Consider the following 236,881-nt stretch of genomic DNA (forward strand, 5'->3'; position numbering starts at 1 on the left):
GAGTTCTGTGTGCTCAGGGTGGGCGCTCCATATCTTGCCTTCCGTAAGGACAAGGTGGTACTAAGGCCAGACTTGACTTTCTTGCCTGAAGTGGTGACGGAGTATCATATGGGACAGGATATAATCTTACCCACTTTCTTTCCATCTCCGTCGACTCCGTTAGAGACTACCCTCCATGCACTAGATGTTAGGAGAGCATTGGTGTTTTACAAAACAAGAACTGAGCCTTTCCGTAAACCACCAGGACTGTTTATTTGTTATGGGGGATGATACAAAGGAATGCCAGTCTCTTCCCAGCGTTTCTCTTCATGGGTAGTAAAAGCTATTCAACGGGCATACCAGCTAACAGGCTTGCAGCTTTCTGAGCCAGTGAGAGGACTCCGCCAGAGCTTAAGTGGCCTCTGTTGCATTTGAAGATGCAGAGCTGCAACTTGGTCCAATCCATCTACTTTCATTCATCATTACCGCCTGGATGTAAGGGCCAGGGGGGATGCAGCGTTTGGGCGATCCGTGCTGCCATCAGTCTTCACCTAGACACCAGTCCACCTCCGGTAAGTGAGCTTGCTAATCGCCCATGTGTGTGAAGCACAGAGACCACGAAGAAGAAAGTCAGGTTGCTTACCTGTAACTGTAGTTCTTCGAGTGGTCATCTGTGCATTCACACAACCCCCCTCCCCCACCATCCCCTCTCTGGTGTCAAAGAACATGCTTCTGTGATTCTAGAGATGGATCCCTGAAGTACGGAGATTGCTATGAGGGGAAGGTGGAAACCGTTGGAACGTACCCGGATGATGGTAGGGGAGGGGCTCCCGTCTGAAACGCCTCTAGCTATAGAAATTTCCCGAAGATGCTCCGCATAGGCACAGAGCCCATGTGTGTGAATGCACAGACGACCACTCGAAGAACTATGGTTACAGGTAAGCGATCTGTCTTTTCTGGGCTGATTTCAAGGTGCTGGTTTTGACCTCGTGAGCCCTACATGAGCTGGAATCAAGATAATTGGGAGGCAGCTTTCTCCAAATGTACTTCCTTGTACAAGACAAGACCTTCCTGCAGCTGTCACCACCTGCTTGGTAACAGAGCCTTTTGAGCGCTGGCTCCCCCTTCTGCGGAACTGTCTCCCGACCGAAATACGCCCTGTCCACCTACTTGGTCCTCTCAGGAGGACTGTGAAGACCTTACTTTAAAAAGAAGCCTTTTAAAAACAAATTGATGAGGAGAGTTTGCCAGTTGCATTTGTTGTAGGTTTTTCTTTCCTCTTTTATGAATTGGGCAGTTATCCTTTAACTGTTAACTTTTTATTGTTCTGTTATTTGTATGCATGGTTTTGTTTTATTTTGCTGTTATCTGCTTTGGGGATCGAAGCCTCGGAAACCGGACGATAAATTCTTAAATAATAAATCTGATGGGAATAAATGTGATGGGTGCTCACAGTCCCCATGGCCCAGGTGGGGGTGGGGTTGAAAGCAACCACTTGCGTCACCTGCAACGTCGCTGTTCCTCTCTGCCGCGGGCGTGATGGAGGAATCGGGGCCAGCGGCCAGGACTAGTGGCTAAAACCAGCTCCGTCATGAGGCGGGCTGAAGCTGACACTTCAGGCGGGAACCGACTCCTAGGCATTTAATGATCCATGATGAGGCATCCATTAGGAAAAACATGGTTGGTTGGTTTTTAGCTGTTTACGTTGTTTAAATTTGTCTATGTTAACATCTTTTAGACTATTTTTATTATGTTGTATTATTATTAATGTAAACTGCCCAAAGAGCTTTGGTTATGGGGTGGTTTAGAAATGATGACGACGACGACGACAACAGCATCTAATTCACAGGGTGGTCCTCTGTGCAGCTTCTGCTTATTTCAGAGGTCCCAGTGAATTGTGCAGCTCTGTGCTCTTGAGTGTTTAAATGCTATTTGCGTTTTCATCAAAACGTCTGCAGCCTGTCCAGCTTGCAGGCCACAAATTCCAGTTCTGATGTCCTGAGGCGTGACGTAGCAGCAGAGGATGCTGCCTTACACTGAGTCAGACCCTTGGGCCATTGAGCCCAATATTGTCGACACTGGTTGGCAGCAGCTCTCCAAGGTTTCATGCAGGAGTCTCCCCCCCCCCCACACACGCTCTACCTGGAGATGCTGGGATTGAACCTGGGACCTTCTGCATGCGAAGCAGGTGCTCTGCCCCATAGCTACGGCCCCTCTGGTTTGAGCAGTGTGATAGCAATCTCTATGTAGAATCATAGAATAGTAGAGTTGGAAGGGGCCTTTAAGGCCATCGAGTCCAACCCCCCGCTCAATGCAGGAATCCACCCTAAAGCATCCCCGACAGATGGCTGTCCAGCTGCCTCTTGAAGGTCTCTAGTGTGAGAGTGCTTAAAAGGTTGTCACACAGAGGAGGGCCAGGATCTCTTCTCCATCTTCCCAGAGTGCAGGGCACAGAATAACGGGCTCAAGTTACAGGAAGCCAGATTCCGGCTGGACATCAGGAAAAACTTCCTCACTGTTAGAGCGGTACGACAATTGAACCAATGACCTAGGGAGGTCATGTGTTCTCCCACACTAGAGCCCACTAAAGCAAGTCCTGGCATTGCTGGGGGTGGGTGAGTGAGGCAGCGGAGAGGGGGAAGGGAGGGGGAATGGCCTGCACAGTCTCATCCGGAGACCGCTCTAAATGCAAAATCAAGACTTTGGCGGAGGGCCATCTTTAGAGCCACTTTTCAATGCAAATTTCGTTTTGTCCCTCTCTCCTTCATTCCTGCAGATTCCCCAGTGAGCAAACCAAGGAGAGCACTCTGGAGGATCTGGCAAAACTTGAGGGATGAGCCAAGATTTCATTTTAATAAATAAAACTGCACACTTGTGGCTGTTCGCTGGGCTTTCGCAGCCCCGCCCTGATCTCTCCCGTTGACCAGGAAGCACTGGATTTGTATCCGAGGAGATCTTGGTCTCCTCTTCTTATTAACCGCAGACCGTTTACACTTCTCCCCAAACCCCTCCGACCCACTGATTTTTCTTTTATTTATTTTGTTAGCTGGTTAGTTTTTACTTTTTAATCTTTTGGGGTGGGGTGGGGTGGGGAGGGGAGGGGAGGGGTGGGCGTGGGGCGAGACCAGCCCTCTTGTTTTCATTGTCGTTCTTTTGCTCTTTTTCAGAGCTTTTAGATGAATTGGATTTTTTGTGATTGTGCGTAGGTAGCTTTTATTGAGGAATATTTTTATTTGGCTTTGAATATTTTTTTTAGATATATATAAATATATATATATTGGGGGAGGTGGGGTACGGAATGGACTCGGTCATGAGAAAACGCAGTCTTTTGAAAGGACCAGGTTGATGTAAACTGAAAGTAATTCCGAAGGGAAGAGAGGAAGCTGAGAGAGATGGATGCGTTCCGTAGTCTCTCTCTCTCTCTCTTTTTTTAAAGACATGTTTTTCCCCCCCTGTCAGTGTGAGGCTTTTCAAATGTGCGGAATTAGCAGGATGTGCACACTCAAGGGCATTGCTGTGGAACAAATACAAACTGTATATTTTGCTAAGTGAAAAAAAAAATTCCTTATGGCTGATTTCCCCCTCCTGTTTTCTAGATTTTAGGTTACTGGGGGTTTAATTTTGTTGTTATGGTTCCCCTCCCCCGCTGCCCTTGATCTTCCTGTATCATATGTAAATACCGCAAGGTGTTCTTTCGCCTTGTGTCTACAGCAGAGCAATTTTGGGTTTGTTAAACTTTCTCTCTCTCTCTCTCTCTCTCTCTCTCTCTCTCTCCTTCTCTCCTTCCTTCTTTCCTTCCTTCCTTCTGGGCTTTGATGCCATAAATGTGAGCAATACTCTCTGGTTGGACCACGATGAACCTCCTTTCTTTTTTATACCTTTTACTGTAAGATTTTAAGACCTCTGACGAGATGGACGTGTGATGTGGAGGGGCGGGGAGGAGGGTGTTGCGGGGAGGGGAGGGGAGGGGAGGGGAGGGCTGGGGGAGGGCACCGGGTCAAGGCTACGCAGCCAGCTGGGGCTGTTTTGCCAAGCAGCTTCCAGCAGGCACAGTGGGCAGCCGTGGCCTCGTCGGGGGCCAGCGCAAAGGGCTTTTGTCCACCACTGCTTGTCTCTGTGGATGCTTGGAATGGGTGTGAACTCTCCTAATATTTATCGCTTCCTGCCAAGGGGTTCCTGACCTGCTGGAGGTCTTGGGGGTGTCCCCCACTTTCTCATAAAAGTGAGGTGACAATTCAGGCACTGGGCAAAGGAGGCATCGCTAGCAAGGGGGACTTGGAGCTTCTCAGGGATCCCGTGAGTGAGGGATGAGCTGCAACTGCCCACTTCCCACGGCCGGCCCATGAATGAATTTGTACAAACAGCACGAGTTGTTTGCCTTCGTTCCCCCCCCTGCCCCCATCAGAATTTGCTCCTCCTAGGGAGAGGAGGCGGCTTGACATGGTGCCTGCCCCTACGGCGCTTGACCTTGCTCTCCGGCACGCGTCCTTTGGAGGCAGCCTCTCCGTGGGGCACCTTCCGCTCTGTGGGGCATGCTGGGCTGGGCATTGCATCGCGTGCCCTGTGGGGCGGCTGGTGAGGGAGGGGGCCCTAGAGAGGCTGTGGGGTTGCTCCCAACTTCCACGATTTGATTTCTACCTGGACGTCTGTTTTTGCAAGTGGCCGTTGCCTCCCCATAGAGGCCGAGAAGGCCTTTCCTTGAAGTCCTGGGCTCCATTAACGGGGGGCAGCAGGGGGGGAATAGACGACCTTTTCCTGCACAAGCCTTATTGGGCTGAGTGAGAATGTAGGAGGGAAATAAAAAGGGTTCAGACACGCTGCTGTCACGGCTCCCAGACTCCATTGAGCACAGGGCTGTTGAACTTCTTCCCTGCTGGCCCGACCCAGGCCACCTGTCCTCTGGGGTTTGCAGGTGCCTCCCCCCCCCCCCCCCCCCAGTCCTGGCTCCACTCCCTTTCCTGCGTCTACCAATAGTGTCATGGTTTCCCACTTTTTGGCATGATTTTTCTCCAGGCCTAAAAGGCTGAAATGCCTCCCCTAAGGCTTCATTACTGGCAGGTGGAGCTTGTAAGATTTCAAGAGGCAGCTGGACAGCCATCTGTCAGGGATGCTTTCGGGTGGATTCCTGCATTGAGCAGGGGGTTGGACAGGATGGTCCTATAGGCCCCTTCCAACTCTACTATTCTATGATTCTAGGCTGGTATGTTTGGCCCTGCGGCCTTTGGCCCTGCCCCCCCTTTGCCTTCCAATCCCTCCACTGCTGGAATGTGGCCCCCGAGAGCACCTCCGAAATGAGGTTCAACACTCCTGATATCCCCTATTCAACTGGGCACATTTTGGTGCTTGAGTTGGGCACTCAACATGGCCCCCTGCCTCCCTCCCTCCTCCAACCAAGGTGGGGCTCCATAAGTCCAGTGGGAAGGCCTCGGGCGCAAGCCCCCCCCCCGTGAACCGACCAGGAGCCACCCGAGAGAACGGCCGTGGGCGGTGTGGCCCCAGGCGCCAGCCCTCCGCAGCCTGCTGGGCCCTCTGTGGTTGTGTTCTTTTGCACTTCCCAGTCATGTCGATCAGGCTTGTGCAGGAGACCTTCCCATTGAACCATGCTGCGCCATGATTAGCGTGCAGGGAGAGGGTGCCGTTTCCTATTTTCTTGAAAACCAAAATGTCTCGGTCTGATCTTGTGAAGTAATTTGGGCCCAGGAAACTGGGAGCACGTAATGCTGAAACTGGGCACCAGTTCAGTCCCTTGGCGAAGGGAGAGCTGAGTCAAAACTTGAGAGACGGGCATCGTAAGTAAGTGTACGCCAGCCTTCCCCAACCTGCCATGCCGGCAGGAGTATGATGGGAGTTGTAGTCCAACACAACTGGAGGGTACCCGGTTGGGGAACGCTGGTATACGTTTTTGTCAATGTCCCCTTTTGGTGAGGTTCCTTGGTCCCAATCCAAATGCGATGGCATTTCTTCCACATAGGCAGCCAGGTAGATGGCTTCATTCGCTGCATTCGGCAGATGCTATGTTAGGCTCACCAGGAGAAGCGCAAAGGGCGACCGTAGCAGCCCCCCTCACCTCACAGGTCTGCTCTTCAGGGAGTCCCCAAGGGCTGCACCGTCTCGCTGAGGGAAGCCTTGGTGGCGGAGCCAAGTTTGCCCCTGCGTAGTGCAAGAGTTTGCATTATGCGAGCGTTCCCCATTGCAGCAAATAACCTTGTGGAGCCGTTGACCTTCCAGGGCAGGTTTGAGTCTTTAAACTTGGACCAAAGACCTCGGGTAAGGGGGGCATGACTGGCCTTTGATTAAGATGCAGCGTAGCATCTCTTCCCAGGGAAAACTGCAGCTTCATCTTACTTTTTTAAATAGTTTTTAAAAACCACGTCCTCTTTTCTCAAACGTAGCTCCTGCTAGCAAGATTCAAAGGGGGGGGGGGCAGCTGCATCCCAGACAGAGACAATTTCAAACAGAGCTGTTTTAAAGAGGGCCGGAAGTGAGGTGTGATTGAACTGCAATTTCTTTGTCCCGCTGTTCTCCCTGGACAAGCGGGACAAAAACCTGCTGAAACGTTATGACCAGACATTATAGAGGGACAGAAAAGAAAAATGAGAGTTGGTGTATACAGTCAGCTTAATCAAGTGGTGCAGCTTTTCCTAGACAACACAGGCGAGAGAGGGCTTGAATGTCTAATGGCTGCCATTTGCTCTCCCAGCAAATAGAAAATGAATACATCAGGGGTCATCTTTCTCACATTCTAGTCTTCTGTGCATAAAGCTTTTTTAAAAAAATAAATAAATCAAGCTTTCAGACTTGCAGATGTCCCCTGCTGCATTCTAAAGTGGTACAATCCAGGTAAAGCTTCGTTACCTGATTCTGCTAATTGCATAACCTGCATATTCAGAGTCATGAGCCAGGATGGCTCCATCAGGCCACCTTCCACGCACCTTCCTTCCGCTTTCCTCCTCCCCCTGCGGTGCAGCTGTCTTGTCCTCACATCCCTAGTAGCAGAAGTCTCCCTCCCACCCACCCACACACCTTAAGCAGCGCAAAAATATTGGGAGAGTTCTCTAGCTGATGAAAGAAATGGGAAAAGGACATTTCGCGAATTAGTACTGGAAACACAAAGCAATAATTTTTTGTTACTGAGACGAGTCTGTATGTCTGTTTATTTTATTTTTAAAGGAATAAAAGAGCCGCCGCCACTTAATTGGGTTTATTTTTATTCTCTAGTCTTCAGCCTGGAGGACTGGGGGTGGGCACTGTGATGCCTCCTCCTTGGTACATGTGCTGAGCTGCTTCTGTGCTCTCCTCCAAGTTTTGGAGTTTGCATTCTGGCTCTCTTGGCTGCAGCTGAGATGTTGGAGCCAAAGTTTGGGAGCGGCTGTCGTGTGTGTGTGCTACTTCTTTTTTTAAAAAAACAAACAAAATAAAGCTGCGGATTTTATTAAGCCAGTTTTATTACACGTCGGTGTTTGTTCTCTCCATACCTGTAACCCCTTTTTCCAGATTTTCAGTTTTAAATTCCTAATAAATTATTTGAAAACGGCTTTTGCTTTGTGGTGGTCTGCAGTGGACGTTCAAAGATGTGTTTTGAGTTTGCATGTTGAAGGCGCTCCAAAGGAGTAGATCCATAGCCAAGAGAGCCTTGTACAACTTCATGCCCTCCAGATGTTTTGGACTTCAACTCCCATCAGCCCCAGCTAAGGGGCAGGAATTCTGGGAGCTGTAGGGTACCAGGTTGTAGAAGCCTGAGCTACAAACACACACCAAGACAGAGATAAAGAGATGCCTTTGATTTGGGGTATATTTTGAAGGTACATTCAAACATAGGAATTCCTGTGTGGGTTAAGAAACCTATCACAGGCACCTTCTGCTGTCCGAACCAGCTCAGAGAATATGCCAGAAATCAGGAGTGGGCAATGTCTGGAGGGCCAGGAGTTGTCCACCTCTGCTACAAATGCAGTAGTAGCTTGGGTCTAAGTCACAAGCTGGATGATTTTGGGTGCCACAAAGGGCCCCCAAGTGGGGCACAGGGCAGATCTATGTGTGTCAGCCTTCTGCCAACCTAGAGGGCTCTAGGTTGGGCAGGGCTGAGCTATAGGGATCCAGTGGTAAGTTCTCCAGCACAAGTGAAATGGCTAGGAGAGGCAAATCCCATTCTTTTTAGTGGGGCTTGCGCAGATCGTGGCCATGGGAATTGGAGTACCATAGAATGTCCTGATCTGGCTGTTGCCCTTTGTGAGGTCAGCAGGGTCTCTGGCAAGTTGATGGACATGACTAGCACCTGCTTGGATTGTGGCCAGAGTCACGCTCGCCCTTCTATTCAACATCTTTGAACCCTGGGTGGCAGCCAATGTCCTCAGAGCCGGCCCTCCTGACCACTCCAAAGGAAGCATGCGTCACTTGGTTCAGGGGAACAAGAGCATTCCTGGAACTTGAGCCGTGCCCATGTGGGGGGTGGCGTCTGTCACGTGCAGCCCACAGCAGTCCCGTCCTGGGAGAAAGGAGATGGAGCGGAGGTGGTTTTTTTTTTTAACCTGGGCATAAACAGTGCTCTTTTCTCACCTGGCCCAGGGAGACTGTGGGTGCTGGGCCACCTGTTCCTTGACAGCACTGATGTATGGATGGCTTTCTCTTGGAAAAGCTGCCATGCTGCCAGCAGAATTCAGCACCGCAAGGTCTGCTGTTGATGCCACGGAGCTGTCTTTGGGTCACTGCCAGGAGTCAGCCGAGAGATTCAGCTGAGGCCAGTTGATGCAGGCCTCGTTCATAGAGCCACCGAGACCTGGCGGATTGGCTGGAACGGTTTCGCCAAGTGGGCAGCTATGACTTCCAAGACCACGTTCACCAGTGGTGGGAGCACGAAAGGCCAACTCCCCCCATAGCTCAGTGAAAGAGCACATACTCCGCACATGTAAAAGAGGATCTCCGGATAGCTCTTCTATCCCTGGCATCTCCAGTTGGGAGCGATCTCTCTGTGCCGGCTATCAGCCTTCCCAAACCTGGTGCCCTCTGGATGTTTGGACTTCAAATCCCAGCTCCAGCCAGCATGATGGGAGCCGTGCTCTCAAATATTTGGAGGGCACCAGGTTGAGGAAGCCTGCTGTAGATCATACTGCCCCAATGAACTGCAGTGGCCTTGCTGCGTCGGCGACCCACACAAAGGCCCAGGCGCTTGGAGGTCGGCTTTGTGAGCCAAGATTTAGAACGGGTTCATCACGGGATGGATGACGTATGTGTCAGGAGAGGGTCCTGCCCCGAGGGGCCTGCAGTTTAGAAAACAACACAGGGGAGACAACACAGGAAGGAGAGAGGAGGAGGGGCCAGGGATGGATGCAATTTTCGCAGAAGTGGACTTCGGTTTAGGGTGGCCTTTCCCCACCTGCCCTCCTCCAGGTGTATTGGCCTGCAAGCCCCATCATTCCCAGCCAGCAGTGATGGGAGTTGCAGCCCAACACACCTGGAGAGGGACAGGTTGGGAAAGGCTGCAGAAAGGCATTTGGACGGGTGTGGAAAAAAGTGGGGTTTGAAGAGGACTTTGAAGCAGAAAAGGGAGATGGCAGTATGGGTGTTTTCTGGGAGGGCTCCAGGCACTGGGGCAGCAAAGGACAAAGAATGCTCGTATCATTTGAAATGGTATCGCCCTCTGTCCCCACCTTTCCCAACCTGATGTCCACCAGGTAGGTTGTACTACACCTCCCATTAGCCCCTAGTAGCTGTGTTGGCTGTGAATGATTGGAGATAGAGACCTTGTTCAGATGACAAGCCACGGGGGTTCAGCATTTTGAGCCAAACATTATGGGTTAGCATGTCAAGTGAACCATGACTTAGCGTGTTGTGTGAACCACTGCTAGCCATGGTGGCTACATAATCATGGTTTAAACACCCTCACTAAGCATTTGCTGCAGAAGGGTTAGTGGCCTAACCATGGCTTAGTGTGTTGTCTGAAAAGGCCCATTGTCTGACACACCTAGAATGAACCAGATCCTACCTTTCTAAAGCAAGACACCTGGGCCCTTAATTGCCCTCTGGCCCGGCATCCTCATTCAAGCTGCGTAGCAAGGCTCCCGCTTCCTCCCCCGCCATCATCCTTTCCAGGCTAACAACGTCAACAGCAGCAGCAGCAGCAACAGGTCCTGGGGGCTACGACCTGATGAGCCTTGACTCAAATGAAAACCCTCCCAGGGGGTGGGGAGAGAGGAGGAAGGCATTCTGCTAAATGTCTTGTACCATGAGATCGAAGTGAAAAATAGACCCCCTCTGCCTGGAAAGTCCTCGGAAAAGAAGCGGCTGGTTTTCAGATGGCCTTGTGAGATGTGCAGCCCCCCTTTTGACCTCCGACAAGAGAGGGATGCTTATAGAAAGGTAAACATGGCTCTCTTATCTCGGCTGTTGGTGCCAAGAAAAGGCTGGGCTATAAAGAGGCTGAAAAAGTGTACAGCAGACAACGGCCTCGAGGACTCGATTTGCTGACGGAATGAACCTTCTCTTCTTCCTCTTGCTGGCCTCTGGTGAGTTGCGGTTATCCAGGCCTGACCGACTTTGGGGTGGATGGAATGAGTGGGGTGCTGGTGGTGGCAAACACAGCAGAGCTGACTTGTAACATACACATGACCATCTGAAGCAGCAGTCCCCAACCTTCTGGGTCCCGTGGGCATATTTGGGAACTTGAGACCATGCAGTGGGCACACCCCCCCCCAATGCCTAAGCAGTGGGTTGCCACTTTGGCCTCTTTACCTGTTGCATCTATGGATCTTAGGATGGGTCTCATTCAGCAAAAACGTGTATATCATGTCTGCTGGATACTGCAACTACTCTTTTAGGAGGGGTTGTCTAATTTTGCAAATTGCTGGTAGTGCAATACAGCCAATGCTTCTCTTAAACATATGTTTTGGCAATGTCCAGTAGTTGCTTCTTTTTAGGAGAAGGTTATTCCACAGATATTTTTTTTTGTTCTGGAACAGTCTTTAATATTCACTGATGCACATGCTCTTTTAAATGATTTACCTGCTTCATGGAAATTAACAAATGGTCAGTGTAAATGGATTCTCTGCACCCTTTTAGGAGCTAAAAGACTGATATTACAACCCTGGAAGGACAAACACTCACCTCCTCTAATGAAAGGGGTTGAGGACCTTACAACGTTTTCAGTATTTGAACAGGTGGCATATAGACGCCGCCTTCACATGGATACTAATTTGGATATTTGTTCCACTTTTGTTAAGCTAATGTATAATTGCTAGAATGTTGTAGGCATTTCATACAAATCCATGAATGTATATTTTTTTAAATGGTGGTTTTTTCCTTTAAAAAAAATGGTGATCCATTCGTGGGTGCCATTGGAATTATCTGCAGGTGCCGCTTTGGGAACCCTGATCTAAATAGCCCACACATGTACACCTCATAAGACCATTAAAGGTGCAGTCCTATGCATGGCCATAAGACCATTAAAGGTGCAGTCCTATGCCTTTTTTCTGTCTAAACATGCCTAGGATTGTGTCTGAAGTCTAGTGCCTAAAACCACCTAACTGGACCAGTGAGGCTGCTGCTTTAGTCTGGCATTTCAAACAATGGGAAAACCTTGGAAGTACAATCAACCCGTGAATGAAGAGGGAGCCCTTAGGATACCACCTGTGTGTCTGGTCAAGCAATGGGTGGGTGTGGGTGGTGAAGTGAGGCGCTTTTGGTGGCTCCCCCACCCCCCGCTGTGGAGCTCTCGCTGATGATTTGTCAAAATCCCAGTCTGGGCATGTTTTGGAAGGTGGTTGAAAGCCCGTCCTGGATAGGCTGGCCACTGGAGTTGGGGTTTGAGCCACCGGAAGTTCCGGCTGCCTTTGTGGCACAGAGGGCCATGTTGCTAGCTTGGCCTGGTGCCCCAGCAGCAGCCATGCCCAGAAAGAGAGCGCTAGCCTCAGTTACCCATGAAGAGAGCGCTAGCCTCAGTTACCCATGCTCTGGAAACCTCCAGATTAGACTCCTGCAGCCTTCCCCAACATGATGCCCTCCAGTTGTTTGGGACTGCAGCTCCCATCATTCCCAGTCAACATGGGCCAGTGGGCCCATGGGCAAGTAATGCATTATTTGCTGGATTGCTTTTGAAGATGGTTCAGAAACTGCCGTGCAGCATAACAGCTGCTGGGTTGCTTGCCAATGCCTTCTTCCAGGCATTTAACAACATATATTGAGTTTTTAATTGACCCAGAATAGATAGATACAAACTGTTTTTATGCTTTTTAATTTTGTATATTTGTTTTTAATGTTCCATGTTTTAATCTTTGTAAACTACCCAGAGAGTTTCAGCTATGGGGTAGTATATAAATGCTAATCATAGAATAGCAGAGTTGGAAGGGGCCTACAAGGCCATCGAGTCCAACCCCCTGCTCAATGCAGGAATCCACCCTAAAGCATCCCTGACAGGTGGTTGTCCAGCTGCTTCTTGAAGGCCTCTAGTGTGGGAGAGCCCACAGCCTCCCTAGGTAACTGATTCCATTGTCATACTGCTCTAACAGTCAGGAAATGTTTCCTGATGTCCAGCTGGAATCTGGCTTCCTTTAACTTGAGCCTGTTATTCCGTAGAGAGGAACCAGTACCTCACGTAATTTGGAAGCTATACTTCTAATTTGGAAGCTATACTTTATAGTATACTATTAAGCTATACTACCCTAAAAATATACTACAATAATAATAATAATAATAATAATAATGATGATGATGATGATGATGATGATGCTTCATCTGCTGCATAGGCTCCCGGTCCACTTTCTGGCTCAATTCAAAGTGCTGATTTTGATCTTTTTAAAGACCTTCCTGGATTAGGACCAGTGTATGGGATCACTAAGACCCTGATCAGGGCCCCTTCTCCCCAGGTTCCCTGCCTGAGATATGGCAAGTGTCCAACAGGGAAAGGCCCTTCTTGGTGGTGGGAAGCACACCTGACGCCTACTCTGATGTCATTTCAATGTCAGGATGGTGTTATTTTTATTTTCAGAGGCCTCAAGAACTTGCTTTGATCTGTTCTATCTTGGCTGCTTTGTTTGTTGTTTTTGTACTACTCCTGGTCATTTTACCTTTATGAAGTACGTTTTTGTATCTTTTGTTTTATCGTGGTTTAAAGCTGTTCTGGGAATTTTATTGAAGGTGCATTCACACAAACAAATGACTCAGACATTTCTAATTTGGTGTTTTTACATTTCTAATCTGGGGCTCAGCAGAAAGAGAGAGAGAGAGAGAGAGAGAGAGAGAGAGAGAGAGAGAGAGAGAGAGAGAGAGAGAGAGAGAGAGTTGACCTTAGCAGGGATGGCTTGGGGCATTCCCCCCGGCCATCTGAATGTCTGTCCCAGGTTGTTGAGTAACACGGCAAAGGATGTGTTGATTTCCCTGTGTTTGGATCATGCACGTGTCTGCATGATCCAGGATCCTGCTGCAAAGTTGCATGTGGATGACAGGTTTGGATTCTCTGTAAAACTGGATCTGAGTTGCCTTGAGTCAAAGTGTGTTGGGCTCCGAATGCCCTTCTGCGCGCCTCCGAGATCTCCTTCTCTTTCACTCTATAGTTTGGTGCCTTCCTTTGTTGCTTATGCAGCTGGGTGCCACAACCCTAGCCCAGTTATTTTGGTATTAGTTACACTTGCGTGCTCGGGGGGCATCTCAGTGCACTGGAACAAATCAGTCTAAGAGCACTTTTACACAAATGATTTATTGCACACTTGTGACTGGTCATTCACGGAAGTTTGTGGTCATTTACAGAATGTTGTCAACCTCTAGGATATCTCCCACACATTCCCTCCTTTATAGGTGCTTTCCAAAAGACTGGAGATAAAATAGTAATAACAGTTAGTGGCACCATATTGGCAATATGAAATGCCGGCATTATGCTATAATTCAGCCACTAGATGGCACTGTTTCATTGAACACACATTGCTGAGGAGGGAAGTTTTCAATTCCAAATCATGTGTTTGCTGTCTAAAGGGGCCTATTGTAAATCAGAAAGACTCCAAAGAAGAAAGTCTTGTAAGGAAGCGGGATTTTTCCTTAATGTAGAGAAGCTCTAAGAGCTGGCAACTGTATCTCTGGCCTTAGCTAGACCTAGCAGGGTGGAGGGGTGACGATCTTGCGATATTTTTATCGCAAGATCTCCCCGTCAGTACACACATGGCACACGATGACCTCAGAGGGAAAGGTGTTGCGCCTGCCATTTTCTTTTTTTCTTAAGGGGACAGCAGCACACGAATGCAAAAGGTAAGTGATTTTTTTTAAAAATAATTACTTTCCTCACTCACCCCACCCCACCCCTGATGGGCGCAGTGCTCCTGAGGAGCGCTGCGCCCCATGCGCGGGTCCCGGCTCCTCCCAATGAATCACGAGGAGAGGGGACAAACCACACGTTCCTCAGCCCGAGACCATGGAAAAACCAGGCCTAAAGGGAAGGGTGAGATCCCGGGGCAAGGGAGGGATCATCCCTCCCTGATCCCGGGATCCCCTGTGCGGACGGACGCACAGGGACGATCCCGGGGACCGCCGCAGGATAAAGCCCCGCCTAGCTATAGCCTCTGTATGAATCACTGGGGGCAGGTGTGTGAGTGAGAGAGAGACTCTGTTCTGTCTCAACACCGAGCATGGCTGCATCATTCCATCACTCTTGCTGAAATGGCTCACTAGAATTTTGTGCTCTTGGAGGAGGCTGCCTGCTGCAACTCTGCCCGCTGTTGTTCCATGGTTACCTCCTTCCAAGCCAGAGGCACATTCAGGCTCAGACAGTAATGTTAGATCAATGTTCTTTTCACCCAAGGACGAGATCCAAACAGCCCTTAAGCACGACTCCACCATTCCAGCGACAGAGGGTTCAAAAGCGCTTTATTGATTAGTAATCAAGGCCTGGTCTCTTCAAAGGGAGCAATCAGACAAAAGACATAGGGAATATGGTACAGTATTAAAGCTTTCAAGGGGCAGGGCCCAGCAGCAGCATTAACCAATCAGAACATAACACTGGGGCATAGCTAATTATGCTAAACAGTCCTGTAAACAATACCTTTGGCCTGACAGTAAGTTACAGAGAGTTAACTTCGACACAGAAGTTAACTCTCTCTCTCTCTCTCTCTCTCTCTCTCTCTCTGGGCTCAGCTAATGCTGCCATGTCCCGGAACCTCTGGCAATTCCGGAAGATGATCAAATGCACCATCCCAGGCAGTGACCCATTGAAGGATTACAACAACTATGGCTGTTACTGTGGCTTTGGGGGCAGTGGGACCCCAGTGGATGACCTGGACAGGTAAGGGTTCGGTAACAGGAGCAACTCCGCAGTCTTCCAAACACCAGGGGGCGATAGAGAATATGTTGCATCAACAGCCACTTGTCTTGTCCATCGCCCAGTTCCTGTTTCCTTCTTCCTTCTCTTCCACTTGTCTGTGCAACAAGTGCCCTGTGCTCTCCTCCAGGATAGAAGCAAGCAACCCTATCTCATGCCTTTGCTGACTCACATTCACACACCCCAGCTTTAGTGGGTGTTTGCAGTTAAAGAGTGTTAGATGGCCTTCTCTAACCATGTGTAGAAAAGTACTAATAAAGCAAATTGATTTGAACCTCTTTTAAACTTGCTCTAAGCCTGTTTTTTTTTAATTGCTTCCAGTACTAAATGCTTTCCCTATATAAGATCTTGGGCTGTTCACCACCTCTCAGCCTAACCTTCAGAAAGAGTCACATGCACTGGCCGGTGCTTCTTGGAGGAGGGGTGTGATAAAGCATCATCAACGAAAATGGGTAGATTCCCCCCCCCCTTTTCAGACTAGAACTTGAGGTGACTCAATGAAGTTGACTGTATTTATTTCATGTCTTATATTTATATCTCACTTTTCTTCCAAGGAGCCCAAGGCCTCCTCCTCTCCATTTTATCTTCATGTGAGGTAGGTTAGGCTGAGACTTCGTGCCAGGTCTGAAGCTACTTCGTGAGCTTCACAGCAGAGTGGAGACTCGAACCCAGGTCTCCCAAGTCCTAGTCCAATGCTCCAACCACTGCACCGCCCTTGCTCTCTGTAAGTTCATGGCTGGCATAAGAACATAAGGAGTGTCCTGCTGGATCAGACCAAGGGTCCATCTGTCCAGCACTCTGTTCACAAAGTGGCCAACCAGCCATCAGCCAGGGACCAACAAGGCAGAACATGGTACAACAGCACCCTCCCACCCATGTTCCCCAGCAACTGGTGCACACAGGTTGTGTGCCACTGGAGGTAGCACACAACCATCAGGGCTGGTTTTGGTTGCCAGATGGTCCGGCTCACTCCTTCCCACACCAGCTAGCCAGGGACTGCCCAGAAGCCCCCAAGTCTGTACACAGGCTTACTGCCTTGAATACTGGAGGTAGCGCACAGCCATCCGGGCTGGTTGTGGGTGCCAGATGCTGGGTCGAAGGAGGGAGGTTGGTGGCCCCTGGGGTGGGCTTGGGGCTTATGGACAGTCCCTGGCTGGCTGGTGTGGGAAGGAGGGAGCGTGCCGGATCAGAGGTCTCGGTCGGGCCGCCCTTGCCTTTCTTCGCTCCAAGCCTGGAGGAGAAGGTGGTGGGCTCTCCCACACCAGAGGCCTTCAAGAGGCAGCTGGACAAGCATCTGCCAGGGATGCTTTAGGGTGGATTCCTGCACTGAGCAGGGGGTTGGACTCCATGGCCTTGGAGGCCCCTTCCAACTCTGCTATTCTATGATTCTATGGCTATGAATGGCTACTAGCCCTGATGGCTATGTGCTACCTCCAGCATCCGAGGCAGTAAGCCTATATATACCAGATGCTGGGGAACATGGGTGGGAGGGTGCTGTTGCACCATGTCCTGCTTGTTGGTCCCTGGCTGATGGCTGCCTGGCCCCTGTGTGAACAGAGTGCTGGACTAGGTGGACCCTCGGTCTGATCCAGCCTCCTCAGGGCTCGTCTGATGTTAAGCCCAGAGAATCGTACTGAACACTTGTTGTTTCTGCTTCTTGAGCAGGTGCTGCGAGACCCACGACAACTGCTACAGTGCAGCCAAGAAGCACCCAAAATGTAAATTAATCCTGGACAACCCTTACACCAAGACCTACTACTACAACTGCTCTGGCACCGAGGTCACCTGCGAAGGTAGAAGCAGGGCTGGTCTTAGGATACGTAGCACCCTGGGCGAGGCAGGCCTTTGGGGGCCCTGCCCTGGTCACCTCTGCAGGGCTGCGCAGAGGGGTTTATGCAGGTGAAACGATGGCACACACACACCCGGCTCTGCTTGCTGCCTCTCTTCAGTTCAGTGCCCTGGGCGACCCCCAAGCTTGCCGGCCCCAGGGTAAATGCATGCCACACCACACACAGCAGGGCCTCTCACTCCGTTGCTCGTGCACATGCACTGCATGTATAAGGTCTGGAATTCAATCCTAGCTGGCATGTCCAGTTGGACCACACGTGGGTAACGTGTAGCCCTCGGAGCCCTTCAGTGTTGCCTGTGTGGGTGCCTGAGCCACATTTTTGTAAGGAGGATGTACCTGTGTGTGAATGGGGCGGGAGGGGGGAGACTGCCACACCCACTCCCAATCCAGCCACACCCACAGGCCTTCTGTCCCCAATCCACCACCCACGGCCACATGCCGTCTTCAAGGACAACTCAGCTTCTTGCGGCGTCTTGCAGCCGTGGCGGGAAAGGGCTCCCTCCCTCTCTGGGCTTAGAGAGCTGCCTCCCAATCTGAGCAGAGGGCAGCGTGCCATGCGGACCGGGGGCCTGTCTCAGCAGGGTGATTCCCTTTGGCTTTGACGGGGTGGGGGCCTCCCACCACCATCAGCAGCACGAGCACTGGGGCAGCGGAGCCAAGCACGGCAGGGTCCAAGAGATGCCCCCCCTCCTCCAGCCCCCTTGCAACGTTGGCAAGGAGAGGATGCCATGGTGGGTGGTCATTCTCGAACCCCCACCCCCCTGCGTGCCTTCCTCCCCTGATTTCCTGAAAGCATTGCTTGAGAAAGCGGAACAAAGTCCTAGACTTAAACTGAAACTGCTCAAAGCAGAAACAAGATCTCAGGTGGCAGAGAAAGGACCCAGGAAGATGGGCAAGCAGCAGCGGTGGGAAGGTGGTGGACAGGAGGCATGCAGTCGCGCTTCCACTCCAGGGCTTTCCTTTTCTGTAATATGCCGGAGCGCTACGGTTTGCAGCAGCGCTCCCTTCCCCAGGGCAAAACCCCTTCTATTAGGGTACCTCTTCAATAAGGGCGTAATCCATCCTGAGGCCCCTGGAAAGGAGCTGTGAGTCACAGTAGCCAACACTGGTCAGGCTGTTTCCTATGTCTCCTTCAGCAATGGACCCTTCCAATGCTAATTAAATGTTTCCTGTTCGCAGGTGCCCCTGCCTCTTGTCTCACTTCCTGTGGATCATGCCTGGGGAATGAGTGACAAATAATTTGTTTGACGTAAACGCTCCTTCCATATGCTTGTTAAATGTGTCCCTCTCTGGGCTTGCTTTGAAAATGGGGGAAGGGGGGATAGAAGATACTATTAATTACTAGTTTGCTCCCATTCTTTTTCCTTTCATTTTTTATAACAAAATAATACTATACAGTTATAAAAATGAAAGGGGAAAATGAGAGGAATCCAGATATTAAAGCTACCCAACCTGTCCCCACATCGGAGCAATTACTGCTGCAATTCTATACCTTGTTACTTTAGAGTAAGTATGCTCCCTTGAACTCAGTGGGACTTCAAAGTAGATGTATGTAGGATTATGCTTTAAGAGAAGCTTTTCCAGAGCCAATAAACAGGCTAGTTATTTATTATTTATCATCATTAGCATTTATAAACTGCCTTTATTTGCTAAAAAGCCATCAAGGAAGGAAAGGAAAGGAACCTCTCGTGCAAGCACTGAGTCATTACTGACTCTTGGAGGGACACCAGCTTTTGCTGACGTTTTCTTGGCAGGCCTTACAGCAGGGTGGTTTGATGTTGCCTTCCCCAGCCCTTATTACCTTTCCCCCAGCTAACTGGGTACTGATTTTACCAACCTCGGGAGGATGGAAGGCTGAGTCGACCCGAGCCGGCTGCCTGAAACCAGCTTCCAGTGGGATCGAACTCAGGCCATGGGGAGAGTTTCAGCTGCAGAAACTGCTGCTTACCGCTCTGTGCCAAATCAGTTAACATAAATCACTAATCTGGCTGCCACACTCAACAGGAAACAATAAAACAATCCAGAGCTGCAAACAGGAAATGTCTAATTAAAAGTACAGGAGCCCTGAAATGACTTCAGTAGCAGTTTGGCCTATCCACAGTGGATAGGATGGTGTCCCAGTTGTTTTATAATGGAAAGAATTGTCAAAAATCAGGGGTGGGGAAAAAAAACAACCATGGGAGGGCAACACAGAAAACACTGGAAAGCAACAATTTGTCTCTCAGATGGCTAGCTACGCCACACAAAAAAAGAAACAAACTAAGTATCGCAATTTGAGAGAAAAGGACCGAATGCTAGATGTATGTTTCATAGACTGCTCTAAGCTTTGAAAGTCTCGAAATATTTCAGGATGGTGTCTTCAGAGTGCTGTTGGGGGAAGTATGGGCAATCCTGATTTTTTTTTTAAAGAGAGTTGTTGGGCCTCAGGGCTTTTCATATACTCTCCTCTTTTTTCTCTCTCTGCAGAAAAGAATGACGAATGCCAGGCATTTGTCTGTAACTGTGACCGCAGCGCTGCCATCTGCTTTGCTGGGGCTCCGTACAACAAAGAGTACAAGAACCTGAATACCAGCAAATGCTGCCAGTGAATCCTGTGTCGGCCCAGTGCAAAGGCCTTTGCACACTCTCACGTAGCATGGTGGTTATTCCTGGGTCATGTGCTGGGCTCAAACAGTGTCTTGCTGTGGTTATTGCTATTCACTGAATTAAGGGAGGGGGTGATTGAGGAAATTCTTTCTGTGCTTTTATGGACATTTCTTGCAAACTGCCTTGGGAGGGCAATGCCCCCTCAAAGGCAGGTTAGACATTATTTTAGTGAATAAACAATCTCTACCTATAAAGCTGAAAGTATGTGTGGGATGTATGTCCAGAAATGTTTACCCACTTCCAGATGAGTTAGAAACTTGAAATGTGGCATGCTGATAGGTCTGGTTGTACAATGTACCAAAAAAAATATATCTAAAAGCACAGCATTTGGAGTTTTAAGTATTTTTTTAAAAAGAATTTAATAATAATAAAAAACCTCCAAGCATGCCTTGGGTGGGAGGCCAGACTTACTGGCCTTTGTGAGTGCAGTCAAGCCAATTCCACATAAAAGGAAACAACCCACATAAATGGGCTGTGTCCATTTGTGGTGCCTCCTCCCGTCCTCTGCATGGTTTTAAAATTGTAAGTAGATACAACGGTGTGACTTTGAGGGGCCAAACATGCTCAGAGGCACTCCATCCTGTTTTCTCGGAATCTGGGAGAAGCAAGCACACAGCCTTCATCCTTAAGAGGGAAGGAGGGAGGGAGGAAGGGAAGGCACTCTGCACATGCCCAGAAACAGAATGATGGGGGGGGAGTACCTGGCCCAGTCCCAGCCCTTCGGTACAGGCTCCTGATGGAGCACTTGATGGGTGAGAAGCGCAGGCCGAGGCAGGTCCCAACAGGATTGGCCAGAGCTGGGCGCATCCACTGACAGCCGCACCCCTCCCCTCCCTGGCGATGCCACTCCTTGACACTCTGTTGAGAAGCAGCATCAGTAAGAGGATGTCAGAGAGGACACTCCAGGGCTGCTGGAAGGTGAAGTAGTGTACCTGCGTTAGCAAACCAGGTAACTACCCTATTTCTTCGATTCTAAGATGCACTTTTCCCCCCATATAAACATCTCTAAAAATGGGGTGCGTCTTAGAATCGCTGGTGTGTCTTAGGGTTGTTTTTTTCTGTTGGTGGTACTGAAATTAGTGTGCGTCTTACAATCGATGGCATCTTACAATCAAAGAAATACAGTATCTCTCAATCCTGACTCAGCTCCCACTTTCCAGACCTCTCACTAACTGTCTTAGTTCTCCTTCTACATGGCTTTCTCCAACTGCCACTCGCCCCGCCCACCGTACCATTCCAGCCTCAACTATCAGTCACTCCTCCATTCACCCTTCTGTTTCAATGGGATAGTCAGGCTTTTACATAAACTCACAAACTTGTAATTCCTGCATCTGTCTTGGAATGTTGCAGTTTAGTTATAATGGGGGGAAACGCAGCATAAAAAAATCTCATCAAGTTAAAATGCCTTGGGAAATAAAAATAATTAAAAAATCACTTGGCGCTGGAAAGCCATTCATGCAGTCACTAGGCCAGCCTGCCTGGGGAAAAGACATCCCTAAGCAGGGTGCCAGAACTAAGAAGGCCTGCTCTCCAGTTGTCTCCCATCACACAGATGGTGTTTAAAGATTAATATGTTATTCAGGGAGGTAGGCATGTGCCTATAACTCCCAGCATGCCTTAGGTGGGAGGGAAGATTTTTCGGGCTTTGGCAGCTATCATTTGGAAGTGGCTCACCATCCTAGGCCTTAAGAGAGTATGAGCTAACCGTCAGTCTGGCCGGCTCCGCCATGGCCTACCTACGGGGTGGGTGGGGTTTTGGCAGGGACTGGCTTGGCCAGACTTGCCGGCACTTCAGTACGGCCTCCTGTTGGAGCACTTGGTGGGTGAGAAGCAGGGCTTCAACCGGGCTGACCTCAGAGGCTTCCTGGCACCTGCCAAGAGCCCTGAGCAGAAGATGGCTGAGCAGGCCACGGAGAGCAGCCCTGGCCTGTGTCAGGGGTGTGTGTGTGAGAGAGAGAGAGAGAGAGAGAAAAAGAAACGAATTTAATCTGTTTTAAAAGTTACCTCACAGGCCTAGGACCAGCCTACCTTGCAGGGGTGTCGTGAGGGTGAGAGAGGGGGGAAATAGAATGAATTTAATTTGTTTAAAGGTCAACTCACAGGCCAAGCACCGGCCTTAGGGGGGCCGAGCAATGCCGGGGATATCAGCTAGTCATAAATAAATGAAGTCGAGGAGCAGTGGAATAGATCTTTTACAGAAAGAAGGGAGAAAAGCCTTCCTGAGTCATAAAACCCAGCATCAAAGCTTCCCTCCGCTCCTCTTCTTTCCCTTCACCATCTTGCCACGAATGTGAGGCTTTCCTGTTGACCCCTGCGAAAGAATGACAGGTCTCCGGGGGGGGGGGGGAAGGGGGGATGATGGGATCTGGGTTCCATCTCTGAACAACAGCAGACAGCGCCTCATCTTGGTCCTTCCTTTTCACCCGGGATGCAAGGGAGGGGCATCCTCTAAGCTTTGGGTAAGGCTGGACCATGCGTGTGTGTGTGTGTGTGTGTTTTGGGGTGGGTGGGAGAGGCTGCTGCTCAAGCTCCCCTCATCCACGGGTTACGCATGATGGGAGCTCTTCTCGTGGGGTGTGGGTGGGTGTCTTATTTTGTTTCCATTTTTGCCTGCCTGCCTCTGCGCCGTGGAAATCGAAGGCGCCTGGCCGCAGGGACGCCGTTTCCCTTGCTGGGGTGTCTGGCCGGGGGGAAGCACCAGGGGCGGAATTCTTGCACCTCTTAACAGCACTGCTGCAAGCCTCCTTGCAAGGAGCGAGCTGGGGAATGCTGGCTGGCGGATGATGGGAGTTGTAGTCACAAGGAGGGCACCTGGGAAGGCTGGCCAAGCGCTCGGCTAGCCGATTGTCCTCCTTACCCGGTCTTAAAATCACCCCAGTTCTCGCATCTCCCCCCACCCCCGCAGCCTCTCAGCCCCGGCACCTCTCTTTTCAGGCCTGCAAAGCAGCGCAACCGGCTACGATCCCCCGCCGTGGGGAGGCAGGGAGGGCAGGGAGCGCCCCCTCGCCCTCCGCGTCACAATGCGGCCAGCCCGACGGGGTGGGCGCCGCCGCCCCTGCTGCTGCTGGCGGCGGCGCCGGGGGCAGCGCAGATGCAGGGCAGGCGGCGCCGGGCACCAGCCGAGCCAGGGCCAGCGGGGGAAGGTAAGCCACGCCCACGGCCCCGGGAAGTCTGGGCAAGCCCCGCCCCTTCGGCCGCGCAAGGCCCCTTCGCCCACTTGCCTGGCGAGAGCGCGGGAGGGGGCAGCTCTCAAGCGACGCCCCCCGGGTGGGTAGGTGGCCGGGCTGGGTGGGCTTCCTCCTGCTCCGCTCAAGCCCCACGCCTTGGTAAGGAGCCTGTAAAGCCACAGATTTGCCATCTCTGCCCCAAGCTGGCGCCCTCCAGATGTGCAGGACTGCAACTCCTATCATTCTCAGTCAGCCTGGACGGCACCAGCTGGGGGGAGAATGTGCAGAGTGCCTAACCGCTCGCCCTCCTCTGGATCCCAGGTGTGTGGGTGGGTGTCTGACTTTGAAAATCCGGCCCCTTGAGCGGGACAGGCGGTGGCGACAGTTCCTGGAGGAGACACACCCACACACCCACCCCTGGTCATCCGCAGAGCCAGCCCACGTTTCCTTTGCCCCTGTATCCCCCACCCACCCAGGGCAGAGGGGGGCACCTTTAGGGTACAACATCCCAACTCTTTATTTCTGTTATTTATCCCAAAATGTATACCCCCCTTTCTCCTCAAATGCACACTCCAGGCAGCCAGCTTTCATCACTGAAAAATGAAACTACCTGGTACAATTAGCTGAAATAACAGTAAAAGTAGCAAAAAGCAAAACAACAGAAACGTTAAACAGTGTCTTACATGTGTCCTTAAGGTGTATGGACCTGATGCGTGCCTTTGGGAGGTCATTCCATCATCTGAGTGAAATCCCTGAGGCCCAGGCTGGTTAGGTCTTTAAAAGGCCAACAGCAGCTCCTTGAGCCTGGAGACAGAATATCAGCAGAGCTGGTATTAAAACCCGCAAACTATGACCCATACTGCTGACCTCAGGCCACCATCAGGCCACAGCACTGGACCACTGACATTAATCTTCAAGTGCAGCCCGCATGGAGTGTATTATAGTAATCCAACCAGGAGGTGACTAGGGCCGTGAATGACCATGATTGGGAAAGGATGCAGGTGCAAGTTGGTTAAAGGCCTTCGCCTGGGTCTCCAGGAGTGCCCCCAAACAGCAAATCTGTTTGTTCAAGGAGGTTGAAGCCCCTTCCCATTCAAAAGAGGCTGAATACCTCCTGAAGGACATTCAGACTCCCCCACCCGGCCAACAAGATTTCTGCCTTATCTGGATCAAGTTTCAGCTTGTTCACCCTTCTGCCGTTGAAGGCACCCTTCAAGCACTGGTTGAGGGCAGGCGGGCGGGCGGGGAGTCATCAGCATTTTGGTGACATCGGAACCCAAACCTCCAGAAGTTTCATGTAGATGTTGACTTGCCCTGGGGACAAGATGGCACCTCACAAGCGAATAGCCATGGGGTAGAACAGCTGTCCCTCATCACCATCTGGTAGGCGGTGCAAGGCGGGGTTCCCCAGGCCTGTCCAATCAAGGCAGTCCGGAAGGATACGAGGGTCAAGGGTACCAAAAGCCACGGAGCGGTCCAGGAGCATGGACAGGGTTGCACACCACCTCCCTGCCTGCCTCCCAGCACAGCTCATGCACTGGGCCACCAATAGCTTTTTGGCTGAAAACCTGATTCAGAAACATCCAAATAACTCGTTTCATCCACATGATCCAAGTAGCCACAGAAAACTGATGAAATGGAGCCACGGCAACTGCCGAAAGGGGTTCTCTAATCGCCTGCTAATACACTAAGATCCTGATCAGGGTTCATATGTGCCAGGAGGAGCACACGAATGGTGGGCCAGAACTACCTTGAAAACCTGTATAGGTTTTATTTCTGTTTAACTCTCATGGTTTCCCACAAAGAATTCTGGGAACTGTAGCTTGGCCTGATGCTGAGAATTCTTTTAGAGCAAGACTGGGCAACTTCTGGGCCTCCAGACGTTTTGGTGACAACACCCATCTTTCCTCACCATTGGCTATGCAGGCTGGGGCTGATGGGATCTGTAGTCAAAAATATCTGGAGGTTCACAAGTGCTCCACCCTTGTTTTAGAGATTTCTACCCTATGATGAAGGAGCTCCCTCAGCTGACAGCTTTTAAGCTGGGTTTTATGGCTGTTTGTTCATTTTTATTTCTGTTATTTATATCTTGCCTGTAAGAACACCTAGAAATAAACTTCATGGTGTGAAATGGGGCTTTTCTGCCTGTTAAGTGTGCACAGAACCGCAGCCCTTGAGCTCCAATAAAGGGCACCAGGGCAGGGGGCTTTTCTACATGAGGCTGTTATCCTCAATCTTTACTGAGGTTTCTGCTTCTGGATTCTTTGCAGGCTTAAGAATGGCTCCTTTGCACATGTTATTTTTCCTGAGCCCGCCTTCCCCCTTTCTATATGTTCCATTATGCAACCACTATGTGGTGCTGTGGCATGGTGGACTAGTGCAACTACACTAGGTTTCTATAATACCATTCAGAAGAAAAAATACTAGACTTCCCTCGTTAGGAAAAAAAAGCCCCTATAACAGTTCCAAAGCACGGGAGAGGTCTTGGAGGAGGTTGATGTTGTATAAAGGACGTGCAAATTATTGTGACTGAGGAATCATGAGGGCCCGATAAAAGCCTCATGGAGAAAGGCTCAGGATCTGAAAAGGACAGATCAAACAAGTGGAGCATAATCAACCAGGAAGTTTTCATATGGAAGCACCCATTGAAATGAATGGGAGACGGGCAAAATCTGCAATTTTTTTGTTCATTTCAACGAAGCTTGTGCAGGAGAACTTCCTGGTTGGTTGTGCAATGTGTCCGTTAAGAGGATGCTGATTAATTTGGATTCCCTGCCTAACGCCTGGCATTCTACCTCCTCTCCTCCCTCTTCTCTTTTTGGCCAACTGCAGCATGGAGACCCTGGACGAATTTGACAACGAATACCCGCTCATTATCTCCTTCTGCGAGCGGATCTCCCCCCAGGACTTTGAGCACCAGTCCTTGAGTTACACTCAGAAATCCCTGCAAGACCTTTACACCCAAATGGAGCAGAACCCGGGGATCTGTGAGCGGGTGGTGCGCAAGAGGAAACAGGCAGAGGCCGAGAAAGCCAGCCTGGTGCAATATCTGAAGGTGAGGCTGAGACTGCCAAGGCGACCTCTGAAGAGGGTTTGCCAGAGAGAAAACAGCCGGGCTCACCCACGTGAGCCTCTCACTGCAGGGATCAGCAAGTGAAGCTTGCTGAAACAGGGAGACGAAACCTTGATGCAGATGAAGCTGCTGTGAATGCAGAGGAGTAGAGGCTGGTGAAAAAGTTGGCAATCTTAAGCAAATAGGCATTGGGAGCCCAATCCATGAGCTGGCAGCTTTAACAGCAGTCTGATGGGCAGGGGTTTATTGGAGATGAATCAGGGATTTATGGGAAGGGTCCAGAGTTGGAGGGTTCCCGCTTGGGGAAGACTGGACTACAATGCACCAGCTGGCTGGCTTGAAGTATCGAGCTGCTGCCATGAGTAGGGTAACCATATGGAAAGGAGGACAGGGCTCCTGTATCTTTAACAGTTTTGTAGAAAAGGTAATTTCAGCAGGTGTCATTTGTAGGCCTGGTGAAATCCCCTCTTCATCACAACAGTTAAAGCTGCAGAAGCCCTGCCTCCTTTTGTATCTGGTCAAGACGGCAGGGCTCCTGCAGCCTTAACTGTTGTGATGAAGAGGGAATTTCACCAAGTGCTGCATGCATACAAATAACACCTGCTGAAATTCCCTTTTCTATGCAACTGCTAAAGGTACAGGAGCCCTGCTCTCCTTTCCATATGGTCACCCCACATGAAGGCTTCTTAGAGGGCTGCACCAGTGGTGCATTGAGGCCTTTTGGTTGAGGTTTGGACGTGGTGTTGTCCATAGCACCTGGTGATCAGATGTTTGGCTTTATCGAAGTCTAGGAATTTATCAACCAGCTCATCTGAAATTAATCCCTGAGATTAGCAAAATATGGATCAACACCTACAGCTGAATGAGATGTTAGAGTCCTGAGGTGGAAGAAAGGACTGTTTCAGATTGCAGGCAGAGGAGGTGTCACATATTTTTATAGTGTGCTATATTAAAAGCGACAGCAATTTCCCTGTGAGTAGAAATCTAGCACAGCTATAGGGTGGGCTGGAAATGTTCCCTGATGTGCTAACATTCTTCTTGCAGGGAGTGTCCTTTTTCCTACCCCTCCACTGCATGACCTTGGGATCCTGCCACCACCCGTTGTTGCAGGCCTAGACTAGGTCCCAGGTCGCAGCCTCACATGGGCAGCCCTTCCATGCCCTCTCTGGTCTTTTCCAGGACAAGTTCTTTTCCATGCTTCAGGGAGATGTGAACTCTAACAGCTCACTGGGGGAAATGGAAGTGGAGGAAAAGGTGCAGCAACTGAGGCGTGACATGGAGAAGGCCAATGACTACGCTCGTGGTAAGTAGTCTTGCATTTCTCATCTCTTTCTCGTCCAGAGGCTACGCCTGGAGTTTGCTCCAGGTGGCCCTTATTTATTTATTTATTTATTTATTTATTTCATTTTTATACCGCCCAATAGCCAAAGCTCTCTGGGCAGTTCACAAAAATTAAAACCATAATAAAACAACCAACACTCTGCTCCAAACTGCTTCCATTGTTACCACCCCTTGTTCTCCTTTCCATAATGAAATTTGATGGCCTTCCATGCCTGAAGAGATGAGTAGGTGGGCAAGAAAGGGACCAATGGAATTCAATGTGGGTAAAGGATAAACACGTTTTTCTTAACCACATCTATAGAGGTCTGGTCCCTAAACTGATGGACAGAACTGGCAGGGCAACTTCAGCTCTCCTATGGCTACCTGACCCTCCTTGACCACATCCCCACAGAATCCTAGTGCACACATTTGGGGCTTCTGTGGCCTCCACTCCCTCCTCTTCTCCTCCAGATTGGAACCTGTCGATTCAGTTTTTGTGACTGGCCCAAAGTCACCCAGTGGGGACTAGAACCCAGATCTCCCGACTCCCAGCCCACAGTTTACCCACTACACCACAATGGTATATGTGATGTGTCATATATGTGATATGCCCCATTATACACCATTATGAAGCAGTAGTCTAGATCCTGCCATGGTTGTGTAGGAAGGAGCGTGTCATGATGGTGGGATTACTGCGAGGACGAAAGCCTTGGTAAGGCACAGGGTTTTTCCCGTACGTTGAGGCAGGGTGGGATCCCACGAGGAACCAGGAGATGGCATTCCAACAGAACGACACCCTGGGGAGAGATTAAGAAGTCATGGGTGTGCAGAATAATGTTTGTGCCGTTCCCAAAAGAGATTTGTTCCCTCTCTGTTGTGATCACCTCCAAGAGCTTAGCAGTTTAGAACTGATTTTCAACAAATACTTGAAAGTAAAAACTGTTCCCTTATACACTCCTTCCAAAATCGCCATCACTATCATCATCATCATCATCATCATCATCATCATCATCATCATCTTTCTTTCTAGCCATTAAAGTTTTTACGAATTTTAAAATATGTACAGTTGGTTTCTTCACAGGTCACAATTTTCTAGCTGCATATTTAAAATCCTTTGTCTGTGGACAAGGCATAAATGGAACCGCCATCCAGATATATGTGACATCCAGGTTCACTCATTGCATGTGGACCAGGGGCCGGGCTGGGCTGCGGGACCTGGCTAAATGTGCAGTCGGAGGCGAGGCTGGGTTTGCTGCTGCTGCAGCCCGTGTGAAACTGCCCACTTCAAACGAGGTTTGCTCTTCCTCAGCTGCCAAGAGCCCATCCTGGAGGCCGTCAGAGATGAGGCCTAAGAAGAAGAGCGCGCCACTGGGAGGCTTCAGCCCCAGCCAGACCACGCTCCTGGACTCCAGCATTCCTGCCATGCCCAGAATCTTTGGTTCTTTCCCAAAGCAGGTTTGTGCTTCTAGCTACTGAAGAACGTCCTCAACCTCCTCCTCCCCCTCCTCCCATTTCCCCAGAACTGTGCATCAGAGCTGCAAAGTATTCAAGCTAAGTATTCAAAGTATTCAAGCTAAGAAAATAATTGCCTTCCTTGGTGCCTTGTTAAGATTGAAAACCTCCCAGCTCCTCCTGAGATAAGATTCTATGAGGAAAGAGTGACATAACTATGAGAGGCCCATCCTGGGAATGAGCCCTGCTCTTGCCAGCTAAAGCCTGCTAAAATCTACTCACTGCGTTAGGCTATACAGGTCTCTTAGAGCATTTTGGAACTCTGTGAAGTCCATATTTCTGCTCACTTTAGGGTCTCCTCTCCTCCAGTCCTCCTATATTTTCCGCAAGTACACCAAAGGAGGGTTGGACTGGAACCAGCCATGGCTTCCTGGGAGGATCATTGCTTGCAGTGCTTAACAAGTTTTTACTTTTCACTCCCAACAGTTGGAGAGAAGCACGAATTCCAGCATGGATCTGAAGCAGCTCTGGGCTGGCATGTCATCCGTCAATCAGAAGAGGTGAGAGGTGGTCGAAGGCAAGGCAAAGCAGAGGGCCCGATCCGGCTAGAAAGCAGACGATGCATGGGTGCTCCATTTCTCAGGGGGAGTTACAGTCTTCACTGAGAAGGAGGCCAGGAACAGAGGGAGACCTCGGTTGGGGTTAGGTGACCGTGTGTTTACCTGCTGAGTGTGGGGGTGGGCATAGAAGCGGGAGGGGGTCTGTCACGGCCTGCTCCCTTGAGACTCTTTTTTACCTTTCTCTTTAAGGGATCCCAACCATGAACGCAGTTGGTTTACGGCTGCCCAATCTGTGTTCTATTTTCCCTTTCTGTTCCCACCTCTGGGCATCCCCCTTTTACTCTCCGCCTGGTTCTGTGATTCTCTGCCCCTTCTTGGTCCCACAGCAACCAGCTTGGCAGTCTGTGCTCCTTTTATTCACCCTTTGTCTTTCCCGCTGCCACCATATAACTCAGTACTTTACCTCAGGTACTTAAAGAATCCAAGATCCTTCTCGCTTGTAGTATTGCTGAGTCAAGTATCTTGTAACTGTGCATTTGGTTTCTTTTTCCTAGGTGTAGGACTTCGTATTTATCCCTATTAAATGTCATCCTGTTGTTTTCAGCCCAGCACTCCAGCCTATCAAGGTCACTTTGAAGTTTGTTTCTGTCTTCTGGGGTATTAGCGATCCCACCTAGTTTTGTGTCTCTTTTGCCAGCCTGCAGAACAGACGCATTGTTACTCAGCCACTAAACATGGTTCTGAGTCTAACCATTTCCTCTCTCCTGTCTTTGAACAGCATGGTTGACCTGCGTCCCTTAATGTTGAACCCTGGTGGCTTCCGTCCCTCAATGCTCAGTAGCAGCTCCATCAGCCGGCTGAAATACTCCAGTCTCCCAAGGTACAGGGGTCCCTTCTAAGGCTGCCGACACAGCCGTTATTTCCCAGGCAAGGAGGCGCATTTCATTTGCATGGAAGGGATGAAGGACGGACCGGCTGCTTCCCCAAGTCAGATCTTCTAGATGCCAACTGTCTTTGCTTCTCCCCAAAGGGTCGTGTGAAATTGACGAGGATGCCGATAGAATCCTCTGTGAGAATTACCTGAGAAGGCCATGCTCAGAATTCCTTGGGGACCATCGTAGAATCGTAGATTTGAAAGGGTCCTTTGGAGGTCATCTGTTCCAAACCCCTGCCTAATGCAGGTTCTGCAGTGCAAGATGCAGCTACAGCAACCCTGAGAGGTGGCCACCCAGCCTCGGCTAAAATACCTCCATCACCTCCTGAGCCAGCCGATCCCACTGCTCTCAGTCTTAGCGAGTTGCTCTTCAGGTCTAGCCAAGATCTGCTGTCCTGCAATTTTCACCCATTGGTTCTAGTTGTTCCCTATGGAGCAACAGAGACTAGGCTGCTCTGTCTGCTCATGACAGCCTTTCCTACACTGGAAGACCACTCCCATGTCGGCCCGTAACCTTCCCTTCTCCAAGCTAAACACAGCCAGCTCTTTCAGCCGTTTCTCCTAGGATTTGGAATTTGGAGTTACACACTCTTGTTGTAGGGTAGTCGGGCTCCAGGAGGCACCTGGAGATCCTCATAGGGAATGTTCTCTCGTTGCAGGACTCCTGCCAGTGGGCCCGCTCCGTCTTCCCAAAGCGCTGACTCGTCTAGCGCCGCTACTGTTTTCAACACGCCCATGCTGGCCAAGTTCAAAGGCAACAAAGACGGCGAGAAGGATAACGAAACTGCCAGCCCTGATTCAAACCCTACAGGAGCCTAAATGTCTTTTCGTATATGGGAAGATGCTACGCGAATTAAAGTTCAGTGCGTGCTCCTCTGTAGCGTGTGGACGGCTCTACCATTGAAGCACCTCGAAATGTGGGGCATGAGGAAATGGTCAAAGAAAGTGGTTGGGGCAGGGGGTGGGAAAGCGGAGACATTCTTATCACTTAGGGGTGATAAGTGCGCTTGGCTAGTTTTGAAGGTGGAAAGGTGCCCTTGACTGACGATCAGTACACTTCTTCTTCCTGGGATGGGGTTGTCCTCTTCCACTGAGCACACAGCTTAGGGAGAGGGTGCGCGTGGAGTGGTGAGGGAGGAAGGGGACCTCTGCCTAGCCAGCCAGAGCAGCGGAATCAACTCTGTAATCGTTGGAGTGACAGATATTGCAGCCAGGTTGCCAGCACATCCAAGATGGAAAGATACAACTGCCAGTCAAGTCACATGAACAAAGGTCAACTATCCTGAGTAGTCCTGTAAGCCAAGCTACACCTACTGGGATATAAAAAGGTGACCCACCTTATCAAGCAGGTAAAAGGCTCATGGAGAGCTGGCATGGTGTGAGGCAGCCTTCCGTAACCTGCTGCTCTCCAGATATGTTGGACGCTCCAGCTACCATTCGTCATGCTGGCAGGGATCTGGAGAGTGGCGGAAAAAGAGGGGGAAAGCACCACGTAAAGGCTATAAGAAAAAGAGGCTACTAGCTCTGGCGCTAAGAAATGTCAAAAGAAATTTCTTTATTTTTATCTGAAATATAAAAATTTAAAAATGTTCAAAAAAACTTTCAACCAAACTTGTACAATGCTCAACATTTCGGATCTGGAGATCCTTCGTCAGGAGCCATAAGACATTCAAGTAAAATATATGTAAAGTCATATTACATTGTAAACAAGTTCATCCACCTTAAAATTAAATAAAAGGAACAACACTCATAGTCTAATACAATATTTACACTAAGTTTTTACTGGACTAACCTACTTGTGATATAATCAACTTTACCGTTTGTATTAGAGGAAACACTCATGGCTTACTGAGTTTGTATTTTTTTTTTATTACAGCAAGTGTCGTTATTTATATTAACTCGGCACTTTCCTCCACTCCCTAAATCTGTTCCCGGCTATATAGTCATAAATAACTTCTTTATTTATCTATAGAAAAGGGAATTTCAGCAGGTGTCATGGAGAACCTGGTGAAATTCCCTCTTCATCACAACAGTTAAAGCTGCAGGAGCTATGCTAGAGTGACCAGATTTAAAAGAGGGCAGGGCTCCTGCAGCTTTTACTGCTGTGATGAAGAGGAAATTTCCCCAGGTTCCCCATATATACAAATGACACCTGGGGCTCTTCCACACGTCGTTCTCGGGGCACTTCCATCCGCCCCCAGTGCACCCCGAGAACGAGCGTGTAACTTGCCTGGTGAAGAGACGAGGAAGACACGTCCTCGCCGCCGCCACCCAGCTTCCTCCGCGCAAGTTACACGCTCGTTCTCGGGGTGCACTGGGGGCGGATGGAAGCGCCCCGAGAACGACGTGTGGAAGAGCCCCTGCTGAAATTTCCTTTTCAATACAGCTGTTAAAGATACAGAAGCTCGGTCCTCCTTTCCATAGGGTCAGCCCCTAGTGTAACTCTGTGAAATGTGTTTCTTACAATGCAGTCAAAAGACCTTTGCAGTGCAGCTCCTTTCCAGAGGACTTTCTTTTTCTCCACATTGTAGAATTTGACAATTGGGTATTGCAAGAGTCCTGGCATCCAGTCCCGGAGGAGCAGGAGCAGTTTCATGGTCCGGTCAGGCCAGGATGCTTCCTGATAGCCTCAGCCCCCCACCCTTCACGTTGCCCCTCACTGCCTGTTCTTGGTCTTCTTTTAATCTTTTGCTTACCTGGATGCCCCCACCCCCGGACGAGCAGTCCTAAAATGAACCCAGAAGCCTTTGTCACCCCGTCACCCCTCTGCCCATCCACAGATGATACAGGTGATCCCTGTACGTTTGTGAGTATTTGTTTCTTCAAGAGTTTAGCATAGGGTTAGTATACTTTGTTTTGGACATTTTATTTTTCAACATGCTTTTCAATTTTATCTCTAATTATATTATGGTGCAATCTTGTACATGCTTACTCAGAAGTAAATCCCACTGAGTTCAATGGGACTTCTCCCATTATAATTTTACCGTCTTAATAAACATGTTCTTTCAATCTGGACCTGAGGTTTCAGAGTGAGTTTCCAAGGAACCCAAGATAAACTTCCTTTTCTACCAGCCAAGTTGATTGGAGTTATTCTACTTAAATATGCATTCCTAAGGAGAGAAAAGAGGGGCGTGAGCCGCCCCTAACCGTGGTGACAGGAGAGGTCGACTCTACTGGGTGTACCTCTTCCAGGCGGATGATTGTCAGCGCTCTGGATTTCCTCTCACCACAGTTAGAAGCCAAGAGTGGAGGTGGCAGCGGAAGAGCGCATAATTCAACCTTACAAAGTGACTGAGGCACAGTCATGGCCCTGGTCAGACAACACACCAAGCCACGATGGTTAAGTGTTTTGAGTGAACCATGACGGCTTAGCGTGTCGTGGGAACTGCGTTTTTCCTAACCATGGCGGCTGTATTACCACGGTTTAATCATGATCACTATCCAAATGCTGCAAAAGGGTTAGCAGCCCTAACCATGGCTTGATGCGTTGTCTGAACAGGCCCATTACTACAATAATGCCTCAGGTGGAGTTCATGTTGTCTCACATTCTCCCTGGCAAAATTTGAGGATACTAACCAGCTTCTTTTCTCCTCCTGAATCTGAGCATCCTGTGTTGTCCCATTGACCAGTGATGGTTTCCCTTGGAACGTTTTGGGCCCCAAATTGCAAAAATAAATAAATAAAAAATAAAAGATAAATAAATACCAGCCTATTTTAGTGCAATCTGTTTCTGCCAGTATCTAAAGCTTAAGGGAGGCATATCAAACTTTTAGAGTGGCCACAAAAGCTAGGAAATCACCCAGTGATTGGTGGTTGGGGGGAAGGGGGTGAACAGATTGGAATCCATGCGGATCAGTGCCCCTGCCCAAGTCCATGGAGGCTAATCCGGAACTGAACCTCAGCACTGCACCTCCCAGGATGGCTTTCTCTGCAGTGTTAAGAACAATTGGGTGCTGTTGCTGGTCAGCATCTGCTTCAGGTTGGGAGGTTGTCTGGAGGCCAGGACTGGTCTGCCTCCCAAGGCTTGTGAGAGAGAAGCGTCTGTGCTGATGATGGGTTGGAGTTCACTGAGGATTTGTTGCAGTGGTTTCAATTGGGGGCCGTGGGTGACTTCCAGTGGTGTTCTTCTCTTGGTCTGTCGTCCTTCCTGGGTATCCGTATTGCCCTGTCAACCTGACTTTAAGTTTAAGGCGCTACTATACTGTTTGTGATAATCTCTCTAGTCGTAAAAGGTGGGGGTGTCTAACAGGGCATTTGTGCAGTTGGAAAATTTCGTTAACCCCCACCCCTCTGTGATGATGGTGTCTGAAAGTGTTTCCCCCTTTGCACTTGACATGTTTCCTCACAAGCAATAGACAAGGCAAAAACACCTGCTGGAGTAAAAATTTGAATTTATTCCCCCTGTTTTGCATGCCTTGACATTTTCCATTGTGGGCAAACTTTGTAGAAGGAATGACTTGCAACAAGACCGTAAAGAGCAACATCCAGTTTCTGCAGCTTGAGAACCCCAGAGGTTAGCAGCACAAGCCCCTTTTAGGGGATATTCTCCACTAGGTAGGCTTGGCTAATGAATAGTTCTAAGAGTTCTGGCATCCAGTCTCTGAGGAGCAGGACAGGTTTGGTGGTCCAGTAAGGATAGAAAACCTCCCGCTGTCTCAGCGCTGTGCCCTTCACGATCTCCCGGGCACACTCTCCTTTGGGGCTTGCCTGCATGTTGATTTTGCCACCCACTGCCTTCAGAGCAGTGTCTGCAAGAGAGAGAGAGAGAGAGAGCTAGAGCACAAAAAGGACGTTGGCTCCATCCAGCCGGGGTCTAGCAAGGTCAGGGGCCCCTGGAAAGGGCGGCACTTTGGCTGCGGCTCACCTGTGTCAATGTACCCCAGGACAGCAACTGTGATGGGCAGGTCAACTTTCCGAAGGTGCAGCTCCGTACGTAGGCTGCTGTAGAAGCCCTCCAGCGCAAATTTGGCTGCAGAGTACTGGATGGAGAATGGCGAGGGAATGCGGCCTAAGACACAGAGGAAAAGATTTTGATTCAGATGCTTGTACAAGCTATTCCACTTGTGATCAGTATCGTGCAGTCTGGTTCTGTGCCTCTGTCTGGGAATACGTCCCCCTGAAGTTAGTAAGGTTTACTCCCCAGGAGGTGTGAACAGGAGTGTCGCCTCCTTTGCTTTGCTAAGGGATCCCTGTGGGAACCCCCCGAGTGAGACCCGAGTGCAGCAGCATTCCCCCACTGGTGTTCCCCAGGGGCTGAGATTCAGAGGTATGCTGCCCCTGAGCCTACCAGCCATTGATAGCTGTTTCCTTCAGGAATTTCTCTCATTTCCTTCAGCCATCCAAATGTGGAGACATCCGTCCTTTTTCCTGTCCTGACTCTTCTACCTTTCAGCTTCATGGGATGCCCCATTGGGCTCCATGATTAGGGGACACGGAGATGAACGTCTCCCTCGCCACTTTTTCCCATCCATCATTCATGATTTTGTATCTTACTCCCCATTTTTCCTAAGCTAATCAGTCCAGCCATTGTGATCTTTCCTCAGAGCTGGTTCCCACTGGAGGGGACCTGGGCCCCACAAGGGACTCCCTTACACACCGCTCATGGAAGACACGACGGTAATGCTCCCACGAGACTCTTTCAACATGTCCAGTGCGGAAACGGTCAGTTGGACGTAGCTGAAGAAGTTCACAGTCAAGCAGGAGATCAAGGACTCCATCTCTCCTTTGAAATGTTGAAATGTAGCACCTCCTCCCACGTGGTTCAACACGAGGTGGTCAAGACCCCCTGAAAGTCAAAAGGGCAAAAAGGGATGCATTCAGACATGCACAAATGTAGTGCTGAGACTGCTGTTCAAGCCCAAAGAACTGCATTTGACCCATATTCTGCATTTGGGGGCCAGGGCACTCCAGCGATTAGAGAGGGGTCTAGGAGACCCAGGTTCTAGTCCCCACTCGGCCATGAAACTCACTGGGTGACTTTGGTCCAGTCACACACTCTCAGCATAGCCGACCTCACGAGAGATAAAATGGAGAGGAGGATGATCATGGGTTCTTTAGCAGAAAAAATGGGGAATATAAAGGTACATTGATGGTGCTATATAAATAATAAATAAATTAATAATAATAATAATAATAATAATAATAATAATAATAATAATAATAAAAATATGTAATCTTGCCCAGATCGGGCTCAAAGGGAACCTGTTTTTCAAGTTTGTGAACCACTCAGAGAGCTCCAGGTATTGGGCGGTATAGAAATGTCATAAATAAATAAATAAATAAATAAGTTTGAGAAGATGAAATATTAGGGGGAGGGGAATGCTGATGGGCCAGCCTATGTGGAAATTGGGAAGTTATCTTCTCCCCTCCCCAAAGTAGTGTTGTGAACTGCATTGATTGGCTGGGCCCTTGCGACAGCCACAAAGCTAACCCAATAGGACCCTGCGGAGGAAAGAAGCCTTTAATGCAGAGGTGAGGGCTCTGTGCCCCCCCGCCCCGTTATCTTGTAGCACCCCTTCTTTGGCCCTGATTTCTGCAGCAAATCAGCTTTACAACAGCATCCATTGGTGCTATAGGCATGCGTAAGGGGTGTGCCGGCTGTGCCCAGGCACACCCTAATGTCTCAAGAGCAGGGATACAGATGGAGGGGAAATGGTCCCCTGGCTGCCCTCCAGCTGTTCGTTGCGACGCCAAAGAACCGCTGCCTCTGACAGAGCACCATTACTCCCAGCTGCAGGAGTGAAAAGGAATCGCTCTGCTGGGAGTTCTCTGCCAGAAGCCGCACATCAAGGAGGAGGGATCCTGAAGGCTAAAATCCCCTCGTAAGCCCCTCCTCTGGCCAGTGTCGGCACAAAGCCCCACCAACGGTGGGCTTGAGGAGCGTCTTCTCATCTCCCCCCAACAGCCGAAAGCAGATAGGGCATCAGTGCCTACAGTGTTTAATAAATAAATGCAAAAATATAATGTCCTTTGTGATTGAATATGCAATAAATGTTTGCCTTTAAAAAAGCATCCCTGGGTGCACCCCCTAAGGAACTGTGCTGCACATGCCTGTGCTTGGCGCCAATGGAAATTCCCTAAAGAGCTTCATAGTAGGGAGGCTTCACACCTTGGACGGCTCCTTTAGATTTCTGACTGGTTCTGTCTCAAACCCGGATCAGATTTACTGCCGCACTAACATCAGAGCCACCAGCCTCCACTGCCCCGGACAGGATAAAGATGGTGGCCACATGTCCTACTCGAGCCCTGTACTTGGAGGGCAATCAGGGGCATGTCCGGCTGAGGATCCGCCCTGTCTGAGTCCGGCTGGAAGATCGATCAAGAGCTCTAAGAAGGCGGAGCCGAGCGGGGCCTGCTTGGAGTGGCCCACCCACAGCACACAGCACTGGGGCAGCAGACCGAGCGTGAGGCCCAAAGGCCCCTCCTCAGAGCCTTCCCCAGCATGGTGAAATGCATTTAAACCACAGGTGTTACTTTCACATTGGCATCTGTACCTTTATACATTAGCACATGCAGTTTTTAAGCCAATCTCCCTGCTTTCGTCCTCTTTTCTGCTGATGTGTTAAGTGCCCCCCCCCTTAGGGAGAGACAGGGGTCCTATTTGTGTACAGCTCCCAAGGGAAGTCAGAACTGCTGTCCCCCATATTGCAAGGGTGTGCGTGGAAAAGGCTGAGAGACAGGCAGGGTGATGTGGCGGTGGGGCTTGTCTCAGGCCTCAGGCGAGCTTGGGGCAGCAGTGAAATTATTTCACAAGTAAGCACGCAGGTTGGTGACCTGGCTCAGGAGCACTGTGTATGGCCCAGGCTGCAGAAAAGAATTCCAGACCCTGGACTTACTGGTCGGGTTCTGAAGTGCAGAACAAACATTCCTCTTCTCCCTCCCCACGGACAGCAACGGAGGCTGCGCCAGCCTTTGCCCCCTGCACCAGTCAGGCTGCAGGCCGACGAGCGGGAGGCTCCTGAGGGAAGAATCCTGCCCAGGCCTCCATTGCTGCTGGTGCCGAGGGGTGGGCTGAGGAGCTGAAGGAGCCCGTTGCCCATGGCTCAGCTCATGTGGCCCACATAGGTCCTGGAGCCACGGCGCCTGCCTGCCTGCCTGCCTGCCTGCCTGCTTCTCCAGGCTGGAGTCTCGCTGAGGGAAAAGGGGCAGGTGGAGTCCTTACCCAGGGCGGCCTTGGTCTCTTCAATGACCTTCTGGGCAGAAGTCAGATTCTTCATGTCTGACACAACGTACGATGCAGAGCTGGCGCCAAGGTCCAGACACTTCTGCACCACCTGGAGAGAACCAGAAAAGGGAGAAGAAATTATTATTATTATTATTATTATTATTATTATTATTATTATTATTATTATTATTATTATTGTATATCACCCATAGCCGAAGCTCTCTGGGCAGTTTACATAAGATTAAGACACTTAAAAACAATATTCAAAAATTAAAACACACAAAAACATACAATATACACGTACATTTAAATCGGGAAAGAACCGCCGTGGCAAGCTATCGATCCCTACATTCTGGAGGAGCAGAGATGCTCAGCTTAGGCTCTGCTTAGAACAGCCTTTCCTCACCTGCAACCCCCTCCTCGGCCTCTCCTGTTAGAAAAAGAGGTGCCCACCCGAATTCAGCAGCAAAGCTCTCAAAGCTCTCAAAGCACTGGAGCATGTTCAGAGGAGGGCAACCAGGTTGATCAGGGGTCTGGAAACAAAGCCCTATGAGGAGGGACTGAAAGAACTGGGATGTTTAGCATGGAGAAGAGAAGACTGAGGGGTGACAGGATAGCGCTCTTGAAACACTTGAAAGGTTGTCACACCGCGGAGGGCCAGGATCTCTTCTCGATCCTCCCAGAGTGCAGGACACGGAATCATGGGCTCAAGTTACGGGAAGCCAGACATCAGGAAAAACTTCCTGGCTGTTAGAGTGGTACGACAATGGAAACCATGGCCTAGGGAGGTTGTGGGCTGACCAACACTAGAAGCATTCAAGAGGCAACTGGACAACCATCTGTCAGGGATGCTTTAAGGTGGATTCCTGCATTGAGCAGGGGGTTGGACTCACTGGCCTTATAGGCCCCTTCCAACTCTACTATGATTCTATGATTCTAACCTAACTGTTTCGGTTCATCCCTTGTGTTCTTTCCATCCTTTTTTATGAAGAAATTTGCACATTTGGGTAAGTCTTATCAAATCCCCAGAACTTAACTAAGTTCTCATTCCTTCCTAGCACATACACACACATGCATAGGATCCATGTGGATACAGGTAATGGAATTACAGACTTGAAGCAAAAGGTAAAGCAGGCATGTAACATTTCTGTGCAAAGCCTTTGGAGGAAAAGAAAAGCAGGCAGATTGGGCCAATGCAATCACTGCTCTTTGCTGATAACGTGGTCTTCCTAGCTGTGCCCTGCCAGCAGAGCAGCAGGAGTGGGACAGGAGTCCACAGTCCTGACCCACAGAGAACGCTGGGAAACCCTCCCATGGGACTGAGGAAGGAGCAGCCGTGTGGAGGGGTTGCGGGTCAGGAGAGGCTGAGCGCTCAGTAAACTCTGAAATATTTACTCTGATCGGACGGGCGGCAGTGGGTTCCCTGCTTACCTTCCGGAGTTGCTCTTCCCTCCGGGCTGTGACAATGACATGGGCCCCCATCCGTGCAAACTCGTAGGCCATTTGCTCCCCAATCCCCGTGCTTGACCCTGTGACCAGGACACGCTTTCCTCGCACCATCTCTGTAGACATAGAAAGAGAGGGTCAAGACGATGTCTAGCTTTCTCCCTAGAGCAGCACAGGGGACCCCCCTGCAGACCACTTGTCATGTAGGGATTCCCTCCATGTTGGTGGTGTTGCTAATGTAGTGTTAGCAGACAGAGTGTGTGATCATGAGCAGGGGACCTGGGTTCAAATCCTCCCTCATCCATTAAGCCCTCCCTGGGTGATCTTCGGCCGAGAAAGAATGATTAGCCTGATGTACTTTACAGGGTTGCTCGAGTTGTTTTTCTAGTTCTGCCATCAGTGAATGTTATTGTTATCTTGTAACTTAATGGGTTCTGTTCTCTTTCTTCTTCCTTTTTGCTGCTGCAACAAGCAACATGTGCTCTTTCCCCGAGGGAGGCAGGCAAGTAACTATATCTCATACTCAACACTCACACACCCAGGGCTAGATAGCCTTTGTTAACAATGTGTATAAAAGCACTAATAAAGTAAGTTGATTTGAACTTCTTCTAAACTGGCTCTTGCCCAAGCCTATTCCCTCTAATAAGAAATGCTGTGTTGCCATACTTTCTTTGTAAAAGGCAACTCTGCTGTAAGTCACACCAGACTTTCCCACAAAAGGGGAGGTTGGAGAGGCAAAAGTGGGGTGCAGCTATTGGCCATGAAGGCTGGCAATGATGGGAGTTGCAGTCCAACATATCTGGAGAGCACCAGGTTGGGGGAGGCTGGGCAGGGGTAAGAAGCTTGTGGAGCAAAACAGAGATAGAGGGAAGACATAGGAGAAGCCAAGGAAACAGGCAATGAATGAAACCTCACACAGCGCAAAGTTGCAGCTTCCACCAGGGTGACCATATAAAAAGGAGGACCGGGCTCCTGTATCTTTAACAGTTGCATAGAAAAGGGAATTTCAGAAGGTGTCATTTGTATATATGGGGAACCTGGTGAAATTTCTTCATCACAACAATTAAAGCTGCAGGAGCTATACTGTGACCAGATTTAAAAGAGTGCAGGGCATCTGCAGCTTTAACTGTGGTGATGAAGAGGAAATTTCACCAGGTTCTCCATATATACAAATGACACCTGCTGAAATTCCCTTTTCAATACAACTGTTAAAGATACAGGAGCCCTGTCCATCTTTCCACATGGTCATCCTAGCTTCCACCAGGAAAAGCACGCGGACGGCTTTTCCCAGTAACGCTCCCCATCCATGCAGACTGTGCCACCATTTTTGCAATCTTGCATCCTCCAGGCAATTCCTCTGAAAGTGAGCCAATTTCTCATGCCAGTTCTCCTCCCCGTGCCCGCCTCCTTGTGGGTTCCCCACACCTGAATCTTCTGTCAGGATCAAAGGAATCGAGGGCCAGATGCCTGAAGGGAGCACTTTTACACGTTGGAGCAGCACTAGATGTTTTTGCTCTGGGAATGACCTCTACCTTGTATTTGTGCTCAGCTCCCCAGCTTTCAGGATGAAGGGTGTGACTTCAGTTAACATCTGCCCGCTGGGAGCCACCAGCCTCCGTATTGATGAATATCACAGAGAACATCCAAAATGGGGTGACTGTCGAGCCACGTCCATATACCCAGCATGTCTGAAAAGTGGGGAAATCTCTCTCTGTTTGGGGGCATTCATCAAACTGATCAGGGATTCGTAGCATTCACAAGGGAACGTCAACATTTACTAGGGTGACCCTATGAAAAGGAGGAGTGGGCTCCTGTATCTTCAGCAGGCATCATTTATATATATGGGGAACCTGGGGAAATTTCCTCTTCATCACACCAGTTAAAGCTGCAGGTGCCCTGCCCTCATTTAAATCTGGTCACTCTAGGATAGCTCCTTCAGCTTTAACTGTTGTGATGAAGAGGGAGTTTCACCAGGTTCTCCTTATATACAAATGACCCTGCTGAAATTCCCTTTTCTATGCAACTGTTAAAGATTGTGGTGGCGCTCTCCGAGGGGTGTGTGAACCGAACTGCCCCAAACAAGTGAAGCATGTTTTCCCTCCTGGCTGTGGCCGTTCAGGAAGGGGAGGGGCTGTCCAGGTCGTCCCCCCCCCCCCAGGCCTTGCTTACCTTCTGAGAAAGTCTCCTTGGTGTAGAAGTAGTAAGCGCCCAGGACCGCAAGGAGAGCGCCCAGGACCCGGAGGAGCGCCATGCCTGCCACTGGGATCAAGCATTCAGCTCCACTCCCTTTTCTTGTCCATCTGCCAGCTCTGGTGAGGAAATCATTTCCAGCCCAGGGAGATAAAGAGCAGGCCTCTCCCCGACCACAAACCGCCCCCTCGCCTGGATGGGCGGTGTAGCATAGTGGCGCCTCCCTCCTGCCTCTGGTTTCTATAGCCATTCCTCAGTATGGACTCATTTCAAAGTCTTTTGCTAAAAAGAAACCTTATTCAGCCTCGGCAATGGAATATTTCGGGAGCTTAAACATCCGTAAAGTTCACCTCTTCACTCTCTCTCACACACACATACTCCTTCATATGTACAACTCCATCACACCAGCGATTTGTTGCACACTCGCCATGCCAGGTACGTGGTTTTGCACCCCGCTACTCATATGTCGTCCCCCCTGTTCTGCACTCATTTCGCCTTTCTCCCTCCATGTTTTGTTTCTTTTTGGAGCGGGGAAAGTCTGGTTGCCTTCCCCGACCTGGTGCCCTCCAGATATGTTGGACTGGGAATGATGGGAGTTGCAGTCCAACACATCTGGAGGGAACCAGGTTCGGGAAGGCTGATGTAAGGTCATAGGCATGCACATGTGGTGTGCATGGTATGCCATGCACAACCTAACGTTCCCGGGGCTGCCTCCGGTTTCCTGCCCCTCCAGACTGCTCAAATCAGGACTTTTAAGGAGGATGGGAAAGTGCCTTCTGGGGCCTCCAGAAAATGCTTGATTCCCTCCTGCCATGCTAATGGCAGTCGCCAATAGCGTAGTGGGGGAGAATTATGTGCTTTCTAGAGGCCCTGGAAAGGACACTTTCTCACCCTCCACTGCTCCAATTGGGGCCTTGTGGTGTGTGTGTGTGTGTGTGTGTGTGTGTGTGTGTGTGTGTGAGAGAGAGAGAGAGAGAGAGAGAGAGAAAGTGCGCTTTCCCCACCTCCGCTGCAATTGGGGCTTTTCAGCTGCACACCCTAACGAAATGAGCTGTGCACACCTATGTGTAAGGTGTGAATGGATCAGTCTTCCAGATGTGTATCCTGCAGGTATTGTCTGGATACCAAGAACCAGGCTGGGCTGTGGTTGCAGGCTGAACGTATTACAAGTGAGGGTGGGTTTGCTGCTGCATAATGCGTAAAACTGCCAGCTTTCAATGACCGTCGCTCTTTCTCAGCTATCCTGGAGGCTGTGAGAGATGAGGATAAGATGACCATGCTGTTTGGGGAATTCAGTCCCAGCAAGGCCAAGGTTTTGGGCCAAGTGGTCAAGCCAGGCCGCCAAAGCCTTGGTTCAGCAGCACCGTCCCCTCTTGTGTGCGCAGCCACACATAAGTCCTGCTTCCTCTCTCTCCCTCTCTCTCTCTCTCTCTTTGAGCCACTTTCATTGAGCTATTAACTGAAGGTCTCTCTCCTGGTTATCACCACCAGTTCATCCACCCAATCAATGTATAGATCAGCCTGGGATTTCCCCACCCCCGTGTGCATCACTTTAACCTCACTTCCATTGAACCTCAGTGGCCATTTTATTGCCTGTTTGTCTAGTTTGGAGAGATCCTATTTTGGGGCTCTTGGCAGTCCAGTTGAGGTTTCACCATCCTCAATAATTTGGTGGCCTTGATAAGCTTGACTATGTCACCACTTCCCCTGAGCGCATTTGTGGGATTCCATTGCTTGCTTCCCTCCATTGCAAGAACAGTCCTGTCACTTCCATACTCTGCTTCCTGTTGTTTATGCTGCTTCTGAACCGTAAGTGGAACTGTCACTCCTCTTATTCAGGAGCAGTTACTGAAAAACATTTTTGAAGTCCAAGTATATAATCTCTCTCTACTGGATGCTTGTGGGCCCTCCCAGAGAACTCCAAAAGGTTGGTGAAGCCGGACTTCCCTTTACAGAAGCCGGGCTGATTCTTCCTTAGCAAGGCTTGTTTTTCTCCATTTTAAATAATGCTTTTGCTCAGCTTAGCGGAGAGTGACATTAGGGTAACAGTGCCCACCATTTCCTGTGTTTCCTCTGGCCTGCCTTTAAACATGTGGTTACTTCCCAATCTTCTGATAAGGAGGCCAGTTTTATTGACAGAGCAGCATTTCTTTGCTAGGGGAACGCAGGTTCACATCTGAGTTCAAGAACACTCAGATGAATGTTGTCCAGGATTTGTTAATGTTTGATTTCTTGATAAGCCCTAGAACAGCCTTTCCCAACCTGTTGCCTTCCAGAAGTTTTGGACTTCAGTTCCCATCCGCCTCATCAAGCAGCATGACCAATGGCCAGGTATCCTGGGAGCTGTCTCCCAAATTCTGGACTCCAAAACATCTGGAGGGGACCTGCTTGTGGAAGGCTGCATTAATCTTTTTGTCACTTCTGTTTGATGCATTTCTCCTTCTACATACCTGCTTCTCTGCTTCTTCCTCCAGTCCAGCAGCACGGAAGGCAGGGCACGGCAGGGACGGGTTTACTGTGCAGAAAACAGATGCAAACCGGCCAGTTTTAGCACAGCTCCCAGCCTAATAGTGACACAATTGAGGAGAGGTTGGAATTTCACCTGCTTGGAATGAGCCAAAGGCTAGAGGAAAGGTCACGGCTGGGAGGGGCTCATGCAACTTCTCCGATGAGCCGGCCACCCTGTGCTGCACTTTGCCTGGGCTGGGCTGGCTGCAAGAGAGAGACAATGGGCAAGGCCAAGGGCATTGCATGGGGAAGTACAGGCAGGAGGGGGAGGACCCTTGTTCCATTTGTGCCTTGGTCTTCCCTGCAAGGTCCGCTGGCCACTGGCGGCTCACAACAGCTCAGGCAGCAGAGCGGGAGGAGAAACAAACGGTGTCTCCCACCCCTCCTCGGCTATGAGGAGCTGCCTCCGCCTCTGTACCTGCTTGCTGCCACTGCCATGTCTCTCTCACCCCCCCCCAACTTACATACCCACCCTGCTGGGAGGGGATGTGATTTGCCCAACTGGCTCCCACTTGAAAAATAGGGAAGGCCCCTGGGCTGGGGGAGGAAGATTTTGGAAGAGTCAGGATATTCCAGAGAGTACCACGGGGATGGGGAAGGAGGGGGGATGGCAGCCAGACGTGTGGTGAGGGCTAGAGGCCACACATTTGGCAGGGAGCGCTCTTCTATGTGATTGTGAAAATGCCTGTCCCAGTAGATCTGTCTGCCCCCAGCTTCCCATTTTCCGGCCACTTTCTTAAGACTTTGTTTGTCTGTCTGTTTGTTTAGGCAGGCATAGAACTTACCTGCTGCCTCTGTCCCATTTTAACTATTGACTTTATGTTATATTCCAGCCATCCCCAGCTTGGTGCCCTCCAGATGTGTTGTACAGACTTCACCATCAGGATTTTTTTCTTTATAGGAATACTTTCTTCTGGGACTAATAGATGATCAGTTGAAAAAGAGCCCTTGAACTCTATTTTTATAGATGATAATGGCAGCGAGATCACTATAGGCACAAAAATGGAAAGGCTGTATATATTGCCAACTACGGATGAATGTCTGTTGAAGATGGTGGAGTTGGCAGAAATGGCAAAACTTACATCAATAATTAGAGAAAAAATAACATCTAGGTTTTTGTAGGGATTTTGTTTTTTGTAACTATGGTGGAAGAGAAGATATGGTCACTTATTTTTGTTGTGAAAATCGGAAGTTCATCTTAACTTGTAATTTTGTTTTTCTTTCTTTCAAGTATTGTAGGGTGTTATTTCTGTAATTGTTCTTTCTTTCTTGTGTATTGTAGGTTTTTTTAATTGGTTTTGTGTGGAAAAAATAAAAAAAATCCTACAGGCAAAAAAGGAAGTTTTTCCTTATATTTAATTGAAATCTAGGTAGCTGTAACTTATACCCATTATTTTGGGTCCTAATTTCTGTGGCCATGGAAATAGTTCTTGACCATCCTCTTTGTGGCATCCTTTTATGTACCTGAACACTTTCCTCAGTCTTCTTTTCTCCAGACTGAACTTCCCAAGTTCTTTCAACCTGCAGCCTGCAGGAGTTATACTAATTTTTGTGAACCGCCCAGAGAGCTTTGGCTATTGGGCGGTATAAAAATGTAATAAATAAATAAATAAATACAATACAATACTAGAGTGACCAGATACAAAAGAGGACAGGGCTCCTGCAGCTTCAACTGTTGTGATGAAGATGGAATTTCGCCAGGTGCTGCATGAATACAAATGACACCTGCTGAAATTTCTCTTTCAATTCAACTGTTAAAACTGAAGGAGCCCTGTCCTCCTTTCCATATGGCCACCCTACCCCTGTCCTCCTTTCCATATGACCATATGAAAAGGAGCACAGGACTCCTGAATCTTTAACAGTTATTATTATTATTATTATTATTATTATTATTATTATTATTTATTTATATAGCACCATCAATGTACATGGTGCTGTACAGAGTAAAACAGTAAATAGCAAGGCCCTGCCGCATAGGCTTACAATCTAATAAAATCATAGTAAAACAATAAGGAGGGGAAGAGAATGCAAACAGGTACAGGGTAGGGTAAGCAGGCACAGGGTAGGGAAAAACTAACAGTAGAAAGTAACAGTAGAAGTCTGCACAACATCAAGTTTTAAAAGCTTTAGGAAAAAGAAAAGTTTTTAGTTGAGCTTTAAAAGCTGTGGTTGAACTTGTAGTTCTCAAATGTTCTGGAAGAGCGTTCCAGGCGTAAGGGGCAGCAGAAGAAAATGGACAAAGCCGAGCAAGGGAAGTAGAGGCCCTTGGGCAGGCGAGAAACATGGCATCAGAGGAGCGAAGAGCACGAGCGGGGCAATAGTGTGAGATGAGAGAGGAGAGATAGGAAGGAGCTAGACCGTGAAAAGCTTTGAAGGTTAACAGGAGAAGTTTATATTGGATTCTGAAGTGAATTGGAAGCCAATGAAGAGATTTCAGAAGCGGAGTAACATGGTCGGAGCGGCGAGCCAATTCAGTTGTATTGAAAAGGGAATTTCAGCAGGTGTCATTTGTATTTATGGGGAACCTGGTGAAATTTCCTCTTCATCACACCAGTTAAAGCTGCAGGTGCCCTGCCCCCTTTTAAATCTGGTCACTCTCGTATAGCTCCTGCACTTTAACTGTTGTGATGAAGAGGGAATTTCACCAGGTTCCCCATATATACAAATGACACCTGTTGAAATTCCCTTTTCAATACAACTGTTGAAAATACAGGAACCCTGTCCTCTTTTCCATATGGTCACCCTGTCCTGTCCCCTGTCCCCCTGCCCAAGCAGTGCTGCTGTTCTCCTTTGAGAAACAGCATTTGCTTTCCTGTCTGGTTTTTCCGTGGGCAAAATGAACAATTACAAATAAACAGAGAGGAAAGAGAAACGAAAGGACCAGGGGCGGATCCACACGTCGTTCCGAAATCGCTTGAGGTCGTCTTTTTTAAGAAAGTTCCTATATGAGGCGGCTCTTTCTTATTGCTTGATGCGGCTTTTCTTTCGTTGCATTTCGTCTGAGCGGTTCACACTTCTGTCCCTTCCGTCCCAAGTGGGCGTTTCTTAGGGGCTGGCTTTGGGGGATGCTTGTGACGTTCTCTCTTGCTCCCCCCCTTTTTTAAAAAATTCTTCCCAACCCAGAATTCTGTTTGGTCGTTCATTGTGATCTTTGTGGAGAAGATGGATAGCCAAATGGAGTTAGTCAGCATCGGTGTTAGGCACCGAGTTCATTCATCTCCCTGCTTTTTTCAGACGCTACTGGGTGCGTCCCAGTAGCAAGGACTGGTGGGATTATTTAGTTCTGAAAGTATGGAACGACGAAAGGTGGATCGAGAGCTTCAGGGTGACTCGAGCCACGCTGTTTGAAATCGTTGCTGAGCTGACTCCTGCACTCCAGAGGAACCAGACGGCCATGAGGCAGCCGCTTTCAGTTGCTATTTGGAAGCTGGCTAACCCGGGGTTCTATAAAAATGCAGCAGAGCAGTTTGGGGTTGGCCACTCGACAGTTGGCGAGGTCTTTGTTGAAGTGTGCTTGGCAATGGAGCTAGTTCTTCTTCGTCGCACAGTCTTTCTTGGCGATCATCGAAAGGTATTTTTTATTTCTTCTTAGAAGAATTGGATGCACAAGTGAAAATGACGTTCAATTTTCCGCAGTCTTTCGCCATTCCCATTTTTTTTAATTGTTCTTAGCTATGCGCATAAGTGCAAATACGTTTATTATTCTCCATACAGATTGCAGCGGAGATTGAACTCTATGGGGCAAGGGTCAATTCTGGCGCGAAAAGCAGCCATTTTTCCTCTTCACCTTTCGAGAGGGAGGGGGGAGGGGGGGCAGGTATCCATTCTCCCAAGCCTTCCCTCTTTCGCCATTCCCCGTTGTAATTTTTTTTTAATTGTTCTGAGTTATGCGCATAAGTGCATATACGTTTAATATTCTCCATACAGATTGCAGCGGAGATTGAACTCTATGGGGCAAGGGTCAATTCTGGCGCGAAAAGCAGCCATTTTTCCTCTTCACCTTTCGAGAGGGAGGGGGAGGGGGCAGGTATCCATTCTCCTAATGGCAGCCGCTTACAGTTGCTATTTAGAAGCTGGCTAACCCGGGGTTCTATAAAAATGCAGCAGAGCAGTTTGGGGTTGGCCACTCGACAGTTGGCGAGGTCACCTTTCGCGCGAGGGAGGGGGAGGCGGCAAGGGTCAATTCTGGCGCGAAAAGCAGCCATTTTTCCTATTCACCTTTCGCGCGAGGGAGGGGGAGGGGGAGGGGGCAGGTATCCATTCTCCTAAGCCTTCCCTCTTTTGCCATTCCTCGTTGTAATTCTTGTTTTCAAGGGTTCTGAGCTATGCGCATAACTGCATATACGTTTAATAACATTATCTATGTTAACATTACTGGTGGTTTAAAAATTGACTATCATTTTTAAATACAGATAATGGACGGCTTTGCAGCGTTGGGATTTCGGGGAGCCTGCGGAGCCACCGATGGATGCCATATTGAAATAGTTTGTCCCATAAGGCAAGGCAACGATTTCATCAATAGCAAAAATTATTATTCCATGATTCTGCAGGGGACTACGGACCACACTGGCCGCTTCACCCATATTGACGTGGGGTGGAGTGGAAGGAACCACGATGCCCATGTCTTCAGAAATTCATGCCTCTTTGAGGCAATGGATGCAGGACTTTTTTGCCCCTCAAATGAGGTCTGGAGAATTGGGGACGTCGAAGTGCCGCCTTTCATTGTTGCTGATGGGGCTTATCCGTTGCGGAAATGGCTTTTGAAGCCCAGGGAGTTGCGTCGGTAAAATTAAACTGAACTATAATAGCTATGTTGTTGATGTATTCTCTCTCTCCGCGACTTTATGTTTTGTGTAACGTTCTTTCATATTGAATAAAATCATGGTTTTGGCAGCTGTACTTCCGTTTTGAATTATTATCCCTGCGCATGTTCTATGGGCAAGGCTCAATTCTGGAGCGCCATCCAAGCCTGCACGAAGTTCAAAACTATTAAGGGTAAATTTTAATTTACCAAATGCTTTTTATATTGTATTTCGTATTTGTATTTTTATCTTGTTGGTTGTTTCATGATGGTTTTAATTTTTATGAACCACCCAGAGAGCTTCGGCTATTGGGAGGTATAAAAATGTAATAAATAAATAAATAAAATTTTATGAGGCCATGGAAAGACACTAAGGGCCACCCCCAAGGCATCAAAGACCATCGCATTTCGACGCTCTCTATAGGCTGTGGTGGGAGGCAGGGGAGCCCAGCTGGTTTGAAAGGAGACCTGCTAGTAAGTTTATATTCTTATGAAATATAATGCAATTTTTATATTTAAAGACTTACTAGATTTTTCATATGCTGCTTCATTACAATTTCAGTCCTGTCTGATCACCTGGCTGTATCTGCGGCAGTTTGAGCACTACAATATTATTGTTATTATTATTATTATTTATTTATTTATTTATATAGCACCATCAATGCACATGGTGCTGTACAGAGTAAAACAGTAAATAGCAAGACCATGCCGCATAGGCTTACATAGGCTTACATTCTAATAAATAACTATCATGTCAATAACTATCATGTTACTGTAATGTTAAGGCAATTACTATTGCTATACTTATGAAGTTGTGTCATTACATAACATATATAGACTGTAAACAACTTAATGAAACAGCAATGTAAATTTGTTAAGTAAAGAAAGACAAGAAATGTCAATACATATTGTAATTAAAAAATTTGCTTTTCCAGTTAAGAGAGCACATTTTATTTTTTTAATGCAGTATATCATTATCTTTAACTTTGTGCTATGAATGAATCAATGTTCCGATGGGTTGCCCTCAGTTTTTCTTCCCCCCATATGTCAAGCAAATCGAGAATTTCTGGGTGACACCATGAGGTGCCTCGGCCCTTACTGCCACTTGCCATTCTCAGATCTAAGGATTATGAAGAATAAAAAGAGTTATAATATTATTAATTAAGAAAGATAAGTCTTGCTTAAACTCGTTAACTCCTTGATTTGGTTTTAATGTTAGGTCAATGATCACTTAGCAGAATTGCTAACAGAATGTAGGTTTTTAATATGTCACCAAACATAAAGCAACTTTTAAAAGTATTGCAGTTGGAATAACTCTCCTCATAAAACCATTACCTGAAATATGAAGAACTATACAAAAGTAGGTAAAGTTCCTGAACTGAAATATCAGTTCTAAGAGATACATGTAAACTTCAGCAGCAAAAAATGAACACTGTTATTTTACAAAAAAGGCATGCAAAAGCTTGCAATAATCTATGTAGGGGCGGGGTGGGTTTGTGTGTGGAGGGGAGAAACTTAATATTAATTACATTTCAACATCTAGACATTTAAACAGCATCATTTTCTTCTAAAGAAACTAGTAACATTACAAATGAGAAAGCCAAAAGAGTGAACGACTGAGGATAATGTATACCTGTATCCTCCCCCCTCCCTCGCTGGAAAAATGCGAAGAGGAAAAATGGAGGCTGCTTCTCGCGCCGGATTTGGGGCTTGCCTATACTAGGCTTTGTAAAGGGGGAAAAGGGGGAATATAAATAAATTAAAAAAGAATTACAACTGGGAATGGCGACTGAGGGTAATGGATACCTGCCGCCTCCCCCTCCCTCGCGCGAAAGGTGACCTCGCCAACTGTCGAGTGGCCAACCCCAAACTGCTCTGCTGCATTTTTATAGAACCCCGGGTTAGCCAGCTTCCAAATAGCAACTGAAAGCGGCTGCCATTAGGAGAATGGATACCTGCCCCCTCCCCCCTCCCTCTCGAAAGGTGAAGAGGAAAAATGGCTGCTTTTCGCGCCAGAATTGACCCTTGCCCCATAGAGTTCAATCTCCGCTGCAATCTGTATGGAGAATATTAAACGTATATGCACTTATGCGCATAACTCAGAACAATTAAAAAAAAATTACAACGGGGAATGGCGAAAGAGGGAAGGCTTGGGAGAATGGATACCTGCCCCCCCCCCTCGCGCGAAAGGTGAATAGGAAAAATGGAGGCTGCTTTTCGCGCCGGATTTGGGGCTTTGCCTATACTAACCAGCGCTCTGTAAAGAGCCTTTTAAACGAATATGCATTGATGCGCATAAATCAGAACAAATAAAAAAAAAAATAGAAATGAGAAAGCCAAAAGCGGAAACGACTGAGGTAAATGGAACCGACCTCACCTGTCCTCGCACATGGAAAAGTTGATGATTAAAGATTAAAGATGGATGGTGTTGTTCGGACAGGAAATGTAATCGGAAGAGGAGAGGAAGTCAAAAGGCAACAAAGTAAGTCTGGTGGGCGGAGTGGAGCGGAGCGGGACGGGGCAGGGAGGAAAGAGCGACTAATTGATTCACACCTTGGAAGAAGGGATGCCTTAAACTGACCTAAGACGGACTAAATAACAGCGCCCAAAAGCCGGGAAAAGGCGCTTTGAAAGTATGCCTGAGCTTCGGGGCGCACTCCAGACACAAGCAAGCGATTCTGGAACGACGTGTGGATCCCCTCCTGGTCAACACTACGAACTGTATTGTTGGGGAAGTTCCACAAATTCCCAAAGGCCAACAATTGATTGTCCTCAGGTTATGAACAGCATACATTAGTAGTGAGACACAGGCTGGCTAGAAATACACACACAGGCAGGATATACACTACTGCTTTAAAACAGTTTATAACTATTGACAACTGTTGGGGCCCAGGACACACGCCATGGAGAGCTCCATCCCATGTTCCTGTTTCCTCAGATTATCCCCGTAGTGCTAAGCTTTCATGGTTGTTGTTGTTTTTGCTACTGGGCGACAACGATCCTTTGCATACCAGGAAATGGGCTTAAGGGGGGAAATGTAAAAAATCATAAAAAATCAATGGATGACCCAATTCAATTCAAATTTGGTATGTTTAAAGCTCTCCCTAATAGCTATTACTGTTCCAATTTTGGTGTCTTTCTTTAAAGCTTACACAGATGTAAGCATTTCTTTAAAATCCTGCTCCTGTGCCCCAGCGGCGGCTCGGAAGATACGCTCAAAAAGGAGGGGGCTAAATATGGCAAATCTTTTGGCTTCATTGCACAATTAAGGCAGGATGCACAGGAGTACTTCATAATCAAAGCAGATTATAAGGTGGAAAACTTCTGAGTCCTTTGCATGCAATTTGCAGTGATTGCACAGTATAACGCTGGTGTGATAAAGCTCAGACAGTTTTCAAACCCTTTTCAAAATGTCCTATCATGCACACACAAACACACAACAGCAGCATGTCTCCCTTCCTCCCTACCCTCCTCCATCCTGCATCTTGTGCACTGGATGTCAGGGGGAGGGGCCTTGCCAGTGAAGTCATGGCTCAGGGCGTGGCCCTGTCCCGACATGACACCAACATCCTTCCCCCCCCCCCCCCCGCACACACACGGTGTGTGTGTTGGAATGAAGCACAGAGAAAGCCAAAACTGCTCCTCCCACAATCCCTTTGCTCATATACATGAACAGACACCCCACGAACACTTCACCCGTTTCCAAAGAAACGCACGTGGAATGCTGCCATCTTTGCTTAGGGAAAAGCTTCCACCAAGAAGAGCACCAGCACTGAGGACTGCACGGGGGGCATGGTGGGGGGCACTAAGTGAGAAACACTTGGAACTATGCTGAGCTTTTAAATCCTTGCAATGGGCTAGATGTGCAACAGAATTTCACAGCGCTCTTCTCCACCTTAACTACAGTGGTGCTCTTGTGTGCCCCTATAATCAGTTGAATTTTGAAGTGTCTATACCACTCTTCTGTAAAAACAACAACTCAGGGGAATATAAAATAAAAGTGAGAACTACTATATCAAATACTAGGAAACTGGCATATCAGCCCTTCTGTAGCAGCACCTAATGGACCTACACTGCTTGGGATCCAGAGACAGGGCTGTACTGGCATTTTGGCCGGCTGGGCTTCTGCTAGGGTGGCTGTGCCTGCCTGTCTCCCATGCGCAAGGGCGCACTGATGCTTAGTTGGGGGAGCAACAGCAAAGTGCTCAGGGAAAACACAGTGGAGGCAGAGCCCCCTTGCCCACCACCCAAATATCTCTCTCCCCGTGAGATGGGCCCACAAGCCCTCCGCCCTCGTGGGTTCCAGGTTGAGAAATGAAGACACAGTCTGGATGACCTCCACCAGGCAGGTCTGAGCTCCAAGGTTGCTCTTGGAAGAGAAAGAGTTGGGGGTTGGCAAATCCCTCCCTCACCTCCACGCTGCTGAACTAACAAGGAAAGCACCCTTGCTCTGCTCGCCAGTCCTGTCCAGTTATGGCCCCCATGTATTTTGCCATCTCTGGGTTAGGCTTTTAGCCGCAAAACCTGCCCCACCGCACTTCAACAGGGTCACCTGCTCTCCAATGTTTTCTCTCTGGGTTAGGAAAAGATTCATACTGCTGTGTTTCTGTGAGTGTCTGCAGGAGGCCCAGGATGATGTCAGAATGGGCAGGTTTTGGTTTTCATGACGATGCTTCAGGAGACCTTTGAGCTGGCAACAGAATCTTCCCTTGCTGAGTGTAGGGTGACCAACTGTCTGGTTTCCCCCAGACAGGTCTGACAAACGGGAGCAGGGGGGTGGGGGGACAGGGTCCAGGGAGAAATTAGACTAATTCATTAAGTGTTCCAAAAATTTGCGGCCTTTCAGTCCTTGGATAAATGCCTACATCTAGGAAATAGAAACCAAAGGCACAGTTACAAGATGGGGGATACTTGGCTCAGCAATACTACAAACGAGAAGGATCTTGGAGTTGTAGATCGCAAGCTGAAGATAAGCCAACAGTGCAATATGGCTGCAAGAAAGGCAAATGCTATTTTGGGCTGCATTAATAGAAATATAGCTTCCAAATCGCATGAGGTACTGGTTCCTCTCTATTCGGCCATGGTTACGCCTCATCTAGAGTATTGCGTCCAGTTCTGGGATCCACAATTCAAGAAGGAGGCAGACAAGCTGGAGCGTGTTCAGAGGAGGGCAACCAGGATGATCAGGGGTCTGGAAACAAAGCCCTATGAAGAGAGACTGAAAGAACTGGGCATGTTTAGCCTGGAGAAGAGGAGATTGAGGGGAGACATGAGAGCACTCTTCAAATACTTGAAAGGTTTGTCACACAGAGGAGGGCCAGGATCTCTTCTCGATCCTCCCAGAGTGCAGGACACGGAATAACGGGCTCAAGTTAAAGGAAGCCAGATTCCAGCTGGACATCAGGAAAATCTTACTGACTGTTAGAGCAGTACGACAATGGAACCAGTTACCTAGGGAGGTTGTGGGCTCTCCCACACTGGAGGCCTTGAAGAGGCAGCTGGACAACCCTCTGTCAGGGATGCTTCAGGGTGGATTCCTGCATTGAGCAGGGGGTTGGACTCGGTGGCCTTGTAGGCCCCTTCCAACTCTGCTATTCCATGATTCTATGATTCCCACTGCCTATCCAGGCCTTCCCTTGGCTGGTGCAATGTTGCTGGCCAAGGAAAGGCCTGGATTGCTGGGTGGAGAGGAGCTGGGCCCACTCAAGAAGCCCGACCTGTGGCCTGGTCCTGGAGTTGCAGTCTGGCCCTCCTTTTAGCCACGGCCCAGCCTGGCGCATCAGCTGGGTGTGTGGGCATGGCGGTGTGCAGCCTGGCCTGAGCCTGGAACCATGGCGGCAGCAGCAGCAGTGGCTCATCTACTTAGGGTAAGTCACCTTCTCCTTTTTACATGGACTTTGGGGGTAAAAAATTAATAAACCATTTGCGCAACTGTCAAATCCATTCACTGGATCTGAGCACTCCTTGGTTGCAAGGATGTCACAAATCTGTTCCTCTTAAATCTACAGCTCTATTAGCACCACTCAGGCTTTCATGTTAATTAAAGAAGAGCTATCACTGTGGCACTTTCCTTCTGCGCCATTGTTTTATTTGTAGTGATCTTCCTAGGCCATGCCACTATTTTATTTATGCTGTAAATATATAAATATTAATGCAAGAAAAAACATTTAAAAATGGGGGGGGGGGACAGAGAAGAAGAAGGAACAAAGAGAGAAAGCTCTGTGTGATTCCTGCCTATGAACACCAAAAATCTTATTTAGAAGCAGCAAAAGCCAGGACAATGCTTTCTGCCTTCTCTGCTTTCATCACTGTGTTGCCAGCTGAATGTCTGAAGAAGGGCGCATGTACAGTTTTCCAATTGTTCACCTGGCCTTTCTTTTCTTCGGGATCTTAATTAAAAAAAAAAAGACCTGGTAATAAATTAAATACTTTTTAGTTGAGTAAATCATCTGCTCCTTTACTGGAGATATTACTAAAACCTCAATAAAAGTGATTTTTTGAGATCTTGAAGGAAGCATGAGAAAACATTAATAAATAAAAGCAGTCATCTGTTGTACAGAAAGGCCATCTTTTAAAGGTTCTGGTCTATTACTGTAACTCACCAGAAGCAAGAGAGAGGTGTTTTTTTTTGGGGGGGGGGAAGCTATCCCTTAATTGGACTGATTAAAATTTGTTACCATGAAGATGGGATGTATCATGACCAGCACACACACACTCCCAGTGAGGATGGCACCAGCCATGGCCGGCAAGAAGGGTGAAATGTCCAGGGACCAATAAAGCAGGACACGGTGCAACAGCACCCTCCTAACCATGTTCCCCAGCAACTAGTGCACGCAGGCTTACTGCCTCTGATACTGGAGGTAGCACATGTGTATCTTCTGGCAGGCCTACCCAGTTGAATTTTAGGATGCCTTTTAATAATGTGTATTAGTTTTTAATGTTTTAATTATATGTATTTTGTGGTATTTGCATTTGTGTTGCACTCCGCCTCGATCCGGAGGGAGAGGCAGGTAACAAATAAATTGATGGTGGTGGTGTTTTTGTATTTGTACTTCGATCCAGAGGAAGAGGTGGGTAAGAATTGTTGTTGTTGTTGTTGTTGTTGTTATTATTATTATTATTATTATTATTAGGGCTAGTAGCCATTGATAGCCTTCTCCAGGAATTTATCCAATCCCCTTTTAAAGCCATCCAAATTGGTGGCCGTCACTACATCTTGTGGTAGTGAGTTCCATAATTTTAACTATGCGCTGTGTGAAGAAGTCCTTCCATTTATCTGTCCTGGATCTCCCACCAATCAGCTTCATGGGATGACCCCAGGTTCTAGTATTTTGAGAGAGGAAGAAAAATGTCTCCCTGTCCACATTCTCCACACCATGCATAATTCTGTACATCTCTATCATGTCTCCCCTCAGCCTCCTTTTTCCCAAGCTAAACAATCCCAGTTGATGTAACCTTCCCTCGTAGGGGAGATGCTCCAGCCCCTTGATCCTTTTAGTTGCCCTTTTCTGCACTATTTACAGCTCTATAATATCATTTTTTAGGTGTGGTGACCAGAACTGTACACAGTATTCTAAGCGTGGTCGCACCATAGATTTGTATAAGGGCAGTATGATCCTGGCCGTTTTATTCTCAATTCCTTTTCTTATAATGCCTAACATGGAGTTTGCCTTCTTTACAGTGGCTGCACACTGGGTGGACATTTTCATCGAGCTGTCCACCACAATCCCAAGATCTCTTTCTTGTTTGGTCACCACCAGCTCAGATCCCATTAGGTTATACTTGAAGTTAGGTTTTTTTGCCCCAACATGCATCACCTTACGCTTGCTTACATTGAACCGCATCTGCCATTTCGATGCCCTCTCTCCCAGCTTGGAGAGATCCCTTTGGAGCTCTTCACAATCCCTTTGTGTTTTAACAATTTTAAATAATTTGGTGTCATTGACAAACTTGGCCACTTCACTGCTCACTCCTAATTCCAGATCGTTTATGAACAAGTTGAAAAGCATTGGTCCCAATACTGATCCTTGTGGGACCCCACTATTTACTTTCCTCCAGACTCAGTCCCATTCAACTCTATGATTCTTACTCCTGAGTAAGAATCTAGGTTTCCTGACCAGAACAATGTCGACTTCCCATTGCCATGCCAACATTCTCCAAAAATTAATTGTAATACTTTCTCTTCACTTATATTGTTTAATATGATCTTATGGGAAAGCATAGTGTGTTGTTTTACCACAATTGCACAGTTTCAGGCTGCTGTACTATTGTATTTGTGCAGAAATATATATATATATATATTTTAAAAAGTATATAAAAAATTAACTGCAGAGGGAAGGAGAATGTAGGGGGCAGGGAGGGAGGATTCATTGGTAGATACAGGTGAAAAGATACATGAGCTGAAATAGCGCAACAACACATGGGCATGGAAGTGCCCAGCGCTTGACTCGCTAACGAAACGGAGGGGGAAACCGCAGACTCAAAACGGGGGGAAAAGCAGGTGTGATGGAGCTCTACGTGATTCTTCTTCAGCAGGACCTGCCCTTCGATATGCTTTCTAATTTTGTCTTTAATAATGCTTTCAACCACTTTACCTGGAACAGATGTCAAGCTAACCAGCCTGTAATTTCCTGGATCTCCCCTGAATCCCTTTTTGAAAATTGGTGTTGCATTGGCTGTTTTCCAGTCCTCTGGTACAGAGGCTGAACTTAGGGACATGTTGCACATTTTTGTGAGGAGGGCCACAATTTCATATTTGAGATCTTTGAGAATTCTAGGATGGATGCCATCTAGGCCTAATGATTTATTTGCTTTCAGATTGTCAATAAGGTTGAGAACGTCATATTTTGTCACCACTATTTGCCTCAGTTCCTCAGACTCCCTTCTTGAAAACATCAGTTCAGGCATCTGTCCTGTATCCTCTGCAGTGAACACCAATGAAAAGAATTCATTCCGCAACGAGCCAAGTTTTCTCAGAAGAGGCAGCTGCTCTTGCTCCATGCTGTTGTCACTCTCCTCCCTGCGTGGAGCCAATTTCTCATGCCAGTTCTCCTCCCCGTGCCCGCCTCCTTGTGGGTTCCCCATACCCTGAATCTTCTGTCAGGATCAAAGGAATCGAGGGCCAGATGCCTGAAGACGGCATTTTTGCTCTGGGAGCGGCCTCTACTTTGTATTTGTGCTCAGCTCCCCAGCTTTCAGGATGTAGGGTGTGACTTCATGCTGTCCTCAGTATCCTCTGCCCGCTGGGAGCCCTCAGCCACCGTATTCATGAATATCACAGAGAACATCCAAAATGGGGTGACTGTCGAGCCAGGGTGTGTCAAATTTTCTGAATTTAAAAATTAGGGGTGCTAAAAAAATGCAGCTTGACTGGAGAATTTAAAAAATGTTTTTATTAAATTGATATAATTTGGATTTGCTTGGTAAATGAGCATGTAAAAATGGCATTTTTTCTACATTTTTATGCAATTTCCAATTAATCTGTATGCTTTTTATTTTGTAAAATGATATGCTTTTTATGAAAATATCTATAAATTTATCTACAAAATTATTTTTCTTCCTTGCATGTGAAATTTTTATTAGTCTGACTGTATTGAAATCTTTGTTTGGAGTGATAAAATGGCTTCAAAAAGAAAAACTAGACAAGGAACATTCACTCATATGAGCAATTTTGTTGGAACTGGTCAAGACCTCTTGCCTTCTGAACTGCCAGCTCTGCGAGATGTCCTGAGATATGGATTATTGCTACAAGTACAAAGTGCTGGTTGTGATGGGCCTGAGGGGGTTAAGGTCCTAAGATGTAGCTTCCGGGCAGATTCACGATAGTTCTGCCAAGGGCCTTGGACACTGCTTATCTCTAACCGTCCGGCTCTGCACCTCGGGGATGATGTTATGCTGTACGTGCAACCGAGCCGATAAAAGATCTCGGCCACGCTGGTGATCTGGTTCCTTGCAGCAGTTTGGATTGTCTTAGGCTGAGAGGGAAATCTTGTCTTTGTCTGCGAGGCTTTTAGCCCGCAGAGGTGGAGTCTGTGGAAAGTTAGTGTGGGGCTGGATGTCTTGGGGAAAGTGTGGCTGCTTGTTCAGCAGTGGGGAGGGGAGAGTGTATGACTGTGGCGGTGTTGTGTTGTCCTTCCTGCCTTAAATGTTTTTGTTTGGGGGCTTTTCCCCTTATGTACGTCCCAGGGCTGGGACGTGTGAATTCCACCAGAGTTTTGGTTGTGATTAATGAAGTATTTTGACCTTTTATGTGGTGTGACTGTTATTTCTGGGCGATAGGCTCAGACCAGGAGGAGGAGCAGGTGGCAGGCTCCCTTCACGAGAAACTATCCAGCCATCAGTCTTGCAAAGGGCATTTATCCCAAAGTGATTGAGAAGTGGGAACTTGCTGACAGTGCTTTTGTAGTCCCTGTTATAAATTCAAAAATTAGAATCTTACATAAGATTCAAGACAGCTGGGAGCAGGCTAAGAATATATCGCTTGGTTGGGGAAAGCTAGAAACCAAAGATTAAAACCTGACAAGCTTTTTGATATCCTTAACTGCAAGTGTAAAATTGTGCTTTGTTGTGAAGCAGGCTGTGCTGCAGACTGCAAAAAGGTAGCTCATATTCAATGTATATGTCGTACAGAGTTTAAGATCCCTGTGACTGAACTTGCTTTCATTAAGGGTCAGAGAGACAAGACTAGGGGGGATTCCACACGTCGTACTGAGGCCACTTCCATGCGGACCCAGTGCGACCCCAAAGCGATCGTGCAACTTGCCTGGTGAAGAGACGAGGAAGAGGCGTCCTTGCCGCCGCCGCCGCCGCCACCCACCTACCTCCTCGCTGGCCGCCTTCTTCCGCTGAGCTCTCCGTCCCGGCCGGCGAGGAGGTAGGTGGGTGGCGGCGGCGGCGGCGGCGGCAAGGACGCCTCTTCCTCGTCTCTTCACCAGGCAAGTTACACGATCGCTTTGGGGTCGCACTGGGGCCGCATGGAAGCGGCCTCAGTACGACGTATGGAATCCCCCTGGTTCTATTGGACCACATCAAATTGGTCTGCCAGATTTGCCTGAACATAACAGACAAGTCAAAAGGCAGAAACGGCAAGAAGCAGAGGTGTAAGCTGGATGTTTCAGTATCATCAAATGAAGTAATTTCTCCACTGATGATGAAGAAGAAATGACTGATCTTGAAGATGGAAAGGATGGAAGTTATGGAATTTCATTAGACTTGCCAAGTACATCTACTACTTCAAATAAAAATAAACAACACAACACATTGGAAATATGCAATGTTGCTATGCAGAGCATCAGGTATGGTGTTGGCCTGCGTGCCACAGCTGCCATTACCACTGCAGCTTTTATTGATGCTGGCTTAGTTACTGAACAAGACAAGACATTTGTAGTGGATCACAATAAAGTCAAGAGGGCCCAAGAAAAACTTATGAAATTGCTAGATCAAGAATTTGATGAACTATGTAAGAAAAGTACAATTGACTGCATCTTCTTTGATGGACGTCAAGACACAACTAAAGTTATGCTGAAGGCTGATAATTCCAATCGGTGTTTCCCCAGCATCATGAAAGAAGAGCATTATTCTGTATGCAGCGAGCCAGGTGGAAGGTATCTGTACCACTTCGCTCCAGAGAAAGATTCAAACATAAAAAAACCTTCTGAAGTTATTGCTGATAATTTAGTGGATTTCATGAAGAGGAAGACTCTTCATGTCTTCAACTCTTCAACTCTTCAACTCTGCAGGCCATTGGGGGTGATTCCACAAATGTAAACACTGGTTGGACTGCTGGTATCATGCACTTGGTTGAGGTTAAACTTTGCCACAAGCTCATCTGGTTAGTCTGTGCTCTTCATACGAATGAGCTGCCGCTGCGACACTTGATCACGGCTCTAGATGGGAAGACCTTATCAAACAACAAATGGACTAGTGTAATTGGGAAGGTGCTAGACAATGCCACAGAACTGGAAATTGATCCTTCATTCACTAAAGTCTCATGGAGAGCCTCTCATTTCTCTTAGTCACAGTGTAATAAACAATTTGTCAACAGATCAAGCATATGGGTACAGAATTACACAGGCCATAAGGACAGAAGAACCCCCTATAGATCTCACCCTTCTTGAAATTGGTCCAGTGTGTCACTCGAGATGGTTAACGACTGCAAACAGGATTTGCCATATATGGGTATCAAAACATGGTTTGAAGGGCAAAACTCTCCAGAGTACATTGTTGGTGTGTGCTTTCCCTGCTGGTTCCAGATAAAAGTAAAACACTCTTGGGTGGAAGGCCCACGCCATGTGTTGTTCCAGCTCCAGCTCCTCAGACTCCAAAAGAAAGTTGTAGTGGATGCTCTTTTGCCAACCACCAGTATGGTATGCATTCAGCGAAATGATCATTCAGGCACTCTTGTGCTCCAGAGACAGTAATGAGAGAAAAGCTGGTGTGCAGAAGATGGTTGACTTAAGGAGTGGAAAGGATGATTTCCTGGGAGATCTTTCTGTACATCCCAGAAAGACTCCTATTAATCCTGCTGCTACTTCCCTGTTAGAACTCATAGACTGGTCTGAAAATGTTTCCTGACTTGGAGCTGAGCAGAAGCAGGGAAGAGCAGCTGGCCCAGCTCAAGTAGAAGCTATAAAAGTAAGCCAGTTCCCAGAGAGTGAGCGAACAGAGAGTGAGTGAACAGGAAGAGCAAACAGGAGTTTGACAGGGGGAGTTCGGCAGGGGAGGTCAAGGGGGAGGCCTCTAAGGAAAAAAAAACAAAGAGGGGGGAAAAAACAAAGAAAAACATAAAGAGAAACCCCCCTACAAAACCACACACACACAAAAAAAACCAAACAAAAAATCTTATTTTCCCTTAAGACATACTCATATAGTTGTGTACCTTCAGAGAGGACAGGACAAAGCAAAGGCAATTCCACTATAATCAGAAAGGAAAAAACAAAGCAGAAATAGACAGTATGGATGGAAAGGAGGCCCTAGAGGTGGTGACCTGCAAAGGGTGTGCAATGTTCGTGTTTCTGCCTGAGCTCAACATGGCGTATACCTGCAACAAGTGCAAGCTGGTGGCACTTTTGGAAGAAAAAGTGAGAGGAGTTGAGTGGCGAGTGTCGACCCTCCAAAGAATAAGAGAAGATGAGGAGTTCTTAGACCGAACGGTGGAACTGCAACAGCAACAAGAAGCACACGAGATTGAAGAGCAACAGCCAGCTGAAGCAGAACTGGAGTATGCTGAGGGGAGGAAAGCCAATGAAGAGGAAACTCTCTGGAAAAGAGTGACAGTTAGGAGCAGAAGAACTAGAAGGCATTCTGCACCGGTGGAGCCATTAGAGTTAAGCAACCGCTTTCAGCTTCTGGAGGATGAGTCTGAATGACAGTTTGCAGAGGAGGAAGTACAGGAGACACCATGCAACAATGAACAAGAGGCGGAAGGTAGGTCAACCAAGAAGAAGAGAAGAGTAGTCGTTGTGGGAGACTCCCTGCTGTGTGGAATTGAAACCCAAGTATGCCGTGAAGACCCATGGACTCGCCAGGTGTGCTGTCTCCCTGGAGCACAGATTAGAGATGTGACTGAAGGGTTACCGAAGCTCATAAAGCCCACGGACACATACCCCTTTCTTCTCATCCATGTGGGAACAAATGATGTCGCCAAGCAGAGCTACGAAGAAATCATTTCAGACTTTGAAGCTTTGGGAAGGAAACTGAAGAACTTTGGGGCCCAGGTAGTTTTCTCATCCATCCTCCCGGTTCTTGGAAGAGGCTTAGAAAGGGAAAGAAAAATACTCCGGATGAATGACTGGCTACAAAGGTGGTACTGACGTGAGAGTTTTGGATTCTGGGACCACGGGCTACGCTACTTGGAACATGGACTGCTAGGAAGGGATGGGTTGCACCTCACAAGGGCTGGAAAGAATGTGTTCGGCCACAGCATGAAGAACTTGATCAGGAGGGCTTTAAACTGAATCTTATGGGGGCGGGAGATGTAAACCAACAATGGATGAAGGCCAATGCACCACAGTACAGAGAACAGCTCCAATAGTGCCCCAAAATAGTGTCCGCAACAATGTAGGAACAAAGCCAGACTATAAAACACATGGTCTTCGATGTCTATATACTAATGCCCAGAGCATGGGAAACAAACAGAATGAACTTGAACTCTTATTACATGAAGGCAAATACGACTTGATAGGTATAACTGAAACTTGGTGGGATGACTCCCATGACTGGAATATAGCAATTGAAGGATATAACTTGTTCAAAAAGAACAGAAGAAATAGAAAGGGAGGTGGAGTTGCACTATATGTTAAAAATACCTATCCCTGCACAGAAATACAGGCGGATGAGATTGGGAGCCCCGTCGAGAGCGTCTGGATTAAAATAAATGGGGCTAGGAATAAAAAGAATATGATAATCGGAGTCTACTACCGACCACCCAATCAAGGAGAAGACGAGGACGAAACTTTTGAGAAACAAATTGCCAGTGTTTCAAGGAAGTGTGATGTAGTAGTGATGGGGGACTTCAATTACCCTGATATCTGTTGGGAGACCATTACTGCCAAAAGCGGCCCTTCCAAGAAATTCCTGACATGTATGGGTGATAACTTTCTCCTACAGAAAGTGGTGGAAGGAACTAGAGGATCGGCAATCCTTGACTTGTTATTGACCAATAGGGATGACTTAGTGGATAAAGTGGCAGTTATGGGAACTCTGGGGGAAAGTGACCACGTCATACTTGAATTCTTGATTATGAAGGAGACAAAAGTTGAGTGTAGCCATACACGTACTCTGGATTTTAGGAAAGCTGATTTTAATAAACTCAGAACTATGGTAAGTAAGGTCCCATGGCAAATGAGCCTAATGAGAAAAGGAGTGCAGGATGGGTGGGAGTATTTAAAAAAGGAAATTTTAAAGGCACAGTTACAAACAATTCCAACAAGGAGAAAAAATAGAAGACAACAGAGGAAACCAATGTAGCTCCACAAAAAGCTTAGAGATGACCTGAAAACAAAAAGGGATACATATAGGAAGTGGAAGGAAGGCCAGGCTACAAAAGAAGAGTACAGACAAGTGGCGCAGAAGTGCCAAAATGGCGTCAGGAAGGCTAAAGCTCAGAATGAGCTGAGATTAGCGAGGGATGCTAAAAGCAATAAAAAGGCTTTCTTCAGATATGTGAGTAGTAAAAGACAGAGGAAAGAAATGGTGGTTCAACTGCTTAATGAGGATGGCAAATTGATAACAGATGACAAAGAAAAGGCTGAAGTGCTCAATTCCTACTTTGCCTCAGTCTTCTCCCAAAAGCGGGTCTATGACCCCCCTGGAAAAAGTGAAGCAGAAGTTGAGGGGGCAGGATTGCAGTTTGAGATTGATAAACAAATGGTCAAAGAACACCTAATTTCCTTGAATGAGTTCAAATCTCGAGGGCCCGATGAACTGCATCCTAGAGTAATCAAGGAGCTAGCAGAAGAACTCTCAGAACCTTTGTCTATTATCTTTGCAAAATCATGGAAGACGGGTGAGGTGCCAGACGACTGGAGGAGGGCTAACGTTGTCCCTCTCTTCAAAAAGGGCAAAAAGGAGGAACTTGGGAACTACAGACCAGTCAGTCTGACATCCATCCCTGGGAAAATTCTGGAGCAGATTATAAAGAAGTCAATCTGTAAGCACCTTGAAATCAATGCGGTGATCACTAGAAGCCAACATGGATTTGTCAAGAACAAGTCCTGACAGACAAATTTGATCTCCTTTTTTGATAAGGTAACCTCCCTTGTGGACCGTGGGAATGCTGTGGATGTCATATATCTTGACTTCAGCAAAGCTTTTGACAAAGTGCTCCATGATATTCTGATTAACAAACTAGCTAAAAGTGGGCTAGATGGAACAACTATTAGGTGGATTCACAGTTGGCTACAGAATCGGACTCAAAGAGTACTTAGCAATGGAACCTTCTCAAACTGGGGAGAGGCAACGAGTGGGGTACCACAGGGCTCAGTCCTGGGCCCAGTGCTCTTCAACATTTTTATTAATGATTTGGACGAGGAGGTGCAGAGAACGCTGATCAAATTTGCAGATGACACAAAATTGGGTGGGATAGCTAATACCCTGGAAGACAGAAACAAACTTCAAAGTGATCTTGATAGGCTGGAGTGCTGGGCTGAAAACAACAGGATGAAATTTAATAGGGATAAATGCCAAGTTCTACATTTAGGAAATAGAAACCAAAGGCACAGTTACAAGATGGGGGATACTTGGCTCAGCAATACTACGAACGAGAAGGATCTTGGAATTGTTGTAGATCGCAAGCTGAATATGAGCCAACAGTGCAATAGGGCTGCAAGAAAGGCAAATGCTATTTTGGGCTGCATTAATAGAAGTATAGCTTCCAAATCACATGAGGTACTGGTTCCTCTCTATTCGGCCCTGGTTAGGCCTCATCTAGAGTATTGCGTCCAGTTCTGGGCTCCACAATTCAAGAAGGATGCAGACAAGCTGGAGCGTGTTCAGAGGAGGGCAACCAGGATGATCAGGGGTCTGGAAACAAAGCCCTATGAAGAGAGACTGAAAGAACTGGGCATGTTTAGCCTGGAGAAGAGAAGATTGAGGGGAGACCTGATAGCACTCTTCAAATACTTAAAAGGTTGTCACACAGAAGAGGGCCAGGATCTCTTCTCGATCCTCCCAGAGTGCAGGACACGGAATAACGGGCTCAAGTTAAAGGAAGCCAGATTCCAGCTGGACATCAGGAAAAACTTCCTGACTGTTAGAGCAGTACGACAATGGAATCAGTTACCTAGGGAGGTTGTGGGCTCTCCCACACTAGAGGCATTCAAGAGGCAGCTGGACAAGCATGTGTCAGGGAAGCTTTAGGGTGGATTCCTGCATTGAGCAGGGGGTTGGACTCGATGGCCTTGTAGGCCCCTTCCAACTCTGCTATTCTATGATTCTATGTATATGAACCTCCTTTGACATGCAAACTGTCGATATCAGAAGTCAAGAAGTTCATTAATGAACCTATGCAAGTTCCAAAGTGGCCCCGTCATGCTCAGGCTGTAGAAAAAATCGTCAAACAAGACACAGAGGTAGCAGGCAAAGTATATACAGCCGAGAAACGTGAGGGATATATAAGAGGTCAAGAAGCAAGTTGATGGTTGATGTAGAATAATGAATCAAAAGAAGACTTAATGAAATTTATTGCATAATTTTTAAAGAGGTGTTATTACATTTTGTTGTTCTTTGTTTAGAAAGATAGGTTTTATGGCAACTGTATGTTTTATACAATAGAAAATAAATGCTTCTTAGCATTATACACTGTTTTCCGAGAGCAGTGAATATGTGTTTTGTTCAAGTGCCAATTTACCAAGCTAAATGTTGTCCAATCAAAAATAATAATAGCAGATTTGAATTCCTGACATCAAAAGACATATTTTTTGGTCCCCTAATTAAAAAATTTGTGGAAAATAATTTGTAACCCTCTAAATGACACGCCCAGCATGTCTGAAAAGTGGGGAAATCTCTCTCTGTTTGGGGGCATTCATCAAACTGAGCAGGGATTGGTAGCATTCACAGGGGAACGTCAACATCTACTAGGGTGACCCTATGAAAAGGAGGACCAGGCTCCTGTATCTTTAACCGTTGTACTGAAAAGGGAATTTCAGCAAGTGTCGTTTGTATATATAGGGAACCTGGTGGGATTTCCTCTTCATCACACCAGTTAAAGCTGCAGCTGCCCTGCCCTCTTTTAATTCTGGTCACTCTAGTATAGCTCCTGCAGCTTTAACTGTCATCCTAAGACCCGATGGATACCACGCCCGCTCCCTCCCTCCCTCGCACCCCAACAGTCCCCAAATTTCCTTCCCCCGTCAGACCCACCACCTTTCCCCCTCCGCCGTCTTCCATCCAGCCATTCCCCCAACAGGAAAGGAAAGAATTAACCTGTCTCAGGTCTCCCTAAACAGGCTGGGCTGCACCCCTCATTAAGGTGTCTGGGATGGTGGGGTGCAGAGAACACCTGGGGCCCTCCCGTTAATTGCACACTTCTTTCCTTGTCATCCTAGGAACCAAAGGATACAAGCACATCTCCACCCCCTCCCTCCTCACACCCCAACAGTCCCCAACAGTCCACCACTTAACCTGTCTCAGGTCTCCCTTGACAGGCAGGGCTGCACCTCCTTAGGGCATGTGGGGTTGTGGGGGGTACAGAGATAATCTGGGTCCCTCCCATTAATGGCACACTTCTCTCCTTGTCATCCTAGTATTCTAGGACCCCATGGACACATCCCCAGCCCCCTCCTTTTCTGTACCTGTCTATCCTTCCCCCATCATCCCGGTAAGGAAAGGTTTGGCCTCTCTCAGCACTCCCCCCTTCACATGCAGGGCTGCACCCCTCCTTGAGGCAGGTGGGACAGTGGGGTACAGAGACCTTCCGGTGCTCTCCCACTGATGCCCCCCCTCTGCTTTCCCTCCTAGGAGCCCATGGATGCCACGCCCACTCCCCCCTGCCTCCTCGTACCCCAATGACCCCCAAATTGCCCTCCTCCATCAGACCTGCCACCTTTTCCCCTCTGCCGTCTTCCCTCCAACAGGTAAGGAAACATTTAACCTGGCTCAGATCTCCCTTGACAGGCAGGGCTGCACCTCCTTAGGGCACGTGGGGTTGTGTGGGGTGCAGAGATCATCTGGGTCCCTCCCATTAATGGCACACTTCTCTCCTTGTCATCCTAGGACCCCATGGACACCTCCCCAGCCCCCTCCTTCCCTCTACCTGCCTATCCTGCCCCCATCATCTGGGTAAGGAAAGGTTTGGCCTCTTTCAGCCCTCCCATCACAGGCAGGGCTGCACACCTCCTTGAGGTAGGTGGGATGGTGGGGTGCAGAGAACTTCCAGTGCTCTCCCACTGATGGCCCCCTCTCTGCTTTTGTTTCTAGGAGCTGGTGGACACCACCCCCATGCCCATTCCATCTCTCCCAACCCCAGCAGCCCCTGTCGTTCCTTCCTCCATTCCCCCAGCCCCCATTTCCTCTTCTCCTGACTCATCAGCCCCTCCCTCCAGAAAACCTGCCCCACCAGACCCCTTTCTGAAAATCCCCTTCCAAAACCCCCACCTCTTTCCTCCCCCCCCCCACTTGTGCCTGGGAGGCTCCTTCCCACCTGGGACGCCCTCTTGCAGCCTCTGCTTCAGAGACAGGGAAGGGAGGAGAGGCAGTCATGGACTGCCTGCTGTCTCATTGCCTCTCCTGGCCAGCAACGGGATGCAGCTTGGGGCGCTTCCCCTTCAGAAGAAAAGTGGGAGCATCAAGTATTCCTTTTCCAAAGACTGCATAATGGAACATGTAGTTTGGCCCTTATTTTCAGCCTGGGTCGTTATTTTCTTACCATGGTGCTTCTGCATCAAATGCAAGTAGTCAGAAATGGATCCTGACGCTCCTATCTGTAGCTCCCTGACAAGGCCTGGGCAGGTCTTTCCTTAGAATCATAGAATAGCAGAGTTGGAAGGGGCCTACAAGGCCATCGAGTCCAACATCCTGCTCAATGCAGGAATCCGAACACTTGTCAGTCACCTTTGGCTGGGGGGCAGCTAGAGATGGTAGGCATTGCCCTCTCTCTCTCTCTCCTGGACCAGCCTGCCTCGTGATCCCCTGAAGAACAGGTGCCTATTGATGCATTCGAAAATGAAAATCTAGCCTGCCTTTCCACTGAGGCACTCAAGGTGGGTGACGTGGGGTTGTAGCCCCAGAACACACTCAGAGTAGCTTACTTTTTAAATAGCCCTCAATCCCCCGCCACAGAAGCAGGCTAACACTGTGAATAGCTTATTAAGCTCCTGTGTGTAATTTGACCTCCCCCACCCCTCCGCCTAGGGTGACCCTATGGAAAGGAGGACGGGACTCCTGCAGCTTTAACAGTTGCATAGAAAGGGGGGTTTCAGCAGGTGTCATTGGTATGCATGCAGCACCTGGTGAAACTCCTTCATCACAACTGTGAAAGCTGCAGGAGCCCTGTCCTCCTTTCCACGCGGTCACCCTACCCCTGCCCCCTGTCCTCCTGCCCAAACAGAGCTGCTTTTTCTCCTCTGAAGCACTGGATGTTTGCAGGATCGGGACAAAACCTCATACACAGCCTCCCCCAGTCAGGAAGGACCAGATCCACCATCAAACCCCTGCAGGATCATTCACCAAGGAGGGAAAATCCCAAGTGCACCAAAAAGGGGTAAGTGGTTAGAAAACCTTGGGGATTTGCTGGATCATGACCAAACTCCACACACAACCTCTTCTAGTTGGGCAGCACCTGATCCACCATTGAGCCCCTGCATGTTTACTCCAAAGGAGCAAAACTCCTGAGTGCACCAAAAAGGGCGAAGTGGCTAGAAAACCTTGGGGGTTTGCAGGATCAGGAGGAAACTTCATACTCAGCCTCCTCTACTCATGAAGCACCTGTTGCTGCATCATCGCAACCCTGTGCCCTGACACTGGCGAACAGCAACGAGCAGAGCGGCAGCGGTTTTGACTGCTCTGGCCCTACAGTTCTCTAGGCGGCCAAGATAAGCCATGGCGACTGCCAGAACCTCCATCCACCCCAGGCAGAGTCCTGATCCAGAATAGGCCTTCTGGGCCTGCTGTTTACTTTTACAAAGCCATCCATGCAATTGCTTGTTGTGTGAATGGTGTCTGGTCCAAGTCACAGATCTCCTGTCTTTGTGTGTGCTTCTTTCAGCTGCAGGTACCTTGGGTGGACAAAGGGTCCGACTGCACTGTTCTCTGACGGGACGCCTTCCAGCCTCCTTGCATGGGATGAAGTATAGTGTGGGTATCGTAGGTGGTGGTGGACATCTTTCATGGTCTTCCAGGCTGTTTTTTGCTACATTTTTGGACTCTTGTTACAAGGCTTCTTTTGTCACTGAAGAGGCGGCAGAACAATAGAAACCGGACTAATTCAGGGCACTAGAAATATTAAATGCTACCCCAGATGATGAGCAACCTCTTTCCAATGGCTGCAGTTTGGGTTCATCATCCAAAAACTCTTATGTGGACAATTAACTTTCATCACTTCTGGAGGACATGAAAAAAGTGAAACTCCCAAAAGCCAAGGCCAAGTTGTCAGAAGAAATGGTGCTTTTATACTTGGTGGAAGAAGAGCTTGAGTTTAACTGTGATCCCGTAACTTACTGGAACTTTAAAAAGGCATCTTGGCCAGTCCTGTCAAAGTTGGCATTTCGGTCCCAAGCATTGTTCCATCGGAGAAATGGTTCAGTACATCCAATGAGAACACGAACTTTAGTCAGTCAGGGCTAGCAGTGGACCACTTCAAAAAACTTATATTTTTGAAAGTTACCCTTCCTTTGATATACTTCCAGTATGGAAACTAGTGAACAAGCTGCCCGTCTAAAACTTGATGCTCACTGGATAATTACTGTATTTGTGTAACTTGGATTGTTAAATGGCTCCAGCAGGGGCCATTTATGACATACAAATGTAGTTTTATTTTTCAATTTTCCATATGTCTACATGTGCTTTGTTTATAGTCCTTCAGGCCAGATATCGTACGTAAGTGTTTCTTTAAAAAAAAAACCCCACACATATTAGAATTAGACTTGTTTTGTCCCAATTATAAAATGTAGATAGATTTTAACTGAGAATTGTAAATGTTTCAAAGCAGTTTGAACAGACTGACATATAAACAGTTCAATTATGTAGGGGTTTTTTTATTCAGTTATGTAAAAACCATAAACCTGGTACTGTATATTAGTTGAACATTGCTTTAATTGCAAGAATCATTTTGTAGCTGTCAGAAGAAAGAAAGCTGTTTATAACTGAATTTCTACTTAGCAGGTTTTTACTGCAGGTCTGATGTACTTCAGGGGTAATGATAATATTCAAGTCCGATGTATGTACTAAGCAGGCGATTGAGTTAGTATTTGACTAGATTAAATTTAGAAGCATTATGAAACACCAGTTATAGAGTAACCTATAATCTTGCCATTCCGGGGTGCCCATTAAGGTCTTTTATACTGTAACTGGATTAGAGCGTGAGTATTTCTAAGCTCTTTGGGATATTTGTTTTCAAAATGTTCCAATTAATGTTTGTTATTTAATGTGGTGTATTGAAAGGTAAAAATATAAATTCTCATTGAATTTCTCATATATTGGTGCCCTTCTTAGAATGTTATAGAGCAGAATTACCCATAATTGACAGTGCCTGTCAGGCCAATAAGATATTGTAGTCTCAAATGGAAGTAAGAATAGTCAGTATTTTAATTGTAAACAGTTTGCTCATTCCACATTTTTGAAATATTATTCATCCCTGCATTTTTTGTGCATTGAATTTTTTTAGGGGGACATGAGTTGACTATGACCTTTAGGAAAGATGTAGTTTCATTAAAATACTGTACCTCTGCCTAATTTTGCATTTACTAGGTTTTAGTGTATTTATACATGGTGAACTCAATTTCTGAAATTAAACATCTTATTTGCAATTTAAAAAAAAGAGAAATTGTACTTTGTTGTCTGGTGTCACTGAGCATTGTACATTGTTTAGCTTGTTAAAAATGAAATTTTTAATAAAGGAAACTTAATTGTATGTTTATGTATTGTTTTATTTTTGACTAGCAAACAGACATTGGTTTTGCACAGGTTGGAATAGCCCTCAGTTTGATACAGTGAACACTTCAAGCAAAATTACGCAGGTGTTGGAGTCGGTCATATTGTGCCCCCCCTGTCTGAGTGAAGCCGCGTCCACTGGGACCCCTGGGCATGGCCCTTGCCATGGTGCCCCCCCTGAGCACCCTATGGGAGGGGTTTGTCCACTCCATTTCCTTGAGGGGGGTGCCCCACAGCAGGCAGAAGGGCAAGGCATCTACCTGTCTCTCCGGCTGCTAAAGTCCCCTGCCTTCAAACTGTACACAAAGCAATGTGCTGGTTAGGGAACACCATAAACGGCCCCTTTACAGGAATTTTGAAGGGGAGTAAAATCACGCTATTGCCCATTTTTAAATGGGAAAGGCAGTTCGACAAGGAACCAGTGACCTGGCAGGGTTGGGGAGGGGCTCCTCCCCAACAGGGGTCATAAAGCAAAGGTTGGAGAGACATCTGCTGGGGATTTCCAGCAGTGAGCAGGAGTTCAGGGGAGGGTGGTAGATGGCCTACTGAGGGGTGGAGGCTGGTATATTTTAAAATTTATTTCATTGTATCATAGAACTGATGTAGCTTCCATGGGCCAGAGGTGGGCAAAAAGTAGATCTGCAGATGTTTTGGACTCCTCCTCCCAGAATTCCTGACCATTGGCTATGCTGGCAGGGTCTTCTGGGAGTTGAAGTCCAAGACATCTAAGAGATGTCTGTCTGAAGACTCCCAGTGAGGAGACCCACCCTCACCCCGGCTCCTTGTCAAACCGCTCTTAGCGTCAGGTTTCTCCTAATGTTCAGCCAGAATCTGCCCTCCTGGAACATTTAAGCCCATTCTGCTGTCTGGGGCAGCAGAGAACATGCCTGTGTGCACCCTGCTCTGTGTCAGCCCTCCAGGGATTTGGAGAGGGCTATCCTGCCCCCCCACCCCGGTTTTCATTTCTCGAAGCTAAACACACCCAGCGCCTCCAACCTGTCCTCAAAGGCTTTGTCTTCTGTTCCGGTGACTGTCTCTGCTGGATCTGTTCCAGTGTGTCTAGGTCAGGGACACTTGCCTGCTGGCTGTGGGGATTCTTGCCAAGAAAGTTGGACTACATGGACCAGGGTCTGATCCTGCAAAGTGCTTCTTACATCCTTAAGCAGATGTGCAGACAGGGCCGGCGCTACCATTAGCCCACCTAGGCAGCTGCCCAGGGCGCAGACCTCAGAGGGGCGCAGTGCTGCCCTTTAAGGGTCACCGTTTTATACAAATTAGCTGTTTTAAGAAAAAAACATAAGGAAAATATAATAGTTCAGAAACTCTTCTTGAACAGCTGAATCAAATTTGGCAATTTTTGGGTGTGTGTGTGCAAGAAGCTCACCTTGCCTAGGGTACAAAATAGTCTGGTCCTGGCCCTGTGTGCAGACTCACAACAACCTAGCCAAGACTAGTTTTGCCTTATCAATAAAGAATTCCTAAGTATGCACTTTTGCTGTGTAGATTTGACACCCACATTCTTGTAAAAGAAAGCTCTTCCTAACTTCCTCCCCCACCGACTCTTCCACGACAATAAAATAAATATACTCGATTTTATTCGTCACATTTCTATCCTGCCCTAGCCTAATGACCTAGGGTGGGTCACACAAGTAGGAACAATTTTAAAGAACCACCCCAAACTTGAAAGTACAATCATCTACTGTGTGCCAGGAGGTGTACAGTTTGTAGGTGTGCCTTAGTCCCTGCTTGAAAGGCACATCGGAAGCCATCGGGTACCAGAACAGATTGTCCATCCAGCTGAGTTGTCTACTCTCAGGGGGTGGGGGGGAGAGAGACTTTTTTCCAGCCCGATACTCAAGATCCCACAGATGCTGGGATTGACCCTGGGGCAGGGGAATTGTCTGCTTTACCCCTGAGCTACGATCACACCACCACCACCAGCCCTTTCAGAGCCTACGTGCCTGAACTATGCACACACACACACACATCATGGCCAATCCATGTTTATTTCTAATCAATCAAACGCCAGGGCTAAGTCCTGGCCCCTTCTGTCCAAAAAGCAAAAGGATCCACAGAAATCAAGGTTCTGCAAAAAGGAAGCCTCAGTTCTGCAAGTTGTATAAAGTAAGTGAATTTGCAGTTCTCCTATTTCTGCTGTTGTTACTATCGTGCCAAATTCATTCTGCTTGTGCTAATCCTGGGCATGGGCAGAGGGGTGGGGGCACTGCAGCCCCTTCCATCTGACACCTAAAACTTTGCTTTAGAGATTTCACAAGGAATTGTCAACATGCTATTAAACAAACTACAACCATAATGGTTAGAAAACTTTTTTTTTGTTTTTGTTTTTAAAATAAAGCCGAAATTCCAGGGCTTTTCTGTGCACCTGTAGATTCACAACATATACAAAGTCTGGGCAGCAGCCAATATCTTTCTTCCCCTGTCCAGTTGAGAGAAAAAACCAACCGACTCACTCTGCCGTTCCAGACAGCAATGCGACACGCAGCTTCAGTCCCATTTAAGCCAACGGGGCATCTCAGCCCTACAATCACCCCGGTTCTTTCCTTCAGCAATGTAATGTCCTTGGGAAAAATGTGTATGTTAAAAAATGCACACAAAAATGCATTTAATTAATGCATACATTATGAAAAATGCAAAGGAAAAAAAGTATGACTTCCACAACAGATTTAAATTATCTATCTATCTTACAAGGTAGATGAAACAAACTTGACCTAAAACCCCTGACACTCCTGGTGAGACCGAGATCGAAAGATCTGCCTGTCCCCAACTGGGGGAGATCTTGGGATCTTCAACCAACGAATAACCATCTGTGATGCTGGATGAGCAAACCGCTGCACCAACAATAGAGCAGAAAACCAGAACTGGCCATTGATGGAACCCAAGAGGTTTATATAGGAAGGAAGCAGTTTGGAAGCTGTGTTAGAATGAAGAAGAGGCAGGCAGGTTGCTGTCCTCAGAAGACTGGCAGTGGTGCCTCTCGCTAGTTTTGTCGTTGAAACAGCTTCCTGAATGGCCCCCGTGTCCATGGGAACCTGTTGGTAACAGAACAAGACGGTGCTTAATTGGTCCTATCTGCTGAAGACTTACATCCAGTTAAGCTGTGATTCATCCCGAGAGGAGGGCTGGTTATATGCTGCAAGTACGTGGAAGCACAGAATATGGTAATGGATGAAGAACTGAGCTGAGCATCTCTCTCTCTTAAAAATCAAGATTCTAGACCACAAGATGCGCTTGAAAACATGTGCCCAACGTCTGCTGAAATCTCAGAAACCAGAGGTGGCTAACCTGCCTTCCAGCAGGGCTCTGAACCCCCACGGAGCCCCTTGTCTCTCCTCGCAGCCAGTAAAATCAGACTAAACAGGAGGCAACCAAACATGTTCTGTACAGGCTGCAGAATGTTTTTTTTTATCTTGCAAATGGTTCCATGGGTGTGCACACGGGGTGTGCCGGGTGTGCCCAGGTACACCCTACTGTCTCCGGGACCATCTCTGCTTTCCCACCACCCACCCCAATTGCTCGAATCAGGGCCTTTAAGGAGGATGGGAAAGTTTTTTCCAGAGCCTCTGAAAAGTGCGCAATTCCCCCAGACAGGCCAATGGTGGCCACCATTAACATGCCTGGGGGATTTACACACTTTCCAAAGACCTTAGGAAGTGTGCTTTCCTGCCCCCCGCACTCCAATCGGGGACCTTAAGGCCATGACTGCAGCAGTGGGGTGGGAAGAAGCACGGTTTCCCTTTAAGGAGCAGACCTCAATGAAATGTGCTGTTCACACCTATGAATGGCTCCCAGTTTGTTTCTGAGCCCAGTTCGTAGTACTCAACTTAGTTTCAACTGTACCACTTGGCTAGCTTCAAGTTCTGACTGAGTTTATTTATTCCTTGGGAATATATCAAAATAATAATTTTTCATACCTTATAAGGACAACATTATTATTTTTGAAATTCATGAACACTGGAGCCTCTTTTCTCTGTTAGAGATTTTTCATGGTTTGGAGTTATGCTTTATAAACACCTGCCTTAGTGATAGGTTAACAATGTTATTGTATTTTGTTTTCCATTTTAGGAATGGTGTCTATATGGAGCTAGAAAAGTAAGCCAGATTCCCAGGGAGCGAGCGAACAGGGAGCGAGCGAACAGGAAGAGCAAACAGGAGTTTGACAGGGGGAGTTCGGCAGGGGAGGCCAAGGGGGAGGCCTCTAAATAATAATAATAATAATAATAATAATAATAATAATAATAATAAATAAATAAATAAATTAAAAAAAGAGGTGGGGGAAAAAAAGAAAAGCATAAAGAGAAAAAAAACCCACAAACCCACCACCAAACAAAAGCAAAAAAAACCCCAAAAGATTACTTTCCCTTAAGACATCCTCATATAGTTGTGTACCTTCAGAGAGGCCACAGCAAAGCAAAGGCAATTCTACTATAATCAAAAAGGAAAAAAACCAAAGCAGAAATCGACAATATGGATGGAAAGGAGTCCCTAGAGGTGGTGACCTGCAAAGGGTGTGCAATGTTCGTGTTTCTGCCTGAGCTCAACATGGCGTATACCTGCAACAAGTGCAAGCTGGTGGCACTTTTGGAAGAAAAAGTGAGAGGACTTGTGCAGCGAGTGTCCACCCTCCAAGGAATAAGAGAAGTCGAGGAGTTCTTAGACCGAACGGTGGAACTGCAACAGCAACGAGAAGCACATGAGATTGAAGAACAACAGCCAGCTGAAGCAGAAGTGGAGTATGCTGAGGGGAGGAAAGCCTGGAGGAAGAGGAAACTCCCTGGAAAAGAGTGACAGTTAGGAGAGGAGGAACTAGAGGGCGTTCTGCACCGGTGGAGCCATTGCAGTTAAGCAACCGCTTTCAGCTTCTGGAGAATGAGACTGAAGGACAGTTTGCAGAGGAAGAAGTACAGGAGGCACCATGCAACAGTGACCAAGAGACAGAAGGTAGGTCAACCAAGAAGAAGCGAAGAGTAGTCATTGTGGGAGACTCCCTGCTGCGTGGGATTGAAACCCAAGTATGTCGTGAAGACCCATGGACTCGCCAGGTGTGCTGTCTCCTTGGAGCACAGATTAGAGATGTGACTGAAGGGTCACCGAAGCTCATAAAGCCCACGGACACATACCCCTTTCTTCTCATCCATGTGGGAACAAATGATGTCGCCAAGCAGAGCTATGAAGAAATCATTTCAGACTTTGAAGTTCTGGGAAGGAAACTGAAGAACTTTGGGGCCCAGGTAGTTTTCTCATCCATCCTCCCGGTTCTTGGAAGAGGATTAGAAAGGGAAAGAAAAATACTCCGGATGAACGACTGGCTTCAAAGGTGGTGCCGTCATGAGAGTTTTGGATTCTGGGACCACGGGCTACGCTACTTGGAACATGGACTGCTGGCAAGGGATGGGTTGCACCTCACAAGGGCTGGAAAGAATGAGTTTGGCCACAGCATGAAGAACTTCATCAGGAGGGCTTTAAACTGAATCTTGCGGGGGTGGGAGACGTAAACTTTGAGGCAACAATGGATGAAGGCCAATGCACCACAGTACAGAGAACAACTCCAACAGAGTCCCAAAATAGTGTCTGCAACAATGTAGGAACAAAGCCAGACTATAAAACACATGGTCTTCAATGTCTATATACTAATGCCCAGAGCATGGGAAACAAACAGAATGAACTTGAACTCTTATTACATGAAGGCAAATACGACTTGATAGGTATAACTGAAACTTGGTGGGATGACTCCCATGACTGGAATATAGCAATTGAAGGATATAACTTGTTCAAAAAGAACAGAAGAAATAGAAAGGGAGGTGGAGTTGCACTATATGTTAAAAATACCTATCCCTGCACAGAAATACAGGCGGATGAGATTGGGAGCCCCGTCGAGAGCGTCTGGATTAAAATAAATGGGGCTAGGAATAAAAAGAATATGATAATCGGAGTCTACTACCGACCACCCAATCAAGGAGAAGACGAGGACGAAACTTTTGAGAAACAAATTGCCAGTGTTTCAAGGAAGTGTGATGTAGTAGTGATGGGGGACTTCAATTACCCTGATATCTGTTGGGAGACCATTACTGCCAAAAGCGGCCCTTCCAAGAAATTCCTGACATGTATGGGTGATAACTTTCTCCTACAGAAAGTGGTGGAAGGAACTAGAGGATCGGCAATCCTTGACTTGTTATTGACCAATAGGGATGACTTAGTGGATAAAGTGGCAGTTATGGGAACTCTGGGGGAAAGTGACCACATCATACTTGAATTCTTGATTATGAAGGAGACAAAAGTCGAGCGTAGCCATACACGTACTCTGGACTTTAGGAAAGCTGATTTTAATAAACTCAGAACTATAATAAGTAAGGTCCTGTGGCAAGGGAGCCTAAAAAGAAAAGGAGTGCAGGATGGGTGGGAGTATCTAAAAAATGAAATTTTAAAGGCACAGTTACAAACAATTCCAACAAGGAGAAAAAATAGAAGACAACAGAGGAAACCATTGTGGCTCCACAAAAAGCTTATTGATGACCTGAAAACAAAAAGGGATACATATAGGAAGTGGAAGGAAGGCCAGGCTACAAAAGAAGAGTACAGACAAGTGGCGCAGAAGTGCCGAAATGGCGTCAGGAAGGCTAAAGCTGTGAATGAGCTGAGATTAGCGAGGGATGCTAAAAGCAATAAATAGGCTTTCTTCAGATACGTGAGTAGTAAAAGAGAGAGGAAAGAAATGGTGGTTCAACTGCTTAATGAGGATGGCAAATTGATAACAGACGACAAACAAAAGGCTGAAGTGCTCAATTCCTACTTTGCCTCGGTCTTCTCCCAAAAGCGGGTCTATGACCCCCCTGGAAAAAGTGAAGCAGAAGTTGAGGGGGCAGGATTGCAGTTTGAGATTGATAAACAAATGGTCAAAGAACACCTAATTTCCTTGAATGACTTCAAATCCCCAGGGCCCGATGAACTGCATCCAAGAGTAATGAAGGAGCTAGCGGAAGAACTCTCAGAACCTTTGTCTATTATCTTTGCAAAATCATGGAAGACGGGTGAGGTGCCGGAGGAGGGCTAACGTTGTCCCTATCTTCAAAAAGGGCAAAAAGGAGGAACCTGGGAACTACAGACCAGTCAGTCTGACATCCATCCCTGGGAAAATTCTGGAGCAGATTATAAAGAAATCAATCTGTAAACACCTTGAAATCAATGCAGTGATTACTAGAAGCCAACATGGATTTGTCAGGAACAAATCCTGTCAGACTAATTTGATCTCATTTTTTGATAGGATAACCTCCCTTGTGGACTGTGGGAATGCTGTGGATGTCATATATCTTGACTTCAGCAAAGCTTTTGACAAAGTACCACATGACATTCTGATTAACAAACTAGCTAAAAGTGGGCTAGATGGAACAACTATTAGGTGGATTCACAGTTGGCTACAGAATCGGACTCAAAGAGTACTTATCAATGGAACCTTCTCAAACTGGGGAGAGGCAACGAGTGGGGTGCCGCAGGGCTCAGTCCTGGGCCCAGTGCTCTTCAACATTTTTATTAATGATTTGGACGAGGAGGTGCAGGGAACGCTGTTCAAATTTGCAGATGACACAAAATTGGGTGGGATAGCTAATACCCTGGAAGACAGAAACAAACTTCAAAGTGATCTTGATAGGCTGGAGTGCTGGGCTGAAAACAACAGAATGAAATTTAATAGGGATAAATGCCAAGTTCTACATTTAGGGAATAGAAACCAATGCACAGTTACAAGATGGGGGACACTTGGCTCAGCAATACTACAAACGAGAAAGATCTTGGAATTGTTGTAGATCACAAGCTGAATATGAGCCAACAGTGCGATATGGCTGCAAGAAAGGCAAATGCTATTTTGGGCTGCATTAATAGAAGTATAGCTTCCAAATCACGTGAGGTACTGGCTCCTCTCTATTCGGCCCTGGTTAGGCCTCATCTAGAGTATTGCATCCTGTTCTGGGCTCCACAATTCAAGAAGGACGCAGACAAGCTGGAGCGTGTTCAGAAGAGGGCAACCAGGATGATCAGAGGTCTAGAAACAAAGCCCTATGAAGAGAGACTGAAAGAACTGGGCATGTTTAGCCTGGAGAAGAGAAGATTGAGGGGAGACATGATAGCACTCTTCAAATACTTAAAAGGTTGTCACACAGAGGAGGGCCAGGATCTCTTCTCGATCCTCCCAGAGTGCAGGACACAGAATAACGGGCTCAAGTTAAAGGAAGCCAGATTCCGGCTGGACATCAGGAAAAACTTCCTGACTGTTAGAGCAGTGCGACGGTGGAATCAGCTACCTAGGGAGGTTGTGGGCTCTCCCACACTAGAGGCATTCAAGAGGCAGCTGGACAACCATCTGTCAGGGATGCTTTAGGGTAGATTCCTGCATTGAGCAGGGGATTGGACTCGATGGCCTTGTAGGCCCCTTCCAACTCTGCTATTCTATGATTCTATATATTTGTATGAAAAGATAATAGCTTATGCTATTTATTATATAATATGTTTGATAGTAAAAGTTATTTGTATATTCATTCTGGGACTACTAGGACTGAAATGTTTAACCCATGTTTTTTCTATGACTAGTGCTATTCTGTCACTCTGAGCAACAGATTTCCATTCGAGAACAGGGGTGGGAGGGTGGCTGTTGCTCCCCTGTCCTGCTCGTGGTTGGTCACTATGAGAACCGAACACTGGACTAGATGGGGCCTTGGTCTGATCCAGCATCAGGGCTGTAGCCATTTCACGGACTACTAAAACCTCACCCCGCTGGTCTTGCTCCCTTTCAGAAATGGGCCGACGTTGTTTATCGGACGTGTGCCTTACTTTTCAGACCTACAGTGCTGCATGTGGGTCTTGGGTGTCGACATAGCATTTCTTGACCCTCTTTCATTGCCCGTCTTGGACCATGCCCCTTGCCTCTGGTCCTCCATATAAAAACAAGGGAGAAGCGATTCTCAAAGCACCTGGCCTAGTCATCCTGCCCAACGCGTTTCAGAAATACAAGCATTTCCTTCAGGGGCTTCCATAACGAGGCAGGCAAAGAGGACCGCCAGGGCAGCCCCAGCGGGACCTTCCCTCTCCCACAGGGCCCTCTGCCCTCAACTGGGAAGGAGGATTCCAGGAGAGAGAGGAAGAGGCGGGCAAAGAAGACCCCAGGCCATGTTGGACTCCCCACCTGCTCACTGGGCCATCTGCCATCAACTGTCCTGTGGGAATAATTCCAGGAGAGAGAAGGGGGTCGATGAAGATCATACTCGGCCCCTGCTCCCGGGGCTCCCGGCTCCCTGGGCTCCCTTCCACCAACTGCCCCGTGGGAAGGATCCTGTAGATTTTTTTTAAAAAAAGTTATATTGTTTTGTGGTACTTAATCTGTTACTTCAAAGCCACCTTGGCTGGATTTTGTATCCTGTAATAAATAAAAAAAGCAGAAACAAAATTTATATTAAATCACTATTCATATTTAAAGCATTTTAAAAATATAAAGGATTACAACAAACCATTTTCCATAACACAACCAATCATATATCTCCTATTATTGATAAATATAATTATAATACCATCCCAGGTAAGTAAACAAGACAAAACTAATTATTTAAAAATGTTTCCCCCCCCCCCCCTTTCAGGGTATTGTGAAACCAAAGTTGTTAGCCTTCCTGTGTTTGCATATGAGTTTGGTTTACTAGCCAGGACAGTGGCTCACTGTAGGTGACCCTTGAGATATATGCAGGAAGATGTCCTAACGTGAAGCCATCAGATTAAAGCTGAGTATGTGTGTAGTTGGTTGGGTTATAGAAAGTGGTTTGTTGTAATGTTTAATGGTTTTTAAAATGTGAGCAATGATTTTTATATAATTTTTTATATATAAAATCTGTTTCTAGAAGCCCTGGAAGAAGAAATTGTATTTCCGAAAATCTTTGGGCAGAATAGTATAGAATCATAGAATAGTAGAGTTGGGAGGGTCCTACAAGGCCATCCAGTCCAACACCCTGCTCAATCCAGGAATCCACCTCAAAGCATCCCTGACAGATGGCTGTCCAGCTGCCTCTTGAAGGCCTCTCGTGTGGGAGAGCCCACCACCTCCCAAGGTCATTGGTTCCGTTGTCGTACTGCTCTAACAGTCAGGATGTTTTTCCTGATGGTGCTGACACTTTGAGAGTCATTAGCCATGTGTTTTTTCTGTGCGGCATCCGGTGCCCTTCCCTTTCCATGGGTCGTGTGCCTCCTTCTGCCTGTCCTTGTACTTCAAAACTGGCTGATCAAGGGTCCGGCTTAGCTGGGCCTTGACAGGGCAGGGGACACTTGACTTACCCTTGGCGGCTGGCTTCCCCGGCCGCACACTTGGGTCACTTTAGGGTGATCAAAGGTAGCAGTTCCCCGCAACGGGAATTCAGTTTCAAGGATGCAAAGGAGTCTGCCCTCGTGGGGCCGATATTAACAATGGCAATCGGCAGCTTCCCGTCACGGGCCGCGAGAGCAAACTTGTAAGCCGAGTACACCTGGCGGGACACAAACCAAGAGTTTGTCAAGCTGGTGAAGGCTTAATAGAGAGCTGCAGAAGTATAGTGGCAAAGAGAACCAGAAAGACCTGGGTTCCAAACTCACTTTGGCCATGAACTGGCAGCCTCCAGCCTGCATTCTCACTCTCTCTCCCACTGCAGAAATCCCATCGGTCCCTCTCATGGTAACTCAGGTGAAAGCAGCCCAATGAGGGTTGAGTCTGCTCAGTAAGCTCAGAATATTGCCTATCAATTAGGGGGAAAATGGGGAGTGGGAAAGAAGGAGGGACTTGAGCCCCTTACAGCATGTAGTGTCCTGGAGGAGGACCCTGGCTGGCTGGCAGAAACTCAAAAGTCCTGCTAGAAGGCAGGGATATGCTACAACATTTTGATGCAGATTCTATCGGTTTGTAACAACCTCTCAGGATTGTTATGAGGATAACTGAGAACCATATGCAAAATGCAGTAAGAAAAAATATCACACAAGCTAAACACTCCGGCTAATACCGTAACAACTGCCTGCTCCATGAGGCTGAGTCCGCATTGTTTGCTACAGGCGCTCTCTGCTGTGCCAGGCGGCCCCCACAGCCCACCAGTAACTCACACGTACCTGCAGCGAAGACCCCGCCACGAGGACGGAGTCCGATTCAGCCAGGCGTTGGTAGACAAAGTCCACTTTCTCTTTGCTCACAGTGTCCCCGAAGAACGTCACGTCCGGCTTGAGGGGGCCGCCACATTTGCTGCAGGGGGGCACGCAAAAACTGCGCACCTGTTCATCTGACAGGAAGACATCTCCATCGGGGTTCACCCCACAAGCCTCGGCTGTCCACGTAGGGTTCAGGGCCGTGAAATGCGCCTGGAGTTCAGCACGGGACGTCTGGTCTCCACAGCTGAGGCACAAGACCCTGCAGGACAACGAGCTTGAAAAACACACACGCCCCCTCCGTGGTTTTCAGACACCCCTGGGACAGGCAGATCAGTTCTCTAGTGGCCTTTCCCAACCTGGTGCCCTCCAGGTCTGTGGGACTGCAACTCCCATCTTCCCCAGTCATCAGTGGCCATGCTGGCTGGGGACATGGGCATTGCTGTCCAAGAAATTTGGCAGGAACCAGGTTGGTGAAAGCTTTTCTCTTAGTGTCCTTTGAGGCTGAATCCCTTCCTCAACATCGCAAAGGCTGCCCCATCAGTTCCGCACCCCACATCCACCCAGCTCAAGTCTCCCTTCAGTCAGATGGGTGACTAAACTCACAGGTCAAAAATCACACTGTAGGGCTGTCACCCGCAAAAAGAAGTTTTCTGTTGATTCATTGATCAAAACACTTATGACAAATCGGTTCCATCTGTGAATGAATGGGCGGTCCTGAGATGCACAGAGTTTGTTTTTCGAAGACGCCCACTGCGTCACAGCCGAGAACATTTTGACCTCATCTTCTAAGATGGTGTCTCCATAAGGTGTGTTCTATAGATATTTTCTGTACGAAAAACAGTTGCTAATATATTTTTAATCATCTGCTGCTTGATAAATTGGTGGCACCCTTTTAGCCAATTAAATGCTTTTTTAATTGATTAGTCTAATAACCTTCGAAGTGACTAAACAACACAATCTTAAATATTATCCAATTGTCTGCTCCCTCCCTCTTGCAAAGACATTCCACCACCTGGAAAAACACCTGATCTTCATCCTGGTCTGTCTGGCGGCTGTTATTAGTGCAGCAAACAAAGTTCAACCCAAAGAGAGACTTGCCCTTTGAATGGATGCCAGCGTTGGCTACCAGGGCAGATCTGGAACAAGGAAGTAAAAAATAGCCAAAGGCAAGGGTGGAACCAAGTAATCTTCAACAATAATATTAGTAAAAGTTTTATTAAAGTGCCAGGTGCCTACACATTTCAAACGTGGTTGCGTTCTTCCTCAGGGCTTTAACTAAAAAACTAAGAAGTCCTTTGTATCATAATATTTATAATTAGAGGCATTTTACAAGTATCTGTACCTTTAAAATTTTATAATATCTAGTTAGAAAAACTTTAAAACAATATGTATAACAAAACATACAAATTATTATTATTATTATTAATATAGCACCATCAATGTACATGGTGCTGTACAGAGTAAAACAGTAAATAGCAAGACCCTGCCGCATAGGCTTACATTGCAATCAAAAAAGGTGTAATACATCATCATTCAGCTAATTGGAGTCTCTATGCAAAATATAACAACCAGGAAAAAATCATCTATGTTACAATAACAAACAACAGTCTTTACTTACAACGTTCATTCGTGAAGTTGTTCTGCAGAAGCTGCTAGGCTAGCATGATACAGGAAGAAGTGAGATATATAGGGAAAAGAGACCTTAACAACTAGTTGGAAACAGCTGTTTCTTATAACAATGCCGATAGTTCCAAAGACTCATTGAGGCCAGAGGGACTGATCGTATTAAGCCTGATGATCCATCTGGCCTCTCTCTCTAAAAGGATCCTATCAGATTTATTCTATAACTCAGAATGATAAATCTTTTAATTGATGTGATTTCTCTTTCCAATGATGAACTAATGGCGCTCCTTCTATCCCACATTTTATCTTGCTAATATGCTCACCTATCCTGGTTTTAACACTTCTTGTAGTTTTGCCAATATATAGTTTATTACAGGGACAGATTAAGCCATATACTACAAATCCTGTGTTGCAAGTGGTAAAATCTTTCAAAGGATATTCTCTGTTATCTGTTGGATTAACAAAGTGCTTTAATTTGAGAGAATGACTGCAATATTTACAATGTCCACACGGAAAATGTCCTGCAGGTGGACTTGATCCTGGTAGGAGATGGATCATCAGCTCCTCTGGCCTCAATGAGTCTTTGAAACTATCGGCATTGTTATAAGAAACAGCTGTTTCCAACTAGTTGTCAAGGTCTCTTTTCCCTATATATCTCACTTCTTCCTGTATCATGCTAGCCTAGCAGCGTCTACAGAACAACTTCATGAATGAATGTTTTAAGTAAAGACTGTTGTTTGTTATTGTAACATAGATGATTTTTTCCTGGTTGTTATATTTTGCATAGAGACTCCAATTAGCTGAATGATGATGTATTACACTTTTTTTATTGCAATTTGTATGTCTTGTTATACATATTGTTTTAAAGTTTTTCTAACTAAATATTATAAAATTTTTAAGGTACAGATACTTGTAAAATACCTCTAACTGTAAATATTATGATACAAAGGACTTCTTAGTTTTTAGTTAAAGCCCTGAGGAAGAATGCAACTGCGTTTGAAATGTGTAGGCACCTGGCACTTTAATAAAACTTTTACTAATATTATTGTTGAAGATTACTTGGTTCCACCCTTGCCTTTGGCTATTTTTTACTCCCCCACGGGGTTTTCCTTGCTTTTGCACAGATCTGGAGCAAGACAGAGGCAGAGGCCTGCTCTACAAGCTAGCCCAGGTGGTGTTTGGAGGAGAGGAAAGATCACCATGTCTTTCATGGCCTCCCAAAGTTGTGGCTGGTGAACCTCCCTGAAGCTGAGCAGAAGGTGACATGGAACCCTGGTTCTAGGCTTCTAGTGTAACCAGAGGTGCAGCTGGGGTTGGGGAAGACAAGAATTTCAACAAGATTTAAAGGCCTTTTCTCTGTCTAAACAATCATATGCTTGTTTAGACAGGGAAAAGGCCTACAACTTCCAGCTATGCTGGCTGGGGCTTGCTGGGAGTTGTGGGCCTTTTCTCTTTCTAAACATGCATAGGGTTCCACCCTCAATTAAATACCTACAGTGTATTTTAAGCACATTTGTTTTGGTTATCTTTAATATTTCATTATGACGACGGCCAGTGCAGGTCAAACAGTTGACTCCTTTCTTCTCAGCAAAAGGGATTTGGGGGGGTCATGTAGGAGTAGGGAACCTGGTGCCCATCAGATGTTTTGGACCATGACTCCCATCATTCGCCATGCTAGCTGGGGCTTAAGGGAGTTGTAGTCTAAAACATCTGGCAAGCACCAGGTTGCCTATCCAGTAGAGCAGCTGTCCACAACCTGGCACCCTCCAGATGTTTTGGACATCTCCCAGCATCCCCAGGCAACATGGCCAACAATAAAAAATTATGGGAGTTGTAGTCCAAAACATGGGGATGATGGGTGTTGCAGTCCTACACAACTGGAGGGCATCAGGTTGGGGAAGGTTGCTGTAAGCAAAACTGGACATGATGCAGCTTTCTACATACTTGAGGCCACTGATGCTGCAGGGTACTGAAGCCAAGCAGGTCTGGACCTAGCTAGTGAGCTGCATGAAAGACTACCAGGCAGTGGAGGCTGGTGACGGTGATGTCAGTGGGGCGGTGACTCCGCTCTGGGTTTCAGTCAGAACTCCAAAGGAGCCACTCAAGGTGCTTGGAGAGCTCCTTTAGAGTTCTGACTGGAACCTGGAGCGGATTCACTGCCCCACTGACTTTGGAGCCCCCAGCCCCCACTGCTACAAGGCATCCCAAGCAGGAGTGTGAGAGAAAGAATACAGCAAAGGAAGGGCCTGTGGGCCTGCTTCTCTAACTTTTATATTGTATTTTATATTATGGTTTTATACTGTTGTTTTATACTTTGAATGGTTTTAATTTTTGTGAACCGCCCAGAGAGCTCCGGCTATTGGGCGGTATAGAAATGTAATAAATAAATAAATTACTGCCTCCTCTCAGGGCTCCTGAGCGATATCGCCAGATGTGGCAAGGAGTGGGGTGGGAGGCCCTCCCCACAGGCAGAGCTGCCCCCCTTCCCGGCAGCCCGACTTCCCGCCTGGCCCTCCCGACCTGTGGGTGCAGCCGTGCAGCTCCATCAGGCGCTGGCTGCTGGCTTTGGTGTGGAGGGCGTCCACGTTCTGGGTCACCAGCCAGTGCAGCTTCCCCAGCGCCTCCCAGTCCTTCAGCGCCAGGTGCGCCACGTTGGGCCGATGGGCCGAGAAGAGAGGCCAGCCCACGAAGCTCCTGGCCCAGTAGCGCTGGCGGGCCATGGCGCTGCGGAGGAACTCGGCGTGCTGGACGGGCCGCCGGTCTGTCCGGGCGTAAAGGCCCACGCCTTCGGAGCGGTAGTCTGGGATGCCGGATTCGGTGGAGATCCCCGCCCCGGTCATCACGAAGAGCCTCCGGGAGCGCAAAACGAAGGCTTGCAGCTTCTGGACTTCCGCGGGGTCCAGGGGAGGGCTGGCCGGGACAAAGGGCAGCGTCCGAGCGGCCTTGGCTGCAGAGGAGTGGGAGCCGCAGCAGGCAGGCCCAGCGGCTGAGCAGGCTTGCAAGGCCTTCAGGGCAGAGGCCATGCTCATCTAGGGGAGAAGAGAAGAAGAGAAGGGGCAGCAGCAGCAGCTGCAGTGTCCAAATCTCCTCCTGTGGCATTTGGACCCAAAGACGCAGGGGCAGTCACAAGCACTTCGCCTGGCGATTGCGGGGTGGGAAAGAGTCACCTGCTGAATTTCTGCCTGCACTGCAGTCAAAGCAAGCAAGGGGCGGTCTCGTACAAAGCACCAGAATAATGTTTATCATTTTCTTGTAACCGTTTTCACCCCTCCGTCCTCCAAGGAACTGAGAGCAAGCGGACATGGTTCTCCCAAACCCATTTCGTCCTCATGACAACCCGGCAAGGTAGGTTAGGCTGAGAGATCATGACTGGCGCTAGGTCAGTCACAGGTGTGGCCGGGATTTGAACTCACGTCTCTCTGCTTTTAGCCTGACACTCTAAACAGGACATCGCAGTAGTTTAGCAATGGAATAGGAGGGTGACCATAACCTCTGAACTTTCAAAAAGCAGAACGCTGTCAAAAGAGGTGGAGGCGGGGCTTCTTTTGTGTGGGAGGCAGGGCACTGGGTCCAAGGCTCTCCTGCCATGTATGCCACTCCTGAATTTCAGGTGTGTGACAAGCTGCAGATGCTCCATGACAAGGAAGCACCACTCTGTGCCTGCTCAGAGATACTCTCTCCCCTATATGCTCTCTTTAAAGGGGTCTTAGCAAAATATGAAAAGGGGCTGGAGTTAAATGGTTAAAGGGGAAGGGAGGGCAGACCCAAAATGCCAGGGGATTTCTGGAAATGCCTCTGTGAGGGCCACAGGAGCCTCGCCAGCAACAAGACTGCAGGACACGGAATAATGGGCTCAAGTTACAGGAAGCCAGATTCCAGCTGGACATCAGGAAAAACTTCCTGACTGTTAGAGCAGTACAACAATGGAACCAGTTACCTTGGGAGGTTGTGGGCTCTCCCACACTAGAGGCCTTCAAGAGGCAGCTGGACAGCCATCTGTCAGGGATGCTTTAGGGTGGATTCCTGCATGGGTTTGGACTGGATGGCCTTATAGGCCCCTTCCAACTCTACTATTCTATGATTCTAAGACAGAGAAAAAGAACTGGCTATTCTCACTTTGAATCAGCCTTCCCTGGAGTTGTAGTCCAACACACCGGGAGGGCGCCTCGTTGTGGGAAGGTTGCTCTGAATAATTGTGGGAAACTATCTACTGACAGGCCGATCCTGCGCTTGCTTACTCAGGTGTAAACCCAAGTAAGTGGGTGTAACACTGCAGCTCGAGTTATTTTGCTCCGGTTTCGAGCTATTAAAGGCGGCGGGGTGGAGGGGCGGGCGGATAGCCCTGCTTAAAAGGACTCTAAATACACCCGTTGTACACGCACTATTTGCACGTGTGAAGCTTGTGACGGGGAGCCAGACTTTTCTAGGCCAAAGGATCGTGAGAATACACGCTTTAAACTTGAAGTTGCATAGGCACCTTCAGAAGAAGCGGAGGAATACACGTATCTATCTCTAGATCAACTTGCTTAGTAAAACGAACACTGGACGAACACGAGGGTTGCAGGGGCTTTGCAAAGCTTTTCTCTCCCTCGCTCGCTCTTTCCTCTTTGCACGCTCGGGATCCCCGCACACTCACCTCTCCCTGCACGCCGAAGGGTGCAATCGACCTCCAGGCACAAACGCTGCAGCCGGAGAGCGTGGGCTGCTGGGAAATGCAGTTCCCTTCGGAGGGGGGGAGAAATAAAAACCACAACTCCCACAATCCACCCGGTGCACAACAGCTGGCAGCCTTGGGTGCTAGTGTGCCCCGGGAGCTTGCTTCGCCTCAGGGATCCGTGTCGCTGTCGCCGCCGCCGCCGCCGCCCGTGGGGCGCTGTGAGGTCACAGAGAGGCCGGCGCGGCGCCCCCCGTGGAACTGCCCCGTGGCCCGTCCGTGGGGCTGACCCCCGAGCAAGCCTGCTGCGCGCTGGGCGACGTTTCCCCTCGAGCCTTTAATGCCTGGCACGCGTCGTGGACTACCACTCCGATCATCCCCAGTTCATGGGAGTTGCAGCCCAACGCATTTGGAGTCCCTGGGTCCTCTGAGCATAGCTGGAGTTCTCATTAGTAGCTGGCGGTGGAGGGGCAGGCCAGGAGCCAGCCTAGAAGTTCCAGGGGAGGGAGCTGCCCAAAAAAGTAGCTCTTTTCGTTTGAAAGCCTTTTAAAAACAAAACTGTAAACTGGTTTTTAATTATTTGTTTGTACAAAATACCCGTATTTCTTTGATTGTAAGACTCCATCGATTGTAACACACACACTAATTTCAGTACCACCAACAGAAAAAAAAACCTAAGACACACCCTCGATTCTAAGACGCACCCCATTTTTAGAGATGTTTATATGGGGAAAAAAGTGCGTCTTAGAATCGAAGAAATAGGGTAATAATTGGGGGGGGGGGAGAAAATTTAGCAGGGCTGCCCCACACCCCAGCCCTCCTTACAGGCCTGCAGAAAGCGGAATGCATTTTCTCAGCGACAAGGTATGGCGGTAAGCTGCCCTTGTTGTCACGCCAAGTCTTGGTTTGGTCTTGATTGGGCAATTAAGGCCACCCCCCCCCCCACCCCTGTAACTGTATAAAAGACCTGCTCCCAGGGGGCATGAAAAGTGCTACAACTGCTTCCAGCTTTATCACACCAGCGTTACACTGTGCAATCACTGCGAATTGCATGCAAAGGACTCAGAAGTTTTCCACCTTATACTCTGCTTTGATTATGAAGTTCTCCAGTGCAGCCTGCCTTAATTGTGTTGTTTGTTGTTGTTTATTCGTTCAGTCGCTTCCGACTCTTCGTGACTTCATGGACCAGCCCACGCCAGAGCTTTCTGTTGGCTGTCGCCACCCCCAGCTCCCCCAAGGTCAAGTCTGTCACCTCCAGAATATCATCCCTCCATCTTGCCCTTGGTCGGCCCCTCTTCCTTTTGCCTTCCACTTTCCCTAGCATCAGCCTCTTCTCCAGGGTATCTATTTAGCCCCTACATTTTGAGCATATCTTCCAAGCTGCCGCTGGGGTGCAGGAACAGGATTTTTAAAAAATGCTTACACCCGTGTAAGCTTTAAAGATAAAGACACCAAAACTGGCACAGTAATAGATATTAGGGAGAGCTTTAAGCATACCAAATTTGAATTGGATTGGGTCATCCATTGATTTTTTAAATGATTTTTTACATTTCCCCCCTTAAACTCACTTCCTGGTATGCAAACGATCGCTGTCGCCCGGTAGCAAAAACAACAACAAGGTTAGCGCTACGGGGATAATCCGAAAGAAGCAGGTACGTGGCATGAAGCTTTAAGCCGATGTGGGTCAACACCCCTGTCTGCATTTTTGGGCTCTTTGGGGGTGGGGGCTACAAGGACTGTTATGACGAGTGCCTGGACTTCAAATTTTACCACTACGCCACTGGGGAAGGCTGTTTGCATCTTGTTTTACTCCACACCCTCCTCAGCTGATTCCTGACGAGCCAGCCATTCCAAAATGGCTCAAGAGCAGACTGGGCGGTTTGTTTTCCCCATCAGTTGGCATCCCCCTATTGCCACAATTTTTCTGGTGGAGGCCAAGCTCGCATGCTTTACGTCTGCCTTCCCCCACCTGGGGGGGATCTACACTACTGCTTTTAAAGCGCTTTAAAGCACTTTGAAAACGTTTTGAAAACTGTATATGCAGTGTGTCCTGGGCCCCAACAGTTGTTAAAACTGTTATAAAGCGCTTTAAAGCAGTAGTGTAGATCCCCCCCCCCCCGGTGACCTCCAGATGTGTTGATGGCTCTCTCTACGACAAGATTCCTACGTTTATAGCTTGTTTTTCCCCGCTGGAGTTCCACTCACATGTGGTCCCCAGGAAAGGACGCTCATCGACAGCTCAGTGCTGCAAATTCTTCTTACCCTGTGCATTCTGGTCATTAAACAGCAACAGCAAAAGGCACGAAATATTCTCTCAGAAAACTAATGTCTCCAAAAGTAAAGTTCGGAGGAAAGGATGCCCCCCTCTAGAGAATCTTTAATTGCAAGGTCTAATAGTGACATATGGTAACACACAAGTAATAAAAACCCTAATAAAGCCAGTTTCCTAAAATCTGTAACAACATAAGCATCAAAAATATCAGTGGCCTGATAGTATCAAATCAAATCTGTGAAAAGATTAAAATCAACAACAATTTGAGGTCACATGGTTATTTTATTTATTTATTTATTTATTTATTTATTTTATTACATTTATATACTGCCCCATATCTGAAACTCTCTGGGTGGTTTACAAAGATTAAAACACAGAACATTAAAAAGAAATATATAAAATTAAAAAGCATAAAATACAAACAAAAACAGACAATACCCATTTAAAAACAACTATCCTGGGGTCAGTTAAAAAAACTCAGCAAATTCTGTTAAATGCCTGGGAGAAGAGAAAAGTCTTGACCTGGCGCCAAAAAGATAACAATGTTGGCGCCAGGTGAACCTCGCTGGGGAGATCATTCCACAGTCGGGGGGCCACCACTGAAAAGGCCCTCTCCCTGGTTGCCATTCTCCAAGCTTCCCTTGGGGTAGGCACCCAGAGGAGGACCTTAGATGTTGAGTGTAGTGTATGGGTAGGTTCATGTCGGGAGAGGCGTTCCATCAGGTATTATTTATTTATTTAGAGTATTTTTATCCCGCACCTCAGCCAAAAGGCTCTCGGAGCAGCTTACAATGTATCAATAAAGAAGACAGTCCCTACCCTCAGGCTTACATTCTAAAAAAAAAAAAAAAAGACATGACACACAAGGAAAAGTGTATGGGGAGGGAAGAGGGCGAGGCATTCCATCAGGTATTGTGCTCCCAAGCTGTGTAAGGCTTTATAGGTTAAAACCAGCACCTTGAATTAGGCTCAGAAACATACAGGCAGCCAATGCAAGCGGGCCAGAGTGGGTCTTATACGCTCAAATCTTCTGGTCCTGGTTTTCAATCTGGCCACTGCATTTTGCACAAGCTGCAGCTTCCGAACCGTCTTCAAAGGCAGCCCCACGTAGAATGCATTGCAGTAATCTAATCTGGAGGTCACCAGAGCATAGACAACTGAAGCCAAGTTATCCCTGTCCAGATAGGGGCGTAGCTGGGCCACCAACTGCAGCTGGTAGAAGGCACTCTGTGCCACCGAGGCCACCTGGGCCTCAAGTGACAGAGACAGTTCTAGGAGAACCCCCAAGCTATGAACCTGCTCCTTCAGGGGGAGTGCAACCCCATCCAGAACAGGTTGAACACCCACTGTCTGGTCACTAACAGCATCTCAGTCTTGTCTGGATTGAGTTTCAGTTTATTAGCCCTCATCCAGTCCATTGTTGCATATCCACAGCCTCACCTGATGAAGATGAAAAGGAGAAGTAGAGCTGAGTGTTATCAGTGTACTGATGACAGCGCACTCCAAAACTCCAGATGACCACACCCAACGGTTTCATGTAAATGTTAAACAACATGGGAGACAAAACTGACCCCTGCAGAACCCCATACGATCAATGTTCCCCCAATACCACCTTCTGGAGCTGACCAGCCAGGTTAGGAGCGGAACCACTGTAATGCAGTACCTTTCACTCCCAACTCAGCCAGACGCTCTAGAAAGATACCACAGTCAATGGTATCGAAAGCTGCTGAGAGATCAAGGAGAATCAACAGAGTCATGCTCCCTCTGTCTTTCTCCCGACATAGGTCATCATACAGGGTAACCAAGGCTGTTTCCATGCCAAAACCAGGCCTAAAACCTGGTTTTGGTACAGTTATAGATTTTAGACAACCAGGTCTAATAGGCTTCTCTATTTGAAGAGCTTTCCAGTCCATGGCTGGTTTAGAGATAAAAGAACCACTAGAAGGGAAAGCAGAGCAGAGGCCAGAAGTCCACAACAGCACAATAAGCAGACAGGCTCACACAGGTCACCTTGTGCCATGTGCCAGTATTCCCTAGTTTGGTGAGATGTATTGCATTTCTGCTTAAATGTTCTTACTTATTTTTGAATTTGCATCTATACATACCAATTAGCATATGCAATTTTTAAGCAAATCGGTGTCCTCTTTTCATGGTGATGAATATCCTCTTTTTTTGGCAATGTGTAAGTGGCCACCCAAGACAGGCTCCATTTATTTTGATGAAAAGCAACCAAGAGTCTTGTGGTACCTTAAAGATGAACACTTTATTAGGTCAGCAGCTGAAGTGGATTGCAGTCCACAAAAGCTTGTGTCATAAACAGATTTGTTTGTTTTTATGGTGCTGGAAGACTCTTGGTTGCTTTTGCTGCAACAGATTAACACAGCTGCCCCACAGGACTTTATTTTGGTGGAGTGTTAGGGCATCTAACCTGCTCTGACCTGTGGCTGTGCCCAGATAGTGAGAAGACTGCCCAGAGAGCTTCGGCTATGGGGCAGTATATAAATGTACTTAAATAAAAGTAAATAAATAAAAGACAGCAGCTGCATTTGCTGTGCTTTCCTCCTGGTCAAATGGATGTGTAGAATCATAGAAGAGTAGAGTTGGAAGGGGCCTATAAGGCCATCCAGTCCAACCCCCTGCTCCATGCAGGAATCTACCTTAAGGCATCCCTGACAGATGGCTCTCCAGGTGCCTCTTGAAGGCCTCTAGGGTGGAAGAGCCCACGTCCTTCCTAGGCAACTGGTTCCATTGTCATACTGCTCTTACAGTCAGGAAATTTTTCCTGTTGTCCAGCCGGAATCTGGCTTCCTGTCACTTGAGCCCATTATTCCGTGTCCTGCACTCTGGGAGGATCAAGAAGAGATCCTGGCCCTCCTCTGTGTGACAAACCTTTCAAGTATTTGAAGACTGTTATCATGTCTCCCCTCAACCTTCTCTTCTCCAGGCTAAACTGGCCCAGTTCTTTCAGTCTCTCCTCATAGGGCTCTGTTTCCAGACCCCTGATCATCCTCGTTGCCCTCCTCTGAACCCCCTCCAGCTTGTCTGCGTCCTTCTTGAAGTGTGCTGCCCAGAACTGGACGCAATACTGAACTGTACATTTCTCCTTACCTCTCGTGCAGCAGTGAAGTGGTTAAGCAGGAGAAAGTTCACGAGTCCAGCGTTTTTATGTGCTGCTAACCTCGGAGCAAAGGGCCCCCGTCTTCTGCTCAGCCACCAAGGGGTGGTGGTGGTTCAGGCAGCCCAGCTTTCTGCTTGCAGGTGCCATCAAGTTTCTCGCAGAGCAGCACCCAGTTGCAGTGTGAAGTCTGGAGGCTGCAGATGAGCAGCAACGATGAAGGAAGGCAGCTGGCACCGGAAGGAAGGAAGGCAGCCCTGAAGAATTCTTGCCAAGTTTGATCAGTACTGCATGCAGTTGACACAGGACTGCCTGGCTGCAGGCGTCCAGGAGAACCGATCAGGTCGCACACGTTCCAAATAAGACTCAGTGCCTCCTGCCTACAATGCTGGCCGGTCCCAGGAGAGCTGCTGTTGGTCCAACAAGCCCCTGATGATCTGCTTGCATGCCTCATTTCTCTCCCTGCACAGGTAAGAAATCCTTCCAGCTGCAGATACCAGGAGACAGATAAAAGAGCAGAGGAGGTGAAAAGGAGCCAAGATGTTTCCCTTCGGGTTCTCAGCAGAGGAGACATTCTATGGGGAGATTTTCTTTCCCTATGGCAATTCCGGCTATTTTTATGTAGCTGCGGCTGTGCATTTGATGAGACAGCTGTGCAACCCCAAATTTAAATGTTGAAGAGGGCGGTGGGGTGCTGGAATCCAGGCTCTCTGTGTGGTGTTTGAGAGACTGCAGCTCCCAGAAGCTGCAGTGCTTTTCACTCCTGCTGGGCTAAGAATTGCCAGCTCTCCTGCTCTATGGTGCCAGTAGCAGCTGCAGTACAAAAAGGCCAGCATTTTAATGGGGAGCCCCCTTTCTATTTCTTCTTTTGGTTGTGCTTGGATCGTCTCGCCCTTTCTCTTTCAGCTGGGCTTGGACCATCAGGATATAATGAATGGCGCTTTCGCCTGCTATTTATTATGTAGTGCCCAGCTAAAAACATGACTGGAGTGTGGCCAAAGTAGCTAAAGTGGGATGGAAGTCAGTAAGGAAAAAAGTGATTTAAAAAGTATAAGATGATGATGATGATGATGATGATGATGATTATACATGCATCAGCCCAAAATAACATGACCTAGTTTTTGAAAAGTGCTGAGCACTCCCCCTGCATCCTTCAACATCAGAGGTGCTGAGGGGAGGGCACTTTCATTGCCTTTGCAATCAGGTCAGAAAAAACGAGCGCATTCCCATTTAGAAGCAGCATGGTTGAATGGGTAAATTGTCAGGCGTGGTCCCGTGTTTGAATCCTTCCACCACTGCTGCCCACTCTTTGCCAGGAAGTCCCTCCTTGCTTCTGTTCCTGATTGGTCAAAAGAGAAGTCTAAATTTTGACACACCAAAAAATTTGGTGGTGTTGTGGTCAGGGGGTGAAGGCCATGGCAGCGGCTGTTAGGTTTCCACTAGTCACTAAAGGGCCACCTTTGACTCTATTTGGACTTGAACTTGGCAAATGCAGCTATTTATTTATTTATTTATTTATTTATTTGAGACCAGTGCTGAGTTTGGAAACCTTGCTGTGCTGTTGTTGATGATGTCATCAGGAGCGTAATAAGGGTTAAGAAATGCTTCATGCCAGACCCTAAGGCTAAGCCTTCACGTAGGCCTTCAAACTCTGTCTTCTCACCATGGGGGGATCTACACTATTGCTTTTAAAGCGCTTTGAAAATGTTTTGAAACCTGTATATGCAGTGTGTCCTGGGCCCCAACCGTTGTCAAAACTGTTATAAAGTGCTTTAAAGTGTAGATTCTCCCCCCCCCCCCCCTTGCCTTCTTCCACAAGCTAATGCTGTTGCACTCAATGTTAGCCCAATGACATTATTTGACATTGCCCGACATCATTGGCTGAGCTGGCAGGGGCTTCTGGGAGTTGAAATCCAAATCTTCTGGAGTTCTACCTACTGCCACCCCCACCCCCACCCCCGCTCTAAGGCAGCCTTCCCCAACGTGGTGCCCTCCAGATGGGTTAGGCTGCAACCACTATAATTCCCAGCTAGCATGGCCAACCCGCGTACTGACTGGGAATGATGGGAGTTGCAGTCCAACACATTTGGACTGCAGAAGGCTGTTCTAAGGGGAGACTGATATGATTTGCATGACATGAGGGTAGTTAATAAGCCACGGCGGCATGTTCACCTGCCAGTTGCATGCTGCTGGCTCAGCTAGTCGTGACGTCCAGACCTGGTGGCCTGGGAGATTAACAACCCCCCACCCCACCCCAGCAACCCTAGAACAGGCCATGGGTTATGGAGGGCTTGTTAACAACCGCAGCAACATCTGGTGAGGGTAAATCGCGGCAGCACGCAACTGGCATGCATGGAGGTAGTTAACAAGCCACTGTGGCTTATGAACTGCCCTATGCACATGTAAAAACTCCTAAAACTTATTTATAGGACTTATAGGAATATATATATATATGTCTACACATGCATAGGATTGCAGCGTAAGTGTATTTGTGGGAGACGGCTTTTGTTCAAGGTACATTGTCTGCCATTTCCATTCTGTTCATCTCCATCATCTTCTAAGGATCTCCCACGGTTGCCTAGGTCATAGTTTTAAAACCACGGGGCTTGGCCATTTCAGAGGAGCCTCTGATTGACATTGGCTGGGCTGCCTTCATCTCTCCGGCTTCCATTGGCTGAACTGCTGTGACTCTAGAGAGGGTGGGGTAGACAGTTGGTCATAGGAGGAGAAGCTGAGTGTGATTCAGAAGAATGAAGTGAGGAGGAGGAGGAGGAGGAGGAGGAGGAAGTGGTGGTGGTGGCTGCAGCAGCAGCAGCAGCAGCAGCCAGAGAGAGGAGCATGAGAGGGGATGGAAAACTGGAAAGGGAGAAGACAAGAGAGACAACGGTAACATAGAGCATATCTACACTACAGACCAAAACTGGTTTAATAGTGATTGCATTTTCCCAGGGAATCCTGGGAATTGTAGTTCATGGGGGAGTTGGGTATAAAACTGTGTGTGGTATTGAGTGGATTTTATGTTCTTATGCAGGACCTCTTCATTATGAGAAACGCCCTAATGGGACGAGGACGTGTGCTGTCCTTCGCTGGAGGTTTTTAGGCAAAGGCTCAATGCAGGGCCAGACCTACCATTAGCCAGGGTGGGGCAGTGAGTCGCCCCAGTTGGCAGATGTGGGAAGGTGTTCACGGGAAGAATGGTGGGCCTTGCAGCCTACTCCACACCCCCTAAGTTAGCCTGGTTTCAAGCGTTGACAGATTCAGTCACCTTTTGTACATTTTATTTACTTATTTATTTATTTTTGTCCTTTGCCTCAGGCAGTAGAATGGTTTGGGCTGGCTCTGGGTCAAGGGGATGCTGAAACTGCAAGATTTCCTGCACTGAGCAGGGGTTAGAAAGTCTCTTCTCATTCTAAAAATCTATAATGACGATTACACCAGTACAAGGCAGGAAGTGGAGAAGCGTACTCCCAAATCGTATAGTCCTGCAATGCACCCATCTTCCTGGGCTGCTGGTGCTTTTTACCTGTGGGGAAATTTGCTATGCGGCCCCCACCTCAAGCCACCAGATAATAATAATAATAATAATAATAATAATAATAATAATAATAATATTTATTTATTTATTTATTTCTTACCCGCCTCTCCCTTTGGATCGAGGCGGGGAACAACATTAGTGCAGGAATCAACACATTTTTTAAAAATTCTTGATTTTACATTAATCTGGGTAGGCCTGCTGGAAAAGGCTAGTCTTCAAAGCTGCCTTAAAACCACAGAGGGAGTTAATATTACGAACCTCCTCCGGCAGGCCGTTCCATAATCCAGGGGCGACAGAAGACAAGGTCCTCTGGGAAACTGATGTCAGCTTAGTCTTGGCTGACTGAAGTAAGTTCTCCCCAGAGGACCTGTGTGTGTGGGGCGGACTGTACGGGAGAAGGCGATCCAGCCTGTCTCAGGCATTTCAGTCAAACCATCCTTCGCCGTCAGGAACATGCTGCTTTGCCACGGTTGCCTCCCTCCCTTTTTCTGTGCCAATGCACTCCTGCGGTTTCCTCTTTTGCGATAACCATCGTTTGCTGTGATGTACAAACCAGGGGGAACTATACACAGGCCACCACAAACTGGGAAGCTGAGGAAGGATTGAGTGCCCAGCAGGGAAAGAAGGGGATGATGAGACAGTAGCATGTTCCTGATGGCCGGGCCACGCAAGAGAAAGTGGGGAGCTGTAGGCCTTACTTCTGTCAAAACTTGCATGGGGTTGTTGGCTCACTCTCTTATAGCCTTTAGGTGAATTGTTTTCTCCAGGATTTCGGTTTAAGCTGGGACTCCTCTTGCACAGCTGAGCATACCAGCCCACTGTTGTATATTTTATTTTGGTTTTTAATGTTGATTTGTGTTTGTTTTAATTAAAGATCAATTTCAGCCCTTTGAAAGGTAAGGGCACAATTATTCCACAGAATGAAATTCCCTTCTACACACATCAATACTATCAGGATGCCCATCATCCTCTGAACGTGGCAGCTGATAGGCATCCCATGCAGAGCAGGAGGTGCAGCGGATGTGATCTTTGCCACCGTGTGTGTCCCCGTCCCCTCGTTCTGCATTTTTGCTAGACGGGTGTTGGTGCCCATCTAGCTGAGGCGTTGAGGAGGGGGAGGGACGGAGCCTGTGGAAGACTGGAGATAGCTTGTATCCCCGCTTCCCCAGTTCCCTCAGCTCTCCGCCCACAGAACCACCCCTTTCAATCCTCTTCCAGGTCACACGGTTCTCACTGAGGGGGAGAAGGGTGGAGAGCTCAGACTCCTTGGTTCCGAGGTCAGAGGGCTGTCTCTGACCTTGGGTCCAGGAAACCAAACTATCCTATTTGTATTTGGTTGTGTATTGACTATTGTATTCTTGCTGGCCACTGAGTGTTGAAAGTTTAAATAAATACAACAACAACAATGGCATGATATGTTATGGCTCTTTATGGGTTAAAGGGAAAATAGGAAGGAGAGATAGAATTCTGTAAAGGAGGGCCCTTCTCCTCTCGGTAAGGCCCTTCAGTTTCTGTTTCAATATAGCTGTTGGTCTTTCTTTCATAGAGCGTTGTCACACAGGGGAAAATAGCATTTCCGTACTGTCGGTTCTCTGCCCTTATTACTTCCTCTTCTGCCCTGAGGGAGAAAAGGAAGTAAACAAAGACCATTCAGGACCTGTTTCAATCGCACCGCTTTTCCTGCACAGAGCAGGTGATCGCGGCACTTTCTATTTTTAAAAGAAAGTTGGATTAGGGGTCTCTTTGTGATGGAAAAACAAGCGGAAGGAGCTGGAAGCGGATGTCGCCGTCTAAAGGACGTGTGCACATTATTTATTTATTACATTTATACCTCGCCTTTTTTCCTCCAAGGAACCCAAGGCGGCGTATATAATCCATTTCTATCCTCACAACAACAACCCTGTGAGATAGGCTAGGCTAGGCTGAGAGTATGTAACTGGCCCAAAGTCACCCAGTGGGTTTCCATGGCCAAGTGGGGACTAGAACCCGGATCTCCCGACTCCCAGTCCGACACTCTTAACCACTACGCCACACTGTAAGTGGACAGTAGCGAGCGTGCGATAAAACACTCGTCTGATGTCTCCCATACGTTCTACAGTGATGAAGATGATGACCATGTCAAGCGTTCCCCAAATGTCTGACAGCTGAGGCCCACTTCTCTTGGGCCATGCTGGGAGTTGTAAACATGGGATTGTGCCTTTACTGAATTTATAAGGGAGGTACGGTAGAGAAGCTGGGCGCTTCATTTCTTTGTATACAGTGGCCACTGATGCGTCACCCAAAAAGTAGAGATTTCCATAAAAGTTGCACGGGGTAATTTTATAGATACCGATGCAAATGTCAAAAATAATTAGTATAATTTCAAGAGGACTACCCTAGTGGGGATATATTCACGGTGACCAGGTGACCTGTGTGTGTCTGCTCCTCCGCCTGCAAGGCCCAGCTGCTGTCCCTTCTTAGGTTTCTTTATCTTTATACAGCAACTTGGCCTGGACAGTCCTTCAGATAGAGGAGGCCTTCTGATGAAGATGGCCCTCCGTAAATTAGGGCCATCTGACCACACCTTACACCCAAGCAAGGTGAACTCTGCAAGCAGGTAGTGGAGGCTCTCCTCAGAGCAGGCCCCCTCCTTACTGGGAAGAAGGCAAGCTTAGAGCAGGAGTGTCTCGGCTTGTGCTGAGATGCAGCGGAGAGCCGCCTCCGAGGGCAGTGAGTATAGCTCTTTGTTCAGCCCCCCCCCAAGCACTGACCCCCCCCCCCGAAAACACAGATGGATTGGAGGAGGCCCAGGGCAGCATCTCGCTCAAAGGGTCTCCCTTTTTCCACCCACCTCCTCTGGGGTTGGTGATTGCTTTGAAGCTGACAGCAGGAGCTTTTAATTATTCAGTTTCTTTTGGCACACAGGCAAATCTCCCCAGGCACACAGTTTGAGAAGCAAGTGGGATTAAAAACAAAACAAAACCCCAGCCTCAGCAGCATTGAAAACAACAGCACACGCAACCGCCCAGAGAGCTTCGGCTATTGGGCAGTATAAAAATGTAATAAAATAAATAAATAAATAAATAAAGTAATGTAGCACAAGCCCAATGAAACAAATAGGCCTTCAGAAAAATGTTTTTAGAAGAAGCTTTTACCCTTAGGCAGAAATCCAATGTTTGGCCCTGGTGGGCATCCCTGGAAAAGAATGTTTTAGGAGATGGGTGCCATGACCAAGAAGGCCATGCTCTGCTCACGATTGGTTAGCGTTTCCTGAGTGGAAGACAGGCCAAGCAAGCTGTAGGTAATGAATGGAGAGAACTGGGCAGTTCCCGTGCATTTCAGTGAGGTGTGCACAGGAGAACCTCTGGGCAGATGTTCCCCTTCGGGCAGTGGAGGCTGGTGGCTCCAATGTCAGTGGGCCAGTGAATCTGCTCGGGGTTTCAATCAGAACCAGTCAGAATGCTAGAGGAGCTCTCCAAGTACTTCGATAGCTTTTTTAGTGTTCTGAGTGAAACTCGGAGTGAATCTCCTCCCCACTGGCATCTGGGCCACCAGCCTCCACTGCCTTTGGGTCTGGGTTCCAACTTGCTCCTGCATTTTGGTGCTCTTCGGATGTGATGGGTGGGTATAATATAAAATTAAAAAGAGAAAAGAAAGAAACAAAATAAATAGATTAATAAAAAAAGATGCGATGGGTGGGTTGTTGAATGAGCCCTTCTGGAGGATACTGCAAGAATTCTATTCAGATTTTTTTTTGTCTCTGCGTTATTCAAAGCGCTTTAAACAAAGTCCTTAAGATAAATATTTGATTTCTTTGGTGTTGGGTTTTAAACATATTTAAGACCATCAGAATTGCTCTGATGGATCAGAGCAAAGTTCATCTAGTCCAGCATTCTGTTTCTGCCCATCGCCCGCCAGAAGCTAGTCAGAGGCTCCCAGACAAGGGGTGAAAGCAACAGGTCCCCACCGCCCCAGTCCCCTTTTGCTACAAAAGAGGAATCTTCCCTAAAACAAGAGAACTGGTAAGAAACAAACAAACAAAGGAAGTTGCCCAGGAAGTTTACATCAGAGGATGGCAGCCTTTTTTCCGCTGAGGGCCACATTCCCTGGCGGATAATCTAACGGAGGTCGCATGATGCCAGTAGTGGGTGGACCCGAGCCAGCAGAGAGCAGGGCCAGAGGTGGAAGTGGAAGTGGGGTTTTTTTTTACCCCCTTTCTCTTTCTGCCATTCCATTTTCTCTCTCTCCCTCTTCCTTCCCATGCATTGGGCTGCCAGGGAAGGGACGGATCGTTGCCAGAGGTCTGAACTATCACTTGCAGAGGGTTATTGAAATTAAGCAATGGCCACTATTTCAAATTGGTTCAACAATTCGCATCTCGCACTAGGGGGCTGTCTGTATGCAAGGAAAGGCCCGCGGCGGCTGCAGATCTGTGCTGCTTCAGGTATACGAAGCAGGCGCAGCTTCACAGCCACCGGGGGGGGGGGGGCTTTCCCACAAAGCTGTGGATTGATAAAGTTGGGATTTACCCTGACTTTTTCAATCAGAGCGATGTCAGTACAGCTGTCTGGGATCAATCTGGTGTGTGTGTGTGTGTGTGTGTGTGCGTGCGTGTGCGCCTGGTGGAAGGTGACCAGCAATTGGTCGCCTTCCACCGGGAAGAGGGCAGGGGACGGCTGTGGTACCCGGATGACTGCCCAGAAACCGCAGGCTCCCTCTTCGGCGTTGGGATTACCCAGTGCCACCCCAGGAGAGGGAAAGCGTGGGGTTGAAGAGGGAGACGACACCAACCCAGCATCATGAAGACAGCCCCCTAGGTCCAGGGCACCACGTAAGATTAAGTTCAAGTTGCCCCCAGCCCCAGTTGTTTCTACTCGTTTGGGGTATGGAGACATTTTTACCTCTGTCATCATGACTAATGACAGGCCTTCTTCTTCTCCCTGCATTTGTCTAAAAAAGGAAGAAGCTATCCAAGGGAGCAATCCTATGGGCCCTGGGCAGAGTCTGGAGATCCATAGGATGATTAGCGTTCCTGGATCTGGATCCACACACCCCTCCCCTTGCAGCCAGCGTGGAGAGGACTGCCTCTCGGGGCGGGGGGGGGGGGGCTTGCTAGCAGGTGAGCAGGGAAGGTGACTGAGGAGGCCAGCTGATCATGTATCCTCTGGCCTCCCCAGCCTCGTTCCCTCCCACCTCCACAGAGTGAAAAAGCCCGTCTAGCCTAAATGCGGAACCATAGGAGCGCAGGGGCGGAGATCCCATTGGCCAGGCCTCCCGCTCCGCACTGGATGGCTGGAAACTGAGTTTGGAGGCTATGGCTGTCCTGATAGCATTGTGCCCTCAGTTAGGGGCCATCGCCACAAATTTGGGCACTAAACCCTGTACGTTAATTGCGTGGAGAGACTTTAGTTCTGTCCTGAATAGATTGTCAATCTATTCCATTTAAATGGTGGTGCGGGGAGATACATTTCTTTCTCTTTAAACACAAGAACATGGGAATCACCCAATGCCATTGGGTGATTCCTATGTTCTTGTCTTTAAAGAGAAATAAATGTTTCTCCCTGCCACCACCATTTGTGATTTTTACAAACTTCTGCTATGTCTCTTCCCAATTTATGCATCATCTCAGTCTCTCCCCAGTGTTGTACGTGAGGGGTTGTGTTTGGTTTTTTTGGCTCTCCCTTTTATGTTTGGTGCAATTCTGCACCCATGAAATTTATGAGCATTTCACTGACGCACCTTTGACATCTTAATTGCCTCTTTTGTTTAATGATTAATTTTGGAAGATTGTCAGTCTGACTTGAAAAAGGAGATAAAATCAACCTGCTATCACTGGCTGATGAACAGGTATAACCTGGCGACTAATTTTCTGGAACTGCAGCCGGGAGATGGGCTGCAGGACACGGTTTGCCCTGTCGTGGCCTCCCGGAAGCATCCGTTGCTCTCCCACAGCCCTCACTGCAAAAGACGCTGCCTGAGGTGGCCGTGGGCTAGACAGACAGCAGCCCTGCCTCGGTAGGCTCCCTCTCAAGATGGAGGAGCCGGGGGCCCTGCTTTGGGGTGTGTGCGTTCAACCCCATCTCCTCCTCCTTGCTGCTGCTGCTGCTGATGCATTCCTCTCCATCTGGACCCAGTCTGCACCATCTCCCAGAAGGAGAGGAGACAAGGCACACAGAAGCTCCCATTCCGTCTGCCCATGGTTTCCCTTTAGGCCACCCACCACTGGAATTCACTCCACCACCACCACAAGAGCTTTTCTGAATCTGAATCCAGCACTCGGTCTGAAAGAGGCTCGACACCGGGCTATAAAGAATGAGGCCTTCATCACGGGTGTCAATTGCAAAAGAAAATTCGTGGGATTTCCACAAAGAGAGCCAGGGTGGTGTAGTGGCTAGAGCGTTGGACTGGGACTGGGGTGATCCAGGTTCATGGCTCCCGCTGGGCCATGAAGCTGACGGGGTGACTTTGGGACAGTCACTAACAGCTTTATCACACCAGCGTTATACTGTGCAATCACTGTGAATTGCGTGCAAAGGACTCCAAAGTTTTCCAGCTTATAGTCTGCTTTTATTGTGAAATACTCCCATGCATCCTGCTTTAATTGTGCTTCTTAAGCAAAAGAAGTGCAATATTTTGCTACTAGTTTTCAAGCGTATCATTTGTTGTTTTCCGAGCTGCCACTGGGGCACAGGAGCAGGATTTGAAGAAAAATTAAACAAATGCTTACATCTGCGTAAGCTTTAAAGATAAAGACATCAAAATTGGCACAGTAATATATATTAAGGAGAGCTTTAAGCAATACCACATTTGAATCGGATTGGGTCATCCGTTGATTTTTTATGATTTTTTTACATTTCCCCCCTTTTTTTACATTTCCCCCCTTAAGCCCATTTCCTGGTATGCAAAGGATCTGGCCGCCCAGTAGCAACAACAACAACAATGGCGACAGCTTGGCACTGTAGGGGATAATTTGAGGGAAACAGGTATGTGGGATGAAGCTCTAATTCTCAGCCCAACCTGCCTTACAGGGTTGTTGTGAGGATAAAATGGAGAGGAGGAGGAAGAGGAGAAGGAGTCTATAAGCCACCTTGGAGTCCTTGCAAGAGGGGAAAAGGCAGGATCTGAATGTAATACTAATAACCAGGATCATATTTTTACAACTCAGTTTTATGTGACAGGATGCCCATTGATATATTTTTAAAGGGCCCCCGGATAAAACCATGAACAGGGACAGAAGGGAGCTGATGCAAATGAAGATCCTCCAGACAGTACATAAGATTTTATACCTCTTGGGTGTTCGCACACTTCCTTAGCCACACAGCATTCTTGTTGCTATTTAAAACTTCCTTCAAGTTCTGAAAAATTGCACCTTTATTGCTTGCCCAGTCAGCAGAGACATGAAAGAAAAAGTAGAGCAGCCTACCTCAACATGGTGCCCTCCAGATATTTTGGCCAACTGTCAAGGATAATGGGTGTTGTGGTCCTAAACATCTGGAGGCCACCGGGTTGTGGAAGGCTGAATAAAAGCGATTTGGTGAAGCTGCCTTGCCAGGCAGTGTGTGTCCATCAACCCTTATTAATCTCCCATTAAGGAACCCCTGAGAACCTGCCAAGGGACGCCAGGGCCCCTTTCCCCGAAAACGTCTCGGACAGGCTTGCCCTGAGGCCCCCCTCACCTCTAATGTGTCCTCACAGCACTGGGTCAAAGGCACGGTGGAAACTAGGCAGAGCACATTTTTCCTGCTGAGTTTTTTTATGACCCCTCTGTTTGTTCCTCGTGAAGATAAACGTGCTTCATTTGAAGATTGCTCGGAGTGGAATGGAGCAGGCAGATAAACCAGCTTCAGAAGCCTGAATCCAAAGGATTGAAAAAAGGAACTTGGGCTTCCCAAAAGATCCAATGGTCAGTGAGAACTAGAAAGCCCCTGAAATTAGCTTTGGATGACTTAGATAATGGGGTGAGTTCTTTGACGAGAGGGACCAGAGTCTATTTCTCTCCGATTGTTTTGGTTACAACGGAAGAACGAAGGGACGGCACCAAATGCAAGAACGAGAAAGGACAGGACCTCAAAGGTGCCTAAATGTCCATTTATAGCTCAACTTGGCTGGAGGAGGATAACTCTTCCTCATGGGCAGCTCTGAGCCTCTTTTTCCAAGAGAAACCAAGAATGTGTTCTACACCATTGTTGGGTTATTTCGTGTGGAAAATATATCTTTTATTTTTTTCGCCCTCTAAATTAGAGTTGCCCCCAAGGAATTTTTAATATGGAGGGCTAAACTGGATATGATGGTAATCGTGCAATTAGAAGTTGAATGGTTGGTGGTTTTTTAAAAAAGTACATGGCATCTGGGGAGGTGATCAGGATCTGGACTGTGGCGAGGGAGGGGACTTAACCCTTTGCTGTGGTCCCAATCCCGACGGCTTCCTCTGCTCCAGCTGCTATTTGCACCAGGAGGAAAAGCTGCCGTCAGTGCTAAGCACTGAATGAGCGCAGTAATCAATTAAATGGGGGCAGAAAAATAAATAAAAGCTCCCATACATCTTTTTACACATTGTCTGGGGATGCCCTTGGTTTCTGGGCCTTCAGCAAACACACATTCGTGTTTTCCCCTGCTATCATTTGGGATCTTCTAAAACAGGTTTTCCCAGTCTGGTGCCCTCTGATGTGTTGGATTGCAACTCCCAGTGGCCCGGCTTGGCTGGAGATGTGGGGGTTGCAGTCCCAACACACCAGGAGAGCAGCAAGTTGGGAAAGGCTGCTTGAGAAAACCCGAGATGCTAACGTCCACGTGAAGTTGAAATCCATTCATTGGCATGTCAGTCCCACAGATCCACGGGACACATGCGCTACGCCGATTAACTTAAAAAATAACGCGCAGAGAGAACAACTTTATTTGGCTGCTTTTGAGAAGTGTGTTGGTTACTACTCCTTAATTGAGCTTTTTGTTTCATTAGGTCATGAGGGAAGGCCAAACGTGGCGGTAACAGAAGGCCATTTTCGGCAGAGGTCCCAGCTGCTGCCGCCGCCACAACCACCATGGTGACTCTTTGCGGCTCCTGATCGCTTCACTGGTTTGGAGGCCGACACCTTTTGGAGGCCAGTCTGACGACGCCACGGTCTGACTCACCCCTGCTTTCCTTCCAGGACTACGTACGTCGGCTTGGCTCATCATGGGAGGATGCTTCTCCAAACCCAAGCCAGGTGAACTGCTTTTGAAAAACCCTCCGCCCAAACTGCCCCCACGATGTTGCCTCCATCGTTCAGAGCTGCGATTAAACTAGGTCAATGCATGCAGAAGGCCACTCCGCGGAGAGAGCTCTGTAGAGAATGTTAATTCTCTCTGCTTTTACATGGGGGGATTATTGAAGCGGTTGGCTAATCCTCCGAGAACTTTGTTTCATGCAAGCACAATGCATGCCGGTGACTTTAATGAAACATTAAGCGCATGGAGAGGGTGGGAGGCAACACTAAGAATGCTGGGATCTTGAGGTGGGTGGTGGGAGGGGAGAGCATCTCTTCCCGAGGATTTGCCACAGCTGGGAAAACTACAGGAACCAGGGTAAAATAGAGTAGAATTTTGGAGTTGGCATAGGTGGGGCTGAATGTCTCTTTAGGATGGGGAGACGGGACCATTTTCAGCCTGAGGGCTCTTGGGGGTCACCTTTTAGTTGTGGGTGGGGCTGAATGCATAGGGGGAGGGGCCAGAAATGCAAAAAATACCAGCATATTGTAGCTCAGAACTCTTACAGCCAGTCACTTAGCCTTAGAAGAGGCACGTCAGCCCCTTAAAATGGCACAAAAATCCTACACAGGAACCAGGAAGCCACCAGATGATTGGTTGTTGGGAGAAGGGGTTGTTGGAACCCAGGGGACAGGGCGCGTGGCCTTCTGGGGAACCCACAAATCCGCTGCACCTGCAACTTCCAGGTAGCTGCTGAAGAGCTTTATGGTGGAGCTCGCTCCTCTGCTTCTTCCTGGGTCTTGGCATGACTGTGATCCAGAGCGTGTACCAATGCTCGCTTCTTCTTCCTGAGCAGGACTAATAGAGGGGAAGGCTCAGACAGCCCAAGATGCCCTGTGTGGTTGATTTGGCGCTTTGGTGTGGGGCTGACATTGGTGATGTCGGCGTCTCCCACACAGGCGGGCTGTGTCCCTCGACATTGCAGCCCCCTTGGGAGGGGCTCCAGCTGCCCCTCGAAGGCCATTGGCTCCTTGAGCCCCTGTCTGTTCTGGGGCTCTCGACATGACCTTGCGCAAGACCTGGTCGCTGCCTGGACGGGAGAGGGCCCGGATCCCCTTGTACACCAGGAAGCTCAAGATGGGAGCTCAGCACGGTTAGTTAATTAATCATTAAAACAGTTAAAAAAATAGAACAAGAGAATGCACATTCTCCACGTCTAGTAAATGTAGCTATTTCTGCCTTCCAAACATAATAATAATAAAGCCCTAAAATTCCTCGAGCCCCAAGGGGCCATGTCCACAGTCATTCATGTCACTTGTTAATGGCCAGGAACAAATTTCCAGCTGCCTTCAACTCTCAGTTCCAGCTTAATTGAGTGGTTAAGCTTGCTTAATTTAGCTCTACGTTTCCCAGAGCAATGACATGTCTAGGTCCCCTGTTGCGTCAGCTTGCCTCTGTCCTCATGTGGTTTCTCATTGCTGCACCAAAAGTATCCTGATGACTAATATCCACAGGGTGGTGGTTGTTTTTTGACGGTGGTGATGGGGAATGTTTGCCACAGTGAAAAGCAGACCCTGGATAGAGACAGCGATGGAGGATCTCCCAGCAGGGCTGAGCCAAGGCATGTTGATAACCGAAGTGAGAAGCCCAGCCTTCCTTCCAGAAATGTAGGGCCCAATCCACCTCAGAGTTCTCCTGTGTAAGTCGCCTTAAAAGGAACAGGGAGCTGTGCTGGAGCACTTCCTGCCCTGCTCTGGTCCATTTCAGTGAGTTTTGTATTGGATAAATATCTGCTGGATTGTTTCCTTTGCACCTGGTCTATCCGCCTCTGTTCCCCTAGGACTTACTTTTTAGACCATGAGGATTTATTTATCAGAAGCCACCAGTGGTGCTCATAACAAAGTGTTGCAGGGTATCTCCATAGGCTACACTTGATGGCAACATCCAGGTCAATGCCTTTGTATAGGGTCTGAGCAGCCCTTAGTTCTTCTGTGCTCAGGGGCTGAATGCATTAATAGGTGGCTGAGCTCAGCTTCCTTTCTTCCATGCATCACTCTAGCATGCTTCTCCTGGCAGCACAGCCTGTGCACCAGTCATGCAGTGCCCAGATGCAACCTGTCTCAGGCTTCTTAGGAGATGGGGGGGGGGAGGTTCAGGAGGGCCAGGGGAGAAAAACGACACCCTCCTCTAGCCTTCCCCTTCCAGCCTGGAACCTGAGTATCCTGAAGCTGTATATATAGGATACTCTAGGGAGTGGGAAAGGGAAAAGTTGTCCTTTTTCCTTTACTTCTTCCTGAAACATCCCCATGTAACACAGAGCAAAGAGTTTTTAAGAACTTCATGGTATGCCACCACCACAATCCCCCCTCCAGAATATCCGCTGTAAACTGGGAGGGGGTGGGGTGAGCAGGCCTGTTCCCTTTCTCCCCCTACCCTCTATTTCCCCCTCTCATCTGACACCCTCTCATTTCATGTCCCAACTGAATTAATAGACTCGCACAGTCTGTCTGATTTCTGGATCCTTTAGATGCCTTTCACCACTCTCTGTAGCCTCAGCTCTTCTGCCACCCGCCTTCTGTAAGTCCAGTGCTTGTTGGGCCATTTGGGTGTTTTTTAAAATGTTCCTCTTAATTTACAAACTTGTTTAGTCCTCCGTACCTAGAGAGTCCCTGAGTAAGTAGAGGTGGTGTGTGGGGGGGGTGTGCGCCCCTGTTTTGCCTCCAAACACATAGGCGCTTCAGCCACCTGAGTTTGCTGTTAGAGGGAATAATGTAATGAGGAGCGGAAGGGGTGGGTGGATGTGGGGCTGTTTCCCCCTGCCTCTCGCTGTTGGTGTATTGCCCCCTTCTCGTGAAGCCACAGAAAAGACACAGTAACTGTGTGGGAGGAACCGGTGCGCATCGCAGGCAGAGCACTTGGTAAATGTATCTAGAGTGTAGAGTTGCAGCCTTGGGTGCCTGGAATTGAGTTGGCAAGGTTCGCGCCGTTACTTATTCATCTTGGTTGTCGTTATTTATTTATCTTCATGTTTTCGTCGCTGCACCTCCTCGGTAGACTGACGGAGCTGACGCAGTCCTCTTCTCAGGCGGAGCTGCCGTAGTAGTGTGACTCCAAGTTGTCTTGGCTTTGTCATTATGCAACCTGAACATTCTGTTCATCATAAAGCCAAGACAATTTGTCCTGCCTCTGTGAAGTTTGGCACGGAGAATCCACCTAGTGAGGGTGTAACCTGGCTGGATTTCAGAAATACCCGATGAGCAGAGCCGGCTCTACCATTAGGTAGGGTGAGGCGGCTGCCTTAGACAGCAGTTGCTGAGTGGTGGGGCGGTGCAGGAGCATAGAAATGTAGGTATTCCGCCCAGCCTGCCCTGCACCCCCGAAGAGAGCCAGTCTGCTGCCTTCAGGTGCTGTGGAGGTAGCCAGGGTTGGGGTTTGGTCAGCTTGGCCTCAGGCAGCAAAGAACAGTTAAAGTGCCAGGGATCAAAAAGCAGGGAAGTGTGTGGGGCACCCAGGAAAAGAGTTGCTGGGGACTCGGGCAAATGAGGACTCAAAGTTCAAGGGGAGCCCTTGAACCCAGCGGATAACCTTCCTGAGTCAAGCTTCTCTAATTTGGACAGCCGCTGAATCGCTGTAGTGCAACAGCAGTAACCGATCACACAAGGAAGAAAAAAAGACCAGGGAAGGGGGCAAGTGATGGCCCCTCCAACATGCCATTTTTGACACAGCTGGAGGGGATGTCACTGACCGGGGGGCACATTTGGGATCGCGATGGAGGAGGGACTTGGCGACAGGCAAGATGGGTTCTCCCGCCAAGTCCTCTGGGATCCTGGTGGTGCCGCGCAAAGAACCGAGGGGAGGGGACGGGAAACCACCAGTGCTCTGTGGGGTGGTGTAGTCGAACATCTGCCAGGTGCCCCAACCAAGACCCCAGTGAGTGGCTTGTCACCTATCATGGGTTAAATGCGTGCCATGTGACTGTGCCCAGAGGCAGTGAGACGGGTGCGGCATAAGAACATCAGAAGTGCCCTGATGCTGGATCAAACCAAAGATCCATCTAGTCCAGTGCTCTGGTCACACAGTGGCCAACCAACCATCGGCCAGGGATGAACAAGCAGGACATTGTGCAGGCTTATTGCCTCGGATACTGGAGATAGCACACAACCATCAGGGCTAGTAGCCATTGATAGCCAGGAATTTATCCAATCCCCTTTTAAAGCCATCCAAATTGGTGGCCATCACTACATCTTGTGGTAGTGAGTTCCATAATTTAACTATGCACTGTGTGAAGAAGTGCTTCTTTTTATTTGTCCTGGATCTCCAACCTGTCAGCTTCATGGGATGACCCCATTGGGTTCTAGTATTTTGAGTGAATGTGAGAGAATTCCCACCCTTCAAGTTATCTGTCTCTATTCCGTACCTGTAAAATGCATAAATGCTTTATACATCTTTAATTATTTGACTGGATAATCCATTTTTTGACTTCAGCCCTAATCTGTGGTTTGGCTCGTTTCCTCGCAGGCTCTTTTAAGGAAAATGTGGTGTGGGACATGGGGGATAGTAATTCGTGCTTGTAGCGTGTGCCGCTGTGACACAGTTGTGCGTTCATAGAATCATAGAATAGCAGAGTTGGAAGGGGCCTACAAGGCCATCGAGTCCAACCCCCTGCTCAATGCAGGAATCCACCTTGCAGCATTCTCTCTCTCTCTCTCTCTCTCTCTCTGTGTGTGTGTGTGTGTGTGCGCGCACATGCCTTTTTGCTTGGAGTCACATTCCATGACACGTAGAAGCCTACTCTGAGTGGGAGAAAGTCCTCAGAGCTAGGAATCTGACATCACAAATGCAGAACACAAGAGGCGGCATGAACACCAACGAAACCTCATTTGGAGAGAGGGAAATTAAAAACAAAACTAAGAAAAACTGGGGTTGGGGGAACAGATGCACAAACATTTTATTTATTTATTTATTAATTAAAACATTTGAATCATGACCTATATCACTGGGATCTCAGGGTGGCGTACAGGTAAAATCAGAACAATGTAAAACAGTAAATAATATACACAACATTCCTTCTGGCTTCATCTCATCTCCTTCTTAGACTACATGAGATCTTGGAACAACCAGGAATTCAACTCTTGAAGAAGCAGTCATCCTTCTAACACATATTCCATACACCGCAAAGAGAAGAATGTCCAGCAGTATCTTCAGCATATGGCGAGTTTTGCTCTCTGCTGATGCTCCTATTTTTTCATGCTTCTGGTAGGCCACAAGCAATCAGACTGGATAAAGCAGACAATGGGGCAGACAGCTAAAAAGCATTTGTTCCTTCTCTTATCCTGGGAGGCACAGAATATCCTTCGATGGTAGTAGGACCTTTTGGTGTGTCCTATCACCACAGGAAATTGCCTGAGTGAGTTGTTCTGTGGATTGGAGGGCTGTATGATGAGGAAGAAAAGAGAAGTGTGAGTGAGTGTTTGTGTTCAGTCTGGGGCACGGCTGACTTTTGACTTGTTCTGTGTAAGAAGATGGATGCTACGTTTCCATCTAGAGTGAAGAGGCATCTTGGGAGAGCTGAGAACCCATATTTCCCAAGTGCTTCCTTGAGGTCAATATGTGGCTGATATCTCCTTACAATGATAGATCTAGATCATAGAATAGCAGAGTTGGAAGGGGCCTATAAGGCCTTCGAGTCCAACCTCCCTGTTCAATGCAGGAATCCACCCTAAAGCATCCCTGACAGATGGCTGTCCAGCTGCCTCTTGAAGGCCTCTAGTGTGGGAGAGCCCACAACATCCCTAGATCATTGGTTCCATTGTCTCACTGCTCTAATAGTCAAGAAGTTTTTCCTGATGTCCAGCTGGAATCTGGCTTCCTTTAACTTCAGCCCATGATTCCGCATCCTGTACTCTGGGATGATGTAGAAGAGATCCTGGCCCTCCTCTGTGTGACAACCTTTCAAGTATTTGAAGAGTGCTATCATGTCTCCCCTCAGTCTTCTCTTCTCCAGGCTAAACATGCTCAGTTCTTTCAGTCTCTCCTCCTGGGGCTTTGTTTCCAGACCCCCTGATCATCCTGGTTGCCCTCCTCTGATCCCCCCCCAGCTAGACAGAAGACTTCTTTGTTCTTAAAGCTCAATAATTTTGTCCCTGACCATTATCTTGTTGCATTTGGCAGAAGCTTCAATAGCTTCAAGGAGGGTTTCTCTTTCTTTTCTTTTTTTCATTGGGAACCTGGCTGGCTGTTGTGTTTTGTTGTATTGAGACTTTCAGACATGTCTGTTTCGGGTAGCTTTGCCCCACTAAGGTCCCTGTTAAGAATATTTTATTGGATATTTTCTGGCATCGCTGCCCCTATCATAGCATTGACAACTTCACATGACTTGTCAGGAAAAAGGTCCCTATGTTTTGCAAAGATTTCATTCATCTTGGGAAACGTTAGTGAATACTCTGTAGAATAGCAGCAGAGTCTGTGGGGTGGTCTTTGGGAGGAGAAATGGGTACACCATCAGGGAGTATGGTTCTACAGGAGCCTGGACTACTCACTTGTCACAAAGATATTATTCAGTTTTTATATCAGCTAGCATCATCCATCTATTTGCTTGAACTTGTTTTTTTGAACTGCACAAATCTCTCGGGTTCTAGAGGAGCAAATGTTGTTTGGGAGTGATGCTCCACGCCCTCCACCCCCTGAACCTGCACATGTTGTGTCTGGTTGCACATAAAAAAACCCGGTTCCTTGAGCAGTCTGCCCTGTATATCTTTTGATGTCTTGGTCATGGCTTCAATTCATTTGATGTCTCATAGTTGGACAAGTTTTGAAGATCATAATAAAAGCAAGGATACTATCAGGGTAATAAAATTGCCTGTGTGCAAGATTAATGTAAGAGTTACTGAGATAACGGTCTGAGATTATTTAACCCACAGTGAGCCGCTCCCTTTTGAATGTGCAGCCCCTAATGGGGTTGCAGCGTGTTGTGCGTACCCGACCATTGGGGGTTATGCACATAATGCTACAACAAACCAAGGCTTATGCAAGGTTGTTTAATCCTGGCATAACCTCCAATGCCCCGATGTTAAAAAATATTGTAGCATGAGTGGGATGTGGGAGGTTGTAGTAGCATTGGGTGCTTGCTTGAAAAATGCTGGATGTTCATGTATGCTTATGTACAGCATCTACCTTCTGCACCTATTTGTCTGTCATGTTTCATCAAGGGCTTTACCAGGGGCTACTACACCTACGATTCCATCTCATTCTGTCAATCAGTTAAAAAAAAAAGTATAGTCATTTGTTGATTTACAGTTACATTCAATGGGAGGCATGAAGCTTCTGATTTCTGAATCAAAATTTACTTAGTTGAGTCAGATAACCTCCAAATTGGTCCAAAGCAAATTGAACGGTTTTCTGAATCTACAAATGGAGATCCAAACCAAATCTTGTGGTCAGTGCACACCCCTACTTTAAAGTGCACTTTAAATTAATCATTAATAGAACTCTGGTGAAGTTAAATTTTGTTATCTTCCATCCGAAGGGCTCATGTAATTTGGTGGATTTCTTTGTCAAACAACGGGAATATTCTAGGATAAAAAAAAACCCTTCTGTTTAAGAGTTTACTGCCCTTACAAATTCACTCATGCAGCAAAAAGCATGAAAATTGCTGAAACAGTGGTATGTCAGCATATGAGATACACGCTTATAAATTCCAAGCATTTAATTCTGACAGCCAGCCAAAGCTTATCTTACATTGCAGAGTACAATCTTGAGTGTGGGGTTACAAAAGTAAAACCAGCAAAGGAACTTTCCAGGCGTTCTCAAAGCCTGACATTTGCTCTGCTTTGCTTGTAAATTCTAAAGATTTAGGACGCAGTCCTGTACTTGAGATCTGCTAGCTGAGAGGCTTTAGGATACGGCCTAAGCCCTCTACATCAACAGAACATAAGATACGCCGCTGCCACAGAAAATCCACCTTGGGACACCCTGGATATGCAGGCAGAACACTCGGCAGGTGGAGCTGTTCTAGCGGTGAAGATGCAGAATGGCTAAAACAGGGCGGAGTCAGTCTTGGGAGAGACATGGGCAGCACCGGGGACGGACGGACACATATTTGTGCCATAACCTATATACTCAGCCCCTGTTGAGGGCAGAATTTTAAACCAGCTTTTTAAAGTAGAGGATTACTTAACTTTAAACAGATCCAGCCTGTTGAAAGGGCCGTCCTATATCCATCTCCACTCATAAATGTGGGACTTGGCTCTTCCTTGCTCTTGCTAACTTGTGAGTCACTTCATAATGATATGGAGACTGGACTTACCCTGTGCCCGTCTTCTTTCAGGCACCCCCCCATCTCAATCTATTTTATCAGTCTTGTTGCCTCAGTATTCTGCCTGCCAGATGCCGTTCTCTCTAACCCAGGGGTAGCCAACCTCGTTGGGCCCATGGGCATATTTAGCCGTTTGAGCAACTGTCCTGGGCACCACCACAAAATGGGTGTCCTGCAGATGGAAGCATTGGCCTGCAGCCCCCTGCCATCTTCATTTCCTAAGAATGTCTCCGAGGCCCACACGTGGCCCAGAGGCATCCATGGGACAAGAAGGTGGGAGCACCCAAAGATCCACACTTCGCTTTGAACCGATCCCAGCTGTCCACAAGAAATGTTGTTATTAAAAAATAAAATAAAAAGTAGGAAGGGTCGGGCACCGTGAAGGACTCCAAGAGAGGTGTCCGATGGCACAATAGTGCCCACAGATGCCAGGTTACCTACCCTTGCTCTAACTCACATGCAGATATGGGGAAATGGCCCCTGTCCCATAATATTTTGAGCCTCAGTGTTCCCCTCAGCCTGCAAGGGAAGGGAAGAGGGTTGAGGCTGAAAGCAGTGTGGGTGCATGGGGAGAGAGCACAATCTCTCCTTCATTGACAGGGTCCAGGCTTTTGACTGCATGAGGGAACTATTGTGCATTTTTCTCTTAGGCAAAATGTGTTTAAAAAATTAATCCTAAGAGCAGCCCTGCCTGATCAGAGAAAAGGTCCATCTAGCTTCACTTCACACAGTGCACAGTTCAGCTATGGAATTCCCTACCACAAGATGTAGCGATAGCCATCAACTGGGATGGCTTTAAAAGGGGATAGATACATTCCTGGAGGAGAAAGCTATCAATGGCCACTAGTCCTGATGGCCCTGTGCTACCTCCGGTATCAGAGGCAGTAAGCCTATATACAACAGTTGCTGGGGAACATGGGTGGGAGGGTGGTGGTGCACCGTGTCCTGCTTTGTTGGTGCCTGGCCAATGGCTGGCTGGTGAGCAGAGGGCTGGACTAGATGGACCCTTGGTCTGATCCAGCCTCAGGGCTCTTCTGGTGTTCTTTTCCTAGTGGTGGTTGGCCAGAGGGCTCGGGGAAGCTCCCAAGCACGGCGCGAAGGCAGTGACCCCTGCCCCTTTGGCCTTCTGACTTACCCACGGTTTTATTGCCATTTGCATTTTGAAAATCAGCTGCAATAGAGTCCCGAAGGCTCTTTATTTCTGTCTGGGGAACCAGATGACTCATACTGTCATGGAGCAACAAGGCATCTGACTCTCAATTAGCTGAATTAGGCTCTGTAGTAGAGAGTCCAAATTCAGCCCCCCAACACACACACTATAAAGTTCTCACGAGGGCAGTTCTAAAAATCACAGCCTCCTCTCTCCCCCCCCCCCCCCGCCCCCAGTGTGTTTCTATTCTGTATCATTTTGCTTGAGTGGGGTGAGTGGGAGGCCTTGCGCTGCTTAAGCACAGGGTGTGTGTGTGTGTGTGTGTGTGTGTGTGTGTGTGTGTGTGTGTGTGTGCACGTGTGCACGTGTGTGCGTGTGCATGGATGAGATAGGACCAAGTTGCCCCAGGGAGGTCCCTCATCAGGCAAGGAAATGACTTGTTGTTTTTGATAGAGAATAGATTTATAAAAGTAAGAGGGTTAGAAAGACCAAGTTTCTTAACTTTTCCTCAATCCAGTTGGCAGGACGCAGTTATCCTTGGACTGAGTTCCGAAAGGTTAAGCCCCTTGGAGCGCGCGGAGGGACGGATCTTCTATGGCAACACAGTCGGCGAGGTTTTAATCTGTGGCATGTGACGGCATTTCTCTTATTGCCTCATTCACAACTTCTTTGAAGGCACACAGGAGTTAGCTGGGCCCCCGCTAGCACGTCTCTCCGTTGCTGGGGCTCAGCCCTGCAGTGTGTGAGCCAGCAGAGAGTGTCTCTGAGCAAGTGCAGAGAGCCTTTATGCAACAATGTGCTTGCCCACTTGCACTGCCAGGAATTTGTGTGTTATGGGTTTGGGCAGTGGAGACTGGTGACTCTTGATGTCAGTGGGGTGGTGAATCCATTCCAGGTTTCAGTCAGAACTCTAGAGGAGCTAAACGTGGTGCTTCACATTTTGGAAAGCTCCTTTAGACTTCCAACTGGTTCTGACGGAAACCCGGAGTGGATTCACTACTCGCAATTGACATTGGAGCCACCAGCCTGCAAAGGATTTCAGACTGGTCTGAATGACCTTCTGGGTTACCTTTCAGCCCAATGCCTTGACTGCAAACAGATCCAGGATCCCTTCCAACTCTGTGACTGGGTTCCTGTGATCACAAGGGAAAACAACCCATGGTGGCTTATTCTTCCTCTCCCCGGCTGGCAGTTGCAAGCAGCTGAATTCGCACAATTACCCTCAGGTCGTCATGACATTCAAACCTAGTGAGGTGGCTGGCTGGGGTGGTTTACAAATGACCCTGAAAATCATGGCTTGTTCTAAGGTTATTTAAGGGTTGTCTAACCCTCAAACAACCCGTAATTTCAGTTTGCAAGACACAACAAGCTACGGCAAGGCAGGGTCCCATGGGAGCCTGGCACAGTGCAACAGCCCCTCTAGATAAATTAACCCACATTGGGCTGTCGTGATGTATGCACACACCCTGTGTGTGTCACTGTCAGTCTGTGCCAGATCAGAAGAGGCTGCAGAGAGCTGACTTTGGAACAGGGATCTGGCGATATCTGTTAATGCTGTGCAGCCTTTTCTCAGGCTCAGCCTGTATACAGCTGTGAATAAATCTTATACCACAGAAATGCCGCGAGTCTCCAATGACCTCCTTCTATGGAAGTGGAGTCTTGGCTAAGCGCTGCAGCCCCTGGAACGTCTCACTGCTTGGAAGTGGGATGTCCACACGCAGAGGGCATCCACAGACGGCAGCTCAGGAGTATGCTAAGAGTGCCCCTGGGCATGTGCAGGTCCTCTTTCCTTTTCCCACTGAGCGACTGCGGTGGGTCTGTTTCCCACGCAGAATGACGGAGCGAGGGCTTACAGGCTGGGTTCCCATGGAAGCCTGTGCACCCCGTCCATTCACGCAGTCCACCCCCCTGCCAGCAGAATGGTCCAGAGGTCCCTTTGCACATCCAGTGGAACACGTGGACCAGGAAATGGGGCAGGTGGCGCCCACCCGTGTCCACTGGCCCAGCTTTCAACCCGGATATGCATTTGGGGGAAGGTGTGGAAGGAGAAACCTGCCCTACTCATTTTAAACCATGCTTATTGCAAAAATCAAAGTACCTTGCCAAATATGCACAAAAGCTCTTTTTGCAGGGGGCTGAATCAGCAATTCCTGTTTGTAATGAAAGGATTCAATGTTTCATCACTCAGCTTAAGTCAGGGAAGGGGAGGGTGGTGTCGGATGCAACTCCCATCAGCCCCAGCCAACATAACCAATGGCGAGGTATGATGGGAGTTGGAGCCCGACAACATCTGGATGGCCACAAGTTGCCCAACCCAGGCTTAAGTATTGCAATGCTTCCTACCTCGGAACCCTCTTTAGAAAAAGGGTGTAGTGTGGAAATCGAAGGAAGAGAAATCAAGGCAGAAAATAAGCACAGGGGAAAGTGAAGCTTATGATTTTTAGAACGGGCATCGTCAGGGCTTGATAGCCAGATGGGGAAATCCGGGTTCAAGAGTCAGACTCAGCTGGCCTTGTTCCATCCAGGTATGAACCACCTGTTTTGTCATTTAGAAATACGAGCCTTACATAAGAACGTAAGCAGAGCCATGCTGGATGAGACCAAGGGTCCATCTAGTCCAGCACTGGACACACAGTGGCTGCCCGGCTGCCCTAATGGGAATCCCACAAGCCGGACATGAATGAAACAGCGCCCTCCCACCCATGTTCCCCAGTAACTGATGTACAGAGGCATGCAACCTTTGATACTGGTGTTCTTTCAGTTGACTTTCCCAGCAAAAAGAGTGATGGAGCTGCGGGTGTGTCAAAATATCTCCGTTTGAGCCTATGTATAAATCTCCTGGATGGAACCTCCCTTGCCCACCCTTGACAGAAACTGTGACACTGTGCATGAAACACCCCCTGTGACTTCTGCTTCATGGCGCAATCCTATGCCGGCCTACTCAGAAGTATGTCCCACTGAATTCAATGGGACATATTCCCAGGTAAGTGTGTACAGCAGCCTTTCCCAACCTGGCGTCTTCTAGATAAGCTAGAGTACAACTCCCATCACCCCAAACCATCATGGCCATTGGGTGTGCTGGCTGGTGATGGGGGTTGTAGTCCAACACATCTGGGGGACTGCAGGTTGGAGGAGGTCGGTGTATAGGATTGCAACCTCAATTTGATCTCTCTCTTTACTTTTTGTTAAGTAGATGTGTTAGGAAGGAAGTACTTGTGTAATTTAACTCCAGAATTGGCTTCCCCGAGATGTGACGGCCACCAACTTAGATGGCTTCAAAAAGGGGTTAGAGAAAATCATGGGTGGATCAGGCTATCAATATCTGCTAGTCACGATGGCCATAGGCTGCCTTCTAGGCCAAAGGCACGCTGCCTCTGCATGTTCGTGGCTGGGGAGCGAAAGCTCAGTGGGGCAGGCGATGGGACTCACGTCCTGCTTGTGGACGTCCCATGAGGACATCTGGGAGAACATGGGGCAGGTCAGGCCTTGGTGTGAAACTGGAGTTGATCTGGTGGCCTTCGGTCTGTTCTAGTAGCCGGACTTTGAGCTCCGTCAGACGAGCGTTTTATTGCACGGCCTGAGTTTGATCCCAGTGGAAGCTGGTTTCAGGCAGCTGGCTGGGTTGACTCAGCCTTCCATCCTCCCGAGGTCAGTAAAATGAGTACCCAGCTAGCTGGGGGAAAGGTAATAACGGCCGGGGAAGGCAACGGCAAACCACCCCGCTATAAGGCCTGCCAAGAAAACGTCAGCGAAAGCTGGCGTCCCTCCAAGAGTCAGTAATGACTTAGTGCTTGCACAAGAGGTTCCTTTCCTTCCATTACTGGGCACTCACGGATTTTCACAGTTCCTTCTCATGATGTCATCACCTCCCACGCACCTCCCGCCCCTTCTAGCCTTCTTTGCATGACAAAACAACAACAACAACACCCCAGTATGTCCGACTTATTTTTAAAGACGGAAGTTGTTGCGATCTCCTGCTGCGTGCAGGAGAAGCAGCGGGATCAAAACGGACCACTGAATGGGCCACGGGCACGTTGCTTGCTTCCTCTTTCGAAAGAGGAAGTAATGAGGGGCAAACGTGTGGGCAGAGAAGCAACGGTAAGCAAACACGGTTTCCCCCCGTGTGTTGAGGCCCTTTTCTTATGTTCTCAGAACTGGCAACAACGGTACTGGAGAACGAAGGCGTTCCATGCTGGGGAAACCAGACGGGTGATGTGTTCTTATTTAACAGTGCCAGTATTCTATTCCTACTGCAGCGAAGACGAAACAGCATCTACTAAAGTTGAACGTTTTTAAATCCGCAGGACCAGATAACGTGCACCCAGGCGTTTTAAAAGAATTGGCCGAGGAGCTCTCTGCACCCCTGAGCAGACTGATTTTTAGTAAATCTTGGAATACTGAGGCTGTTCCAGAGGACTGGACAAGACCTGGCGCCACTATGCCCAGGTTTAAAAAAAGTAAACGGAATGAACTCGGTAAATATGGGTCAGCCGGTGAACCACCAATCCTGGGTGAAAATAATGAATGGATTCAATGAGGACTCAATCGCCATGGAATGATAGGATTAAATACTAATAATTAGGGCTGTCTACTGATTAAAGAGGGTTTTTTAAAAAATTAATCATTTGCATTTGAACCAATTAATTACTTGATTAAATTAAAATTTTGTGTATCTCCATGCCTTGGTACAAGTGCCCGGAAGGGAAAGATCCCGAACGAAGCAGGAGACGGTACAATTTAACCACTTCTTGTCTGATGGCTTTTTCATCCAACATGCCAGAAGGGGTAGGAGAATCAGCGAGCCTCGAGGTGAGGGAGGTTTTTTGAGTTCCACTTTGAAGTTGGGTTCACCTGGTTGTGAGGTTTCTGCACAATTTTTAAAGCGCAGCCCCAGATGTGTACTTTGCATTGACGAAAGTGTGAAAATGAGTATTTCCCCCAAATGTGGTTGCAAGTGCAGGAATATTCCAGCTTTGCCCATTAAATGTGCTTTTGCATTTGGGAGTGTGAAGAGGCACATACTGGTCTTTTTTGTTTTGTTTTAAATTTTTATTATTTCCAACATCAAAGACATACATACAAACCACGAAATCATTACATACAATACAAACATCAAATACACACAGGAATACAATAAAAAAATCTAAGGTTAATGTGTACTTTTGACTTTCTTCATGTCAGAAATGCGAACTATCTTCTCTCATTCCTTAATTATATTTATATTTAACACAATAAATTCATTTCTTTGTTCTCTCTTAACTATACCTCATACACTGATTCCACAAACAAATACATCATTTCTTTCTGTTTCTTACAAAAAATTTAAAAATTACATTTCACACAATAAGATTCATTTTTTTCTTCTATCTTAACTTTATCTCATACATTGAATCCACAAATACATAATTTATATCAGAGGTTTCCATTCGGCTATAGATGTAGACCTTTCTCTCGTTATCAATGTATGTTTTGCCATCTCTGTTCTTAAGCAAATGGAAACCAAATTCTTGTACGCCCATACATGCCAGAACCAGAAGAGTATGTACACACCATCAATTAAAATTTGCCCATGCTCATGCAATTTGTCTCATCAGTAAAGTTGTCCCAATCAATCAGAGTTTTAGTTCATTGATTAATGTTTCCACTTCTGCTTACTATTAAATTGGGGGCGGGGGGCGGGAAACAGCAAGGTTTTTAATGGTGGGGGGGAAGGTCTCTTTTTTCTGTTTTCTTTGGGGCTTTTCGAAGCAATTTTGTTGACATTAAAATGCAAATACAAATGGGATTCATAGAGGTAGACTTTTTTTTTTTAACATGACAGGCGTTTCTATTTCTGCATCCCATTCAGACTAATAAGATGGTGTACAAGTAACGCAAACTTTGTCCATGGGAGTCAGTGCTGTGCAATACAGGATTAAAGGATGAGGTGGTAACGTGACAGCTCCACTTGCCAGTGACGGTTGCCACTCAGCTTTGCACACATCAGGGCAGAATGCGGGTTTCGGCCCCAGGAGCTGACAGCCGGCACCGTCTCCAGCTTCTCGGCTGCTTCCCCTGAGCTATGGGATGCCCGGCCTGGGGTGATTGGGCTGCCTCCCTTCTTGATGTCATCCTGGGCAAAGTGTAAAACCTTCCTGCTCCAGCAGGATTTTAGCTGCTGACATCTCTGAGTTTGGCTTCTGTGTGCCTTTGTGATATTTTATCTGTTGCTTCTGTTGCTTTGAATTTAGTTTCTTCATGATTTGGTTTCTTATTGATTTGTTAGTGATTATGCCATGAGCCACCTTGTGCGTCTCATGACAGAAAGGCAGGATCTAAGCCCTCCAGCTTCTCGTTGCTTGAAGTAGCCACCAGCCATCAATGGCTATTTAAGGAACCAATCAAGGTATTCAAATGCCCCAGCTCTTCCGCTGGCACAAGGCCATCCTAATAGCCTCCCCATGAATGGCAGAAGGGGGATCTACACTACAGCTTTAAAGCGCTTTAAAGCGCTTTATAACAGTTTTGACAACTGTTGGAGCCCAGGACACACTGCATATACAGTTTTCAAAACGTTTTCAAAGTGCTTTAAAGTGCTTTAAAAGCAATAGGGTACAGCAGCCAGAACCAGTTACTTAGGGAGGTTGTGGGCTCTCCCACACTAGAGGCCTTCAAGAGGCAGCTGGACAGCCATCTGTCAGGGATGCTTTAAGGTGTATTCCTGCATTGAGTAGGGGGTTGGACTTGATGGCCTTATAGACCCCTTCCAACTCTGGTATTCTATGATTCTATGAGATGCCCGTAGGGTCTCCCCTGCTACTTTGCGGGAGCAACCCGTGGGCTGCAGGCAAGTGGAGAAGATGAGGAAAATGATCAGAAATAGAAATGCTTGAGATGGAGGCTGCTGGATGAAAATTCAGAGCAAACTTCCCCAACCTGGTGCCCTCCAGCTGTGTTGGATTATCACTCCCATAACCCTCAAGATGTTTATGGGGATTGTAGTCCAACACATCCAGAGGGCACTGGGCTGGGGAAGGCTGGCTTGGAGGCTTCAGCTGGTGAAAAGTGCTACAGCCTGTCTTCTGATGTGGGGGTGTTGTTGGGGAGTGGGGTTCCTAGGCCTGAGCCCCCTGAAGGCTGGTGGCTCCAATGCCAGTGGGGTGGTGAATCCAGTCCACACCAGTCTGAACTCTAAAGGAGCTCTCCAAGTTAGGATTGCTGGTGCTGACTGAAACCCAAAGTGGATTCACTGCCCCACTGGCATTGGAGCCAGCCTCCACCGCCTGGGTCCAAGGGGCTCCATCCCCAAATCTATTTCCAACAGAACCGAGTGTGCATTGATGCAAGTGGAAGCCTTCCCCCCTCCCCAACTTAATAGCCGCGTGGGGGGCAAATTTCAAGAGCAATTGCAGCCTAGGAGGGGAAGGTTTCCCCCTCCCTCACATGCTGCAATGCGCCCCAACCCGCAACCCCCTGCAGGGCAGGTAGGCTGAGAATGTTTCCACTGGTGCCAAGCAGAGATTTCCCTAAACTTAGCTGCCTTCGGGGGGCAGATTTCGGGGGGGGGGCAGTTGGGCAGGAAAGGGTTGCCCTCCCTCCCTTGTACACTGTGCCCCCATCCTCCTTTTGATTTATTTATTTACTAGGGTGAGCATATGGATAGGAGGACGGGGCTCCTGTATCTTTCACAGTTGTATAGAAAATGGAATTTCAGCAGGGATCACTTGTATGCATGCATGCAGCACCTGGTGAAATTCCCTCTTCATCACAACAGTGAAAGCTGCAGGAGCCCTATCCTCTTTTGTATCTGATCACTCTAGTATAGCTCCCGCAGCTTTAACTGTTGTGATGAAGAGAGACTTTCACCAGGTGTTGCATGCATACAAAGGACACCTGCTGAAATTCCCTTTTCTATATAATTGTTAAAGTTACAGGAGCCCTCTCCTCCTTTCCATCTGGTTATCCTATTTATTGCATTTCTATACCATCCAATAGCCAAAGCTCTCTGGCCAGTTCACAAAAATTAGTCTGGCGTTTAAACTTAAAGGGGGGAAACCTACCATTGACACCAGTGGAAAGAATGGGACTTGAATCTTCCCAGTGCCTAGCAACGCCCCGAGGGTGTTGTCACCAGGAGCAAGATACATCAGTGCTCCAGTCTCTGCACTGTTGCCCTCTTACCCTCCAGGCTCAATAAAATGTGGCTGGCGATGACGCACCAAGTTGTAAATGGCTTGCTGGACCCAGCTGCCCTCAAACGTTGTCTCCACCCTCACATTCCGCCCTGACCTTTATGATCGACATGGGGCGCTCTCTCTGAGGTCCATGACCTATGCACCAAACTGGGGCTAAAAGGGGCATTTCAGTGGCTGCCCTCAGGTTTGGAATTCTCTTTCCCTGGAGGCTAGCCAAAGCTTGAGCCTGTGTGAATTCCAGAAGTGGCAGAAGACATTTTTAATTCAGACTAGCTTTTGGTGGCCAAGGACTGAATAGTATAATTAGCAGAGTTTTGCCCACCCTGAGTTCCTAGTTTTTAATCCAGAAAATGACTTAATCCTGGAAGTAGCTAATTTTACATGTTATGTGTTGGAATTAATCATGGCTTTCTCTGTCCAGGGTAGGGTTTGTGGGGAGGTTTTTCGTAGCAAAACAGCACCCATCATGTGTTCTCAAAATAGCTTAACTGCAAAGGAGTTCCCCCACAGCATTTTGAGTCCCGCTGCAGGCTATAAGCATACAAATACATGAACAGTTCATGTAACAGGAACGCCAAGCCAAGGCAGGGCTGAGTGGAGCCTGCAAGAGATCCGTCACCCTGACCTACTCCGAGATCCCTGGTGGAGCCAAAAGACTCAGTGACCATCAAATGCTGATCCCAATATCAGTTCCTGGGGAGCATTTTTGTAGTGCAGTGGTGATAGATAATTTGTGACGGTGTCCTTGATGCCTTCTGGATTTGAGGCTGGCTTCTGGCTTCTTAAATGACCAGAAGTGAGGGATCTTGAATGCTGGATTGTTTGCAAACAAATACGTTTTCTGAGAATACCACAGGATGTTGTGATCGCCACCAGCTCAGGTGCAATGGATGCTGGTGGCTCCAATGTCAGTGGGGCGGTGAATCCGCTCTAGGTTTCAGTCAGAACAGTCTGGCTGCTTTACACCTTGGAGAGCTCCTTTAGAGTTCTAACTGGTTCTGACTGAAACCCGGAGTGACTTCGGAGCCACCAGCCTACACTGCTCAGGTGCTTTTTTAAAAAAAGCATTGCATGTCCTGGTAGATTGCTAAAGTTATCCTTTATTAATCCAGCTTTGATTGATACAGAGGCAGCTCCTTAAAGACTAACAGTTATTATGACATGAACTTTTGTAGAAGAAATGCATTGATCAATCTGTAGGAACATATTATGGGGTGTGCATCAAATGTCTCCCCCACCAGGTCTTCTGTGGGTCAGATGACCTCAGGGGGTTGATCCTATCCCTGACGTCATCTGGTCCTTGGCTGGGCGAATCTGGTGCGCAACGAAGTGGGCTGACTGAGACACGCCGTGGGTGAAGCATTTAGTGGGCTGATGGGAAATAAAAGGGAATTTCCCCTCCCCTCCCCGAACCCCCAGTAGGGTGGGGCTTGAAGAGGGCAGGCACTGGGGAGTCAAATGCCTTTGCGGTCCACGTGAGGAACACCCACGGGCTGGGTTCATTTCCCCCATCCGATGTGCCCCATCGGAGGGCTGCATTAAGGCTGCTTCCTGCACAAGGACTTGGCTCTTGGTCTGCTTGCTTGACTACTGCTGCTGGAGACAGAAGCGGGACTAGATGGGTCTGATCCAGTCAAGGGCTTACGTTCTTAACGACCCGCTTCCACCACCCTCCTCATCTGCCAGAAATCCAGAGCTGCTTGGAAAAGCTTCCTTTTATCTGCTAGCCATGATGCCTTGATGAGGATCAGTTTTTGTTTTTAAAAATAATTTCTGCTTTCCATTAGTGGCATTAATTATGGGGGTGGGGATCTCTCTTCTTTCATGGGCAAAACTCCTCCTTCTTGAACCAATTCATGCCACAGCCCAGGGAGATGATGAAATGTACCCTGGCGATGGCTTTGGCACTGGCTTGAAGGCAGCTGCTGGAAACACCCTCGACTCGTGAGCTGCTCATGAGTGCGACCCCCCATCTTTCTTTCTCCCCTCCCCCCCAATGGCGTCCTCTTTCAACAGCTGATGAGCACTTTCAACAGTCCTGTAAATGGCCGCTCACCTGGTCTCCTGTAGAGAATTAAGAATCCCTTCCAGGTGACTAGGGAGGAAAACTGTTGTAAACATGCTTCATTTCTTCCCCCCTCCTTATTCCTAGACCCCTTCAGAGTGGCTGGGAATGATGGACATTGCAGTCCAAACCATCTGGATGATGAAGAAGATACATTTAGTTCAATTTACTGAGTTTGCACAAACTAAGGCTGAAATTCAGTAGAGGAAGAGGAAAAGATTGGAAGGATGGTGGGGAGGTGGCGTCTTGGTATATCAGTGTTGCAGGACAACAGTGGGCCTGTTCAGACAACATGCTAAGCCATGGTTAGGCCGCTAGCCCTTTTGCAGTAAATGGTTAGTGAGCGCGTTTAAACTGTGGTTATGTAGCCACCATGATTAGGAACGTTTCACATGACATGTTAAGCGATGATGTTTAACTCAAAATGCTTAACCAGCATGTCATCTGAACGTGGTCAATATGGGGCTACTAATAGTGGCCTACCTTACAGGGCTGTTGTAAGGATTGCTGAGAAAATGTATATGAAGCACTCTGAACACTCAAAATGTGCTATATAAATGCAGTATTATCATGGGCTTTGTATTCTGATTGAATAAGGCAGGAAGCAGGAGTAGCCCTCAACCCAATGGGGTGTCCCAGTACAGCCCCTGACTTTCTCCCATATGAGTCAGTTTTGCTACATTCACCCCCTGTGTGGGAAAGTAAACCGCTTCACTGGGGTGGTTTCCCTGGTGTGGGTAGGGAAAGGGTGCCGGCCCAGACACTGGACAGCCTGACCCCTCTGATGGGACCTGTGCATGGTGGTGCAATGGGCCTCTATGTCCAGGGCACAGAGATGCTCTGGGTTGGATCTGGACCACGTTAGTTGCACTTAGTTCCCATTGAACTCAATTGGACCTCAGTTGTGACTAGCTTTTCACGTTGATTACAATGGGACCTTGGTGCAATTGATTATGGTCTACATCCAGCCTAGAGCATGTATCAGGATGCCACCACCGAAAAGACCAGCATGATGTATATATACAACTCCCTGCCTCCCAAGGTTTGTAGACGAAGGGAGATAGGGTGGATGGAGAGCTGTACCTGGAGCATGAGATCAGTAGTTGCCCCCCCCCCCCCAGGAGGGATGCCCTCTTTGACTGCCCGAAGCTTACCTGTGTCCAGGCTTTTCTCTGCAGCCTGGAGGGCTGGAAACCTTTTAAAAGAAATGCCGCTTTTCAAGTTCCAATGAGAACAACCCAAATTGTGGGTTTGAGACCTCATGGCATGATATATGACACAAATGCAACGGTGCATATTCCTGCCTAAACGTTTAGGTGTTGTGCAAACTGTGCATGATTTTGAAGAGGGGAAAATATGTGCTGCTCTTTTGACCGTTCTGTTGGAGGTGGATGAAACCAACCCTTCAAGAGGTTACGCTACCCGTGGCGGGAGGGACGTTTGCGCGTTAGGTATCACCAAGATCTCTGTTTGCTCATGCAGTTGAAGTGAAAATCGAAGTGGTGTTGCCAGAGAAAGAGAGGGCCAAAGAGGAGATGTCTCCCAACGGGAAAGCCAGCCCCATCATCTACAAAGCCAACGGCACTTCGCGACATTACCAGCTGGAGGAGCACCCCCTCGCGATCAACCCCTACCGGAACCTGAAGGACGTGGTCGAAGCCTCTGTTTGTTACGTGAAGGACCTGGACAACGGACAGTGAGTATGGGGCGTCTTCTTTTTTAACCAGGGCCAGATCTACACCAAGCAGGATAGGACACTTTGAAAACGGCTTGAAAACTGTAGGTGGAGTGTGTCCTGGGCCCCAACCGTTGTCAGTACTGTTAAAGCAATAGATCTCGCTACGTTTACATCAAAATGAGAAAACACTTGAGACTCACGGGCATCAGGATGTCTGTGCCAACATAGGTATTTACTTCATTTATTTTGCATGTGGGCGGAGGGGAACTGTCGTTTGGCTGCTCTGCAGCTCCACCCCCAGGGATGGCCAGAAGGTGGTATTGCAACCACAGACTCCACAGGGATCAGGTGACACATAGGTTCCGCTATAATGTGACTGACTCTAGGCTGTTTCCTCAATTGCATTGGCCATGCTGGCTGGGGATGATGGGAGTTTTAGTCCAACACATTTGGAGGGCGCCAGGTTGGGAAAGGCTGCAGTCAGAAATGATTTAATATTATTATTTTAATGGACCCTAGAACTGTTGTTGTTTAAATGGATCCTGTTGTTTTATACTGTTGTTTTTATATTTTTGATGGTTTTAAATAGGGTGACCATATCAAAAGGAGGACCGGGCTCCTCTATCTTTAACAGTTGTATTGAAAAGGGAATTTCAGCAGGTGTCCTTTGTACACATGCAGCACCTGGTGAAATCCCCTCTTCATCATACCGGTTAAAGCTGCAGGTGCCCTGCCCTCTTTTAAATCTGGTCACTTTAGTATAGCTCCTGCAGCTTTAACTGTTGTAATGAAGGGTGAATTGCACCAGGTTCTCCATATATACAAATGACACCTGCTGAAATTCCTTTTTCAATACAACTGTTAAAGATACAGGAGCCCAGTCCTCCTTTTCATATGGACACCCTATTTTAAATTTTGCATACTTTTTAATGTTCACTGTTTTTAACTTTTGTAAACTGCCCAGAGAGCTTCGGCTACGGGGCGGTATATAAATTTAATAAATAAATAAATAAATAAATTACAGGAAAAGTAGTTGGAGCCTTGTTCAAAACGGCCGAAGTAAGAGGACTGGGCAGGTCTTGGCCATCACATTTTGAACAGAGCATCGCAGTGGAGCACGAGACCTGTTTCTCTGCTCAGAGACATCGGCGTCTCCCTCTTCAGAGCTCTTGTCATAGAATCATAGAATAGCAGTCCTTGGCGCCCTCTCATTCTCCCACCCCCCTTCCATGTTCTTAACAAGAAGTTCAGGTTGGGTCTGAAGCGAAGCTCTTCACTGAACGAAGCAGGGCCAGCTGCTATAGCCACAAATGGGAGCTGGGGCACAGGGCTGGCTGCAGGTTTTGGGGGGAAGGCTGAGCAAGAGATACCCCCCATGAGCCCCTTGGGGAGTGTCTTTTCTCCTCCCCGCCGTGGTCTGCCCCCTTTTCCCACCTCCTTGCTACCACTTGCTTGCTGACAGGCCGAGGACTCCCCTGCTCCTCCGTCACGCTAAGGGCCCTTGTCTGGGCCAGAGCGAGAGCAAGCAAGCAGGCTGCAGCTGTGAAGAGGAGGAGCAGGTCCGGGGGGCTCCTGTCCGGGGGCCCCTTCAAGAGTGTGGGCCCTGGCAAGTGCCTGACCCTGCATACTTTTGACCCCGGCCCTGCTGAGAAGCCCAGACCTGACATGCTTAAAGGTGCTTGCAGTTGCTTCTGGAGCGGACATTTTCGGTAGTGGAAAGAATAAATACCAGGAACTGGAAACCTCATGACCTGAAGCTCGGTCTTCGCTCAGGGTCTGTCTGGGAATATGTATCCACAGAACCCTTCTCAGACACCGAGGAAGCGGGGGGCGTGCCGTGGGGGCCCCTCTGGGTAGGCCAGGCCATACAAAGCCTGTGGGTTGGCCACGCCTGGTATAAATCATAGAATCATAGAATAGCAGAGTTGGAAGGGGCCTACAAGGCCTTCGAGTCCAACCCCCTGCTCAATGCAGGAATCCACCCTAAAGCATCCCTGACAGGTGGTTGTCCTGCTGCCTTTTGAAGGCCTCTAGTGTGGGAGAGCCCACAGCCTCCCTAGGTAACTGATTCCATTGTCGTACTGCTCTAACAGTCAGGAAGATTTTCCTGATGTCCAGCTGGAATCTGGCTTCCTTTAACTTGAGCCCGTTATTCCGTGTCCTGCACTCTGGGAGGATCGAGAAGAGATCCTGGCCCTCCTCTGTGTGACAACCTTTCAAGTATTTGAAGAGTGCTCTCATGTCTCCCCTCAATCTTCTCTTCTCCAGGCTAAACATGCCCAGTTCTTTCAGTCTCTCGTCGTAGGGCTTTGTTTCCAGACCCGTGATCATCCTGGTTGCCCTTCTCTGAACACGCTCCAGCTTGTCTGCGTGCTTCTTGAATTGTGGAGCCCAGAACTGGAAGCAATACTCTAGATGAGGCCTAACATGGCGCCTCGCTGCTTTGCCTTGATGGGTCCAAAGAACGGCACCCTCTGCACTTCCTTTGGCTCCTGGTTCTTGGGAACAGGCTCACCATGTCTGCATGCAACCATGGCTGCTGCCCTTGAATCCAGCAGTTCACTGCCGCAGGAGGACAGTCATTATGCTGATGATACGTGTACAACCTTCAAGCAGCGGAGGGCGGCCTGGCGTGTACGTTTTCCCATTTTAAAGGAGTATGTTCCCATACTGCAGGTCAGAGGACTGAGGCAGAGAGAAAGTGAGATTGGTGAGTCTGGCATAAGGCCGCCTATTAATTTCACAGCCATGATGCAATTTGACTGGTGGGCCTTAAGCCAGACGCAGCTCGGCCACTGAGCCACAGTAGCGCTGCGCACAAATGTCACAATCCACACTCCTGCTAAGCTCCCTGCTCACGACGCAAGTATAACGCTCAAGTTTGCTTTGAGACAATATTTAAAACCAAAATCCGTCTCTTTCCAGGATGCGAGAGGTAGATCTGGGCTGTGGGAAGGCGCTGCTGGTCAAAGAAAACGGGGAATTTTATGCCACGGGCCACAAGTGTCCTCACTATGGTGCACCGTTGGTGAAAGGTCAGTCTGTTGTATGTGGCTTTATAAACCTGCAGGAAATGAGCGCAGGGAGTTTTGGGGGGGTCTGGTGTATTCTGTGATTCCAAGGGACTGTTGAAAAAATTCAGCATGTGTGGTAGAGCAAACTTCCTCGACCCTTGGAGCCCTCCAGATGTGTTTAACTAGCTGGGAATGATGGGAGTTGTAGTCCAACACATCTGGAGGTCACCATATTGGGGAAGGCTGTGGTAGTGGGTGCCAAATCCAAATTGTGAGAATCTCAGCTTTCATTTTTTTAATAATAAGGAAGCTTCTAGCCTTTATTTATTTATTTACAATATTTATATTGTATAAATAAACAATATTATATTGTGGCACCCCGGCTGTGGAATGAGCTCCCTACAGAGGTTCGCCTGGCATCTACACTATATTTTTTCAGAAGCCAGGCGAAGACCTTTTTATTCTCTCAGCATTTTAACAGTCTGTAAATTCAATTTTAACTTTGCTGTTTTAACTTTGCTGTTTTAACTTTGTATTTCTGCACTGATGCTGATTTTATCCTGGTTGTGCTTTTATATTGTATTTTATATCATGTACTGTTAGTTTTATACTTTGAATGGTTTTAATTTTTGTGAACCACCCAGGGAGCTTCGGCTATTGGGCGGTATTAAAATGCAATAAATAAATAAATAAATAAATATACCATTCCATATCTAAAATAGATTCCAGAGCGGTGAACATAGGAATAAAGCAATAAAAAGATAAAACAATAAAAAGAGCCAGTGTGGTGTAGTAGCTAAAGTAGCTAAAGTGTTGGACTGGGAGTCGGGAGATCCGGGCTCTAGTCCCCACTCGGCCATGGAAACCCACTGGGTGACTTTGGGCCAGTCACAGACTCTCAGCCCAACCTACGTCACAGGGTTGTTGTTGTTGTGAGGATAAAATGGAGAGGAGGAGGATTATGTATGCCGCCTTGGGTTCCTTGGAGGAAAAAAATGCGGGATATAAATGCAATAAAGAAAATAAATAAATAAAAAGATTTTTTAAAAGATTAAAACAGAAAATTTAAATAATAATTTAATGGGTATTAAGATATGCTGGACATGTGTGCGAAAAGCCTGTTGAAGAAAATCTCAGAAGCCGGAGGCAGAGCTGAACAAGCGTTTCAGTGGTTAGGACAGAATGATGACAATTGGTATATAAATGATTCAAAGAAAGTAAAATTATTCAAATTTTCTTAATTCCATGTAAGTTATACAAGTTACAGAATTTGGTTGATTGCCTGGGAGAAACATTTTAATTTTCTAGTGCAGAGTAAATACAGCCCTATGATAATATTTTGAAGTGGCAACCTGGCCTTCTCAGCCTAGTGCCCTCCAAATGTTTGGACTACAGCTCCCAGAATTCCTGACTATTGACCATGCTGGCTGGGACCAATGAGAGCTGAAGTCCACAACAACTGCAATGCTGCAATAACCTATCAATGACATAAAAAGTGCTTATAGTCTGGGCCACTACATGTGTTGAGCAACTCTTAAGAGGAATAAACACCTAGAAATTCTTTAACTGGACAACAATCCTGTTATTAATTGGCTGTGTTCGTGCCTAACACTAAACCATGGTTTATGTTAAATATGTTTTGCTGTTTTAGCTATGAATTGTCTTGCAGCCGAGCAAACAAACCATGGTTTGTTCTCTCTGTTTCTGTTTTGTTTCTCTCTAGCCGATTTTGCCAGTCTTCAGAGTCTTTACATTTTCAGGATGCTCTTGCTGGACACCTCTGTTTCAGTGCAGACAGCTGTGCAAACAAGCCAGGAATAAGCCACATTCTGGGTTCAGACATCATAAAAAACCATGGTTTAAAACAAGCCGCACTTCATGAGCCAGCAACAAGCTTCTGTTTGTGATGTGTAGCTGCTTAAAAAACAATGGTTGTTTGCAGGGATGGGTTCAGACATGCCAACATGCCAGATTTCAACAAGCTACACCACGGTTTAGCATTATGTGCGGACCAGGCTGCTAAGTTTAGCCCACGGTTATTAATGGTTTTTAAAAAGCCGTGAAGCCTGAGATATGGCAGTTTCAGCATGGTTGGTAGAATCACTTTGCCTGTGTCTCCTTCCCATCTTTTCTGCAGGGGTTTTGTCCAAAGGGCGGATACGCTGTCCCTGGCATGGGGCTTGCTTCAACATTGGCACAGGAGATATAGAAGACTTCCCAGGGTTGGACAGTCTGCCAAAATTTCAGGTGAGGTCTCTCTAGATTTAACAGCCAGGCTGGCTGATTCCACGGTAGGACGGTGGCTCCCTTAACCCAGAAGAGCAGGGCGGTGGGAGGGACGCAACTGGAGAAATGTCTCCTCTGTGCAAACTGAAAATGGCGGCGCTGCTGGGCGTGGGGCCGCTGCTGCGCTTGGGCCCTGGCAAAGGCCCAAATGTGATGTTCTCTGGAGCCAGCCCTTCCCCGCAGATCTCCAAAAGATGAACCGTTTACAGATGTGAGTTACTTTTATGGGGGGTTGCCTCACTCAAACAGTTTTGGGTTCTCTCAAAATCCCTCCACATTTTGGTGGCAGCCTTCTTTTTCGCTACTCTTGCGTTCTGGTCACTTGGCACCCAAATGTGTTTCTCCTATCTCTGGATGGACACACCTTCAGAATCCTCAACGTTTCCATTCAAGGACCATTTACTTTTGCTAATGGGGGCAGGCAGGGTTTTCTTTTCTCAGTTTATAATTATTAAATCCTTATTTTAACAATGGGGAGACGTTAGAACATAAAATATGACTTTTTTAATGCCAGTTTTTAATCCTAGGTGAAAATTGAGAAAGAGAAGGTGTACATCCGAGCAAGCAAACAGGTGAGTCGGCCACTGGGACCCCAACACAAAATCCTGTGGCGTGGCATAAGCAGGTTTACTTGGAACTAAACCCCTTTGAGTCCAATGGGACTTACTCTAAGTAAGTAAGAACAGCTGGTTCACGAGCAGCAGATGGAACCGGCAAAAGCAGGAACTTGGTGATGGGGTGGGAGGGTGGGGTTGTGCTTCTGGGCGGCTGTGAAGGAAAGAAGCACAAGCCTCTGCTTTGGACAGTTTCAGGAACTGTGGGACAGGAAACGTGGATTATGTGCCAGATCTGAGCTGTGGGAGGTGGCAGGATCTTGCCCTCCCAACTCCAGGGACGGGGAGCATAGATAGGGGACAGGGAAGAGCCATTAGGAGCCGTCCCAGTGGGCTCTTCTGCTGCCATGTGCACTTGGCTTCACACGGCAGGTGAAGGCTGGACTGGCTATCAGTCTTGCCTCTTTCCAGTCTTGTAGCAGATATGATGCCCACTTTCTGCATTTTTAAAAAAACTTGCAAGAGTACATTTCTTCATTTATATGTCTCTCCTGCACCTTATCAAAAACCAAAGCAGACAAAAATCATAAGATTAGAAGTGCTTCAAGAATTTAAGACAGGGGAAAAGGAAGGTGTGTTGGTGACGGCACTGATGCTGGCCAACAGATCATTTTTTCCTCCCTCACAGTGGCACCTCCAGGAATTTCCAGCAGCCAGGTCTTCCCTGCCCCCAGCCAAAAATAAACTGAGTGTGCATGAACAGGGAGGCTTCCGTACCTTCCTACAAATGTCATGTTTGCCTTCACCTTACCGTAGATCTTGGGGGAGGAGGCCCCAGGTCTTCCCCCGTGCAGGGTTTTAAGGGGAACCAAAGTCCTTGGCTGAACCCACAGAGCTCTTTGGATTCCCGCGTTTGTACATAGCCATTTAGATAGAGGGTGCTTCCAGACAGCTCCTAGCACGGTCAGCTAGAAGGCATTGCGTAGCAATTCCAGCTTTTTCCCCTTAATGGATTTTCTGTGGATTCTATTGATAGATGAAGCAGCAGGAAAAACATGGGAAGGTTATGAGTGGAAGACAAGGACAACGTCACTGAGCGTCAGGGAGGTCTGGTGGTTAGAGTGTTGGACTGGGACTCAGGAGATCTGGGTTCAAGTCCCCACAGCCATGAAGCTCACTGGGTGACTTTGGGACAGTCACCAACTCTCTGCCTAACCTGCCTCACAAGATTGTTGTGAGCATAAGCAGAGGGGAGGAGGATCATGTATGCCACTTTGGGCTGTGCGACCAGGGATGTTGAAGTTGGCAGGGTTGACTGCTGCCATGAGTCAAGGCCACGTGGCTGCCTTCAGTGACACTTTTGGGCTGCTGGCTTAATCAGTGCACATGTGTGGGTGCTGGTGGGAATCCCTGTGCATTGGCAGATCCTTCCGAGGTTGGAATGGTGTGGTTGACCCGGTCTCCTTACTGGCTCCCAGGCTCTTCAGATGCAGAGACGGACAAAGGTGATGGCCAAATGCATCTCCCTGAGCAACTACAGCATCAGCAGCACAAACGTCCTCATCATTGGGGCAGGTAGGACAGTCCGGCGTGGGCAGACGAAATGTTTCAGAGAATGCTGTTCTCAGCAGGGATGCCCAAAAGAAAAACCCGAGGTCTTTTTAGTTGTCGTTACATATTTTAACAACTCGTTGTTTTTTCATCTCCTGAAGAAGGATTTTATCCAAATCACGTAGAGCTAATTAAATAATTTATTAAAGTTTTTTTTTTTACCAGCACCAGAGAGTGCCTCTCTTTCTGCATCGGCATTGAGTCAGGCCAGTTCGTGGATTTTCGGTGTTTTGTTTTTTTTTTTTAAAAAATGCATAAATAACAATTTGTATGAATTGCAACTGCAACCAATGTAATTTGCACAAATTTCAGCCATAATCTGTGCACATAGCAGCTGTAATTTACAGGAATTGTGGTTGTGATTTCTGCAAATTGCAACTGAAATTCACGCAAATTGCTATTTACACACATTTTAACAACTGAAGAAGTTCCTGGATTTTGGGAAGAAACTTTTGGGTTGGCTCACAAACAGGTGTAGAATCCGGGGCACCGTGGAACTATGGCAAGCCCCCAAAGGGCCGGATTTCCCGGTGACTAACATCCCTGGCAGGAACCCCGATGTCATCTGCCATCCCTTTAGACTTCTTTGTCCACAGAAGTTATTCCATGCACACATACGTAACACACACACACACGGGTCTACACAGCTTCCATCTTTATTTTGGGACTCTCCTTTGGGGCGTCGCTGTGATGAGTGCCTGCACTTCAACATTTACCACTGGTTTTGTGCAGGTCCCGCTGGACTGGTGTGCGCAGAAACATTACGACAAGAAGGCTTCTCGGACCGGATCGTGATGTGCACAATGGACAGGCACTTGCCCTACGACCGGCCGAAGCTAAGTAAGGTTCGTGTCGTCCAGCACGTTTTTGCTTGCTTTCGGTGCTGACTTGGCTGGATTGTAATGCCAACTTGAGAACCTCCCGAAATCATCTTGCTTTTGAAGTGAACTTGAAAGGTTCTTTGTATTCTTCATGGATTTCCAGGGATATAGGGGTGGGATCAGGGCCCTTTGGTAACTACTGAATAGGGTGACCATATGAAAAGGAGGACCGGGCTCCTGTATCTTTAACAGTTGCATAGTAAAGGGAATTTCAGCAGGTGTCATTTGTATATATGGGGAACCTGGTGAAATTCCCTCTTCATCACAACAGTGAAAGCTGCAGGAACTATACTAGAGTGACCAGATTTAAAAGAGGGCAGGGCACCTGCAGCTTTAACTATTGTGATGAAGAGAAAATTTCAGCAGGTTCCCCATATATACAAATGACACCTGCTGAAATTGCCTTTTCAGTACAACTGTTAAAAATACAGGAGCCCTGTCCTCATTTTCATATGGTCACCCTAATACTGAAGCTTCTCTTGTTACCTTAGCTTTTCTAGTATTTAAGGTGACCATATGAAAAGGAGGACAGGGCTCCTGTATCTTTAACAGTTGTATTGAAAGGGGAATTTCTGCAGGTGTCATTTGTATATATGGAGAACCTGGTAAAATTCCGTCTTCATCACAACAGTTAAAGCTGCAGGTGCCCTGCCCTCTTTTAAAATGATCACTCTAGTATAGCTCCTGCAGCTTTAACTGTTGTGATGAAGAGGGAATTTCACCAGGTTCTCCATATATATACAAATGACACCTGCTGAAACTCCCTTTTCTATGTAACTGTTAAAGATACAGGAGCCATGTCCTCCTTTTCATATGGTCACCCTATAGTATTTTAGAAGGGTTCAGTCAAGCAGCAAAAAGACATTTCGCTTCTCAGTGTGAAGCCTGAATGGTGTATGTCAGGATCAGGCCCAGTCTCCCAGGTGTATGTCCTGAATTAGAAATTAGAGCCTGAAGATGTAGAGCAGCCAAGACCGGAAGCAGGGGTGGAAATGTACCAAGCCTCTCCAGGAGTGGAGGAGGAATCTTCCCAGGAGCTTATCGGACAGGAGGCCCAGGCTCAGAGATTGTCTTCCCTCTCCTCCCCCTCCCTGAGAACTCAACCTTTGTCAGAGGGAGCATTGGAATTGACGGATCCCAGAGTCCACCACAGGCTCAAGCGGGTGGTGTTGAGAGGAGGTGGGAGGCGGTCCGCTAGGCTAGCTACTCACCAGAGGTTACAGCTTGAAGACCCTCCCTAAAGGAGGAGTTCAGTAAAAGCCTGTCAGCCATGGTTTAATTGATAGGCTTCGTTAGGCTCGTTAAGTTTACAGGATAGCTTTCACACTCACTTAAGGTGTGAAGAGGTGTATATTTACTGAATAAAGCTTTGTGGGTTGCACGGCAGACCTCTTTATTGTCTCACGTCTCAGTGGGAGGGCTTGGAATCGCGACGGGGGTCTCCACCCCCCTCATCCCAGGACCAACATGTTTAAAGGTCTCACTGCACTGTTCAGACACCAAGTCTGGTCTTCATTGATTTCCCCCCCTTCCCCTGCCCCTCGGTTCATGGTGCCGCCTGAAGCAGGCTGCTTCACCCCGCTGCATGGCTGGCCCAGTCCTGGGAATGCCTGCATGAATTGCTCTTGTGGTCTCAGGCTGAATGCAGTTGCTGAAGACAAAAACGGCTTCTTGTTTCAGTCGATGGATTCTCATGCTGATCAGATTGCTTTGCGCCCGAAAGAATTCTTTCGCACGTACGACATTGAGGTCCTGACAGAAATGCAGGTGCGTGCATGCGTGTGTGTTGGGAGGGGGAACTCAAACTACTGTGCGTTTGATACAGCCTTCCTCAAAGTGGTGCCCTCCAGATGTCTCGGACTACAACTCCCATTATCCCCAGCAGCTGAACACCTCTGGAGGGCATCAGGTTGGAGAAGTCTTGCCCAAGCCTTTCCAAAGCTGTGGGGTGGGGGGTAGGAATCCTGGCCCCTTTGATGCTGTTCCAGGCCCCCTTTTTCAATGTTCAGCTTTTGTTTTGTAAAAAGGAAAGTGAAGTCTCTGGCCTCTTTGCTTACAACAGGGATGGGGAACAGTTTTTGGCCCGAGCGCTGGATTCCATTTTGGTGAAGCTCTTAGAGATCTCATTCCAGTGGTGGGTAGGTCCACAGGCCAAAGTGGAATGGAGCTGAAAAATCCACCCCCACCCCAAATTCCATTGTTACTAATTTATAGGAGGCTGCATATCGTAGCATGCAGAAGTAACTAAGAGCAGCATGTCTATTCAGAAGTGAGCAAGAAAGAGTCACTCAGCAGGACTTTCAAATAGCATCCCAAACACCAAACCTCTGCATGACGACTCAGAAGTAAACAGGAAAAGCTTCTGCAGGACAAGGCTCAGAAGGAAGCAGGACTGAATCACTCAGCAGGCCCCACAAGGAAAAGCTCTTATCTCCAATCAGTTCTTATCTCCCATCAGCAGGGCCAAGCCCAGAAGCTGCTGGGCTGCATAGGGAACCCACGTAGGCCTGATAAGAAGGCGCCGCATCCCTGGCTTGCAAGGATAGAGGGGATACAGTGCAGGCAACGGTTTTGCCCAATTGTCTAGTGCAGGGGTGAAGATCATCTGACCGTGGGCCTAATTCAGCCCATGGGGCTCCCCAGTCTGGCCTGCACCATCTCTTGGGCTTTCTCTCTATCCCCTGGAGGAATCCCTCCCCGGAGGGAATATATGCCCACTGGCATTTCCAATGTTAGATTGGCAATAGCAGCAGGGATGCTGGAAAGCCTTCTCCGTGCTGGGTGGAGGCACAGATCCGGGTGGTCTTCCAGCAGGAAGGCAAATGGGTGACATTAGGGGCAGGGCAGAGTGGGGGCCCTGATGTCATCCAGCCAGCGGGGCTGGGGTGGTTTTGCATTGCCTCCCTTGTCTAGGACAAGGCAAACCTCCTCCTGGTTCTGGCCAGCGAGTGCAAAAGCCCTGGAAGGAGCGATGAGCACAGAGTGGATTCGATAAATGCCCCAGTGTGGAATCGGCCTGGGGCTCAGAAGGGCCTGCAGGAGGCCTCGCAAGGAGGTCTAGGCAGCCTGGGGGTGTTGGGCACTGGGGGAGGGGCGAAGCAGCTGGGGGCCCAAAGGCCCGGGAGGCACCTGCAGAGCCCCAGGTAAGGGCTTCGGCATGAAACAGGCCAGGCCATTTTAGGTGTTTTGGGCCCCAACCTTGGCCTTTGGTTCCCTCTATCACAGGAATGTGGCCCCCAGGAGCTCCTCCAGGGTGGAATTTGGCCCTCGGACAGTTCCCTTTAATGAGCCAGAGGAATCGTTTCAGGTTGTCGCCGTGGATGTCAAGAACAAGACGGCCGTCTTCAAGGATGGGTTTAAGATGGAGTACAACAAACTGCTGCTTGCAACTGGAAGCACGTAAGCAACAAGCAGGGTGTTTGGGGCACCTGAAGTTGATGTGCCATTGTGAATGTGATGGAGCAGGGAGCAGCCGCCCTTTGGCCAGGCGCAGGAAACCACTGATTTTGCCCACATCCAAACCCATGCATGTTCTCACAGCCACATTTCAGATGAATGTATTTCAGTTGATGCCATTTACACTGGAAGAAGCGGAGGTGCCCTGGGATCACATTTCTGGGTAGCTAGACTAGTCCCGTGGCTCAGTTATTGGGCTGGGACCAGTAAGGGACCTGGGCTGAAATAAAAAACTCTGAGAGGGATATAGTGACTGGCTTCGGGTGTCAGGCTATCCATCAGAAAAAAACAGGCTGAATAGGGAACGGCTGTATGAATCTGTCATTTCTTTGGAGTGCAAAATGTAGTGTTGAATGCAGATTTCATTGTCCAGCACAAAAGGGTCTTTGTAGAGCTGAAACAACCTCCCCACATTACTCCTCTGCAAATTCAAAACTGAATATTCTTCAAAGTTTGGAGCAGATTATAAAGAAGTCAATCTGTAAGCACCTTGAAAACAATGCAGTGATTACTAGAAGCCAGCATGGATGTGTCAAGAACAAATCCTGCCAGACTAATATGATCTCATTTTTTGATCGGGTAATCTCCCTTGTGGACTGTGGGAATGCTGTGGACATAATATATCTTGACTTCAGCAAAGCTTTTAGCAAAGTGCCCCATGATATTCTGATTAACAAACTAGCTAAAAGTGGTCTAGGTGGAATAACTATTAGGTGGATCCACAGCTGGCTACAGAATCGGCCTCAAAGAGTGTTTATCAACAGCACCTTCTCAAACTGGGGAGAGGCAACGAGTGGGGTACCGCAGGGCTCAGTCCTGGGCCCAGTGCTCTTCAACATTTTTATTAATGACTTGGACGAGGAGGTACAGGGAACGCTTATCAAATTTGCAGATGACACAAAACTGGGTGGGATAGCTAATACCCTGGAAGACAGAAACAACCTTCCAAGTGGTCTTGATAGGCTGAAAACAACAGAATGACATTTAATAGGGATAAATGCCAAGTTCTACATGTAGGAAAAAGAAACCAAATGCACAGTTACAAAATGGGGGATACTTGGCTCAGCAATACTACAAGTGAGAACAATCTTGGAATTGTGAGATGACAGGATGAATATGAGCCAACAGTGAGATGTGGCTGCAAAAAACCCCAAATGCTATTTTAGGCTGCTTTAATAGAAGTATAGCTTCCAAATCACGCAAAGTACTGGGTTCCCTCTATTCAGCACTGGTTAAGCCTCATCTTGAGTATTGTGTCCAGTTCTGGGCACCACACTTTAAGAAAGACGCAGACAAGCTGGAGTGTGTTCAGAGGAGGGCAACAAGGATGATCAGGGGTCTGGAAACAAAGCCCTACGAGGAGAGACTGAAAGAACTGGGCATGTTTAGCCTGGAGAAGAGAAGACTGAGGGGAGACATGATAGCACTCTTCAAATACTTAAAAGGTTGTCATACAGGTGAGGACCAGGATCTCTTCTCGATCTTCCCAGAATGCAGGACATGGAATAATGGGCTCAAGTGACAGGAAGCCAGATTCAGGCTGGACGTCAGGAAAAACTCCCTGACTGTTAGAGCAGTACAGAAATGGAACCCATGACCTAGGAAGGTGGTGGGCTCTCCCACACTAGGGGCCTTCAAGAGGCAGCTGGACAGCCATCTCTCAGGGATGCTTTAAGGTGGATTCCTGCATTGAGCAGTAGGTTGGAATCGATGGCCTTATAGGTCCATTCCAACTCTACTATTCTATGATTCTATGTTTGTCAGGTTGAAGGCCAAATTTTGACATTGCTATCTAATATATTTTTAAAAAGTTTTTGTGGAATTCTATTTCAGCTCTGGTCTCCCTGTGAATTCATGTATTTTCAGACCCAAAACCCTTAGCTGTAAAGGCAAAGAGGTGGAAAACGTTTTTACCATCCGGACGCTGGAAGACGCCAACCGGGTGGTAAAGTTGGCCACCAGCAAAAATGCTGTCGTTGTAGGTGCCTCTTTCCTAGGTGAGCATTTCTGAGCCTTATTCCAGTGGTGAGTGGGACCAAATCCCCCCAAATACCAGCCTATTGTAGCTTAGAGCTCTTACTCCCAGTAACTCAGTCTTAAGAGAGGCATTTCATTCTTTCAGAATGCATAAAAAGGCACAGATGCTAGGAAAATACAAAACGATGGACATTTGAGGGAAAGGAAGTGGGGCTGGGGGGTGGGGGAAAGGTGCATGGCTGGATTGGGACCCCAGTTGTGCTAAAATTGTCCCACGGCCTGAGGTCCAACATCCCTTTTTAGTGGACTTAGGATAGGTTTTGCCTTCCCACCTTTACCACGATGGCTTTCAATATTTCTTCTGCTCTTTTTATTATATTCTGTGTCCCCGCAGAAGTAAATGTGAGACAGGAAACGCCCCCCTTCGTCTGGGATGCAGGGCAGAGTTGGCTGGCCTACGCCTTTATTTTTAGTGGTGGGGTTCTTGTAGATGCAGGGCTCCCGGTGCTTCCAATCCATTGGCCTTGTGCGGTTCTTCCATCTCTCTCTCCTTAATGGATTCTTTTCTGGTGGAAGAAACGATGGAAGAAGTCGTGGGAAAAACACAGGAGGGCTACAAGTGGAAGATGGCAACCTCTCTCCCCCACCTTGTACATTTCCATGTTTGAGGCAAGGTGATTGCCCCATAGCAGCTTTCTCTGGAAACAGCCACGCTTTGTCCCATCAGATGTCACACCAAAGCTAGAATGGCCCAGCAGTCTTTACACAGCCATGGGTCGGGCCCCATTCATGGCAGCAGAGGGGCGGACAGGCAGATCTGGTCTACAGAGCAATGATCCAGCCAGATGTTCACATGGAAATTTGCCATAGCTCTGCAAGGGTGCCGTAGGGCTTGCCCAAACAGACATACCAAGTCAACTGTGCTCCGAGAGCCTGGCCTACTGGAGGCTGAAACCTTGCCAGCCACTTCCCTGCCGGCTCCGTCAACGTCCTCGGTGTTTCTCGCTTTGGCTCGGAGCTCTTCAGCAAACGCATCGCTCTGCTCTGCTCTCCAGGGATGGAGGTGGCAGCCTACCTGTCGGAGAAGGCCCATTCCGTCTCTGTGGTCGAGCTGGAAGAGGTGCCTTTCAAGAAGTTCTTTGGGGAGAAGGTTGGGCGTGCCATCATGAAGGTAACCGTCTGCCGCCGCTCCAATCTCTCTGAGGAACGGGGCTAAGAAGTGTGCAGGAGGGGTGGGGAGGGTGGACTGACGTTTGGACGGACCCTTTGTGAATGTTCACAGAGTTCCTTCTCTCTCTCTCTCTCTCTCTGACAGATGTTTGAAAACAACCGGGTGAAATTCTATATGCAAACTGAAGTATCCGAACTGCGGGAACAGGAGGGCAAGGTAGGCGGGTGGGTGGGGGTGTGAGCAGCGACTTGGAGGCTCAGAAGCTCCATCCATGCGGCTTGGTGAGGTCTCTGCCCAAAGAGGGTTGCTGGTCCCCTTGAAAGGCTCCAGGGCAGCGAGAGGAGACCTGCCCCCGTGCTTCTTGCCCTGGACAGCGAGGCTACTTGCGAAAAAAACTTTTTCTGTACCAGCCTTCCCCAACCTGGGGTGCTCCAGACATGGTGGAGTGCAGCTCCCAATCTCCCCAGCCAGCACGGCCAATGTCGTAGTCCCAGCGCCTCCGGAGGGCACCAGGTTGAGGAAGGTTGTTCTACAGCTTGCATCGATGCATTAGAAGACTCTAATTCCACTTGGCAGAGATATATTGAGAGATATTCCTTATGACTCAGTGCATGCACAGAGTGAGAAAACAGCAACCGTCTTTTCTTACTCGTGGAGACCAATGTTTGTTTGTTTGTTTTTACACACAGTGCATTTGTGCATTTGCAGACAGTCCCATAAGTTACTGCAGGGAGTGGGGGTTAGTCAGGGTGACCATGTGGAAAGGAGGACCGGGCTCCTGTGTCTTTAACAGTTGTGTAGAAAAGAGAATTTCAGCAGGCTTCATTGGTATGCATGTAGCACCTGGTGAAATTCCCACTTCATCACAACAGTTGAAGCTGCAGGAGCCCTGCTCTCTTTTTATTTGGTCACTCTAGTATAGCTCCTGCAGCTTTAACTGTTGTGATGAAGAGGGAATTTCACCAGGTGAAATGCACACAAATGACACCTGCTGAAATTCCCTTTTCTATGCAACTGTTAAAAGGTACAGGAGCCCGGTCCTCCTTTCTGTATGGTCACCTTAGGTTAGTAGACACTGGGGAGCAGCAGAGAAAATGTGTAGGATTGGGGAAGACTCAGTCTCTGATGTTTATTTATTTATTTTAGCACTTTTCATAGAATCATAGAATAGCAGAGTTGGAAGGAGCCTACAAGGCCATTGAGTCCAACCCCCTGCTCAATGCAGGAATCCACCCTAAATCATCCCTGACACGTGGTTGTCCAGCTGCCTCTTGAAGGCCTCCCACCCTTTAGCCAAAAAGGGCTCTCAAGGTGGCTTACAAAAGTAATTCTTAAGACAGTCCCTGCCCACAGGCTTACAATCTAAAAAACATGACACAAAAGGAAAGGGGGATTGGGAGGGAGGAGGGAAAAAAGAAGAAGCAAATCCAGGCACTAGATTCTTAGTTGCAAAGTTCAGCTTGTGTGGACATTCTGATGACAGGGCCTGAGGTTTCCTCCATTCCAGGTGGCACTGCATGGCACCCCCCTCCCAGATGCGTTGGACTACTAGCCTCATGGGGTTTGTGATCCAGTACATCTGGAGGGTGCCAGGTTGGGGAGGACTGGTGTAGGACAATTGCCCCATCTATGCCACACTCCTCATTTCCTGGGTTCACAGTATGGCAAGGACTCATCAGTTGAGCGACACAAAAGGCATAAGGTCTGGATGTCACTCCATGTTGTTTGTGTGTTCAGTTGTGACCTTTCCCCTTTTTTCCTCCCTTAAAGCTAAAGGAGGTTGTGCTGAAGAGTGGCAAAGTCCTCCGTGCCGATGTCTGTGTCATAGGCATAGGTAAATGGCAGCCTGTTAACTTGGGATCCTCCTCCAAGCACCTCTTCGGGAAGGGGGGAAGGCTCAGAGGGTGGCAACAAGAGAGAGGGCCTTCTTGGTCCTGCCCCCCCCCCCCCAATTGTGGAATGCTCTTCCTAGTGAAGTCCACCAAGCGCCAACATTGTCATTTTCTCGGGGTCAGGTTAAGACTTTCCTCTACCCCCAGGCGTCTTGACAGCACAATATAAGGCTTTTGAATGTTAGTTGTTCTACCAGGTCCTGGGATTTTATTGTTAATTGTTTTTAGCTGTTTCAACCCTTTTAAAATGGTTATACGTTAAACGTTTTTTGCTTTTTGTTTTAATGTTTTATCATGCTGTATTTTAGGGTTTAAATTTTTGTGATCTGCCCAGAGAGTTTTGGCTATTGGGGAGTAGAGAAATAAATGAAATGAAACCCTTCCCACAGGTGTATAAACACAAGTGCAGCTGCTGCTGCATCCCATCTGTGAGTCAACCGTTGCGACACCTTGTGTCTTTTGCAACAAAATGCTCTAAAACATGGTGGGACACGGAGGCCTGAGGCTGATTCTGATGGAGCTTTTTAAAGAATCGTTCCATTTTCAAGCTGGATGAAGTTGCCACAGGGTGACTTCCAAATGTTGCCACCCAACTGCTCGTTATTATTTTGAACTGGCCCTACGATGCGATGCTTTGCTCATAACTGGGGTGGGGTGCGGATTTGAGGCCAGGTGGGCCAGAGGGCAGGGCTTCTGCACAGCTCCTCCCACTGACAGTATTTCCTTGTACCTTTCTGGCAGGTGCGACTCCAGCGACCGGCTTCTTGAAGCAGAGTGGCATTCATGTGGACTCAAAAGGTTTCATTGTAGTGAACAAGGTAAAAAGAAGCGAAACTCTTGACTCTGAGTCCAGGCCCCCATCTATACGACAACAGGATTGCTCTTCATTAAATATAAACCCGAATTTTTATCAATTCAAACGTAGGTAAAGAGCGAGCAGCAACACTGATTTGTTTCCTGAATTAATTTTTTTTATAGTGAGTTATAAATGCGCACGTGTGCATTATCGCATATACAGTGATACAACGCTATGGAGGAGGGAGGAGCGAAGCTATAAATTTTATAAGCAGATCTCCGCAGATTCATATAACACACAAACTGGGAGCAGGGGTGGGGGAGGAATGAGGCCACAGAGGGAAAGGAACGAGGCAGCAGAACATGTCTGCTTCGTCTGGCTGCCTTTTTCCCCTCTTTCTTTTTGTGAACTGCCCAGAGAGCTTCACGTATTGGGCGGTACAGAAATGCAAAAAATATATAATTACAGAAATAAATTTGTTTTAAGAAGCTTTCTCTGCGGAGCTCCGCAGAGAGACTTCAAACTAAAATCAGCGCGAACGAACGAGGCAGCCAATTGGTGCAAAATCGGGAAATCGGCCAATCACATTATCTTACCCTCAAAGCTCCGCCCACATGTCAACATCCGATTTAACTCTCCCAAAGACACATAGCCGTAACACGGTGCAAACTCGGACGTGATCTAAAAGTCGCGGTAGATCGCGAATGCGAAGATGCGCATTATCGGGTTAAAAACCCGACGCTGCGGCAAATGGACGGCTGCATCATGTAACCTAAAACACGAATATGTGCATTTAGGTCAGGGTAAACAAGCCATGTAGACAAGCCCTAGAAGGAAGGCTGGAGCCCAAAGGTGGGGGAGGCCTGGAGGCGGACGAAGGGGCAGGAACCGACTTGCAGGTGACGAGGCGAGAGGGACGGGCATCCACTGAATCCGAAAGAAGAAATAAATATGGAAGAGCCCCACTTGCATTAATTCAGACTTGGTAAATTTTAACTGAAATGAATCAGAAAATTACCAAAGTAATTTTTCCCCATTTGGATCTTTTTGGTATCCTCCCACCTCCCAATTTGGATTTATTTTACTTGAAACTGGGAGGTGGGGGTGGAGAAGAGGCTGTAGTTTGAAAACAGGCTGGGTGGAAGAAAGTGCTTCCCCCCCCCCCCCCAGCAAAGGATCCTGTTGCCCCAAGGGGAAGAGGCAGCAAGCTCATCTCTTGCACCTGCCCCAGTTGCAGAAGCTGCTGCTCATGTCTCCAACCTTCTGTGGAAACAATAGCCAAGGTCTTTAGCTGCTGCTGTAGCTGGATGACCCTGGCTCTAGCGAAGAGGTGGATGTGCATCGAGTAGGCAGAAGGAAGTCTTACAAATTCGTGGGACTTTTTCTGTCTAAACACGCACACGATTGCACCATCCAGATGATTTCGGGTCCCCAATGGAGGCCGTCTCCTTTGACTTGCATAGGAGTAAAGCAAGGCTGCAGCCCTCGAATCAGCAGGGAGGGGGAAACGCCCAACCCCCCCACTCAGCAAGGACTCTGGAGAAAGCACGGCCCTTGCTTGAGGCTGATTGTCCCGCCGCCCCACCACCACTCGCACGCACACTCATTTGCGTGTCTGAATTTTAAAAACACGAATGAAAGAAATGATGAAAATAATTCTAAATCTGAAACATGAAAGGAAAAACAAAGGTGAACCTCCCCCACCCTCCCCAGTGCATGTCCTTTAGCATATCTAAATTTCCTCCCACACTAGAGGCATTCACGAGGCAGCTGGAGTGCCATCTGTCAGGGATGCTTTAGGGTGGATTCCTGCATTGAGCAGGGGGTTGGACTCGATGGCCTTGTAGGACCCTTCCAACTCTGCTATTCTATGATTCTATGATCTGCTTGAGTGACATTGAACACTATTGTTGGTGGAAATTTCATAAATAAATCTAAATTTCATAAATAAATAAAACCCTAAACCAGGCGCTGGGCTTGGCCTGTGGAGACTCCTGGTGCCGTTGGCTTGCTGAAGCGAACCACAGCTGGGTCAGCTCAAGGCCTGGATGGGAGACTGGCTGGAAACCGGCACGATCCCCTGTGCATCACGGTCACAAATAAATAGGTGCTTTTCTTTTTCTGGTGCTGCTGAACGCAACTCTTAGGGGAAGGGGAGAGAGAGCACTGCAGCCTTCAACCGTCCCATCCGAACCAAAGGTTTTATTTATGATCACATTTATATCCCATCTTTTTGTCCTTTTGCAAGGAATCCAGGGCAGCTCCCACGGTCCTCCTCTTCTCCATTGTATCTTCGCAACAACAACCCTGTGAGGTAGATGAGGCTGAGAGTCAGAGACTGGTCCAAAGTCACCCAGTGAGCTTCATGGCTGGATGGGGACTAGAACCCGGATCCCCCAAATCCCAGTTCCACACTCTCACCAGTATGCCACACTGGCTCTCATATTCTCCTCCCAGTGCTTTTGTTGTGTGTGTGTGTGTGTGTGTTGTGTTGTGTTGTGTGTGTGCGTGCGTGGTGGTGGTGGGCTGAATCACGTGGTACAAACTGCAGCCATGCTCTCCACCAATGGGACCTTCCCCTCCTTTCCAGATGATGCAGACGAGCATCACGGGCACCTTTGCAGCCGGGGATGCCGTCGCCTTCCCACTGGCGCTGAGGAACAACAAGAAGGTGAACATTCCTCACTGGCAGATGGCTCACATGCATGGTGGGTGCAGTTCCTTTATGTATTCCTTTATATGGCTGAGGATAATAACACTGAAGATTAAAAATGGAATCTTAATCAAGACACAACATGAAAACAAATCCATTAAAAACACAATAAAAAGCACAACTTTGAAAGAAATAAACTGCACCTGACCAGTTAAAATCCTCTTCAACAGCAGACCAGCTTATATGCCAAAGGCTGGCCTGAGTGAAAACATCTTTGCTGGCCATCAGAACAGTGACCTAGCCTCTCTCAGCAGGGAGTTCCAAAGCCTGGGAGCTGTCACCAAAAAGGCTCTCTCTCAGGTTCCCGTCAAACGTGCCTGTGCTGCTGGTGGCACCAAGACAAGGCCCTCCCCCCACCCCACCCCACCAATGATCTTCAAGCCCAGGCAGCCTCATTGGGAGAAGGCAGCCTTTCAGGTAGCCCTGCCCGGAGCCACATAAGGCTTTTGCAGGTCATAGCTAGCATTTTGAATTTTGCCCCCAAACAGACTGGAACCGGTGAAGCCGTTGTAACAAGGGAGTCACCTGCTCCCTGCAACTGGTCCCAGTCAACAGTCTGGCCGCAGCATTCTAGACCAGCTGAAGTTTCCTAACACATTTCAAAAGTAGCCCCACATGTTGCAGTAGTCCAGACTGGATGTACCTAAGGCATGCGTGATTGTGGCCAGATCAGGCAACTCTGGAATGGACGCATTGGTGCACTAGCCTCAGCTGCGCAAACGCTCTCCCGGCCACCACAGAGACTGGCATCCAGACGGTGATTTTGAGTCTTCCAGCCCAGGCTGAGTCCACATTCCCTGATCTGCCTTTTGACTAACCAGGAGCACCTCTGACTTTTCTGGGGCACGTCTACATGAAGGGTTTTTCCCAGGGTGGCTCTGCAGCAGCGGCACGTCATCTACATGACGCAGCCGCCATTGTGAAGCCATCCGGGGGCAAACCCTGGAAACTCCGCTGCAAAAAAGTTGGGCACTTACCCCGACTTTTTTGGCAGCGGAGCCCATGGCTCCTCTGGAAAAGTTTTTAAAAAAGCAGGGGGAGGAGAGGAACGGGACGTTCCTCCCCCCTTTTATTTTTTTTATTATCCTATATAATAAAATGCAGAGTGCTCCCCCTCACCAGTTATCGTTTTCCCCCTTTGGCACCCTCTAGCGACGTTTCTCGGAATTGCCAACGTGCTCCCCCTCGCCAGTTATCATTTTTGCCCTTTGGCGCCCTCTAGTGACATTTCTTGGAACTGCCAGCGTGCTCCCCCTCACCAGTTATCGTTTTTGCCCTTTGGCGCCCTCTAGTGACATTTCTCGGAACTGCCAGCGTGCTCCCCCTCACCAGTTATCGTTTTTGCCCTTTGGCGCCCTCTAGTGACATTTCTCGGAATTGCCAGCGTGCTCCCCCTCACCAGTTATCAGTTTTGCCCTTTGGCGCCCTCTAGTGACATTTCTTGGAACTGCCAGCGTGCTCCCCCTCACCAGTTATCGTTTTTGCCCTTTGGCGCCCTCTAGTGACATTTCTCGGAATTGCCAGCATGCTCCCCCTCACCAGTTATCGTTTTTGCCCTTTGGCACCCTCTAGTGACGATTCTCGGAACTGCAGCCTTCTAGGGAAGTTCCAGAAAAATCACTGCCAGGAGCTTCCGGCCTAGCAGACGGGCCAAAACTCACTCTCAGTAACTAATTTGTCTCATGAGGATTAATTTGACAGAAGGCTAACCTCCTCACCAGTTATAAAAATGTTAGCAAGGCTTTTACTTTAAAGTTATGGCAATGTCCAGAGTCCCACGGTCTGAGGACATAAAGTTAAAAATGATTGATGGGAAAGAACAGGGGAAGTTTGGTTTAAAATCTTAGAAAAGTGTATACCAAAAATATTGTATTCAAAGAAGTCCTAACAAAATAAATACACCTGTCATATGACGCGCTTTTCACTAGTTATCTATATCTGTGGAGCTTCGCAGATACAGATAAGAGAAATAAAAAGAAATGGGGGCGGGTGGAGAGGAACGGGCAGCCAGAGGGAGGAGACGTGGTTCGCCCAGTCCCTCTCCTCGCGTCCTTCTCTGGCTGACTCGTTCCTCCCCCCACCTTGCCGGTTTTTGTTTCTATTATCTGTATCTGTAGATATATTTTTTTTACTTCTCCAGAGGCACGGGGCCAGAAAATTCGCACTTGCCTTCCTTCCCGTGCAGATGTCGGGAAGGAACGCAGGTGCGGGTGCAAGGCGTCTCGTGGCACCAAAGCACCGCCGTAAAGATGGGGGGCCTGGATTAAGCTTGAATTTGATTTTAAATGCGATTTTAATATTTATTGTGAACCACTGAGGGATTTTATTATATTCGGTGGTAGAAAAGTGTCACAAACAAACAGTTTCTTCAACCGCATTCAGTCCATTGCCAATATCAGGTGAAATTTGCAGCCGAGGAGGCCTCTGTCCGACTCGTCTGAGAGACCATGAAGGGCTGGGTAGGTGGAGGCTGACTGCACCCTCTACAACGGCGTTCATTTCTTTTTTAGTTGATGAATTTTTGATCTTGATATCATTTGATTTCCTATTTTCCATATGGAGCTATGGCCCAATTAGGGTCCACCTGGAGAAGAGCCTTCAGGGTGGTGGCCCCCTTTCTGTGGAATTCCCTGCTACTGGAGATCAGGCAGGAGCCAGCTCTGTGTTGTTTCTGGCCCCTCTTGAAAACAGTTCTGTACTGGGAAGCATTCCTGAAATGATCAACCATTGTTTTTATTGGCATTCTGTTTTTAATAACCTTAATATCGTGTTCTTAACTTTTTATTATTGTGTTTCCTATGTGTTCACCGCTCCAGGATCTGTTAGATATGAAGTGGCATACTAGTAAATGAATATTTTCAACCTCTTTGTGTGGGTGCATGGGTGAAAATGCAGAACGGAGGATTGTACATGGAGATAATAACAGAGTAAACTGGCTGGCTGCTTGATGGAACAAGGAAGTTGGGCCGGGTGATGGGCTTTTGGTCTGCTCTTGGAAGGCTCTACAGACCTTCTGAGCTAATGCCACGATTTCTCTCCCTGCTCTCCCACTTTCCAGGGCGCATAGCAGCGCTAAACATGTTGGCCCACGGGACCGAAATCAGCACAGTTCCTTACCTGTGGACAGCTATGTTTGGCAAGAGCATCCGCTATGCAGGTAAGGAAAGGGATCACCCGGCCTGGGGGTGGAATCACCATGGCTGCCATGTCTCCTTCACTGCAAGGTCCTTGGAGGAAGAAGCAAGAGGCCTGTTCTGGTAGGGAATGGAGTTTGTCAGCTGCAAAGCCAAGCAGGCTGAGGTTCACACAGGCGTGTCTGGGCAACCCTGGAGGTGAACAGTTGGGGCAGAGGTCTGCATGGGAGATGGATCTTTGCAAACCCTGATGCAAAATGGCCGGACCTGCGCTTTCTGGACTAACCTGTTGATCGGAATGTGATTATCCTTGAGCTTTGCAATCGGTTCTCGACTCCAAAAAGCAGTTCCCAAACGCATATTGAAAATGCATACCTTAGGATAAAATACATTTGGAAAAATATACGTGGAGATAAAACACGTTTGTAAATGCATATCTGGTGAGAAAATACATTCCAAAGCACACATTTAAATAAGCATTTTCATGCAGAATATATATTTTTTGCAGTTTAATGGATTTATGTATGAACACATGCAAAGTTGACAAAGAAATATGGATCGCTCCGTTCCTATGCATGCTGCCATTTTGCAGGGGAACGGAAATTAAAACCCACCAGGTGTGTGGTATTCACTGCAGAATTGAGGCTCCTGTGGATCTCTGCTTCCAATCTGAACTAAAGAGCAAATTTCTAGCTGTTGTGGTTGTCAAGATCTGTTTGACGGAGTGTGGGTGATGGCCGAGGAATCCCAGTCGCCAGTGATGGGGCTTGCAGGCCTTTGCCTCCTCCCCATAACTAGCAAAGCCAGAACACATTATGCAGAACATGGGAAAATAAGGGGGGGAATAATTCACGTAACTTGCATGATCAATGTTAAGAGATAGGTCACCTCCCATTTTCTTTTTTCTTTAGCACGGGGTACACAGAGAACATGGTTAAATCTTCCAATACATGCTTTTGTCTTTTCCTTTTACAGGCCACGGGGAAGGATTTGATGATGTGATTATTCGGGGGGACTTAGATGAGCTGAAGTTTGTGGCTTTTTACACCAAGTAAGTGCCCTGCAGCGCCCACGTTTTGCTAGAATGTAAGAAGAGCCCTGATGCAGGATCAGACCAAGGGCCCATCCAGACCAGCATTCTGTTCACACAGTGACCAACCCGCTGCCCAAGGGAAACCCACAGGCAGGACATGAGTTCAATAGCACCCTCCCACCTGTGTTCCACAGCAAATGGTGTAAACAAGCAATTGCAAAGGATGCTATGTATGCGCTGCACTCCTTGACCTCTGTTGGGCGCCCCATGTTTTCTGCTGGGACTGCATCGCACAAAAAAGGAGCAGAAATCAGTTCCAAGAAACACAGCTAAAAAAAACAACTTCAGAAAGCAAGTGTCTAACTCTTAGAACTGTGATTGTAAAGTGTGTGGACAGTAAAAGATACAAGTGCTCCTGTTTACAGTTCTAGTTGAAAAACAGGAAAGGAAACACTCCTTGTGTAATGCTCTGATCTCAATTCTACAATGAAACATAGTAGATCCAGCCGATTCACAGCTTCTTATAGAAAAGCTCAAAGATAACGCTGTTATCCATGGTCTTGTAACCACCACTTTGATTACCATCATTCGTCATATATAGGGCTGCCTCTGTAGTCTGTCTGGTCCAAAATACTGCCATGCAGCTACTAAGTGGAACTGGTCACTGGAACCAGTGCTTAGCTGCACTGGCATCTGGTCCATTTCCAGGAGAAATTCATATTGCTGGTGCTTACTTTCAACATCCTGCATGGATTGGGACCAGGCTACCTGAAGAGTCCCATATTGATCTTCAGAGGCCCTACCATCTAAGCAGGGCCGGCGCCAGACTATATTGCGCCCTAGGCAGGCGCGTTCTGAAGCCTCTGCCCCGACCCCCGCTTGCTCGCTCACTCCCGACCCCCTTGCCCGCCCACTCGCCCGCTCGCTCACCCACTCGCCCGCTCCCGGCTTTGAAGCCAGGATGCTGGGGTTGGGGGGTGGGGCGGAGGCTTTGAAGCGGCGCACCTGGAAATGGCTTCTTGGCATGCCGTACTGAAGCCTCCGCCTCCAACCCCAGCGTCCTGGCTTCGAAGGAGCCAGGACGCTGGGGTTGGGCGGTGGCTGGGACAGCGGCTTTGGAACAGCGCGCCCGGAAGCCGCTCTAGGAGAGCGGCTTCCGGGTGCGCTGTTCGGTGCCCTCATTTGCCTGTTGCTCTAGGCCGCCGCCTGAGTTGCCTTTATGACAGCGCCAGGCCTGCATCTAAGGAAAGGCAGATGACCACATGAGAGAGAGCCTTCTCCGCGGTGGCACCCCAATTGTGGGATAGTCTCCCCAGAGAGGTTCACCTGGCACCAGATGGCTGCTTTTATTCTCTGAGGCATTTTATTAGCACATTCTTAATGGAATTAGTTTTATGCTGCTCTTTATCTGCTGTTTTTACTAATTTGTTTTCTGATATTATACTTTTTTTTAATTAAGTGCATTTTTATGTGTTTGTAAAGCTGCCCCAGGGATTTTTCTCTGAAGGGCGAGATAATAATAACTCTAGATAACGTTTAACTAGATAAACAAAAAAAGAGGGATACCCAACAAGAAATGATGTGCATTTGCCTAGAGCAGCGTTCCCCAACCAGGTACCCTCCAGATGGGTTAGGTTGCAAGTTCCATCATTCCCATCCAGCATGATGGGAGTTGCAATTCAACACATCTGGAGGGAAGTCTGGTGTAGAGCTTGTTCCAGGAGACTCTGCCACAACACGGGCTTCCATGGCAGATGTTCTGGGGTTTCTTGGCATGTGACCCGACATGTGAAATGAGTTTTCTGGGGTCTGAAAGCCTGAAACTCTCCTGGACTGGGTGACATGGAAAACTGAGCTCCTGAAATTACGTGTTATTCTGCCATCTAGGAGGGCCCCCAAAAGATGGTCACTGACCCGCTGCGTACAGTCTTGGAGGTAACTGAGCAACGCTGGCTGATGAGGGCTAACTGGGGTCTCTCCTTCCAAACTGGGGCATTTGGGTCACCCCTTTTCTCATTCCTTCCCTCCACGGGTGCTGAAGTGATGGGATTCTAGATGCAAACTAAGCGGAATTTTCTATCTTCTGTTGGGCGGACTGACAGTCTTTTATGTTTAACAGAATTCTTTGTCAGCTTGGTCAAAACGCAGCATATTTCAGATGTGTGTATTACAGACAGAAGGAGGGACGAAGCCCATAGCACCACTCTGCTTTCTGCTTTCGAAGCAGCCCGTGCTTTTGAGGCACTTCTGTACTGGCACTTTGCTTGCTTTCTATTCCACCTGGTCCTGGGGGGCAACGTGGGCAGCTGCTGTCTAGTGTCTACTGAACAGTAGGGTGTTATTGCGTGAGTCAGGGTGCTTCTAGACGAGACTTCCAAACTCTGAGAATTTTTCCCCCAAGTTTGCATGAAAATCCACACACATTTCTCCTAATACACACATTTTTGTGTGCAATTTTGACTAATATACATTTTTTCTAAGTAGTTTTCTCAAAAACACATTAAATGTATTTTAATGTTATTTTCCTTCATATACGCTTTTTTGCATATGCTTCCCCCTGGTAGACACATTCTGAATGCATTTTTTAAATCAGAGAACTCCCTTACAAAATTTGGAGAAATGCGAATTTCTAAGGATAACTGAGTTTCGGTTTACATATTGGTTTGAAACTGCAAAATTAGCGGTTCGCATTAAAATGTGAACCAAACAGATTTCTAGCCCATCCATGGCAATCGCCCTGACACAGAGGCCAGATGTCTTTGTCTCTGTTTGTTTCCCACTGCTCCTGCCGCATCATTCCTGGCCATCAGGAAAAACTTCCTGACTGTTAGAGCAGTACGACAATGGAACCAGTTACCTAGGGAGGTTGTGGGCTCTCCCACACTAGAGGCCTTCAAGAGGCAGCTGGACAACCATCTGTCAGGGATGCTTTAGGATGGATTCCTGCATTGAGCAGAGGGTTGGACTCTTTGGCCTTGTGGGCCCCTTCCAACTCTGCTATTGTATGATTCTATGATTCTTTCCTTGCCACATAAAATCCACTAGGAAGGGAAAGATGGGATAATTGTACAATGCCTTTTGATAGGAGCTGGAACCCTCCGAATTCTCCTGGCCTGGTTTGGTACGTTGGGAGGTGAAGGCGCTTACTTAAATGGACTGCTCTCTATTACCGTGGGGGGGGGGGTTTACCTCGCGCTAGTAGAGTCAGGTGCTGTACTCCTCCTTCCTGTATTTCCATTGGTGATGGACTCTTCTTGAGTGATGGATCGTTCTCTCTACTTGTCCACACGATGCAGCTGGAATTTTCATTCTGCCTTGAAGAAGCGGCTCTTGATCAGACAACTGAGGTGGTTTGTGGGGAGGAGAAGGATTGTTGTTACCGGGCATTCATCCGGGTAGATTTCGCTTCTCTGACCCAAATTGGCTAAGCTGGAGCTTCACATGTTTTGCCGCAGGCAACTGCTGCACCTAATGAAAGAGATCATGAATGCAAAAACAACACAGCCCAAGATGTGTTGGATTTGGGTATAAAACTTGGCTTGGGCACAGCAGCAAAATAATCTGCTCAAGGAATGGAGTCTTTGGTAGATGGTCAATTTGCTGGCACACTCCCTTCAATTTAAGAATGGGGTTTAGACAAAATAATAATAATAATAATAATAATAATAATAATAATAATAATAATAATAATGGCAGTACCTGTTTTCCTGAAAATTAACAGTCTTTGGTACGGTTCACACACCACGCAAACCCACACTCAGTGGTTGTGTGGGTTGTTGAACTGTGGATTAGAGTCTTGCCTGAACCCAAGACATTTTCAGCAAGGTTGCTTGTTAACCATGCAGTGTGGCTTGTTAACCACTCTGAACAATCCAACAACAACCCATGGGCTTTCAAGGTGGCTTGTCCCAGAAAAATAAGCCACACTGCATGGTTAACAAGGTACCCTGTGGAAAATGTCCTGCGTGCAGGAAACACGCTAACCCACAGTTCAACACACAACCCACCATTCAACCACTGTGGCTGCTTTCTAGGTGTGTGTGGAATGGGTCTACTTTGTCCCAAAATTCAGAAAGGAGCTCTGATGAGGTAGTTCTCCCCTCCAATTTTCTGAGAGGCTCTGTCTCTCCATACCATAGGATTACCCATTTGGGATAACCACTTCCTTATAGCCTATGGGAATTAACCAAAATGCTTACAGCTCTGTCATTTTTTAAGGTAAAGAGATGAAACTTGCACTGTGATAGCTCTTAAGTAGGGCTTTAGGCATGCCAAGTTTGAAGCAGATCGGTTTATCTCTTGACTTTTAGGATTTTTTAAAAAAAAGTTTGAGGTTTTAAAATTATTAAACCGCTGTCATTATTAAAGATAAAGAGGTGAAAGTTGGCACCATGATAGCTCTTAAGTAGGTGCCAAGTTTCATCTCTTTATCTTTAAAAATGAGAGCTGTAAGCATTTTGGTTAATTCCCATAGGCTATAATGAAATGGTGGTTATTGTGTTGTCCGAACTGAGCCTGTGTGTGGGTTAGCATGTTGTACAAACCCAGCCATTTTCTGTAGTGATATGCCTTAGCAAGGAAGGACAGAGCTCCTGCTTTGCATATAGAAGGCCCCAGTTTCAATACCTGGCATCTCCAGGTAGGACTGGGGAAATCCCTGCCTGGAACCCTGGAGAGACATTGGCCGTCAGTGTGGACCAGCCTTCCCCAACCTGGGTTCTTCCAGATGTTTGGGCCCACAACTCTCAACAGCTACGACCACTGGCCATGCTGGCTTGGGTGGACTGAGAGCCAAAATATCTGGAGGGGCCCAGTGGAGACAACCCTAAATGGGCCAATGGTCTGGCTTTGTATACGGCAGCTCCATGTACTCATGTTTCTTTTGTTCCATGGGAAATCCACTGAAAGGACAAATCAGAGTCAAATTGCAGCAATATCTCAGCTTGAAGGTTAGACACCCCTGTTTACGCAAATTAACACATAAAATTACCCAAAGGGTGAAAACAGGCATGACTTGAGAGCAGAGCTCACTGTAAATTCTCAAACTGCAACAAGAGCCTTGGCAGTGACTTTGTCTTCCAGGTTGTGGAATGCTTTCCCTCCAGAACTTGTCCCTGGGAGGAGAGGAGGTACGTTTCATCTGAACACAGTGAGGGCCCTTAACGCTCTAAAAATGTCACATGCACCCTTGCCCTAAACCACCTATTGGGTCACACAGAGGAGAGCCAGGATCTCTTCTCGATCCTCCCAGAGTGCAGGACACGGAATAATGGGCTCAAGTTAAAGGAAGCCAGATTCCAGCTGGACATCAGGAAAAACATCCTGACTGTTAGAGCAGTACGACAATGGAACCAGTTACCTAGGGAGGTTGTGGGCTCTCCCACACTAGAGGCATTCAAGAGGCAGCTGGACAACCATCTGTCAGGGATGCTTAGGGTGGATTCCTGCATTGAGCAGGGGGTTGGACTCGATGGCCTTGTAGGCCCCTTCCAACTCTGCTATTCTGTGATTCTATGATTCTATAAGAGAAGCCGACAAGCTTGCCTGCCACTCAGCTGTTTCCTGGGGCCTGGGGAAAGCGCTCCAAGACCCACCGGGTCCTTTGGATGATTTCCTGCCCCCCCTAAGCACCTCTGTTGCCTCCCTTCGCCACCCTCTTTCTTTCTTTCTTTCTTTCTTTCTTTCTTTTAGGAACGATGAGGTGGTTGCTGTGGCAAGTATGAACTACGATCCCCTTGTCTCCAAGGTTGCGGACGTCATGGGTGCTGGCAGAGCGATCCGGAAGCGAGACGTGGAGTAAGCAGATGCACCTGAGCCCAGGCTGCCATTTCCCACAGGCTCATTAGTCCACCCACCCATTTTTTCCCTTTTCTGTTTGCAAAGTTTCTTGACTGATCACAGAGGGAAGGGGTTACTGACAATCCCCCCCCCTCCGCCCTTTCTAGGAGGCACAGGGCCGTGTGGGACAATGTTGTCTGCATTCCACAAATGCACGGTTGAACCATAAAACTGAGCATTGATTGCAGCATCTGGTAGATCTCAGCATTTATTTTAAATTCAAGTTTCTAGTCCTTAAGCCTGCAAATATCAGCTCGAAAGTCAGACTGACAGTCTTTCTTTTCTGGGAAAGACTTTTGGCACTTCCCAGCGGTGGGACAGGTGAGCTTTTCCCCAGTAAGCGGATGCAGTGATAGGGAAACAGCTCACCTGCTTGGAAGCTTTTGGCTAATGCCTGGTGAGCGCTTCAGTGTTGGGGTGCTGTGACTTCCAGTGGACGAGGGTCGGCCTCATTGGCCTATTATTTTGGGTGTTCATTTTGACCCTTCCCATAAACAGTAAATGAAGTTGGAAAATTGTTGCAAAAAAGTAGCACATACATAATATGCAGAATTTTAAAAAGGCAAGTTCCTAGCCCCTGTGGCTGTAGAGAGAAACATGAAAGTGTGTGGTCAATGCCCGCTGAAATCTCAGAAGCCGGAGAAGTGGGCCAGCTTGGGGCAGAATTCTGATGGTCTGAGCAGGGTGGGAGGGGTGCAGAGTCCTGGGCTCTTGCAACAGGGTGATTCAGTTCGCAGCAAATATTTATCCTCCTCTTCTCTTTCTTTCTTCTTCTTTTTCTCCTTTTATGCTGCAATTTAAGGCTCTTCATCCGCTATGGCAAGTATGTATGCTTGAGTCGGCACGTTGCGCTTGCTAACCGTTTCACATCCAACAGCTAACTTTCCACCAGGAGCTCAGTCCGAGGAAACACTCCCTCCACTTTGAAAGGAGCCTCTGGATTATTAGAATTTGCCTGTTTCTGTAGTCCCGGGGTGGGGGGCGGGGCATGTGCCTCCCTGCTGCCCCCGCAAATTCAGTCAATATTTCAGAGAGTTGAAAGAAAGGATTTGCAGGTTTTCTGAACTGCCTTGAACTCTGGGTGGAGGCAGTCAATGGGCCCGTTCGGACAGCGCGCTAAACCATGGTTAGGCCACTAGCCCTTTTGCAGCAAGAAGTTAATGAGCGTGTTTAGACTGTGGTTGTGTAGCCACCATGGTTAGGAATGGTTCACGTGGCACGCTAAGCCACAATGTTTAGCTCAAAATGCTTAACCACCGTGGCTCAGCGTGTCATCTGAACAGGGTCAGTGGGAGAGCTTTAGAAGAGGGAGCATTGCTGCTGCTGCCCCGCCGTCTGTCTCCTCTGGCTAACACCTCTGCGCCTTTCCAACCTGCAAACCGCCCTTGTCTGCTTGCAGCCCAGGGTTAAGGCTCTTGGGCGGAAGATCAGGAAGCGTTCCCGCAATGATGCTCCTTTTTTGTCTTCCCTATAGAACTGGAGACATGTCCTGGCTCACTGGAAAAGGCTCCTAACAGCCCAAGAAACAAACGGATGGTTTTCGACGGACTCCGCAGAGGAGCGCCACGCGCCCTTCGGAGAGTTTGAGGAACCCGGCACCTTCCCCCAAACCTTCCCCAGGGCCCTTGTTCTCCTCCCGCCTCCCCCAAGGGACCCTCCACGGCAAGATTCACCTGCACTTTAGTAGCCGATCATGGCCTGGCCTTCTTGGCCTTCTGGGGCCAGGCTGGACGCACGCTGCTGGAGAGCTCTCCACGAGGTCAGGGGAACTGCTGCAGAGAGTGGGAGGCGCCGGTCACTCGCAGTCTCTTGGCACTGGTGTGGAGAGCCTTTGTCCGGAGCAAAGGGGCTGCAAAGGCTACTCTCTGGCAGGGGAAATCTCCACGGATTGCTGTCGGCCCCATCCATGGTGGCTGCTGCTGCTCACCATCCCCGCTCAGACGGCCGTTCCTCCTTTCTGCTCCGTGGCCTGCCACGGTTCCTCCCAAGCACGTTCTTCCATGCTTTTACTGCAGTGAGCTCGCCGCCGCCGCCTTCTTCCTTCATGTGGGCCAGTGGCCACAGACCTGGGAAGTGTCTTGGAGCAACCCTGAGCAAAGGGAAACAGGGCGGGCAGAGGAGGGAGGCGAGAAGCCCGGTTGTGCATGGGAACGCCTGCCGTCCCTCGCTTCCCTTTGTCGGCCAAATTGCTGCTGCATTTGCATAGGTGCAGCTTTCTCCTGGCTCTCTCCTGCCCGGTGGGGAACTCTATGGGTGTTCTCCTGGAATGCAGAAGCAGCACAGCATTCAGCTTCCTAGTCATTGCAGCTTCCTTCCTTCCTTCCTTTTTAAAGAAGCAAGTTTCTAGCCCTCAAGGGGTTGCCAAGTTACGCTTGCAAGTGTGTGGGGAATGTGCCTGCTGAAATCTCAGTAGCCGGAGAGGTGGAGCAATACTATTTTCAATACTCCTCCTACGATTAGCAAGCCAGAATAAATTCCTGAAGGTCAGAGAAACAAGGCAAATGGTTCCCACTTGCAGCATCCATACAGATACCAGAATTCTGGTTTTCTTGGTTGCTTGAATTTGTCTTTTCTTTTCACCCTGGCTAAACAGAGCTGCCCAGAGAGAGGCACATACCTGTCCCGTGAGGTGTAGGGGGTGGGGAGGCGGAACCTCTCCAAATAATCCACCCAAATAATTGCTCCCAACTGTTACTTCCTCTGGTCAGTCAATTGGCTTTTTCTAGATATGTTTTCGTTGCAATTCTGGGGCCTGCTTGCTGGGAATGATGGGAGTTGCAGTCCAGCACACCTGGAGGGCACCAGCTTGGAAAAGGCCAACACAGGAGAAATGAGAGGCCCAGGTTTGCTTTTAGCGGAAGTGGCAAATCATTCCCATCGGAAACTCCAGGCCCCGAGGGCGGGTTCTTCATGTGCTTGGTTCCTGCTAAATTTCTCTTCCCGAGTGGTCATCCCCCTGGTGGGGGTGCAGCTGTGGAAGAGGCTGCAGCTGAGCCTCCTCCCCCTTCCTCAAAGAGGGCTAGCCGCCTGCTCCAAGCCTCTGAAGCACCCTCCGCCTCTGCCGTGCTGATAGCAGAGTTGCCCTGTTCCAGGTTGACAGAGGCCTGGTGGTTGCAGGCAGGACTTCTACAGCTGCAGCATTTCTTGTTGCTACTGTTGGATTCCTGCTCCTGGGGTGGGATGAGGTGGGCTGCTCAAAGCCCAAAGCGGTGGTGACGGCATTTGCTTGACCATGTAGCTTCATGGGGCCAAATCTAAATGTCCGCTCACTTTGTCAAGGTGTCATGCAAAATTAGCCATCTCACAATTTGTCCACTTTTTTCTAGGTTCTTAATAAACTAATATACATGATACCACCCGTCTCCTGTCTTGCTTCAAATTGTGCTGTTGGTTGGGATGACAGGAGGCCTCTTCTGGCATTGCCCCGTTTTCTTTCTATTTATTAACTTATTGCATTTCTATACCGCCCAATAGCCGGAGCTCTCTGGGCGGTTCACAAAAATTAAAACCATTCCAAGTATAAAACAACAGTATAAAAACATGATATAAAATATGATATTAAAAGCACAACCAGGATAAAATCAGCAACAGAGCAGAAATACAAATTGAAAACACACATTTTCTAACGGTGCCCTGCTCCTGTGCCTTTAAACTCAGCCTGACGAGGCACATTTAACTGGCGTGTGGATGTCGCCCCCCCCATCACTGGAAAAAGTGTCACTTTCCGAACTGTACCTGGTGTTTGGAGGCCACTGGGTTTCGCTGGTGCACCCGTGTGGTCTCTCTGGCCGAGTGGGTAGAGCTTTCTCCCCCCTCATCCTCTGGGATCCTCATGATGGGCCTTGAGGAGGGATTTGAAAGCAGGAAGGTGTCCTGGGAGGCAGCTCCAGGCCTGAGAGGCAGCAAGGGGGAATTGAGGGACCAGGAGACCTTTGGACGGCTCAGGGCACAGAAGGTGAGAGACAGTGGCGTGTGGGGAGATCAGAGGCCTACAGCCAAGCAGGGGCAAGAAAGGGATTTAAGTAGTGCCATGTCATCACAGCTTTTTATGTTTTTAAACTTCGTATATTTGTTTTTAATGTTTACTGTTTTTAACTTTTGTAAACTGCCCAGAGAGCTTCGGCTATGGGGCGGTATATACCGTATTTCTTCGATTGTAAGACGCCATCGATTGTAAGACGCACACTAATTTCAGAACCACCAAGAGAAAAAAAAAAGCTTTGATTCTAAGAAGTAATAAACGCACCTGCAATTCTAAGATGCACCCCGTTTTTAGAGATGGGAGGGAGGTTCTGGGCTCTCCCACACTAGAGGAATACAAGAGGCAGCTGGACAACCCTCTGTCAGGGATGCTTTAGGGTGGATTCCTGCATTGAGCAGGGGGTTGGATTCGATGGCCTTGTAGGCCCCTTCCAACTCTGCTATTCTATGATTCTATGTTTCTATGTTTATATGGTGAAAAAAGTGCATCTTAGAATCGAAGAAATTAGCAAGGGAGTGCTGGATACAGGTGAGAGGACTGAGGTGAGTCAGTGGAAGACTAGAGAGGATCATGGTCCAGGAAGAGGTGACCAGGTCACGGACCAGAGCTTTTGCAAAGCGGTGGGGGAAAGAGCCCTATTTTGGAAACGTTATAAATAGAGAAGTGACAGGGCTTGGGTGTAAGAATGAGAGAGAAATTCATTGGGTTCACATTTTAATGCAAACTTAACTTTGCACTTGTATTTATTTATTTTATTTTATTTTATTTATTACATTTATATCCCACCTTTTTTCCTCCATGGAGCCCAAGACAGTGTACATTATCCTCCTGCTGTCCATTTTATCCTCACAACAGCAACCCTGTGAGGTAGGATGGGCTGAGAGTCTGTGACTGGCCCAAAGTCACCCAGTGGGTTTCTGTGGCCGAGGGGGGACTAGAACCCAGATCTCCTGACTCCCAGTCCAACACCTTAGCCACTACACCAAATAAATAAATAAAAACCAGTTTTCCTTTGAAATTCGCACTTCCCCCAAATTTTCAGTGGAGTTCTTCCAACAAAAAATGCATTATAAAATATATAGAAGCGAAAGGTGCACACAAAAATCTTATATGCATTTTTGTGCACATTTTATGTGTATATACGCAAATTCAAAACTGCATTATATTAGGAAAGTTGCTGGCACGTGCACATTAGACAAAAATATCTACAAAAATGCACGGATTCCGAGAAATACACAAATGTGTCTGATTTCCATGCAAATGTTTGGGACAAACTGAATTTAAGACAGGGAAAATGAACACTGGAGAGAAAGCGTAATTCACAGATTCGTTCATCTCTACTTGCTGACAGACTGAATATGAGGAACAAAAGGGAGAGAGGAGCCCACGACCACGCCGTGGCTTTGGGCCTTTTCAACAGGATGGATGGTAAATTAGGGATGAGGATTCGTTGGCTTTGCATTGAAATTTGTAATTCCTGAACAAATGGAAACACAGTTATCTTTTGGCATTCCCTCCTCCCTGAATTTTGCAATAAAGTTCTCCAATCAAGAATGTGTACATTGTGGAATGGTTTGCACAAGAAACTGTGCATTTTTGAAAATAACATGAAAATGCATTGTATATGGAGAAATTGCTTGCAAAATGATGTACAAAAATGCATAAAGGGAAATGAGACTATTAGAGGGAGAGGGAAAGGAAGCAGCTGCTGAACTTTGCAACTTAGAATCTAGTGCCTGAATTTGTTTTTTTCCTCCTCCCTCCCAATCCCCCTTTCCTTTTGTGTCATTTTTTTTTTAGATTGTAGGCTTGTGGGGAGAGACCATCTTAAGAAATATTTTTGTAAGCCACCTTGAGAGCCTTTTGGCTAAAGGGTAGGATAAAAGTGCTAAAATAAATAAATGTATATGAAAATGCAGAGAAATGTCCCTGTGGCATTGTTGTTTTTTAATTGCAAACTGTTGCTGAACTGGAACAAAATGAAGACAAAAGAATGGCTAAATGAAACGGAGAGCTTTGCCCATCCCTAATGGCGATATTATTAGTGGATAAAGAGAGTGTCTGGGGAGAGGAGAGTTTAGGAGGGAAGCCCCCCCCCCCCGATTGTGGGAAGCCCACTCCTCTCGTTGCTTGACTGGGACTGAAGAGATGAGCTTGCCCAGCACCTGGGGGGTGGGGTACGATACACAGCCGGTGGGCTACCTTTCGCTTTGTGGGTCACCAATTGCTTTGCTTCGTTACCTTTAACGGCAACTTTGTCTGTAGCTACCGGGGCTGTGAAGCTGTACAAGGTCAGCGTGGGATCATGTTGCCATCTGCAGATCAAAGCGCTGTTAAAGTTGTCTGTGAAGTAGCTGGTCAAAAACCAGCCACTCCTGCCCCATGTTGTGCCACGGGGCAGGGAAAGGAAGAAGGCAGCTTGACCCAGCAAACGGTGTTTTCTGCTTCCTGGGCCCTATTTTGAGCACGGCCGGATTACTCCTGGCCAGACGGGCGGCATGCGGCCCGAGCGACAGCTGAGCTGCTCTCCAGCCCTGTAATTCGATTAGCGGTGCGTCTTCCCAGCCCTGCCTGATCCAGGTCGGGAACGGGAGGGAGGTGGGTGAGGAACAGGACAGGGGGCAGACGGTGGTCCCTCGGCGAGAACCATGGCGCTGCAGACGCCTCTCCCTCCCAATCTCCGGAAGGGCTTGACGACTTTCAGTGGCTCTCTCTTCATCAACAATAAGACGGGCGACTGTGGCGTGGCACATATGTACCAGCCAGGTAGGATGTTTGGGCAGCGGTCTTCCATAGGGCCCGGGCACAACTAGCGGGGCCTTCAACATTGCACGGAGGCTAATGACGCTCCACTATTCCTACATCCCACCCCCTGCCGATGCTCCAGGTTTCAGTTAGAACTCAGACGGAGCTGTCCAAGGTGTGAGGAACCTGGGATAGCTCCTGAGGCGTTCTGATTGTTTCTGACCGAAATCCAGAGCGGTTTACTACCCCACTGACATCAGAGCCACCAGCCTCCACTGGTTGTATTACTTATTGTGTTTCTACCTGCTATTCAGTTAGTCTGAAACAGTTATTCTGAAAGCCCTAAACGGTTTGGGGCCAGGTTATTTGAAGGAACGCCTCCTCCCATATGTACCTGCCTGGACCTTAAGATCATCCACAGGGGCCCTTCTCTGTGAGCCCCTGCCAAAGGAAGTGAGGCAAGTGGCTACTAGGAGGAGGGCTTTCTCTACTGTGGCACCCCGGCTGTGGAATGAGCTCCCCAGAGAGGTCCGCCTGGTGCCTACACTGTACTCCTTTCGTCGCCAGCTGAAGACCTTTTTATTCTCTCAGTATTTTAACACTTAATTTTAACTTAAATTTAAATCTTACTGTTTTAACTCTGTATTTTAATCTCATATCAATTTTGCTGCGTGGTTTTATCCTGGTTGTGCTTTTTATACTGTATTTTGTATTTGTGCTTTTAACTTGTTGGTTGTTTTATGATGGTTTTAATTTTTGTGAACCGCCCAGAGAGCTTTGGCTATTGGGCAGTATAAAAATGTAATAAATAAATAAATAAATAAATAAATAAATTGTCCTGCACAGACTACTTGCTTTCGTCCATTCTCTGTTCCCCTCATAAAATGAATGATTATTTATTCACTTGTTTGTTTTTACATTTATTTCCCACACACAAGGAGCCCAAGGCAGCATATATGATCCTCCTCCTCCTCCTCCTCCTCCTCTCCATTTTGTCCTCACATCAACCCTGTGAGGTAGGTCAGTCTGAGAGTCAGTATCTGCCTGAGTGGGGACTAGGATCCGCTCCTGAGTCCCCGTCTGCCCCTCTAAACGCTACACCACACTGGCTGTAGTTCTGTTACGGAACTATAAAACATGGGCCATGATCCTGTGCAGGCCCTAAGACATTTAGTGCTTGCGCATGAGGATTTAGACATCTGTAGTAGAGACAAAATGTCTGCCCCCACCCCAACACGCATGAGTTTTAACCTCTAGGGAAAAGCAAGAAATGTTTTTGTCTACACTCGCTGTCTTGACTTTCTTTCTAGTAACTCTGCTTTGGATCCTTTTCAATCTGGATTCCATCCTCTACATTCCACCGAAACAGCCCTTACTAAGATCACCAATGATCTCCTTACAGCCAAGTCTAAAGGCCATTATTCCGTTCTTATTCTCCTTGCTCTAACTGCAGCCTTTGACACAGTTGATCATGATCTTCTCTTAGATTCCCTTCATGACCTTGGATTTTGTGGCTCTGTCTATAACTGGTTTGCCTCCTATCTAGCGGGTCGCTCTTTCAGCGTGTTGGCTAATGGCAGCTCGTCTTCCTCCTTTCCCCTTTCAGTAGGGGTTCCGCAAGGCTCAGTGCTTGGCCCGTTGTTGTTTTCCTTATACATGTTGCCCTTGGGCAAGCTTATTCAATCTCATGGCCTCCAATATCATCTGTACGCCGATGATACACAACTATATCTGTCATCTCCGGAATTTTCTCCTGATGTTCACGATCGTATCTCGGCATGTCTTTCAGATATCTCAGCTTGGCTGCTTCATCGTCGTTTGAAACTTAATATGGCAAAGACTGAATTGCTTGTTTTTCCTCCTAAACCTTCTCCTCATCTCTCATTCTCTCTTACTGTCAATGATGTTACGCTTACTCTGGTCAAGGAAGCTCGTAGCCTTGGCTTTATATTTGACTCCTCGCTCTCCTTTATTCCTCATATTGAGGCAGTAGCTAAATCTTGTCGTTTCTTCCTGTATAATATTGCCAGGATTCGATCATTTTTGTCTGTCTCTTCTGCCAAGACGCTTGTTCATGCGCTGGTTATTTCACGGTTGGACTACTGCAACCTTCTTCTCTCTGGCCTTCCTTCTTCTCACATCAGTCCGTTGGTTTCTGTTCACCACTCTGCCGCAAAGATCATCTTCTTGGCTCGCCGCTCTGACCATGTTACTCTGCTTCTGAAATCTCTTCATTGGCTTCCAATTCACTTCAGAATCCAATATAAACTTCTCCTGTTAACCTTCAAAGCTTTTCACGGTCTAGCTCCTTCCTATCTCTCCTCTCTCATCTCACACTATTGCCCCGCTCGTGCTCTTCGCTCCTTTGATGCCATGTTTCTCGCCTGCCCAAGGGCCTCTACTTCCCTTGCTCGGCTTCGTCCATTTTCTTCTGCTGCCCCTTACGCCTGGAACGCTCTTCCAGAACATTTGAGAACTACAAGTTCAATCGCAGCTTTTAAAGCTCAACTAAAAACTTTTCTTTTTCCTAAAGCTTTTAAAACTTGAAGTTGTGCGGACTTTATACTGCTAGTCTTACCCTACCCTGTGCCTGCTTACCCTACCCTGTGCCTGTTGGCATTCTCTTCCCCTCCTTATTGTTTTACTATGATTTTATTAGATTGTAAGCCTATGCGGCAGGGCCTTGCTATTTACTGTTTTACTCTGTACAGCACCATGTACATTGATGGTGCTATATAAATAAATAATAATAATAATAATGTTTATTCCTATCGTTACTCAATTCATTTTCATTGCTGAAAACCTTCATTAATTTTATTATTCAGGAGAAGAGTATTCATTGTCACAAATATCATGTATTTCCCCAAACATTTCACTTCCAATGGATTTAAGCAGAGAGGATCTCCTTTTGTGCCCAGCTTCCTAGGTGTTGGAGACCAAGGGTGTAAGTCATGCTTTACAACACATTACACATGTCTCCTCAGAACTAAGTCCCATTGACTTCAATGGGGCTTACTCCCAGGAAATGGGCATAGGGCTGCAATCTTAGTTGTGCCTAACTTATCCCATAAATTTCAGTTGAACTTTACAGCCAGTGTGTGTAGTGGTTAGAGTGATGGACTGGGTATCGGAGGATCCAGGTTCTAGCCCCCACTCATCTGTGAAGCTCGCTGAATGACTTTGGTCCAGTAACAGACTCTCAGCCCATCCTACCTCATAGGGTTGCTGTGAGGAAAAAATGGAGAGGAAGAGTATCATGTACTCTGCCTTGGGCTCCTTCAAGGGAAGGCTGGATATAAATCTAATGATAAATAAATAAATAAATAAATAAATAAATAAATAGGCTTCCTCCTCCTGGTGCCTTCCAGATGTGTTGGGCTGAGCATGGAGAAGGAGCCAGGGCGGAGAGAACCACAACAGTTATGAGGTAGCAGGGGATGGGGAGGGGTGAGCACTTTCTGGGAACCGAGGTCAGAGCATTAGCTCTGAGCTCAGTTCCGAGAAACTGAAAAATCCCATGCAATCTAGACAGTGTCTAGTGGCCATAGGATTCCTCCCAAAAAGCAGCTAATAAATCTTTGTAAAAAAATTAAAAAATAAGAAGAAAACTGGTAATCATTCCATAGGAAACCATTTTCTTCCTGACCTGCTGTTTCAAACAATCCTTTCTATTTTCTATCCTGTTCAGGGCACACAGTGCTTTCCAGCCTGCCGCTACAAATGATGCTCTATTTCAACGTCTTCTATTTCCCGTTCTGGTGTCTGTCGGAGGGGGTCATGCTGGAACTCAAGGTATCAACGTGCCATTGAAGGCTGTTTTGTGTAGCCTCTGTGTGTGTGTGTGTGTGTGTGTGTGTGTGTGTTGTTGGAGATTTCCATCCACTCAACGCTTGGGGTTGTTGAACAGGGCAGGAGCCCTGGGGGCTTCACCACTGGCGCTATGGAAGAGACAGGGCCGGTGTGAACAATTTGATGCCTCTTGCAGCTGCAGCAAATGATCTAGTGATAGTTCTGTTCCATTCTGGGCTGCATCTGGAATGTCAGCTCTGGGAGCCACGTTTCAAGAAAGTGCAACCAGTGGGCAACATTTACCCAAGAGAAGAGAAGATTTAGGGGAGACATAATAGTGGTCTTCAAATATCTGAAATGGTGCTGTGCAAAAGATGGGGCAGAGTTGTCCTCTGTTGCTCCTTCAACTCCCAGAAGCCCCTGTCAGGACCCCGGGTGTTGAAGTCCAAAACATCTGGATATCTACTTTCTGCCCACCCTGGACTAGATGACTTCCATGGACCTTCTCATGAACTGGGAGGTATTTGGGAGAGACCGCAAAGGATCTGGGTGCACGCTCTTCTAGGAGCACGTGTTGCTTAGGAATGTGGGAGGCTGCAGTAGACTGAATCAGGGCCACTGGTCTGCCTGCCTGTCTGACTGTAAGTGGCTATGGATGGTTCCAGGCAGGAAGCCCTCCCCCGTGGACTAAGCGTGGAACCTTCTGCCCGGGAGGCCTGTGCTCCACCTGTGAGCCAGAGCTCTTCCCCGGTCATCGGCAGCCCTAAAGAGCAGTGATCCTTCTCAAATGCCCACTGGCATTGCATGTACAGGGAGGCCAGTTGTTAGACCAGCTTTGAGATTTGAAAGAGAAGGAAATACTTTGATTGCCCAATACTGTAAGTATTGCAGAGCAAGAGATGAACCCGCAGGTCTCCAAATCAGCCCTGGGGAAAAGACTCCCACACTACAGTCATTCAAGAGGCAGCTGGACAACCATCTGTCAGGGATGCTGTAGGGTGGATTCCTGCATGGAGCAGGGGGTTGGACTCGATGGTCTTGTAGGCCCCTTCCAACTCTGTTATTCTATGATTCTATGACTCCTCACAGCTTGGTACCTACAGGCTGATCACAGCCATAGCTGCAGATGTGCAGGACTTGAGCTCAACCACCTCTCCCTGCCCTGCTAAATTTGCAATGCCAGGAGACCTTAACATATTTGGTGCTGTGCAGAGGACAAAACAGGAGCAAGGAAGCCTCCAGGGCGTGAGGAAATAGTTCATTCACCTGAGCAGCATTTTGGCAACAGTCTTTTCCCTGTTAAAAAAAAGTAAAACTCTTTCCACCTTGTAAATCTCCAACAATGAGATTTCAAAACCTTCCTGGTTTGTTCTTCAACAGCTTCCTACAATTCTACGGCTTGATCTGCCTTTCCAGCGTTTAGCCCTGTTGCTTCATGCCCAGTATGGTGCAGAGCGGTTTAGGAGAAGACCGGTCTCGCGTGTTTAAAGGAGTGGGTGGAGTCCGGGGCAGCAGGGAGTTGTGCTACAGCCTTCCTCAAGCTCATGCCCCCCACGTTTTGGACTGCAACTCCCATGCTGTCTGGGAATGATGGGAACTGTAGTCCAACACATCTGGAAGGCACCAGCTTGGGGAAGGGTGGTGCCCCATGTTGTGGGCTGATGAATTCTGTGTGGTGAAATCAAGCTGGTTTCTTTTCATCTCTCTATTTTAATGTTCTTACAGTATAGTTTGCTGCCCACTTACTATCAGTTTCTGCTTGTTGCTGCATACCTGTTGCTCACCTTAGCTGAAGGTTTGCGCCTGTACCTTGGATACCTTGGAAATTTGCAGGAAAAGGTAATTTCCAGGAAAACGGGGGGCTACGACTATTTGTTTACATTTATGTCATATACTTTTATTTCTGGAAACCATCCTTCATCAACAATGGATCCCAGAGCGTTTAAAGCCACATATTAAAATAGCAAATACTCAACAAACATATACTACATTTTAATTATAATATTATGATAGTTCAGATACTACCCCACCATCCATACTCCTACACAATATACTGGCGTTCTTCAAACACTTTCCGCCACGACCCAGTGCAATACTCTCAGACCCCTCAAGGCCCTCTTCCTGTGCTCAGTCTGAAACTGTCTGCCATGGAATGTGCAGGGCAGGAAGCAGGGATTGAGAGATTCACCGTCCCTGAATGAACCTCCCTTCCACCTTCCAACGTTTGCAAACCTTTGAACTGCACCGACATTTTCAGTTTTGCTGTTGTACGTTTGGGGTGCACATTGGAGAGTCAAATTTGCAGTCTGAATGTGAAATTTGGTATCAAAATGTGAGTGCTTTGGACTTGTCAGTGTCTCTTAAGTATTTCGTTTTTAGTTCATGTCAAAATGTTGAAATCTCAAAAGCAGCCAACTCTCAAATTCTGTCAAAATGAAACAAAAATAGAACTGCATGTCAGCTAGCTAATACTGTCAGATATCAGCTGCCAAATAGCTAATACTGAAATCAGATAATTGAATCAAGTATCCAATCTTGAACTAAATATAATTGGATGCCAAAGGCCTGGCAAGCACTTGCTTTATTTCTTCCATTTTTCATCTCACCCACCTTTCAAGTAACTCAGGGTTCCCCTTCCATTTTATCCTCACAAGGTAGGTTATCCTTGGGGAAAGTGAGACTGGGATCAAGGTCACCTAGAGAGCTCCTTGGTTAAGTGTGGATTTAAACTCATGGGTCCTAAGTTTTAGTCCAACACTCTAACCATGGCCACACAGGCTTTCGCACTCAACTCTTGAGAGAACAGGTGTCTCTACATTAAGTAAAAAACCTGCATTGAATTGAGGAAAGTCCTTCCTCGGCAAGTTCATAGCGTTACATCGGCACTACACGCTGCTGATATCGCACCATTCAACTTTACTAGCTTCTCTGTGATCTTTTTGAAAGTGGGGTAAAAGGGGGAAATCATGGGAGATGCCCCAGAGGTTAGCGACATTGTGTAAAGGACCCGCGAACTCCTGTGCATGATCACAAACGTGCAATCAATGGCTCGTGTAGAGACACCCAATGCTTAGTGGAGGGTAAATATGAAAAATTCATAGAGGAGAATTGTGGGGAGCAAATTTGGCTCCAATGCAGACTAGGCTTCCCTTGTGCTTCCGAGACCAATTTCAGGGGTGAGATTTGGGGCTTGGTGGCCACCAAAGGGTGAACCCTTGCACAGAGCAGCGCCCCACGTGGGTCAGGTCTTTCCAGCCTCACTAGCAAACAGCCAACCCCTCTTCCGGGTCTGCTGCAGGTTCCGGAGCTCGCTGGCTTCATCCTCCTGTCCTTCCTGATTGAGATGCCCGTCCTGCTGTTCATCCTGACTGATGAACACATCGTCAGGCTGCCCCTGGAGACGGCGGTGCACCTGATCCTCCTCCTGTTCCTCGTCTCGGAGATCTCAGCCGCCTTCCCGGCACTCAAAGGGATGGCCAAAGAGCTGGCCCTGCAGTTCTACCTGAAGCAATTTGAAGAGGGGCCGGGCAGGGTGGGGCAGCAGGCCAAGAGCACAAGAGCCGGCCAGTGGGGCAGCCAGCCGCCAATAGGCCCTGAACCCGCCCCACTGTCTGCACGGAATCACTGACGGGCCTCTTACTGCAAAAGAAGGCTCCAAACCCCATGTGAGGCAATACCTTTATTAGGACTAATAAAAGAGTGAGCAAGCTTCTGGGTCCTCCAGAACTCTTCATCAGGCTAGATCAGGAGTGCACAAGCTGCCCTCCCAGGCCTTAACTGTGTGCCCCCACAAACATTCACATATAGATTGTGTGTTTCATATAGATTGCGTGTGTGTACATGTGGCCCCAGAGCCAGGATCCTGTGCAGCTCTCGGAGCTGAAAAGGTTGTGCATCCAACCCCTGGGCTCTACGGACAAAAAGCAGTGGGGGAGGAAGAACCCATTGTTTTTACAAAGGGTTAGGCCCTCCGTTGCGGCCATGAGGTCTGCAGCTTAGACTCGGGTTCAAGACGGAGGTTGCCGTGGCTGCTGGAGTCAATGTCCTGGCTTCAGTTTCCTCGACAGCAACACCTTGAACTGTGACGGAGGCGATTACTGGAACGCGACCCACCGAAGAGACCAACGGCCGAGGGTGAGCAGCCTGGGGAGTGGACCCAAGAGGCTGCTTAACCACTGGGGGGCTGCTTGCTATCAAGTCCGGCCCTTGGTCCATCCAGCCCGGTCCTGCCTGCTCTAACTGGGCCCACGGCGCTCTCTCTGACGGCGGGGTGGGAGGGGTGGGGAGAGGTCTTTCCCCTCCAGGCTACCTGGGATAGTTGAAACAGGAATGCCAGCCAGACTTCAAAAAATCTCAGCTTCCAGGAAGGCCAGACTTCTCCAAAGTTGCAAGCAGAGATCTTGTCCGCTTGGCAGTCTCATGCGCTTTCTTCTTACATTGTGTCTGGTTGTAAAGCTATGAGGCCGTCTTGACTTCGTCTTTAGGCGGCTCTGCCTGCAAAGTACAGAAGAGGAACTATGAAGGGCCGGGCTGCTGCTCAACTGGTGCAGCTCTTTGCTATTCCAGCCTCCCACGTGGCTTTAGGAGAAGGGGGGCGTTGCAGTGAGATGCAGCAGCACCTCCCAGCTCCGGACTTCACTTGGGCAAGGGCAGACAGAAGAGGCCAGGGGGTCTTTGAGGGGTGGGAATGGACAGTGGGGGCGCTAGGTCAGCGGAGGGGGGAGCTGTACTGACAGGAGAAGTGGGGGCGGCAGCTTAAGGAATCAAAAGGGTTGGGGGAAGCAGGAATAATTAGAGGGAGCTCCTTTGAAATGTAGAAATTCACGCACTTTACAGCAGGGGAGAGAACCTGGTGCCCTCCAGATGTTTTGGACTACAACTTCCACAATGCCTTCTAGGCCACTGGCCACGCTATCTGGGGCTGATGGGAGTTGTGGTACAAAACATGTAGAGCTCCATTAGACAAGCATTTTATTGCAGGCTCGTTGCTGGACACTCGCGGATTTTCGCAGGCCCTATTCACGGCGTCGCCTCTGCCCCACACGCCTCCCGCCCCTTCTAGCCTTCTTTGCGCTGCAAAAAAAAACACCCCAGTATGTCTGACTTATTTTTAAAGACGGAAGTTGCCGCTCTCTCCTGCTGTGAGCAGGAGAAGCAGCGGGATCAAAACGGCCCCTTGAATGGGCCACGGGCACGTTGTTTACTTCCTCTTTTGAAAGAGGAAGGAATGAAGGACAAACATGCGGGTGGAGAAGCGATGGTAAGGAAATGTGATTTCCCCCCACATGATGATCCTCATAGAGGGCACCTAGCTAAGATCAAGTGGGATAGATCAAGTGGGCTTATGGGATAGGGATGCTTTTGCAAACAGTTTTGGCAAACATTGTTTAAAAAGTAGTTTCTGCCCAAGTCCTGCTAAGCAGGGTATCACAGACAACCCCCAGCAATGCGGTAAACATTCAGGCAGCTACATGCTTTTCTCCCCGCTACTCCATGCTGATCACAAGGGGACCGTGAACCGCGGCTTCTGCTGATGCAGGCAGTTCTCTGCTCGGGAGCCATGGGATGGGGCCAGGAGAGCTAAGTGGGGCGGAATGACAGTACACAGGCACCACGGAAGCAGCGCCTTGGCAGCGCAGGATGGCGCAGGAGCGAATTCAACGGCAGCACACGCACAAGAGGAGCAGACTGGCAGGTCTTCGTTACCTCCTCATACTTCTCGCCCCGATAGAATTCGGCTTTGGTATCAAGGTACAGCAGAACGAGATCGCAAAGAATGGTGGCCTAGGACGGCAAAAATACTCCGTTCATGGTTAAGCGTGACATTAACTCATGTTTAAATGATGCATTGAGTTAAATAAACAGTTCTTTAATATACAAGAGAGCATTTATAACAGACAAATTCACATTCAGTCCATTCTAAAATTGCTATGTGCAATGCAGGTTGTAAGCGCAGCCTAGCTGAGGAAAGGGGCTGTGAGGATCAGGTCCCTGCTGCTGCTGCTGCTTCTACAGGGGCAGGGCTACATTTCTCAGGACAGCGCTATCCAAAGGTTTTTTTGCTGTACAGGGCAAATTAAAATCCGCCTGCCCCAACCTCCATTCCTTAGGTCTGGCCTAATTACCACATAATCAGAGGCGGAAGTACATTGTACACACACAGTTCGCCTTTTCATTTTTAACATCCCCTCCTTTCCAGCCGTGTCCATGGGCAGCCAATGGAAACAAAAAGGGTCCCAAAATCTAGTCTCCTCCCAGAAGCTGTTCCAGTGCATCTGTGCCCCTCCCTTAAAAGCACAGGGGTTGGCTCCCTTCCCAGGGAAGATTACCAAAAGAGAGAGAGAGAGAGAGAGCAAGCCCTGGGATTTAGGCACCCCTGAAGACGGCTTGGTTTGCGGTATCCCTTTGCTGCGTACCCCTCCCACATCCACCAAGATGGGACTTCGGTTGACAGAAGATTCCACCTGGGCATACTTACGGCACCAAGAAGCACAGCCCCCGTGCCCAAGTTGACAGCAGTGGGTATGATGCTAAACTTTCCAGCCTGAGCAAGAGAGAAAAACACTCCAGATACGATTATACATTATGAGAGATTACAGCTATGTTCATGGCATGTAAACAAATCTGTGATTGGAAAGGAATGGGATTTCCGGATATTTGGTAGAAAGATATCCCCCAAATAATGAAGTGTGATATGGCACGACAAGGGATGCCAACTGACCAGTAAAAACCCAATCTAACTTATTCTTGCGCCTTTGGTAGCAGCTGGGCCTGCAGAAATCATCAGGTGGAGATAGATGTTACATTGCCTGATAACCTGTGTGGATCAAGCTCCTGTTAAAGACACATGGGCAGGGGCCACCTAAAAAGTACTGTTGGTCTTTTTCTAATTAGAAACATTGGAAGCTGCCTTATACCAAGCCAGACAGTGGATCCGTGCAGTTCAGTGTTGTCTACACTGACCTCCAGAGATTCAGAGCTTCTCTACATTAAGCAAAATTCCCATATCTTTATGAGGGCTTTCAGTTTCTTTGCGGGATTACGATGGGCACCTTTACACAGCAGACACATGGTTTGAATCAAAGAAAGTCCTTCCTCTGCAAGTTCTATATATTTCTGTGTCTTTCAGTTTACAGCCACTAGATGGTGGTATTATTATAGTGCATTATAACGCTACAGCAGCATTTCACACAGAGGATCAATCAGAACAACATCCCTCTCCGATCTTTTTGAAAGTGGGATAAAGGGGGCAAAGTGCAGGAGACGCCCTGGAGGTTGATGTCGTTGTGTAAAGGACCCACAAAATTCTGTGAGCGGCCAATCATGCGCGTGCAATAAATTGCTCGTCTTGAAAAGTCCTCAGACAGGGATTTTTTCCAGCCCTACATGGTGATGCTGCCGGGGATTGAACCTTTTGTAATTCTGGCTCCTCTTTCTCCCCAGTTTCTTATATGTTCTGATGGCCACAATTACTCCAATAATTGGGAGCGCGCACAGTGGCACAACAGATCATTTTAATTTTAATTGTGTTGATTTGTGTGCTGCAGGACAAGCAAAGGAAATGGGGTGTGTGTGTGCGCTTGTGCAGAAGGGCTTCATGGCTTCATAGCCTTCATGGCTAATGGAAGTTGGGCTTCCAATCGAGGACTGAGGAGGCGAGAGGCTGAGTGGATCAGGAGGGGGGCCGGGTGAGGCACAGCAAGAAGCAGGCCTCCCACAGGGAAGGTGGGGAGGGAGCCGGAAGTCCAATTCGACACCTGGGACAATGGATTGGATGCATGCTGAGCTTCTCCAGCAGGGATCCGCCACGCAAAGGGCAATTCAGGGCTGTACCTGGCCGTGGACAGAAATGTCGAAGCGGATGCCATAGAGTTTCAGCAGGCTCCTGGAATGCCGATGTAACGGGTCCCAATAATAGGTGGCAGTTCTAGCAAGAAATCATACAGATGGATGAATAACAACATGCCTGCAAGGCCTTGGAAACTTATTTAGTTATTGTTTTGATATCCTGCCTCCCTCCCTCAAAGGGGTGCTCAAGGCAGCTAATAATAAAATACAGAAAACAAAATCTTAATTAAAACATAGCATAAAAACAAATTAAAAACACAATTAAAAACACTACAGTAAAAGGAATAAACATCACCCACACGGTTGAGACACACACACACACACACACACACACACACACACACACACACCAGCAGCAAAAGAACAGATGATATGCCAAAGGCCTGCCTGAACAAAGCAGCACAACAGAAAGGGGCCCATGCAGCCGGGAGTTCCACAGCATGGGAGTGACCACCCAGAAGGCAATCGGTGGAGGGGCCAAGGGAAGGGGCCCCTCTCAAAGGTCTTAAAACCTGGGCGAGCTCAGCATGGGAGGCTGTGGTCTCTCAGGGATCCTGGTCCCACACTGTATAGGGCTTTGTAGGTCGCAACCATCCCTTTGAAATCTGCCTGGAAGCTGTTGTAACAAGGGAGTCCCATGTGTGGGACAGCTCAAGTTTCTGAACAGTTTCTGAAGGAAATCCCACATAGAGCACAGTAGAGTAGTCCAACTGGGATGTAATTAGAGCATGCGTGACTGTGGCCGGACCAGACATCTCTCGGAACGGGCACAGTGTGGGAACGCATTCCTGGACACTGCTGGGACCTGGCCATCCAGGTTTGGAGCTGAATCAAGAAGTAGACCCAAACTGCAAACCAGAGTCTTCAGGGGAAGTGTAACTTCATCCATCAGTGCTGGAATCCTTATTCCCTGACCTGGATTTCAAGACGGGGGGGGGGGGGGGACACACCGCCCAGAGAGCTTCGGCTATTGGGCGGTATAAAAATGTAATAAATTAATAAAATAAATAAAAAATCCACAACACACACATACACCACCCATGGCATCCTCGTCAATCACCTTTGCCACGGCCTCTTGTCCATTGCTTCTGCTCTCAGAGATGGCCCTACGGTGAGGAAAGGTGTGGAGGCCAAGTGTGGGCAGCATGCATGGCAGTAGAATGGGTGACAGGCAGCACTAGTCCACAAGACACACAATTTGGCATGCTCTTGCACAGCTCCTGTTCATTTTCATGGGACTTGTGCAGGAGAACTTCCCAGTGGAGTCTGTCTGCCCCACGTTAATTAGTGGGAGGTTTCTGGGAATCCCAGCTTATGTTTTAAAAATTGAATTGAACTACCTTCTGGAAGAAGTAGAATATCAGGCAAGAAACCAACTGGTCTCCCAGCTTGCCTCAGTTCTACAAAAGGAGAGGTAGCTGGGCCCACATCGGTCAGGAACCAAAAATCCCTCTCTCCTCAAATTCCTACAGTACTATGTGGTTACTCAGTGCTGGAAGAGATGCACTCTGCACCTGCTCGGGGACACTTCTACGTATTCTTACTTCACACATTGTTGCTGGAGCTGAGCCCTGGCACATATCCAGTCCTAGTGCTTTGCAACTAACAACGGAGCAATGCCTGTGGTGGTGGCAATTCAGAGCAAGCAAACTTGGCTGCCTGCATTCATACAGCTCCTGATGGCCGATTCCCCCACCTGAAATTGAATTTCTTTTCCAGCAGGCTGAAGGAGTAGCAGGGCTGGCAGGCAGAAGGCGGCTGGTCTAAGTCGCAGTTCCAGTCGATACGCAGGCCGATGGCTCCCCCCTGTGTAGGACCCACAAAAGCAGTAGCAAACGGATAAAGGGCCCCGTGGCGTGTCAGCAGAGAGCAACCGGAATCCCTCAGCAGGCTGCTCCAGCCAGTGCCCATCCCACACTGCTGCATGCTTCCCAACAAAACACCCCCCCCCCCAATACCCCTAAGCAGCGAGAAGGTCCAAGAGCTGCTTAGCCTCCATTTCCTTCGGATGAGCCAAAGGCACGGAGGGGGCCTTCATAGCAGTTGCTTCATTTACAAAAATACACAGAGCAGACCCTAACTGTAGGTTAATGGCAGGTTTCCCTACAAGGCCGAAAGATCCACCACCTTACATCAGCACCTCGGAGGTGCCAACAACCAACCCACAATTCCTTCACATTTTTTTCTCCCCCAAACGGCTGCTGTTTCTCTCCGTGTGTGTCACTAACACACACACACACACACACACTCATAAGAAGAGTCCTGATGCTGGTTCTGACTGAGGTCCATCTAGTCCAGCATTTTGTTCCCACAGTGGCCAACCAGCTGTTGACCAGAAGCCACAAGCAGGACATGGGTGCAACAGCACCCTCCCACCAATATTCCCAAACAGCTGGTGCATATAGGCGTAATGCCCCTGATACTGGAAGTAGCACATAGCCATTAGGGCTAGTAGCCATTGACAGCCTTCCCCTCCCGGAATTTATCCAGCCCCCTTTGAAAGCCATTAAAGCCACCCCTGGTGTGTGTGACTGTCAGGGTTCCATCCATGACCTGGACTCCCTGAGAAACTGCTTCAAAATCTTTTGCCTCCTTAAGAGTCCCTTCTTCCTTTCTTCCTACCCCTTCCCAATTTCATGGGGTTTAGGCTGTAGACATGGGATGAGACATTGGGCTTAACTAGGGTGGCCATATGAAAAGGAGGACAGGGCTCCTGTATCTTTAACAGTTGCATAGAAAAGGGAATTTCAGCAGGTGTCCTTGGTATATATGGAGAACCTGGTGAAATTCCCTCTTCATCACAGCAGTTAAAGCTGCAGGAGCTATACTAGAGTGACCAGATTTAAAAGAGGGCAGGGCACCTGCAGCTTTAACTGCTGTGATGAAGAGGAAATTTCACCAGGTTCCCCATAAATACAAATGACACCTGCTGAAATTCCCTTTTCTATGCAGCTGTTAAAGATACAGGAGCCCTGTCCTCCTTTTCACATGGTCACCCTAGCTTAACACAACAGTTTACTAGTATATTAAAACAAGCAATAAAGGTATTTACTCAGTAGAACTTAGTGATACAAAAGGTATTAAGAGAAAATAAAAGTTCCTTCACCCTAGCTGCATTTAGATTTCTCTAGGCTGCTTCTTCCTGCTCTATCTGCATGCTGTGGTCTTTCTTCCTTCTCTCTCTCTCTCTCTCTCTGACTGTTTTATATACCCTCTTCCCCCAAACCAGGAAGTACTTTTTAGCCTTGAAGAAATGAAACTTATCTCGGGAAAATGAAACTACTCCTCTCAGGGATTCACCCTCCCAACAAAATAAGAACCCCAGGCCTCTAGGCCTGACCTTATTACCTTGCCTCTGTAGGCCTCAAACCTTCACAGTGACCTTCCCCAAGCTCCAATGAGTATCTCATCAAACACACAGAAGGCCTGTTCACATTTATTTTTTTATTAATTACATTTCTATACCGCCCAATAGCCGGAGCTCTCTGGGAGGTTCACATGTAATGTCAACCCATCAATTTAAAAACAGAAGGGCTGTCATGCATGGCTCTTCTGCTTTTACCCCACAAACTACTATCGGCTCCTTCGTAGCACGTGGAGTATGGTGTGTGAACCCAGATCTCTGGGTTGTTTAGGGGTTAAACAACCTGGCAGTTAACAACAAACCATGGGTTAATGACTGGATTGTTTAGCCCCTAAGCCACCAGTCCAGGTTCAGCCGTCACACTCCACAACTTACAAAGGAACCAACCTTGGGTTGTGTGATGCAAGCGGTGTGCCTGGTCGTGCACGACAACCCATCAGTTTTTAAACCAACGGCTTGTTATGTGTCAACCTGGTTAATGCTTTCCAACTATCCCCTAATCATTTGCTCCCAGCAGATGCTCTGGAATCCATTTTGATGGCTGGTATAAACATGGTTCAAATAAACAATACATGTATCAGCCGATCATTCTCAGCCATTAACCAGCAATCCCCCAAACAAAGGGGATGGTCACCCACAGCCCCGAGGTCATGTGGGAAAGGTCAACACAGCCAAATAGTCACCACCTTCTTCCACTCCAAGCTGGAGCTTCTGTTTTATATCAGCAGTGTGAAAGGGTGCCAAGCTATAGCATCCTGCTGAGGCACTGTAGGGATGGATACTGAGAAGTTTGCTGTGGGAAATCATCCCCTGCCTGTCTTTCAAGCCAGGAGCATAAGTCCCCTCACTCATTTCCTTTGGATATTTATTTATTACATTTATATCCGATCTTTTTTCCTCCAAAGCTGTGTACATAATCCTCCTCCTCTTCTCCATTTTATCCTCACAACAACCACTCTGTGAGGTAGATTGGGCTGAGAGTCTGTGACTGGCCCAAAGTCACCCAGTGGGTTTCCCATGCCGAGTGGGGACTAGAACCCGGATCTCCCAACTCCCAGTCCATCACTCTGGCCACTACACCACACTGACTCTCATCCAGGATAATCTTAGCCAGGACATATTTTACTTTGCTCGGTGCAGGAAAGAGCCCAAAGGACCCCGGGCCTCCCCAATGCACCTGGCCTTCCAATTGGTGGTCTACTCTAAAGACAGTTGCCCATCAAGCCTGCCATTCAGCCAATGGAACCTACCCAGCGCGCAAGCTCCTCAAAGCTCTCTCCAGTAGCCTTGACCATGTCGTGAATACGGAAGACGGGGCAATAAGGATCAGCAAGAGCCTCGTATCTGCAGCCCTTGAAGTAGGAGTCATCGGTTGTCTTCAAAGTGTTGGTCCTAAAAGAAATCAAGAAAAGAATTAGGGCCTTCAGGAAACTGGTTGTAGGAACAACTCAATCCAAAAGAAAGCCAGACACTGAAGGAGCCTCTTATTAACAAGATTTCACAGCAGCAACCCTCTCTCTGATCTCTCTAGTTAGGGTGACCCTATGGAAAGGAGGACAGGGCTCCTGTATCTTTAATAGTTGTTTAGAAAGGGGGACTGCTGAAATCCCCTTTTCAATACAACTGTTAAAAATACAGGGGCCCAGTCCTCCTTTCCATAGGGTCACCCTAGGAAAGAGGTGCAGACCCTCTTTTGGCCCAGGAGCAGAATACCTTTTCAGAGAAGCTGGGAGGGTGAGGGGGTGGCATTCCAGGGGTGGGGGGAGCCAAAAGCAAAAGTGGGGGGGGGGGCGCAAAGGCAAAAAGTGGAGCAAAAATACCAAATAACCCCAACCCCCAAATATCAGCATTTACTTTCCTTTGGGGGGGGTGTTAAAGCTTTTACTGCCAAAAAACAGGTCTTGGGAGAGGCATTTCAGCCTTTTCGAATGGGGGAAAACTGCACAAAACTTAAGAATTCAAAAACAGTCAGTGGTTGGGGAAAGGAGGGGGAAGAGAAGGGGCGTGGCTATCAGGCTAAGGGGCTATCAGGGGAACCCCATGGGCCAGATTGGGACCTCAGGTGAGCCGGATTTCGCCCCGGGCCTGAAGTTCTGCACTCCTGCTCTAGGGCTTGAACCATCACGAAGTTGGGTTTGGCTTTCCTCTCCTCACTACAGGGGTCTTTGTGCAGCTCCTCCTCATTTCAGTGGGGTTTGCTAGAAGAAATGCGTGGGCACGTGGCATCTCCACCACACCTAATGGCACTCAAATCCACCACTAGAGTGATAGCGGCATCACTTTGCACTCCCAGCAGCGTTCCTGCACAGCTCTTGCTCACTGCGATGAGGTTTGAGGAGGAGAACATCCGGGGAATTGTTTCCTGGGAAAGGAGATTTCAACCATACTTTCAACCTCAGCCACCCAAATGTCTTCTGCTGGCCATGGTTACAGGCTGATGGGAAAGAAGTTTAAGGAGTCCTTCAATTGGGAGCCTCCCCACCCCCACCACCAGACACACTCCAGAAGGGCACCCGCTCACTTCCGCAGGGCCAGAGACCTTGCATGACTCAAATGCACCGGATGGACACCCGCATGTGTGGACTGTAGACAGAGCAGGCTGTCTTCTCTAAGTGCCCCCTTCCCAAGACCAATGTCTCAGGCATGGCAGGGTCCCATGGACTGACCCTCTTCTAGGTCCCTCAGCTACAGAGAAGAAAGCTGGAGACAGATCATTGCTCCTAAGGGAGGTGGAAGGGATTTAGGAGAAGTTTCATTTTTACACAAAGATTGTTGCTAGTGATTTTCGAAGTGTGAATCCCTGTTTGATGCTGACATTATAGTGTTGTTGATTGTTCTGGTGTAGCGAGCGGTTAGTAAGAAAAGGCAAACTTCAGCCCACCTGAACTTGTTTTGTGCCACCAGCACCTCTGCTCAGGTTTTGCAGGGTTTTCAAAGCAACCAACCACTTCAACACCTATTTAACCAGAAGCAAAAATAGGATGTGACCTCAGCCAGCACTGCTTCTTTCAAACCATCTGGAAAAAATAAATAAAAGATCTCCAGCCTTGGCAGCTCTCAGCTTGCTTAAAGATCTCTGTCCTTACCTGGAGAAGTTAAACTTGGTAAAGTTGACTGTGTTTTTAATAAAGAGAGTGAAATTCTCTGCTGCAGCCAAGAGTGGTTTCCTAGGTGGAGAAATAAAAGTTGGGCCTATGAATGAAGGAACTCAATTTGTTTCTTACAATCTATCGACTGTTTACAGATTTGGGAAATAAATTAAATCACCGTGCTGCGAGAAAACAAGATTTCTGGTGGACACCTGACCAATAATGAGCTTTATCACACCAGCGTTATACTGTGCAATCACTGCAAATTGCATGCAAAGGACTCAGAAGTTTTCCAGCTTATAATCTGCTTTTACTGTGAAGGACTCCCAGGCATCCTGCTTTAATTGTGCTATAAAAGCAAAAGACTCGCCGTATTTTGATACTAGTTTTCGAGCGTATGAATTAAACAAATGCTTACATCTGCGTAAGCTTTAAAGATAAAGACATCAAAATTGGCACAATAATAGATATTAAGGAGAGCTTTAAGCATACCAAATTTGAATTGGATTGGGTCATCTGTTTATTTTTTTATGGTTTTTTTTACATTTGCCCCCTTAAACCCGTTTCCTGGTATGCAAAGGATCTGGCCGCCCGGTAGCAACAACAACAACAACGCCGACAGCTTAGTGCTGTAGAGATAATTCGAGGGAAACAGGTACGTGGGATGAAGCTAACAGGGTATGTATCTTTCTTGGAGATAGACCACAGTTTCACCAGAGATTTGAAAGAGGGATTGCTGCTAGCGGTGTGTATACTCATCTTTTGCTTTTATTTCTGGTTAAATAAGTTTTGAAGGGTTTTGTACAAGCTGAAACCCTGCAAAGCCTATTTGATCAGAAGGGACAGTTGGTACACCTCAAGGAAGTGCTGCCTCTCCCAAACCACTTTCCTCTTTCATTAACACTACTGTCTCTTTCTAGCCAAGGAATTCTAGTTGGCTTCTGTTGGGGTGCAAGGATAGAAGAATCACCGAAGGGTGATCTCAATTTTCTGAGTGCCAGCTGTTACACAGCAGAAACACCACCATCAATTCACAAGAAGGAGGCTTCAGCAGGTTTGGGAGGGCACCAAAGTTTGCAGAAGTACAAGAAAAACCCAAAACAGCTCAGTCAGGACTGAGCATGCTCAGTGGTCGTGGAATGCTGGGGGGGGGGGTGGATTGTAGGTGGGGGAACCCAGGGGGAACAAGTGGAGAGGGGGAAGCAGAGTGGAAGATGGAATCCTGAACAGCAACATTCCAGATGGCAATCTTTTCTTGCAGGTCCCACTAGTTCTATGCAACAGCAGCAAGGAGGGAGACTTTGGTACCTGGGCAAGGTCCTGTTTTCCACTGGACACCACCCATAGATCTCGCAGGTACTCCGAGAGGTGTTATAATGGACACACTTCCCTGTCTTCACACCTGAAAGAGAACAAAACCCCAGATTAATCGCACCGTTCTTTGACTGCCGTCCATGCGTCTGCTCATGGTGCTTTCCACCCGCCTGCACCCCATTTAGGGCCTTGGGAAGCTAAGTGCTCCAAGCAGCTGCCCCAGCTGCCAATTCTGGGATAGATGGACCAAGGTTCTGATTAAGATTGAGGCCGCTTCTTAAATGCAGGGATGGGGGACCAGTGGCTGACTTCCTTCTGTATCTCTCGGAGGGTCTTGGACTCAGGAAAGCTGGGAACGATGCAGAGGAGAACTTGGAAAATGATGGGGGTCGAGGAAGCACTAACTGCCGGGCAAAGTCAAGTTCACAGACTGAATTGGTGCCAAACATAGCTGGGTGGTCAGGGAACTAGGATTGAAACAGGTCTCCTTACCATTTCCATGGACCACAGGCTGTCCTGCAGGACAGTCCAAATCTCTCTTGCAGTTTCCATTGGGAACAGAAGGGTGCTAGATGAAAGATGAACACGTTGATTATGGTGAACGCTTTTGTGGGCTACAGTCCACTTCATCACCAGATGCATGATGCGTTATCTTTAGTTGGCAAGAACACAGAGGTGTAGAGGGCAGAAATGTTTAAAAGAGGGGCTGAATGGCAACGAAATGAAAAAAGGACACTCTCTGACAATTCAATAAAAGTGCAAATGTGCATAAAACAAACATAGCAGACCCTTCACAACAGCAGTAATTGGTGATGATAACACAATCATTTTAGCATTGCAAAATAACATTAACACCATTTAATTTGGGGCTTCCCCAGAGAATTCTGGGAATTGTAGTTTGGTAAGGCTGTGGGGGAATTCTCTCTCTGAGACTCCATAGCCCAGCCTTTCCCAACCATGCCTCCCCTGGCTGGGGATGACCCACTCCCACCACACTGGGCCATCCAGACTTACATAGAATAAGCTACACGGCACAATTGGGTCTACAATGTGCACCAACCAATGGCAGATGAATGGCAGAGAGGCGGATTTAGGGACTCATCTTGACTTCTGCCAGCCAGCCAAGCCACAGCTGAAGGCAAAATGGACAAGAAAAAGAGGAGCCCAGTAACGTACCTCTGGGCATGTCCCTTGCACTTGCTTCGGAGTAGCAATGAGATTGGTCACCAAAAAGAAGACATTTTCTCCCTAGGAAATGTTTCAAAATATATTCTTTTAGTTTTTCTATAACAGGCTGTCCAATGGTCCGAGCCCTGGATTTGTCCCTGGGAAATCTGGAAATCAGACCCACCAAAATCAATGGGACTTATGTTAGTCCTGGGTTGGATCCAGACCCACCGAAATCAATGGGACTTATGTTAGTCCTGGCTTATTTAAGTCCTGTAGTTTCAATGGGTCTATTCTGAATTATTAGATCCAATCCTGTGTTCACCCATGAATCTTGTGGTCTTCTCAAGGAAGTGGTGATCCCAAGATGGTGGAGGAATGTTAAGTGACCACCTTAAGGGGAGGCAGATGGTGGGTGCCACTGAGGGCAGTGAAGAAGGAAGCAAACGGATCTGGTCCAGGGGGCACAACCAACTGAGAATGACTTCTGGGCAAGGCTGGGTAAGAGTAGGGTAGGCAGCAATAGAGACAGGCCCACCAAAAGAGATTTTTCTAACATGGGAACTGCTTGTTTATTTGGTATCATTTCTTTACTGCTTTTCAGCAAAGAGCAATACTGATGGCTACAATATCTGGCATAATTTTTGGACTTTTGTGTCTTTCCCCTATCCCGTTTTTGTACCACCTAGCCCAGCCTCCCCCAGCCTGTGGATGATGGAACTTGTAGTCCAACACATTGGGAGAGCACCAGGATGGGGAAGGCTGACTCAGTTTGATGATGAGGTCTGGAGAACTGCAGCCTAACAATGCAATTCTGTGCACGTCTATTCAGAAGTAAGCCATATTGACTTCAATGGGACTTATTCCCAGGTGCACAATCCTTAGGCTACTACCCGATACACATTTACTGGGGAGTAAATTTCATTGAATTCAATGTGACTTACTTCTGAGTAGATACGCATAGATTTCATTGTTATTTATTACATTTATATACCGCCCCATAGCCGAAGCTCTCTGGGCGGTTTACAAAAGTTAAAAACAATGAACCTTAAAAACAGATATACAAAATTTAAAACCACCAAAAGTATATAAAAAAACAACAATATCCATTTAAAACAACTATTTTTGGGCCAGTTAAAATGACTTCCTTTTCAAGAAGTCTCACGGGAACACAGACTGACGAATTTACTGAAAAGTGGATATTCTTTATAATATTTTGGAACAACGCATTCCAAGATAATGTCTGCCCTTCTGCTTCTCCTCACCTTATGTTATAATTGTCTCTTTAATCTGTTTTATCTATTTGTCTAAATACCACCATAGCAACTTTACTCCTCCTCCTCCTTTTACTATCTTTAATTGACCCCAGATCTATCTTTAGATTTGGCTAAGAGTTCAAAGTTGTTTTTAAATGGATTTCGTCTTTGTATGTTGTCTGTTTTTATGTTTTAAAATTTTGTATGGGCAGTTTACAAAAGGGCAGTTTATAACCACCTCCATTTTCTAAAGGAAGCTGTATAGTATCCATTATACAGCAGGCGAAATGTCACGTACCGAGGGTGTCTTCAAGGATGTCTCCTGTGTAACTGCCTTATCTATCCAGAACAATAGCTTCATTGCTCCAGGCAGAAAAGTTAACTTGAAGCAACTTACTGTTGCAAAGGGAATGTTTTGCAGAAGATGCAAAGGGAATGTTTTGCAGAAGATATGGGGGGGCTCTGGTGTTACATTCTGATTGGTTAATATTGCTGTGGGGCACTGCCCCTTTCAGGCTTGAAAAGCCCTGCTGAATTTCCAATTCTTTGTCTGACTGTTGCTTTCAAGACTCTCAGATCTTGATTATAATCAATAAAGCGCTTTGGACCCTCTGTCGCTGGAAGTGTGGTGTCGTTCTTGGGGGCTGAATTGGATCTCGTCCCTAAGGGCAAGAACTTGTCTAACAGTATGTTGTCTGTTTTTATGTTTTAAAATTTTGTATGGGCAGTTTACAAAAGGGCAGTTTTATAAACTTGTATGGGCAGTTTACAAAAGATTAAAATAATGTTTTAATCTTTTGTAAACTGCCCAGAGAGCTTCGGCTATGGGGCAGTATAGAAATGTAATAAATCATCATCATTATCATCACCTCTTGCCTGTCCTTCGTTTTGCTCTGGCCTGGCCGAGACACTTACCTGAGCGGGCTTCACGTAATCTGCCACATCCCACAGCTGGTGTCCAAACTCTTTGATGTGTGTGGCTGAAACCCCTTTCAGTTTGGTGATCACAGAGACATGGGGGTCGTTGTCCTTTTCCTGGTAGCCCTTTTTGGCTAGGAGCACCCATCTGCAATGCAGCAGAAAGAACAAGTACTCAACGTGCTTGAGGAAACTCCCAACTCCTCAGATAAACTTCTCCATCCATGGAGATCACCTGGCAGGACTCTGTTGAAACTGACTTGGCATTCCAAGACTGTTGCAAGGAGCAGGGCCTTTTCTGTGACTGGCCCTCTGTGGTGGAACACTCAGCCCAGGCTCATTAAGGCCAATCTAATTCTGAGCCTTTCAGAGAATCCTGTTCTCTAGCTTCTTCTGCTGCTAGCAGGATATTTCATCCGACAGGGAGCCCTGAAATTTGCTTTGTATTTTATTTCAGGGCAATTGAAAGCCTTCGGCACAACCTTTAGTCCCCATTTCCTAGTGTAGCTGGATGCAGGTTCAGACCGAAGGAAGTCCTACAACTCCCATCATCCCCCAGCCAGCATCGCTGGCTGGAGCATGCTAGGTGTAGGACTTATTTTTTCTCTGAACACTCCTAGGATTGTACACTAAGCCTCTAAGGATGCTTACAGATGGAGGGGTCCAGGTGCTAATCCTTAGAAGGCCTGGAGCAGCTCTTCTGTCTTTTTCTCCTTAACAGATTTTCTGCACTAAGAAAAAAGACAGAAGGAACAGTGGGAAAATATGAGGTGGGTGGGTTACAAGTGGAAGATGACGTCATCAGGACGCCCATAATATTCTGTGAATGAGGCTGGGTGACGGCATAATAAAAGCCTCACCTGGAAGCACCCTTAAGTATGCATAAATGTAATATATGGCTCGAGTCCAGGTTCTCTAAAAGACCGTATTCTCCCTTACAAGACTGCCTGTGCTTTAAGATCTTCAGGGGAAGCCCGTCTCTCAGTCCCGCCAACATCACAGGTGCACCTGGTGGGAACGCGGCAGAGGGCCTTCTCGGTGGCTGCTCCGGGGCTCTGGAACTCCCTTCCCAGGGAAGCTAGGCTGGCTCCCTCCCTGATAGGCTTTCGGAAGCAGGCTAAAACTGTTTTGTTCCAGCAGGCCTTTGGTGAATAATTGGGACCTCTGCCTATGCTAATGGACTTTTAAACTGTCAGTTTAAATATTGGAAAATATTTAATATATTTTTAACTTTGTATATTTCTATTTATAGGTTTTAAATGTCTAAGTTTTAAATTTTGTAATGCCACCTTGAGGCTCAGCATTGGACAAATAAATATAATAATAAATTTATTATTTATTTGTAATTTATGTAATAAATGAATATTCTTCTCGTTTACCCATTTCCATTTCCATTCATTTCCTCTGTTCATATAGTTAATGTTAGATGCTCAGCAAAGTCTTCTCATACTTTGCCCATTGATAATGCTGTAACAATAATCACCATTATTATTTTTGGCATGAACTCTCATGTCAAGCTGCTGTTAAAGGCAGAGGCGCAGGGACAGTTAAAAACTGTGGCAACCCTAGGCACATGGGTGACAAAAGCAGCACATGTGAAGAAGTGTGTGTATGTGAGGGAGGGCAAAGGCTCCTCCTGACAAAGGCTTTTACAGAGCTATTAGGAATCAGAGGTCACTTCTACGGAGGCTGTGCCGTCATTCCAGGCAATGCAGCAATTTACTTCTAAGCCGGCCCCTGCTGTCTGCACACACAGCCACTAGAAACGCCCATGACTTGGATTTTGTAGGTGCATCGGTGCCCCCTGGGCAGCCCCGTCCTCTTCTCTTACCCGAGGATATAGCCCAGGATCACCAGCTGGAGCAGGCGGTGCAGGACGCCGACCTTTCTGTTCCTGATCAGTGCAAACTTCTCCGTTTTATAATCCAGAAAGCCGAAGCAGGACTTTCTCCAGAGATCCTCCATTGTTGTCTGGCTGTGAAATACCGGCAGCGCTGACAGCAGCAGGCACCACATCCTGGCCCAAAGCCCAGGTGGAGCGTAAAAGGAGAAGAGGCAACTTTAAAAGAAAATGCCCACGTCACTGGCATCTGTGTCAGCAGCGTCCTCCCAAAAGGCAGGAGAGGGGGGGGGTAGAAGAGGCACCGGCCCTCTAAAACGGGGAATGGACAAAGGGTGGGGGGTGGGCATGAGGGTCTGACATTGACACCGCTACTGTCTCCACTTGACACACATTCACTGGTCCCTGCACATCAGTGTGCAGCCCATGTAATTTATTTATTTATTTATTACATTTCTATACCGCCCAATAGCCGGAGCTCTCTGGGTGGTTCACAAAAATTAAAACCATTCAAAGTATAAAACAACAGTATAAAACCATAATACAAAATACAATATAAAAGTACTAACCTATAGATTTAAACCTCTGTAGATAACAGTTTAACCATCAATTAACAAGCACTAGCAATTTCATGTTTATCTCATCTAGCACATGTCTCATTTATCCTCACAACAACCTTGTGAGGTAGTGCAATAGTGTGACCTCAGGCAGGTCATGCTCTCTCTCTCTCTCTCTCGAACTTACTTCACGGAAGATAAAATGAGGATAACATCATGTACAGCAGCCAAGTTCTGTAGAGAAAGGGCAGGATACAAATGTGAATAATGGAACTATTTTACAGATGAAGAAACTGAGGTTTAGAAACAGTGACTTGCCTAAGAAGGAGTACTCACATTTGTTTCAAATGTTGCTATGCACAAAAGAAGTTGTGCACACTTCACTCCTTGGACCAGTTTGGGGGGCTGTTCTGGGAGACAGGCAATCTTCTGACACTCAGAAGCACTATTTTTCTACAACCGGTGGGGGTGGGGAATCTTTACTACATATAGAGGCCTTCTCCTATCTTGCTCTCTTCCATAATTTTGGCCCCCAAAGCTGTACATATCACAGGTATTGGAATGAAATTTGGCATCCAACTTCAGGAGACTGTTTCTGTTTGGAATACCAGCTCAAGCATCCTTTTCAGTGGGGTCAGGAATGATTGGGTAAAAGACAACACAAAATGAAATCTGACTTGAAGGTGGAGTGACCACTGTAAAATAGGGTATGTACGTTTCTGATTGAATTCTCCAATTGATGCCTGAATCACTCCGTTGTACCATTTCCAGGGTTCTGGGGAGGAGGAAAAATACTGTGATCTTTGAACAGTAAGATATGAAAATGAACACTGGAGGACATGTTTAGAGGGCAGTTCTACATTTCAGGTTCAAACCCCAGCTCAACCTGTGCACACATTTTCAAAACAATCGTGGCCTCCCAAATGTTACCTGTAACAGTAGTGCAGTTAACTAATTTTAGAACTTCCCTTAGGGCACAACCCTGTGCACGTTTAGACAGAAAGGCGTCCTACAACTCTCAGAGCATATGGCTGAGAGAATGCGGGGACCTGTAGGCCTTTTTTCTGTCTACACATGTATAGGATTGCACCCTTAATGATCTTATGGGTGCCATGTGTATTGCATTTCTCTTCTCCCCTCCCCTGTAATCTTCATGATTACAGGAATAAAATGGAGTTTGCATCTATTGCCCTGATGCTAAACACATCTAGTTGGGAATAAGTACCATTTTATTGTAGAAAGGACCAATATTTTTAAAAGTGGAAATAATAAAATAAGCATCTGTAATTATGTACATGCCCTGTTCCCACAATTCTTAAGATGTTACTAAGGGGGAAAGGGATGCTATGGCAAGCAGAATCAACCCCGATGGCCTCCTCAGCCCCGTGCTGGCCTAGGTGATGAAGTTATTCCTGTTTGCCACTACCCCCAGCACCTACTGGTCTCTGGATGGTCAACTGGGAGCTCTGTGGGCTGTGGGTCCCCTGGGCCTTGTCCCTCAGGTCCAGCCCAAGATGCACCATTGTCCTGTAAATAAATCCATATTTGAGGATTCCAAACCGTTCCTTGTTAATATCTACAAGGGATGGAATGGGCACACAAAAAGGAGCCAGCCAAAAGCCCAGCCAGAGCAGTGTAGCCAACACTGACAGCAGCACATGGCATTTTGGACCTGGTGATCCATGGTCTCAGTCCTGCTAGTTGATAAGTTAACAAGGAATGAACACTTCTGGACACACCTGAGGAGTGCAGGTTCTATCAACCGTGGAGTCTAATCCTGCATTTTGATTCCAAAAGCAATCAGCCAAGTGCCTGTGGGAAACCGAGAAGCAGGATGTGAACGTGATGGCCTTTCCCTGCCACTTGTCTCTGGTGCCTGGGTTGCCAGAGGTAGGCAGCCTCTGAAACTGGAGGCTCCACTCAGTTACCATGGCAAACAGCTGTGTGTAGACCAATCCTGCTCCACGGATTTGTCTGTTCCTTTCAAAAGCTATCTATGCCAGTTGCCATCAGCATGTCTTGCAGAAGCAATTTCCGTGCGTTAACAAAGAACAGCCAAACCTGCTTGTTTGGACATTGGAGGTTTTGGATACCAAACTGGGTCATCAGCCAAATAAATAAATCCTCAATTCAAACAGACTTTTAAATTGGTTTGCACCTCGGAACATTTTTTTAAAGCATTTTTTAAATTGTAAACTTTTCAACAAAAGAAAAGAAAGAAAAGGAAACAAGAAAAAATGTGGCTACATAGATTTTAATATGTAAGAACATAAGAAGTGTCCTGAGGCTATACCAGACCAAAGGTCCATCTAGTCCAGCACTCTGTTCGCACATCAGTACATTCAACAGAAGCCGACCAAATATCCAAAGACATATCCATTCGCAGGAGGTGTCTAAATACTACCCACGCACACATGTTGAACGTGTGTTGTAAGGTGGGAGGTGTGCATTTATCCTTTTTGTATTGTAATATCAGTCTTTTCGCTGTCAGAAGGGTGCTGAGAAGCCATTTGCACTGAACAAGAGTTAACTTCCAGGAAGCAGGTAGATAATTTAAAAAAGCATATACATCAGTAAATATTTAGGAGTGTTCCTATACAAAATTTTATCCATATAATGACCTCCTCCCAAAAAGGGGCAACTCCTGGTCCTGGGCATTGCCAAAACTGATGCTCAAAAGAAGTATTAGCTGTGTTAAACCTCCAACAATCACCTGGCTTTTAAAAGCATGATAGCAAAATAGAATAAAATTTAAAACCCAGGGCCTTTCCTTGAAGGTTAAAGCAGCCTCTCCTCTTTCACATTTTAATATTAAACACGTTTTAAAAACACAGTTCTAAAAGAATTCATAATGAATCTATTTGTTTTACTTTTCATACATGGTGGAAGTGTGGTGAAAGTATTTTGCCAATTTCGTTATTTGCCTTATTGTAAAAAAAACCCCCACTATCTTATTGATACTATGTTGTTATAATGTCATCATCCCCCAGCCCCCACAAAAGGTTAGGGGCAATTTTAATATTTATTTATTTATTTATTTCATTTCATTTTTATACCGTCCAATAGCCGAAGCTCTCTGGGCGGTTCACAAAAACATGAAAATAAGCGCCTCAGAAGCTCCTGGGGGTCTCGAACCCGCGATTCATGGGGATTTTTTCCACCTGCAGCACTTCTCTCATAAGCCAAAGCAGGTGCAGGCGCTGCCCTTATTATCCCTAGAGTTTTGATAGGCTAACCGCTTCAATTCTATCCTCCAATCGCCTCACGCGGTCCCTCCCTGCGCCCTCCCCTTTCGTTAGAAGCCCCGCCCCTCACTCCCACAGCGACGCCGTTGCCATGGTAGCCAGAAAGCGGACTAGGCCCAAGCCGCCCTGATGCCGAAGCTGCCGCTGCTGTTGTCGCCGGTGCCCGAGCAGGAGACTGACGTCGGGGGGCGGCTTCTTGGTAGCGGCTCTCCCGCCGATATCAGTCGGTGTGGCTCTCAAGGTTCAGCGGTGAGGGAATAATAGGCCAGAGAAGGCCGAACCAAGGCTGAAGACGGGTGGGCAGGACTGGGACTGAGCAGGCCGCGGAGAATTCTGGGGGTTGTAGTTTTGGAGCAAGACTTGATGTTGTGCAGACTTCTACTGTTACTTTCTACTGTTAGTTTTACCCTACCCTGTGCCTGCTTACTCTACCCTGTACCTGTTTGCATTCTCTTCCCCTCCTTATTGTTTTACTATGATTTTATTAGATTGTAAGCCTATGCGGCAGGGTCTTGCTATTTACTGTTTTACTCTGTACAGCACCATGTACATTGATGGTGCTATATAAATAAATAAATAAATAAATATAATAATAATAATAATAATAATAATAATAATAATAAGTTCCCTGACCTGACGCCATCCGGAGGTGTTGGACTGCAATTCCCATCACCCACAGCCAGCATGACCATTGGGGGTGATGGGAATTATAGCCTGGCACGTCTGAAGGGCGCCAGGTTGGGGAAGGCTTGGGGAGGCTATAAAGTGCCTTTCTCTGAACAGAGGCGCTAAAAAGAAATTGCTCATAAAGGTTAATAATAGGTTGTTAGAGGGTCCAAAGCGCTTCTGATACGTCTCCCTTGTTGTCATCCTCCTGACAACCTTGCCAAGAACCAGGCTCCTGCCTCCACCAGCTGTCAACTGGAAGCAGCGTCTGAGAGACCAGCTGGCAGGCAGCCTGATGCCATCCAGATGTTTTGGGCTACAGCTCCCATACACCCCAGCCAGCATGGCCATTGGTCAGGGATTATGGTAGTGGTGGGGCAAAACATATGGAGGGAACCAGGTTATCTCCTGTGCCTGACTTTGTTTTTTTCCTCTTCCCTCCCAATCCTTTTTCCTTTAGGTCATATCTTTAATTTTTATATATATGTTGTTGATATATGGTTTTTTTTGGTTGAAAAGCAGGGTTAAAATTCTTTAAATAAATAAGGTAGGTAAGTATTATTCCCATATTTCATATTCTCTAACTGCTCAGTTTTATCTTGTCGTGGTGCTGGAGCTTGAGCACCTCAAGGATGCCATGAGCTAAACCGTGAAGGGACACCCAAGACGGGAAGGTCATGGCAGAGAGGTCAGACTAAATACGATCCCTGGGGAAGGTAATGGCAACCCACCCCAGTACTCTTGCCATGAAAACTAAATGGATCAGTACAACCAGAGAGATATGTCGGTATACCATCGGAAGATAGGACCCCCAGGTCAGAAGATGGTCAAAATGCTACTGGGGAGGAACAGAGGATAAGTTCAACTAGCCCCAGACGTGATGACGCAGCTAGCTCAAAGCCGAAAGGACGGCTAGCGGCTGACGGTGCTGATGGTGAACGACGAATCCGATGTTCTAAAGGTCAACACACCATAGGAACCTGGAATGTAAGATCTATGAGCCAGGGCAAATTGGACGTGGTTATTGGCGAGATGTCAAGATTAAATCTAGGGAAAGTGGAAACTTGATGTTTTGCAGACTTTATACTGTTATACTGTTAGTTTTACCCTACCCTGTGCCTGCTTACCCTACCCTGTGCCTGTTTGCATTCTCTTCCCCTCCTTATTGTTTCATTATGATTTTATTAGAATGTAAGCCTATGCGGCAGAGTCTTGCTATTTACTGTTTTACTCTGTACAGCACCATGTACATTGATGCTGCTATATAAATAAATAAATAAATAAATAAATAATAATAAGGCAAAAGGAAGAGGGGCCGACCAAGGGCAAGATGGATGGATGATATTCTGGAGGTGACAGACTTGACCTTGGGGAAGCTGGGGGTGGCGACAGCCAACAGAAAGCTCTGGCGTGGGCTGGTCCATGAAGTCACGAAGAGTCGGAAACGACTGAACGAATAAACAACAAATGCTTTTATATTGCACTTTTATACAGTGTGTTTTATTTTATACCTTGTTTATTTTGTTTATACTGTTGTTTATTTTATACTTTGAATTGTCTTCATGGTTTTAATTATTGTGAACTGCCCAGAGAGCTTCGGCTATTGGGCAGTATAGAAATGCAATAAATAAATAAATAAATATGACATCATCAATGTGTCTGGTGCATGTCGCTGCCCAAGTGGCTTACATAATAACCTAGTTCACACAACACAGTAGCTGCCCACCGTGGCTTAATGTACCCACAGGGGCTGGTGTTCTGCACCTCGCTTGCTGTAGCTTGTTGTGTCATGTGAACCCACGCAGTAACCCTCTAACAACCCATGGGTTGTTTTGAGATTATTTGAGGGATGTTTTAACCTCAAGCAACCCCATCACCTGGGTTTGTATGACATGGCAAGCCAGGTGCTTGCAAGCATCATGCAAAACTGGTGCCTGTGATTGCCTGGCACGATGCAACTTCTCCCATAGGTAAATTAAGCCCTGATGGACTGTCTTATAGTGCAAATCAGGTCAAGGCAATTTCGTGGGACTCATTTCCAAGGGAATATGCATAGTTTTGGTTGTTAGATTATCATCTTAACCACACTTCCTTCTAAGTAAACATACTTAAAATCATGATTGATTTTGGGAATAGTGCCACTCAATTGGAACCTCAGCCATGAAGGCCTGGCTCTTAGCCCCAGCTGAGTCTAGTGAGCCTGCAATTGGACTCCTCATGAGGACCAGGGAGATGCTTGCTGAATTACATTGAATGTTTTACCATCCAGAATGGGAATGTCCGTTGAAAACATCTGATCCAATTTCATTCAGATTTTTCTAGTTTGGTGTTTTGTTTTAAATGTCTCAATAAATAAATAGAATTAAATGTCTCAATAAATAAATCTATTTAAATAGAAATGTAAATGTTCGTTCGAAACAGACGTTATATCTCCGAAAGTTCTTCACCGATTGCTTTGAAATTTTGACACAACATTGCATTCGAATACGCGAGCGTTGTTATGTAACTATGTTCTATATGGGGTCAAAAGTTTGTCTTAAAATCGAAGAAATAGGCCTCCTCAAAACCAGTCCTGCTGATCATTGTGACATCGCCAATCAGTAGGCCAATCCACTGCCTCTGCCTTCTCTCCTATTTGCATGTTCTCTCCTATTTGCTCTTATAGGTCATTGTGACATTGCCAACCAGTAGGCCAATCCACTGCCTCTGCCTTCTCTCCTATTTGCATGTTCTCTCCTGTTTGCTCTTATAGGTCATTGTGACATCGCCAACCAGTAGGCCAATCCACTGCCTCTGCCTCCTCTCCTATTTGCATGTTCTCTCACAATTGGCTGAGTGAATATAGATGTCACACCTGTGACAGTTACACGTTCTGAAGAAAGGTAACTGCCAGGAGTTTCCACTAACCTTCTCACCGTAAAAACATCCTTTTAAAAAAACCAAACAATCTGCTTTACTTCATCCAAATAATGCCTCGCAGAAGATCACACTTAGGTCGTCGTACTCGCAGAGCGGAAGCACTGTGACGAGAAATTGCAAATCAGACTGAGGAAGAACGGGCATCAGCAAACGAGAAAAAAAGAAAAAGAATGCCTCAGATATGTGCCAAGGAACCAGCCCAGCAACATTCAGCCAGACTTGAGGATGCACGGTTGTGAGCACGGCAATCGCGTTCTACAGCTTCAGATCTGCTTTGTTCTTAACAGAATGAACGCGACAGGCTGAGAGTGGCTGAAAGACGTCAACGAGAAACAGCACATCAGCGTCAAACACGACTCTGTGGTAAACAATCACACGATTACAATCGCCTTGCATTCCGGTACAACCCAGCTGATGATTATAGTTTGAGGCGGCATGTTCTCATCGGCACTATGACTGAAGTGTGTCCTTATTGCAAGGCTCTTAAATTTAATGGAGAAACAAAAGGAATGTGTTGCGCTGCTGGAAAAATTAAACTGCCTCAACTTGGAGAACCACCAGAGCCATTACAAACTTTGCTTGCCAGATATACCGCAGAATCAAAGCATTTCCTATCTAACATCAAGAAATACAACTCATGCTTCCAAATGACGTCGTTCGGCGCAGAAATCATCACAGCTCCATTTATGCCAACTTTCAAAGTCAAAGGACAAATTTATCATAAAGCCGGCTCCTTCCTTCCGTTTCAAGATAGTCAACATAAATTCCTACAAATGTATTTCATTGGTGATGGCAATGATGAATTGAATGCACGCTGCGGAATTTATACCGGCATAAAAAGGTCCATCGTTTCAAAAGCTACTTCACGAAAAAAACAATTTAGTACATTTGTTCAAAACAGCAATTGGCATGATGCCATCTGATACACACAAGATTGTTATTCATGCTGACAAAACGCCTGCTGGAGAACATGTGCGAAGATTCAATGCTCCAACTATAGACGAAGTGGCAATTGTTATAGTCGGAGATCAATTTCAACCTAGAGATATTGTTATTCATTGGAAAAACAATCAATTGAAAAAAATTGCAGAAACTCATCGATGCTACGATGCCCTGCAATATCCAATCATTTTTTGGGATGGTGCCCGTGGATATCACTTCAACGTTAAGATGATAAATCCAGTCAGTGGCGAAGAAACAGATATGAAATGCAGTGCAATGAACTATTATTCATACCGATTAATGATTCGAGAAAATGAAGACAATCACATTTTGAAATGCCGTCAATTGTTTCACCAATACATCGTAGATATGTATGCAAAAATAGAAACAGAACATTTGATATTCATCCGTTTAAATCAGACCAAGCTTCGCTCAGAATACGTTCATTTGCGAGATGCAGTTGTAAATGTCGGTAATACAACTAACTTTGGAAGACTAACGATTTTGCCATCTTCATATACAGGCAGTCCACGTCATATGCATGAGTACGCTGAAGATGCAATTGCGTATGTTCGTCACTACGGCCGTCCAGACCTATTCATTACATTCACATGCAATCCAGCTTGGGACGATATACAACAGCTCTTACTTCCTGGCCAATCGCCAGTGGATAGGCATGACATCACAGCACGTGTTTTCAGACAGAAGCTGAAATCGCTGATGGATTTCATGGTAAAACATGAAGTGTTTGGGTCTGTGCGCTGCTGGATGTACTGAGTGGAATGGCAAAAGAGAGGATTGCCACATGCACATATACTAATCTGGCTCAAAAACAAAATCACTTCAAATGAAATTGACAATGTAATATGCGCTGAAATACCAGATGCCGACGTCGATAAGGATTTGCATGAAGTTGTGACGAAAAATATGATACATGGACCTTGCGGTACACTGAATCCAAACTCACCATGCATGATAGACGGAAAATGTTCTAAGCGATATCCTCGAGCATTAGTATCCAACACAGTTACAGGAAACGATGGATATCCTTTATACAGACGAAGATCAGCAGAAGATGGCGGAAAAATAGCAACCATAAAAATGCGAAACGGTGACATCGAAGTAGATAACCGGTGGGTTGTTCCATATTCGCCTTTGCTATCAAAAACATACAAAGCGCACATAAACGTGGAATACTGTAACTCCGTAAAATCAATAAAATATATTTGTAAGTACGTGAATAAAGGCAGCGACATGGCAGTTTTTGGCGTGCAACCAGAAATAAGTGATAGGAATGCGGTCATACATATCGATGAAATAGCACAGTATCAGGCTGGAAGATACATAAGCAGCAATGAAGCTGTATGGCGAATTCTGTCATTTCCCATACATGAACGAAGTCCAGCTGTTGTTCACTTAGCAGTACATCTAGAAAATGGACAAGGCGTTTATTTCACAGCTGCAAATGTGGAAAAAATAGCCCTGAATCCACCGGCTACAACGTTAACTGGTTTCTTCACGTTATGTCAAAATGATGCATTTGCAAAAACACTGCTGTATTTGGAAGTGCCTACGTATTACACATGGAATGCAAGTAGAAAATCATTTCAATGACGCAAATGAGGACAGCGAGTCGACGGACAACCTGGCATATTCAAAGAAACAACGATAGGCAGACTGTACACCATGCATTCCAATCAAGATGAATGCTTCTTTCTTCGCATGCTGTTGGTAAATGTGCCCGGTCCAACGTCTTTCCATCAATTGAGAATTGTCAACGGCGTTACACATGCCACTTTCCGCAGTGCATGTCAAGCTCTGAATTTATTGGAGAACGACCGACACTGGGATGTATGCATTAATGACGCGTGCAACACGTCACATCCAAATCAAATTCGTGCATTGTTTGCAATCATATTGACCACCTGCTCTCCTTCATCTCCAACAGTTATGGGAGAAATATAAATCGGACATGGCTGAAGATATTCTCCGTCGAATACGCAAAGAAAATTCAAATATGAACATGGATTTCACACCAGAAATCTACAACGAAGCGTTGATAATGATTGAAGATTTGTGCTTAGAAATCGCAAACAAAGTTCTCAATCAATTGGGAATGCCATCACCGAATCGAACTGTTGCTGCTTCGTTCGATGTAGAATTGCATCGTGAACAAAATTACAACACGGATGATCTTTTGTCGTATGTGCAATCAAATATTCCTAAGGTAACGCTTGAGCAAAAACGCATTTACGATCAAATAATGAAAACCATCAATAACGGGATTGGAGAAATCTTCTTCTTAGATGTGCCAGGAGGAACTGGTAAAATGTTCCTAATTAGATTGATTCTGGCAGCAATTCGATCCCAAAATGACATAGCCTTAGCTCTTGCGTCGTCCGGAATAGCTGCGACATTGCTACCTGGTGAAAGAACTGCTCATTCCACTTTGAAATTGCCATTAAACATACAATTCATTGAAACTCCCACATGCAACATTTCCAAAGCATCCGGCATGGGAAAAATATTACAAAAATGCAAACTTATTGTTTGGGATGAATGCACAATGGCACACAAAAAATCACTCGAGGCTCTTGATAGATCATTGCAAGATTTGCGTGAAAACATCAGACCATTTGGGAACGCATTAATATTGCTTCTAGGAGATTTCAGGGAAACATTACCTGTAATTCCTCGATCGACACCAGCGGACGAAATAAATGCTTGCCTGAAATACTCTACTTTGTGGCGACACGTAAAGACGTTAAAATTAACTACAAATATGCGTGTCCAGCTGCAAAACGATCGATCAGCTGAGATATTCTCACGTCAATTGCTGGAAATTGGGAACGGAAAGGTGCCGGTTGATCTGACCTCAGGACGAATTTTATTACCTCATAACTTCTGTAATTTAGTGACGTCAAAAGAAGAATTGGTTGAAAAAGTATTTCCAAATATTCAAACCAATTATAAGAATCACGATTGGCTGAGTGAACGAGCTATTCTTGCGGCCAAGAACAAAAACGTCTACGAACTTAACAATATTATTCAATCTAACATTCAAAGCGAGGCAGTCGCATACAAGTCCATCAACACTGTTGTGGAAGCAGATGAAGCGGTTAATTATCCAACAGAATTTTTGAATTCGCTGGATCTGCCAGGGATGCTACCGCACGTACTGCAATTGAAAATCGGCCTGCCAATTATCATGTTGCGAAATATCAACCAGCCAAAACTGCAACAGCACGCGGCTTGCAGTAAAAAAATTACTGAGCAACATCATAGAAGCAACAATCTTGACAGGACCTTTGAAGGGTGAAGATGTCCTCATTCCTCGCATTCCTATGATTCCAACAGATATTCCATTTCAATTTAAGAGATTGCAATTCCCAATTCGATTGGCGTTTGCAATCGCCATCAACAAAGCTCAGGGCCAATCTTTAGAATTGTGCGGTTTAGATCTAGACACAGATTGCTTCTCACATGGACAATTATATGTTGCGTGTTCTAGAGTCGGAAAACCAGTCAATCTCTATATCTACACAGACAATGGAACAACTAAAAATATTGTATATCCACAAGCATTGTGAAAGTAAACATATTAGAAACATCCGCTTTGTCTTTTCTTTCTTTTCAATTTAACCAGACTGAGCCACAGCAACGCGTGGCAGGGTACAGCTAGTAGAATTAATATAAAATTTACAAACAAATACATAAAATAACGAGAGGGGGGAAATAAGGTAAATTGAGTTGATGTGACGAATTAATTACAAAAAAGAACACCCTGCTTAACCACATGTCCTGCTCTGACCCTTTAAGCTAGTTGATTATTATTTTTCGTTCACTGTTAAGTACAGTAGTGAGTTGTTGCTGCTTTTAAACAACTTTTTTCTTGTTTCTCAAGAAAAGGTGGTCTTCTGCATTATTATTTTCTTGGTAAAATTATGTGTGTATGTGCATGTATCTTGACAATATGTTCTCTCAGACTTTTTCCAGGTCCTCTGTTGAATCTGAGACTCTACATAAGCAAAGTGATGCCTGCTATGCAGAGAATATTGAGAATGAGTCTGAGGAAGAGGAAGAGGAGGAGGAGGAGGAGGAGGAAGAGGAGGATGAAAGGGAAGAAGAGTGGGACACAGACCTTGAAATAGAAGGTATAGCTTAGAAGTTGCAGGCAACTGCCGGTACATAGAGGATAGGTGCATTGCCTCTGAATGTGGAAGTTCCATATATAGGTGTTCTGCCAGCTGCTGGTAGGCCTGTCTTCCATGGATGTGCCTAGCCTTTTAAAAAAAACAACCCCACACACCAACCTCTCTGTTAGTGGCTGCCTCAACATCCTCTCTTGTGGTGCTGCCATGGTTCAGGAGGCCCTGGGCAAGATCCCTCCCCCTCCCGGGAGGCGCCACACACACACTTTTGGGTATTGGTGCCTGGTCTCTCTCCCCTCACTCCCCCTAGTACTTCCTCTTTTTCTCGGTGCACCCCCCCCCCACTCCATGGTGCACTCTTTGCTCTTTCTTTCTCACCAGATACCTCCCCACCTGCTCTCCTGCCCACTCTTCCCCATACCAGGCAGCTGCATATTTTCTTTCTTTCTTTCTATGTCTGTTAACTTTTAGAAGAGTTTGGGCATGCTGCAGAGCCTCTGGTACCACAGAGGCTCCCTGGAGAAATGATGATGCCAGGTAAGACTGCAGCTTCCTCTGCAGCATTCACAACCTGTTCTGAAAGTTCAACGAAATAGAGAGAAAGAAAGGTGGCAGTCCTTGGTAAAGGGGGAGAGGGAGTATGGGGTGGGTGGGAAACAGAAGGGGGGAGTGTGCCAGGTGTTGGTTGGGGGAACCTCTTCTGAAAGGGTTTTTTCTTCTTCTTTAAAGGACTGCATTTGGGGGCCCTCCAGGCAGCAGTGCCCCTGACCCTTTCAAAGAGACTTGCACATGGGGTATGTCCTGCAGGATTGTTTGGCCTGTGTATATACTTCTAGTCTTGGTGTGAGTGATGGTACTTGATGTATTACTGAATACTTTGAACTTTAAGGGCACAATCCCCTTTGATGCAAATGGTATACCTATTAACTATGGATTTTAAATAGGTTTACTTTTCCACTAAATTACTGTATTGTTTTCCAAAAGCAGAGTTTTTTCTGTGACTCTTCTTCTTCTTCTTCTTCTTCTTCTTCTTCTTCTTCTTCTTCTTCTTCTTCTTCTTCTTCTTCCTGCCACAGATTCTAAGCCATCCTATGATCCAGCCGGAAAAGCCAAGTACCTTCACACATGCCAAATGTATGGTGTCATCCCAATCTCTTACTTTTTACGGCATATGAAAGATTCTGAACTAGCCCTGATGCACCACGGCCTTGGCCCCAAGGTAACAGCTGGAGCCCATCCTTTGGTCCCATTAATATGGTCTTGTGTTGGCATTCAGCAGTTGCAATCTGAATTTTATACCATCAACCATGGTATCCTCCTCAATTGTCTCCGTGGGATGAGCATTGGAGGCACTGTGTTATGGTGTTTCTAGTCCTACCTGCAGGGTTGATTTCAGAGAGTAACATTGGGCGATTATATCTCGGCCCCTTGGCAATTAAGGTATGGGATGCCGCAGGGCACCATCTTGTCCCCAATGTTGTTTAACATCTATATGAAGCCTTTGGGGTCGGTCATTAGGGGATTTGGATAAAATGCCATCAGTACACTGATGCACACAGCTCTATCTCTCTGTGACATCTGAATCAGGAGAGGCTGTGCAAGTCCTAGATCGGTGCCTAAACTCAGTAATGGGCTGGATGAGGACAAATAAACTGAAGCTGAATCCTGGCAAGATGGAAGCCCTGTGGGTGAGTGGTTCCCGAGTCCAGGGAATAGGCTCATTGCCTGTTCTGGATGGGGTTGAACGCCCTCTGAAAGATCAGGTTTGAAGTTTGGGGGTACTGCTAGATCCATCATTGTCACTGGAGGTCCAAGTGGCCAAGTGGCTTGGAGTGCCTTTTACCACCTTCGGCTGGCTTGCCAGCTATGGCCTCTCCTAGACAGGGATAGCTTGGCCACAGTGATACAGGTGTCAGTAACTTCAAGACTGGATTATTGCAATTACGGCACCTGGGGCTGCCCTTTGGGCTACTCCAGAAGCTAGTACAGAACGCAGCAGCACGGCTGTTGTCAGGAGCTGCCTCTTTTCAGCATGTAACTCCTTTGTTGAGGGAGCTGCACTAGCTGCCTATTCACTACCGGGCCAGGTTTAAGGTTCTTGTACTTGTGTACAAAGCCCTAAACAACTTTGGGACCAGGATACCTGAGAGAGCACCTTCTCCCTCGCCAACCTGCCCGGCCACTGAGGTCATCTGAGGGCATGCTCCTGGTGGTTCCACGTGGACCTGTGGCCTGATTGGAATCCACCAGCAGAAGAGCCTTTAGTGTGGTGGCCCCTTCTCTGTGGAAATCTCTGCCCCTGGAGGTCAGGCAGATGCCAACACTAGGCTGCTCACCAAGAAGGCCCTTTCCCCAGTCACCACCCACCATGCCTCTCCCAGCAGCTTCATGGGATATTAAATAAAGGGACCAGATAAAAGCTTGTGGGACACCATAGGTCAAAGACCCCGAGAGAAAACTAGATGTTAGGGTGAAGGGTTCTTACAGCCTTGAGGCCTTCAAGAGGCAGCTGGAGAGCCATCTGTCAGGGATGCTTTAAGGTGGATCCCTGCCATGAGCAGAGGGTTGGACTCAATGGCCTTATAGGCCCCTTCCAACTCTACTATTCTATGATTCCCAGACAAAGTTTGCTCTGTCATTGTGAGTCCCCACTTGCAAAAAGTCCCCACCTTTTTAATGGTGTGCTGCTTTTAATGATACACTGGTTTTAAACGTTTGGATTAGTTGTATGTATTTTATGGCGTTTTTATTTGTGTTGTACCCCGCCTCGATCCAGAGGGAGAGGCGGATAACATATTATTATTATTATTATTATTATTATTATTTTTATTATTATTATTATTATCCAAAGTGGTACGGCCCATCCATCACTACCCTTTGTGAGAGCTAGGCTAGAGAGCTGAATTCAAGGGGCCCTTAGTCTGATCCAGCGTAGGCATCCCCTGTGATTGTAACCCTGTTGCTGATAGCTTCTTCTCTCTCTTATTTTTCAGGGCGCCAAAGCTCTAGCCCTTTCCTTGACAAATAACACCTCCATTGTGAATTTGAACTTGAGTGACAATTGGCTGAATGGAGATGGGGCAGTTGCAGTTGCAGATATGTTAAAGGAAAATTGTTATATTTCAGGTGTGCTTCTTAAGTTAGATGTTTTGAGAAGTGGTTCAGAACAGCAACGGGGTAAAATATAGTCCAGGTGCCTTTGTATAGCTGGTGGGTCCATTGTTAGATTCCTGAGACCCTCAGCTTTCATTTTTAAAAAGCAAGTGTCTGAGCCCTTGTGGCTTCATAGTGATGTTTGAGAATGCAGTGGAACAGCCCTGAATGAGTCATCCTCTCAGATTCTATATTCCATATCCTGAGAGTGAGTGTTCCTAAGAAGCCAGATTCCTAGGAACACTGGCTTCCTTAAAGGAAGCCAGATTCCAGCTGGACATCAGGAAAAACTTCCTGACTGTTAGAGCAGTACGACAATGGAATCAGCTACCTAGGGAGGTTGTGGGCTTCCCACACTAGGGGCATTCAAGAGGCAGCTGGACTACCATCTGTCAGGGATGCTTTAGGGTGGATTCCTGCATTGAGCAGGGGGTTGGACTTGATGGCCTTGTAGGCCCCTTCCAACTCTGCTATTCTATGATTTTATGATTCTAGTTTTCCTGGCGTCCAGGAAATACTGAAATGGGTGGTTTGCAGGGTGGGGTGAGGAGGGATTCTTCTGTGAGGGATTGTCAGTGGGATCCGTTATTCTACAGTCTTCTTTCCATCTCTAAGATCAAGGTGTTAATTGAAGACAAAGGGAATCTTCTATAAGAATACAGCGGTGTGAGGCTTTTTACTCAACATCTACGATTTTGCTCGTTTTTGTTTTAAACTGAAGCTTGAGCAGTGTAGGCCTGCAGGAAATTTTGAAACTTTGAAAAAGTTCAAAGTTAGACCTCAGGGAAACTCAGGGAGGGAGAAGGATGAGGCAAAGGGGGAAGGGTAATGCCCCACGCAGTGCATGTGATGTAATATGTGACACACTGGCTCAGTTCAGACAACATGTTAGTCAACGCAGTGTGAAAACTCCACTCAGTGGTTGGGTTTTTAGGGGGTGCTTCCCACACAACATGTTCTAACTCCACTGATGTGTGACTGTGAGCTACCGTGGAGTTGAGTAAAATCCATCACAATGTTTGATTGACAGTTTCTCCACCCTCTCTCCTCCCCCGGTCCTCCTGATGGTATCCCATCAGCCATTGCTGCAAAAAACCAATCCCAGCGGCTCTCCTAGAACGGAACTTGCTCCTTTCACCACTCTTGCCAGGGAACTCTGTAGCCAGTGGGAAAAGTCAACGCAACGGAAAACTCCATGGAACCCTCCACACAACACAATGGTGGTACAGGAACTCTCTCCTCTGCACAGTGTGGATATTCAGTGTGGAGTATTTTCCCCAAAAAAACAAAACCCCTCCACCGTGGGGTGGAATTTTCCCACCAGACAACACATTTCTCAACAGTGGTGTAAAAAACTCCACCGTGGAGTTCTAAAACCACTGTTGAGAAATGTGTTGTCTGAACTGAGTCATAGAGGAGGAGGAAGAGAAGCTGAGGAGAAAGAGCTGAAAGGACACCAGAAGGAGAAGAGAGAGTAAAATCTTACATCATGCTTTTTATCCTCAAATTTCTAGAAATAGTAAACAATTTTTTTTAAAAAAAAGAACATCTTTTTTGTTTTCATTTTTGATGGTTTATTTGTAGTACATTTATTTTTAAAGTGTCAAGTTGTTCCAGTCTCAAGGGAAACATATTTTTATCCAACCATTCTCAGACTACTAGCTCTTGTGGTGACACAGAATTTGCAGTAGTTTGAAGAGAATGGATCTGGGATCTGAGGTGGATTTGTGGTGGGCGTAGTGCTGAAAGGTCAGTATTCTTTTTCCCTCTCAGATGTTGACTTATCAGAGAACAGACTTGGAGTGAAAGGGGCAAAGGCCCTATCTGCTATGCTTCGGGAAAATACAACACTCATCACCCTGGAACTTTCCGGAAATGAATTAAATGACGATGCGGCCAGTTATCTAGCAGATGCGTTTCTGACCAACAACAAAGTGGAGTTCCTCAATCTCAGTCACAACAAGTTTGGGGAGCTTGCAGGTAAAGCTGCTTTAGTAAGAATGGCACGGAGGCATCTCATGTATGTGGTATGTTGGGAGGCTGGGTTTGCATGGTTTCCGCAGAAGGACTTAATGGGGCTAATTCTCAATGTAGTTCATGAGCCACTTTTGTGGAGTGAGACTGGGAAGAGGCTCCATCCAAGGCTCTTACATGTTTCAGCTAATTCCGGACCTCCTTAAGTGTCGTATCTGCCAGCCAAGGAACCACCATGAAACGTTTATTTATTTATTACATTTCTATACCGCCCAATAGCTGAAACTCTCTGGGCGGTTCACAAAAATTAAAAACCACGAAGAGCATAAAAACAACCAACAAATTTAAAACACACATACGAAATACAATATAAAAAGCACAACCAGAATAAAACCACACAGCAAAAATTAATATAGGTTAAAATATGAGATTAAAACAGCAAAGTTTAAATTTAATTAATTAATTAATTTCATTTCATTTAATTTCTATACCGCCCAATAGCCGAAGCTCTCTGGGCGGTTCACAAAAATTAAAACCTTGACGAGCATAATAAAACAAGTTATTGTTTTATTATGCTAAATTATGCTAATTATTATGCTAAGTTAAATTAGGTGTTAAAATACTGAGAAAATGAAAAGGTCTTCAGCTGGCGATGTAAAGAAAACAATGTAGGTGCCAAGCGAACCTCTCTGGGGAGCTCATTCCACCCCCGGGGTGCCACAGCGGAGAAAGCCCTGCTCCTAGTAGCTGCTTGCGGTAGAAAACAGAGATGCTGCCGCCGGAGGACTCAAGTAGACACTGCTCCCAATTGTGCTGTATACCCTAAACATTTAGGGTGCCTGCTTCTAGCCTAACTGCAATTCACCAGCTTCTAGCATGATCAAAAGCTTGGAATAAAGAAGGAATAAATGTCAAGGTTTTTTTGTAGCTATCCTTAATTTCTGCAAAGATGTGTGTATTATAATAGACAGGCCACTCTGTGTATAGTTGAGAATTCACTCCTGGCGTTCCTTTTTGACAGATCTGGGTCACTGGATATTTTTGCCAATAAGATGGGATACTGGGGAGAGGGCTGGAATTAAAAAAGAAAAGAAAAGATGTTTCTTGACCTGTTTTATATATTTACAAGTTGCAACCACTAACTACCAATATTCTTTTTAGGATGCAGCAAGTACAATTGTCCACTTCTGTGCTGTATCAGCTCCTCCTCCTTAGATTTTTAAATTTCTGCACTGTTCTTGATTTTTGTACTCTTAATGGCTACCCTCTCCTCTTTCCTTCCATTTAGTTGCTTAGTCACTCCTTTTGTTCTTTTTGAGTTTCTTGACTACTCCTTACCCACGATTGCTTAGAATCTCCTTAATTGCCTTTACGCAGTGAAGGATCCCTACATTCTGCTTGCCAGATCTCTCCTTCTTTGCCCCTTCACTTTGGATAGGACACTGAGTTGATGGAAAACCGAGGGAGAAAGAGAGCTATGCACAGAAAATAGGGAGGAACATCCACAGTGAAAGAAAGAAAGAACTAAGGTAGGACTTGGGAGGGAGGGGAAATATTTATTTATTTGTAATTTCTACCCTGCCCTAAGCATGTTATCAGGGTGGCTTACAATAAAATATAAAATATACCATAACGTAACTTATATATAAAAATAAACTAAAAACCGCAATTCTATAAAAGCAGCATAAAGATAATATAAAAATAATTAAAATAAAACAGATGAGCAAAATCTTCACCTGGTGCCAGAAAGACACCAGAGAAAGGTCAGGTGAGCCTCTCTGTGGAGACTGTTCCAAAGTCAGGGTGCCATCACGGAAAAGGCCCTTTCCCCCTGTAGCCACCCACTGCACCTCAGACTGGGGGGTGGGGGTATCTGGAGGAGAGCTACTAACAATGATCTCCCAAATACAGCCAGGCACATGTGGAGATGGGTGATCCTTGATGTCTCCGGTCCCAAGCCATGAAGGACTTCAAAGGTCAAGATCAGCACTTAAGAATTGGGCTCAGAAATGGGCCACGTGCTGATCCCACCCTATCCCAGCAGCAGTGTTCTGAACTAACTGTGGTTTCTGTACCATCTTCAGAGGCAACCTCACGTATAATGCATTGCAGTAGTCTAACCTGGAGGTTCCCAGCCGATGGATCAGAGGTCAGGCTGTTTCTGTCCAGGTGTTAGAGATGCTGCTGGTGAACCAGCCTGAACTGGTAAAGGGTGCAGACCTCATTGTTCTTTAGTTATGTGTTTGTTGGCCTGGAGGCAAAACAGAACCGAGGGAAGGGAATCTGTCATTTCTCCCCAGCCATAAAAGCTACAGTGTTCTTGCTCATGCTCCAAATGGTGCATGTGGTACAGCCATGGTTGATCCAAGAGTGCCTGAGGCAGGGCAATCAGTCCCCACCATCTCCATTAACATTGGGATGTGAGCCCACTGGGGTATTCCCGTGTTCGCTTTGAGCGGGGGATGCCCACTTTGTTTTCCTCGTGGTGAGACTGTTCTGGAAGCGATCCCATTTTCCCAACAAAACCTCTGGCTTCGTTCATTTCCATGAATGCTTTTCAGTAATGTGCTCTGTCCATATGTGCACCTTTCTGCAGCGCACTTTCTCTCTGCATGTGCCTCTTTCCAGCTTCTGTCCTTCCTTTCCTGCTGTCTGGGGAGAAATGCCAATAGCATTAGGGATATTGGGCCTCTGTGACCAAGAAGCCTTCTGCCGTTGGTCGTCAGTCAAAGGGGTCCTTTGGGGGGGAGCAGTGTTGCTGCCGCTCTAACCCAAGGCCTCTGCTGCCCTGACCTCCCAAGTCCCTCTTCCATTGCTTGTGTTCTGAAACCTTCTCCCCCCCCCCCTCCACCCACCTGTAATTAACCAGGTGAAGTTCTTGGAGCCGCAGTCGCTGAAAATGTGGGCTTGAAGGAGCTCAATCTCGGCTGGAACTACTTTCGGGGCCAAGGAGCTGTTGCTATTGCCAAAGGCTTGGGGGTAAGAACTGTGTTCTTTCCAGGTCCTCCATCTTGTGTGGATACAGGTGTACTAACATTACAGTTGGCCTTAATAGGGAACATTTGTTACAGATGATCAGTAACTTGGAAGAATTGTTGGTCAGCCTTGCTTTTATGTTCTGGCATACGTCTGGAGTATTTCAAGCCATTTCTATAGCGCTTCAGTGAAATGGGCCAGTTCGAGGGATTGTTAGATGCTGGGGCTGGATTCCTGTGGGTCCGTTTTGCTGAATCTCATCCAATACATGAAGGTTGACACAGTAGGGCAGCTATGGGAGGTGGGGGTAGATCAAGAGACGGGATGTTTGGCTAAAGAAGGAAGAAGTAGGAAGGCATAATGAAGGAAGCGGAGAGCTTGTCAGTCCTGGATCAGCGAGGTCCAGTAATCCTGCCAGAACGAAGGTGAAGGAGAAAAGCATTTCCCTGTGGTTCTGTTGCCAGTGTTGGAATTCTGCCAGCATGTGCCCAGAAGGTCTGCTAGATTCTGGAGGTTCCTAGTCAGTCCCTGACTTCGGGAGGGCAGGAAATCAGGAGCATCATTGTTGGGAATGAAATATGCTCCAGTTAGATCGGCTGGGATCCACAGCTAGTTTGCTGCATCTGATGGGGCATTGGACTCCATGTTTTTTTAAAAAAACAGCAGGTCCCTCTGCTACACACCAAGCTGCTTTTGAAATGGAGGAAACTGTCACATGCAGTTTGTGCCATTCAAAGAACGAAGTCCAAAAATCCATCTAGGTGCATCTAAACCTTGGTCCTGCCTGAAGTAGCCCTCATGGGTCCTGGCCACTGTTGCAAAGCTGAGTTATTGGTGGCCTGTTTCAAAAAACGGCATGAAATGCAAACAAGACTATCACATGACATCATACCAAGTCATGAGATCAGCCTCAGTTTGGGATGGGTAGACGTCCCGCGAACAGATCTTTGCTCATTCTTCTCTTAGACCTCTAGGACCTCTGTCTCTTCTGTCACCCTCTGGATAGTCCCTTCTGCAGTGCGATAGTCCCTTCTGCATTTCCTGAACTCACATCCCTCAGAATAATCTCAGGTCCTCTTTAGGTTGGGCTGCTTTGAACCTTACTTGGTGAAAAATTGTTTTCACCAGTTTGTGAAAAGTCTTTATGTAATATGGGAATTGGCATTTTAGTTCTTATTGTGCCAGAACTGTCCAGATTAGGGCATTTCTGTTTCTTTATTAAAAGCTTAGGAAGGTCCATTCCTAAATCTCTGTTTCAGTCATGTTGAGACAATACCAATGTGGCACCCTAAATAAAGAAGTCTCAGGAGGGGGACTGTCTGGGTAGTCTTAACTCACTAGAGCTGTTCGTATGACATGACAGCCCACTGTGGGTAATTTAATCCATGGTGAGGCTGCAGCTGCAGCGCAGGCAGAGCATGTACGGACACCATTTTGAATACACAATCCCAGCTTGGGGGTTGTCGTGTTGTGCAAACCTAGCAGGTGTGGGTTATTCGAGGGTTAAACAACCCTTGCATAATCCATGGTCTGTTTCAGGGTAATGTGAGGGTTGTTTAACCCTCACATAACCCACACTTGTTATGCAAGCCATGCCATAACCCATGTCAAATAACCCACAATGAGCTGTGGCATGTTGTCTGAACCCGTCACTGAGCCTGTGTGTACTTGGAGAACATTCAGCTTAGAAAAGCTTTTGGAAGGAGGGTACTTAGCAAAACAATTCCCATTTCTGGATCAGAATGGACTAGTCTGATACATCAGGAATGGCAGCATGTTCAGCATGGAACAAATTGCCCGAGACCCCTTCTCACTCACTCACATGGGGCATTCATTTCACTGCAGCTTGCGCAGAAGACCTGTCTGCTGGTCCCGAGCTGGCTCTCTTCCGCTCTGCCACACCCAAATTTCTCTACTTGGCTGCTTCCCCTTGCTCCTGGTGGGTAGGGGTGGCCTGCTTTCCGTGACCGTACGCAGGGCCCAGGATTTGGGGCTGTGCACTCTGCTTAGTGCCGTCTTCCTGATATCGCACCATCATGTCCTGCACAGATTTGAACCGGTTCTGCCCTCTGCCTTTGATGCTGCTGTGCTGTGCCCTTGGCGGCAAAGTGGGAGGGTAGAGTTTGCAATAAAGCCCCGTATTTCCTCCCAGTGTTGGGTGCACAAAGGAGACTGAGCCTGTGGGATTATAAAGAAGGCAAACGTGACTGGCAGGATTGGGAGAACCCTAGCCGTTGTGAGCAGCGGAGAGAGAAGCACAGAGACCATGGAGTGAATAGGAGCTATTGGAGAAAAGCCCCACCTCTGACATGGACATAAGAGCTTTACAGCTTCCTCCAAAGCTTTACTAAGGCTGCCTCCTTCCCTCCGCAGGCAAACATATTCCTTCGGGTGCTCGATCTTTCCTACAATGGCTTTGGTAATAGTGGGGCGGCTGCCCTGGGTGAAGCCCTGAAAGTCAACAACGTGTTGGAAGAACTCCACATTGGGTAATAAAGTTCAGCCTTTCGTTTTGTGCTTCCTGAGCGTCTGGAGCTTCCCCACCCCCCTCTCAGTAGTCCTTATGACAACCTTGCGAAGTAGGTCATTATTATGAAAAAAAACAAAAACCACCACATTGTAAAATGGGGGAACCAAGGCTGAGGCTCCCTAGTGAGCTCTCGGCTGAAGTTGGATTCCAATCTGAGACTTCCCGGCACACACTCTTAGCCACTAGACTCTGCCTGGTCTTGGTGCGTAAGAAAGTTGGAAGTGGGAGCAGGTCTTCTCCCAGCCAGTCCTAACAGATCAAGCCGCCTGATGCTGGGCTAGCATGGACCTCCTTTAGCCTTCCCCGACCTGGTGCCCTACAGATGTGTTGGACTGCAAGACCTATCATAGAATCATAGAATCATAGAATAGCAGAGTTGGAAGGGGCCTACAAGGCCATCAAGTCCAACCCCCTGCTCAATGCAGGAATCCACCCTAAAGCTTCCCTGACAGATGGTTGTCCAGCTGCCTCTTGAATGCCTCTAGTGTGGGAGAGCCCACAACCTCCCTAGGTAGCTGATTCCATTGTCGCACTGCTCTAACAGTCAGGAAGTTTTTCCTGATGTCCAGCCGGAATCTGGCTTCCTTTAACTTGAGCCCGTTATTCCGTGTCCTGCACTCTGGGAGGATCAAGAAGAGATCCTGGCCCTCCTCTGTGTGACAACCTTTTAAGTATTTGAAGAGTGCTATCATGTCTCCCCTCAATCTTCTCTTCTCCAGGCTAAACATGCCCAGTTCTTTCAGTCTCTCTTCATAGGGCTTTGTTTCTAGACCTCTGATCATCCTGGTTGCCCTCTTCTGAACTCGCTCCAGCTTGTCTGCATCCTTCTTGAATTGTGGAGCCCAGAACTGGACGCAATACTCTAGATGAGGCCTAACCAGGGCCGAATAGAGAGGAACCAGTACCTCACGTGATTTGGAAGCTATACTTCTATTAATGCAGCCCAAAATAGCATTTGCCTTTCTTGCAGCCATATCGCACTGTTGGCTCATATTCAGCTTGTGATCTACAACAATTCCAAGATCTTTCTCGTTTGTAGTATTGCTGAGCCAAGTGTCCCCCATCTTGTAACTGTGCATTTGGTTTCTATTCCCTAAATGTAGAACTTGGCATTTATCCCTATTAAATTTCATTCTGTTGTTTTCAGCCCAGCACTCCAGCCTATCAAGATCACTTTGAAGTTTGTTTCTGTCTTCCAGGGTATTAGCTATCCCACCCAATTTTGTGTCATCTGCAAATTTGATCAGCGTTCCCTGCACCTCCTCGTCCAAATCATTAATAAAAATGTTGAAGAGCACTGGGCCCAGGACTGAGCCCTGCGGCACCCCACTCGTTGCCTCTCCCCAGTTTGAGAAGGTTCCATTGATAAGTACTCTTTGAGTCCGATTCTGTAGCCAACTGTGGATCCACCTAATAGTTGTTCCATCTAGCCCACTTTTAACTAGTTTGTTAATCAGAATGTCATGTGGTACTTTGTCAAAAGCTTTGCTGAAGTCAAGATATATGACGTCCACAGCATTCCCACAGTCCACAAGGGAGGTTATCCTATCAAAAAATGAGATCAAATTAGTCTGACAGGATTTGTTCCTGACAAATCCATGTTGGCTTCTAGTAATCACTGCATTGGTTTCAAGGTGTTTACAGATTGACTTCTTTATAATCTGCTCCAGAATTTTCCCAGGGATGGATGTCAGACTGACTGGTCTGTAGTTCCCAGCTGGCATGGAGAACAGTCATGAGAACAAATTAGGGCAATAGAGGTGGCTCACTCTCACAGAAATGATGCTGATGGGAGCAAAAGGGTGTTGGCTGAAAGTCAGTTGCTCTCTTGGATGCCAGGTGGGAGGGCCTGGCTGCCCCCCAGCGATTTGGGTGTATTAACTGGTGATGGGCCAAAGGAGGCTGGTTGGATTTTACGGCTCAACTCCAAGAACTTGTGGAGTTCTTGATTTAGTCCTTTACAGTAGTTGTATAATGTGGCTCAACTTGGATGCTGAGAATACTGGAAGGAAAGAAAGAGAAAGGTGTGTGTGCGCGTGCGCGCATGCATGAAGGTCTGGAAATGTTTTTCTCTTTCTTCCCCTCAGTAATAACCGCATCTCACTGGAAGGAGCCCTCTGTCTTGCGCTGGGCCTGAAAGAAAACAAGACTCTGAAGTGCCTTGGTGTGAGTAGCTCTTGAGAGGGGGCTGGGCCCTTTGTCTCCAGTGTAGACAAACCCACACGTTTTTGTTCCATGATCTGCAGGTGTCCAGGAACCCCATCCAGAGCGAAGGCTGCATTGGGATTCTCAAAGCCATCCGAGCCAACCCTGGCGCTGCCTTGGAGGTCCTGGATTTTTCAGTAGGTATTAATGGGTGGAGAATGGTCTGCCTGAGATGTAAGTAGGCAGTACAGGATTAGCCAAAGATGCCCCGAGGGCATCTGCTCCAGCAAAGTGGGGGCAAACGGACGTCTGTGCAAGGACTACATAGTAGCGCACAGTGCTGTGTTCAGGGGTTGAGATCCATCCACGGTAAATAGTGGGACAATAATGAGAGCTGCTTTGCTGCTTTTAGTTCACATTGTAGATTAGTACGTTATGGAGGTCTCTGCTGCTAGGTTGGATTAAGATAAACCTAATTCAAGGGACTATAGGTCAACAATGAATCATGATAGCTAAATGGAGCTTCCATCTACATGAGCAATGTACCTTTGAATACCCGATTTTGGGGACCAGGAATGGCTATTTCTTTCATGCCCTGCTAATGACCTTTGCAGAGGCTGGAAACAGAATGCCGGACTCGCTGGACCTTAGTCTGATCCAAAAAAGACTTGATGTAGGGGATCTTTTCTCTCTTTCAGGAGATTGTTGTCAAGCAGGACTTTGCAGGACTCTGTGATGCTGTTCAGGAAGTTTTTCCGAGTCTTCAGATCAAACATGATGGAACCAGTCGCTTCTTCAGAGCTGATCCCTCAAAGGTGTGGAAAGTGAATCTATGCTGGTGGGCAACATATTTTTCAGTGGCATCCTTGTCCATGGGACATTCATCCTACTGTTATCTCTGATCAAACAGCTCTTGCAGGTTTTTGTAGTGATTCAAAAACCTACAGAACCTTATGGACCAGAGACAACAGTGGGGCAGCAGAAGCATGGTGGTAGCAACAGCAGTTCCTGCCTTTGGCACACCTGGAAAGGCTTACAGGGCCTGGACTCCCACCCACGAAACAGAATTCCCAGCTGAACAAAAAATAGGGGGGGGGAATACCCCTCCCCCAAATTCCAGTGGTCATCTCAGTGGCTTCTTGAACCCTCACTTTGCTAACTGTAGGAAGATTCTTGGGTTCTTAAGGTAGTGTCCTAGTTGTAGTTACAAAGGGGATTTTGAGGGAGGGAGGGAGGGAGGGAGGGAGGGAGGGAGAGATAAAAATGTATGAATCCCTTTCAGTGATCTGTGACTCCTACAGGGTTTTTCTTCCCATCAATTTAAAGTGCCCTGAGCCTTGTAATAGGCTACATTTCCCAGCTGTATATTCCTTCTCCACACTAGGCTGCCATTTCTGGGTTCTAGATCAGGCAAACTAGGACTTCTCCTGCCACCTTCTTCCCCAGCCTGCCCTTTGCAATCTGCTCCCCAAATGCAGATGTTGATTAGATTCCAGGCCCAATCCCAGCACTGGGTGACGTTCTACAAGTATTCAGATCCGCATCTTTCGCAAAAGCCTTTTGTAGCCTTCAGAAGGTTAAGCAAAGTCCTAGCCTCGCCCTAGCCTTGCGCTTCTTGCTGCCAGCCATGAGTTTGAATCTCACGAGTTTGAATCTCCTGCTTTCTAACTTCAGTTGGTAAAATGCATTGCCGCAAGAGCAATGCCAAGGGATGCCACTGACGTTTTCGGGTATATGTGTTTTCCCTATTTGATAGGTTTCCTGAGAAGATCCCTGCCTCTGAATGACCCAACGAATCTCTGACCTTCCCTTTCTTGGTTATCTGTATGGTGGGAGAGGAGACCATCCTAGGAGCCTCTGCTATTCCTTCTGTGACACTTAAAGTTGGGGCAGGCCTTGCAGTTCCTCCCCATCCATGGTTTGTTTTCACAGTGCTTTGTTCTTAGGTTTAACCCGGTGTTTCCCAAACTTCTAGTTATTAAAGGGCATCTTTACTATCTGAATTAAAACTGGAGGGGCTTCACTCGTAAGAGTGATGGATTCATACAGAGGGTCATATATCACCCCCAAACAGATTAACATCGTGTGAAAGTATAAGAACGGCTAGCTCATAATTCAGTTTAGGAATTAACTGCAAGATGTGGTGATGTGTTGGACTAAGCCATCTAGAGGAGATGAGGCAGGAGGGGACGTCTGTCAGTGGACTTTGGCTGTGGAGTATTAAGTGGAGCCTCCATGTTCAGGGGCAGTGAATGCCACTGAATACCAGTGGAGGCTGATTGCAAGGAGGTTAAGGCCTCCTGCTGGAGATGGTGCCCCTGAGTTCACAGTATCATTTCATAGAATTGTAGAATCTTAGAATAGTAGAGTGGGAAGGGGGCTCTAAGGCCATCGAGTCCAACCCCCTGCTCAGTGCAGGAATCCACCCTAAAGCATCCCCGACAGATGCTTGTCCAGCTGCCTCTTGAAGGCCTCTAGGGTGGGAGAGCCCACAACCTCCCTAGGTAACTGATTCCATTGTCGTACTGCTCTAACCGTTAGGAAGTTTTTCCTGATGTCCAGCCGGAATCTGGCTTCCTGTAACTTGAGCCCATTTTATTGACTTTATTCTCTCTGCCTACTTGTGCCTTTTGGCGCCAAGTTTGGGAATTGCTGGTTTAACCAAAACCCTGCCTTTTTGTAGTTTCAAACCTCGGTGCATATTTCTTCTCTCATAATCTGCATAACCTTCCTCTGAACCCTTCAAGTTGTCAGTATTCTGCACCAGTCAGTGGATGATGGCCTTTCCCAGCCTGGCATCCTCTCTATGTGTTGGACAAGAATTTCCATCATCCCCAACCAGCACAGCCAAGTTGGAGGGCAGCTGGTTGGAGAAGGCTGTTATACTCTGTCGTGGTTAAGGGATTTTGAGACGATAGTGACGCTGCTGGTGCTGATTGGCTGAGCTGCTTCCATGACATAGAAGGGCAAGGTAGGAAGTTTGGGTTTCTTAGCTGTTCTTAACGAGCGCCTCAGGTCCTGCTGAAAGGTGGGGCAGCTGGAGGAGGGTAGGGAAGGAGAAGATGGGGCCAGAGCAGGAGGAAGAGAAGCAGAAAGGCCTGCAAAAGGAGAGATAAAAGAGGGAATGGTCCAGAAGAAGGAGGGAAGAAGAGAAGGCTAGAGGTAGGCGTCTGGGGGGCGGGGAAGCAAATGCTATTTTGGGCTGCATTAATAGAAGTATAGCTTCCAAATCACGTGAGGTACTGGCTCCTCTCTATTCGGCCATGGTTAGGCCTCATCTAGAGTATTGCGTCCAGTTCTGGGCTCCACAATTCAAGAAGGACGCAGACAAGCTGGAGTGTGTTCAGAAGAGAACAACCAGGATGATCAGGGGCCTGGAAACAAAGCCCTGTGAGGAGAGACTGAAAGAACTGGGCATGTTGAGCCTGGAGAAGAGAAGGTTGAGGGGAGACTCTTCAAATACTTAAAACGTTGTCACACAGAGGAGGGCCAGGATCTCTTCTCAATCCTCCCAGAGTGCAGGACGTGGGCTGAAGTGACAGGAAGCCATATTCCGGCTGGACATCAGGAAAAACTTCCTGACTGTTAGAGCAGTACAACAATGGAACCAATGACCTAGGAAAGCCGTGGGCTCTCCCAAGAGAGAGCTGGACAGCCACCTGCCAGGGATGCTTTAAGGTGGATTCCTGCATTCTGGAGGGGGGTTGGACTGGATGGCCTTATAGGCCCCTTCCAACTCTACTATTCTATGATTCTATACGGTTCTATGAACTACATACTGCATCAATACCTAAAGCTCCCTTTAAGGCACAATCCTATGCATGTAGGACTTTTTTCTGTTTAAACATGCATAGGATTGAAGCCTGAAGGATTTTTTTAAAAAAAGCATGCTTAATGCTGGCCACTTCTTTTTCCTTTTTAAAAAGAAAAACAGGAAAAGTGGTTGTGGAGAAGTTTTTTTTAAGCCTGTCTTCTGTGCCTCTTTCCCTGCTGAAAATCACCCGACACCCACACCACCCCAGGTGTTATTTGACCACAAAGGTGCTAGTTTTGGTAGAAAAGACCTTTGAAGAAAACAGATTTTTGTGTGGCAATGGGGAGAGGTGATTTCCAGCAGAAACATGGGCCACAGAGTAAATGCTCCGCTTTGGATGCTGCCCCTACATGGCTGCCTTTTCTCAAAAAGGAAGCCGGCACAGCTGGGCCCACTTCTTTCTTTTTGAGCTCAGGGCACTGCATAGTGAGTCCCTGAGCAAGGAAGGAGACCTAGGAGCAGAACGGGCACACAGCCAGCCAGCCAGCCAGCAGTTGCCAGGGTGGACAATAACGTACTGTCCGGAAATAACTAGTTGAATCTGGACTTTGGACCTCTTATCCTTCTTGGAATGAAAGCAACCAGAGCTGTATTCCTAGTGAAGCCTCAGGAGAAGCAATCGCTGTGTAGCAAGCATGTCAGGCTAGCCACATATCCAGCCCTGTTGTTTCTCTACCGTGCTTCACTTTCCCAAGCTCCTGACATCCATTATGCCGCTGGTGCTGGGACTTGAACCCTGAAAATCTGCATGCAACAAGTGTGCCTGACGCCCACGATGCTTCATCCCTTAGAATGCCCCTGGATAGTTTAAAGCTGTATTTTTGATATGTGTGATAGTTCCCCGAGTGGTGAAAGCTTCCATATGGAAAAGACTTTATATAAAATATGTGCTTCTAGTAAAACAAGATGCTCTCCCTCTTTCTTCTTTGCTTTGCTTTTATTTCGTTCAAGAGGTGGCTTGTTTCCGACTAAAATGCAAACCTCGTGTGGAAGTGCTGCTTTACACTGCTGTGGGATGATCCAGGGGAGCTCTGCAGGATCTTGCCCTGACGCGGAGAGGGACCGGGTCACTGTCTGGGCCTGGGATTTGGGAGCAAGAGGGTAAGAATGGAACATCACACTTGCTGCCCGTGCTGCTAAGGGCACGATCCTGTGATTGTGATGCTGTAGCCATATTTGGCTTCTTTGGCCTGTCTAAGTGATGTGCACAAAATCACCATCGCAGCTCACGGCCAAGGAACAACACAACTTTATATGAGATTGGCTTCTTTGCCACAAGTTGTTGTACAGAGCAGAGTTGTAGCAGAGCAGGAAAACACAGTAGCGAGGAGGGCGACAAGACCCAAGCTAGCGGTGGAAGAGAGCAAGCGAGCAGCATTTGGGACACAAGGGTACGTGCCTCCTACCTGGGATTCACTGGCGGTAGATGAGCGTATAAATGATAAAACCCGGCTCCAAAAGTCCCCAAAGCAGCCACGCTCCGTCCGTGCATTAGCGTGATCGAGAACAGACCGTTGGTGGCTGGGCAGGGGGTGGGGTGGGGGTGAACCTGCACGAGGGGACCCCTGACAGAACGCCAGCTAGCTGCTTCTTGCTCAGGAGCCGCCTGTTCAGCCTCTCTGCCCTTTTTCAATTGGCCTGCTAAGCCCCAGCTGTTTTTCACTCTCTTTAGCTGCCCTGTCTCCCTGGGTGGCAGGAGAAGGTGCATCCAGCAGGGGAATTGGGAGGATGACCCCCCACTGACACCAAGTCAGGCACTGTTGCGGAGTAGTGCCTGGTCCCACAATTTTAAAGGGGGAGGCTGGTTCTCCTGCTTATATGTGAACTGAACATAAATCTGCTGGAGATGTCTGAATACATGGGAACCAACATGAATGCCCTGGTGCCACCCGCTTTTGTCAGGTGGCACTGCGGATCAGAAGGGGTTAAGCAAATACTCAGCCCTCAGGCGAGCATCTTCTGAACGGAGATAAGAGCAGAAAGGCACGCAAGAGCAGGGAGGCCAGCTTTGGCTCTTGGGCAGTGTAGAAATAAAATAAATAAATAAATAAATAAATAATCTTGCCATTCCCAAGACTTTAGAGCTGGGGCCTGCAACTGTGCTTCTGTAGGAGATTAGGTGCTATGTGTTGCTCTGCTGGGTGGGGGGCGGTATAAAGTCCTTTTTGAAATAAATCAATATTTTCTTCACTTCCTTTGGGAAGGACTACATAAAATGAACGCTTCGTCCACTTGTCAGGCCAGCTAGGAATGACTGAAGTTGTAGTCCAATAGGCCTGGAGGGCACCAGGTTGGGGAAGGCTGCTTTTAAAAGATCAAAAGAATAATTACAGTAATGCCCGAACTATGTGCTGCAAAGAATAAATTAAAAAGCACAAGTTCCAGTGTGCACAGTGCAAGGAGTCGCCACCCTCAGAAACGGTTTTGACTATTGGGCAGTATAGAAATGTAATAATAAGAAACGAACAGAAGTTCCCCACTGTCCTTCTGCATGAGTCCCTGCTCTGGTCTCGCTTCCTTCCCGTTGGCCTCATGGATTACAGCCCTGGCTCTCCATAACAGGTGCAATTACCTCCTTCAATCTCTCCTGCTGCAGACACTCAGCAGAATGTCGTGCCCTGCCCTCAAAGGAGGCAGGCCCATTAGAATGGCAGCCTGACACAGAAGTGGCGGGGAGTTGGGAGGGGGCTCCTCTGAGGGCAGGTCCTTTATTCAGCAGAGCCTCTGCTGGGCTTTCCCTGGAAAGTTCCTGATACGCAGCTGCTCTTATGAACTCACTAAAAGTAAACTGTTCTGGTTTAAAATTAAATGTGTTTCTAAATATAATTCAGGACACGGGCCAGAAGCGTAGGAAACACGGATCTATCTTATACAATTAAGAAGTGTCGGTCCGGCCTCTGTAAGTCTCCACCCTCTGAGTGGCTGAGAGGGAAGAGCCCGTGAGGAGCGGCCGGCGAGCGCCGCACGGTGTAGTGTGAGTCCTGGACGGAGGCGGCTTTTGCAATAAGTGAAATCCACACAGAGAGGGCCTAGAGTCAGGGATGGGCAAGTGCTGCAGGGGGGTTGGGTGCCCGAAAATCTGCCCCCTCCGGTTTGCAGCTGCCCAGCTACAGGTGAGGGAAGCTAAAGATTGCAGCCTCATTGTAGGTGTCATGAAGAAGTGGAGCAAGTGAGAAACCGGCTTCTCCTTTACTGCCAAGCCCTGGTGGGACGTCCCTGGGTGGGACGTCCAACCAGCCCCCCTCTTGCACCTGCTAACACAGGGCACGGCCCAGTGCTGTTTCTTTGTTTGTTGCTGTGCAGACCCCATTGCACTGCATGGAGGCTGTGCGCTCCCATTCACTTCAACGGGGCCAGTACTGCAGACAGTCACCTCGGACCTCTTCCCTGCTTTTCATGGGCTTGCACAGTAAGAGCAAGAGAGAAGCTCACCGTGTCGAAGTGCCTTGTGCCACCTAGGGATGCCATTTATACTGGTTGGACCGTATATTTCTGATGGGCAGACATCAGCCAAATGCCTGGTCTAATTACGGACTGGGAACCAGAGTCAACACGCCCCCCCCCCACCCCCGTCCCGGACAATCCAACTCCCCTCTCCTCGCCCTTGTGCTTTGCATGAACCCATCAAACGGGATTCTTCCTGGGGCGACAGGCTGGACCGCCCCAGGAGGATCTAAACCGGCTGCCTTCTTAATGGCAACAGCTACTCGAAGGCAGGACCCGAGGAAGGGAACGTGAACGAGTAGGTAATGGGAAAGGACGGCGACAGCCCAAACTTCAAGAAGCTCACTGTGGGTGAAAGCCGAACTCCGAGCCGGAGGGCAGGACAGAATGGGCTGTTTCCAAGGGCATCCAGCAACAAGGCAGGGCCGGCTTCCCAGCAACAGAAATAGGGGGCCAAGCGAGGAAGTGGAAGCGGTGGGTCTCTGCCCCACTGGCAGTAGTGCGCCACTCCCAAAGGCTCCTGGCTGGGCCAGGTGAGGGCTGGGTGGGGGCACGGGAAGGGTCTCCTCTGGCTCGGCCTCCCCGGATCATCTCTGGGCTTCCTCTCCCACGGTTTCCTCCAGCCCCTGCGAGGGCAGAGAGCTGGGTTGCACGGTCTGCACCGTCTCTTCGAGGCTGCCGCTTGGGAAGACCACATAGCGGGCGCTGACGGCGTGCGCCTGGGACTCCCGCAGGTTCTCCTTGCTGTGCCAAATTCCGTAGCCAAAGTAGACCAGCAAGCCTGGAGGGTGGAGAGGAAGAGCAGGGTCAGCAAGAACCCTAAACCCTTAGCCTGACGTTGCGCCTCCCTTACATGAGAACGTAGGGAGAGCCCTGAGGCTGGATCAGACCAAGGGCTCCATCACACACACACGCTTGCTCTTCCACCCCGCCCCGCCCCTTCTCTTTCTCCCTCCAGTTCATTGGTTGCTCCTCACCCCCCCCCTTTAACAAGACCCCCCTTCAACCAGACCGCCTCTCTGCCCAGCAAAAAATGGAACCCTTTCGTCTGGCTCTTTGGGGGCATCGAGGGAGTACAGTCCTGACTGCAGAGATTCGGGCATTGTACAATTTTTTAAAAAAAATGCTTTCGAGCCTGGGAATGCAAGGTTTGGGTTTTCTGTTGAGGCTTAGAGCTGGCTGTTGGGAGAGATTGCTTTTCCCTGCCAGGACCTGATGCAAATCCACTCAAGCCAACAGCAAGGCTCTGGTCACGGCACACTCCCCCAACAAAGGAAAATGGGTTTAGGGGAAATAATCCAGACTTTAGGCGTTCTGGGAAAAGATGGAAAAGGCTGGGGAGGAGTTGGTGTGTCAACAGGACGGGCATAGCATCATGTGAGTACCGTGCTGCAAATCCGCACACCAGGCATAGCAAAAGGGCACTAAACCACTGGTGTGATGGAGCTGCAAGGGTCCATCTAGCCCAGCATTCTGTTCACACAGTGGCCAAACAGCTGTTGACCAAGAGCCCACAACAAGGACCCTTGTGACATAGCAGCAAGGCAAATTAAGATGCACGGCAGAACATCTGGCGAGTCCATTTTATTCTAGACTCACACAAACACCTTCCTTTGGCACTGAATGACACTTTGCTGATGCATGCAGCTTGTTTGCATAAAGGAGACCCAACAAAATGCTTTGCTTAGCTTTACAGGGATAAAATTAGCATGCTTAATTAGCTATTTGAGTGCAGAGAAAAGCTTTTGTTCAGCAGACCACATGAACATTGCAGGAACACAACTATTGTGGTGGATCCACATCAGCACATGCCGCAAAGAAAACATCTGAATGTATGCCATCTGAGCAGTTTGTACCTTGAAGACCTGGGGTGGGGTGGGGTGGGGTGGGGTGGGGTGGGGGGTGGGGAGTTCATTTATTAAGATATTAGCCTGCCTGTACACCAAGAATGGCAATCAAGGTGACTAACGGTAAAAAACACAGACCCTTAGATTAAAACAAAACCTTAGCTAAAACATCTTAAAAGCAAAAGTATGAAACACAACAGTAAAGGAAATAGCATCCACACAATTAAACTTCCATCAGCATCGATGCCTCTGTCAGCAGAGACTTCCAGAGGCTGGGAGCAACTAGGAGCGCAGGAGTATCGGAAGCTGCCGTATACTGAGTCAGACCATCGCTGGCTGCGGCTCCCTAGGATTTCCGGCTGGAAATTTTCTTGCCCTACCTGGAGATGCCGGGAATCGAACCTGGGACCTTCTGCAAGCGAAGCAGAGGCCCTAGCACGAAGGCACGGCCCCTCCCATTTGCTACCGAAAAGGTGTCCCCACCAAAGGGTGGCCGGGCTGAGAGAAGGGCTTCTCCACAGCCACCTGGCCTTGATGACCCAAGATTATCATGTCGTAATCCGCTGGTGGCTAGTGAGTATCGTGCATTAATATTAAGATGTTACATTATTCAAATGCAAAAACATTTCAGAGACTGGAAATGCTAATCAGCTAATTGCTGTTTAAAATAGAGCTTTTGACCAAAATAGAAACAGCAACAACATTCAAGTACATGTAGCTGTTGCTGTGGGGTGGGGGATTTTTTGAGAAACTGGACCTAAAGTGAATTTGCCCCAAAACATTATCCAAAAACAGTTGCATGTTTATTTTGATGGCAAATGTTTTTCAGAAACATGCTATTTTTTTTCCCAGTGCAGCATTTGACATCTGAGGATTTTGCCTCAACCTTTAGCAGTGGACAGGATTTCACATTTGGAATTTTTGACTGTTGTGGGTGCTCTCACAAAATGGCTGCCATTTTGTGCTTGTGGGGCTCTTGTTCATTCATAAAACACTCATTTTTTTCACAGATGGAAAGCTGGTGAGACTACAGGAAAAGAAACTTGCCCAGGAGCGTTAAATACAAGGCAAAGGTGGCGTCTAGCACTAAAACACGAAAACACTTGCTGGTGGGGGGTGCTCTGCTTTGCAGCAGGCCAGCCAACTTGTTAATCTGTTACAATTAAAAATCCTTAGAATAATAATCAAGAGAGGCCCGGAGCCTGGTGGAGGCCAAGGGAGGTGTCTGTGGGCACCACGCTGGAGACCCCCAGGCATAGATAAGTACACGTTAATCCTCCACACTACCTTTTATGTCAAATAAGGCAATCTACAGGTTGAATGAGCTTAGGTGGGGACTGGTCACCTAGCGGTGATGGGTGTAACACCACCAGCATGCGCCTTGCGATGCTGGTTCCACCCTGGTGTTCCTCAGGAGCCTGCCCCCACTAATTTCTCTCAGCACCCACTTTCCAGAGAGCGTCTCTCTCTGCAGCCACACCCCAAACTCACCTGCGATCAGCCAGACAGAGAAGCGCAGCCAGGTCATGTAGTTGAGTTTCAGCATGAGACAGACGTTGATGAGAATGCTCAGGGCAGGCGTCAAAGGCACCAGCGGTAACTAAGGAGGAAGCAGACATGGGAAGATGAGAGCAGGTCGGCCCTTTCATCTAGGCCTGGGTAAAAGACATTGGAGCCTGGCCGCGGGAGCTGTGGGATCATCCTCTGTGGATGTGCTCAATACTTTTTGCACAGTTTGCCATCTTACTGGCTATTGGTGTTTGGGTGCCTATTAGCTGCTGCTATCATCATCATCATCATCATCATCATCATCATCATCATCATCACCATCACCACTTTTCTTGCTCGTGGCAGTTTTTCTAGACAAACATGACAGGCTTTGCCAATGCATGCTGTCTTTTATTGATGCAGGAATTTCCTGACTATTGGGCATGTTTTGAGTATGGATTTTAGTGTGGATGTATTTGGGGAGGCATAGTTTTTGTAGCCTTTTTCTGTTGCCATAGTTCTTTAACTTCCATGGCCAGTGGTGAATATTATTCTCTTTTCCTCTTCCTTTTCTACAATGTTGTTGTTATAATAACTACTATTACAACTACTACATACATCACAACTACTTGGATGGGGGTCAGAGGAGACAATTCAACAGCTGGAATGCAGCCAACCTTCCCCAGCCTAGTGGTCTCCAGATGTGTGGGCTGCCATTTCCAGCCAGCATAATTGCTGGCACTGACCAGCAGCAATAGCTTTGCAGGGTTTTAGGCACAGGATTCTTCTCCTGCTCTGCTGGAGTTCGAACCTGGGGCCTTCTGCATGCAAAGCACTGACCTATGGCCCCTCCCCATGGCTGATATAGCCAGTGAAGGAGACAGAAGCTCCAGGCTATTGTTGCTGGTTTGTTACTGGGAGCTCCAAGGCCATGCTTCCCCTCCCGCCTGGTCATAATCGACCAGCAAGGGTCTCTTGAACAAGGCTTTTTGAAATGCACAAGGGCTTCCTTGGCATTGCCGGGTGGTCAAATTGCAATTTGCAGGCTGATCCCCAATTTGGCGTGGCCAGGGGCTGGGGTGCCCAGACACTGACAGTGGTTGGGAATAAAACAGCCCTGTGCTGCCTCCCCAGGAGCACAACTCACAACTGCACCCACCACTTGGGGCGGCTTTACATTGGCACATGGTTGCCAAGCCCGCTTCCACACTCAGCATGCCCAGCATGTGGGAATTGGCCCTGTGAGATGCATGAGTGAGTGGATCCAAATGGCACCCGGGACCAAAGCCTTTGGAGACAGGTTGACCCACCATCATAGAAAGCTACCCGATATGGAGTCAGACCCTTGGTCCCTCTAACCCAATATTGCCAACACCGACTGGCAGTGGCTCTCCAGGGTTCAGGCAGGAGTTTTGAGAGCCCTACCTGGAGACATTGGGGATCAAAGCTGGCTCCTTCTGCATGCAAAGCAGGGGCCCTCCCACTGAGCCACGGCCCCCATCATGCCTTGGGCTCTGGCTGCCCTTACCTGGAATGTCTGGGTGCTCTGCTGTTGCTCGTGGACACTGATGAGGAACAAGCTGAATACGAAGGCCAGGCTGAAGAGCACGACCAGCAAGGCGTAGCTCCAGGTGGGCAGGTGCAGCTGGTTCCTCCCAAACACCAAGACGGACGACAAGCAGAGGGCAGACACCATGAGGGTGATAACGGCCACCGTGACCACTTCCCCAGGGTAGAAATCGCTGAGGAAGTCTAGGTAGGGCTCGAACGCTGCCTTCAGCTGCCCAGGCTCCCGCTGGCTTTCGCCCTTCTCCTTGCCCACCAGCTGCAGCTTATCAGAAAACGATTCGTACTCCTTTGGCTCGGCGGAGCCCTCAGCAGAGGCTGGGATGGCCTCGCTCTCGGCAGACGGAGGGGGAGGCCTGGTCTTGGCCCGCTGGAAGCGCAGGATGATGACGCTGGCGGCCACAAAGGTGTAGGCCAAGAGGGTGCCGATGGACAAGAACTGGACCAGGGCCTCCAAGTCAAAGATGAGGGCCAGGACAGACATGAGGAAGCCGAACACCACGATGGCCACCAGGGGCACCTGCGTCCGGGGGTGCACGCGAGAGAAGACCTGGAAGAAGAGCCCGTCTTCCGCCATGGCGTAGACAATCCGGGGCAGAGAGAAGAGGTTGCTGAGCAGAACTGTATTCATGGCTGGAGAGAAAAAGGAGAGGCGACGGATGGATGGGTGTGTGTGTGTGTGTCAGGGATACCAGCGGCCCGTCAGCCACTTCCTGCTGAAAGCTGCTGGGAGAGGAGCTGCGAAGGCCCCAGCTGGATTTGGCAGCCAGGGGCTGGGGACCGGGAAAGGGCGCGATGGCAAACAAGCCGTCTGGGCTGGGGCAGGGACTCTTCTGAGCCCAAGGGAAGCTCTCAGGGGCTTCTTCCAGTGGTGGAAGGGGCTGAAGGCGGAGGAGTTGGGAACAAAATACAAAAATAAAAAATTCCGCCATATTTTAGCTCAAAGCTCTTGCTGCCAGTAACTCCACCGTAGGAGACGCATTTCAAACTTTTAGAATGGGGAAAACAAACAAACAAACAATCTGCCCAGAAACCAGGCAAGGGAGTGGGCCTGGCCACCTGGAGAACCCTGCAAGGGTGGATTGGGACCCCACGTATGCCCCCCAGGCCCGAGGGCAGAAGGAGGCCCAGGCAGGGGATGTTAGGAGAAGTTCCTCGACTTACCGCAAATGGAGCCAGCGGCCACAATGAAGCCCGCCCAGGCGTAACCTCGCCGGTAAAAGGCGTCAGCCAGGGCCGAGTCGGGGTCCAAAGAGTGCCAGGGCACCATCAGCGTCAGGACCATGGACACCAGGATATAGGCGCCCGTGGCAAGGCTCAGCGCGATGGCGATGGCCCTGGGGATGGCCCTCTGGGGGTTCCTGGCCTCCTCGCTGCAAGTGGCGATCACGTCGAAGCCCACGAAGGCATAAAAGCAGGTGGCTGAGCCAGCCATGATCCCGGAGATGCCGTACGGGGCGAAGCCCCCTTCGCCGGCAGCCCAGTTTTCGGGCCTGGCCAGAATGAATCCCATCACGAGGATGAAGACGATGACCCCCATGCTCACGGCAGAAAAGACGTGGTTAAGCCAGGAGGAGACCCGAGCGCCGAAGGAGATGAAGGCGGTGGCGATGAGCAGAATGCCGGATGCCAAGAAGTCCGGGTAATGGGCCAGGAATGGGACGTGCCAGGTGCCAATGTGGGTCTCCGTGAAGTTCTTGATCCTGTGGTCGAAGATGGCATCCAGGTAGCCACTCCACGCCCTGGCCACGGCAGCCCCGCCTATCATGTACTCCAGGATGACGTTCCAGCCAATCAGGAAGGCCCAGATCTCACCCACGGAGACGTAGGTGAACATGTACGCAGAGCCTGTCTTGGGCACATGGGCCCCAAACTCGGCGTAGCAGAGGGCAGCCAGCAGTGAGGCCACGCCAGCGATGACGAAGGAGATGACGATGGCTGGCCCCGCGGTCTCCTTGGCGACGGTGCCCGTCAGCACGTACAAGCCGGAGCCCACCATGCCCCCGATTCCCAGCAGGGCCAAGTCCACGGTGGTCAGGCATCGGTTGAAGGACGTCTCCATCATGTCGTCCTCCAGAGTCTTCACTCGGTTGAGCTTTTGGCAGAAGCGGGCCAGGTCAGCAGAGCGAGGCAGGTGGCTCACCATCTTGGCGTGAAGAGGAGGGGGTTCTCCTACCTTTCAGCAGGTGCAGGAGGAAGGCAGGGCAGCCACAGTCTTCTGGTCAGAAGGAAGAGAAAGCCGTGGAATTTAACTCCTCACCAAGACCTGTACCAGAACCGAAATTGCTTGGGGTAAAATCTTTTTAGGAGTGCCAGTTGAGCAGCCACACAGAGGGAAACAATTCCTGGGGAGGTACTTGGCTCTTCCGCCTATGGGGAGTAGGAGCAAATGAAGTGTGTTAAAGTGCTTGCAGAACAGGTTTAAGAGAGAGAGAGAAATCCTGTTTAAAGGGCTCGCTGTCCTTCTGGCATGTTTTCTAAGCTGGTGGCGCAAAGCCCAGGGGAAGGCCCAGAGATCATTGGTGATGGGGCATTATAGAAATATAACAAATGGAATGAAGAGGAGAAACTGGGCCAGATTGAGACATGCTGAGGCCCTGAGCCATGTCAAAATTCAGAGGCCCCATACAATAAATACAAAGAGAGAGAAAAAGGGTTTATTATGTTACAATAGAAAGCGTACCACCCTTATAATTTATCAGTGTTAGATACACTTCTGTTAAGACGTGCACTAATAAAATAAGCTAATGTGAACCTCTTTTGAACTGGCTTTGGTCTGCATTTACTGCCTCCCAATATTAAAAGCTGCATTGCCACGCTTTCTCTATCCAAGGCAACTCTGCTGTAAGTCACACCAGACTTTCCAACATATTTAGAGGCCCCTCATAATGTGAAGCTCTAAGCCAGGGCTTATTTGGCTTGTTTCTAAATCAGGCACTGGGGAGAAAATGGAGGTGGCACTTCTGCTCACATAGGGTCCAGGCTGAGCCAGGCCTCACCAAGGGCTCCAACGTGGAAGCTCTTTCAATATCAAGACTCAGCTTTGACATACATGAATAGCAGCACATCTCAGCATACTTAGGGTGCATATTCCCTCCCCCAATATCAACGCAGAAAGATCCCCAGTCTTTGATGCAAGAACAGGAGGGTGCTCTTATGCTGCTCCCCTTTATTTCAACAGAGCACATGCAGAAGAGCTTCCCAGTGGATTGTGCCCCATGTTAAAGGGCCTTCTCTGTGGTGGCCCCAGGGCTACAGGGTTCCTTCCCCTCTGGCACGCTTATGATGCCTGCATTGTATGCATTTCATTGGCAAATCACGATCCTCCTCTTTGGAAGGGGAGGGAACGTGTGCATTATAAACTACATGGAGCTTCTGTGGGGTGGTTTAAAGTTGTTTTGCATAGTTTTATTGATCGGCATCAACCCGCCCTGGGACCGTAAGGTGAAGGTAAGGCGAGGGGTGGGCTAACACTGTAAACAAACAAAAAACTGGATTTTCCATCTCAGGCACTGAGGTGCGGCAGAGCAATCCTGTTCCTTGGGCACGTTCGGCCTTGGGGGTATCCTGTCAATTCCATCCTCAGGATCCCAGCAGGAGAGGGAAGGGTTAACCTGCCTGTTTGCTGCCATCCGGATCATTCTCAGCTGAATAATTTAAAAACCTGCGCATGAAATGCAAGGATGCCTTTAACGTGACCTTTTGGTCCAGCCTCAGAGCAGGCAGCCCTTCCTTCGCCCACTCCCCGGGCCCTGCGCCCGCTGGGCGGGCAGGGGCCCCATTCTGCTCCGGGGCAGGCAGGCCGCCTCCCCCAAAGTCCCCCCGCCCCCTTTCGCCCCCAGCTGCGTGCTGGCGGAGGCGCTACCGCGGAGCGGGAACGGCACTCTGCCTACGCTCAGGCGCTCTGCTTTTGCCACAGCGTTGCAGCGCGCGGGGCGGGGGCGGGGGCGGGGGCGCGGCTCCCCTGGTCCTTTAGGGCGGCCTCGGCTCCAATGCGGGCGGAAAAGAGGGCGAGGGGCAGGTGCTCCTTGCGCGCGCGGGCCTGGAGGGAGCGGGGCCGAAGACGGCCTCCCACCCCGCTTCCCCGGCTCCTCCGGCTCTGGAGGAGCCCTGCCCGGGCCGGCCGGCCTGCCCAGGCGCGGGCGCGTCAGCACAGCTTCGCCCTGGACAGCTCCCGGCGCGGAAGGGGGGCCCGGGCGGGGCGCGGAGGGCAGCAGGCCCCGGTCCCCCCGCCCCAGGGTCCGCGCGCCGGGCCCGGCTCACCTGCCTGCCGCCGCTGCCGCCGCCTGGACGAAGCGGGGCCGCCTCGCCTGCTCGCCTCCGGGCCGCCGGCGCTGCGTCACCGCCTCGGGAGCGGGCGGGCAACGCGCCGCTTCCAGTCCTGCTCCCCCCCCGCGCCACGGTCCCCCTGCCTGCCTGCCTGCCTGCGCGCCGCCCAGCTCAGCCAGATGGCGCTCGGGCGGGCGGCGGCGGCGGCGGCGGCGGACAGGGATGCGCCAGAGTCGCCCAGGTGGGCGCTGCGGGCGAGCCGGCTTCCGTCGGGGCGGGGGCCTCCGACCACCTTGCCGCAAAGGGCAGACCTAGGGCCGCCGCCGCCGCCGCCGCCGCCCGGGGCCTTCTTGGCAGCAGGCGAGCGGGCAGAAGCCCAACCGGTGCAGCGCAATGCTAGGGAAAGCTCGCGTGCCGGGCCTGCGGGAGGAGGGCGCCGCCGGCGAGGGGCTCAAGAAGGGCGCGGGCGCCGAAGCCCACCCGAGGCCGGGCCAGCAGTTCACACCACGAGGGCCGGCCAGGTAGCCCTCCAGGAACGTGCCTCATACTCGCCTATGAAAGCCACCCAACTTTGGGCCCATCGCTCCGCCTTGTCGTAGCAACGAATTAGGGATGCGCTGGCCGAAGAAGAAACCGTCCCTTGGAATTGTCCCCCGGAATCTGCCACCAATCAGCTTCATGAGAGGGACGCAGATTCGAATAGTACGAGCGGGGAGGGGCGCGCGGAGATCATCCTGTCCACCCTCTGTACACCAGGCAGAATTTTGTAGGCCTTTATCAGGTCACTCCTCACTCACCTTTTCCCCCTAAGCTAAACAGTTCCAGGCATCGTAAGCTTTCCTTGTAGGGAGTTGCTGTTCCAGCCCCTTGATCACTGAAATTGCCCCTTTCTGCACCTTCTCCAAATCCACGCTGTCTTTTTTGAGATGCAGAGACTAGAATTGTACACAGCATTCCAAGCGCGGTTGCACCATAAATTTGTATGAGGACAGTATGATCTTGGCAGATCTGTTCTCAATTCCTTTCCTAATTATGCCCAACATTTTCACAGCAGGCGCACACTGTGTTGACATATTCATTGAGTTGTCCACCATAACCCCAAGATCTCTTTCTTGATCAGTCACAACTAGCTCCTCATTATTTATTTATTTATTATTATTATTATTATTATTATTATTATTATTATTATTATTATTATTTATTTTCTCTTTTCTCGCTTGTGGCAGTTTTTCTAGATGGACGTGACGGGCTTTGCCACGTCATGCAGCCTTTTACTGATTCAGGAATTTCCTGACAATTGAGCATGTTTTAAGTATGACTGCTTTCTAGAAGTTGGTGTGGATGTATCTTGATGCGCCCAGTTTCTGAAGGTTTTCTGTAAAAAAAATTATGTGATGCTAGTGACTGATGTGACTTACAGAATACTTGTAGCCTTTTCCTGTTGCCATAGCACTTTAAGTTCCATGGCCAGTGTTGTATTATTATTATTGTTATTATTATTATTACCCACATTTTTTCCTCCTCTTCATTTTATTCTTAACCTCCCCCCTGGCAAGGTAGATTAGGCTGAAAATCATTGACTGGCCTAAAGTCACACAGCAAGTTCATGTCAAGTGGAGACTATAACCCAGATCTCCGGGTCCCAGTCCAACATTAACTACTATACCACACTGTGTCTCATTAGTTTATACACAAAGTTGGGATTTTTTGCCCCAAAGTGTATCACTTTACATTTACTTACATTCATTCATTTACTTACAGTTATGAGGTAGCAGGTTTTGTTCTGATATATGTACTGATCAAGTTCCCCACTCACAAGTTCTTAATGTATATTAATATGATTTTTATCTTTATATTCCAATTGTGTTCATTATTTTAGTTTTACTTTATATTATCCATTTTTAACCTATTTAACTTTATTTTAGCTTATCTTTTTACTTGTTTTTATTATGTCAAATTGTGATGGCTTATTGCTTTTAGCAATAAAGATTTCATTCATTCATTGACTTACATTTCATAGAATCATAGAATAGCAGAGTTGAAAGGGGCCTACAAGGCCATCGAGTCCAACCCCCTGCTCAATGCAGGAACCCACCCTAAAGCATCCCCGACAGATGCTTGTCCAGCTGCCTCTTGAAGGCCTCTAGGGTGGGAGAGCCCACAACCTCCCTAGATAACTGATTCCATTGTCGCACTGCTCTAACAGTCAGGAAGTTTTTCCTGATGTCCAGCTGGAATCTGGCTTCCTTTAACTTGAGCCCGTTATTCCGTGTCCTGCACTCTGGGAGGATCGAGAAGAGATCCTGGCCCTCCTCTGTGTTTAAGTGCATTTGCCATTTTGATGCCCGTTCTCCCAGTTTGGAGATATCTTTTTGGAGCTTTCACAATCACTTTTTGTTTTAACCATCCTATTTGGTGTCATTGGCAAACTTGGTCACCCCCATATCATGTATGACCAAGTTAAAAAGCACTGCTTCCCATGCCAGTCCTTGTGAGGCTCCACTGTTTATATCATCTCATCTGATGACATCCAAAGCTCCTGGAAACAATGACCTTTGATCTCAAAACAAGCCCCCCCTGTGTTATCCCTCTCTCTGTCAAAACTTCGTTTGTATGCTCCTCAGAGCCAAAACTCATTGCTTTATGTTACTCTGTAAAGCACCAGAGTGCTATATCTCTCTTTAAACACACACACACAGTAAAATCAGTGGTTACTGAAGGGTGCAGGAAAGGCAGTCAATTCCCAAACTACAGGTCATGAAAAATCAACGAATGAAAGAACGGAAGATCCCTTGCCACCCACAGAGGCTCCCTTCCTCCCCCTAGACCAGCCTTCGCAACTCGGTGCCTTCCAGCTGTTTTGGACTGCAAACCCCCCCCAAGCCAGAATAGCCAATGATCAAGGATGTTGGGAGCTGAAGTCCAAAACATCTGGAGGGCACCATGTTGGGGAAGCCTGCCCTCCGCCAAGCACTGCAGACAACAGAGCTCCAGAACTACCCAGAGAGCTTTGGCTATTGGGCGGTATAAAAATGTAATAAATAAAGAATGCCCTTCTCCTGGATTGCCTGTAGGCAGGAAAGGTGCAGACAGATGTTGCTATCAAGAGCGCAAGGGTCCTCTGCTTGCTCACACCACGTCTCTCAAGCATTTCTTACCCAGGGCTACGTAGAACCTAGCGATGCCAAGCCTTCCATGTTAACCTCCTTGGTCCCAGGCAAAGGACAAGAGCAAGTACGGCTCTCACATGATCAGAGGCTGAAATGCTTCGGGGATGCTCATTAAGCAGGTCCTAGAAGCAATACGCTGCAGCTGGGCCCTATCAAGCACTTGGCAATAACCAACCAAGCTGACCTCCCATTTGGCAGCATTTACAGGTTCTTCAGACCCAGCATACTAACAGTGAGCTGCTGTCTCAAATCTAATGAAAATGTCTCTTCTTGGAAATGCAACAAAGGATTCTAAAATATGCATTTAGATACTGAGCAAGCTGGTCAAGTTAGTGGGACTGAATTCCCCGAATATCGCCTACACAGCTGTCCTCTATGGGACCCGATGATGAGTCCACCTAGCCTGACCAGTGAGTGCCTTAGGATGGTGTTCAACCTGTGTTGGAGGGGGCTGCACTCCCCCAAAGGATCAGTTCAGTTTGCGGGTGCTCATGAATCCAGCATCGTCACAGGAGACACAGGTGGCCACGGTGTCACAGGGTCCCTTTTATCAGCTTAGGGAGATATACTAACAATGACTTTATCTGGACAGAGTTGGCCTTGCTACCATTATCCATGTTGTGGTAACCTCTTGTCTAGGGTGACCCTATGAAAAGGAGGACAGGGCTCCTGTATCTTTAACAGTTGTATATAAGGCAGCATTTCAGCAAGCATCATTTATATACATGCAGCACTGTAGCTTTGTGACCAGATACAGAAGGAGGGCAGGGCTCCTGCATTTTTAACTGTTGTGATGAAGAGGGAATTTCACCAGGTGCTGCATGCATAAACACCTGCTGAAATTCCCTTTTCTGTATGCAACTGTCAAGAATACGTCCTCCTTTCCATATGGTCACCCAACTCTTGTCTGGATTACTGCAATGCATTTATTTATTTAAAACATTTATATCCCGCCCTATATCATTAAGATCTCAGAGCGGCGTACAATAAAAAACATACAGTATAAAACAATAAATATACAGTTAAAAACAAATTTAACCATGATCCAAGTTAAAGCAATATATAATTTAAAAACAGTAAAAGCAGTTAAAACAATGTGCCAGTGAGTTTAACCATCAAAAGCTTTGTTAAAAAGCCATGTTTTTACTTGGTGCTGAAATGAAATCAGTGTTGGTGCCAATAGAGCATCCAGGGGGAGAGCATCCCACAATCGGGGTGCCACAGCGGAGAAGGCCCTCTCCCTTGTCCCATCATAATGTATATGTTGCATTGGTGGGATGTGGAGAAGGGCTCCCCAAACAGATCTAAGGTCTCGGGCAGGCATATATAAGGAGAGGCACTCTCTCAAGTATCGAGGTCCCAAGCCGTTTATTCATGGGACTGCATTTGAAAATGGCCCAGGAATTTTAGCTGGTCCAAAATGGGACTGGCCAATTCATAGAATTGTGGAGTCAGAAGGGACCACAAGGATCATCTAATCCAACCCTCTGCAA

The 236,881-nt window shown here is 47.7% G+C and overlaps 10 protein-coding genes and 1 long non-coding RNA gene across 17 annotated transcripts in view; 7 read left to right on the forward strand and 4 right to left on the reverse strand.

Annotated features, from left to right (window-relative positions):
• MSI1 (musashi RNA binding protein 1) overlaps nucleotides 1-3,056 on the forward strand; it is a 59,291-nt gene extending 56,235 nt beyond the window's left edge. The window contains exon 15 of the mRNA XM_063144087.1: nucleotides 2,756-3,056. The gene's annotated coding sequence lies outside the window, so the exon portion shown is untranslated. The remainder of the gene's footprint in view (nucleotides 1-2,755) is intronic.
• Nucleotides 3,057-10,184: 7,128 nt separating this feature from the next.
• PLA2G1B (phospholipase A2 group IB) lies at nucleotides 10,185-19,993 on the forward strand. Its single transcript, XM_063143801.1, has 4 exons — nucleotides 10,185-10,478; nucleotides 15,088-15,235; nucleotides 16,937-17,064; nucleotides 19,587-19,993. Exons 1-4 carry the CDS (start codon nucleotides 10,445-10,447, stop codon nucleotides 19,706-19,708), a joined length of 432 nt encoding a protein of 143 aa, XP_062999871.1. The 5' UTR covers nucleotides 10,185-10,444; the 3' UTR covers nucleotides 19,709-19,993.
• Nucleotides 19,994-25,710: 5,717 nt separating this feature from the next.
• LOC134410657 (uncharacterized) lies at nucleotides 25,711-31,348 on the forward strand. Its single transcript, XM_063144046.1, has 6 exons — nucleotides 25,711-25,988; nucleotides 27,186-27,309; nucleotides 28,636-28,781; nucleotides 29,265-29,338; nucleotides 30,117-30,218; nucleotides 30,932-31,348. The coding sequence occupies exons 1-6, from the start codon at nucleotides 25,767-25,769 to the stop codon at nucleotides 31,089-31,091; spliced, it is 828 nt and encodes a 275-aa protein (XP_063000116.1). The 5' UTR covers nucleotides 25,711-25,766; the 3' UTR covers nucleotides 31,092-31,348.
• Nucleotides 31,349-34,646: 3,298 nt separating this feature from the next.
• LOC134410652 (hydroxysteroid 11-beta-dehydrogenase 1-like protein A) lies at nucleotides 34,647-42,203 on the reverse strand. The gene is made up of 6 exons (XM_063144043.1): nucleotides 42,052-42,203; nucleotides 39,868-39,998; nucleotides 38,434-38,545; nucleotides 35,869-36,057; nucleotides 35,137-35,280; nucleotides 34,647-35,020 (listed from the first exon to the last, which is right to left on the reverse strand). The coding sequence occupies exons 1-6, from the start codon at nucleotides 42,131-42,133 to the stop codon at nucleotides 34,806-34,808; spliced, it is 873 nt and encodes a 290-aa protein (XP_063000113.1). The 5' UTR covers nucleotides 42,134-42,203; the 3' UTR covers nucleotides 34,647-34,805.
• A 138-nt stretch (nucleotides 42,204-42,341) lies between these two features.
• LOC134410653 (uncharacterized) lies at nucleotides 42,342-45,701 on the forward strand. The gene is made up of 3 exons (XR_010026283.1): nucleotides 42,342-42,507; nucleotides 43,912-43,999; nucleotides 45,414-45,701. It is a non-coding gene; the product is annotated as an uncharacterized LOC134410653 (long non-coding RNA).
• Nucleotides 45,702-71,998: 26,297 nt separating this feature from the next.
• Nucleotides 71,999-87,800, reverse strand: SIRT4 (sirtuin 4). Of its 7 annotated transcripts, none has more exons than XR_010026279.1 (5): nucleotides 87,266-87,800; nucleotides 83,087-83,381; nucleotides 82,289-82,476; nucleotides 81,156-81,302; nucleotides 74,967-75,015 (listed from the first exon to the last, which is right to left on the reverse strand). XR_010026279.1 is itself a non-coding variant. In XM_063143941.1 (4 exons), exons 1-3 carry the CDS (start codon nucleotides 87,772-87,774, stop codon nucleotides 82,324-82,326), a joined length of 957 nt encoding a protein of 318 aa, XP_063000011.1. In that variant the 5' UTR covers nucleotides 87,775-87,800; the 3' UTR covers nucleotides 73,361-74,544; nucleotides 82,289-82,323. The 7 variants fall into 7 exon arrangements, 4 of the variants coding, with proteins under 4 accessions (XP_063000011.1, XP_063000009.1, XP_063000010.1 ...); XR_010026280.1 differs by lacking the exon at nucleotides 74,967-75,015 and adding an exon at nucleotides 76,610-76,654; XR_010026278.1 differs by lacking the exons at nucleotides 81,156-81,302; nucleotides 82,289-82,476 and adding an exon at nucleotides 71,999-73,243 and having other exon boundaries at nucleotides 74,437-75,015.
• A 19,632-nt stretch (nucleotides 87,801-107,432) lies between these two features.
• On the forward strand, nucleotides 107,433-160,734 carry AIFM3 (apoptosis inducing factor mitochondria associated 3). Its single transcript, XM_063143840.1, has 20 exons — nucleotides 107,433-107,503; nucleotides 128,669-128,882; nucleotides 131,790-131,899; nucleotides 134,016-134,125; nucleotides 134,692-134,736; nucleotides 136,197-136,293; nucleotides 137,062-137,174; nucleotides 138,891-138,977; nucleotides 140,518-140,609; nucleotides 142,533-142,663; nucleotides 143,699-143,814; nucleotides 143,959-144,030; nucleotides 145,585-145,648; nucleotides 146,448-146,524; nucleotides 149,093-149,210; nucleotides 152,274-152,372; nucleotides 153,325-153,400; nucleotides 159,074-159,178; nucleotides 160,023-160,043; nucleotides 160,695-160,734. Exons 1-20 carry the CDS (start codon nucleotides 107,473-107,475, stop codon nucleotides 160,732-160,734), a joined length of 1,818 nt encoding a protein of 605 aa, XP_062999910.1. The 5' UTR covers nucleotides 107,433-107,472.
• A 5,116-nt stretch (nucleotides 160,735-165,850) lies between these two features.
• On the forward strand, nucleotides 165,851-173,364 carry LOC134410533 (transmembrane protein 17B-like). The gene is made up of 4 exons (XM_063143838.1): nucleotides 165,851-165,968; nucleotides 169,636-169,739; nucleotides 171,462-171,575; nucleotides 173,035-173,364. The coding sequence occupies exons 1-4, from the start codon at nucleotides 165,851-165,853 to the stop codon at nucleotides 173,362-173,364; spliced, it is 666 nt and encodes a 221-aa protein (XP_062999908.1).
• Nucleotides 173,365-174,191: 827 nt separating this feature from the next.
• Nucleotides 174,192-190,708, reverse strand: P2RX6 (purinergic receptor P2X 6). Its single transcript, XM_063143839.1, has 12 exons — nucleotides 190,524-190,708; nucleotides 188,690-188,840; nucleotides 186,528-186,599; nucleotides 185,844-185,919; nucleotides 185,346-185,439; nucleotides 184,035-184,115; nucleotides 182,199-182,340; nucleotides 179,281-179,390; nucleotides 177,570-177,663; nucleotides 176,215-176,280; nucleotides 175,443-175,520; nucleotides 174,192-174,230 (listed from the first exon to the last, which is right to left on the reverse strand). Exons 1-12 carry the CDS (start codon nucleotides 190,706-190,708, stop codon nucleotides 174,192-174,194), a joined length of 1,188 nt encoding a protein of 395 aa, XP_062999909.1.
• Nucleotides 190,709-194,439: 3,731 nt separating this feature from the next.
• Nucleotides 194,440-217,714, forward strand: LRRC74B (leucine rich repeat containing 74B). Its single transcript, XM_063143911.1, has 11 exons — nucleotides 194,440-194,583; nucleotides 202,847-203,015; nucleotides 204,089-204,231; nucleotides 206,006-206,138; nucleotides 207,939-208,145; nucleotides 211,009-211,118; nucleotides 213,489-213,604; nucleotides 215,733-215,811; nucleotides 215,892-215,987; nucleotides 216,489-216,605; nucleotides 217,547-217,714. The coding sequence occupies exons 1-11, from the start codon at nucleotides 194,464-194,466 to the stop codon at nucleotides 217,553-217,555; spliced, it is 1,299 nt and encodes a 432-aa protein (XP_062999981.1). The 5' UTR covers nucleotides 194,440-194,463; the 3' UTR covers nucleotides 217,556-217,714.
• A 5,915-nt stretch (nucleotides 217,715-223,629) lies between these two features.
• SLC7A4 (solute carrier family 7 member 4) lies at nucleotides 223,630-230,164 on the reverse strand. The gene is made up of 4 exons (XM_063143732.1): nucleotides 229,114-230,164; nucleotides 227,912-228,582; nucleotides 226,387-226,495; nucleotides 223,630-223,829 (listed from the first exon to the last, which is right to left on the reverse strand). Exons 1-4 carry the CDS (start codon nucleotides 230,093-230,095, stop codon nucleotides 223,636-223,638), a joined length of 1,956 nt encoding a protein of 651 aa, XP_062999802.1. The 5' UTR covers nucleotides 230,096-230,164; the 3' UTR covers nucleotides 223,630-223,635.
• Between the last annotated feature and the right edge of the window lie 6,717 nt (nucleotides 230,165-236,881).

The sequence above is a fragment of the Elgaria multicarinata genome, chromosome 18 (genome assembly GCF_023053635.1).
Source record: "Elgaria multicarinata webbii isolate HBS135686 ecotype San Diego chromosome 18, rElgMul1.1.pri, whole genome shotgun sequence".
NCBI lineage: Eukaryota > Metazoa > Chordata > Lepidosauria > Squamata > Anguidae > Elgaria > Elgaria multicarinata.

Bases quoted from the DNA above. Each gene is read 5' to 3' on its own strand.
- PLA2G1B (XM_063143801.1), top strand. From the start codon at position 10,445: ATGAACCTTCTCTTCTTCCTCTTGCTGGCCTCTG. The intron at 10,479-15,087 runs GTGAGTTGCGGT...CTCTGGGCTCAG, and splicing joins CTTCCTCTTGCTGGCCTCTG to CTAATGCTGCCATGTCCCGG. The intron at 15,236-16,936 runs GTAAGGGTTCGG...CTTCTTGAGCAG, and splicing joins CCAGTGGATGACCTGGACAG to GTGCTGCGAGACCCACGACA.
- LOC134410657 (XM_063144046.1), top strand. From the start codon at position 25,767: ATGGAGACCCTGGACGAATTTGACAACGAATACCCGCTCATTATCTCC. The intron at 25,989-27,185 runs GTGAGGCTGAGA...GGTCTTTTCCAG, and splicing joins GCCTGGTGCAATATCTGAAG to GACAAGTTCTTTTCCATGCT. The intron at 27,310-28,635 runs GTAAGTAGTCTT...GCTCTTCCTCAG, and splicing joins GGCCAATGACTACGCTCGTG to CTGCCAAGAGCCCATCCTGG.
- LOC134410652 (XM_063144043.1), bottom strand. From the start codon at position 42,133: ATGGCGCTCCTCCGGGTCCTGGGCGCTCTCCTTGCGGTCCTGGGCGCT. The intron at 38,546-39,867 runs GTAAGCAGGGAA...GGTTCTCTCCAG, and splicing joins GGGAAGAGCAACTCCGGAAG to GTGGTGCAGAAGTGTCTGGA. The intron at 36,058-38,433 runs GTAAGGACTCCA...TTTGACTTTCAG, and splicing joins AGAGACCAAGGCCGCCCTGG to GGGGTCTTGACCACCTCGTG.
- SIRT4 (XM_063143939.1), bottom strand. From the start codon at position 87,774: ATGAGCATGGCCTCTGCCCTGAAGGCCTTGCAAGCCTGCTCAGCCGCT. The intron at 83,382-87,265 runs GTCGGGAGGGCC...GTTGTCCTGCAG, and splicing joins CTGCACGGCTGCACCCACAG to GGTCTTGTGCCTCAGCTGTG. The intron at 75,016-83,086 runs GTACGTGTGAGT...TGTTACCAACAG, and splicing joins TGGCGGGGTCTTCGCTGCAG to GTTCCCATGGACACGGGGGC.
- AIFM3 (XM_063143840.1), top strand. From the start codon at position 107,473: ATGGGAGGATGCTTCTCCAAACCCAAGCCAG. The intron at 131,900-134,015 runs GTCAGTCTGTTG...TCTTTTCTGCAG, and splicing joins TGGTGCACCGTTGGTGAAAG to GGGTTTTGTCCAAAGGGCGG. The intron at 138,978-140,517 runs GTGCGTGCATGC...GAATCGTTTCAG, and splicing joins AGGTCCTGACAGAAATGCAG to GTTGTCGCCGTGGATGTCAA.
- LOC134410533 (XM_063143838.1), top strand. From the start codon at position 165,851: ATGGCGCTGCAGACGCCTCTCCCTCCCAATCTCCGGAAGGGCTTGACG. The intron at 169,740-171,461 runs GTATCAACGTGC...ATGTTCTTACAG, and splicing joins GGGTCATGCTGGAACTCAAG to TATAGTTTGCTGCCCACTTA. The intron at 171,576-173,034 runs GTAATTTCCAGG...GGTCTGCTGCAG, and splicing joins TTGGAAATTTGCAGGAAAAG to GTTCCGGAGCTCGCTGGCTT.
- P2RX6 (XM_063143839.1), bottom strand. From the start codon at position 190,708: ATGTGGTGCCTGCTGCTGTCAGCGCTGCCGGTATTTCACAGCCAGACA. The intron at 186,600-188,689 runs GTAAGTGTCTCG...AACATTTCCTAG, and splicing joins ATTACGTGAAGCCCGCTCAG to GGAGAAAATGTCTTCTTTTT. The intron at 179,391-182,198 runs GTAGGTTCCATT...GGTCCTACACAG, and splicing joins TTGAGGAGCTTGCGCGCTGG to GGGGGAGCCATCGGCCTGCG.
- LRRC74B (XM_063143911.1), top strand. From the start codon at position 194,464: ATGCCGAAGCTGCCGCTGCTGTTGTCGCCGGTGCCCGAGCAGGAGACT. The intron at 208,146-211,008 runs GTAAAGCTGCTT...GTAATTAACCAG, and splicing joins CAAGTTTGGGGAGCTTGCAG to GTGAAGTTCTTGGAGCCGCA. The intron at 213,605-215,732 runs GTAATAAAGTTC...TCTTCCCCTCAG, and splicing joins TTGGAAGAACTCCACATTGG to TAATAACCGCATCTCACTGG.
- SLC7A4 (XM_063143732.1), bottom strand. From the start codon at position 230,095: ATGGTGAGCCACCTGCCTCGCTCTGCTGACCTGGCCCGCTTCTGCCAA. The intron at 226,496-227,911 runs GTAAGGGCAGCC...CTTCCTCCTTAG, and splicing joins AGAGCACCCAGACATTCCAG to TTACCGCTGGTGCCTTTGAC. The intron at 223,830-226,386 runs GTGAGTTTGGGG...TCCACCCTCCAG, and splicing joins CTCTGTCTGGCTGATCGCAG to GCTTGCTGGTCTACTTTGGC.